The 288,358-nt window shown below is 42.1% G+C and overlaps 3 protein-coding genes, 1 long non-coding RNA gene and 1 pseudogene across 33 annotated transcripts in view; 2 read left to right on the top strand and 3 right to left on the bottom strand.

Annotated features, from left to right (window-relative positions):
- LOC309840766 (small integral membrane protein 14 pseudogene) overlaps positions 1-6,759 on the bottom strand; it is a 433,613-nt pseudogene extending 426,854 nt beyond the window's left edge. The window contains exons 1-2 of one of the 2 annotated variants that reach the window (XR_014316527.1): positions 6,621-6,759; positions 1-520 (exon numbers count right to left, since the gene is read on the bottom strand). The exon at positions 1-520 is cut by the window's left edge and continues 258 nt beyond it. The product of XR_014316527.1 is annotated as a small integral membrane protein 14 pseudogene (transcript). Of the gene's footprint in view, positions 521-6,620 lie in introns of those variants that run through there. The other variant reaches the window with a different exon arrangement.
- A 1,629-nt stretch (positions 6,760-8,388) lies between these two features.
- Positions 8,389-9,711, bottom strand: LOC309841464. The gene is made up of 2 exons (XR_014299145.1): positions 8,547-9,711; positions 8,389-8,419 (listed from the first exon to the last, which is right to left on the bottom strand). It is a non-coding gene; the product is annotated as an uncharacterized lncRNA (long non-coding RNA).
- An 82,749-nt stretch (positions 9,712-92,460) lies between these two features.
- PTH (parathyroid hormone) lies at positions 92,461-95,223 on the top strand (the record flags this gene model as incomplete). The annotated part of the gene is given in 4 exon segments (XM_082684259.1): positions 92,461-92,532; positions 92,534-92,552; positions 94,752-94,842; positions 94,962-95,223. Coding segments are annotated over 4 exon segments (444 nt in total).
- Positions 95,224-113,343: 18,120 nt separating this feature from the next.
- On the top strand, positions 113,344-187,284 carry BTBD10 (BTB domain containing 10). Of its 4 annotated transcripts, XM_082683201.1 has the most exons (9): positions 114,131-114,335; positions 132,452-132,609; positions 166,386-166,582; positions 168,889-169,174; positions 172,323-172,425; positions 174,109-174,229; positions 180,513-180,710; positions 183,229-183,339; positions 186,168-187,284. In XM_082683201.1, the coding sequence occupies exons 2-9, from the start codon at positions 132,509-132,511 to the stop codon at positions 186,476-186,478; spliced, it is 1,428 nt and encodes a 475-aa protein (XP_082539327.1). In that variant the 5' UTR covers positions 114,131-114,335; positions 132,452-132,508; the 3' UTR covers positions 186,479-187,284. The 4 variants fall into 4 exon arrangements, with proteins under 4 accessions (XP_082539328.1, XP_082539325.1, XP_082539327.1 ...); XM_082683202.1 differs by lacking the exon at positions 132,452-132,609 and having other exon boundaries at positions 113,344-114,335; XM_082683199.1 differs by lacking the exons at positions 114,131-114,335; positions 132,452-132,609 and adding an exon at positions 113,548-113,768.
- Positions 187,285-188,009: 725 nt separating this feature from the next.
- BMAL1 (basic helix-loop-helix ARNT like 1) lies at positions 188,010-286,207 on the bottom strand. 25 transcript variants are annotated; one of them, XM_082683146.1, is made up of 21 exons: positions 286,038-286,207; positions 254,677-254,746; positions 221,003-221,131; positions 218,619-218,761; positions 218,172-218,297; positions 217,136-217,288; positions 214,801-214,839; positions 214,463-214,504; positions 212,774-212,931; positions 211,031-211,110; positions 206,623-206,715; positions 205,800-205,917; positions 204,014-204,163; positions 201,408-201,651; positions 200,213-200,319; positions 198,784-198,934; positions 197,845-197,933; positions 196,210-196,318; positions 193,524-193,617; positions 189,409-189,511; positions 188,010-188,679 (listed from the first exon to the last, which is right to left on the bottom strand). In XM_082683146.1, exons 6-21 carry the CDS (start codon positions 217,273-217,275, stop codon positions 188,519-188,521), a joined length of 1,878 nt encoding a protein of 625 aa, XP_082539272.1. In that variant the 5' UTR covers positions 217,276-217,288; positions 218,172-218,297; positions 218,619-218,761; positions 221,003-221,131; positions 254,677-254,746; positions 286,038-286,207; the 3' UTR covers positions 188,010-188,518. The 25 variants fall into 25 exon arrangements, with proteins under 25 accessions (XP_082539272.1, XP_082539288.1, XP_082539281.1 ...); XM_082683162.1 differs by lacking the exon at positions 218,619-218,761 and adding an exon at positions 256,360-256,490 and having other exon boundaries at positions 201,408-201,654; positions 286,038-286,206; XM_082683155.1 differs by having other exon boundaries at positions 201,408-201,654; positions 286,038-286,206.
- Between the last annotated feature and the right edge of the window lie 2,151 nt (positions 286,208-288,358).

Below are 288,358 nucleotides of genomic sequence, written 5' to 3'. Positions count from 1 at the left end.
TCCTCTTAGGTGAGTAGGTCTCCGTAGGAACGAGATCACTGCAATAACCATCCAGGCCATGAAGATCAAGATGATACTGATACCATTATCACCAGAGGGCCCTGGTAATTCCTGAAGACATCCTGTGTCTGTGCAGTAGAACTGGGACTGTCTCAACAGATTGATCAGCCTTCTCACTGCATGTTCATGAGAGGAAACACATTCCCAGGGATCGAATCCACCTTCTGCCATGATTGCCCAGCTTGATTTAACTCGACTGTTTGAAGCCGTCCAGACAACAGACCGGGCAGGGAGGATGGGGGCCGGGAGCAAGGCTTAGAAGAAAGACCGTCTGGCGCTTCCGGCACGCGGCCGCAGTGGCTCCTGGCCGCTGGCTTCCACCCCTCCTGGGTTTTGATTCCACTGACCCGGTCGCTCTAAGCCACGAGACCCGGATCTGCCACTGGCTCCCGCGGACGGAGGTGCAACAGATGCAGCGACTCAAGACCCCAGCGGCCCGCCGGCCAAAATTGCTCAGTCTCTTAAGAAAAAAGGCGGGGCGGGCGGGGGGGGGGGGGGGAGGAGTGTGAAAGACCTCCTAGAACCAATAATGATGCCTATCTTCTAGTCCAACATTTTGAAGATGCTATTTGCAAACCTCGTTAACAAGGTGGGTGTTACTGTCTCCATTTTACAGGTAAGGAAAAGATTAAGGGCAGTGGAGCTGGGAATTCTAACCCAGTGTGTCTAACTCCAAATCATTTGCCCTTCTATGGTGCAGCATTGTTCTTTACAACTTCTTACCCATTCCCTACATGTTTATATCCTATCTGGTCTCCTGAGTCACTTTGCCCATATTCTGTCCTTTCACAAATAGGTAAATTGAGACTAAGAAGTTAAGTGCCTTTCGCAAGACTGTGTAATTATTTAATGACTGTAAAATAGCCATCAAATGCCAACCAAACATTTGCTGAGAGTGATGTACATTGCTTATGGCAGTGCCTTTTCACATGGTAAGCAGTCAACCTTAGCTATTTTTACCATTGTTCATCCATTCATTCCTTTAACAAGTATTTATTAGGCATTTCTTACAAATCAAGCACCTTGGAGTAAAAAAAATAAACAAGATCAGATCCTTTTTGAAGTTCACACTAGCTATCCCATCTGGGAGCCACTAGGTATATGTGGCTATGGAGCATTTCAAATGTGGCCAGTCTGGATTGCAATATGCTGTTAAGATAAGAAAAAATACAAGATTTTGAAGATTTAGTACCAAAAAAATAAGCTAAAACATCTCAATAAATTTTATATCAGTTACATGTTGAAATGAAAGTATCTGGGATATATTGGGTATAATAAAAATACGCAAATTGTCTTCTCTGGTCATTTTTTTTTTTTTCACATTTACGTTTTAAAGATTTTATTCATTTATTTGTCAGAGAGTGTGCACAAGCAGGGGGAGGTAGCAAGGAGCCCAACACAATTCCATCCCAGGACCCTGGGATCATGACCTAAGCCAAAGGCAGACACTTAACCAACTGAGCTGCCCAGGCATCACTATTTTTACACTTTTTAATGTGGCTACTAGAAAAAGTTAAAATTACATGTGGTTTGTGTTAGGTTTTAACTGAACAGCGTTGGTCAAGATGACAAAAAAGATAAACACGATAAAATATAAATGCTATGAGAAGAGTCAACAGAATATTCTATGAGAGCACAGAGGAGCACCTGGCTTAGGGATTCAAAGGCGGCTTTACAGAGGAGGTAACATTTGGCTTGAATTCCAAAGGGTGAGTAAGGATTATTGCCAGATGAGTGTTTTCCAGGAAGAAGATGAGCATGCAGAATGTCGCATAAACAGGTAAGAGTAACCAACAAGTTGAAATATGATAAATAGCTTGACTTTTCTCAAGTGTGGGATTGAGGGTAGGAGTGCTTGATGAGAAGTAGTAGGAGATGCAGTCGGAAGATAGATTAAAGAAAGATTATGAAAAGCCTTGCATGCCATACACTACTGAAATTTCTTAAAAATATTTTACTTATTTGACACACACACAGAATACACAGGCAGGAGGAGTGGCAGGCAGAAGGAAGGTAGAAGCAGGTTTCCTGAAGAGCAGGGAGCCTGATGCAGGGCTTGATCCCAGGACCCTGTTGCCCCCACTATTGAAATTTTTGATGAAGACAACTGATATGATTTTATTTGAGCGTAGAAAGAGAACTCTCATGGCCACATGGAAGTTGCCCCAAAGTAGGAAAAGCACTTGAAATAGGGAACATGGGAAATGAAAAATAGATTTTGGTGGTGATAATCTGAGCAATGGTAGTAGGAATTTCAAGTAGAGCAGGGTCACAAAAGGTGGACAGGGCCATCTCAGAACTGATGAGACCTAATACTCACGTCAGGGAAGCAAAGAAAATAGGGATCATGAGAGGCACCCAGTTGTGTTTGTTCATGGCTATAGAATGGCATTTCCTTCTGCTCATTCAACAAATAATTGAAATGCTACTTATGTGCCAGATAATAGGTAGTAGAGCTTAATGGGTTCCTGGTGACAATGTCTGAACTTTTGTGTGTGTTATGCCCCAATAATGGGTCCGTGATTAAAGGAGCGAGACTGATACAAAGCAAAGGTCAAGCAAAGCTTTATTTCGCCCCAAGCATCAAGAATCTAACCAAACGTTCGGGGCCGCTCCTCTTACAAGAGAGCGACCCCTCTATGTTTCACAGACTAGCTTTTAAGAGCAAAGGCCATGCGGTCAGGCCTGGCCACGCACAGGTGGCCAATGAGATTGTTAATACACACAGGAAACTCCACAGTGATGCTAGGTGACCAATTGAGTTACAATTCACCCTAGTAGACATCTGAACCAGCCTATTACACCTTGATCGGGATTGGCACCAAAAAGGCTCCCAAAGGGCGGGGCCCATACTCCTTGGTTACCAGGGAGACAGTATGCATCCCCCCCCCCCCACCCCACTGATGTCTCCACTTGTCCTGACCTACCTTTGTATCTGGGCTTTGTTACTTGAAGCTGGTTTCCAGGACTTGTCTCCAAGTAAATCCTCTAGGGGAAGGGGAACAAGAACAGTTTCTAAATAGGTCCTTACATTCCCCCCTTTTCTTTGGAGACTAGTCAAATCAAAACTTTTTAGCTAGTTCTATACCCTCCTTTTAAGAGCTGCTTGACTGTTTTAATGACTCCAGTGTGATTTACCCAAAAGCAGTATTTCTGTACTAAGGTTATGCAGAGCCCCCCTCCTCCTTTTATCAGAAACAGTAGGTTAAGCCCCCCTTTCTTATTCATAATTGCTTATACCTCCCGCCTATATCTTAACAACAGGGCCAACAATGAATTTAATGAACTCATTGGTTTTTCTGAGTCTTAGTTTTAGTCCATGATTGGCAGGGTCCATTGGCAGCGGCATCCACCTCTGGGCGGCGTTCTCGTTTGACGTGACCCACATGAATCCAGGTCCTGACGTCATCTACTTTTATTGCCATGGGGGTGTGGTCAGGATGACAGTAAATGGTCCCTTCCAGCGAGGCAAGCCTCCCGCTTGGCAGCAGCGCATCCAAACTAAGTCCCTGGGTTGGTGAGGATGTGGCTCCACCTCCGATTCTGTCCCAGTGTGGGCAGTCCAGATCCCTGTATGGGCTCTTTTGAGACAGAGTGTAATGCCTGCAGTGACTGGAGTATAGACTGAGCAGTCATTTCTGCTATAGCAACCTCTTTCTCTTTTCCCTCTTCCCATTCTAGTTCTTTCCGCATTTACCACCTGACATTGAACACATCTATCAACCATGATCTTGAGCCATATGCCCTAATTTAGAAACCCAGAACTGCTTGCTCATAAGCTCTTTAAACTTGCGTGTCCCCAAATGAGTGCCCTGATGTATTTGGCTTACTAATTTTCTTCTAGTCTTAGTCCCATCTACTTTATAGTCTAATTTAGTCCACTCTACCATAGTGAGTCCTCCCTTAGTCAGTTCATAGAGGTCGCGCCATCTCCACCAACCACGGTATCCACAGACCAATGTCCCAAGAAACTCCCTCATGGAGACCAAAGCCTAAGTAAGTGGTGTGACTCTTACAAAGCTGTGTTTTCATTGCTGACACCCAATACCTTTTACCTGCAGAATCTGTAAGAGAGCTCTCATCCCCTGCAAGCAAGACCCATAGTCCTCAGCAGCTATTTCTACTATTCCCACTAACTCAAGTCAGATTCTTCTTTTCAAATTCCTCAATTTTCTGAAGTTTCTCCCTTATAGCTGGGGCTGACCAACTGGCAAAGGCAAGATCGCCTACACGAATTATCATCCAACTTCTCTGAAGTTTACCTTAAGTTGTCTAGCTTAGGTAAACGGACATTTATTAACAATCTAATCTAGAACTTAACACCCATAAAGCCATGTTATTAAAATATAATTTTTCTCTCTAAAATAACCATTTCCAGAGATAGCCAAATCAGGACTAACTCGTTTGAAAAACAAGTCCAGTTTTAACAAACTTGGCCTAATTGTTTACATAAGCTCAGCAAGAACATTAAGTAATCATATAGATCTTTCAGAATCTGCTTTGCTGGAACTTTTTATGAAGAATCTCTAGGTTGAACTTTTAGTAGCCTCTCCGGGCCAGAAGCCAAGCCACGTACTTGCCATCAGACATGCCTGCAATACCTGTCAACTTGAGCAAACACCTGAGGTACCCAAGGTATCTTGAGGGCCCTGCTCCTACCAGGGAGTGACCTTTACTCACCTGATGAGGCTGCTGGGAACTCTCTAAGGAAGGTATCAGGCCAACAGTTCCAAAGGGCTTTACGGCTCCAGGTTTTACAAAGTTAACCTTAGTTCCTTTAAGCTGGCCATATCTGAGTCTTTTCAAATATGATGTTCCAGTCAAAGCCTTGGTAAAATAACCAGTGTCCAAAGCTGTCCTGGTACTAGAACAGATTCTTACTGAACTTATGCAAATGACTGACTGCCAAGGAGGAACTTATTGAGCCCTTTTGTTTTCAGAGGGTTCAGATAGAGAAAAGTTGAATGCCTTGATTCATTTACAAATGAACACGTTTACATCTCACTGAAGAAAAAGTTTTCCTGGTCTAGAGGAGCAAACATTACAGAACTAGTAAGGTTTCTAAAACATGAAGAGACACAACATTACCATCTTTCAGTTTATCTAGTCCATGTTACTAATTCTGGTTTAGTCTGAATGTAGCCCTTACTTCTGTAAATCTTTAACCCTTTCGGTTCCCAGGATTTTAACATATCAAAGACCTGTGTTTGTCCCGAGAGTCTTCCAGTATGAATTTCCTTTAAGGCGGAACTCTTGGAACTCATCTTACAAGAGAACTAAAACAATTACAAATTAAAAAACTCAGAACAGATATAGTTAAATATCAAGTGATGACCCTTATCAAAACATTAAAATTTTAGGAAATGTATAGAACCTTTAGAATAATTACAGCATTTACCCAAATGCAACCCAAGGTTTATCAATAACTTAGCATATCAAGGAAGCCTTCTGAGCCAAAGAGATCTCATTTACAACTCTGGGCAGGCAAAGGGAAAACCATTTACGTTTCAATTAACCGAAGAAAACTTTGCCTTTTTAAACAGAGAGAAAACCAGCTTTTCTATGCCAGTGTCTTTCCTTTTTTTTTTTTTTTTTTTTTTTTAAGTGTGCATCCTTAAGATAGGAGTTTTCTGGGTTTCCCTTCCATTATGAATGTTGCTGCAGACAAAGGGAGGGGGATTTTTCAGATGCTGTCCTGCTCGCATCCCTCTCGGGAACTTAGGAGCGTCTTAGCTAAGGTCTGTCTGTGGAAACCCCGGACCAGGCTACTCCGTGGAGTAGATGACCGTTATGCCGTATGACGCCCCGCGAGACTCCAGGTGCAGCCCACTCAAACTCCGTAGCCGAAGTGGTGGAGCCACACACATTTACACAGTCAGGCACTCTTTAGATTCAAACAGGTTGGACACCTCCCCCCACCAGGTCTCCCCATCCATTCTGTAGGAATGGATCTAGGTCAAACGGGGGCCCCAGGCCTGTTTTCCTTTCTTACTCAAATAGGTTCAGGCATCTGGTATTTTTCTCTCTTTTTTACCTATTTCCTACTTTTCTACAGAGTTGTTTCCCTTATCAGTCTTAATTACACTTAGCAGAATTTTGTACTCTTAGAAATACCTTAACCTCTACTGAAGATTAAATATAAACCAATTGTTAACTATTACAACAGAATTCTTTAAATGGCAAATTTATCAATTAGTTAAAGAACAAAACATGCTTACCAACAGATTTTCAAAAGCACAAACCTAGTTCCAGCAACCGGCGCTCTAGCATTTTATAACATTTGGTTGAAGTTTCAGGTTAGCAAAGACTTTGAAAGCTACTTTAACAATTACCCATTGAAACTCTGAGACAGACAACCATCAGTTTAGTCATCTTTTTGCTATAAGATTTCAACACAGATTTTAACACAGATTTTTTGACCTTAAGTAAAAACTCTGAAGTTTCACATTTACTACTGTTAACTGAAAAGACATGTTTATCCTAATTAACTCAACAAACTTAACTTAGTTCAAATCCCGATTTACAATTCCACCTGGGCCCACTCCACTTCGATTGTTTACCTGAGACCCGGATGGGAAGATCCGGAGTGGGGGTGTTAGGTACAGGGGCGCTCTTGTTTCCCGACAGTGAAGAACAGAACAAAGTACCACCAGAAGGCAGAGAAAGGGCTCACAGACTAGGGCTTATCAGCTCCGAGAGGAGCACACAAAATGCTTTCCCACCAGCAAGGGGGAGGGGCTAGGCAGTCTCCGTCGGGCCAGAGAGGGCAAGGAATGTCCCTGAAACAAAGTTGTTTCAGCAGCTGCTTGGGAACATTCTTTAAAGTCTCTGTCTCGAGTTAGACTAACCCCAGTTGGCTCCAGTTATAGCCATTTGAAAGTCAGAGTTCCCTTACTCTGTTTGCCCCATTCCTTCTAACACAACAAACAGCACAGCAGACAACAAAAAGACAAGACAAAGAGAACCGCAGGCCCAGCAGATCTTACCCAGAACCTGCCACCGGTGGGGACTTTTTGATCTTCTGGCCGTCCAGGGGACTCGAACCCCCTGGCCAACTACCAGTGGAGGGAAGGGGCATCCCCACATCCTCTCCAGCCCTGGGGAGCATGGCCGCGTCCGGCTTCACCCCGGTGGGCTATACCTGGAGCTCCACCCAGACAGACCAACCGATCTCACAGAGCACCTGGAGGTCGGCGAATCCCACAGAGTAAAATCTGTGAGATCTTACCTTGAGGCTTTTCCCAGAAATTCAGATGCTGGCTCAGTTCTCGTCATTTAATCCCGGACAGAGCCCCCATATGTTATGCCCCAATAATGGGTCCGTGATTAAAGGAGCGAGACTGATACAAAGCGAAGGTCAATCAAAGCTTTATTTCACGCCAAGCATCAAGAATCTAACCGAACCTTCGAAGCCGCACCTCTTACAAGAGAGAGAGGCCCCTGTTTCACAGACTAGCTTTTAAGAGCAAACGCCGTGCGGTCAGGCCTGGCCACGCATAGGTGGCCAATGAGATTATAACATCCACAGGAAACTCCAAGGTGTTGCAGGTGACCAATTGAGTTACAATTCACCATAGTAGACATCTGAACCAGCCTATTACACCTTGATCGGGATTGGCGCCAAAAAGGCTCCCAAAGGGTGGGGCCCATACTCCTTGGTAACTAGGGAGATAGTATGCATCCCCACCCCCCCACTGATTGATGTCTCCCCTTTTCCTGACCCACCTTTGTATCTGGGCTTTGTTACCTGAAGCTGGTTTCCGGGACTTGTCTCTGTAAAGTTTTTTCCGGCGAGATAAACACAACACCAGGCAAAGTGGGTGCAAGGCAAGATTTATTAAAAACGCTCTCCGGCGAAGTTTCAGGGCTCAGGAGAAGGGGAGCCAGGAAAGTTGCGCCGGGAGGAGGTAGGCAACCTCGGGCGAGGTTCCGCCACTTTGGAAAGCAGAGTGGCGGAAGTCGCGCCCAAGGCAGGGAGGAGGGGGCTTTTAAGGGGTTTTGGGGAAAGCTCAGGGGTCTTTTGGCAAGTTTCCCTTATTTGGATATCCCGCCGCTCATCGGGATCCCATTGGTCCACAGGAGCCCGGGAGGGGGTCTCAGATTCCTGCTCGGGCCTTTGTTCTCCTGTCCGAGCTCAGGTCTTGTGGCGGGAACTTTCGCCATCTTTAGTAGCCCTTCCTGCCAGCCCAACATTCCGACCTTTTGCTTAATATAATGTTGTCAGGGGCGTCGACTGGGTTCTGGCTACTTCCTGCTGACAGGGGGCGTCGTCATGGGGGTAGTCGGAAGTGGGCAGGCGAGAGTAGGGCAGGAGGAGGAGTTGATTGACAGATACTCAGGCAAGTTCTTGTAGGCGACCCTGCAAGTACCGGAAAAGACAGGGAGCAACTGAGATTAGGAGGAGGATTATGCATACAGGTCCCGCAAGAGGGAGCAGCCAGGTTACCCAGTTGTAGGGGTCCAGGCCCCAGGAGGATGTGTCTCGCCACTGTGCTTGGATCCGATCCCTGAGTTCTTTGATCCTGGAGGTAACTATATGATTGGTTAACAAAGTAACAACATTCTTCATTTAATAATAGGCAGGTCCCCCCTTTTTCGGCGGTCAGAAGGTCTAAGGCCCGTCGGTTCTGTAGAGCTAAGGCTGCCAGGCTGGTGACTTGTGTCTGTAGGGCTGTGAGGGAGTCAGCAACCCGTTCCGTGTCATCATTCAGGGCTTGGGAGAGTTTGTAAGAAAAAGTCTATGGAGGTTCCTATCCCCGCTGTTCTAGTTGCCACCCCTGTGGCTATTCCTGCCCCTGTTATGAATGGGAGGAAGGCAGCCCTTCCTCCATGGTGTTGGGGAAATAGGATGGACAGCAGCTGGGATTCAGAATAGATGGTGGTAGAAGGAGATAGTAGAATGAATATACAGCCCAGGGAGTCGTTAGTGGTCAGGCAGCGATAGATTCCGTGAGGGCACAAGAGAAATATTCCCGAGGGAGTACAGTACAGTAGGGAGAATTAGTGATATGGCAGCTGCGGTGGTAAGGGAGGACACATTAATAGTATGTATGTTTCCCCCGATGGGGCCCATATGGACCGTATTATTTGTGGCCCTGAAGTTGGGGAGTGGCCAGTCAATATGGAGGGGTATCCCCAGGACGTAGAGTGAGGTAAGGTAGATAGGATAAAAGAGGCGGGGAAATGGCTGGAGGGCTATGATTTCTAAGAAAGGGCCGGCCGTATAGTAATTCAAATGGGCTTAAGCCTGAAGACCCGCTGGGCGTAGCCAGGAGTCTGGTGAGAGCCATAGGCAGAAGTGTAGGCCAGGAAAGACGGGTTTCTAGAGTAGGTTTGGTGAGTTGGGCTTTGAGCAGCCCGTTGGCCTTTTCTACCTTACCGATGACTGTGGGTGGTATGGGATGTGAAGTTTCCAGGTTATGTTGAGGCTCTCAGCTACCTGTTGGGTTACACTGGAGATGAAGGCAGGTCCGTTGTCCGACTGGAGGGTCCAGGGCAATCCCAACCTCGGGATGATGCGCTCGATGAGTATTGTAGCCACTACGTCCGCTGTTTCCCGGGCCATGAGGTATGCTTCGATCCAGCCTGTGAATGTATTTTATGGCGAGGCATGGGAGTGAAGTCCAGTTGTCAATCTTCCCCCGGCTGATGACCTCGGAGTTGTTGGTTAGGCCCTGGTCTGCGGATTCCTCCTTGTGAATTCAAGGCGGAACAGGTTTTGCAAGCCCTGTGGACAACTTCGATTACCTTAGATAAGGAAGGATGATAGAACAATGGTTGAAGAAATTAGTGGAGAGCCTATGGGCCACTATGGAGGGATTGGTGGATGTCAGTAATCAAGGTGTGCACCAGATTGCCTGGCAGGGCAATCCTGTCCTGGATGTAGATCCACCCCTTATCTGGCAAGGGTATAGGCAGTAAAGTTGCAGGGTTTAAGGGGGGGGGGGGTGGGGGGGGAGGTAGAGAGAGAGAGATGCGGGTTCTCTAGGAATAGCAGATGGAATATCTGGAGACGAGGAGTCAGATGGGCCAGGTATCGGTGGCTAAGGAGGTCTGTGAGTTGGCAGGAGAGTAGACCGTGATGGGCTGCCCTAAGGTCATGTTGAGGGCCTTAGAGGGGGGTACTTGATATCCCTTGGCCCCCAGAAAGCTAAGTAGGGTGGAGGTGTCGTCTTGGGAGACCGAGAGGGAGGGGCTACAGAGGAGGAGGTCATCCACATATGTAGTAGAGTACTGGCCTTAAGGACGCACTGCTGTTAAGTCTGTAGGCCTGGCCGACAATGTGAGGGCTGTCCCTGAACCCCTGGGGTAGAACAGTCCAAGTTAATTGTCCAGAAGCATGCCTGTCAGGATCCTCCCAGGTGAAGGCAAAAAGAAAATAGGAATCAAGGTGCAAGGGGACGGTGAAAAAAGCGTCCTTTAGCTCCAGTACAGTAAAGTGAGAGGTGTTTGGGGGAACGCGAGACAGTAGGGTTAGGAACGACTGGGCGGAGGGGGACCACGACCTCGTTGATAAGCCTAAGGTCTTGTACCAGTCGATAAGCCCCTGGGGGCTTGCGTACTGGGAGGATGGGGTGTTACAGGGAGAACTGATGGGGATCAGGAGTCCCTGACGTTAAAGTCGTTCTATGATAGTTTCAGACCCTGGCGGTGGGCTAAGGAAATAGGGAACTGAGCTTGAGGGAAACTTAGAGTTAACCTTAAGCTGTACTTTAACCGGGGTAAGGTGGGAAGCGATGATGGGCTCTGAGATGTCCCACACCTGAGGGTCTACAGTAGGAAGGTCATCTGGAGTGAGGGTCGAGGGAGTGGAGAGGTGTAGGATGAGACGGGTTGAGGTGGATAGAGGGGAGGAAGGGGAGAGGCAGATAGTTGCCCTTAGTTTTCTGGAGAATGTCCCTACCCAGTAGAGGGACCAGGCAGGAAGGAATCATAGGAACGAGTGGGGGAAGGGAAACCCATCCAGGCTACAGGTAAGGGGAAGGGTCACCCTAGGATTGGAGGAGGTCCCATCGATCCCCATAACAGTAATTGGTGAGGTTCAAGTAAGCCCCGAGTAGGAAGGCAGAACAGAGTAGGTAGCCCCTGTGTCCAGCAAAAAAGAGATGGACTTACCCACTACCTGGAGTGTAACCCTGGGCTCGGCCTGGGTGAGAGGGGTGCCTGAGTCTGGGCTTCGTCAGTCGTCCTCCAATCCAAGCAGTTGAAAGGCCAGACTTACTATCTCGGGGGGTCCCCCACATTGAGGCGCCGAAGATACCCCGAGGTTAGGGCAGTCGGATTTCCAGTGGCCCATCAAATGGCATTGAGGGCAAGGCCGAGTTGGCGGCTTTGGATTGGGGCACTGGCGAGCCCAATGTCCCTCGGCCCCACATTTGAAACAGGCCCCCCGGCGGGGTGCAATTGGTTGCCCCTCTCTGCTGGCTCCCGGAGCCGGCCGGCCGCAGGGCTGCTACCAAGGCTTGGGTCTGCAACTGAACCTTTTGCTGGAATATGGCTTGTCGTTTAAGCTCAGCTGCCTCCTCACGGGAATTAAAGACCTTAAATGCCATTTTCACCAAGTCAGAAATGGGGGTCTGAGGGTCCTCCTCAGCCTTCTTTAACTTTCTCTGTATATCCGGTGCCGATTGAGAGATAAAATGAGTAGCCAGTACCGTGGCCCCCGCAGGAGAGGCAGGGTCCAAGCGAGTGTACTGGGTTAAAGGTTAGGTCAACTGGTTAAGAAACATGGTGGGGTTGTCGTAGGGGCCTGGACAATATCCCTAATCTTGTTGTAATTAACGGCCTTATTAGAGGCTGGCCACATGCCTGCTTTGAGACACTGGACCATGCGGTCGCGGCGCCAGTGGCCATCTTGGCCATCCTGATAATCCCAACCTGGTTCTACAGCTGGGACCGCCCGGGCTCCAGCATCAGTGAGCTGGACCTGATCCGCGTGCTCCCGGGCAGCAGCCTGGATGCGTTCCCTCTCCTCTATGGTGAGGGTGGTGGTCTGGACCACATGTAAATCATGCCAGGTGAGGTCATAGGCTTGGGCCAGATATTGGAATTCTTTAATATAGTTATCAGAACTGGCCGAAAAGGAGCCCAAACGTTTCTCAATTTGGGAAAGGTCCTGTAGAGAGAAGGGCGCATGAATTCAAACTTTCTCAACTCCAGCAACCTCCCTTGGGGGGCAGACTAACTCAGCGGGGGGCTTTAGAGCCCTAGTGCGGCTGGAGCCACACAGACACATTCACGCAGTCAGGCACTCTTCAGATTCAAACAGATTGGACACCCTCCCCTTTGGGTATCCCTGGCTAATGGGAGGTGATCAGTCTCCCCTTCCATTCTTTACCAAAGGATCTAGCTCAAACAGTAGCCCTGCAGCTGTTACAACAGAATTCAATTAAACACAAAAGGTGTTTACCAACAGCTTTCAAAAGCGTAAACCTAGTTCTGGCACCATTGCTCAGGTATTTTATCCCATTCTGTTAAAGGTTACCAAAGACTTTGAATGCTACCTTAAGAATGACCCATTAAAACTCCGAGACACACAATTAACCAGCAGTTCTAGTCATCTCTTTGCTAGCAGATTTTAACAAATAACAAGAGCCTATTTGACCTTCAGTAAACTTTGATTGGAGTTTCCCGTTTACTGCGGATACATTTGTCAGGAGTTCGGATAGGAGTGGGGAGGGAGAGGAGGGGTAGACGAGAGCGCTGGTTCAGAAATCCTGAATTTAAGGGACCTTGGGGTGAAGGATCGCGGTAAAGAGGAGGAGGAGGAACCAGAGGCCCTCTTGTTAGTGGGTGGGTGAAGCTCTCCGGGGGTTCAGAGAGAGGAGACGGGGAGGAGAGGTCCGAGTCTTTGGGAGCACTGGGTGGCAGGGTAGGGGTAGGGGAGCGGGCCAAGAGGACCTGAGAGGTGGAGCAGTGAGAGCAGAGGAAGGGGCGAGAGTGCAGAGTCCAGAAAGCTGGACATAAGGGACCTTGGCCCATCTGCCTTGGTGTCTGCCGAGGTTATTTAGGTCCATGAAAGTCTGATAGTTAAACGTGCCTTCCGGAGGCCATTGGGACTGATTGTCTAATAGATATTGTGGCCAAGCGACAGTACAGTAACGTCGTTTTTGCAGGTCCTGGTCCAGTTCCAGGGTTTTAAGATTGGCCAGCAGGCCTAAAACACCCCCGGTATGTTTTAGGGTCGAATTTGGATTGGGAGGTCCCCACGATTCGTTGCCGGGCAACCCGAGGGCTGGAGGAAGGCGTCCCCTCGTCCACCACTGGGTTGTGGAAAAACTGTGTCGACTGCCGTAGAGGTTAGGACGTCTCCCAGCCTCTCGGAGTCACGGAGGTCACCTGGTGACCGGCGGGGTCCACCCTGACGCGGCCACGATTAGGGCAGGGCTTTCCGGAAGGAGGCGGGGAATCGGGGAAACTCACCACAGCTTCTGAAGTGGCGTTCGGAAGGGCAGGTCCGGTTCAGCCAGGGAAAGGAGAGAGCCTCCCCACTGTGTGGGGGCTCAATCTCCTTCCCGGGTGCCGGCACCAAATGTAAAGTTTTTTCCAGCGAGATAAACACAACACCAGGCAAAGTGGGTGCAAGGCAAGATTTATTAAAAACGCTCTCCGGCGAAGTTTCAGGGCTCAGGAGAAGGGGAGCCAGGAAAGTTGCGCCGGGAGGAGGTGGGCACCCTCGGGCGAGGTTCCGCCACTTTGGAAAGCAGAGTGGCGGAAGTCGCGCCCAAGGCAGGGAGGAGGGGGCTTTTAAGGGGTTTTGGGGAAAGCTCAGGGGTCTTTTGGCAAGTTTCCCTTATTTGGATATCCCGCCGCTCATCGGGATCCCATTGGTCCACAGGAGCCCGGGGAGGGGGTCTCAGATTCCTGCTTGGGCCTTTGTTCTCCTGTCCGAGCTCAGGTCTTGTGGCGGGAACTTTCGCCATCTTTAGTAGCCCTTCCTGCCAGCCCAACAGTCTCCAAGTAAATCCCCTGGGGGAAGGGGAGCAGGGACAGTTTCTATATAGGTCCTTACAATGTGATTATGTTTAAAACATTTGCTAGGGATCAGAAAAGAATAACTTACTAAACTCGCATATATGTATTGCCGCACTAATGAATTTTATTTCTCTGGAACTATATCTTATTCTCAGTGACCTTAAAACAGTCAGAAGTCTTATGCTAAAGTGAGAATAAGGGTTTTCTCATCTAGCCAGTTAGAGCAGGAATCTGATCCCTGAAGGGAGAGGCCAGCCCACTGAGTGACAGGTATGAAGTCTGATAATAATAAAGTTTAGGAAAGGATGTGAAGAAACAGGAACTCTTTCATCAGCTGCTCATAAATTAGTACATTGCATTTTGAAAAGCAATTGGCAGTTATAATCAAATTGAAAATATATATTTCATAGAACTCAGCCTTTGGATTTCTGTGTTCCTGCACAGTGCTTTATAAAGCAAAGTTAGAGCACCCTAGGCGAGCTTCTAATTACATGTATTTTTTTAATGTATTTATACAGAAATGAAAAAGAAATTGAGCTTTACTCATTTTGATTTAGTATAAGGATTGAAGCTGGCGCCTTCATTTAGTGTGTATATCAGATGTCATATGTATGCTGACAACTCCCAAATTTAAACATTCAGGCTCATCTTCTCCCCTGAACTTTGTCTACTGAGAGTCTTTGGGTGGAAATATATGATTATATTGAAAGGATGCAAAGAGTATGAATTTTGCAAATAACAAAATTCAAGCCAATATTCTCTCACTACCATGGGCACAGCACGGAAATGAGGACCGAATGGAAAGGGAAAGGAGTTGAGGCCTTGAAACTCTCACTAGGATCAGCTTCCAGAGAAGAGGAGAACAAAGAGAGGTTAACTGCTCATCCACAGTGTAAAGGGAAGGAACTATCCCACTCTCTACCTGATCCTGGGAAAGAATACAAACAGTGAGCCATTTCTAAATCCAGGATCATCTGTAATAATAACACAAAAATTCTGTCAGTCAAAAATTACCATTCCCAGGATGCCTGAGTAGTGCAGTCGATTAAGCACCGACTCTTGGTTTCAGCTCAGGTCGTGATCTTGGAGTTGTGGGGTCAAGTCCTGAGATGGGTTCTCCACTTAGCATGGAGTCTCCTTAAGGCACTCTCTCCCTTTCCTTCTTACTGCCTCGCCCCCACCCTGCACACACTCTCTCTCTCTCAAATTAGTAAAATTTTAGGGACACCTGGGTGGCTTTTTTTTTTTTTTTTTTAAGATTTTACTTATTTTTTTGACAGAGACAAAGTGAGAGAGGGAACACTGGGAGTAGGAGAGGGAGAAGTAGGCTCCCTGCTGAGCAAGGAGCCCAATGGGGGACTCAATCCCAGGCCTCTGGGATCATGACCTGAGAGGAAGGCAGACACTTAAGGACTAAGCCACCCAGGTGCCGCATCTGGGTGGCTTAATCAGTTAAGCATCTGATTCTTGATTTTGTCTCAGTTCATGATTTCAGGGTCATGATCTCAAGGTTGTAAGACAGAGCCTGCCTCAGGCTTGCACTCGGGGCAGAGTCTGCTTGAGATTCTCTTTCCCTCTCCCTCTGCCTTTACACTGATCCCTTACGATTTCTCTCTCTCTCTCAAATAAATAAAATCTTTTGGGGCGCCTGGGTGGCTCAGTGGGTTGGGCCGCTGCCTTCGGCTCAGGTCATGATCCCAGTGTCCTGGGATCGAGTCCCACATCGGGCTCCTTGCTCGGCAGGGAGCCTGCTTCTCCCTCTGCCTCTAGCCTGCCATTCTGTCTGCCTGTGCTTGTGCTCTGTCTCTGTCTCTGTCTCTCTCTAACAAGTAAAATCTTAAAAAAAAAAAAAAAAAAATCTTTTGAAAAAAAGCTACCCTCCCCATTTTTTCTTTAAAGTTAAGTGTATAACAAATACACAGTGAATTTCCATAGACATGTCCAGCTCCCTTCTTACTATGAGAAATGATTAAAACTCTTATTTAGTAATTTTTTAAAAAGATTTGTTTATTTATTTGACAGACAGGGATCACAAGTAGGCAGAGAGGCAGGCAGAGAGGGGGAGAAGCAGGCTCCCCACTGAGCAGAGAGCCCGATGCGGGGCTCCATCCCAGGACCCTGGGATCATGACCTGAGCCAAAGGCAGAGGCTTTAACCCACTGAGCCACCCAGGCGCCCCACTTACTTAGTATTTAGTTACTATTGCTTGTTTTGATCCCGTTCTGATTCCTCTTGTTTTTGCATTTGCTAAAACCTGTGGATTTTCTTTGCAGTGTCTCATGATGTTCTTATTTTATGTCCATCTGCACTTGGGTGTTCTATTGGTACCGTAACAAATAATGACAAACTTAGTGGCATTAATAATAAATAAACACACATTTATTATTTTATAGTTCTGGAGATTAAGTGTAAAGTAGGTGTCACAAGAGCTATGATACTTCTGGAGGCTCTGGGGGAGAATCTATTTCCTTGCCTTTTCTGGTTTTGAGAGGCCACCTGCTTTCATTGGTCCCAGCAAAAAGTTTAGAGGGAAGGGGGAATGTTTAAGAAGAAACATGCATGACTATTTAAAATTCTATGCATATTCAGTACTAAGGAACAATAAAAATGTTCATGATACTTTGCACCTAAAGAAAACTTAGTAAGAGGGATGCCTGGGTGGCTCAGCTGGTTAAGTGTCTACCTTAGGCCCAGGTCACGATCCCAGAGTCCTGGGATCGATCGAGCCCCATGTCAGGCTCCCTACCTGAAGAGCCTGCTTCTCCTTCTCTCTCTGCCTGCTGCTCCCCATGCTTGTGCTCTCTCTCTTTCTCTGTCAAATGAATGAACAAGATCTTTAAAAAGAAAATAAAAGAAGAAAAAAGACAGAAAAGAAAAAATTTAATAAGAAAATTAACTTAATAAAACAAGAGCTTGAACACCAGATAAAATGACAATAGGAGATGGAAAAGGAGATTGCAGAGTTAAGAAAGCAACTCAAGGGCTGAAATAACACCAACTTTCATCTAACAAATTAATATGAAATAGCAAGAAACCAAACAGACACACAGAAATGAGATTTATAACACAAAAGAATGCCTAATTAATCACTACAATGTTAGAGGAAAAGAAAACAAATGTTAAAGCGGTTAGAGCGAGGTTAGTCATTGTATAGGATATTGTCCACCAGAAGACTAATTTATATTCCTAAAACAGTGAGCCTAAAAATGCAGCAGGAAAAAAAAAAAAAAAAGATTTAAAGAAAATGAATCTGCAAATTAAAGGGCCATCTTGTTTTTGAAAAAGTGATATGAGTAATTCACCTGAGATGAAACTTGTCAAATTAAGTTCAATTTCAAGGATTAGAGAATGTTCTTTAGGCCTCCACACAGAAAAAGAAGATCACCTGTAACAGGGTAAAATTGAATTGTGCTCTCATTCCTTCATAGCAATATTCAATGCTAGATGATAGAACCCTATCTAGAAAATTGAAATAAAAAAAAATACTACACAGTAAAGTTGTTTGCATATAAGGAAGCACATTTATATTCTTAAGCATAAAACAACTTAGGAAGCACAGTACCCAGGAATCCTAGGACAAAATGACTTTCAATACAATTCATATATCCATTAAATGTTAGCAAAGGTAACATAAAGAGACTGGAGGTAAACAATGAGTATATTTAAATACAGAATTAAATGGCTGTGATATGTAACATAATCTAAAATGGTGTTCACAAAATATCCTAATGATTATTTCTAGGTGATAGGATTTTATTTTTTTACCTTATTAATGTTGCTTTGTATCTTAAATGCTTTTCAAAGAATGTGCTATATTTTCATTTTAGAAACATGATAATCACTAGTCCAAAATAAATTTGTGATATAGCTTAAGTAAATTATTTCTAAAAAAATTTATGTGTAGGTAAACTTCATCTGGGACTAAACTTGTTGGCTTGATTTTTGTCTTTTAAATATTTATTACTTTATCCATTAGAGTCCATCTTTGTACATATTATCTTATATTATCATCACAGAAAGGTAGAATTATTTAGCACAAAGAAGTCTTTCATTTTCTTGGCCTTCATTGTATCACTAGGGTTTTTCCAAACTCTTTGAAGAAATAGAAGAGGAAGGAACACTTCCCCACTCACTCTATGAGACCAATATTGCTCTAATACCAAAACCAAACACATCACAAGGGGGAAAAATAAAAAAAAGAACAGACTAATAGCCCATGGATATAGTCACAAAAATCCTCAGTAAAATATTAACTACATATTTGTGCATTTGCAAGCAAATCCAGTAGCATATAAAGAGGATTATATACCATGAGCAAGTGGACTTATCTCAAGAATTCAAGGTTGGTTTAACATATAAAAATCCATGTGATATAACACATTAATCAAATAAAGTTAAAGAAGATATGATCATTTCTATATTTCTGATAACACATTCAACAAACTAAGAATAGAAGGAAATTTTCTCAATTCGATAAGACCAAGATTGTACTTAATAGTGAAAGATTTAAAGCTTTCTCCTGAGATTAGGAACAAGACAAAGCTGTTTGCTCTTGCCACTTCTACTCAACATTGTGCTGGAGAGTCTATCTAGTCAGGGCAATTAAGCAAAAAAATAAAAATTAAAAAAGGCATCCAGATTGGAAAGGAAGAAGTAATACTACTTATATTTTCAGGGAACATAATCCTATATATAGAAAATCCTAAGGAATCCATTAAAACTAATAAATGAATTAGTTCACTAAAGTTACATAATATTTGATCAATGCACAAATATCAAATCTACTCTATACATCAGTATAGTCAGAAAATAAAATAAAATTAAGGAAAAATTTGTTTACAATAGCATCAAAAATACTTAGAAATAATTTGTTAATTATTAAATTTTTGAAAGAACCTAGAGAAGACTTGATAAATGCAAAGATGTGTTCACAGATTGGAAAATTTAATATTGTTAAGATTACAATACTCCTCAAATTGATCTACAGATTCAATGCAATCCCTATCAAAATCCCAGCAGCTTTTCTTTTGTAGAACTTGACAACTTAACCTATAATTCGCATGGAATAGCACGTGAATGGCAAGAGACCCAGAACAGCAAAATCAACTTTGAAAAAGGCCAAAGTTGGAGGACAAACACTACAAATCTGGCATAAATGTAGCAATATGTGTTAATGAAATTGAATTGAGAGTCCAAAAGTAAACCATTATATTTAGTCATTTGATTTTTTAAATTTTTATTTATTTTTTTTAATTTAAGTGTTCCAGAATTCACTGTTTATGCACCACACCCAGTGCTCTACACAGTATGTGCCCTCCACCATATCCACCAGGCTCACCCAACCTCCCACACCCCTCCTCTCCAAAACTCTCAGTTAGTTCCTCAGAGTCCACAGTCTTTCATGGTTTTTCTCCTCCTCCAATTTCCCCCAACTCCCTTCTCCTCTCCACCTCCCCATGTCCTCCGTGTTATTTGATTTTTAACAAGGCTACCAAAACAAGGCAATGAAGAAAAAATAATCTTTTTTACAAATGATGCTGGGACAACTAAATATCTTCATGCAAAAGAGTGAATTTTGACCTCCACCTCACACCACATACAAAATTTAATTCAAAATGGATCAAAGACATAAATGTAAAAGCTGAAAATACATAAAGAAGACTTTCAACTGAACAAAAAACAGATAATCCAATTAGATGCAGGCAAATGATTTGAACAGACATTTCTTCTGAGAAGTTACACAAATGGCCAGTAAGCACATGAAAAGAATTTCAACATCATCATCCATTAGGGAAATGCAGCAATGACAATGAGATACCATTTCACACTCACTAGAATGGTTAAAATAAAAATAATGGACAAGTGTTGTTGAGAATATGGAATGGAACCCTCATATTTTGCAGATGGTACAGCCACTCTGGAAAAGACTGTGTCAGGTTCTCAAAATGTTATCCATAGAATTACTGTTTGACCCAGTAATTATATGCCTTAGATACAGAATGGAATTGAAAATATGCTGATGCAAAAATTTGTACATGATTTTTTCTTTCCTTTTCTTTTCTTTTCTTTTCTTTTAGGTAGGTTCCACACCCATCGTGGGGCTTGAACTCACAACCCTGAGATCTAGAGTAGCACATCTACCAGCTGAGCCAGACAGGTGTCCCGGTACATGATTTGTATAGCAGCAATATTCATAAGTCAAAAAGTGGAAACAGTGCAAATATCTATCAATTATGAATGGACAAACTGTGATGTATCCATATGATGATACATTATTTAACCATAAAAAGAAACAGGTAGTGATACCTGTTACAACATGGATGAACCTCAAAAAGATATATACTAAGTGAAAGAAGCCAGGCGCACCATGCCACATATTCTATGGTCCCATTTGTATGAAATGTCTAGAATAAGCAAATTCATAGAGATAGAAAGTTAGATTAGTAAATACCAAGGGTTGAGACCAGGGGATAATGAGAAGTAACTGGTGAAAATATTCTGGAATTATGTAATAGTGATAGTTGCACAAGTTTGTGAATATAAAACAACCACAGAACTATATTCCTTGAAAGGGTGACTTTTTTTTTTTTTAAGATTTTATTTATTTATTTGACACAGAGAGACAGCTAGAGAAGAAACACAAGCAGGGGGAGTGGGAGAGGGAGAAGCAGGCTGTCTGCTGAGCAGGCAGTCTAATGCAGGGCTTGATCCTAGGACCCTGGGATCATGACCTGAACCAAAGGCAGACGAGAAGGCAGATGCTTAACGCCTAAGCCACCCAGGTGCCCCAAAGGGTGACTTTTATGACATGTGAATGTGTATCTCAATTTTAAAAAAGAATAACGGAGTGTGAGGGTGCATGTATTGCCCCTGTTTGGGCTGATCTCTGAGCTGTACCAGGGTAAAGCATTAATTGAGAAAGGAGAAAGCTGTCACATTATGACCCTTTTCCCTGCTGTGTTGGGAAACTGGAGCTGGCGTATGGAATAAAGAATGTGTTGATAGTGATCTGCTGAATGAGGGAGCACCATCCACCCACATTAAGCCTGCATGTACCTCCTGCAAGCATCACAGCTTCTAGTTTGAGAAAGTAAAAACTAGGAAGTTTTCATTGAAGGGGCAGTTTCCGTACACTCTCGTTAACGAGGTCTTAAAATGCATTATTTACAAATCCTGGAAAGAGGAGTGAGTGTGCAGTGAGCTGGAGGAAGAGCAGTCCTCTGGGCCAGGTCATGAAGAATCAGGAGGCAGAGAACAGGATAGCATGCACCTATTCCTCAGTGTGGCTGGGGCAGAGGTCACTAACTTTTCACAACCTGAATTCTAAGTGGTTATTTGATTTGATTTTTTTCCAAGCAGTTCTCTTAAAGAATACCCTGGGAACAACCAAATGGGAATTTATGGTGGGAATCCTAAACTCGGGCCCTTATCTAAATGTTCAGACCCAATGTGAGTAAGGTTATCCTACTCCGGAATGTCTAGGTAACAACTTAGAAAAACAAATCACACCTTCCCAAATGGACAATGCCCCAAGAGAAAGCTGACAGAAATTACCAAAGTGTCTAGCAGAACCAAACATCCCCAGAAGGAAGTTTAGAGTCTTTTGAGAGGTTTTAATATAATTGCTGTAAGAGGCAGACAAGAAACAGAATAGCACCGTCTTCCTCAGCAATAGGTCTGAGCTGTTTTGATTGCAAAGGACTAAAGATCAGTCGAGTAACATTTATGGGATGCCCGAGAGAATGGTATTCACAGGAATAAAGACACGAATCTCAGGCATGTGGGAAGGTCTATGGGAGCTCCTGAAAGGACAAAAGCCATGTTGCTGGGCAGTGGACAATTCTTGTTTTGGTGTCCCAATAGTCATCTTTTCACCTTCTACGTGCCCCAATTTCCTTTTCCCCCAATGGCCTCTTCCATCTAATTTGATAGGACAATTTTGGCTTGTGATATAAACTAGAAGGGTAGAGGGCAGGCCCTTGACCTCAGCAAAGCTAGGGCTTTTCATTTTCTCCTCCACCCTGGAATTTGAATCTCTAGCACAGGGGAAAGCAGACTAAATATCATTGATCAAATTTGACTGGGTATTACACATCCTAACCAGAACTTTCCTGTCACTGAGACACTGTTGTCTCCAAGGCTTCTGAGTTCCCACCTCTTCTCAGGCATGAATCTGCCACCTCCTGTCAATTTGGTGATATCCCTAATGCCTCTTGAATAAATTCCCTTATGCCTAAATTAGAGCCTTTTCTGCAGCTTGCCATAGAAAGATTCACTCATGAATGGCAGAAGCCATGGTAGGGGGGGTTTCTTGGGACTAGGTGCTCATGCACAATCCAAAACAGCTCTAAGATCCTCAGCAGTAGAAATTCAAGAGTTATCTGTACAATGTGACATCACTGACTATGCCATGCATCTATTTCTATCTCTACTACCCATTGACCTCCTCACCCTTTCTCTTTTTTCCAGCTTGTGTTTCCTGGTTACTCAAACTTTCATTGTTCTCTTCAACATACTCATGGCCCCTACTAGGGAAAGAAGATCCTTTCATTCATTCTCTTAGGCTGTTTATCTGGATCTGAGAATTAAACTGACATAAGATAGATTAATAGGAGAAAAGTTAAAAAAAAAAAGTATTTTTACATGCTCTTGGAGCCTTTATAGGAAAACTAAATACCCAAAGAAGCAGTTTAGGACCAAGACCTTATATATTTTTAAAAACAAAAAATAAAAGAATGATAAATTTATGAAGTGACAAGGCAAGGAGAGTTTAAGCTTTTATGAGTGGTAAATTGTGAGGAAGTGACCAGGATATATGAAAGAACTAATAGAAGCTAAAGGTTACTTTAGTGGGCTGGTTTGTACAGATCCATTTTGTCCTTGATCCCTTATCTCTGATGATGATACTCCTCTTCCCAGTAGACTTTCTTTCTTTCTTTCTTTCTTTCTTTCTTTCTTTCTTTCTTTCTTTCTTAAGAAAACAGAGAACAAGAAATCACTAGTAGGCAGAGAGAGAGGGGTAAACAGGCCTCCTGCAGAGCAGGGAGCCCAATGCAGGACTAGATCCCAGGACCCAGAGATCATGACCTGAGCCGAAGGCAGAGGCTTAACCTATCGAGCCACCCAGGTGCCCCTAGAGTACCTTTCTAAAGGGAAATTTCATAATCTGCTTTTGGGTAGGAAGGAGGGAGGTCAGAGAGCCCTTCCTGAATCTGCCTTTTCTCTGGTGCCTTCAGCTCAAAAATAATCAATATGCAAAAGTGACGTATTTGGGATTGTCCTGTTCTGATCCCTTCCCCTCAGAGGTCAGAATTCTGAGCATCTGCTCTCATCTTTAACTTGCTGAATCTTTCCATATTCTGCCACTAAACTCCTGTAACTGTGAATCTCTTTGCCACAGCTTATTACCTAATAGCCCAGAGTGCCACACAGAGCCAAGACAAGGGTGAAGCCAGCAGAGTGCCAAGGACATAAAATTTCAGAAGGTGCTCAACTCTGTGACACCAGCCCTGTGGTACTTGCACAACCCCGAGAGGGAGCACCTCCTGAAAGGTTGCTCCCTGGTCGCCTTGCTTGCTTCACTCTAGTAATGGCTTTGGGCTGCCTTGGCACAGTGTTTAGAAGCTATGCATTGTCCTACCCCGACGTAAGGGCAGTCTAATTCTTGCTCAAGTACCCTTGAATAAATTTCTCCTCCCTAAAGTTTCACTCCTCACATTCCCAAGGCTGGGGGTGGGGGTTGCTTTTGTTTCTTAAAGAGTCCTCATTTTATGCTCCAGAATTTACTTTTTTCCAGGGTGATTGAAGGCAGAAGCACACATTCTCTTCAACCCTCGCCTTTGGCGCTGTCCTCCCCTTACTTAGGCTCTCGCTAGAAGGTTCCTCTGAAAATAATAGGCAGTACATTTTCCAAAATATATACAACTAATTTTTTATAATACTACATATAGTCTTATGACCAAACATTAGAGTTCATCTGGATAATTGTGGTTTGTCTCTAGTTCTAATCTTCTACTTTTAATTACTTGGACAAACTTACATCTATTTCTTCAAATAGTGAATTTTAGGTATAGGCTTTTCTCATTCCAGATGAGGGGAGGAAATGTTTTTAATATTGTTTTCAAGGACAGGGTTCTGCTAAAAAATATATGCCAATTTACTTCTCTAAATAAGACACTCCATTTTTAACTTACATCCTCTATTTTTGAGTATTTTCACTGAATCTCCCAAGGAAAGTTGATATTTGACGTCTGTCCATAAAACTACAAAATTATACAAAAATAATACTTCCCTGGGACGCCTGGGTGGCTCAGTTGGTTGGACGACTGCCTTCGGCTCGGGTCATGATCCCGGAGTCCTGGGATCGAATCCCACATCGGGCTCTCAGCTCCATGGGGAGTCTGCTTCTCCCTCTGACCTTCTCCTCGCTCATGCTCTCTCTCACTGTCTCTCTCTCAAATAAATAAATAAAATCTTTAAAAAAAATAATAATACTTCCCAGCACATCAGAGAGGGTCTGCTTCCAAAAGCAAGCTGTTTTCCCATCCTGGATGGCAGGAAGTACTTGCAATATACTAAATAAAAATTTTCCTACACATATTTTTAAGATTCAGTCTTTAGTCAGCAAATCCTTACTTTAGTCAAGGCAAAGCATTTCACACCATTTCACCACACAGGTCACGGGCCAGACTATGTGTTGGTTGTTTGTCATTTAGGGGTCCAACTGGCTCCAATCAGCGGTGGCCATGGAGTACAGGGGGAAGTGGACACATGATAGGAAACAGGGTTACTCAGTCAGCATGGCCCATGGATGAAGCTCAGATCATGGCAATATTTCAAATACTATTTCTTGTATTCAACCTCACAATTAAGTTTCAACCATGATAAGGAAGCTTGGTGGGGCAGATACAGAGCATGACCATGTTCTAAGAGTTGGGGAAGGACTTCTCCCTACCCCTCCATAAATAGTGGTGCAAGCAGCAGCCAAGTTCCTCTTTGGGGTTTCTACTTCTACAGAGTAGCTAAAGGAAGAGTGAGTGTCCAAAGAGCAGGACAGAGGAGGTGAAAGAAGAAATTCACTGAATAGTGAGAGAGCTGTTGAGATGTTCCCTCATTTGGTGGGAGTGAGGTGACCGATTTGCTAGCGCTAACAATACAACCCTTTCTTTGATTCTTGGAGTTTCCTTTGTGCAGAAGAAGAAGAAAGTGGAACAAATTGCTCTAAGGACACCTGTAGCTTAGAACCACATTCAACAGGACATTATTTTACATTTTATTTCACTTGTTTTGTTTTTAAGTTTGAATAGATAATAATAGACAAGAGCCAGAGGCTGGATTTCACCGTCCTTTCCTTTTGCCTCTATATTCAGGAAGATTTTTTGTGGGAGAGGGGGTTTGGGTTGGTTTTTTTTTTCCACTTTCCTTCCTCTGAAGTAGTGGCTTCCTTATCTGTCTCCTGCTATGCTTTGGGGGGAAATTCCCACTTTTTAAAAAGACCTTTATAAATTTTCCAATTTTACCTTGAGCATGGGGAGGAGGGGGGCTTGTGTCTTATATTGCCACAGATAGTATAAGGCTTTGTGAAGACTGTAGTTTTACAAAATCTGGGGATCACCTCTCCAACTCACTTCACTTCTTTGTCCAGAACTTGGTAAGCCTGACAGGTCTGCTCAAAATGCAAGTTCAGGACCAGATCTCCCAGAAAATCTTATCACGTAGTTTATATTCAACACTTAGATTCCCATGGGAGCATGGAATGAGAAAACCTACCATTTATTGAGTATATACTGTGTTCTAGGCAAGTATATGTAATACTTGTCATTTGATCCACACAACAGCTCATTGTTGTTAAGTGCCATTATTTCTACAGATGAGACAGAATGAAATTCGAGGAAGTTGAGTAGCCTATAGTCTAAGGTCACCTAATGGATAGGAAGCAGAGGTAAAATTCAAATTCTGACTCATTTTGTTCTTTTTTTTTTTTTTTTAATTTTTTTTTATTTGACAGAGAGAAATCACAAGTAGATGGAGAGGCAGGAGGGGGGGGGGAGCAGGCTCCCTGCTGAGCAGAGAGCCCAATGCGGGACTCGATCCCAGGACCCTGAGATCATGACCTGAGCCGAGGGCAGCGGCTTAACCCACTGAGCCACCCAGGCGCCCCTGACCCATTTTGTTCTTAACTGTATTTTTCTTTTGCATCATTTCAGATTATGACTAGATAACAGTTATACATTGCTTAGACAAAAATTTTTTTATCTTTATGCTCATACTCTTTTGTTAAATACTTGAAAAACTCCAGTTTTCTTTGCAATTCTGTCATTTCACAAATATTTGTCTTTCTTTCCTTAAGGAACAACTTTTTCCTGCATGATACCACTATGCCATTTTTTACTTGTTCAGAATTTAGGCGGCAGATTTAACTCAGTGTCTCTGGCACTACCATGCCTTTGGTTAGACATTTCACTACAAAAATTTCTGATTGTCTTCCATTGTAACTCATGTGGTCTCCATTGTTGATCCTTCTTTCTCAGAAGAAGGATTTATTGGTGTCCACGAAGGTTTAATGCCCTCTTTTCTATCTACCTACCCTAGATTTTCTCAGCCAGGCTCATTAGTTTAAATGGCATCTATATGCTAATCACCCCCCAAATTCTTATATCTAGTCCTAACCTCGACCCTACTCACAAGTCAGTAACTTTTTCAACTCCTTCTTTCTAACTCCACTTAGAGAGTATAAAGGTTAATTTCCAATGTCGTCTTCTTCCCTAAGCCTTCTTCTCCTGCAGTTTTTCTTATTTTATTAAATGGAAACTCCAGGGATGCCTGGGTGATGTAGTCAGTTAAGTGACCAACTCTTGATTTTGGCTCAGGTCATAATCTCAGGGTACTGAAATCAAGCCCTACACTGGGCTCTGCACTCAGGCTGAAGTCTTCTTAAGACTCTCTATCTGTCTCTCTGCCCCTCCCACCTCTAAAATAAATAAATAAAATCATTAAAAAATAAAACAAATGGAAATTCCATTCTATCAGTTACTCAGACCAAAATTACTGTATTAGTTCCCTATCGTTGCTTAACAACTTACCACAAACAGTGGCTTTATTAAAGGGGCAACAGGGTGACTCCATCAGTTAAGCATCTGCCTTCAGCTCAGGTCATGATCCCAGGTCATTAATCCCTTATCTGGGATTAAGCCCCAGGTCGGGCTCCCCACTCAGTGGAAAGTCTGCTTCTCCCTCTGCCCCTCACCCTGTTTGTGCTCTCTCTCTTTCTCTCTCTCTCTCAAATAAATAAATAAAATCCTAAAAAAAAAAAAAAAAAAACCACACACAAAAAAACGTAGTGTCTTAAAACAACAATTTATGGGCAATGCTGTCAGGACTCCTCTTACTCCTGAGAGCTTTTTCTGTATACTTGCTTAATAAACTTCTGTCGCTTTACTCACAAAAACAAAAAAACAAAAGCAAAAACAAAAACCAATCATTTATTCTCTTATCATTCTGGAAGTCAAAGAATTCTAAAATTATATTATCAGCAGGCCTGTGTTCTTTGGGAAGGTTTCAGGGAAGAATCCTTGCATTTGTAAGCCTCTAAAAGCTGCGTACATTTCTTGCCTCATGGCCATTTTTTGTAACACACTAACCTCTTGCTTGCATTTCCTATTTCCTCCTACTACTCACTCTAATCTCCTGCCTTCTCCTCACAAGGATCTTGTAATTATATCAGACCCATCCAGATAATACAAGATAATCTCCCCATTTCAAACCTTTAATCACATCTTCCAAGTTCTTTCTGCCATATAAGGTAGCATGAACAAGTTTTGGGGGGGACACTATTCAACTGACTCCAATCTTTTTTTTGTTCACAAAAATTGTGATTTTTCACAAAAAATGTTGATTTTTCACAAAATTTCACAAAAATTGTTGTTCACATTGTTCACAGAAATAAATTTTGATGGGTTACAGACCCATGTGTTAAAAAAAATTATCTTTCAAAAAATAATAGAAAATTTAGGGGAAGATATTTATAACTTTGGAAGTAGAGAGTCTTAAAATGGGTTTTTAAAATCTGAGTGAATCAGTAAAATAGAAAATTATGGAGATCCAAAGTTCTGTCCCTCCACAAAAGCAGTAAGTAAATTAGTAAAAATTATCAATACCAACTTTATCAGAACACCCAAAACTAATTAAAATTTTATACCAACCACGCAAAAGCTTAATCAGGAAAAAACCAAAAAATTTAAAAATAGCCAAATCTTAGTAAGTTTTGTGGCATTTTAACTTATTTGCTTCCTATCCTCCATCCCCTACTACCTGGTTTAGCAGTACCCTGTGAGACAACAGCTTCTAGTCTACGTATAGGTTTCTAGTACAAGAGGGAGCAGAAGAAATTTTATTCTCAAAGAATTGTGTAGGGGTGCTTGGGTGGCTCAGCTGGTTAAGCGACTGCTTTCAGCTCAGGTCATGATACCAGGATCCTGGAATCAAGTCCCACATTGGGCTCCCTGCTCAGCAGAGGGCCTGCTTTTCCCTCTCTCTCTCTGCCTGCTGCTCTGCCTAGTTGTGCTCTCTATCTCTCTGTCCAATAAATAAATAAAATCTTAAAAAAAAGAATTGTGGTGGTTTAGTTGACTTGTCTAATGGTTCCCTGAAAGACCAGACCAAAGGCCTTGCCTTTATTTCACCTTAAATCTCTCCTAAGTCTGAAGCTACTACTTGGGAGTGGGGAAGGGGAGCAAGGAGGAGTGTTTATTAAACGTATTGAAAGGCAAATGAATCAGCTACTGATGCCTGGGGTAAAAGATAACAGTTAGGGGAAGCAATAGAAAAATGAAAAGCGGGCGCCTGGGTGCCTCGGTGGGTTGGGCCGCTGCCTTCGGCTCAGGTCATGATCTCAGGGTCCTGGGATTGAGTCCCGCATCAGGCTCTCTGCTCGGCAGGGAGCCTGCTTCCTTCTCTCTCTCTCTCTGCCTGCCTCTCCATCTACTTGTGATTTCTCTCTGTCAAATGAATAAATAAAATCTTTAAAAAAAAAAAATGAAAAGCTTAGCAGGAAAAGGATGAGAAACGAGTTGCTTTGGAGAATAAAGCCTTTGGAAAGCTTCCACATATTCCTGAGTCTCTTGAAGACTGGATACATGTTTAGGACTAGTGTATGCTCAGCAAAGACCTGAAAAGACCCTGAACTGTCACCTCTAGTGGGCCTTCAGGTTCTGCTCAAGCAGGGAAGAAGACTAAGGCAAAGTTGTTCAACACTCAGTGTTTTTCAACACCTAAGTGTTGAAGGTGTGCCCAACATGCATGCAGAGCCCCTTGGAAAATTGGAAGATTTTCCGTTATCATTGCTTTGGGCATTTAAAGAAAGCTCTGTCAAATCATTAGCTGACCACTAAACTAATGGAAAAGAGACTTCAGTGGCCCTAAGCTATAGCAACAACAACAAAAGTTTACAATATTAGTTGAGAAAACTCAATAAACAAACAACAACTACAACAAATCCTGGGGAGGGAAGAATATAATTTCTGGAGTTGCTGCCTTGTGATGTTCAAATGTTCTTTGTACATAGAAATAAAGGAAACCAAGAGAATGAAGTTTCTTCAAAGAGAGAGTATCAATGAAGAGACACAAAGTGGGAAAAGAAACTAAATAGTCTACATTTGAAAAATGCAATAACTGAAATTAAGAATATATACTTAAGAGGTTCAACAGTGTATTTAAGCAGCCTGAAGAAAGAAACTGTGAATTTGAAGATAGATGATTTGAGATTACCTACTCTGAGGATCATGAAGAAAGTGAGAATAAAGAAAAATAAGGAGACTCAAAGAATTGTGAGTGTACCAACACACACCTAATAGGAATCTTAGAAAAAGAAAAGAGAAAGAATGTTTGGAAAAATAATAGCTATACCTCCCATATTTGATATAAGATGTAAGTCTTCATATCCCAGAAACTCAATTAACTTCAAGTAGGATAAAATTAAAAAGATACACATCAGACATTATAATCAAATTGTAAAAAATAAAAGACAAAGGGAATCCTGAAAACAGCAAGAGAAGTGATGTCCTGAACAAGTAAACGTCAGTAAAATTAATTGTTGATTGCTTATCAGAAACTATAGAAATCAGAAGGTTTAGGACAACACATTAAAAATGTTAAAAGAAAAAAACCTGGCAACCAAGAATTCTGTATCTGGCAAAATAATCCTTCATAAATGAAGGAGAGATGTTTACTGGTAGTATTATTCACAATAGCCAAGATGGGGAAGTAACCTAAATATCTATTAACAGATGAATGGATAAAATAAATTTATAATGTAGCTACAATAGAATATTATTCAGTCTTAAAAAAGAAGGCAGGGGTACCTGGGCGGCTCAGTGGGTTAAAGCCTCTGCATTCAGCTCTGGTTGTAATCCTGGGGTCCTTGGATGGAGCACCACATCGGGCTCTCTGCTCAGCAGGGCGTCTGCTTCCTCCTCCCTCTCTGCCTGCCTTTCTGCCTACTTGTGATCTCTGTCAAATAAATAAATAAATCAATAAAGTCAGTCTTAAATTAAAAAAAGATAATTTTTTTTTAAAGATAATTCTGTTATACACAACATAGATGAACCTTGAAAACATTATGCTAAGTACAATAAGCCAATCACAGAAAGACAAATACTGCCTGATTCCACTTATACAAGATATCTAATCAAATTCATAGAAACAAAGTAGAGTAGTGGTTGCCAGGGACCTAGGGGAGCAGAACATGGGGAGTTGGTGTTCAATGAGTTTAGAGTTTTAGTCATGCAAGATGAAAGAGTTCTAGAGAGCTGTTGTGCAACAATGTGCATATACTTAAAAAATACTATAATGTACAATTGAATGTTAAGATGGTAAATTTATTTTATGTGGGGTTTTTTAACTTTCTTTTTGAAGATTTTATACATTTATTTGAGAGAGAAACATACGCACACACAGAGCTAGTGAAACAGAGCATGAGTGGGGAGGAGAAAAAGAAGCAGGCTCCCCGCTGAGCAGGGAGCCTGATGCATAGTTTAATCCCGGGACCCTGGGATCATGACCTGAGCCTAAGGCAGATGCCCAATGAACTGAGCCATCCAGGTGCCCTATTATGTGTTTTTTTTTAACAACCAAAACCAAAAACAACTCCCTCCAAAAAGAGAAATATAGACTTTACCACATAAAAACTGAAAGATTGTTCCAAGTAGACCTATCCCCACAAAAAATGCTAAAAGGAGTCCTTCAGGCTGAAATAAAAGGACATTAGACAGTACCTCAAACACATACAAAGAAATCAAGAACACTGGTAAGGGTAACTACACAAATAAATATAAAAGGCCTTCCTAATGTATTTTTATTTTTTTAAAAAAGATTTTTATTTATTGGGTCACTTGGGTGGCTCAGTGGGTTAAGCCTCTGCCTTCGACTCAGGTCATGATCTCAGGGTCCTGGGATGGAGCCCCGCATCAGGCTCTCTACTCAGCAGGGAGCCTGCTTCCTCCCCTCTCTGCCTGTGTCTCTGTCTACTTGTGATTGCTGTCTGTCAAATAAATAAATAATATCTTTAAAAAAAAGATTTTTATTTATTTGTCAGATAGAGCGCGCATGCACAAGCAGGGGAGAGGCAGACAGATGGAGAGGTAGGCTCCCTACTGATAAAGGAGTCCAATATGGGACTCAGTTCCAGGACCCTGAGCCAAAGGCAACTGCTTAACCAACTGAGCCACCCAGGTGTCCCATCCTAATGTATTTTTATTGTAACTTCCCTTTTTTAGTCTATTTGATTTAAAAGGCAACTACATAAAACATTAATTATAAATCCATGTTAATGGGCACAAATGTTTAAAATGTAATTTGAGATAATAACAGGGATAGGAGCTATATAAGAAAAAGTTTTCACATACTATTGAAGCTAGACTGGTATTATCTGAACAATTTTGTCATAAATTAATATGTTAATTATAATCTCCAGGGCAATCACTAAGAAAAAAACTTAAAAATAGTCAAAGAATTGAGAAAGGAAAAAATGGTATCCTAGTAAATATCAGTATAACACAAGAGAAAACAGCAATGGAGTAACTGAAGAACAAAAAAGACATAAAACATATAGATAATAACAAATCACAAAAGTAAATCCTTCTCTATCAGTTACTGTATTAAATATAAATGGATTAAACTCACATTTAAGGCAGAGATTACAGAATGGATAACTTAATCTAAACATGATAATTGTCTTTCTCTGATTGACTTACTTTCCTTAGCATAATACCCTCTCTAGTTCCATCCATGTCATTGGAAATGTCAAGATTTAATTTTTTTATGGCTGTGTAATACTCTGTTGTATATATATATACCACATCTTCTTTATCTATTCATCTGTTGATGGACATCTAGGCTCTTCCCATAGTTTGGCTATTGTGGACTTTGCCACTATAAATATTAGGGTGCAGGTGCTCCTTCAGATCACTACATTGGTTATCTTTGGGGTAAATACCCAGTAGCGCAATTGATGGGTCATAGGGTAGCTCTATTTTCAATGTTTTGAGGAACCTCCATACTGTTTTCCAGAGTGGCTGCACCAGCTTGCATTCCCACCAACACTGCAGGAGGGCTCCCCTTTCTCTGCATCCACACCAACATCTGTCATTTCCTGATTTGTTAATTTCTGACTGGTGTGAACTGGTATCTCATTGTGGTTTTGATTTATATTTCCATGATGCCAAGTTTTCATGGCTCTGTTGGCCATTTGAATGTCTTCTTTGCCAAAATGTCTGTTCCTGTCTTCTGCCCATTTCTTGACTGGATTATTTGTTCTTTGGGTGTGGAGTCTGATAAGTTCTTTATAGATTTTAGATACTAGCCCTTTATCTGATATGTCATTTGCTGATACTTTCTCCCATTCTGTCGGTTGTCTTTTGATTTTGTTGACTGTTTCCTTTGCTATGCAAAAGGTTTTAATCTTGATGAAGTCTCAATACTCCATTTTTGTCTTTGGATATGTATCTAGCAAGAAAGAGCTGTGGCCAGGATCAAAGAGGTTGCTGCCTGTGTTCTCCTCTAGGATTTTGATTAGATTCCTGTCTCACATTGAGGTCTTTCATCCATTTTGAGTCTGTTTTTGTGTATGGTGTAAGGAAATGGTCCAGTTTTATTCTTCTGCATGTGGCTGTCCAATTGTTTTATGTTGTTTTGTTTTTCCATTGGACATTCTTTCCTGCTTTGTTGAATATTAGTTGACTATAGAGTTGAGGGTCCATTTCTGGGTTCTCTATTCTGTTCCATTGATCTTTGTGTCTGTTTCTGTGCCAGTACTATACTATCTTGATGACAATAGCTTTATGATAGAGCTTGAAGGAGACTCACTTTAGCTCCAATCACAAATAGATTGAGAATGAAAGAATGGAAAAAGGTATTTCAACAGTCAAAAAAGAACAAACGGTAACCAAAAGAGAACTGGCACGGCTATTCTATTTTTTAAAAAGATTTTATTTACTTATTTATTTGGCAGATAGACACAGTTAGAGAGGGAACACAATCAGAGTGGGAGAGAGAGAAGCAGGCTTCCCACAGAGCAGGGAGCACAATGTGGGGCTTGATCCCAGGACCCTGGGATCATGACCTGAGCCAAAAGCAGATCTTAATGACTGTGACACGTAGGTGCCCCTGGAATGGCTATTCTAATATCAGATAAAATAGGCTTTAAGACAAAAGTTGTCACATGAAACAGACATCACATGGTGAGAAAATTAATTTATCAGGAAGATACAACACTTACAAACTTATATGCAAATAACAGAGCCTTAAAACATATGAAGCAAAAACAGAATTGAAGGGAGAAATAGTTAAACAAAACGTGTAGAACAACCCGAGAAAAGATAAACAAGAAATATAAGACTTGAATAAACTATAAAATAGCTAGACCAGTCAGACATATATAGAATGCTTCAGCCAACAATGGCAGAAAGCAGATTTCATTCTTTCTTTTTAATTTAAATTTCAGTCAGTTGGGATACATTAGTGGCTCAGTTGGTTAAACTTCTGCCTTTGGCTCAGGTCATGATCCCAGGGTCCTGGAATCAAGGCTACTTTGGGATCCCTGCTCAGCAGAGAGCCTTCTTCTCCCTCTGTCTCTTCTTGCTGCTCCCCTAGCTTGTGTGCTCTCTCTTTCTCAAAAAATAAATAAAATCGTAAAAAATAAATTCCAGTCAGTTAACATGCAATGTAATATTATTTTCAAATATACAATATAATCAATTCTACACTTAAACTCCCAGAGATCCTCACAAGTGAATTCCTTAATCCCCAACCCCACCCCCACCCACCTCCCCTCTGATAACGATCAGTTTAGAACACACATTATTTTCAAGTGCCTATGGAACATTCTTTAGTGTGGAACACATGTTAGACCACTGAACAAAACTTGATATAGTTAAAAGTATTGAAATCATACAAACTATCTTCTCTGACAACAACGGAGTGGAATCAGAAGTCAGTAAAAGAGAAAATCTGGGAAATTCACAAACATGTGGAAATTAAACAGCACACTTTTAAATAACCAATAGGTCAAAGAAGAAATCACAAGGGAAATTAGAGAGTACTTTGAGATGATTTAAAACAAAAACACAACATGCCAAAACTTATGAAACAAAACCATGCTCCAAGGGGAACTTATAGATGTAAATATTCACATTAAAAAAGAGAAGATCTTAAATCAACAGCCCAACATGCTGCATTAAGGAACCAGGAAAAAAAAAATAGTAAACCAAACCTAAAGCAACTAGAAGGAAGGAGACAATAATGATTAGAGGAGAGATAAACAAAATAGAAAATACAAAAAAATAGATCAATAACACCAAAAGCTCATCCTTTGAGAAGATCAAGAAAAAAAAAAAATTGTTTTTTTTTTTGAGAGATTGAAGGGGTGGGAAGCAGGCTCCCTGCTGAGCAGAGAGCCCGATGTGGGGGTTGATCCCAGGAACCTGAGATCAAGACCTGAGCTGAAGGCAGAGGCTTTAACCCACTGAGCCACCCAGGCGCCTGAAGATCAAGAAAATTTATGGTTAGAATGACTAAGCAAAAAAGAGAAAAGACTCAAACTAATAAAATCAGTATGAAAATGGGGACATTACTTTCAATCTTACATAAATAAAAAGGCTTATGACAGAATATTATGAATTGTATGCCAATAAATTGGATAACGTAGATGAAATGGACAAATTTCTAGAAATAAACTAATAAAATTAACTAAAATATAAATAGATAAATTGACTAGATCCATAGCAAGGAAAGAAATTGAATCAGTTATCTGAAAACTTCCAACAAAGAAAAGTCCAGAACCAGATGGTTTCACCACTGAATTTTATCAAATATTTAAAGAATATTTAAGACCAAACCTTCTCAAATTCTCTCCCAAAAATGGAAGAGAAGATAAAACTTTTATCTTCTGGTATTACCTTGATACCAAAGTCAGGGGAAAAAATCACAATAAAAGAAAAATACAGACCAATGTCTCTTATGAAAATAATGTAAAATTTCTCAACAAAATACTAGCAAACCGAATCCAGTAACACATCAAAGGGATTACACACCATAACTACTTGGGATTTATTTCAGCAATGTAAGAGCGGTTCAAAATATGAAAATCAGTCAGTGTAATGCAGCATATGAGAATGAAAGGGAGAAAAATTATGATAATCTCAATAGATGCAGGAAAAGCATTTGGCAAACTCTAAAACAATTTAATTTAAAAACAAACATTAAAGAAAAAAAAAAAAGGAAACACTCTACAAACCAGTAACAGAAGGAAACTTCCTCAACCTGATAAAGGGATCTATGAAAAAAAATAATAAATCACAGCTAGTATTATACTTAAAAGTTTTTCTATTATAATTAGGACAAGACATGGATATCTGCTTTCACCATTTCTATTCAACATTGTATAAGACATTCTAGGCAGGGCAATTAGGCAAGAAAAAAAAATTTATCCAAATTGTAAAGGAAGAAGTAAAGCTATTTTGATTCACAGATGACATTTTATGTACAGAAAACACTAAAGAATCTATTAAAACTATTAAGGCTGATAAAATGATTTCAGCAGAGTTGTAGGACACAAGATCACACAGAAAAATCAGTTGTATTCCTAATACTCTAGCAATGAACAATCTGAAAATGAAATTAAGAAAACAATTCTAGGGCGCCTGGGTGGCTTAGTGGGTTAAGCCGCTGCCCTCAGCTCAGGTCATGATCTCAAGGTCCTGGAATCGAGTCCTGCATCGGGCTCTCTGCTCAGCAGGGAGCCTGCTTCCTCCTCTCTCTCGCTGCCTGCCTCTCTGCCTAATTGTGATCTCTGTCAAATAAATAAATAAAATCTTAAAAAAAAACCAATTCTAATATTAAAAATAAAATACTTAAGAATAAATTTAACCCAGAAAATGCAAGACTCATACACTATAAAACACTACTGAAAGAAATAAAAGAAAAATGGAATAAATTGAAAGTGTTATGTGTTCATGGATTGTAAGACTTAATATTAAGATGGCGATATTCCCCAGCTTTACAGACTCATTGTCATCCTTACCAAATTTTCCATTGTCTGCTTTGCAGAAATGGGCAAGCTGGTTCTAAAATTCATATGGACTAGCAAGAGACACAGAAGAACCACCACAATCTTACAAAAGAACAAAGTTGGAGGATTTATAATTCTTAACTTCAGAACTTATTACAAAGCCACAGTAATCAGAATAATGTGAAATTATAAGAGTACAAACATATAAATAAATGGAATAGAATTGAGGTTCCAGAATGAAGCCCTCACATTCATGGTCAATTGATGATTAACAAGAGTGCCAAAACCATTCAATAGGCCAAGAACAGTCTTTTCAACAAATAGTGCTAGGACAACTGGTTATCTGTTTGCAAAAGAATGAAGTTGGGGAGCATCTGGGTGGCTCACTTGCTTAAGCGTTTGTCTTCAGCTCAGGTCATGATCCCAGGGTCCTGGGATCAAGCCCCACATTGGACTCCCTGCTCAGTGGGGAGCCTGCTTCTCCCTCTCTCTCCACTGCTCCCCATGTTTATGCTCTATCAAATAAATAGGGGCACCTGGGTGGCTCAGTGGGTTAAAGCCTCTTTCTTTGGCTCATGTCATGATCTCAGGGTCCTGGAATGAGCCCCCGCATTGGGCTCTGCTCCACATGGAGCCTGCTTCCCCCTCCCTGTCTACATGTGTTCTCTGTCTCTCAAATAAATTGAATCTTTAAAATAAATAGATAAATAAGATATTTTTAAAAATGAACTTGGACCCTTATCTCACATCATACTTTAAAAAAAAAATAAATCAATATCCAAATAGAAGAGCTAAAGACAAACTATTAGAGAAAAACACAAAGGCAAATTCCATTTCTTGGATTTGGCAATAGATTTTTAGACACATCAAACCACAAGCAAAAACTATGTTAGAAATAAAAAAGAAAATAAATGTTAGACTTCATTAAAATAAAGGACACTATCAAGAAATCAAGAATGTTAAAAGACCACCCACAAAATGGGAGGAAATATTTACATCTGATAAGGATCTAGTTCCATAATAAAAACAAAAACAATCCTCTTACAACAAAAGAAAAGCACCCTAATTTAACAAAAGATATTCCTCCAAGGAAGATATACAAATGACTAATAAGCATATGAAAAGATATTCAACATTAATCATTAAGGAAATGCGATTCAGAACCACAATGAGGGACCACTTCACATCCACTAGGGTGGGTATAATTTAAAAATAGGAAAAGAACAAATGTTGACAAGGGCATGGAACAATTCAAATGCTCATAAATTGCTGGTGGGAATGTAAAATGTTACAGCTATTTTGGAAAACAGTTTAGCCATTCCTTGAAATACTAAAGATAGACTTAGCATAAGACTCAGCTACTTCCAGTATATACACAAGAGAATTGAAAATAGTTGATAAGGCAAAAACTTAAACAGGTATGTGCATAGTGGAATTATTCAGAAGAGCCAAAAAATGAAATAAACTCAAAATGACCATGACTTATGGATGAAAAAATAAAATGTGATACATTCATATAATGAAATTATATGATTTGAATTGTTTGGCAAGAAAAAGAAATTTAGTACTGACATATTATGACAACACAGATGACCCATGAAAACATCATACTAAATGAGAAACTAAATACAAAAGACCACATACTACACAATTCCATTTGTATAAAATGTTCAGCACAGGCATGTTCATAGAGATGTAAAGCTGTTTAGTGCTTACCAGGGGCTTGGTGAGGGAGGGTGTGTGTGGCATGAATCCCTAATGGGTACTGGGTTTTAGAATTAGAGAGTGGTGATGATTGCACCACACTGTGAGTGTACTAAAATAACTGAATTGCATACTTTAAAAGTTAAAATGGTGACTTTTCTGTTAATGTGTTTCACCTCAATTTAAAAAAATCAAAAGTTATAAATTGGCTTCATGAACACACAAAACTTATTTTCACCAAAAATAACATTAATGGTGAGAAAAAGACCACCTCTATAGAAAAAGCATAAATGATATAAACAGACAGCTCACACAAGATAGAAAATCAGCAGATGCTTGGGTGGCTCAGTGGGTTAAGCCACTGCCTTTGGCTTGGGTCATGATCCCGAAGTCCTGATGATGAAGTTTTAGAACCTAGGTGAGGTTCGGTGGGCTGAGGTCCGGAGCCGACGACCAAGAAAGAATTTCTTGAGACATCTTTGTTGCAAAATGGTAGTTTATTAAAGCATAGGAACAGGACCCGTGGGTAGAAAGAGGGACTGCCCGGGTTGTGAGAGATGGCAGGTTATATACTTTGCTGTTGGAAGGTGAGGGGAAGGGAGGTTTCAACGGAGCTTTCATATGCTAAAGAGGGCCTGCTAGGTGCCGGGGATACCTCGGACCTTGAGGCTAGATCAATGTTGTCTTTTGGCCATTAACATCAAGATAGTTGGGAGATTCTTGGTGGGATGTCACAATCCTGCTATCAAGCGTCTTTGTTAGTGAGATTTAGGTTCAGAAGAGATTTAACTATATTTACATTTCCTTCTACCTCAGCCTCCTTCAGTTTTGTTTATGGAGGGGAGGGTGACATTAGGGTTTGAGGAACTGAGTTATTTGCCTCTGGAAATTGTGCTATTGATAAGGTAAATTCTTTGTTTGTAGATCTCTAGGACTTTTGTAAACCGAGGGAGACGCCTGTCTCGTAGGATTGTGATCTCTGCAAGTTAACTATTTGCTTCTAGCTTATGAGAGTCAGGGGTGCCTGAGGAATGTCACACACATTACTGAGGGGAGAGGGTGGAGAGGGTGTGCAAGGTGCCAGCTTTTGCTTTGTCTTCTGCCAGCCTCCTGTTCCCTCATCACTGGGATTGAGTCCCATTTGCGGCTTCCCCTGCTGTGTAGGGAGCCTGCTTCTCCCTCTCCCTCTGCCTCTCTCCCTTCTTGTGCTCTCTGTTTCTCTGTTAAATAAATAAAATCTTAAAAAAAAAATAATAACAGCTATAAAGATATGTGAAGACACTGGACCTCACTTGAAAACACCCCCCCCCCCGAATGCTAATTATAACAATGAGCTAGCTTTTTTACTTAATGGATTTGCAAAATTAGAAGAGTTTGAAAATACCCAGGGTGGCTAAGAGTTGGAAAAAGAGATCATCTCATGCAAGGCTAAGAGTAGTTTAAATTGCAATTGTTTTGGAAGGCAATTTGGCAACAAAGTATTACAATTTTAAAACATACCCACTCTGTGACTCAGCAATTCTACTTCTGCATATTTACCCTAAAGAAATAATCAGTAGAGGTGTACAAGGAAGCAAGGGTATTTGTTGCAGCATTGTTTCTAAGTGCAAAAATAAGAAGCCAGTGGGTGTGGAGAAATAAAAACTTTGGCAAGACAAAAACAAAAGTGCTGTCAGTGGTTACCTACAGTGGAAGGAGATAGATCTAGATTGTTGAAAGCAGTAAAAAAAAAAAAAAAAAAAAAGGATTTTAACCTTTTCTAAAATATTTTTCCATGCAGGGATGATATTAATAATAAAACAAGAAAGGGGTGCCTGGGTGGCTTAGTTGGTTAAGTGCCTGTCTTTGGCTCAGAGCATGGTCCCTGTAAGGACCTATTTTATATTTTTATTTTAGTCAAAGGTTTCCATTGAGGTTAAACAATAACTTTGTTGTTTAACCCTTAAACTGTCCCTGCTCCCCGACCCGGGCATACTGACTTAAAACAAGTCCTGGAAACCAGCCTCAGGTAACAAAGCTCAAACACAAGGGTGGGTCAGGCCAGGTGGAGACTTCAGGTCAATAGGGAGCGAATACTGTCTCCTAGCTACCAAGGTGATGGGCTAGTTTCCATGGCTACTGTGGGGTGAATTGTAATTAAATTAGCGACCTGTGTGTGGCCAGGCCCAACCACGTGGCCTTTGCTCTATAAAAGTTAGTCTGGAAAGCAGGGAGGGGTCGCCCTCTGTAAGAGGTGCGGCCCTGGCCGGCCAGTTTGATTCTTGATGCTTGGCGCGAAATAAAGCTTTGCTTGACCTTCTCTTTGTATCAGTCTCGCTCCTTTGAGCTCATCAATGTGACTTGGTTGAAAGAAAGCTTTGATTTTTATCCTTGTCTTCCCTGGTTAGGGGAGACTATAAGAGGGCAAGGAAAACCTTCGGACTAACTTCTCACTTTACTCTGCCAAAATGAAAGTCAGGCGAATTTTAGGTATTTTTTAAATGACTTGAATCAATTATTTAGACATATAAAGAAAAGATTTTTCAAACATCTAAAACCTGAGACTTCATCAGTAAGGAACCGTATCTCCAACTCATCTCTCAAGAAACACTTGAAGTGGGTCATCAAGATCTCTTGATAAGAGTGACATGGACACTGAAAAAGGCCTATTGTTCCTCCATGTATTTATTCTGTGCAACTGACTGTTGGAGGGGAGAAAAAGACAAATGGAAAAGCAAAAAATGGCAGAAAAAAAGGAGGGGAAGATATTCTAGAACACTGATTGTGGCAGAAGGTAAAGATTCTGAACTGGAAACAATAACCTTGGCTAATTGAGACCTCACCCACTATCTAGTGTGACCGCAGACATCTGTAAAATGAGAGTAAGAATACCTACCTGCTTACCTCACTGGGTTGCTGAGGCATTGTAAAAGGAGATGTACTAACAAGGTAAAAAGAGTTCAAAAGACTCAATAATGTAAAATCCTTAGGGAATGAAGAGCTGCCAAAAGACTTGGGACAAAAAACAGATCCAAGAGACAAAGAGTATGGATTGTCATTTTTGTAGCATCTGAGTTTTATACAATTTTGACTAGTTTTTTTTCTTCTATTCACCCCAAGTCAACCACCTAGCGGTTGCTTTTCAGGCCTCAGATGAGTCTGTGCCTCATTCTTTTTTTTTTTTTTTTCACATTAAAAAAAAATCACTTATTTGACAGAGAGATCACAAGTAGGCAGAGAGACAAGCAGAGAGAGAGGAGGAAGCAAGATCCCTGCTGAGCAGAGAGCCCGATGAGAGCCCGATGTGGGGCTCGATCTCAGGACCCTGAGATCATGACCTGAGCTGAAGGCAGTGGCTTAACCCACTGAGCCACCCAGGCACCCCAAGTCTGTTCCTCATTCTGATAACTAATTTAAGGCAGGTTGTCAAACAAGAAAGGCAGCCCTTGCAGGAGGACTACAGTGATAAAGAGAATGCCAGGGATTTCTATCTTGAGTAGGTGGAACACCCTGACTTCCTCAGGCAACATAATGCTGACAAGAGCCTGCCTGGGTTGGTGTCCCAGCTCTGCCATTTACTTGCAGAATTTTAAGCAAGTCTTAAGCAAGTTACTTACCCTGATGTTCTCCTTGTTAGGATGAGGATAATAGTAGTATATACATTATAGAAGATATAGAGCCTTATGAAGGATTAAATAAAATTGCCTAGGGTGCCTGGGTGGCTCAGTGGGTTGAGCCGCTGCTTCAGCTCAGGTCATGATCTCAGGGTCCTGGGATCGAGTCCCGCATCAGGCTCTCTGCTCAGCAGGGAGCCTGCTTCCTCCTCTCTCTTTGCCTGCCTCTCTGCCTACTTGTGATCTCTCTCTGTCAAATAAATAAATAAAATCTTAAAAAAAAAAAAAAAGATTGCCTATACAAAATACTTAGAATGGCTTCTGTTTCAGTTATACACATGGGATTTTAAGTTATGGAGATGACTAAGTAAAAACATGGGAAGGCTAATGCCATCGAAATGTTTTTATTACTTATGTATTCCCCAGATGTGAAAATATAACAAATCCTACAGTCTATGCCATACCCCACAAGTTTTCAACAATTCATAGAGCTACCTGGAGAAACATGGAGAAAGCAGTGAGAGGGAAGCCTGGCCCAGAGTCTTTATTATTCTCCATGAGAAAGGCAAAGGCAGGACAAGGGAAACTGCTTAGGACTGGTTGGTGTGAATAATTTGGTAGGCTCTGAGCTATAGGGGTGGCCGCTTGTTGTGTGGTACCTGGCCCTGGGTGAAGAATATTGAATTGATGTGGGGGAGTTAGATAACTAGGAAGTGACTGGGATATAAACTTGGGATTTGTTGGTTTGTATATGAAAAGCATGTTTTCAGGCAAGTTGCTTTTTTTTTAATTTAATTTTTTATTGAAGAATCCATTGATATACAATATTGTATTAGTTTCAGGTTACAACATAATTGATATTTTTTAAATTTATTTTTATTTATTTTTTATTTATTTTCAGGATAACAGTATTCATTATTTTTGCACCACACACAGTGCTCCATGCAGTCTGTGCCCTCTATAACACCCACCACCTGGTACCCTGACCTCCCACCCCCCACCCCTTCAAAACCCTCAGATTGTTTTTCAGAGTCCATTGTCTCTCATGATTCACCTCCCTTCCAATTTCCCCCAACTTCCTTCTCCTCTCTAACTCCCCATGTCCTCCATGCTATTTGTTATGCTCCAAAAATAAGTGAAACCATATGATAATTGACTGAAACATAGTTGATATTTATATATATTGTGAAATATATACATAGATTTGGTATTTGTATAATTTACAAAATGGCCACCACAATAAGTAGTCCCCATCTGTCACCATAAAAGCTGCTATGATATTATTGACTACATTCCATATGTTGTATATTGTGTCTTGTGTCTTATTTATTTTATAACTGGAAGATTGTACTTCCTAATCCCCTTCACCTATTTTGACCATCCTCCTACCCTTTGCCCCTCCAGCAATCATCGATCTGTTCTCTATTTGAGTCTGTTTCTGTTTTGGTTTTTTGTTCACTTGTTTTGTTTTTTAGATTCCAAATATAATTGAAGTCATATAGTATTTGTTTTACCTCTGGGAATTAGCTAGCCCTGGGAGGGGCAGTCTCTCCTCAGCCAGCTAATCCCCACAACATGTCAAAACATCATAAAAAGGGCACCTGGGTGCTCAGTAAGTTAAGCCTCTGCCTTCGGCTCGGGTAGGATCTCAGGGTCCTGGGATCGAGCCCCACATCGGGCTCTCTGCTCAGCGGGGAGCCTGCTTCCTCCTCTCTCTCTCTCTGCCTGCCTCTCCACCTACTTGTGATCTCTGTCTGTCAAATAAATAAATAAAATCTTAAAAAAAAACCATAAAATATTAAAAATATGATTAATACACTAGCCCATGGAAAGTGTTATATAAATGTTAGTGACTCTTCAGCAAGAGACACTCAGCTTTGTTGGAAATCAAAGACAAGGAAGAGTTCAGATAAGGCTCATTGTGAAGGTTTGATTTGATTTGATTCTACAGGTAACAGAGAAGTTCAGGAAGCTTAGAAAAACTTTTGCCCAGAATTTTTCTGTTGATTTGTGTTTCCCCTGGTTCTGGAAAGCTCTATTTCAATTCCAGTTCCTGATACTATTCTGTTCACTTCGTGAACAATGTCTTGAGTTAAGGATTATACCTCTCATCTTTTGGTTTTTATGGAAACTGACTTAAATATGTTCTTAATCACATTCTTGGTTTAACCAAGGTACTAAAGCTTTTCAGACATAAATCAGCAACCTTTAAGTGAGATAATACTAAGCTAGTACTACCAACCCAGAGTAGTCAAATAAATAAAAGTATAGAGGTGGGTGTGAGCAAAATATGTTAGTAGCATAGAGTGTCAAGGAGACATTGTAGGGAGTTACAGCAATACAATCTTGAGATTATGGTTATATCAGTCCTTCCTGATACCATCTGAAAATGGCCCTCCTTCCTGATCAATGGCTCATTTTATCTGGCCCAGGCCTCAAGGCATAACTTGCTTTCTATGTTGGTACAGGCCTTACAGATCAAAGCTCTCATCTATTGCTCTTGACCTCATGAAGGAGAAGTTTCATAAATAATTGAACAAGTGGCAGAAGGAAGTGGCATGGAGATGAACCAAGTGGTTTGAGAATTCTTTAAAAAAATACCTGCGATTGCACTACTGGGTATTTATCTCAAAGATACTGATGTCGTGAAAAGAAGGGCCATTTGTACCCCAGTGTTCATGGCAGCAAAGGCCACAGTCACCAAACTATGGAAAGAACCAAGATGCTCTTCAATGGACAAATGGATAAAGAAGATATGGTCCATATATACAATGGAGTATTACGCCTCCATCAGAAAGGGTGAATACCCAACTTTTATATCGACATGGACAGGACTGGAAGAGAGTATGCTGAGTGAAATAAGTCAGGCATAGAGAGTCAATTATCAGATGGTTTCACTTACTTGTGGAGCATAAGGAATAACACAGAGGACATTGGGAGGTGGAGAAGAGAAGTGAGTTGGGGTAAATTGGAGGGGAGACAAACCATGAGAGACTGTGGACTCTGAGAAACAAACTGAGGGTTTTGGAGGGGACAGGGGTGGGGGTTGAGTGAGTCTGGTGGTGGGTATTATGGAGGTCACATATTGTATGGAGCACTGGGTGTGGTGCATAAACAATTTTTGCGTGGAGCACTAGGTTTGGTGCATAAACAATGCTAGAACACTGAATATAAATAAAATAAAATGAAATGGAAAAAAAAATACCTGTGGGAATTTTTGGCAACTGATAAGATGTAGGGAATGAAGGGCAGGGAACTGATTTTGAGAAACTGTTGTTACCACTAAGAAATGAAGTTGAAAGGAAGTTGATTTGGAAAATAAAATGAGTCCATATCCAGAATTACAATATTTGAAATGATGTGATACCTAATTAGATGTGCCCCACAGGTAAGAGGAAGCATAAGCCTAGATGAGAAGATTATCAGGATAGAAATGTTTATAAAACTAGCAAGCAAGGACTAGGTTAGCTGAGAGCATGTTCATTGGGTGTGGTGGGAAGACAGGAGAGAATACTGGAGAAGAAAAAAACCCAGATATTCAGACATGGGAGATCCAGAGTTCACAGAACAAAGTTCATGAGGCAGAGAGCAGGCAACTATGTCTGAGGTTACCTGAGAGGAAAATTGATCATTGAATGTGGCAACACAGCAGTCCTTGGCAGGAACAGTATGAGTGGTGAGGTAAGGAAGCCACATTTCAACAATTGAACACTCTGTCTAGGAGGGATTAAGGTGACTGGTATAGGTCACTGAAGATGTTTCACAAGAAAGAGATGGGCTAAACCCACAGATATTACTCAGATCTGAAGAAGTTTCACAAGGAAGAGATGGTCTGGACCCACAGATATTATTCAGTATAGTATTTTTCCTTTGAAGTGTTAGATATGATTTGAAGTAATTCATAGATAATCTCTTTTGGGAAAGAAAGTCTGTCATCTGTGAGTTCTTTAATTGAACTTCAAGATTGATGTCAAGGGAGTTGAGAAATATAGTGAAGTTATTTTAGAGAATATTTTTATTGAACAATCTTACTCAAAACTCTGTGTTTAAGCAAAAAACAAAAAGGAGGAATCTGTCTGCCATGTTGCTAGCATTTATTGGGTACAATGAAAATGATAAAAGGAGGGATGCCTGGGTGGCTCAGTTGGTTAAGCTGCTGCCTTCAGCTAGGGTTGTGATCCCAGGGTCCTGGGATTGAGTCCTGAGTCAGGCTCCTTGCTCAACGGGGAGCCTGCTTCTCTCTCTTCCTCTGCCTGCTTATGTGTGCTCTCTCTCTCTGACAAAATAAATAAATAAAATCTTAAAAAAGAAAAATGATAAAAAGAAACTCATGTTGTGTTACTCTTGTATGTATATTATTATGCTTCATGGGGATAATATAAAAAATATAAATCTATATAAAAAATAATAAGCTTTCACAAAGTTAGAAAGTTCTGCTATGATTTTCAGCTACCACCCTTTCAATGGCAACTTCATGGAATTTTATTGAGCAAATGAATGGTAATAATATGTGATAATTCTCAATATGCATGTTGGGATGTTGTGTTATGAACATTGTGAGGTATATTACAAGTAATCTGCTGTTAAGAAAAGTTAAAGGGCAGAGATGGTTAAGGTAAAACTACAGATTTATCACGGGAACACACCTCATTAGATGGTCCTCTTAATAGACCACTGGGATGTTGATGAACTTTTTCACAGTGAGCTTCATGGGCATCACTTTAAAAAAAAAAAAAAGATTTTATTTTTAAGTAATCTCTACACCCAATGTGGGGTTCAAGCTCACCACCCTAAGATCATGACCTGAGCCAAAATCAAGAGTCAGACGCTTAACCGACTGAACCACACCCCAGCACTCCAGGAAGATCTTTTCTATTTTCTTGACTTCATCCTGCTGAATTGTTTCATGGCTCTCTATTAATGTGGCCATAATGAACTATTTTATGTTTTTTATTTCATAAATTTCATGTTCTTTGTCAAAAAAGAGAAAATTATAGATGAGAATATGCAAATACCTTTAACAGTTCCTTAGAGTTAACTACTATGGATTATATATGCTATCTAAAGTTTTCTGCATAAAGACACAGACATTTCTGTTGGGTGGGGAGAAAGTGGGCTCAAAGGACATGTACTATTTGTGACTTGCTATCCTGAACAACTGGCTAAAACAAATAAACAAATAAACAAAATGGCTTTCTGTGGCTACAGCAAAGACTCCACAGCTATTGGAAATATATCAGAGACCCACCTACACTGGGTTCTTCAAAAGACCCCAAAGAATTGGATGGGTTTTGGAAGTTTGTCAGGTCAGTTCTGAGACTAAAATAGGAGAAAGAGAAAAATCTCTCTCTTTTACCACACTCCCCCTCACCTCCAAGATTTTAAGAGCTGTGGCATAAAATTAAGCTCAGAACACAACTCTAGGGCACCTGGGTGGCTCAGTTGGTTAAGCGTCTGTCTTTGGCTCAGGTCATGATCCCAGGGTCTTAAGATCAAGCCCGACATTGCACTGGGCTCTCTGCTCAGCAGAGAGTCTGCTTCTCCCTCTGCCTCTCCCCTGCTTGTACTCTTTCTCTTTCACTCTCTCTCTCTCTAAAATAAATAAGTAATTGTAAGAAAGAAAAAAAAAAAAAAGGACACAACTCTAGAATGGCCATGCCTCCCTCAGAGTCCCAAACCCAAGGTTAAGAAAATGACAGAGCACAGAGGAGCCATCAGAAAGACCAATTCTACTCTTTGGTTCACCTATAAAATTCTTCCTATCTTATTGAACAATAGCTTCCTTTAGCCTATTTTGTTTTTGGTGAACTAAACAGTGTGATTCCAATTTAATTCTTCTTTGCACAGTCCAGGATTGACGTATTTGGGATTTTCTTTGAGGTATAATGGGAGAGCTCCAGGATAGCAGTGTAGGGAAACCATATCATGTTTAAAGATTCCCCAGGCTGGCTCTGGATATATTTCCACAGCAAGTAGTATAGTACAGTAATTAAGGGCATGGTCTCTCTGGTCAAGACTGGTCAAGCCATTCTGGCTCTGTTGTTTACTAATTGTGTGACACAACCAGGACAAGTTACTTATCCTCCCTGTACCTGTTTTGTCATTTGAAAAATAACAATGAAATCAAAGAGGGAGACAAACCATAAGAGTCAGACTCTTCACTATAGGAAACAAACTGAGGGTTGCTGGAGGGGAGGTGGGTGGGGGTGGGGTAACTGGGTGATGGACATTAAGGAGGCACATGATGTAATGAGAACCAAGTGTTATATGCAACTAATAAATCACTAAACTCTCCCTCTGAACTAATAACACACTATATGTTAATTAATTGAATTTAAATTTTTTACAAAGAAAAACTACAGTGATTATGTCTATACTGCCCAAAGCATTCTACACATGTAATGTAATCCCAGCATTACATTTGGTATGGAACAACAAAATTTGTATGGAACCACAAAAGACCCCAAATAATCAAAGCAATCTTGAAAAAAGATAAGCAATGCTGGACGCATCACAATTCCAGACTTCAAGTTATATTACAAAGCTCTAGTCATCAAGACAGAATGGTACTGGCACAAAACCAGACACATAGATCAATAGAACAGAATAGAAAACCCAGGAATGAACTCACAACTATATGGTCAACTAACCTTCAACAAAGCAGGATAGAACATCCAATGGAAAAAAAGACAGTCTCTTCAACAAATAGTGTTGGAAAAACTGGACAGCAACATGCAAAGAAGGAAACTGGACTACTTTTTTACACCTACATAAAAATAAATTCAAAATGGATGAAAGACCTAATGTGAGACAGGAAACCATTAAAGTCCTAGAGGAACTGAGTACAGGCAGTGATTTCTCTGATGTCAGCTATATCAACACTCTTCTGGATATGTTTCCCGAGGCAAGGGAAGCAAAAGCAAAAAAAAAAAACCAAACTATTGGGACTTCATGAAAATAAAAAGCTTCTGCAAAGCGAAGGAAACAATCAGCAAAACTGAAAGGCAGACTACGGAATGAGAGAAGATAATTGCAAATGACATGTCCGATAAAGGGCTAATATCCAAAAGATATAAAGAACTTACACAACTCAACACCCTAAAACAAATAATTCAATTAAAAAATGAGCAGAAGGGGTGTCTGGGTGGCTCAGCGGGTTAAGCCGCTGCCTTCGGCTCAGGTCATGAACTCGGAGTCCTGGGATCGAGCCCCTCGGGCTCTCTGCTCAGCAGGGAGCCTGCTTCCTCCTCTCTCTGCCTGCCTCTCTGCCTGCTTGTGATCTCTCTCAATAAATCTCTCTCAAATAAATAAATAAAATCTTTAAAAAAAAATGAGCAGAAGACATGAATAAACATTTTTCCAAAGAAGACATACAAATGGCCAATAGACACATAAAAAGGTGCTCAACATCACACATCACCAGGGAAATACAAATGAAAACTACAATGAGGTGTCACCTCACACCTGTCACAATGACTAAAATTAACAATGGGAACAGTAGGTGTTGGAAAGAATGTGGGGGAAAGGGGAACCCTCTAACACTGTTGGCAGGAATGCAAACTGGTGCAGCCACTCTGGAAACCAGTATGAAGTTTCCTAAAAAAATTAAAGATAGAACTACCCAGGGGCACCTAGGCAGCTCAGTCATTAAGCATCTGCTCTCAGCTCAGGTCATGATCCCAGGGTCCTGGGATTGAGCTCTGCACTGGGCTCCCTGCTCGGTGGGAAGCCTGCTTTTCCCTCTCCTACTCACCCTGCTTGTGTTCCCCTCTCCCACTGTGTCTCTTTCTGTCAAATAAATAAAATATTTTAAAAAAAAAAAAAAAGGTAGAACTACCCTATTCAGCAATTGCACTACTGGGCATTTACCCTCAAAATACAAAAATATTAATCAGAAGGGATACCTGTACCCCTGTGTTTATGGAGGCATTACTTACAGTTGCCAAATTATGGAAACAGTCCAGTGTCCATTGGCTGATGAATGGGTAGAGAAGATGTGGTGAGTAAATATGTACATATTTATAATATATTTATCTATAATTAATTATAATTATGATATTTATTATGTATTTAAAATATTATATATTTACAATGAAATATTACATTACAATGGACTATTAGATTACAATGGAATATTACACAGCCATTAAAAGTATGGAATCTTGCCATCTAGAACAGCACAAATGGAGTGAGTATTATGTTAAGCAAAATCAGAGAAAAACAAATGCCATATGATTTCACTCATATGTGCTATTTAAGAAACAAAACAAACAAGCATGGGAGGAAAATATATAATGAGAGACAAAACAAGAAACAGACTCTTAACTATAGAGAACAAGCTGATGGTCATCAGAGGGGAGGCGGGTTGGGGGATGGGTTAAATAGATGATGGGGATTAAGGAGTTGCTTGCTGTGATGAGCACTGGTTGTTATAAGGAAGTACTGAATCACTAAATTCTATACCTGAAACTAATTTTATATTGTATGTTAACAACTGGAATTTAAATTGTTGGGGTCGATTCCACATTAAAACATGTTAACCCCCTAGGGCCTGCCTGGGCCTACTTAGCCATAGTGACTCCATGTTGCCTAGGTAGACATTTTGTTGTTTAATAAATGCCTCAACAGTTATTGATATCAGTTCCAGGTAACTGTTACTAAAACACACACCTAAAACAAGGCCATTTTGTTTATATTGGTTCCAGGTAACTATTACTAAAACACATACCTAAAACAAGGCCATTTTGTTGTTTAAAAAATGCCTCAACAGTTACTAGTATTGGTTCCAGGTAACCATTACTAAAACACACAGGTAGGAGACATCCAATCAGCCAAAGCCACATATGCAGATGTCTGCGATTGTGCCCTATAAAAACCAGCCTGTAAGACCAAGGGGTGTCGCTGTCTTCGGAGGCGGCCCTGGCCAGTCAGTCTGACTTCTAATGCTTGGCATGGATTAAAGCTTTACATAACTTTTACATTTGTCTCAGCCTCGTTTCCCTGGCCAGTCAGTCTAACTTCTAATGCTTGGCATAGAATAAGGCTTTGCATAAGTTTGTCTCAGTCTCGTTCCTTTGATAATGGACCCAACAAAATTAAAACTTTTAAAAAAAGAAATAGTGAGGGATTCCAAAAAAACAAATAGCTAGTGGTTACATATAGAGGACAAGTTAGGGGATATGGATTATAAAGAAGTAGATGGGCATATGTGAAATTAAGATTTCTCAATATATAATTTTTTAAAAACCTTCAAACCAAGTGAATGTAGCACTTATTCAAAAATAACCCCTGGGTGGCTCAGTGGTTAAGCCTCTGCCTTTGGCTCAGGTCATGATCTCAGGGTCTTGGGATCGAGCCCCACATCGGGCTCTCTGCTCAAAAGGGAGCCTGCTTCCTGCTCTCTCTCTCTCTCTCTGCCTGCCTCTCTGCCTACTTGTGATCTCTGTCTAATAAATAAATAAATAAATCTTAAAAAAAAATAACCAAATTGAATTTTTAAACATTTTGCCATCTGCTCCAGGTAGCTGCTCCCAGAGATAACTAGTTCTCTTTTCTCTTTTCTCTCCTCATTCAAAAATGCCTGGAGTTGTTTCACTGCTGTTTTTATTCCCTTAACCTCTCACTCATCAATCTGGTGTGTGCCTCCATTGTGCAAACAAATTGTTCTTACCTATTGTCTCCAGTGACCCCCATATTGCTAAACTGATAAACAGTGTTCAGTCTTTCTCTTACAAAACCTCCTGGCAACATTTGATAAATGACCTCCCTTCGTACACATCCTCTTCCCTTTATTTTAATGTCTCCATGCAACCCTAGTTTCCTCCTATCCCTCTGGATGCCCTTCTCTTTCTTTTCCCCCCTCCTTCCCCTTCTTTTTCCTCCTTTACCTGGACATTAAATATTAGATTTCCTCAACACTCTCTTTTAAACCTTTTCCCCATCCCTAAGGGACTTCTTTCAGAACTATAGACTCGTTGATTATTGTGACATCCATATCCATATTTCCAAATGCTATCTGGAGCATTCTGTTCCTGGCAGCTCCCTCTGGCCAAGGGCAATGTCTAGAGGCAGAGTCACTTGTTGATCTGGCACCTGTTGATCGAAACTTCTGGCAGCTGTGGAAGGGAAGTCTGGAGAGAGCATCACAGTATCCACTGAGGATACATGTGTCATGAATATTTTCTCCTAATACATGATATGCCTATTCATTTTCTTTTCACTATCTTAAGGAATGGCTAGTTTAACTTTTTACGAATTATAATTAACTTCTTTTCTTTTATGTTAAATTCTTTTTTTTTTTATAAAGTTTTTTAAGTTTTTCATTATGGTAAAAAACACGTAACATAAAATTTACCATCTTAGCCATTTTAAAGTATACAGTTCAGTAATGCTAAGTGATTCACATTGTTATGAAACAGATCTCCAGAACTTTTTCATCTTGTAAATATAAAGCCCTGTATCCATTAAACAGTAACCCCCAATCCTACTCCCCAGCCCCTGGCAACCTCTATTCTACTTTCTATCTCTGCGTTCTTGACTACTCTGTATACCTCATAAAAGTGAAATCATACAATATTTTCCTTTTGATGACTGGCTTATCTCATTTAATATAATGTTCTCAAGGTTCATCCATGTTCTAGCATGTGACAGAATTTCTTTCCTTTTTAAGACTGAATAATCTTCCATTGTACGTATATACCACACTTTGCTTATCCATTCATCCATCAGTGGACATTTGAATTGCTTCCACCTCTTTTCTATTATCAATATTGCTTCTATGAACATGAATATGCAACTATCTCTTTGAAACCCTGCTTCCAATTTTTATGGATATTTACCCAGAGGTGGGATTGCTGGATCATATGGTAGTTTTTAAATTTTTTTGAGTAACCTCCATATTGTTTTCCATAATGCTTGAACTATTTTTACAATCTCACTGTGTGTATGGCTCAGATTTCTTCATATCCTCTCCAAGTCTGGCTATTTTCTGTTTTTTGTTTGTTTTTGTTTGTTTGTTTGTTTTTCGTAGCAGCCATCCTAGCAGGTATGAGGTTATTTAGTGCTTTTTGTGTCTTCTTTAAGAAATATTTACCGATCAAGGTTACAAATATGTTTCCACACTTAAGATCCTGGCTCTTAGGTGCCTGGGTGGCTCAGTGGGTTAAGCTGCTGCCTTTGGCTCGGGTCATGATCTCAGGGTCCTGGGATCGAGTCCCGCATCGGTCTCTCTGCTCAGCAGGCAGCCTGCTTCCTCCTCTCTCTCTCTGCCTGCCTCTCTGCCTACTTGTGATCTCTCTCTGTCAAATAAATAAATAAAATCTTAAAAAAAAAAAAGATTTTGGCTCTTACATTTACGTGTATGATACATCTCAAATTAGCATAAGGTATGGGTTAAGGTTCATTTTTTTTCAAGTGGATATCCAGTTATTCTGACACTATTTGTTGAAAGAAACTTTCCAGTCTACATGAAATTTTCTTAGCACCTTGGCAAGTTTCTTTTGGCATTGGGTTTTAAGAAGCATCCCAACTTCAGGCATGTCAGGCTGTGAAGAAGCAAGTATATCTTAGAACTGAGAAAATAGGAGCCTTTTTTGGATTCCTGCAGCCCCTCGCACAGTGTATGTAGGTCACCACAGTGAGTGGCGCTGGAGCTTTGGACTCAGACAAATCTGGATTCAGACCCAAGTCTGCATGGCCTTGAATAATTTACCTAACCTCTTTTGCCTGTGTTTTCGTTCACACACAGTGAAGATCCATCTTCTCTACTGTCTTGTGCTGAGAAATTAAATGATGCAAAATGCCTGGTGTTGCTCTTTGCTAAGTATTCTTTTCCCCTCATATTTTCGTTCTTCCAGTAAATATTTGTCATCTTCATTGAACTCGGTGGTTTGGAGTTTGAAGGAAATTTCTGTCTAAATTCCTTTGTAGTTTTTCAAAAAGACTTGGAAATTGATTTCCAGTCTCCTCACCTTTAACAAGGTATGCCACCTAGTATTAATCTTACTTTTCTCTAATTCTCCTTTTGCAAATTCTTCAGAGAGTGGTTTGGATGTAATTATATGGAAATTTCATCATATTAAGGAGAAATTTAGTAATGATATTATGTGAGCATCAGAAGTCAGGAATCCTTCCGTTTCAGCTAGATGAAAGCAGAACTTCTTAACTCGAAGAGGCACACAACCAACCTGAGGATCTTGTTATACTCCAGGTTCTGATTCAGGAGGTCTGAAGTGGAGTCTCATATCCCACATTTCTAGCAGGCTCCAAGGAGATGCCAAAGCTTCTGGTGGAAGAGCCACTTTTCACTAGGTAGGGGCTGGAGGCTTCTGTTCTCTAGGGGGAAAAAAATGAAACCCTGAAGTACATGAATAAATAATGTTTCCCTTGGCTGAGTGTCCTTTGGTGCAGAGAGAGAGGGAACTGTTCGTTGAATTTTTACCATACACTTGCAAGCATTTGTGTAACGTGAAACATATGTAGACTGAGCACAAATATTTTCTGTTTTAGGCACTCTGGATGTAAAAGAAGACAATGTGAAACAGCCAGTGCTCATGACAACACTAATGAATTGTTGAGCACTACACCAAAAACTAATGATGTGCTATATCTTGGCTAATTGAACTAAGTAACTAACTAAATAACTAAATAAAATCAGACAATGTAGTTTCACACCCCAGCTTCCCCTACTTACAATCCATTGTGACCTTTCACAAGTTGCTAAACCTCTCCCAAGCCTCTTATAGGCTGACTCTCAACTGCATGTCAAGTTCAGTATATTTTGCATGTATAAGAAGACTCTTGATGCTAAGTAAACTGAGATTAAAGACATATGAACAGGGCGCCTGGGTGGCTCAGTGGGTTAAGCCGCTGCCTTCGGCTCAGGTCATGATCTCAGAGTCCTGGGATCGAGTCCCGCATCGGGCTCTCTGCTCAGCGGAGAGCCTGCTTCCCTCTCTCTCTCTGCCTGCCTCTCCATCTACTTGTGATTTCTCTCTGTCAAATAAATAAATAAAAAATCTTTAAAAAAAAAAAAAAAAAAAAAGACATATGAACAAATTATACCAAAGTAACTGAAAACCATATACAATATTATATATGTCAATGGGCTAAAGTCTTAAAATAGATCACTTCCTTTCAATGTCAAAACAATTGGGGCCTTAGAGAAGTTAAACAGTTTACCCAAAGATCAGTTATCAGGCAGCTGTTACTTGAACCAAGATGGTCTAGTTTCTCCTCCCTCTTTCCTAATCATTATACTACACTGCCCGATAGCTCTGTGGAGCTGTCTGAGATTTACTCAGTTTCAAGGTCATCAGTCCAGATTATGCGGGGTTAAATTCCTGAGAGACTATGAAATAGAGTCCAAGCTACCTAAATAGCTCAGTGTGAGGTCAGATTATGAGCAAGGCAAGGAAGTACTATCCGAACCCAGCAATAATATCTTAATGTCCATAGGCATGACAAATCCACTTCAAGATACAGGCATATAAGGATTATTTTAGATGAAGAAATTGAGGCTCAGAGAGGGTAAGTGATTTATCCCCATGAAGGATTCATAGCATTTTTGGCTATAAGGAAAAGGATGCTTCACTCATATGATTTCAAACAACAAGGAAATATATTACCCCATTCATTAAATGTAGAGGTAGGGTAGACTTTAGGGTCAACATGTCAGCATGGGTGTGGGGGCAGGGAGAGGTTGACGAGGAGAACAAAGGCAAGAGAAATGTAGCTTAAATTAAACCTCCTTACAACTTGCAGTGCACTGATAAATAAATACCTGGGACAGGCACAACATGACATTCTTCAAGGAACTCCTGGCTGTGGTAATGTTGATGATTTATTAGAGACTAAAAGCAACTTTTGGACAATAACCAGATCGCCAACATCCTGAAACCTCACTTTCAACAGCGAAAAATTCCTTCGAAACTTAAATTCTCTTCTATCCCCCTTCTCTCCACAAACGTAGAAGTATATCATCAGTCACTTCTCACAATCACAAGGGCAGCTCTCTGTTTGCCCACAGGTCCTGTCCCCATGCTATAATAACAACACCTTTTTGCACTGAAAACATCTCAACAATTCTTTCTTGTCCATTCGCTATTGGACCCAACAAATCACATCATTTGGCGCCAGTTTGGGGCTCAAGTCTTCTCATCTGGACAAACTTGGTGAATACCTCCTCTTCTCTCTCCCCACTCTCACATCAGGAGTATGGTCTTATTAGAACACTTTGATGTTTACTGCTCAGGCTGTAATCCTCTAGTCTGTAGTTACTCTAGGGAGGAAAAAGCCTGCCTTTTGACTGGAAGCTAGCGCCCTAAACAAAATGGTTTTGTCCTCTTTTTATTCCTATTCTTATATAAATTCTTTTGGGGCATGAGACAGACACCTGTCACTAGGGTGGCTGCCAATCTTAAGACTTCCATGTGAGGTTTCCTCCTCATTGGTCTAATGTGATCCTCTTCATATCTCTGGTCTAGCCACTTCTGGCTCTGAGACATCCACCCAGAGACAGCCCAAAACAGTACCTGATTGAATTAAAACCTAAGCCTATCTCCCCAGTTTCCTAGCGAAGTCAGCTGTAAGGACTGTCGGTGTAAGGGGTTGGATTGTTGCTTAGATAATGGTATATTTCTATCTCTATTGTTTTCTGTCAGTGTCTCCTACTAACTACTTAAATTACAAAATTGGGTAATTTCCCCCTTATAATACTATTTTTAGTGCTTTTCATGGATTAAAAAGAGTGGGTTCTTCATGGCATGTCACAGCACAGTATTTTAGTCCATTCCACAGCACCCTTTTGTAGCCTAGGATATAAGGTGGAAGGGGGGCAGATCCTGGCATCCCTCCTACAAGGTGAGGTGTTGTTCCTAGTGACTCCTTAGAGGGATGCCTCCGGGCACTTTGACAAGAAACCCTGACATATCCTGCATGGGGTGCCACCTGGAGTTAGGGGAGATTTTTTGCTAATGGACCTTCTCTACTTTTCTAAGAAAATGGAATCTTATTCTTCAGTCCCTAAGGATTCTTCCTTGGGATGCCTTTTAACCCACTGGAATCAATTTTGAAAATTTAAGAAAGACTAAACTGATCTTCTGTAACATTGCATGGCCTCAGGATTCCTCAGGAGATAAGGGAAAATGGTGCATAAATGGGACATTAAACTTCAGTAGGATCTATCAGTTAGATCTCTCCTGCAGATAAAGGGGGGTCAAATGGATTGAGGTGCCCTATGCCCAGGCCTTTATGTCCCTAAATCAAGCCCCCAACCTAAGGCTTTTTTTTTTTTTTAAGATTTTATTTATTTATTTGAGAGAGAGAGACAGATAGAGCACAAGCAGAGGGAGCTGCAGGCAGAGGGAGAAACGGGCTCCCCACAGAGCAAGGAGCCTGATGCAGAACTTGATCCTAGGGCCCTAGCATCATGACCTGAGCCAAAGACAGACACTTAACTGACTGAGCCAAGGCATCCCCCAACCTAAGGTTTCTTGCAGAATTTATCTAACCACCAACCAAGTTAGTAAACCCCCTCTGGACATATTGGGTGATGATTGTTTAAATAGACCCATTCCTGTTAATAAATCTGGGCTACTAGAGGAATCACAAGCCAATCTAAACAAAGAGGATATTGGCTCTGTTACTAACCCTCCTCCTCATAAACCTCAAACCCACTTTGCTCCCAGCCCACCTGGACATACTAGGAGAGAGCTCCCTATCTTCCAGGAGTCCCATTTAAATCTGGATTCCATCCTTTTAGGGAGGTTGCTAATGGAGAAATGGGCACAGTTAAAGTCCATTAGCAGACTCAGATAAAGCAAAAATTAGAGTGATATTCCAAAAACCCTTCTCAATTTATTGTTTGATTTGACTGGTAAGATATATAAATCACATTATTTCATTGTTGTTCCCCTGAGGAAAAGGGGCTCAAGAATTTGCTGACGAACTAGCAGCCAGAAATAGAGATTGTTATCCGACGGGGGAAACTGCTGTTCCCAATATTGAACCCTTCTGGAATTACCAAGAAGATAGAGAGGGAAGGGAAAGAAGAGAACATATGAGCACTTGTTTAATAGAAGAAATGAAAAAAGGATTCTCTAAACCTGTAAACTTTAATAAAATTCAGGAAGTTACTCAAGGAGCTGACTGGAATCCAGCTCTATTTCAGGGTTGTTTGATAGAAGACATCCATAAATACATAAATCTGGACCCAATTTCACCCAAGGGAACAGCTATACTACACATGCATTTTCATTATTATTATTATTATTATTATTAACATAAAATGTATTATTTCTTTCAGGGGTACAGGTCTATGATTCATAAATCTTACACAGCACCCAGCACTCACCACAACACATACCCTCCCCAGTGTCCATCACCAGCCACTCCATCAAGCCCTTTCCCTCACCTCCTCTCCAGCCAAACCTCATTTTGTTTCCTGAGATTAAGAGTCTCTTTGGTTTGTCTCCCTCTCTGGTTTTTTTTTTTTTTTTTTCTTCAAAGATTTTATTTATTTATTTGTCAGAGAGAGAGCGAGCGAGAGCTAGCATAGGCAGACAGAGTGGAAGGCAGAGTCAGAGGGAGAAGCAGGCTCCCTGCGGAGCAAGGAGCCCGATGTGGGACTCGATCCCAGGACGCTGGGATCATGACCTGAGCCGAAGGCAGCTGCTTAACCAACTGAGCCACCCAGGCGTCCCATCCCTCTCTGGTTTTGTCTTGTTTCATTTTTTCCTCTTTTTTACCCCTATGATCCTCTACCTTGTTTCTTAAATCCTGCATATCAGTGAGATTATATGATAATTGCCTTTCTCTGATTGACTCATTTTGCTTAGCATAATACTCTCTAGTTCCATCCACATCATTGCAAATGGTAAAAATTCATTTTTAATGACTGTATAATATTCCTTTACATATGTGTGTGTGTGTGTGTGTGTGTGTGTGTGTGTGTGTGTACTTATCTTCTTTATCTTCTTTATCCATTCATTTGTTGATGGACATCTGGGCTCTCTCCATAGTTTGGCTATTGTGGACTCTGCCACTATAAATATTAGGGTGCAGGTGCCCCTTCAGATCACCACATTGGTATCTTTGGGGCAAATACCCCAACGTGCAATTGCTGGGTCATAGGGTAGCTGTATTTTCAACTTTTTGAGGAATCTCCATACTGTTTTCCAGAGTCGCTGCACCAGCTTGGATTCCCAACACTGTGGGAGGGTTCCCCTTTCTCTGCATCCTCACCAACATCTGTCATTTCCTGACTTGTTAATTTTAGTCATTCTGACTGGTGTGAAGTGGTATTTCATTGGGGTTTTGATTTATATTTCCCTGATGCCAAGTTTTTGTGGGTCTGTTGACCATTTGAATGTCTTCTTTGCCAAAATGTCTGTTCCTGTCTTCTGCCCATTTCTTGATTGGATTATTTGTTCTTTGGGTGTTGAGTTTGATAAGTTCTTTATAGGTTTTAGATACTAGCCCTTTATCTGATATGTTGTTTGCTGATACTTTCTCCCATTCTGTCGGTTGTCTTTTGATTTTGTTGACTGTTTTCTTTGCTATGCAAAAGGTTTTTATCTTGATGAAGTCTCAGTAGTCCATTTTTATCTTTGGAGATGTATCTAGCAAGAAGTTTCTGTGGCCAAGATCAAAGAGGTTGCTGCCTGTGTTCTTCTCTAGGATTTTGATGGATTCCTGTCTCACATTGAGGTCTTTCATCCATTTTGAGTCTGTTTTTGTGTATGGTGTAAGGAAATGGTCCAGTTTTATTCTTCTGCATATGGCTGTCCAATTTTCCCAGCACCATTTGCTGAAGAGACTACCTCTTTTCAACTGGCTATTCTTCCTGTTTTGTCAAAGATTAGTTGACCATAACATTGAGGATTGATTTCTGAGTTCCTTTCCTGTTCCACTGATCTATGTTTCTGTTTTTGTGCCAGTATCATACCGTTTTGATAACGACAGCTTTGTAATAGAGCTTGAAGGACAGAACTGTGATGACACCAGCTTTGGTTTTCTTTTTCAACATTCCTTTGGCTGCTCAGGGTCTTTTCTGGTTTCATAAAAATTTTAGGATTATTTGTTCCAGTTCTGTGAAAAAAAGTTGGTGTTATTTTGATAAGGATTGCATTGAATGTGTAGATTGCTCTAGAGGGCATAGACTTTTTAACAATATTTGTTCTTCCAACCCTGGAGCATGGAATATTTTTCCATTTCTTTGTGTCTTCCTCAATTTCTTTCATGAGTGTTCTATACTTTCCTGAGTACAGATTCTTTGGCTCTTTGGTTAGGTTTATTCCTAGGTATTTTATGGTTTTGGGTGCAATTGTAAATGGGATCGACTCTTTAATTTCTCTTTCTTCTGTCTTGTTGTTAATGTATAGAAATGTAACTGATTTCTGTGCATTGATTTTATATCCTGCCACTTTACTGAATTCCTATATGAGTTCTAGCACTTTTGGAGTGGAGTCTTTGGGTTTTCCACATAAACTATTATATCATCTGCAAAGAGTGAGAGTTTGACTTCTTCTTTATTTATTCAGATGGCTTTTATTTCTTTTTGTTGTCTGATTGCTGAGGCTAGGACTTCTAGCACTGTGTTGAATAGCAGTGGTGATAGTGTATGGTCCTGCCGTGTTCATGACCTTAGGGGAAAAACTTTCAGTTTCTCCCCATTGAGAATGATATTTGTTGTGGGTTTTTCATAGATGGCTCTTATGATATTCTTCCAGAGAAAAATAGATGAATGAGAGAACAAAATGTTAAAAGGGTAACAATGAGGGGCGCCTGGGTGGCTCAGTGGGTTAAGCCTCTGCCTTCGACTCAGGTCATGATCTCAGGGTCCTGGGATCGAGCCCCACATCAGGCTCTCTGCTCAGCAGGGAGCCTGCTTCCTCCTCTCTCTCTCTGCCTGCTTCTCTGCCTACTTGTGATCTCTGTCAAATAAATAAATAAAATCTTTAAAAAAAAAAAGGGTAACAATGACCCCAGAAAAATATACACTAACCAAATTAGAAGAGACCTGAAACTGGGAGAAGAAAGGGGAAAAAAAAATCTATATCTATATAGATATAGATATAGATATTATCTCTATATATTTTTTCTATTTTTATTCTATTTTTATCTATATAGATATAGATATATTTTTCCCTATATATATATTTTCCCAATATATATATTTTCCCTCTATAGTATATATATATTTTATATATATAGATATATTTTTTCCCTATATATATATTTTTTCCCATATATATATATGTATACATACATATATATATGAATGATTAGCCTGATTAATAGAATACAGCCACACACTTGATTTTGGGTGTATTTGGGTCTGTTAGAAGTAACTGCCTCCCAAAATTTTAAAAAAAGAAAAACTTATATGTATACAAAAAATAAGGTTAAATACAATGAAGGGATAGATTATGACTATAAAAATGAAAATTAAAAAAAGATTTTTAAAAAGGTATTGGGATAAAATAGTTAAGATAGGTTAAAATAAGAAAGAGGAAAATTAGAAATAAAAAGAAAAATAGGAAAAGAAAAAAACAACAAAAATTTAAAAATTTAACTTGGAAGTACTAAAGAAGCATGGGGGGAAAAATCCGTGAATTTGCTGTGCTGTATTCCCATAGCTCTGAAGTTTTACAGTTCTCATTAATTGGTGAACTTGGTCTTGGCTGGGTGTTCTTTCTGATCTTCTTGGGGAGGGGCCTGTTGCCATGATTCTCAAATGTCTTTGCCTGAGGCAGAATTGCTCCACCCTTGCCAGGGGCCAGGCTAAGTAATCTGCTCGGGTTTGCTCTCTGTAGTTTTTGTTCCCTGAACGCTTTCTGTACAGCTCTGGGTGACGGGAATGAAGATGGCGGCCTCCCCCTTTCTGAGCCGGAGGAGCCAAGAGCTCAGACCCCACTCCTCAGTGCATCCTCAGAGAAAAGCAGTCAATCCTCGCATCTTGCTGGTCTCTGGCTGCTCTCTGGGCTCACTCGGCCTGTGACTGAGCATTTCTATTTCTGGCACATGGTCCTGTTTGGAGTTTCCAAACCCAGCAGATTGCTGGTGTGGGCTCCCATGCCACTCCTCCCAGAGGAGGAGAGGGGGGTCCTCCTTGGATCTGCTACTTGTGGGGTCCCTGCTGGAAAAGCAGTGGCCCGACTGTGCCTCAGATCGTGATTTAAGGTAACCCTGAGCTGAGAGCCCCCTCCTTGGCTCTGTCTCTGCAGTTGGTTTTCCTGCTCTGATACCTGGGAGCTATGCTGCATTCAGACACCCCCAGTCTTTCTGTGACCACTGAAAAGATGGAGGCAGAGAGAGATCAAGTAACTTTCTTGAGTCACACAGCTAGAAGTCACTGAGTCAGGACACAAACCTAGGCAGTCAGTTTTTACCTTCTATGTATACTGTATAAAATTTTTTTTATTGGGGTGGGAGGAATAAACTAGTAAAAACCCAAGAGGAAAGTAAATTATGTGTTCAATGAGTTAATTGTTAAATTGCAAGTTACTAACAGATAAATACTCTGGTCGGGCCAAAAGGTATATTTCAGGATCTTGCCACATTTTCATCACTGATAAAAATCTATGAAAATTCAGTTGCTACAGCAGAATAATCTCATGTAGGATCAAATTGTCTTTGCTTTTCAAATCTGTTGGTTTGCTTAGCAATACTTATTATTTCCAGAAATGATGTTCTTATATTATTGTGAATCTAGTAATTCACAATATATTACTACAGACCAAAGCTAAAAAATGAGTATTATAATCAGACACTGCTAAATGATAGATCTCCAGATCCTCTCCTGTAACTTTAAGCAAGTAGCAGTTCTATCGAGATGCACCTGTCAGACAGGCAGTTTTTAAAAATTTTATTTAGAGTTAAAATAACATATATGAGTGCATAATCAATCATCTTTTAAAACCAAATGTATAGGAGCAGGAAGGTGAAGTAAAAAAAAGTTAGGTCATGGTGGAAGGAACAAGTGTGGAGACAAAGATAACTTGTAGGTTCTTGACTAGAACAATCAGGCATATACCAATGCCATGAGCCAGGATGGAAAACAGAGGAGTGGCAGGCTGTGGGGAGAAGAATGATCTTGATTTTAGGCACTGAGCTCTGAGGCATGGGAGGGATGTCTAGGTGGGGCTTGTTGGCTGAGTGTTGGAGATACAGGTCTGGGACTTGCCATGTTTCGTCTGGAGGTGCAGGTGTGTGGAAGTGATTGGCATATATACTTCAAATTGTGGGACTCTGGACCAGTTACTCAGCCTCTCTGGGACTTAGAGTCCTCTTGGGTAAAGTAAGGGTGATAATGGTTCCCTCGCAAAGAAAGGAGGAAGATCGAAGCATATAGAGTGCCTGGTCTAGGGGCCTTGCACGGCACATGGAGTGAATGACATTGAAAGGCTCACTGCTGACAGAGAGTGACAAGTCTAGTGGCCAGGGGACTTCAGTATCATCAGTCAGAGTGAGCACCTCTAAACCAGAGAAGAGACTTCCATGCCATTACGCTTATATTACTATAACCTTGAATAGATTGTATAGATACAAGCTTTCTCTCTAAATTGCTCCTCTGCAAGTAGACAGAAACCTAGCAGAGAATTAGTGACAGAGAGGAAATAACAAATATTTTAGGGCTTTAAAGGGATATATATTTTTGAGAGGTTATTACATAACAGAAGAGGCTATAATAATAATTTGGCTATATTGTAGAATTTGTTTTTGTAAGAATTTTAAATTACTCTCATCCATATTTTTCAGCTATAATTGGCATCACTCACCTATTAGACACCATGTGGTAGATTACAGAAGGCTTGGGGCAGAAGGCCTGGGATTGAATTCTGGACCCATCATTTACTGGTCCCAAGTTCTGTGGTTCTGTCTGTAGACAACAGCAGCATTACACCCACTCAGTACTTCAAACTTGGAGTCAATTTACACTTCTCCTTTTCCTTTAACCCCCGTGTCCAACTGATCACCCAGTTCTGACAAGTGGGACGTCTGGTATCTCTTCATTCTGCCTGTTTGTCTGCATTGTCGTTGGGTCAGTCTTGTTTGACAGCATCATGATCTCACGTCTGACTCCTCGCACAGCCCCCAACTCGCCCCCCTCCACCACTCTAGCTTCCACCTTGGCTCTGGAATTATCTTCTTTTTTTTTTAATTGTTATTTTTAATAAACATATAATATATTTTATTATATATTATATATTATTTATATTTTAATATTTTATTATTTATTTAATAAATAAATTTATTATTAAGTAAATTTATTTATTATTTATATTATTTATATTTATTATATATTATTTATTTAACCCCCAGGGTACAGGTATGTGAATCACCAGGTTTACACACTTCATAGCACTCACCGTAGTACATACCCTCCCCAGTGCCCATAACCACAGCCCCCTTCTCCCAACCCCCCTCTCCCTCCAGCAACCCTCAGTTTGTTTTGTGAGATTAAGAGTCACTTATGGTTTGTCTCCCTCCCGGTCCCATCTTGTTTCATTTTGGAATTATCTTCTTAAAACATGGGTGATTCTGGAAGCAGTGGAAGTGCACAAAGACTTTAGAAATCCGTATTCTTTGGTGCCTGGGTGGCTCGCTCAGTTGGTTAAACGGCTGCCTGCGGCTCAGGTCATGATCCCAGGGTCCTAGGATCGAGCCCCACATGAGGCTCCTTGCTCAGCGGGGAATCTGCTTCTCCCTCTCCCTTTGCTTGCTGCTTCACCTGCTCATGCTTTCTTTCTCTCTCTGTGTCAAATAAATAAATAAAACCTTGGAAAAAATCCAAACTCTGTAGAATGGCATAGAGACCCTGTACAATGTGGTGGCAACTTTGTTTCCCAGGTTCAGCCCCGTGACTTCACCTGCTGCTCTCTCAAGTCAGTGGAATTTCCACCATTCTCTCCCTGCCTGGGTCCTCTCTACTCCTGTAGCTTCGCATAAACTGAATTTTCCTTCCTGCAACCTTGTCTCCCTGTACATAGCAAATCAATATACACACTTTTTGAGATTCAACTCATTGCTCTTAAGAAATATTTCCCAATGCTTTCTATCATGTCCTCCTCTGGACTATAATTATTTTACATATTTATAGTGAACATGGAGGTTCTTAGACTTATGTCCCCTTATATTCCTGGAACCCAGCCAAGGGTGTGTGGTACATAACAAAAGATTTTCAACTTTAAAGTCCTTTCTAAAAAGTCACTGTGGGCAAATCTCTGTTTTTCTGAACCTCAGGTTCCTCACCTGTAAAGTTAGATAAAAATACCCACCACATAGTGCTCTTGGTAAATGAAACCCAATAATTTGCATACAAGCATTTTGTAAGCCGTACATTAGTGTAACACTTAATTTTTGATTCTAAAGTGATCTGTTTCTGGGGCACCTGGGTGGCTCAGTTTGTTAAGTATCTGACTTTGGGTCTCAGCTCAGGTCTTGATCTGAAGGTCACGTGTTCAAGTCCTGCCTTGGGCTCCATGTGGGGCATGGAGCCTATTCTTAAAAACAAGTGATCTGTCTCCAAGTGTCATTCTTTTTGGATCAGTCTAACACCTGGAAAATTATAGACTCTTAATGCTCATTGATTTACAACTAATTTGAACACATTCTTCCTGAGCCAGGCTGCTCACTGTGTATCACTGATCACAAAGGATGAGGAGCATCTGAATGAACAAGATGTCAACCTACTCCTATTTAATTAATTAATTATTTTATTTTATTCTAAGTCCAGTAGAGTTAAGATGCAGCGTTATGTTAGTTTCAGGTGTACAGTATAGTGATTCAGCACTTCCATACATCACCCAGTGTTCAACACAAGTGCCTTCTTTAGTCACCCGTTACCCACCACGTCTCAGGTTTCACCCAGTCCTGTTATTTGTTACCTCCACTAGGCAGTTCTCTCTCCACTTTATGGCGGTATCACTCAAGTGCAGTAACAAGAAACTACACCAGGGGGCTCCCCTGCATTTTCCAAATGAAGTCTGCAAAACACCTCCATCAGTACTTCTGAGTTGTCAACAAAGTATTTGCTTTCGTTTGAAACAAAGCAATAGAGACATACAAAACAAATTACAAACCTGGATATAATACTTTTATTTCTATCGAATTGCCGTCTGAGACATTCTTAATTTTCCTTAGTCTGTTAAAAAGCTGAAGGGGAATTATTAGTCCCTTTTTACTGATGGGATTTAGAAACTGTGAGACAACCTGTCTTTCAATTGAGGACTCCAACATTATTTGTTATCAAAAGGTTTGATCCCAGGTTGAGCTAAATAGAAGACAAACCTGACAATACAAACATTTAATTACTGCATTCCCAAGAAGATCCAGCAAATAGTAGAGGGGGGAAACCCAAATAAGTGAAAGTATGCGTGACACTTCTCTTTCTAAAAATAAGCTACAAATTATAATGCATATGGCCCTACATAAGGAATCAATGACTCTTTCTAATGCTGGATGGATTTCTAACTTCCCCTACCTTCCTCATCACTTACCTTTAGAGCTCATCTTTTTCATCTTTAGATGAAGTTTTGGGGTGATGGTCTTTTTAAAAATCAGCTTTAATGAGACATTATTTGCATATACAATTCCCCATTTTTTTTTAAAGATTTTATTTATTTATCAGAGAGAGAGAGAGAGCGAGCACAGGCAGACAGAATGGCAGCAGAGGCAGAGACAATTCCCCATTTTTAAGTGAAATTTGATAAATTATGGAAAAGGTATGCTATTCGGTGACCACATCATCATGATATAGAACACTTCGTTTCCATCACCACAAGAATTCCCTCCTGCCCCTTTGTAGGCAATCTCCTTCCCTTTCCTGGCCCTTGGAAAGCACAGATCTGATCTTTATCACTACAGTTTTGTCTTTTCAAAGGTTTTATGTCTGGCTTCTTTCATTTAGCATAATGTTTTTGAGCTACATCAACATGTGTGTATTGGTAATTTGTTTACTTATTGCTAAATAGCATGCCATTGCATGAATATATGACAAATTTTTTTCCTGCTAGTTGAACATTTGGGTTGTTCCCAGGTATATTTTTAAAATTTTTATTAATAGTCTACTATTGTCAGCGAGCCGTCTTGCCCAGCCATAGGCCCCAACAGTTAAAACCAGAAATAGACAAGACAACTTAACACATGCTCTAACTAAAACCTCTTGTGCTTATTTCTTATTGCAATTTTTTGAGGCATTGATGAAGATGTTTCTAAATGACCAGAACATTCCAATCACTAGACCAGAAAAGCCCTGATAGCAATGCAATGCTACCACATCCCACATGTCGCCTTCCCTGCCCATGATCATGGACTGAACACCTCTTGACCTTCACCCATAATCATGTGCTTTCTGCCTGCTGTCTTGCACACCCCATCCCCACCTCACCTTATAAAACTCTAGATGTCCATCTTGCCCAACAGAGAAGCTGGTTGTTAAGGCTTGAACGCCCCATCTCTTCCCTCCAACTGCTGGCACATGAAATAAATGTCTTTTTTTTCTTTTCCAAACCCTCCTTCCTTGAATTATTGGCTTCTCTTGTAATGACTTGATCTGATTTTGCTTGGCAACAGTGTTGGCAAACCCACCCAGAAGCTATGCTTTCAGTTTGTTCTGCTCCCTTGGGATTTCCTGGGATGGAGTATTTGGCCATGGCAGTGCCAGGACTTGCTTACCTATTATTTCCTGAGTTAGTGTTTGTGATAGATGAATCAGTGACACTGATTCAGCATACTCACCTACAAGCCTTTGAGTGAACATAGGTTTTCATTTCTCTTGGGTAAATACTTATAAGTGGATTGTTGGGTTAGATACAAGTAAGTACATGTTTAATTCTGTAAGGTACTGTAAAGTTCTCTAAAGTAGCTCTCTCATTTCTCACTCCAACTGGTAGAGTCCCAATTGTTTCACTTACTTTGCAACACTTAGTATTGTCAGTCTTTCATTTTAGCCATTCTAGTGGATATGTAGAAGTACCCTTTAATTTGCGTTTCCCTAATCAAAATGCTGTTGAGCATCTTTTCTTCTAATTTTTTGCACTCCATACATCTTGTTCGGTCAAAGAAAGTATCTTTATATCTTTCATCCATTTTAAAAATTGAACTGTTGCGGGAGCGCGAGGGACGCCACGAATTCCGTTTGGAGGCATCTTTGAGCTTGCCGAGTAGACACCATGAGCAAAGCTCACCCTCCCGAGCTGAAAAAGTAATACGAGGAAATAGTATCATCATGTTAGAAGCCTTAGAACGGGGCGCCTGGGTGGCTCAGTGGGTTAAGCCGCTGCCTTCGGCTCAGGTCATGATCTCAGGGTCCTGGGATCGAGTCCCACATCGGGCTCTCTGCTCAGCAGGGGGCCTGCTTCCCTTCCTCTCTCTCTGTGATCTCTTCCCTTCTTCTCTCCTACTGTGATCTCTCTCTGTCAAATAAATAAATAAAATCTTTAAAAAAAAAAAAAAAAAAAAAAAAAAAGAAGCCTTAGAACGAGTATAAACAATGGATGTGTTTGTTCATCAGAAGAATCAACTGCTTCCACATGTCCCCTCTCCATAGTACCTGTTTTACTATAATATAAAAATCAGATCGTGTGCATTTTCATATTGAGCTTTTTTGTTAAATAAACTTTTATAATGGAAAAAAAATTGAACTGTTTTTCATCTTGTTACTGAGTATTTTGTATATTCTAGAGAAATGTTCCTATCAAATACATTTTTTCAAATATTTTCTCCAGGCCTGTGGCTTGCCTTTGTAATTTCCTAATAGTGTCAATTGAAGGGAAAACCACTGATACATATGTAAACACTCAAATTCTTCAGATCTCAGTTTCTTCACATTTAAAATGAGATCTTTAGGTAACTATTCTTTTCTTCTTAAAATGGCTTGATTGAGATCTATTAAATATAACACAAAATTCACTCTTATTTTAAAGTATATACAGTGACTTTTAGTATATTCAGAGTTGTGCAACTATCACCACTGTGTAATATTTTCATCACCCCAAAAAGAAACCTTAGGTCCCCTGGCAGTCATTCCCCCCTTTCCCAGCACCTGGGAACCACTAATCTTAATGTTCTGTCTCAATGGATTTACCTCTTCTGGATGTTGCACATAAAAGGAATCATACAATATTTTGTATTTTATGTCTAGCTTCTTTCACTGAGCATAATATTTTCAGGGGTCATCCTGTTATAGTAGTTATAGTATCTGTACTTTGCTCCTTTTTTATTACCGAGTAACATTCTCTTGTATGAATATACCACATATTCTTTATCCATTCATCATTTGATGAATATGCAGGTCATTTCCAGTTTTTACTTTTTATGAATAACACTGCTATGAACATTTGTGTACAAGGTTTTGTATGGACATAGTTTCAGTTCTCATAGGTACATACCTAGAAGTGGAATTGCTGGGTCACATGGTAACTCTATATTTAAAAATGGAGGAAATATAAAATTGTTTTCCAAAGCAGGTGCTTCCCTTTTATCACCAACAAGGTATGAGAGTTCAGTTTCTCCACATCCTTGCTAACCTTTATTTTTTCATTTTTGCATATTAAAAAATAACTTTTTATACAATTTTTTTCAGTCTCCCCCCCCCACTAACCTTTATTAGAGTCTGTATTTTTAAAACAGTCATCAGAATGAGTATTAAGTGGTATCTAATTGTGGTTTTGATTTGCATTTCCCTGATGACTAATGATGTTGAGCATATTTTCATGTGCTTATGAGCCATTCATATATCTCCTTGGAGAAATGACTAATAGAATACTTTGCCCATTTTAAAATTGGGTTGTTTGAGTTTATTGTTGTTGAGGTTTATTTAAGACTTCTTTAAATATTCTGGCCAGAGCCCCCTTATCAAATATATAATTTGTAAATATTTCTTCCATTCTTTAAGTTTTCTTTTTACTTTCTTGACAGTGTCATTTGGCACAAAGGTTTTAGTTTTGGTGAAGCCCAATTTATCTTTTTTCTTTTGGTTGCTTGTACTTTTGGTGTCATATTTAAGAAACCATTGCCTAGGGGCGCCTGGGTGGCTCAGTGGGTTAAGCCGCTGCCTTCGGCTCAGGTCATGATCTCAGGGTCCTGGGATCGAGTCCCGCATCAGGCTCTCTGCTCAGCAGGAGCCTGCTTCCTCCTCTCTCTCTGCCTACCTCTCTGCCTACTCGTGATCTCTCTCTGTCAAATAAATAAATAAAATCTTTAAAAAAAAAAAAAAAAGAAACCATTGCCTAATACAAGGTCACAAAGATTTACACCTGTATTGTTTTCTAAGAACCTTGTGGTTTTAGTTGTTACATTTAGGTCTTTGATCCATTTTGAGTTAAATTTTATATGTGGTGTGGGTAGCAATCCAATGGCATTCTTTTGTATCTGGATATCTAATTGTCCCAACATCATTTGTCAAAAACACCACTCTTTAAAAAAAAAAAAATCACTCTTTCTCCATTGGATTGTCTTGGTACCCTGGTCAAAAATCAATTGACCATTAACAGTGTGGTACTGGCATAAAGACAGGCATACAGACCAATGGAATAAAAGAGAGAGCCCAGAAATAAACTCTTGCTTGTATGGTGAATGATTTTTATAAGGGTACCAACACAATTCAGTAGGGGAAAGGACAGTCTTTTCAACAAATGGTGCTGGATAAATACATGCAAAGAAACGAATGGCTATTTAACTAACATCATATACAAAAATTAACTCAAAATAGAAGACTGAAATGTGAGATCAGAAAATATAAAACCCTTAGAGGAAAATATACAACAAAGACTGCACAGTGTTGGAGTTGGCAGTGATTTCCTGGTTATGACACCAGAGGCACAGGTAGCAACATAAAAAATAGATGAAGTAGACCTCATGAAAAATTTTTAATTTTGTGAATCAAAGGACATTGTCAACAGGGTGAAAAGGCAACCCACTGAATGGAAGAAAAAATGTGCAAGTTATATGTATGAAAAGGGGTTAATATCCATGGTATATAGAGAGCTCCTGAAACTCAACAATGACAACAGACAAACAACCTGATTAAAAATCAGACAAGGTTTAGACATTTCTCAAAGAAGATGTACACATGATCAATAAACACATGAAAAGATGCACCATATAATTAATCATTAAGGAAATGCAAATCAAGACTACAAGGAGATACCACCTCATGTCTATTAGGATGGCTACGATCTCAAAAAAACCACAAAAGAGTAGTGTCAGTGTCAGGATGTAGAGAAATTGAAAACCTCACACAATGTTATTGGGAATTTTGTAAAATGGTACAGCTCCTATGGAAAAGAGATGGCAGTTCCTCAAAAAATTGAAAAATGCAATTACCAGTGATCCAGCATTCCACTTCTGCATATATACCCCAAAAGAATTAAAAGCAGGAACTTAAACATATTTTTACACCCATGTTCATAGCACTGTTATTCATAATAATTAAAACATGGAAGCAATCCAACTGTCCATCAGTGAATGAATGGAAAAACAAAATGTGGTATAAACCTACAACGGAATATATTATTCAGCCTTAAAATGAAAGGAGATGCTGACATATTCTACAATACGGATAATCCTTGAGGACATTGTGCTAAGTGATATGAGTCAGTCACAAAAAGGCAAATACTGTATGCTTTTACTTATATGAGACAGGTATTGAGAGTAGCCAAAATTATAGAGACAGGAAGTAGAATTGTGTTTGCCATGGGCTGAGGAGGGGGAGTGGGGAGTTATTGTTTAATGAGTATAGGGTTTCACTGCTAGAAGATTAAAAGTTATGAAAGTGAATGGTGGGGATCATTATACTACATTATGAATGCATATAGCATCACTGAATGCATGCTTAAAGGTGATTCAGATGATAAATTTTATACTTTGTCTCAATATCTCAATTAAAAAAAGATCAACTGACTGAATAGGTAATGGTTTATTTCTGCACTCTCAATCCAATTCCATTTATCTTCTATCTAGTCTTACACCAGCATGGCAGTGCCTTGATTACTATAGCTTTTCAGCAAATTTAAAAGTCATTTAAAAATCATGACTATTAGACTATTCATGTAATTAACAAAATAATTACAGCAAGTAACTGCAGATTGCTGCAAAGAAAAGGAAAATGTGCCATAATTGAGACTATCAGAGACCACTACTGTTGACAGGGTTTTTATGGAAAACCTCCTTGAAGAGTTAAAGTGTGTCAAGTCATGAAGAATAGGGAGAACTAGCCTCATCAAGAGCATTCCAAGCAGGAAAAGTTTAACAGCAAAGTCTCTGGGGCAGGAAAGAGGTAGGTGTAGCCTAGAACTGACAGAAAGCCAGCATGACCAGCATGTACTGAGCTAAGAGGACAGTGGTACTGGAGAGGTCAGCAGGTAATACGAGCAGGGAGTTGTAGGTTACCTGAGAACTGATTTATCCAAAGGGCAGTTGGAAGCCATTAAAAATTTGTATTTATATTTAATTTATAGATCTTATTTACTTATTTGACAGAGAGAGACAAGGAACCCAAGCAGGGGGAGTGGTAGAGGGAGAAGTAGGCTTCCTGCTGAGCAGGGGGCCTGAGGGGGGGTTTTAATCCCAAGACCCTGGGATCATGACCTGAGCCAAAGGCAGATGCTTAATGACTGAGCCAACCAGACATCCCTCCATTAAACAATTTTAAACCAAAGACTGTTGTGACCCGATTTACATTTTTAAAAGCTCATTCCTGCTGACGTGTGCAGAATGGATTGAGCATATAGATTAGAATCAGGAAGTCTAGTGAGGGGGCTATTGCAACCATCAAGATGAAAGGAGCCTGCCTTAGGATAGGACGGTGCTTGTGGAGATAAATGGTACTAGTGACGACACTAGTGGATGCCTTAGATGAGGACCATACTAGTGGAGATAAACAGACAAAGTAAAGAGATTTTATTTTTTTTTTTATTTTTATTTTTTTTAGATTTTATTTATTTATTTGACAGACAGAGATCACAAGTAGGCAGAGAGACAGACAGAGAGAGAGAGGAGGAAGCAGGGTCCCTGCTGAGCAGAGAGCCGGATGCGGGACTCGATCCCAGGACCCTGAGATCATGACCTGAGCCGAAGGCAGTGGCTTAACCCACTGAGCCACTCAGGCGCCCCAGTAAAGAGATTTTAGATGTAATATGGAAGTGAAAGGAACAGGTTGACTCAAATATCACTGGATGGTGGCATGGGGAGGAGGAGGATGCTGACATGGGGAAGAGTAGGAGCCAACTAGAGTATATATGTTTCCAAAAAATCATCAAGAGTTCAATTTTTCAAAAATTTTGAGTTTTTAAATGTTAATGCCAGTATCATTAACATCCGGGGTTCTCTTAGTTTCAGGTGTCCAAGAAATTCAGTTTTAGACATGTTAAGTTGGAAATGCCTAGGAGATGTTCAAAAGCCATGCAGGATGAGATCAGGCTCTTCCAGCAACAAAATCTGCTGAGGAAGAGGCTTACTCCCAAAGGAAGTCTGACTCCCTGGGTGCCGGGGAAGTGTCAGACAAAGGAGGCTATTATTCTGAAAAGAAGAGAGAAATAAAACCCAAGAACTAACTGTGCTATTTCAACTCATCTTAGCCAATATTTACTGAATATCCGTAGAATCACCATGAAGCTACCCAGAGGTGTCAGAAAGAGCTGTGAACTTGAAGAGAGAAGGCATGGTTTCAAGTCTGGTGACTGGCAAAATTTGAAACTTTGATATTTATTGGATGGTTGTGCAGATGACATGGAATAATTCATGTTAAAGCATCAGGGTATATAAATGGAAGTTCATATTAGACATGGGGAGAGCAGGCATTATTATGAGCAATCAATAGGAAATACTGCATCCCTTTACTGTTTATTGCTTTCTGGAAAAAAAAAAACCCAAAACTTTAATGATCAAAATAAATGTACTTATTTTGCTGTAGAGGCCAGTTTTCGCATTCCCAGGTGAAATAAATCAGGACAAAATAACACCGAGGAGACCGGCGTGTGTGTACTGAGCTCTCCTGTGGGTGAACAACACACCTCAGAAACAATGGGTCTCAGCAGATTTTTACCCTGATTGCATGTGGCCATGACTGACAGCCACAGCTTGATTACATTTGCTGCAATCCCTTTGCTGTTACATCCCAAACATATCTGAGTGTTGTTTGTACATCTTGTACATTCTTTTAGAGCCCACCTGTCAGCCTCAGCCCATAAGCTTGGTAATACACACGAGTGATGATCTGCCTTTCCTCTGTACAATTTCAAAGACTTGCTGCTTCAACAAAATAAGCATTTTTTTTTTCATTCCTTTGCTCTATCCATATAGGACAAATCTTTCCCCAAACACCCTTTCCTTCCACGTTACCAAATCTTTGTTCTTACAGAGGTTCCCTAGGCCTAGACTGTCTCCCCTACTCACCTTCCTGCTGCTTTACTATGTATCTTTGTAGGCTCAGATAAACGCAAATTACCATTTCTCAAAAAACTCAGTGCACTTCATTGCATCTTCATCTCTATTTCCATTTCATGCTATTTATAACTCAATATACTTATTCAACAGACATTTATAGAATGTTTGCTTAATGTCAGGACTCTTTAAAATGTGAATGGCAGAAATCTAATCCAAGTAGCTTAAACAAACTAGCAGAGACTGTTTTCATCCTCACCTATACTTTCCACTTTACTCTATTTATAATTCGATATACTTAGTCAACAAACATTTATAGAATGCTGCTAAATGTCAGGACTCTTTTAGATGCAATTGACAGAAAGTCACATCCAAACTGCTTAAACACATCAGTTCACCTAACTAAAAATTACAAGGAAAACCACAGTAAGACCCAGGCATTCAAACGCCGTTATTAGCCTTCATCTTTTACACAGGCTGATTAGGTTGGGTTGCCTAGAAATAGAGTCTGAGATGGGATTCTTGTGAAAGGGAAAGCTTTCAGGAAAAGGTACGTGAGGGAAGCAGGGGAAGAAAGTGAAGCAAGACCTGCAGTCTCAGCTGGAGACTAGCTCAGCTTTTTCCCCTGGGGAGATCCGAAGCTTATATCACACCAGAGTCTGTACCCCATCTTGAGGCTAGGGGGTCTGATGTGGCACCCCCTTTTCAGTCAGTCAAGGGTTGTGGGATAAGGATGGATTGTATGAGCCTCCCTGGTGGAGGGGATCTGGGTGAAGCTCCAACATCATCCTTGGGGCAGGCATGGTGGCTGCCAAAGTTCATTGGGAGTTTGGCTGACCCCAGAGGAGTCTTCCCCTTAAATCTCATACTGAAAAGCTTCAGGGAGAACTCTGATGCAATACATATGGGGTCAGAGTCAAGTAAACCATTTGGAATGGAAGCTTCACAGGAAAGAGGGTTTCTTTATTAAAGACAAGGGAAGACGGTGGGTAGGCAAACACAGGCATCCACATGCTTGATCTCTCTCTTTCTCTCTCAAATGAATAATAATAATAAAAAATCCTTAAAAGAAAAAGACTGACATAAATTAACACAGCTTTGTCTTTCTCTTCCCCATCATTAAACTGCACCATCTTTGCCTGTCTTCAGTTCTGCAGACACTGGAGGTGGAGAGCCTTCACATACATGGCTCCCCCTGCTTAGCACATCTGACTCCATCTCAATTTTCAATCCACGCTGAAATGACTCAGCCTGAAGGAGGCCCTCTCTGATAACTTAATTAAAGAAGAGCTCCCTGGGGAACCTGGGTGGCACACTTAGCTAAGCATCTGACTCTTGATTTTAGCTCATGGGTGGTGAGATTTTGTCGGCTATGCACTCAGCTTGAGATTCTCTCCCTCCAGTCCTTCTTCCCTCCCCACTCCCATTCTCTCTTCTCAAAATAAATAAATACATTTAAAAAAATAAAATTAAAAAATAAAGAGGCTATCCGTGGGGCACCTGGCTGGCTCTGTCAGTAGAGCACGAGACTGTCAAGCAGGGTTGTGAGGTCAAGCCCCACACTGGGTGTGGAGACTACATTAAAAAAAAAGGGTATCCACCCTTGCATCCCATGGATAAATCCCACCTGGTCATGGTGGATAATCTTTTTAATGTACAGTTGGATCCTATTAGCTAGAATCTTGTTGAGAATCTTGGCATCCATATTCCTCAGGGATATTGGTCTGAAATTCTCCTTTTTGGTGCAAATCAATCAATGTGATAGAACAAATCAATAAGAGAAGAGAGAAGAACGACAAGGTCCTCTCAACTGTTACAGAAAAAGCAACTGTTCCTGATTAAAACGCTTCAAAGTATAGGGATAGAGGGAACATTCCTCAATTTCATAAAATCTATCTATGAAAAACCCACAGTGAATATCATTCTCAATGGAGAAAAGCTGACAGCCTTCCCTTTGAGATCAGAAACATGACAAAGATGTCCACTCTCACCACTGTTGTTCAACATAGTACTAGAAGTCCTAGCAACAGCAATCAGACAACAAAAAGAAATAAAAGGTATTCAAATTGGCAAAGAAGTCAAACTCTCTTCACAGGTGACTTGATACTTTATATGGAAAACCCAAAAGACTCCACCCTCAAACTACTAGAACTCATACAGCAATTCAGTAATGTGGCAGGATACAAAATTAATATACAGAAATCAGTTGCTTTCTTATACACTAACAGTGAAAATATAGAAAGGGATTTTAGAGAATTAATTCCATTTACTATAGCACCAAGAACCATAAGATACCTGGGAATAAACCTAACTAAAGAGGTAAAGGATGTGTACTCAAGGAACTACAGAACAGTCATGAAAGAATTGAAGAAGACACAAAAAGATGGAAGAGCATTCTATGCTCATGGATCGGAAGAATAAACACTGTTAAAATGTCTATACTGCCCAGAGCAATCTATACTTTCAATGTCATCCCAATTAAAATGCCACTGACATTTTTCAAAGAGCTGGAACAAATAATCTAATGTTTGTATGGGACCAGAAGATATCCCAAATTACTAAGGAAATGTTTGAAAAAGAAAAAACTGGAGGCATCACATTGCCTGACTTCAAGCTTTACTACAAAGCTGTGATCACCAAGACAGCATGGTACTGGCACAAAAACAGACACATAAACCAGTGGAACAGAGTGGAAAGTCCAGATGTGGACCCTCAACTCTATGGTCAAATAATCTTCAACAAACAGGGAAAAAAATATACAGTGGAAAAAAATCTCTTCAATAAACAGTGCTGGGAAAACTGGACAGCTATGCATAGAAGAATGAAACTCAACCATTCTCTTACACCAGACACGAAGATAAACTTGATATGGATAAAAGATCTCAATGAGAGGCAGGAATCTAGAGGAGAACATAGGCAGTAACCTCTTCGACATTGACCACAGCAACTTCTTTCAGGATATGTCTCCAAAGGCAAAGGAAACAAAAGTGAAAATGAACTTTTGGGACTTCAACAAGATCAAAAGCTTCTGCACAACCAAGGAAACAGTCAACAAAACAAAGAGGCAACCCACGGAATGGGAGAAGATATTCGCAAATGACACTACAGAGAAAGGGCTGATATCCAATATCTATAAAGAACTCCTCACACTCAACACACACAGAACAGAAAATCATGTCAAAAAATGGGCAGAAGACATGAACAGACACTTCTCCAAAGAAGACATACAAATGGCTAACAGACACATGAAAAAATGTTCATCAACACTAGCCATCAGGAAGACTCAAATCAAAACCACATTGAGATACCACCTGACACCAGTTAGAATGGCCAATATCAACAGGACAGTAAACAACAAGTGTTGGAGAGGATGTGGAGAAAGAGGAACCCTCTAACACTGTTGGTGGGAATGCACGTTGGTGCAACCATTTTGGAAAACAGTGTGGAGATTCCTTAAGAAATTAAAAATAGAACTTCCCTGTGACCTTGCAATTGCACTACTGGGTATTTACCCCAAAGATACTGATGTAGTGAAAAGAAGGGCCATCTGTATCCCAATGTTTATAGCCGCAATGGCCACGGTCGCCAAACTGTAGAAGGAACCCATTCAACGGACAAATGAGTAAAGAAGATATGGTCCATATACACTACGGAGTATTATACCTCCATCAGAAAGGATGAATATCCAACTTTTGTATCAACATAGACGGGACTGGAAGAGATTATGCTGATTGAAATAAGTCAAGCAGAGAGAATCAATTACCATATGGTTTCACTTACTTGTGGAACATAAGGAATAACACAGAGGACATTGGGAGATGGAGAGAAGAAGTGAGTTGGGGTAAATCGGAGGGGAGACAACCATGAGAGACTGTGGACTCTGAGAAACAAACTGAGGGTTTTGAAGGGGAGGGTGTGAGGGGCTGGGTGAGTCCAGAGGTGGGTATTAAGGAGGGCATGTATTGCATGGAGCACTGGGTGTGGTGCATATACAATGAATTATGGATCACTGAAAAAATATTAAATTAAATTAAATGTTTTAAAAAGGGTATCTGCTCACTATACACCTTTATTCTCTATTAAGAGAGAACCAAGTCCAGGTTATTCTTCGTGCTTATCCTAATTTGTATTTAAGTCTTCAATTATTTACTTATTTATAAAGATTTTATTGTTTTATTTAACAGACAGAGAGAAGAGAGCACAAGCAGGGAGAGCAGGAGAGGGAGAAGCAGCCAGGGAGCCTGACACAGGGCTCCATTCCAGGACCCTGGGATCATGACCTGAACCAAAGGCAGATGCTTAATCAACTGAACCACCCTGGCAAATCCCAACCCCACTGAATAAGGAACCCCATGTGGGGCTCAATCCCAGGACCCTGGGATCATGACCTGAGCCAAAGGCAAAGGCTTTAACCCACTGAGCCACTCAGGTGCCCTCGAGCTCAGTTTTCTTTTTGATTACATAGCTTTGATGTGTGGCAGTGCTGCTCTGCAGAATTTGTACTTATTTGGGGAAAATTATTCTTTTCTTTGAGTGAATTAAAACAGCTTTATTGGGGCGCCTGGGTGGCTCAGTGTGTTAAAGCCTCTGCCTTCGGCTCAGGTCATGATCTCAGGATCCTGGGATGGAGCCCCGAGTTGGGTTTTCTGCTCAGCAGGGAGCCTGTTTCCCGCTCTCTCTCTGCCTGCCTCTCTGCCTACTTGTGATCTCTCTCTCTGTCAAATAAATGAATAAAAATCTTAAAAAAAAAAAAAAAGGAACAGCTTTATTGTTTTCATCGTGGAAATAAAAGGTTTTCTTTTAAGAGCTCTGGAAATCTGGAAAAAAAAAAAAAAGTACGAAAATGTGAGGTCCCAAACATTATCTGGAGCTGGAGAAAAGAATAGGAAGGAAGGAAGGAGACTGTGCCTGATTGGACTGTGAGTGTCTACAGATAATTTGAAGACATAACCCAACTGTGCTGATATTGACATATTTTGATCTAATGAGACTGGATTTTTGTGGGCCTTCTGCACGGCAACCTCCTTGTGTATAGTAGAAGGGGTTTCTTCTGAATTAGGTAGTGACCTAATTCTGGTTAATTGACCTATTGACCGAACTGACAAGAAGGTGCTGGACGAGTAGCTAGGCATGTGACATCCCTCTAAGACTCAGACCAGATGGGTCTAGAGCTAGGTCTGAAGACTCTGAGCGGCCACATTTTCAGCAATGGGTGTACATTGTTTCCTCTGTTCTGCTTGCTGTCCATGATCAATGAAAGGAAGGGTTTGTTTCTTCTCTTACTGTCCATGCCAGAAGAGTGAGGGCGGCATGTGTTCAAGAACGGATGATAATCCCCACACTGCAGCACGTGATGGGCAAGAAATGAATGGCCATGCTTGTGGACAGAAAAGCGACATTCTGAGACCATTAATTTAACTAGGTAGCATACTCCATTGGGTTGGATTTGTAGAACACCTAGGCTTCTCTGATGTTAAAACTATTGAAGGAAGAGAGTGTTATTAAATGAGAGCACTTTCTTCAGTCAAGTGGGGGGGGCAGCACAAAGTCTTCATCATTTCCATATTAAAGAAATCATTTCATATGCCCAATCTGGGGAGATATAGACCTGTTAAGTCTGTGACAGCTACCGAGAAGAAGATGAAAAAAAGAACGTGGAGTAAGCTATTTCCCCTCTCAGAGTTTCAGTTTCTTTGTTAGCATGCTAGTCTGTTTGGGCCTGCAAAAACAAACTATCTTAGACTGAATTGCGTATAAACAACAGAAGTTTATTTCTGAACTGGATTCCTCAAGCTCATAGATGGCTGTCTTCTCTCTATGTCCCCACATGTCAGAAAGGGGTAAGGGATAGCTCTGGAGCCTCTTCTAGACTAATCTAATTCATGAGAGCTCCACCATCAAGACTTAATTACCTCCCAAAGGCCCACCTCCAAATACACCACACTGGGGATTAGGTTTCCAGCATATGAATTTGGAAGGGATGCAGACATTCAGTCTACAGTAGTACCACGAAGACATTTGTTTAAATAATCTCTAACAATCCTAACAGAACGTGATTCTTTCAGGCAATCTCCCATGAATTGCTTTTGATCTAGTTGTGGTCACAAAATATGTGTGTAAAACAGTTAAGCAGTAATATAATTCCTTTGGGTGTTGTAGTCAAGAAATTATCGCCAAATCCAATGTCATGAAGATTTTCCTTATGTTTTCTTCTAAGAATTCTAGAAGTTTTAGCTTGTATGTTTAGATATTTGAGTAAGGTAAGGATCTAGCATTCAGTTTTTTGCATGTGGATGTCCAGTTCTCCCAACGCCATTTGTTGAAAAGATTGTCCTTTCCCCCTTTGAATTGTCTTGGCATCCTTGTCAAAAGTCATTTGCCCATGTATTCAAGGATTTATTTCTGTGTTCTCTATGCAATTCTATTGATCTTCATTTCTGTCATTAAAACCAGTACCATATAGTGTTGATTGCCATACTTCTGTAGTAAGTTCTGAAATCAGAAGGTGTTGTTTTCCAACTGTGTTCTTCTTTTTCAAAATTATTTTGGCTATCCAAGATCCCTCGAGATTCCATATGAATTTTAAAAAGATTTAAAAAAAATTTTTTAAAGATTTTATTTATTTATTTGACAGACAGAGATCACAAGTAGGCAGAGAGGCAGGCAGAGGGAGAGGAAGGGAAGCAGGCGCCCCACTGAGTAGAGAGCCTGATGTGGGGCTCGATCCCAGGACCCTGGGATCATGACCTGAGCCAAAGGCAAAGGCTTTAACCCACTGAGCCACCCAGCTGCCCCTAAAAAAGTATTTTTATTTATTTATTTGACAGAGAAAGACCCAGTAAGAGATACAAGCAAGGGGAATGGGAGCAAGAAAAACAGGCTTCCTGCGGAACAGGGAAGAAACCCGATTCAGGGCTCAATCCCAAGACCCTGGGATCATGACCTGAGCCAAAGATAGCCGCCTAACGACTGAGTCACCCATGTGCCCCTAGAAGGATTTTTCTATTTCTGCAAAAATGTCACTGAACTTCTGGTAGGGATTGCATTGAGTCTGGAGATTGCTTTGGGTTGTATTGACATCATAACAATATTAAGTTTCCAATCCATTACCATGGGATGTCTTGCTATTTATTGGTGTCTTTACTTTCAGCATTGTTTTGTAACTATCACTATGCAAGTTTTTCACCTTCATGGTTAAGTTTATTCTTATGTATTTTATTCTTTTAATGTTATCGTAAATGAAATTGGATTTTTTGGATTGTTACTGTGAGTGTAAATAAGTGCGACTGGTTTTTGTGTGTTAATTGTGTATCCTGCAATGTTGATGAATTTATTAGTTCTAACTGTGTTTGTATGTTTGTGTGCATATGCGTGTAATCTTCTGGATTTTCTACAGACATGATTATGTTGTCTATCTGATTATGTAATCTTTATTATCTTATTATGGTTAAGCTGCTTTTAATTTTTTGTCTTGCTTAATAGCTCTAAGACTTCCAGTACTATGTTGAATAGAAATGATGAAAGTCAACATCCTTATCTTGTTTCTGATCTTAGAGGAAAAGCTTTCATCATTGAGTATGATGTCAGCTCTGTGTTTTTCATATATGGCTTTTATTATGTTTCTTTCTTTCGAAAGATTTTTATTTATTTATTTTAGAGAGAGTGAGCATGAGTCAGAGGGGCAGAGGGTGAGGGAGAGAGAATCCCAAGCAGACTCCACACCCAGTGTGGAGCTGGATGCAGGGCTTGATCCCACAACACCAGGACCACCACCTGAGCTGAAACCAAGAGTTGGATGCCCAATGGGCTCTGCCAACCACTGTCCTGAGGTGGTTTCCTTTCAATCCTAGTTTGTTGAGTGTTTTTTTTTTTTTAAAGATTTTATTTATTTGACAGAAAGAGATCACAAGTAGGCAGAGAGGCAGAGAGAGAGAGAGGAGGAAGCAGGCTCACTGCTGAGCAGAGAGCCCGATGTGGGACTCGATCCCAGGACCCTGAGATCATGACCTGAGCCGAAGGCAGCGGCTTAACCCACTGAGCCACCCAGGCGCCCTGTTGAGTGTTTTTTTAAATCATGAAAAGTTATTGGATTTTATTACATGCTTTTTCTGCATCACTTGAGATCATTATGTGTTTTTTTTTCTTTTAATTCTGTAAATATGGTGGAGTACATTGATTTTTGTATGTTGAACCAACTATGCATTCTGGAAATAAATCCTGCTTGCTGATGGTGCATAACTGAACTCATTTTTAAACTAAATGAAATTCAGAATTTTTATGCTCTTGCTAATTAGCTCTTAGGGAGCTTGAGAAGACCAAAACAATTTTAGAAATTAGAGAAACTAAATTTCCTCACATATAAATTATAGTATAGTGAACACACTTTTTTTTATACTGTTTCAGTGTGTGTGTCTGTGTGTGTGTTTGGGGGTGCGTAGGTGGGCAATATACCATAATTATTATAAGATGGATTATGGGGTCATATTCTTTTGTTCAAATTGTATCCCTGTCACTATACTTGAGTAACCCTGGACAAGTTTTAAACTTATTTATGTTTAAAATTTCTGAGTTCCAAAATACAGGTTAAAGTAGTCCCACTTCAGGATTGTTGTAAAGATTAAAGAGATAATGTGTATATAGCATTTAGAACACTCCCTGCCATCTAGTAGGTGGTCTTTTGCTGAACCCAAGCTTAAAATCAGAATGTCAGCTAAACTATGTAGTGGCGAGGAAAGCATTCACAGCTGAAAAACTATAGACAGAGACCTTTATGCCAGATAAAAGATCGACCTCTTTATCATTTCTGTGTGTCATCTTATTTACAACCAGAAAGAAACCAAGATGCCTATCCTTAAATGCTCCCTCAGGCAAAAAGAAATTATCTTCTAATCTGCAGTGATTGCATAGAAGTGTAGAAGTCTGACCTTGAAATTTCTTAGCACCTGCAGGAATAAGGTTGGGTACATGTTAACAGCCACATCTGCTTCTCCTCTCCACTTCAGTGGACCAAGTATTATCGCAAATCATATTTTTCTGTCTCCCCAACTAGAGCATATATTCCTCAAGGTCAGGGTCTCTGACTGTCCTTCTCTATAATCTCATACCTTCCAACACAGGACCTCAACCTTAACAGATATGTTTTGGGTTGAATTTCCTGCTTTCATTCTTTTTTTTTTTTAAAGTTTTTATTTAAATTCCAATTAGCACACAGTATAATACTAATTTCAGGTGTACAATTTGGTGAGTCAACATTTCCATACACTACTCAGTGCTCATTGCGACAAATGCCTTCTTGTTCCCTGTCACCTATTTCACCCATTCACCTACCCCACTTTCACTCTTTGGACCTTTATTCTCTACAGTTTGACATTGAGGAAAAAGCCATGGATCTAAGAGACACAGATGTAAACTCTCGCTATGTCCCCTCACTAGTTGAGTAAACTTGAACCAGTAATTTCATAATTCTAAGCTTCACTTTAAGACCAGAACAATATTTACTTCTAAGATACTGTGAGAACCAAATAAGACAATGTGTAGTCTAAAGTGCTGTGAAAAGTGACAGTCGATAAAAAAACAAAAGAAAACAAAAAAAACTTTCCCTCTGAATTTTGCTGTATTAAGTCACCTCTCTAATTCTCAATTCATGAGCTTTTTTTTTTTCTGACAGTTACATTCATTTATTTATCTTGCCTGCTATATCTCCTTGAATTTTTTTTTAAATTGATGGACTTGATTTTTTAGAAGAGTTTTAGATTTACAGAGAATTTAAGCAGTTAGCACAGAGTTCCACTATACCATGCCCCCCGACACACACATGGTTTCCCCTGCTATTAACATGTTATATTAGTATGGTAATTTGTCATAATTAAAAAGCCAACATTAATACATTTCAATTAACTAAAGACCATAGTCCATTATTTCCTTAGTTTTTACCTAACGTCTTTTTTTCTTTTTTCTTTTTTTAATTTAATTTCTTTTCAGTGTAACAGAATTCATTGTTTATGCTTTTTTTCTGATCCAGGATCCCACCCAGGACATACCAGCTCATATTACATTTAGTCATCATGTCTCCTTAGACTCCTCTTGGCTGTGACAGTTTCTCAGACTTTCTTTGTTTCGATGACTTGACTGTTTTGAGGAGTACTGGTCAGGTATATTGTAGGATACCCCTCAATTAGAATTTGCCTCATGTTTCCTCATGATTAGACTGGGGATATGGGTTTTGGGGAACAAAATTACAGAGGTAAATGCCATTTTCATCACATAATATCAAGGGTATATTCTATCAACATGACTTACACTGTTGATGTTGACTTTGATCACAGGTAATGTTCTTCAGGTTTCTTCTAAAAGCTACTCTTTCTCCCCCTTTCTATACTGTATTCCTTGGAAGGAGTCACTCCACACTTAAGTAGTGGGGAGTTCTGTTTCCCCTCCCAAATATTTTTTAAAGCAAATACTTTGATGCATGGGTTGATTCTATAAGGTAGAGATTTATGTTACTGACTGCCTTGCCCAGAGCCCCTTTTAAGGACACTTGATCTTAGCCAAAAGGCTGAGAAGCGATAGAGCCCCTTTTAAGGAAAGTTGCCTCTATCCACAGTCCTTGCTAAATGGACAGCCAGCCCCAGGACCATGATTAGGATAGACATGGCCACCTAACCTCCAGTACTTATTCTGTTCAAACTAAATGATTAAATTATTTTTTGATTCTGTTGGCATTTGGTATTATTTAATTCTCTTACATTTAAAAACCCATTGACTCTGTTTAACAAAAAGAATCCTCAGTTTATTTGATGCATTGAAATTATACTTTCTGAAGAAAAGTTTCCCCCAATTCTTGACTTTTTAAGTACTCATTGAGTGAAGCCTACTTATTTCTTTTTCATGGTTGTCAATATTTCTTTAACAGAAAGTTTAAGCAAATTAAAAAAAAAGAAAGAGCAAACAGTGTTATTAAAGTTCTCCATTGCTAAAAAGGGCTTATTGAATATATTAAAGAGTTGATGAGAATTAGACCCCTTTAAGTACCTGTTCTTTTTTTTTTTTAAGATTTTATTTATTTGTCAGAGAGAGAGCGCGAGCGAAAGTGAGCATAGGCAGACAGAGTGGCAGGCAGAGTCAGAGGGAGAAGCAGGCTCCCTGCGGAGCAAGGAGCCCTATGTGGGACTCGATCCCAGGACTCTGGGATCATGACCTGAGCCGAAGGCAGCTGCTTAACCAACTGAGCCACCCAGGCGTCCCTAAGTACCTGTTCTTAAAAGGAACAACATTGTTTATGAGCGGGAAAAGAAATTCCCACTCAAAGTGGACAAGTGGACAATGATTATGGCACTTGTCAGAGCTATTTTTCAAATGGATTACTCCCTTGAAGATTTTGATTGCTTTACGTGGATATTCCCAAATACCCATCCAGAGTGGGGACAAGGTAATCAGTATGTGTAGTGATGAGGAAGGGAATCACGATTGATGACATTGTGTTATGTTTTGTTTTGTTTTGTTTTCGTCAGTGGTCAACAGGTTTAAAGTCACTGATAATCCTGAAGAGTGGAAAAGCAGTTCCTGCCAGGACAGATGGATGGCGTTGTAGGTATGGTATGTTTCAACAAATCAAATTGAAGAGGAGTTCTCAGAATTGTTGAGTTTATTTCAGTAGATATTCAGGATACCAGCTCATATGATAATATTGAGCATGTTTTCTCATTACTGTGTTCAGGGCAGAAAAGAACAAAATAATTTGGATATAGAAGCTGTGTTGCAATGTAATTGGAGCATAAACTGTAAGAAACTTCATATAAGAATTCTGCAAAACAGGAAACAGTGAGAGCAAGTCAATATTCAGGGAAATATGATTAAAGAGGTATGTACTTATAATGTACTTATAATTTATAATTATATATAAATTATATATATTATATGTTATATATATAATATATAATTTGTAATTAAATACTTATAATTTATCTTGGATAAACAAAAATAATTTTTAGCATTAGTATGTCCCATACACTATTTGCTTTTATCTCAGTGTACATATGCACAGGTAATTAGAAATAATTCATATATAACTGGGTGTCCTGTGGTATTTTTCAAATTCTTTTTTTTAAATTGTGCAGACAACATTTGAGAAGAGATCTATCCTCTTAATAAAACTTTTTATGTATACAATATGTTATTATTGACTGGTGTCTTGTGTTTCTATTTGCTGAATCCGGTGACCCTAGTAATGTCAGGATCTGAACTCAGGTCTTATGAGTCGACATCTACTGTTCTTTCCCCTGTGATCTTCCCTCTAGGTGATTTCACAAACTAACCAACCACATGAGTACATTTGGAATTAAGTTTCATAGTGAATTTTTAAATACTTTATTCATGCCCTAGACATCTGGAGAATTTCTCTGCAGGGAAAATACAGAATCTCATTTTCTTGCCTCTCTTTGCACTCATTAGAGCATTCTTCTGGACAGTTGTTGAGTTAAGCAATACTGAAGATTCTCTTCATTGTTGAAAGATGAAGTCAACAGCATTCTAGGTGTAGCCTTTAGAGCAGCTCTGTGGTGTTTGAAATGCCCTGTATTTGGCTTAGAAAGGACACAGAAATCTCCAAATTGGAAATACATCACTTTAGCAGGATTCACCAAAACAATGTTATTATTGTTAATTATGGTTTTAGTCAAGACGATGTATGCAATTGACAAAGTGCACAGATATACATCATTCTATTTGATCCTCACAATAACTCTATGGGGATAATTTTTATTTATTTTTGTGTGGAAATTAAAGTTGTACTATAAAATAAAACTTATCCTGGATTGTGCAACTAGTGAGGGCCAGAGCTTTAATAGTTGTCTTCATCTTTCATATTCAAGTCCTGAGCATTGCTACTGCATGGTGCTGCTCGTTGTATGTGAGAAGAACGTACCTTCTGAGGCCATCTGTCAGTTTGTTAACTTGCGTAGGAGTCCACTCTCCAATCACATTCAGCACATTTTATGACCAGTAATGCAAATATATGATTAGTTTTAAATGAATCTTAAACCAAAATGATTAGTTTAAATTTTACAATTCCTTGTGAAATTAGCAAATTCAGAGTGGATTTTATGAACAACCTTGCTACTGAGGCCTACTGCCTCAGAATTCTTTGCACTTTCAGGGGCTGGCAGATCTTAGAGGCAGAGAGCAGATTGGGCCCAGGTGCTCAATATTCTCCACGTTTATTACAGGGACTCCTGGAGTGAGATAGACCCTCAGGGCAGGGAACACTTTCCCTTCAGTCTTAGTTTCAACATGCATTTTTTGGAATGCCAGTTCTGTGCAAAGCCCTTTCACAGATGATAGCTCATAGCTGAAAGCTCATAACTCAAAGGAGGGAAGGCAATATTCTACTCTGAGATCTGGAAATGGGATCTGAAAAGTTAAGATACTGTAACCTAAGGGGGAAAAACAAGAACAAGAACAACAACAACAAAAACAAAAAACGGGCCTAAATGTGAGACCTGAAACCATAGAACTAAAAGAAAACATAGGCAGTGTCTTAGCAACGTATTTCTGGATAGGCCACCTCGGGCAAGGCAAACAAAAGTAGCAATAAACTTTTGGAACTATATGAAAATAAAAAAAGTTTTGCATAGTGAAGGAAACCGTCAACAAAACAAAAAGGCAACCTACTGAATGGGAGAAAATATTTGTGAATGATATATCTGATAAGGATTAAATATTCAAAATTTCTAATGAACTTATACAGCTGAAACCCCAAACACCCCAAATAATCCAATTAAAAATGGGCAGAGGACCTGAATAGACATTTTTCCAAAGAAGACATTCAGGTGGCCAAGAGACACATCAAAAGATGCTCAATATCACTCGACATTATGCAAATCAAAACGGCAATGAGATATCACCTCCCACCAGTCAGAATGGCTAAAATAAAACACAAAATAATACAAGTGTTGGTGAAGGTGTGGCGAAAAGGGAACCCTCTTACACTATTGGTGGGAAGGTAAATCGGTGCAACCATTGTGGAAAACAGTACAGAAGTTCCTAAAAAAATTAAAAATAGAATTACCATACGATCCAGTAATTCTGCTGCTGGGTTTTTAAAGAAATGAAAACACTAATTCAAAAAGATACCTGCACCTCTATGTGTACTGCAGCATTATTTACAATAGCCATGATATGGAAGCAACTGAATTGTCCATTGATAGATGAATGGAAAAAGAAGATGTGGTACACACACACACACACACACACACACGCATATACACAATGGAATACTACTCGGCCAGAAAAGAGAATGATAACCTGCTATTTAGGACAGAATGCACCTAGAGGATATTATATACAAGTGAAATAACTCAGAGAAAGACAAATACCATATGATTTCAATTATGAATGTAATCTAATAAACAGGACAAATGAATAAACAAACAGAAATCGACTCATAAATACAGAGAACGAACTGGTAGTTGTTGGGGGGGAATGGGTAAAATAGGTGAAATTGGATTAAGTAATACAAACTTCTGGGGTGCCTGAGTGGAGCAGTCAGTCAGTTGAGCATCCCGCTCTCGGTTTCCGCTCAAGTCACCGTCTCAGGGTCGTGAGATGGAGCCCTTGTCGGACTCAGTGCTCAGTGTGGAGTCAACTCCCTCTGCCTCTCCCACCTGCACTTGGACTCTCTTTCTCTCAATAAATATTTTTAAAAAATAGGAACTTCCAATTCTAAAATAAATAGGTCATGGAGATGAAAAGTAAAGCATAGAGAATATACTCAGTAATATTCTAATAATTGTGTATGGTGACAGATAGTGACTAACTATACTTATCATGGTTAACATTGCAAAATGAATAGAACTGTCAAATCACTGTGTTGGGCACCTGAAACTAATATAACACTGTATGTCCACTTCAATACTAAAACAATTTTAAAAAGAACTCAGTAGTTCAACATCCCTGCAGGAATTTAAGGCAAAAGGATGGTATAGACACCATCGATGGACACCTAGGATCAGGAGAACTATAGATGGATTTCCTGGCCTTGGAAATTTCTTCTTGGTGCCGAGTCCCCAAAGCCATACTAATTCCTATTGCACAAACAGAAGTAAAAAGTATCACTCTAAAATTAAACCTCCCGGGGCACCTGGGTGGCTGAGTGGGTTAAGCCTCTCTGCCTTCACTCAGGTCATGATCTGAGGGTCCTGGGATCAAGCCCTGGATCCGGTTCTCTGCTCAGTAGGGAGTCTGCTTCCCCCGTCCCCCACTTGCCTCTCTGCCTACTTGTGATCTCTCTCACTCTCTGTCAAATAAATAAAAATAAAATCAAAATAATAAAATTAAATTAAACTTCCCGTAATGTAAGAGGAAACACATGGTCCTTTTATCTTTCCCAAATGTGAAGAATTCAGTAGGTGGTCTGATTCTGGTTTCAGAGAACTGGAGAGCACTAAGAAAGGGCTGAGCTTTTCAAAGCAAAGAGCTGTGCTCAGCTTTTCTGTCAATGTGACATCAGCCTCCAGGGCCCACATAGCCCCTAGCCCTCTTATTTCTTAAATAATGTCCTTCTATCTAATGACTGCAGTCCCAGACTCTGATGGTTCAGATAAACAATGTGTCAAGTCTTGGCAGCGGTATCTCTTCTTGGTAGGAAGGTCAGAAAGTCCTTTAAAAAATCTGAGAGACACAAAAATATTAACAGGCATGAATTTAGTAAGGACTACTAGATAAAACTTGTCATCACAAACACAAATGCCATCCGCAGCTTGTACCTAAGGACCTTCTATAGGGTGTTCCCTCAAACCCCCTCTTCTTCTACTAGCACATATTCAGTCTTTGTTGTCTCCATGCCTCTGGGCATGCTGTTCCCTCTGTTTTTTTTCACCTCTGGTGGGAAACTCAGTCATCCTGGGGAACATTTCAGCTTCTGTAAAATAGCTTCCAACAACTCTGGAAATTTAGTCACTTCTTCATCTGTGCTTGTATAAGCCCTTATTCATGCCTCTATTATAAACCTATCACATCATATTGTAATTATGTGTTAAACTTGAGAGCAGAGATCATGTCTCAATCATCTAGTGCTTAACATAGCTTTTAGCTGATAGTAGATACGCAATGCATTTTTTCATGAAGTGAACACTGTTTAAATTATTTCCTTCATTTGTCTGAAAAACGAGTTTAATACTGTGGATGTCTTTAATAGAAAAATTTATTCTTATTTACTTGCAGTAGGAGGAACACAGTAAAAGTACTAATTGCATTACTTCTGGAAGGCTGTGTATTATGTCAAACTTACCCAAAGAAGTGGGAAAATTTTTACAAATTAAAATATTAAACATGGCGTTCTAATAACAAAATGTGGTTATAAAATCATTTGCATTTTCAAATCTCCCTCCTCTCAACAGTACATAACCAAAAAGTGGTACATAAACATCACATGTAGACTTGGCATCAGAAGAGATCTTCAAAAAGACCAAAATCATGGATTTCTTACAGTCAAAAGGGATCTCTTGGTTGCCTATTCAACCCTCTGCTATGTATGAATCTCTATACTGACAAATGCTCATGTAGCTTTTACTTGAACACTTGAGGTGTGGGGGAACTCACTACTTAAGAAGGTATTTGGTTCCCTCTTTTATTTTTTTTCAAGTAGGCTGCATACCCAGCGTGGAGTTCAACGCGGGGCATGAAGTCATGACCCTGAGATCAAGACCTGAGCTGAGATCAGGGGTTAAGATGCTTAACCTACTGAGCCACCTAGGTGCCCCTTGATTCCTTATTTTAAAATTAAAATGTCCAAGTTCACCTCAAATCTGCCTTCTTGTAATCTTTAACCATTGAATTCAGTTCTTCCTTCCTTAAATAACAGTGAATATTCCTTCCTTGTGATCGCGCCATCAAAAATTAAAAGCAGCTATCTATGGTCACCCCAAGTCTTTTCCAGACTTTTCCAGTTTCATTCACTGCTTCTCATATGTCAGGTCTTCTGACTTTTCAGCAACCTGGTTCATATCCTCTAGTCACGTTGCAGTTTGTCTGTAGCACTTCTAAACTGGAGTCTGGGCATAACGTTCCAGGTGAGGTTTGTCCAGCAAAGAGGATTAATATATATTGCTCATTCTAGACTCCGTACAGTTACTGTCCCAACTTGGACAGGCTTGTGCCTGATGTAGAGTCAAACTTTGGCAGTGGTTAACAGGAAAGGGGATAACCTGCAGCCTGGATAGGACCAGAGCTAAGAAAACATATCTAATGCTGGGACATTAGTCGGAAAGCAAGTCGCCTAAGTGAACCCTGGATACACCCAGGGCATTCAAGGGGTTTTGAACTAATAGTTGGGGACTCGGCTCTAGCAATATTTGAAGTCAGACAGGTTGCATTACTATGCCTTCGTTAGATTTTGGGGCAGGTCTATAATCAACAACAGGGAAACCTGAGAGTTTGGACCCAAACCGTGGGCAAAGAGGCTGAAAAAGGCTAGGCTAATTAAAGACTAGAATGCAAAGAAGAGCTACATTTCTAGGGGGAAACTGAGATAGCAAGAATCAGAATGAAGTCAAAAAGACCTTTGTTGAATTCCATCTTCTCCACTTTCCAATCCTTAGTTTCCTCATGTGAATGTTGGGTTAATAACAGTATTTACTTTAAAGGATGGCTGTGAAGACTTCATGGGATGATATATATGAAGTCTGGCAGATAGTGCTTAGCAAGTGTTTTCCTTGCAAATTAAAATGCATAAGTGAAATTTAAGTTAAATGAATTTTAAAGTAATTTCATGTTTAAAGCCTTAAAATTAATTACATACCAAGCATTTTCTAAAAATTTTTTTAACACTTCCTTTAAGAAAATCACGATGTCTATTTTTATTTTGAAAGATGACCAGGAATAATGTGGATTGATTGAAAATGGCTTATAAACTAAGAATAACATAATGTGATTCTTTATAATCCTCACAATAATTATAACAATAGTGTGGTTATAACCAATACACTTACTTCCAGATTTTACTTTCAAACAATAACTTTACTATAAATCTTTGAAATCAGTCTTTCTTAGAATGCAAATTCATTAATCCAATCAGAATTATAATTCAATATTTGTTAGAAATCTTTGCATAAAACCTTTTCCCAGGCCCACGTTGTTTTCCTTGTAATATCCAATTATTTAATATTTAAGAGGAATGAGCACCGCCCAATGGGGGTGTGTGTGTGTGACTTTGAACCTATAGTTACAATCCAGAGAATTGGCCATGACTTCATCTGTGACAAGAAAAAAAGCTGCTCTTGGTGAGTGGAAGACCTATATATAAAAGTCACACCTGAGGGTCTATAAGCTGTTCACAAGCTGATTCAACTTCAAGAAAGCATCAGCTGCCAATACACCTGAAAGATCTTGTCACAAGACATAGTGTGGTGAGTAATCTTCAGTTTCTCTTTTCAATTTCATTTGAGAATTTTTTGGAGATTTTTTTTCATAATTGAGCACTTATATAATATGTACTATTTTCCAAAAAAATGCTCTTTGTTCAAGGGAAATTACTAAGGAACAGTTTGAATTCTTTTAACATATAATGCCACATTACAAAATAAATGTATGCTGCTAAAATGCTCTTAAGTCTTTCAAGTCTTTCAAGATGCCTTGCTTTTTCTAAATTCATCTGAAATTACACAAAAAATAATTAAAATTTGGCAGGATATGCTCTAATGATATCTTACTGAAATTTTGAAATAAAACAGTCTAGTGAGGAATGAGTAATTCTGATTTAAATAACCAGTATAAATGTATTAAGTTGTGTTAAAATTCATTTTTCCTGCAGAATATCCTTATCTAGACTGTTTTATGACTCATAGAAATCTCAAATCTGTGCATTGTAGTTGGAGAAATTCAGTTTTGCTGGTAGATAATGTCTTTACATAAAATCTTTCCAAATTTGCTATTCTGAAAGACTATACATGAATTTTAAGGGTGTTTTATAACTGTTCCTTTGCTTTTTCATGGCATTCTTATATGAAGCTCTTCCCTTTGTTAAGAACAAGGAAGCCAAGGAGAGATGTCTTCAAGTCACTAGGTGAATGTGACAAAGTAGGGCTAGATACAAATGCTCCTATCCTCTGGCTACAGTGCCTCTTCCTAGCATAAGCCACTGAAGAGTCTTCATTTGTTGCTCCATCAGGAGCTTTATATTGCAGAATGAAAATAAATGCAGTAGATTATAATGTTTCTTATGTGACTTCCCTTTAAAATACAAGTACACAGCCATCCTGTGTATGTTAACATGGAGAACATTTTCTTAACAAGCGTTAAGAAAAAGCACTTCTGTAATAATAGGCTTTGCAATTACTGAAATGCAGCTTAAGGTAAGACTATTCTATTTAGAGATAAAAAGCTTTATGAGCAAAAGAGGAAAGTGCCAACAATTAAACTCTAACAAATTACTAATAAAATGAGCTGAAAAAGAGGGATGCTAGAGTGTCTCAGTTGGTTAAGCAGCTGCCTTCAGCTCAGGTCATGATCCCAGGGTCCTGGAATTGAGTCCTGCATCGGGCTTCCTGCTCTGTGGGGAGCCTGCTTCTTCCTCTCCCTCTGCCACTCCTTTGCTTGTGCTCTCTCTCTCTCTCTGATAAATAAACAAATAAAATCTTTTTTTAAAAAGCTGAAAAAATAGACAGCATTTTATATGGAGCCAAGGTTCTAAATCCATAAACAAGTAATTAATTAGATGATTTTAAAATACATGCACACCTTCTTTTTAATGACAGAAGTGTACATGAATTCATTAAAAATCTCAAAATCAGAGCCTATTAAGTTGGTATTTATGGTTATTATTGCAGTGCCTGAAATAAAGTTGACTTATGAAAAAAGAAATTTGCTAAGTAAATAAACAATGTTAGCAATGTATCTGGTCAAGAGAATTAGCTATTTTTTGGGGTGCCTGGTTGGCTCAGTTGGTTAAGCACCTGCCTTTAGCTTCCAAGGTTCTGGGACAAAGCCCTGGTCGGGTTCCCTGCCCGGGGGGAGTTTGCTTCTTGCTCTCCCTCTGCCCCTGCCCCCACTTGTACTCTCTATTAAATTAATAAATAAAATCTTTAAAAAGAGAGAGAGAAAGAGCATTTTCAAGTAAATTATAAGCACTTAATCATAACCAACATAAAATGTGGGAGGAAATTCTAAAAAGGAAGACTTCATTCCTCATGTGGCTTAAAACTCATATATTAAAACTTGCACAAAACTCTCAAAAAGATACTTAAGAAAGTAAAACTCATCTAATTTCTAAGTCAAATTATGTGAGTATATAATATATACTAATACATCTGTAAAATAAAAGAGGCCAATTCTAAAAAGTCTTTCGTGAAAACCAATTCAATTAGTTGTTGTAACACTCTGCACAGTTGTATGGTTGTAAGGATAACTAACTATAAATTTAATTGTACAGTTTGGCATGTTAAAAATATTTTTAAATACTTCCATTTCCCTTTTCCTTTTAGTGAAGATGATGTCTACAAAAGACATGGTTAAAGTAATGATTGTCATGTTTGCCATTTGTTTTCTTGCAAAATCGGATGGGAAACCTGTTAAGTAAGTATTGTAATCTCTTCTGCATGGTGAGGGCATGGGAATTGGATTTCTGAGGTTGGCTTTATGATCAGGAAGGGGAGAGCTAATGGAGTGGTCCTTTCTGTTTCTGTTCCCTCCAGGAAGAGATCTGTGAGTGAGATACAGTTCATGCATAATCTGGGCAAACACCTGAGCTCCATGGAGAGGGTGGAATGGCTGCGGAAGAAGCTGCAGGATGTGCACAACTTTGTTGCCCTTGGAGCTCCAATAGTGCACAGAGATGCTGGGTCCCAGAGACCCCGGAAAAAGGAAGACAACGTCCTGGTTGAGAACCATCAAAAAAGTCTTGGAGAAGCAGACAAAGCTGATGTGGATGTATTAACTAAAGCTAAATCCCAGTGACTATGGATATACCAGAGCACTGTTGTAAACAGCATAGGGCAACAATATTACATGCTGCTAACATTTTCAAGCTCTTAAGCTTAATAAACATCAAAATTTACATCTAATTCATTGCTAGCCATGATGGCTGAAATTTAATTGATTATTTTGATTCTACTTTAATTCATTTAAAAGTTCTTTTAATTATTCTATTTCTATTGTTTATTCTTTTTAAAGTATGTTTTTGCATAATTTATAAAAGAATAAAATTGCACTTTTTAACTTCTCTCCCATCTTATGATGCAAAATAAAAATTTAATGATCATAATTTTAAATAAATGAAGCTGAGTATTTTTCTCTCTCTCTGGTGTTATGAGTAATACCAAAATGTTTAAATTGAGGGGCGCCTGGGTGGCTCAGTGGGTTAAGCCGCTGCCTTCGGCTCGGGTCATGGTCCCCGGGTCCTGGGATCGAGTCCCGCATCGGGCTCTCTGCTCAGCAGGGAGCCTGCTTCCTCCTCTCTCTCTGCCTGCCTCTCTGCCTGCTTGTGATCTCTCTCTGTCAAATAAATAAAATAAAATCTTAAAAAAAAATGTTTAAATTGATCTTGGGTAGGAAGAATAATGCAAGATGTTTTTTCAATCATATGTCTCACTCCCATATTTGAACATCATCCTTTTAATATTACCAAAGTACTAGGTCCCCAGATCCCCACTATCTGGATACTATTGTCTCTTCATTTCAGGAGAAGAAATGCTCAGCAAGGAAAGGCAGAAAGTCGTCTGAAACTTGAAAAAGCATTTGTCTATACACTAGTCTAGATCCCAAATTGCAAAGAATAGAATTTTTGCGTTTATTAGAATATAATTTCATTCACTTGTTATTTGACAAATGTCAATTTAGTGTCCATTATTTGTCATTTACTGAATTAGACACTGGACATACACTGGTAAGCATAATGGACACAATTCCTATCATAATGGGGCCTACAATTTAGTAGGAAAGACAGACACTAATTCATTATTAGCTTTGATAAGCACTATGAAAGAAAAGTATAAGATACTCCAGAAGTGTATAACACAGAACGCTGCTCTATTTCGATCAATGCTGTCCAACAGAATTTTCTGTGATGATGGGAATGTTCTATATGCTGTGCTGTCCAATTCAACGTCTCCATGTGCAATGAAAATGTGCCTTGTGTGGGCCCCTGGCTGTCTCAGTCAGTAGACCACATGACTCTTGATCTCGGGGTTATGAGTTTGAGCACTACATTGTGTATACAGATTACTAATAAAAATAAATAAATATACTTAAAAAGGTGTTCAAAAAAATAAAGTATGCCTTGTGTCACTGAGGACTAAGGTCCCATCCTGGCCTCAAAGAATTCATGTTTGAATGAGGAAGGCAGAGATCTAAGCAAGTACTTACAATATTACTTGTGGAATGCAAAACAATGATAGAGAAGGGAACAGATCTTACTGATGTAGGGAATAATTGAGATGTGACTGAAATGGTAAGCAAATTTTGCAAAATGTAGAAGAGTATTAACAAATGCTGGGCATCCTGGTGGAATCAACAAGGCTTTGGTTTAAAAGCAGAGAACAAAATCTACGGTTTAAATCGGAAGGGATTTGGGGGCGCCTGGGTGGCTCAGTGTGTTAAGCCTCTGCCTTCGGCTCAGGTCATGATCTCACGGTCCTGAGATCGAGCCCCACATTGGGCTCTCTGCTCAGCAGGGAGCCTGCTTCCCCTTCTCTCTGCCTACTGGTGATCTCTGTCTGCCAAATAAATAAATAAAATCTTAAAAAAAAATAAATAGAAAGGGATTCGTAACAAAATCATTGAGAAGGCTGATGAAAATAGACTCTTCATTAAACTTGGAGGAAAAACTCACAAAGTTATCAAGAGAGTTGTTCTATTCTAATGTCAGTAGTTGAATGATACTATCCTGAGACTGCCCTGATCAGGAGGCAGATGCTTCTACTGCTATTCCAGAAACAAGCTGTACCTGCTATGACCAACCCCAGGAAAAACAATGTCAAGCACTTCATTTCTTGATCTCTAGTGTGTCTTGCTGCTGGGATCTGCTAGCACTAGCACAACAAAATCTAATCCCTCCACAACAGTGCTTGCCAGCAGAAAGGGAGAAGTAACAGAATCACTTTACTTAAGCCTGCCCAATCTCACAGGAGTGCATACAATCTGCTGAACCTAAACCTCTTCCAGAACCTCAGCTGCAGAGGGGTCGGGGTAATGTAGTTTTAGTTTTCCAGCCTACTAATACAAAAACAAGCACTAAGAGGTGGTGTGGACAGTGCCTCCAGCCCCTTGGTAGTGTCAAGCCTCAATGAATATTCCTTTTTTTTGGTTTGTTTTTTTAAAGTAGGGTCCATGCCCAGCATGGAGCCCAAGGTAGGGCTTGAAATCACAACCCTGTGTTCAAGACCTGAGCTGAGATCAAGAGTCAGTTGCTTTACCAACTGAGGTATCCAGGCACCCCCTCAATGACTCTTCTTGATTTTTGTCCCCTGATGGAACTTTGTGAGATTTCCTGTGGGATATTTATGCAGCGGTGGAATCCTGATACACAAACAAGCTTTTCAAGACTGCTTGTGAATCACATGTGCAGTTTCTATTTCCACTAGAAGAACAAGGCATTTCTGCCTATTTCCACCTGCAATTGGAAGTACATACATTTATAAAAAGGTTTGTCATATTGATGGTAAATGATAACTTACTGTTTTAATTTGCCTACCTCTGATTAGTACTGAGATTGAACTTTGCTCTGTATTTTGGCCACTTGGGCCTCCCTGTCTGTGAACTTTTATTTTTAATATTTTTGCCAATATTTAATTTGTTTTCTGGCCCTAAAATGTTGAGTTCTTTTCAGATTCTAATACAAATTCCTTGTTGCTTTTCAATGTCACAGATATTTTCTCCCAGTGTATCATATATTTACTAACTCTATGCTTAATTTTGATGAACACAAATACATCAATTTTTCACTTAGTGTTTGTGTTTTGGGGTGTTACTGAAGAAGTCTTTCCCCAATCCTAGGTCACAAAGCTATCTCTTATATCTGCTTTAGAGTTTTACCTTTCACTTTTAAGTATTTATTGTTCTGGGGTCTAATTTTTTGTATGACAAAATGTTATGTTGGAACTTTATTATTTTTAAATATGGACAGTGCTCCAAATACCATCTTTAAACAATTTTTTAAATGATTTTATTTTATTTGAGAGAGAGAGCACAAGCAGGTGGAGTGGCAGAGGGAGAAGGAGAAGTAGGCTCCCCACTGAGTAGGGAGCCTGGTGCCAGGCTTGATGCCAGGACCCTGGGACCAGGACCTGAGCTGAAGGCAGATGCTTAACTGACTGAGCCACCCTGGCATCCCTATCAAATGATTTTTTTATTTCCCCATTGCTTTATAGATAATTTTAAAGATAATATCTTAAGTTCCCATGGAAATACAGGTTCGTTTATCATTTTTAGGGAGTGAAAAATTGCTTTACTCTGCTCTTTGAATCAATTTTTAGTCCCTGAAAGGTCAGTATCAGATGGGGGCACACAAGTGACTCTTCCATGACTTTCTACCATTGATTAATTTAATCCTTGGATAATGTGTCCCTTTGAATGTCTCCAGCACTGTCATTCTCCTCCCCTCATGGTCTAGACACAGGAAAACTTTCTTCCCAAGCCTTCAGGGATTGGACCTGTGAGTATCCAACACAGACTACACAGAACTTGACAGAAACAAGACCTTGGTTCCATTTTGAAGCAGCCATTCATGGAGGTGGCCCCTCCAAGGACATGCTGAAGGAAGAAAAAACCTGCCCTTAAACTGGGCCTGTGGGGTCTAGTTCAACTTCATCCCAAGCAGAGCCCAGTAATTAGAATAGTCAGGTTCTAAAATCAATGATTAATTTTGTAATTCTTATCCTAAAGTTTCCTTTTTGGTAAAACCAATTGGATAGTTTCCTCAACTATGTAAACTCCTGGTACTATTAGAGGAGTTCAAGAATGTATGATTTATCAGTTTCATTCTATATGCTCTTCTTTTTGGACAAAGATCACATCTCCTTGAGAGGACTATGGCCAGATTGCAACATCTGCAGCTTCCATGGCACAGATCTTCATGGGCTGTACATTCTCACAGTCTTTTAGGATCCCAGGATAGAAAAGTAGATGAAGAGGTTCTGGGCAAGATATATTTATGAAGGTGTGTACCTGAAAACCACAAGTGCAACTGAAAAATGAAATGTCTTTCAGGTTGCAGTCCAGGAAAATCCCCACCTCTTTAAGTTTGGGTTCATGTGGAGAATGTTCTCAGTGTCTGTGTCGACAGTGACTTCATGTCCCTGCTTGAGGCTCACAACCCAGAACCACAGCAAACATCCATAGCTCATTCCAGTGTTTCTCCAAATTCTACGCCCTATAGTGGCAGCCAGAGCTGAAGCAGGAGGACCCCAGGACACAAAAAATAGAAATGAATGTTTTGGCACTCTCTGGTGGTCTCATCTGGATCTACCCATCTCCCGTGCTCTGCATGTCATTATGAGAAAATGAGCAAGTCATTGGTTGTGGGTAGATCCAGAATCATACTCACAGAGAATCTCACATCCAGCACTACCTGCTTATCAAAGACATCATCCCTTTGATTTCAGCCACCCATTTCCTCAGGACCATGTTAGTCTGGATTCTCTGGATCTAAGAGATATCAAGACACTGGGGACAAGTGGAAAGGTTGTCCTGATCCTCCTTCTCCAAATGCTTGAAGCAGGTGAAGTAGAAGTGCTGTTTGCAGAATCTCAAACAGGCATCTTGGAACATGGAGCATGATGATGGAACATGTTAATTCTTTTCTGAGTTTTTCATGGCTCCCATTTCAATGTGGCTGTTCTCAGTTTTGTGCTTCTCTGAGGTACTGCAACTTCTTAATTGGATTTTAGACTTCTCATAAAAATATTTTGCTCTGCCTGTCAGATTCCTCATATCAGAGAGATCAAATGATAATTCTCTTTCTCTGACTTGCTTCGCTTAGCCTAATACCCTTTAATTCCATCCACATCATTGCAAATGGCAAGATTTCTTTTTTGATGGCTATGTAATATTTCATTGTATATATACAATGGATGTGTGTGTGTGTGTGTGTGTGTGTGTACATATATACCACATCTTCTTTATCCATTCACATTTTGATGGACATCTGGGCTCTTTCCATAGTTTGGCTATTGTGGACATTGCTCCTATGAACATTGGGGTACAGGTGCCCCTTCGGATCACTACATTTGTGTCTTTGGGGTAAATACCCAGTAGTGTAATTGCTGGGTTGTAGGGTAGCTCTATTTTAAACTTTTTGAGGAATCTCCATGGTATTTTCCAGAGTGGCTGCACCAAATTTCCTACCAACAGTGTGGGAGGTTTCCCCTTTCTCTGCATCCTTGCCAACATCTGTTGTTTCCTGAGTAGTTAATTTTAGCCATTCTGACTAGCATGAGGGGGTATCTCGTTGTGGTTTTGATTTATATTTCCCTGATGCCAAGTGATGTTGAGCATTTGTTCATGTGTCTGTTGGCCATTTGGGTGTCTTCCTTGCAGCAATTCTGTACACGTTTCTGCCTATTTCTTGATTGGATTATTTGTTCTTTGGGTGTTGAGTTTGATAAGTTCTTTATAGATTTTGGATATCATCCCTTCATCTGATAAAACATTTGCAAATATTTTTTCCCATTCTGTCAGTTGTCTTTTGGTTTTGTCAACTGTTTCCTTTACTGTGCAAAAGCTTTTTATCTTGATGATGTCCCAATAGTTCACTTTTGCTTTTGTTTCCCTTGTCTTTGAAGATGTGTCCAGCAAGAAGTTGCTGTGGCCAAGGTCAAAGAAGTTGCTTTCTGTGTTCTCCTCAAGGATTTTGATGGGTTTCCTGTCTCACATTGAAGTCCTTCATCCATTTGAGTCTATTTTTGTGTGTGGTATAAGGAAATGGTCCGGTTTCATTCTTCTGTATGTGGCTGACTAATTTTCCCAACACCATTTGTTGAAGAGACTGTCTTTTTTCCATTGAATGTTCTTTCCTGCTTTGTTGAAGATTAGTTGACCATGGAGTTGAGTATTCATTTCTGGGTTCTCTATTCTGGTGCATTGATCTATGTGTCTGGTTTTGTGCCAGTGCCATACTGCCTTGATGATTACAGCTTTGTAAAAGAGCTCGAAGTCTGGAATTGTAATGTCACCAGTTTTGGTCTTATTTTTCAACATTCCTTTGGCTTTTGGGTCTTTTCTGGTTTCAGGGTTTTTTTAGGATTATTTTAGGATTTTAGGATTATTTTAGGATTATTTGCTCCAGCTCTGTGAAGTAAGTTGATGGTATTTTGACAGAGATTGAAATGAATGTGTAGATTGCTCTAGGTAGCATAGACATTTAAATAATATTTATTCTTTCAATCCATGAGCATGGAACATTTTTCCTTTTCTTTGTATCTTCCTCAATTTCTTTCATAAGCATTCTATAGTTTTCTTAGTACAGATCCTTTGCCTCTTTGGTTAGGTTTGTTCCTAGATATCTTGTAGTTTTTGGTGAAATTGTAAATTGAATCAGCTCCTTAATTTCTCTTTCTTCTGTCTCATTGTTGGTTTATAGAAATACAACTGATTTCTGTGCACTGATTTTATATCCTGCCACTCATTTCTTGTATGAGTTCTGGCAATTTTGGGGTGCAGTCTTTTGGGTTTTCCACATAGAGTATCATGTCATCTGCAAAGAGTGAACATTTGACTTCTTCTTTGCTGATTTGGATGCCTTTTATTTCTTTTTGTCTGATTGCTAAGGCTAGGACTTCTAGAACTATGTTGAACAACAGTGGTGAGTGGACATCCTTGCCATGTTCCTTACCTTAGGGGAAAAAGTCTCCATCTTTCCCCATTGAGAATGGGGAAAATATACTTTCTTTAATTTATGTAGTGTATCACATTGATTGATTTGTGAATGTTGAACCACCCTTGCAGCCCAGGAATAAATCCCACTTGGTTGTGGTGAGTAATCCTTTTAATGTATTGTTGGATCCTGTTGGCTAGTATTTTGGTGAGAATTTTTGCATCCATGTTCATTAAGGATAGTGGTCTGCAATTCTCCTTTTTTGGTGTCTTTGTCTTGTTTTGGGATCAAGGTAATGCTGACCTTATATAAAGAGTTTGGAAGTTTTCTTTTCATTTCAATTTTTTGAAACAGCTTCAGAAGAATAGGTATTAATTATTCTTTAAATGTTTGGTAGAATTCCCCTGGGAAGCCACTGGCCTGGGGCTCTTGTTTGTTGGGAGAGTTTTGATTACTGCTTCAATTTATTTACTGGTTATGAGTCTGCTCAGGTTTTATATTTCTTCCTGGTTCAGCTTTGGTGTTTATACATCTTTAGGAATGCATCCATTTCTTCCAGATTGTCTAATTTATTGGCATACGGTTGCTCATAATATGTTCCTATAATTGTTTATATTTCTTCAGTATTGGTTGTGATCTCTCCTCTTTCATTCGTGATTTTCTTTATTTGGGTACTTTCTCTTTTCTTTTTGATAAGTTGGGCCAGGGGCTTATCAATCTTATTAATTCTTTCAAAGAATTCGTTGATCTGTTCTATTGTTCTTTTGGTTTCTGTTTCATGAATTTCTGCTCTGATCTTTTTTTTTTTTTTTTAAGATTTTATTTATTTATTTGACAGAGAGAGAGAGAGATCACAAGTAGGCAGAGAGGCAGGCAAAGAGAGAGAGAGGAGGAAGCAGGCTCCCCGCCAAGCAGAAAGCCTGATGTGGGGCTCGATCCCAGAACCCTGAGATCATGACCGGAGCTGAAGGCAGAGGCTTAAGCCACTGAGCCACCCAGGCGTCCCTCTGCTCTGATCTTTATTATTTCTCTGCTCCTGCTGGGTTTAGGTTTTATTTGCTGTTCTTTCTCCAATTTCTTTAGGTGTAAGTTTAGGTTGTGTATTTGAGAACTTTCTTGTTTCTTGAGAAAGGCTTGTATTGCTATAAACTTCCCTCCTAGGATCACCTTTGCTGCATCCCAGAGATTTTGAACGGTTGTGTTTTCATTTTCATTTGTTTCCAAAAATTTTTAAAATTCTTCTTTAAATTCCTGGTTGACCCATTCATTCTTTAGTAGAATGCTTTTTAGCCTACATGTATTTGAGTTCTTTCCAAATTTCCTCCTGCAATTGAGTTTCAGTTTCAAAGCATTGTGATCGGAAAATATGCAGGGAATTATCTCAATCTTTTAGTACCAGTTGAGACCTGATATGTGACCCAGTATGTGATCTAGTCTGGAGAATGTTGCATGTGCACTTGAGAAGAATATGCATTCTGTTGCTTTAGGATGATGTTCTGAGTATATTTGTGAATTCTATCTGGTCTAGTGTGGCATTCAAAGCCTTTATATCCTTGTTGATCTTCTGCTTAGATGATCTGTACATTCCAATGAAGGGAGTGCTAAAGTCCTCTACTATTATTGTATTATTATCCATGTGTTTCTTTGATTTTGTTATTAATTGGCTTATATAATTGGCTGCTCATAAGTTAGGGACATATATATTTATAATTGTTAGATCTTGTTGGACAGACCCTTTATGATATAGTGTCCTTCCTTATCTATTATTACAGTCTTTGGTTTAAAATTTAATTTGTCGGGGCACCTGGGTGACTCAGTGGCTTAAAGCCTCTGCCTTTGGCTCAGGTCATGATCCCAGGGTCCTGGGATCGAGCCCTGCATTGGGCTCTCTGCTCAGCAGGGAGCCTGCTTCCTCCTCTCTCTGTCTGCCTCTCTGCCTACTTGTAATCTCTGTCTGTCAAATAAATAAATAAAATCTTTAAAAAATAAAATTTATCTGGGGCACCTGGGTGGCTCAGTGGGTTAAGCCTCTGCCTTCTGCTCAGGTCATGATCTCAGGTCCTGGGATTGAGCCCCGCATCGGGCTTTCTGCTCGGCTGGGGGCCTGCTTCCCCCTCTCTCTCTTTGCCTGCTGCTCTGACTACTTGTGATCTCTCGCTCTCTCTGTGTCAAATAAATAAAATCTTTCAAAAAAATAAAAATAAAATCTAATTTGTCTGGTATAAGGTTTTCCACCCAGCTTTCTTTTGATGTCCATTAGCATGATAAATAATTTTCTACCCCCTTACTTTAAATCTGTCTTTGGGTCTAAAAAGAGTCTTTGGGTCTAAAAGGAGTCTCTTGCAGACAGCATATCAATGGGTCTTGTTTTTTTTTTATCCAATCTAATATCCTGTGTCTTTTGATCGGGGCATTTAGCTCATTTACATTCAGAGTAACTATCAAAAGATAGGAATTTGGTACCATTGCAATACCTGTAAAGTGATTGTTACTGTATATTGTCGCTGTTCCTTTCTGGTCTATGTTACTTTTTGGACTCTCTCTTTGCTTATGGGTTCCTTTTAATATTTCTTGTTGGGCCGGCTTGGTTTTCACTAATTCTTTCAGTTTCTGCTTGTTCTGGAAGCTTTTTATCATTCCTTCTGTTTTGAATGACGTTCTACCTGGATAAAGTATTCTTGGTTGCATACTTTTTTCATTTAACACCCTTAATATATTATGGAAGTCCTTTCTGGCCTGCCAGGTCTCTGTGGATAGGTCTGCTGCCAATCTACTGTTTCTACCCTTATAGTTTACAGACCTCTTGTTTCAAGCTGCTTTCAGGATTTTCTTTTTGTCTCTGAGGTTTGTAAATTTTACTATTAGATGCCAGGATGTTGACCTATTTTTATTGATTTTGTGGGGGGTTCTCTATGGCTCCTGGATTTTGATGCCTCTTTCCTTCCCTGGATTAGGGAAATTCTCCACTATAATTTGCTCCAATATACCTTCTGCCCCCCTCTATTTCCTCTGCATCTGGGATCCCAATTATTCTACTATTGTTTCAATTTAGGGTATCACTTATCTCTTGAATTCTCCCCTTGTGATCCAGTAGTTGTTTATTTCTCTTTTTCTCAGCTTCTTTTTTGTCCACCATTTGGTGTTCTATATCACTCTCTCTTCTATCTCCTTTATTCTAGCAGTTAGAGCCTCCATTTTTAATTGCATCTCATTAATAGCCTTTTTTATTTTAACTTGGTTAGATTTTAGTTTTTTTGTTTGTTCAGAAAGGAATTCTCTTGTGTCTTCTATGCTATTTCAAGCCCAGCTAGTCTATTTATAATCATTATTCTGAACTCTGGTTCTGACATCTTATTTATGTCCCTACTGATTAGGTCCCTGGCAGTTAGTACTGCCTTTTGTTCTTTTGTTTTTTTTTGTTTTTTTTTTTTTTGAGGTGAGATTTTTTTTTTTTTGTCTTGTCATTATGTCCAGAGAAAAATAGATGAACAAGAGAACAAATGGCATAATGACCCCAGAGAAATATACACTATACAAATTTGAAGAGATGTAAAACTGGGAGAAAAAAAAGAGAGAGAGAATATAATCAGACAGGAGAGCAGAGTAGAGCAATACACTGGATTTCGTGTGTATTTTGGTCTTTTAGAAAACTAGATCCTAAAATTGTAAAGAAAGAAAAACTTACACGTGTACAAAAATAAAATTACATACAATGAAAGGATAGAATGTAACTATAAAAATGGAAATTAAAAGATGAGAGAACAAAAGGAAGGGATATAAACAGTCAGGTGAACAGAACAGAGCAATATATTGTCTCCTGAGTGTACTTTGGTAGGTTCATTAGAAGAAATTACATCTCAAAATTGTAAAGAAAGAAAATCTTATATATGTACAAAAATATGATTAAGTACAATGAAAGAATAGAATATAACTGTAAAAATGAAAATTAAAAAAGATTTTAAAACGGAGTTGATAAAAGAAGAAATTGGTTGGAAAAGGAAAGAAAAAAATTAAAACAAAAATTAAAGTTGAAAGACTAAAGAATCACAGGTGAAAAAGCAAGAATTCTATGTGCTGTATTTAAAAAAAACAAGAATTCTATGTGCTGTATTCCCCTAGCACTGGAGTTTTGCAGTACTCATTGATCCGTAAATGTGGTCTTCGCTGGATGTTCTTGCTGATCTTCTGGGAGAGGGGCCTTTTGCATTGATTAAGTATCTTTGCCTGAGGTAGAATTGTACCACCCTTGCCAAGGTCCAGGCTAAGTCATCTGTTCAGGTTTGCTCTGTGTGCCCTTTGTTCCCTGAAGGCTTTCTATACCGATTAGAAGATGAGAATGAAAATGGCAGCTTCCCAATCTCTGGCCCCAGAATGGAAAGCTTGGCATCCCACTCTTCACTGTACCTGCAGAGAAAAATAGTCAATCCCTCCCGTCTCCCTGGCCTCTACCTGCACTCTGTGCACACCTGGCTATGACAGACCATTTCTATCTCTGGCACATAGCCCTGTTTGGAGTCTCCAAACCCAGCAGTCTCCTGTGGTGTGATCCTACGCTGTTCCTCCTGGGGAGGGAAATGGAGTCTCCCTGAATCTGCTTGTTGGGCCCCTGCTCTTTGAGGGGATCATGGTTTATGGCAACCACGAGCTCAAAGCCCATACTCATTCTTTGTGGTTGACTCTCCTCTCTCATACCTGGGAGCTCTGCTGCACTCAGGCAACCTCAGTCTTCATGTGACCCTGAGGGTCCCGAAACCACATTGCCCCCGCTGGGGTTCCATCCCTGCTTAGCAGCCTGAGCAACGTCCCTCACTATGCAGACTTCTAAAGGTTCTAATTTTGTGCTCCATTGTCCTATCACATGCCATAAGTTGGCTGATGGAAGCTCCCTCCTTACGCCATCTATCTTCCCAACTATCAGCTCGATTTACTTCTCTGTACATCCTACCTTCCAGAAAGTGGTCACTTTTCTATTTGTAGAGTTACAGCTATTCTTTTCTTTGATCTCCAGTTGAGTATGCAGGTGTTCAGAATGATTTGATAGCTATCTAGCTGAATTCCTGGGACCAGATGAAATTAAGGTCTCCCTCCTATTGCTTAACCATCTTGGACTTCTATTTCTTATTCATGTAACATCACTGGAATGTTATATTACTAGGCAGGTTAATAGGTCAACAGAGTGCCTAGGGCCTCTATTTCTACCATGGTTATAGTGGGATTGTCTCTAGTTAGCTAGAAGTGAAAAAGGTAGGAATGTCATGTGGGAAGTTTTTACCAGCCAGGATTGGAAAGGTGACATCTCTTCACATCCCATTGACTATAACATTGTCATATAACTATTCTTAATATTGTAAAGTGGGATGGAACAGGGCAGTTGGAAAATGTAGTTTCTGGCTAGGTAGATCCTTTTCAGTGATAACTCTTTACTAGGAAATCATTGGTTTTTGGTGACAAGCTAGAAATCTCTGCCACAATCCCATATATATGGAATTCCTTATATAGATATTTCTGTCTACGTATCTATATCTATAAACATGTAGATATATATAACATCATATAGATATAATAGACATACAGATATGTCCATATTTTATAATGGTAGGCCTTCTTTTTAAAAACTGTATACTATTCCATTGTGTGTCTATGTATATGTAATATACAACATTTTCTTAATCTATTGCCTGTTGATAGATATTTAGGTTGTTTCCCTATCTTGGCTATTTTGAAAATGCTGCACATAACATGTGAGTGCAGATATCTCTTCAAGATCCTGTCTTCATTTGTTTTGAATATATACCTAGCAGCGGGGGTTGCTTGATCATATGGTAGTTCTATTTTTTATTTTTTGAGATACCTTCATACTGTCTTTCACAGTAGCTGTACCAATTTACATTCCCACCAACAATGTACAAGTGTTCCCCTTTCTCCACATCCTCACCAACCCTTGTTACCTCTTGCCTTTTTGATAACAGCCATTCTAACAGGTGTGAGGTGACACATCTCATTGTGGTTTGGATTTTCATTCACTCCCCTGATTATTAATGATGAGCACCTTTTCATATACCTGTGAGCTGTACATACTAAGGTACGTCTCCTTTTTTTTTTTTTTTTAAAGATTTATTTAGTTATTAGAGAGAAAGAGAGAGTACAAGCAGGGAGAGGGGCAAAAGGAGAGGAAGAGAGAGTCTTAAGCTCCAATTATACAATATGGAGCCTAACACACACAGGGCTCAATGTCACTACCCTGAGATCACAACCTCAGCCAAAACCAAGAGTTATATGCTTAACTGACTGTGCCACCCAGCTGCCCCAAGTAGGTTTCCTTTTGTAAAATGTCTGTTCAAGTCCTTTGCCCATTTTTAAATTGGGTTATATATTTTTTGCCATTAAATTATATGAGTTTCAGAAGTCTTTTTTAAAGCAAACTAAAACAGGGTGATTAAAAAAAAAGGAGGGGCACCTGGGTGGCTCAGTTGGTTAAGCCACTGCTTTCTGCTCTGGTCATGATCCCAGGGTCCTGGGATCTAGACCCACACTGGGCTCTCTGGGCTCTCTGCTCAGCTGGGAGCCTGTTTTTCCCTCTCTCTCTGCCTGCCTCTCTGCCTAATTGTGATCTCTGTCAAATAAACAAATAAATAAAATCTTTTTAAAAATTAAAAAATAAAAAAAAATACGGAATCCAAAGAATTAACTGAGGTATCCAACCCAATAGCATTAAAGTCTTTTTTTCTTTTTACAGCTTTATTGAAATATAAACTACATAAAATTCACCTGTTGTGGGTGCCTGGGTGGCTCAGTGGGTTAAGCCGCAGCCTTCGGCTCAGGTCATGATCTCAGGGTCCTGGGATCGAGGCCCGCATCGGGCTCTCTGCTCAGCAGGGAGCCTGCTTCCCTCTCTCTCTCTCTCTCTGCCTGCCTCTCCGTCTACTTTTGATTTCTGTCTGTCAAATAAATAAATAAAATCTTAAAAAAAATTCACCTGTTGTATGCTGTAATATTTAGAAATATTAATAATATTGTGCAACTATTGCACATTCCATTTTAGAAGATTACCTTTAGTAAGTTTCCTTGAGCCCATTTGCAGTCAATCCTTGCTCCCACTCCTAGCCTCCACAATCATAGATCAGCTTAGTGTCTTTTAGAAATTTGCTTTTTAGCAATTTTTTAAGGAAATTTTGCTTTTTAGCAATTTCTTTTAGAAATTTGCTTTTTAGCAATTTTTTTTAGAAATTTTGCTTTTTCTAGACATTTCATCTAACATTTCATTCATTTCATTCATTCATTCATTTCTTCTAGACATTTCATGAAATTATACAATATGGAGTCTTTGGCATCTGACTGTCACTGTTGTTGGTTTTTTTTTTAAGATTTTATTTATTTATTTGACAGGCAGAGATCACAAATGGGCAGAGAAACAGGCAGAGAGAGGAGGAAGCAGGCCCCCTGCTGAGCAGAGTGCCTGCGCAAAGCTTGATCCCAGGACCCCGGGATCATGACACGAGCCAAAAGCAGAGGCTTTAACCCACTGAGCCACACAGGTGCCCCTGACTTTCACTGTTTTTGAGATTTATCTGTGTTGTAGTACGTATCAGTATGTTATTCCTTTTTATTGCCAAAGGGTACTCCATTGTATAAATATACTGCATTTATCTATTCACCAATTGATTATTTTTAGTTTTTGGCTATTATGGATAATGCTGCTATGAACACCACACATAAGTTTTTGTGTAGACAGACTTTCTCATTTCTCTTGGGTAGATTCCTAAGAATGAAGTTGCTGGATTGTATGGTTAAGTTTATATTTAACTTTAGAAAACTACTATTTCCCAAAATGGTTGTAATATTTTATGTTCACATTGGCAAAGTCTGAAGCTTCAAGTTTATCCCTATCTTTGTCCACATTTGTCATTGTCTGATTTTTTATTATAGCCATTCTAGTGGGTTTGTGGTGTATCTTAAATCACTCTGGTTTTAACTTACATTTACTTATTGTCTAATGACACAGAGCACCCTTTCCTGTGTGTGTTAGCCATCTGTGTATCTTCATAGAAATGTCTGTGCAAGTCTTTTGCTGTTTTTTAGTTGGATTCTTATTGAGTTGTAAGAATTCTTTATATACTGTGGATATAAGTCCTTTCTATGATTTCAAACATTACCTTTCAATCTGTGGTTTGTCTTTTCATTCTTTTAAAGCTATATTTTGAAGCTCAAGAAATTTTACTGATTATATTTATGAATCGAAATTTCATAATTTGTGAATTTTTAAAATTTATTTATTTATTTAAAATCTTTTTTTAAAAGATTTTATTTATTTGTCATAGAGAGAGAAGCGAGAGCAAGCACAGGCAGACAGAGTGGCAGACAGAGGCAGAGGGAGAAGCAGGCTCCCTGCCAAGCAAGGAGCCCGATGTGGGACTTGATCCCAGGACGCTGGGATCATGACCTGAGCCGAAGGCAGCCGCTTAACCAACTGAGCCACCCAGGCGTCCCAAATTTGTCAATTTTTTTTAATGACTGTCTTTTGGTATCATGTCTAGGATTTTTTTAAAAGTATTTATGTATTTATTTAGAGAGCAAATGAAAACACTCGTATTCACATTCTAAGACTTTTGCATTTCTATGTAAATGTTTGGATCACCATGTCTGTCTCTACAAAAAAAAAAAATAACAGTATTTGTCAAAAGTTGTGAAAATTCTGAGGTTTTACCCTATTGCAAACTAACAAGTTACAGAAAGTTTGCAGACTCCTATTTTAACCTAATATCCAGGCTCTTATGTCACAATTCCTTTTTACTTTTCTTACATTACTTCCTACAATGGCACTTCCAGTCACCTGGCCTTGCATATAAATAATGGAGCATACAGTGAATACATCTAGCTGGTACTAAATACACTTTTTTCCTCCCCTCTTCCTAAAATTGTAAATCTGATTATCTTCATATATGAACTTAAAATATGGAAAATGTAAAGGGAGTAAGTGGTTTGTAATATTGTAAGTACTTATAATACAGTATATCTTTTTGCTCGTGAATATTATGTACTATAACTATTGTTTCTGTAGTCTAATTAAAACATTTTCTTGGTGTTAAAAAACAAACAAACAAAAACCAAAAAACAAACTTCCTATTCATTCTCTTGCTTAGCCATTTATATGCCTTTGTTGGTCTCTTCATAAGAATGTCTTTTCTTGGGGCACCTGGCTGGCTCAGTTGGTAGAGTCTGGGACTCCATCTTTGGATTATGAATTTGAGCCCTGCGTTAGGCAATGAATTTACTTAAAAAAAAAAAATGTCCTTTCCTACTATTTCTTCATGCATGGATCCTATCTGTTCTTCAAGGCTCCAGATCAAACACCCATCCTCCCCCTTTCCTGCACCCTCTTCATCTCTTCAGTTAAAAGTAATCTTTCCTATCTCTGACTTCCCACAGCATTATCATCTCTATTTCCTTATGACCTGTTTTGCTTTCCCTTTGTTACTACGCATCTCATTAAAGTCAGTAGAATCTGCATATTAATAATGCCTGTGCCTAGGGATAGCGTTCTATTGGTGTTAATGTGATTTTTCTGTTCCTGCCATTAGGTGACAGTGGTCAAACCTTAGAGTAAAAAGAAATCCCAGGCTTTAAAGTTAAATAGGATTTTGGGTCTGTGGCTTATCATTAGTTGAACAAGTATTCAACGAGAAGTCCATTTTCTTCTCTGCTGTGAAACAATCTTGTCTTAGCATGCTACGTGGTGCAATAATACAACCAAAGGAATTTATTTGTTCATTGCTTCTGTATAAAACTTCTCGTAAAGGGTACCTGGGTGGTTCAGTCAGTTAAGCGGCTGCCTTTGGCTCAGGTCATGATCTCAGGATCCTGGGATCAAGCCTTGCATCCCGCACCCAGCTCCACAAGGAGTCGGCTTCTCCTTCTCCCTTTGCCACACCTCCCCCAATCCCCCACCCCTGATCAGGCTCCCTCTCTCTCTCCTTTCAAATAAATAAAATCTTTTAAAAAATTCTCTTTATTTGTAATCTTTCTGGTGTGTATTGTGATTGATATTGTAGAAGATTTTCATTAGGGGTATGAACCTTGCCTCATTCAGTCAGCTAACACAAATGATTGTGCAGTTTGTGATGATCTTAATTAATGGCATTACCTATTAGACATATAGATGTTACCAATGCTCCCCAAAGTAATATTTTGATAGGTTAACTTTTTTTTAAGCAAATGATAGTGATAGCTTCCTTAGATTTTTATACTTCCTTGCTTCTTCCCTCCTTCCCTCCATTCCTTCAGTCCTTCCTTCCTTCCTTCGAATAACAGAATGAAATAGCTATAGGCCTCTCAAAGCAAGGTAAATGTTTGGATTCCAGTATGGAGCAAAGTTTCCATATTCATCTAAAATACTTGCTGACATGATTCTTCCAATGTTTCCTGGAGATTTTCTGGAACTTGGACTAGAACTTGTGAATTATGCTAAGCAGAACACCTGATTGGTCCACAGCAAGGTTACAGCTACTTTTTGTTTTCCTAATTACTTGTGGGGAGGATAGAGTGAGTCAAATTAAACTACTGTATATATAAATATATATAATAAATATGAAAATAACGTGTCTAAAGGGAGATTGGCGGGAGCTCTATAGAATACCAGTCTTTCTGTAGGAAATTATAGCTTCTATTTTAATATAGGGAAAGGATTCCTGTTTGACAGACCTCTCTAAACCTAACTTGGACTATCGAATCACTTCCTTTGATTTTCAGCTTACAGAAGAAAATTTTGACAATAAATCAAGACTGGTGAAGCTTTTGTTTTGTTGCCCGAGGACTTTTCTAACCTTTCTCCCTGGGAGTCATTGTATAACAAAAATTCTGTTAGATCCCTCTTCTTAGAAATCCTCAGATTATTGGGAATTTCCGAGGTAGCAGGATGTTGGCAATAGTAGTTTGGCATACTGTAATAATAACCTGTTTCCCTCGCGTCTCTGATACGTGACTGTACTTGGACGAGGATAGTCACTATCCTGTATCGTGCAGCAAAACTCATCTCCTTAGCATAAACCTGGGTTTGGAAAAACACTTCACAGGGTGGGAGACTGAGAACTTTTTCTCTTCCGAAATAAACAACGACTACAAGCTCTTCGACCCAGTGCTTTCCGCAAGATCTGTTTTCATACCAAATTACTCAAACCCATCCTCTTCCTCTTTTGCGTCCTCTGCTGGCAACGCCCCTCCTACTCTTCTCAAAACTGGGCAACTCTTACTCATCCTTCTGCCCGGTGGAGTCTTTCCTCCACACGGCAGGCAGAGCTCGCTCTCAGCTCCCGCAGCTCACGGCGAGCGACCCGGTTTTTATCCCCGCAGAGTGGGTTCGCACCTTCCGGCTCCTCTCGCCCACGCGGTGTGACCTCGGGGAGCGCAGACCGCCTCTCCTACTCCCCGCCTCTCCCCCCCGCCCCGCCCCAAGCCCTACGGACCGTCCGGCGTTTGACACACCGTAGGCTCAGTGAAGTTGTTGGGACTGAAACTCCGTGAACCGGCGACCCTCTGCCCCCAGAGGCAAAATGTGCGACCCGCGTCCCTCTCGACGTGGGCTGGGCGGTCCAGCTGCTGGAGTTTCAGCCGGCAGCCCGGTTCCCGCCAAGCCAGCTTTTAAAAACAAACAGCCGCGGACACCGGGCGTGCGCACGACCGCCTTTCCCGGACCCAGGTGGCGGTGTCGGAGTTTGCTCAATCGAGGGAAACGATTTCCCTGGGCACACCGGGTCCCAGAGCTTTTTCTCTAGAACTCTGGGTTGGAAACGCTGTCCGTTTTTTTCTAACGGTGACAGGAAGTCGAAGGAAAAACGTGGGACTCAAAGGTTTGGGGGTAACTCTGGTCGCAGCCACTCAGATTTGAGGATCTCCTTCCAACCCCAGACTAACGTCCGTGAGGATAGGCGCCCAGCACTCAGCGACCCCAGCCCCCAGGCACAAAGCCCAACCCAAACTGCTGCTCCCTCAACTGCCTACACCCTCGGCGCCCCGCCCACCCCCGGGCGTTGAGCTGCTATTCTCGCGAGAACACGACTAGCCTCGCCTCCTCAGACTCAGGGCTCTCGCGAGAAGAGGCTTAAGAGCCGGCCTGTAACCTGCCCGGGCGGCTCTGTTAGCCGCAGCCGCCTGAGTGGCCGCCGCCACAGACACCTCGGGAGGGATCCAGTTGAGGAGGAAGCGGGGGTGTCCCTAACCCCCGCCTTTGCCTGGGCCCTCCGTGGACACACAAGAGGGACTGCAGGTTCGAGGGTGACTGGGCTCAGCTGGGGAACTCGGTGGGGGCGGCGCCGGAGGCTGGGCTTGGCTGGGCAAAGGAGGAAGGGGGCGGAGGGCGAATCTGGGCTTGAGCGCCCGGCTGCTGTGGCGGTGGTCTGGGCGTCCTAGACCCTGCTAGGAGACTGGGGTGGGGGGCGAGGGGGTTCTGGGCTCCGGCAGCTGGTAACCGGTTCGGAGTGGCAAGGATGGGACTTGGGTTTTCGGGGTGCTGTTTTTGGGTTGGGAGTCCCGAGGCCTTTCTCCGGGGATGAAGGCGATACCCTCCTCATCCCTCCTTCCCAGGGCTGAGCTGCCCCGTGCCCCGCCCCTTTTCCTGTCACCGCTGGGCTAACGTAGCGACAGCCTCAGGAGGGCGCATCACAATAGGGGATAGAGTAGCAGGTATTCTCCCCTTTGGGTGAAGAGGAGTGAGACTCCTGTAAGGTGCTGCGTGGTTTTATGCTTTAACAGTATCGCGTATGGTAAAGCTTTGTTTTCCCAAACACTGCACAGAAAAGCTGCCCATTTTTTTCTTCTTCAGAGGCAAGTCCCCTAACACGCTTTTTTAGGGTGGTGCAGGAAGAGGACGGGGTGCAGGGAGAGGAGACATCATTTGGTAATTTGCTCGTGTGGGGTTAAGGAGACCATCCCTGTGTCTCCTAGGTCTCGTACAGTAGTTGTCAGTATTATAGAGTCCGTGATGAAAAGTTCACACTTGCCAAAGCTAGAGCCTCACTTGTCTCTTTAGGCACTTAGTATATAAAAATCATTTTTAAAATTTCTTAATCTTCAAGCGTTTTCATGCTTTTTATTTAAATCCCAGTGAAGCAGCCCAGTGTATTTATTTTGGGGGGCAATTAGGCATCCCCCTTCTCCCCCCGCACAAATATGATCAAGAATTTTTAGAGAGGGGGTTAAGGGTAAATTTTGAATGAAATAGACTGTAGAGATTGGAATAAGAGGTCTAATGAGTAATGCAACCTTAAGGGCCAAAAAAAGTTTCTGTGCTGGAGAAACCGTCCAGGACTGAAGTCCAAGCCTTGAAAATGAGGACTGTAGTTGTCACGAATGTAAAGTGGAAAGCCGTAGAAAATACTTGGGAAAGAATTTGATGTTGATGAAGACTTCAAAAGTGCATGAGAATTATTTCCAAAGGTGTAAATGTGTTTTATAAATATCCCAAAATTTCTCAGATTTTATGACCTATCTGCTATTGTTATGTATAAAGAGAAAGTTAAGGGGAGGATCTGAAGCATGGAGCTCCATGGTAAGGAATCATGGAGTTAGTTAACAAAGTGCTCCATCAGGAAGGTTTTTATTGTCTCTGTGTTTTTGAGTTCTTTCACCTTTTTTTTTTCCCCTCCCAGAAAAGCTTTCAGATGGGTTTTTTACCTTTATGTCACCCGTTACCCATCTGAATTTTTATCTTATCTTTCTTCTAAGCCTTGTGAAAAATTTTTATTAACTATTAAGTTGCAAACCGGCAAGATCTGCTTTGTGGTTTTTTATGTTTAGGTGACTTGGTGAAATGTGAGAGTGAGCTGGGAAATGTGCACCTTCCATAGGAGTATGTTAAGAATAGCAAACTCACATGCCTGCAGGTACTAGACAGATGAGAATGAGTGAACTGAAAGTAGGGAGCTTATGCCTCATCTTAGAGGGACATTCAGTTAAGAGGTCCACCTGATTAGTGCCATACGTGAATGTGGGCCCAATTTTCAGCCTTTTTAATAGAACACAGGAAATCTAGATTTTTACATGCAGTCTCTTGATTGTTAAAAATATTGACAACTGCTTAAAACAATTAAAAATAACCTAATGTGGCCTAACCAAACCCAAGCTTGTCAGTAGTTGTATCCTGCTTTCCAGTTTTGGACCTCTGTTTTAGGTCAGAATGAATAAATTTTACAACTGGGAGAAAAAAGAAGATTTAAAACAAATATATCAGTTTGGAATTTCCGACGTAGGAGGATTTGAGGAAAAATGTCAAATTCAAAACAGAAATCGGAGGAGGAGACAAACCATGAGAGACTGTGGACTCCAAGAAACAGAGGGTTTTGGTGGGGAGGAGAGTAGGGTATTGCAAGCCTGGGTGGGTATTATGGGTTGCACGTATTGCATGGAGCACTGGGGTGTGGTGCATAAACAATGAATTTTGAAACACTGAAAAAAAATAAAACACAAAATCAAAAAAAAATTTAATAGCCGAATTTAATAACCTTGAAGTCAGTATAGCAAATGGGATTGGTACTTTTTTGTTTTAACCATGGAAACAACCAAAGAAATTTCTCAGTATTTATGGCTTAATAACTAAAGGTTCTGAACAAAGCTAATTTACAGGTATCTTGTAAGGAAATTGATTCAGTGAGAGGCCTCTTACTGTACTTGTAATTAACACATGAAATTAAATTCAGGAGACCCTCTATAACTGATCTGTAGTTTTGAATGTTTATTGGTTGCTCTGCCATGGCACATTGTCTTCCTGGTCATTGACTCTTACTGGAAGCAATATTAATTTCTTGGGTTCTGTTCCTGGCAGATGGGGTGAGGGGAGGATGTATAGGGATAGAAAGAAATGGGTTGGGGGAGTATAATGTGAAGCAGGCACTCATGATCCTCCTCTTTACGTTGTACGTTAAAAACTTGATATAACTAGTTGTGCATTACACATAGTAGTTTAGTGATATTTGTAAAATTGAACCCAGTGGTTAGTTTTTCTTTTAAGAATAGTTACTTTGACTAAACACAGTGCATTACACATAGTAGAGCTTAGTGATAATTTGTAGAGTTGAACCCCGTGGATTAAGGCACATTTACCCATTAGTGGGAAATACTTTAATCACATAATCTGATTCATATTTAGTTGGACTGAGGGGAATGGAAGTTTAGAGGTCAGACCCAGAAAGAAGTGGACCTTAGGCATATTGAAGGCAAGGTGGGGAGTCTTTGGAGGGGACGAGGGTGAGAGGAGTCTAGGTGAGGGAGAGAGTTTTGAAAAGGAAGATAAAATGGTGAAGTACCCTTTCATCTACTGTGCAGTTTTACAAAGCTCTGCCTTTTGCAGCTAAATTTACTGTAACTCATACAAGGACTACAGAGAATATTGGTTTTTCATGAGGACCTCTTCGGTAGTTTGCAAACTTGGTTTTCTTCCTTTTAACCTGGTCTTCTCAGGTTCAGCTAGTCTATTAATCTCTTCATCCAGTCTCTCCACCTCTCTAGAATAAGAAGTGAAACAGGAGATATGTATTATGTTTGTGAGGTGTTGCTTTTTGAAAGTTTTAAAAACATTTTTGAAGAATCTGTTGTGTACTTGTGGTGATTGTTTGTTGAAGGGGGCAACATTCTCCCCTACCACCCCGCTTCTACCATGACTTGTAAGTAACTCTTTGAAGTAGCTCCCCCCGCCCTGCCTTTTTTTTTTTTTTTTTTTAACCCCCTGAAATGCCTTCCCAAGAAAGCATTAGGTGAAACGAGGAGAAGGGATTCAGTGTTTTTGCTCAGTGCCTTCTGGTTCTGTTTTTGGAACTCCCAGTTCTTAGGATATACATTCTCTTTATATCTGTATGGTAGACTTACCTGAGCAGGCTGGGCCCTATTAGGAAAAAGGAAATGGTATATCTACAGATCTAAGTAAGTTTAATTTACTTTTGAAATAATAGGAAGCTTCCTTGGCCACTGGTTTTAGCTGTATTTTTATCTTTATCTGTCTGACTCCTCAATTTTGTTTCTTTGTTGGTTATGAACCCACAGTGAGGGAGGAAGAGGTAGTTTATAGGTGTTCACTAATGGAGGAAGAACTATTTAAGAATTTTTTTTTCTCCTTTTGGATAGAATGTTTGTTAGGGTTCAAGCTAATGTTGCATTTTTCCCATGGCTTTCTCTGGTTTACTTTGACATACTTGAAACATTTCCTTGCTAAGCAGGTAGTAGTCTAGAGCACAGAGATAGAAGGCAATCAGAATTCCGAGAACCTGGGAGAGAATTAGAGGTTAGTAAATGTCAAATAGGTGATGGCAATACAGTGAGCTGAGTACTTGAAACAGTATGAACTTGATCATAGAAGAAGAAAGATTTTATGTGAAATACATGACCTTATGTCACAGTAGAGTGCTAAAAATCACTAAGATGCTGAAAGATATCTTTGCTAATGAAAGCATCTTTCTTTGCCCTTAATTCCTAGTTTATATTTTTCTGTTTGAAAATGTAAAAATGTCTGGCACTTGGTACTTATTTTTGTCTTTATAATTGAAATGAATTATCTATTAATATTTTTGGTTGCAAATTGAGATTAACATTTAGTATTTGGCTCGGAATGAGAGTCTCATAGTGAATCACTGAAGTACTTGATTAGAAAGTATGAATAATACTTTTCTGAGGTCATTTTAAATTGTAAACACACTTATCAGCTTGTAATACTTTATTTGGGATCATTTAGATCTGGATTTAAAGCCAAATGTTAGTAAGCTCTATGAGGTTACTTCACCTCTATGAGCCTTTGTTTCCTTACATAAAAAATGGAGAGAGAATGAAAAATGAATTTGAGAATAAAATAAAATAAAACATGTAAAAATGCTATGTAAATAGTAAAGTGAGTATCACTTCTTAGCACTTTGTTCTGTGTTTATGCTCAGAAAATAGCCTATGATCTTGAAACACATCCATCAGGTAAATTTATATCCAGCTATCTCTTTTGCAGGGAAACAAGTTCAAATGGTTATTTACAGCCTTGCCATATGACTTCCACTAGGAATTAAAATGTTTTTTTCTTTATTCTCGTCAACATTGAACAATAGAAAGCTCTTTTTCGTGCTTTTCATGTTGGCATCCATTGACTGATAGCTGGTATTCTATGTAATTTGAATGCTAGGTAGAATAGCAGCAAAAAGGGAAAGAGAATACATTGGAGAGATGGTTTTCCATTTAAAAAATCATCTATTGGGATGCTGTTATTTGCTTCTAAATATAAAACTCTTTTTATTAATTTGGATTGTCTCCCTTTTATTTCTTTGACTGGTATTGCTATAGCAGGTGAGAAAATTATCCTATGTTTAGTGTTTATAGACTATGTTAAATATCTCCTTACAAGTAAGCTTTAAAGTTCAGATACCTTCAGAATATGAATCTGAGATCTCAGGTGCAAAATTGTGCAACAAAGTATTTTTATAATTTTCTTGAATGGTCTTGCATATAAATGCTGTGTTATTTCAAAGGTAATTATTTCATTCAGGACAGTGTGCTTTATGCGATGCAAGATTAAATTTGATTTTTCTCACATCTAGAGAGCAAACAATACAATCTGCTCTGTCCTTTTGGTTCCTCATTTGTTAGAGTTTTCTTAAAGAAGTTCTGTAAAGATGGTAGCTATGGGGCACTATTGTTTTCTTCTTACTGAGTATTCCACAATGCCTGAGTTTCTCTTTTGAGAAAGAATGTTGAGTTATTAGAAAGTAGTGGAATTATAAAACCATAATACTGAAAGTACTTTAAATCATTAATACTCTAATTTTTGGAAGGGCAGATTAAACCCTCTTACCTGATTTTTATAGAAGTTACTAGCTGGTAGTGGGGAAGCTGAGACTAGTATTCAGACCTGCAAGTCTCCTGATTCTGGGTGGTTTATTTCAGTTATGTACTTCTGGGAATGTATGGAGAACTTATTTTTTCTGAAGGACCAAGTAGAACTTTCATTTATATATATTATAATTTATATATATTTAGAATAATCCCTTTTTCGTTTCCATTTTTTGTCTGTTTACATAGTGTATATCTAATACTGGTATGACAGTATATATACATTATATATATATATATATATATATATATATATATATACAGCTGTTAAGTTAGTTGAACTCAAAACATTAAGGGAGAAAGTGTCATATTTTAGAAGAAAAGTGGTGTGACATCTTTCATCATTACTTTCATTTATCATTCATCAGTGAGTGATACTGTTTGACAGCAGTCTTAAACACTTGTTGGTTTTGAAATTGTAAGAGTATTTTGAAAATTATTTCTAAAAGTATATTTTTGGACTAATTTCTTTTTTACTATTAAAGTATAATACATTGCATGCAATTTGGGACATTTAGCAAAGAGCAAGGAAGAAAATGGCACTATAATCCCATGGCACAGTGATAATTGCTTCAACCCCCTCCCTCCCTTGCCCCTGCAGTTGGGATCATTCCGTATGTAGTGACTTCAAATTTTTCTTTTGAGAAATTAAAATAAAATTTGAATGATATAACAGATACATAGACTTAAAAACTAACATTTCTTTCCTCCTCTTTCCTCTCCCCTTCTATCATCATAAATGCTTTGATGAATGTATTTGTTAGGATAAAGTTAAAAGTAGGGATTCTTGTGCCAAAGTGCATAATAGCCTGAAAGTTTTATAATATATGTTCCCACAAACTTGAATAGTCATTTTATCTGTACTTCAGCTATCACTGCTTGTTATTAAAACCAACCAACACATCTTTGACCATTTGATAGGTTAAACATCTCAGATTTAACTTGGGTTTCTTGTATTACTACCGAGGTTGACTATTTCTGCTGTTCCCCATTTTTGACTCACTATTTTGTTTTTGTAAATTGCTAGTTTATGAACTTTGCCCATAGTGTTGTGGCATTTTAATATGGATATATAAATATCCTTATGTATTTAAGATTTTAATTCTTTGTTTTGTATTATGAAACTTTTTATGATTTTTTGGGTATATTTGTTTGGTATAATAAAATACGGTATATTTTATTTGAATTTTTATGTAGTCTAACTTAATGTTTCTTGAAACCTGTGTATAGTCCTAATTCTGATCTCTAATGAAGTTTTCACCAGTCTTTGCTGAGAATGTTAGCATAAGTTGGCTGGCAGCACATTCCTGTTTGTCAGACTAGCAGTCTTTATCTTGATAGTGTTTTTCTTTGATTTGAGGCTTAGAAATTCCTTCCTTATTCTGAGAGTCAGATAATCATTCACTTATTTTCTCCTTGTTGTTGTTGTTGTTGTTGTTGTTGTTTTTTAATGATTTTATGTTGTACGGTGAAATTTTTAGAATTTGGGTGAGACTCATGAAGAAGGAAAGGATCTTATCAAATAGTTTTAAGCAGTTTTTTTTTTTAGAATCTATCTATCTAACCTTGAATCTGTCTGTATATCTATCTTTCTTGTAGGGATTTGAAGTGCTACCACTAACACACTTATTTTCTGGGTATAGCATTTTGATGGGTTGCATATTAAATTTGAGAGACTGTATAGTATGGTGGAAAAAACACTGATTTTGACTACAGAGATGTGTATCTGTGTCTTGATTTATTTATTTGCTGTGACATTAGGCAAATAACATAATCCCTTTAAGCCTAAACCCATTTCTCAATTTTTTATAAAAGACACCTCTGTGTCTTATAGGATTGATATGTGGATTAGCATATATCAGTCATAATATATATGAAATATATATGAAAATCCAACTTATTATCCAAGGTTCCCTGAATTAGGTGCATTTAGAACACCCTGTGCCTTAGTCCTACTTGAAAAATCTCATTACATATTTGGCTGGAGTTTTCTTAATGCTGAAACATATTTAATCTACCATTGGTCTGCTAAACTTCCCCAGGAGGATGGCTTCATTTTTTTCTTTCAAGATTCTATTTTAATATGTCTTGGTCATTACTATTCTAGGTGGAGGTAGTTAATAAGAGGTGAATGAATTTGAGTGACATGGCAATCCTTTTTATTGCTACTAAATCTGCAATTATATTTATAAGGACATCTACTGTTTATTTAAAAAAAAACAAACATTAAATGGTACACTTTAGGACATGGTAGTAGTAGACTTTTTAGTTATTTATTTAGAATATATAAATATATGGTTTAAATATCAAAACTATATAAAAAGAATACCCAGAAGTCTTGCTTATATTTGTATTCCTTTCACCCCATTCCCATTCTGCCCCTGTAGGTAACCATTTCTATTAGAGTCTTGGTTATTCTTCTAATTCTTATTGCAAAAATAAATATATGTATATTTGTATTTATGTGTGTGTGTGTATTTATATTTAATTTATTCACAAAAGTTAACAAACCATGTACTACTTGTTTTTCACTCGTTTTTCCCCCCACCTAACATATCTTGTATATTAATCCACAATTGTACTTGAGGATCTCCTTTAATTAATTAATTAATTAATTAAAGAGATAGCATGCACCAGTGAGGTGGGAGAATCTTAGATGGACTCCATGCCCAGCTTGGAGCCTGAGATGGAGCTTGCTTTCATGACTCTGAGACCATGACCTGACCTGAAATGAAGAGCCAGTTGTTTAATGGACTGAGAGCCACCTAGGCACCCCTCCCTTAATTTTTATATATGCATAGTATTTCATTGTGTAGATTTACCACATTTTATTTGTTTAGTCTTTGCTGATGTACATTCAGATGTTTTGAGTCTTTTGCCATTAGAAATAAGGCCACAGTGAATATATTTTGAATATTTGATTAGTATTTGTAGAGTTATATCTTCAGGAGATTCTTAGAAGTGGGGCTGGTAAACATTTGTATAATTTAGAGATCGCATAATTACTCTCCATGGGGAATTGTTTTTCATTAGCAGTTATGAGAATGCAGAGAATATCCATCTCTTCAGTCTGACCAACAGAATATATGGTCAAAATTTGAAGTGTTATCTTGCATTTCTCTTATGAGTTGAGTTGAACATACTTTTATAGGTTTAAGGCTGCTTATTTGCCTTTATTTTTTTGAGAATTTCCCATGTCTACTGTGCATCCTTCTCTATTTTGGAGAGGGGAGTTATCTGTTTTTTTTTTTCCCCCCTCTCTTTTTAAAGAGTTCTTTATATAGTAAAAAGTCTTTAAGTTGTGTTTATTATTCCTGCTGTTTTTTGCAATATTGTATGTTTCAATTTTTACATTTAGATAGCTGATTTTTTTGGAGTGTATCCAAGTATTTGTGAGGTATGGATTGAGTTTTATGTTTTCACAGATGTTTATTTATCCATTTGTCCCAATACCACTTATTAGTGTCTGTCCTTTCCTCAGATGATTCGAGAAGCTACTTCTTTATCGTATATCAAATTTTCTTATGTTTTAGGGATCTATTTCTAGACCTTCTCTTCTCTTCTTTTGGTTTGTTTGTCTATTCATATACCAGTACAACCGACTTTTAGTTTTTGAAATAAGCCTTTATGATCTTTGAATATAAGAAAATAAAATTTATTTTAATAAAGTTGAACACTACCTATAATATTAGACACAAAGATAACTAGTTTATGTATATGTATGTGCAAGTATTTTGTCTCAAGGCAAGTTTTAGAGTCCTTAAAATGAAACATTTAGAGGAAAATAACTTTTTTGAGGGGGATGGTGGTGCCAGGCACTGATATTCTGCCTCTAACTTGCTGGCATATATGGTAGTTAACTAGCCACATACTGCTCTTTAAATTTAGATTAATTAAAATGGAAAATTAAAAATTTCCTCAGTTGTAGTACGTCCTAAGTGCTTAGTAGCCACATATGGCTAATGGTTACTTTTTTTTTTTTTTTTAAAGATTTTATTTATTTATTTGACAGATCACAAGTAGGCAGAGAGGCAGGCAGAGAGAGAGAAGGAAGCAGGCTCCCTGCTGAGCAGAGAGCCCAATGCGGGGCTTGATCCCAGGATCCAGAGATCATGACCTGAGCTGAAGGCAGGGGCTCCAACCCACTGAGCCACCCAGGTGCCCCTAATGGTTACTTTTTGGACAGGGCAAAAATAAAACATTTTCATTATAACACAAAGTTCTGTGGATAGCAGTGTAGTCTAGAACTTGAATCATATTTACGGCCTTTTCTAGCCCATTGAATTGATGGCAGAGAAGCAAAAAATCTCAAAGGACTAGAGGGTTCTGGAAATAACAGGGCAAAATGTAAAGTTATATGAAGAAGATACGTAACTTATTTTAAAAGACTCCTAGAGTGGGGAAAAATATTGTTTAAAATTCTGTTTAAGGGGTCATGGAGGAAAAATGAAAACATTTAAGAGTCTTTGTTTAAAGGATGCTGGTTCTTAGGAGTTGAATGTAATCTCCTTTGATTTAGACACTTCATCAGCTTATTGGAGATTTGTCTATATTAAATTTTATGTCAAGGTGATTTATTTCAGTTTAAGATGCTTCTAGTTTTGAAGGCAAAATTTGGTCATAGAAAAAAAGGAAAAGGGGGCGTATGTACAGGAAACAAAACTTAAGATGTTTTTGGAATATAAAAAAACCATGTCTTTTAAATTCTTATTTAATTAGAAAATGGGTAAGATATGGAAAGATTATCAATATTTATTCATCTGTTTAAGGTGGGATGAAACAAACAAACGAAACATTTCTTGAAGTATTAATGCCTTCAAGAAGTCAGCAAAATTTAAATAGCAATTGCATAAGGTTAGTTACCTCAGAGATTTTGTCTCTGGGTCACCTCTGGGAGATGAAGGGCTGAATGTGAATTGACTTTGGAAGTCTTAGATTTTGGTGGGATTAGATAAGGAAGCCCTGTAGATAGACAACGTTCCCTACTTTTAAGGGGAATTTCATGCAGTTTTATTAAATCTGTGAGTATCTTCAGCAGGTGCTAAGTATTTAATGAATAGATTTTGAATGAAAACATAAATCATTTAAATTTGATATCATGGAACTAGTTACACAAAATTTAGTCAGATATAGCACATACTGTTTGCATAATGATCATATGGGGGGATCTATAATAATAATAATTTTTTTTTTTAAGATTTCTTTTAAAATTTACATCCAGTAAAATTCTCTGGTGTATAGGTCTTAGGATTTTTTTTTTTTTTTTTTTAAACTCACAGCCTTGAGATCAAGACCTGAGTTGGTATCAAGAGTCAGATGATTAACTGACTAAGGCAGGGGCCCCCAGGTCTTACAAATTTTGACAAAGGCATACAGTGGCTTAACCACCACCACCACCACCGTAATCCAGATACAGAACAGTACCATCAAACTGCCCTCCTCCCCCATCTCCAAATTAAACTGTGCTCTCCTTGACTGTGTTCTGTTTTATATTCCTTTCTTTCTGAAAATGTTATAGAAATGGAATCATCTGTATGCAAACTTTGAGTCTGGCTTCTTTAACTTACCATAACACTTTTGAAATTACACTTTGTTGAGTGTATCAGTAGTAAGTCCAGTTACTTAAATGTTGTATTATTACGTGTGTACAGATACATTCATTTTTTTCCCCGTCTTTCTCTGTATTCTATGGATTGGATAATTCCTACTCATCTATTTTCAAGCCCCCCCTCCCTTTTTTTTCTCACCTTGTCTGCTATTGTGCCCATCTAATTGAAATTTTCATTTTAGTTATTGCTCTTTTCAGCTGGAACTGAATTTTTCATTTTTTGATAGTTTTCACTTGTCTATTGAGATTCCCTGTCTGCAACTCGTTAAAACCACCTTCTTATTTTAGTTCTTTGAATATATTCCCTTAATTGTTTCCATATAAGGTTTGGAGTCATCATTTGCTAAATTCTAAGTCTGGACCTACTTGGAGTCACTTTCTATTGATTGCCTTTTTACTTCATTATTTCTTTGCATCTCATAATTTTTGGCTAAAATCAGAGCATTGTAATGTTGTCATGAGCATTATTTTTTTTATGTTCTAGTGTTACATTAACTTGCCTGGATTCAATCTGCAAACATTCTTTCCCAAGTAGTATATTCTAACAAATACCTGTGCTTGGTTCTTCTTCCAGCTACTTGTTTTTCAGTTTGGTCTCTTGTGGAGTGAGTGGAGGAAAGTTCTTTCCCACCTGTGTGATTTGGTGGTTAGCCAAAAATTTGGGCTGAGATTATATTCAGATTTTGGAGCTCACCCTTAATTTCTAGCTCCTCTGCCTGCCCCCGACACCCTAAGCCAGTAAGGGCTTCAGCTTTCTGCAGCTTGGGCTGTGTCTGGTTGGGGCATGCACTCAGTTTAAAAAGCATCCAACTCCTAGATCTTATGCCCTGCAGTTTTCAAGGGTAAATTCCTCTATAGTCTACTGCAGAGGCTACTTGGGCTCTCCCTTTGGTACATGATTAATTTAGCTAAGCACACCTTATGCTCAGATTTTTGGGTCAGTACCTTTGTGGTTCTTTCATTCCCAATAAGTCTGACTTGAATTTCCAGCTGCACTTCCAGCTTTGGTGTTTTCTCTACTACTTTGAGCTGTATGGCTGTCTGGTTTCCTTCACCATATTTATAGGGGTTGGGAAGGGCACTCAGCATAAAAACTTCCCTTTGAACTTACAGTTCTGTTCCCTTTCAGGATACGCTTTTTTCCCCCACTACTTTGTGCTTTGGGACATTTGCCAATGCTTTTAAACTCCAGTTTTAAAAATATTTTATCCAGATAATAAATCATTGTTGTCTACAAGGGGCTCACGTGATCACTTCACTTGACTGCCTTTGTGGGAAGTTTCTTTTCACCCCTCTGGTTTACTTTTCTTTTCTTTTTTTTTTTAATTTTTTTTTTAATGATTTTATTTATTTATTTGAGAGAGAGAGAGAGCATGAGAGGAGAGAGATCGGAGGGAGAAGCAGACTCCCTGCTGGGAATCTGATGTGGGACTCGATCCCAGGACTCCAGGATCATGACCTGAGCCGAAGGCAGTCGCTTAACCAACTGAGCCACCCAGGCGCCCTACTTTTCTTTTAAAAGTTATTTCTCCCTCTTCTATTTCTTTCACAATTATATGTAGCAGTATTCACTCTCTCCAGCCTCTCCACTTCTTGATGTAGATGAAATATCTTCTGTATATTTGCCTTTTTGTGCAGCTGAAGGCAGTCCTAGGCTCATAGCCCTGGCATCACTATGTGATTTTGTTCTTTTCATTGTTTTCCCTTTTACCTGTCAGGTCTTTCTCTCCAGTAACCACCATACTTGAATTACTTTGTTTGCAAAGTTTGAGAGTGAAAAACAATTTTATGTTAATAAGGAAGTTTTTATATAATAACACTATTTAGAGTGAGATCTCAACAGGATGGACAAAGCCAAATTTGGCTGAAGTTTAAGAAAAAACAAAATCTGCGGGCGATAGGAGCAAATATGTGAATTTCTGTGTACCTAGCTTGGTACATTGGAAAGAACATGAGCTTTTTGTTAGACTGGGATTCTAATCTTAGCTCAAAAATCTCCTCATCTGTGAAACAGGATTATAATATTAGGTTGCTGCAAGCTTTAAATAGGAGAAAATTAAACTTCTTAGCTCATTGATACATAGTAAAGACAATAAATAGTTTCTATATACTATCTTTTAAAAAAATCCTTCTGTGGTTCATTGCCATTAATTAATACTACCTGGAAATAATATCCCAAAGGCCACTTATTTATTTATTGTAGTCCTGAAGATTCTATTCCTCCATCCACCCTTTTTTAGATGGCAATATCCAAGAGAAGAAGAGTAATCAATTGCCTTTTTCCTAGCTGATTTTTGGCAGTCTCCTGAGTGCATGTCCCTAGCCAGTACACCCAGTTGTTTCAGCCTCTGTACAGATTATTTCTAAATTATTTAGAATTGTGATTATTTCTGTCATGCCTAAAAATAGCAATGAACTGTGACATGTTTTCTAAGAACTTTGTTTCCAGTGGTCCAGTAATTATTTTTTTGATTACAAGATCAATACAATAGTAAACTTTAGTTTGCCTTATATGAAGTAGACATTGGGGAGGCAAGAGTCCTATTTTATCTTATTTTTTTAAAAGATAGATTCATTTATTTATTTATTAGAGAGAGAGCGCAAGCGCGCGCGTGTGCGGGTACACACACAAGTGGGGTAAGGGGCAGAGGAAGGAGAAGCAGACTTCCCACTGAGCAGGGAGCCTGACACGGGACTTGAACCCAGGACCCCGGGATCGTGACCTGAGCCCCAAGGTAGATGCCTAACCAGTTGAGCCACCCAGGCACCCTAAGAGTCATATTTTAAAGGAACTTTTTATAATAAGGAACTTATTTATAAAGGAACTTTTTATAATAAGGAGTTTAGGTCAGGAAACAGAAGGATTAAATGTTTTTAGAATGAGGCCAACCGGGAGCCTAATTGATAGATGTTAAGGTTTTAATGAAGTCAGCAGCCTTAGAATGAAAAAGGAGAGGGGTGCCTGGGTGGCTCAGTCAGTAAAGTGTCTGTGGGATCCTGGGATCGAGCCCCACATCCCGCTCCCTGTTGGGCTGGGAGCCTGCTTCTCCGGCTCCCCCTGCTTGTGCTCTCTGTCAAATGGGTAAATAATATCTTAAAAGAAAAAAAAAGGGGGGAGAGAAGGACCCAAAAGAATGTTTTGAAGTAGACTTGATGTTGGGAAATAAGAAGTCAAGAATGACTTTAGGGTTCTTGACTTAGTGAATAGAGATGACACTAGCTGATGTGGGAGGCCAAGAAAGATCCTGGTGTTGTTGAATTTGGGGTGCTTATTGAAGAATTCAGGTAGCAATAATGAAGACAGAGTGTAGGTAGTATATAAAACAGTTGATGTTGTCAAGGGTTTGGTCTCATGGTTTTGTCTGGTGTCTCCCTGGGCCCAGCAAATGATGATGGAATCCTAAAGAACACCCAAACTTTAATGGACATGAAGAATTGGGGTAAGAGTGTAGCAACTATGCAGGTAGGAGAGAGACACGGAGTAAGTGGTATATGGAATCTTTAGCTGAGGCTTTTTTGGCTTGCTAGGGTGAGTTTTGGAGCACAGGAACAACGTACAACTTGCTCTAGCATCTTTTTTTTTTTTTTTTAAGATTTTATTCATTTATTTGACAGACAGAATTCACAAGTAGGCAGAGAGGCAAGCGGGGTTGGGGTGAGATGCAGGCTCCCTGCTGAGCAGAGAACCTGATGTGGGGCTCAATCCCAGCACCCTGGGATCATGACCTGAGCCAAAGGCAGAGGCTTTAACCCACTGAGCCACCCAGGCGCCCCTACTTTAGCATCTTAAAATAATTTGTATTGTATTCAGTGTTCCATAAGTTCTTGAATGAATGAAATAAAATATGTCACCAGGTGCCTGGGTGGCTTAATTGGCTAAGCATCTCTCTTCAGCTCAGGTCATGATCCCAGAGTCCTGGAATTGAGTCCTGCGTCCAGCTTCCTGGTTAGCAGAGAATCTGCTTTTCCCTCTCCCTCTATGCCTCCCCTGCTTGTGCTCTCTCTCTCTCTCAAATAAATAAAATATTAAAAAAAAAAATATGTCACCAACTGTGATGCAGAGATTGGTTAAGATAGATTATTAGACATTTCAGTAGCAGCTCTTTCTGTCCACAGGTCCTGTCCCTGTGCTTTAGTAAAACCACCAAAAAAAAAAGGTACTAGACAATTCAAAATAGTATATAATGTGTGTCATTTGCCTTTTATCTATTTGTAATTTTATCTGTAGCTTATCGATAAAATTTGAAAACACAGGAGCACATCTAGGCAAACAGGCATATTTTTTCCAGGTATCTCAACTTGAATTTCACTTGTTTTTAGCATGTTTGTAGCCATGACTGTTGGGAGTAAGGATTGGGGAGAAATCTTTCACATGGTGATACCCAAGTTTTAATGACAAATGAAATGTAATTATGATTTTCCAGTGGACCTTTTTGGTAGTTTTCATCAGAAATTCTTCACTTTTTTGTGTCTAGCTGTAAAATACATGCTTATTAATAGGATTGATTAGTAACATATTGTTATTTCCTTTCTGCTAGTTACATGCTACCCTCTGGAAAATGTGGATCTTAATTTACCTTATGCGTTCTTTGTGGTTGTATATTTTAGTCACTTCCTCTTATGGTTTAGGGTCATTCTTCTCTCAGTGGACATCTTTGGGTGTCCATAGGGGGTATGTCTTATAGTTAAGGGTTAGGAGGAGATAAAATGCTCTTGTAAAGAAATGTTAATTCCTGAAATAGCTTACTGGAAGACCTCTATAAATAAGGCAAAAAATGTTCTAAATCTCATTCTACACCTAAGCTAAGCCTTTCTACATTTTTCTTTTTCCTTTTTATCAATTTTTCTTAATTTTTTTTTAACCTTTTGTGTCCCACTTGCTCTGTGACTACTTTTTTCTGATTTTTTTTCCTTGTCTCTGATTTGTTCATTCTCACCCTTCTCTTCTGCTTCATCTCTTCAGTATGCATAACTAGATATAATCTCAAATTGAAGTTTTAAGGAGTTTTTATATTTAATTTTATTTATGAAAGAGAGAACACAAGGTGGGGAAGGGCAGAGGGAGAGGAAAAAGCAGACTAGCCACTAAGCAGGGAGCTTGATGTGAGACTCCATCTCAGAACTGAAATTAAGACCTGAGCCAAAGGCAGATGCTTAACCAACTGAGCCACCCAGGTGCCCCCACTTGGATGTCTAAAGAGTTTCTTTTTTAGTAAAAACATTTTAATTTTTATAATTAAAAACTGAAGAGAGATTGAGGCTTTTTGTTTTCAAAATAATTTTATAGTTTTTATGTTCATCTGCTATCTGATTTTTTAATCACAGTGATCCTTAAAGAAACATGTTTCCTTTTCCAGGAGCATACAGCAAATAAACTGTGTGGGGTTTGCTGAGCAATTTGAATTAGTCATTGTACAATTCTTCCCCTTCTCCTTTTCTGTTATTTTTTAAAAAAGTTTATTTAAGTAATCTCTACACCCACTGTGGGGCTTGAACTCCTGGCCCCAAGATCAAGAGTCTCATGCTCTTCCAATTGAGCCAGCCAGGCACTCCCTTTTCTATTATTTTTGATAGATCACTGATTTACTTAAATATTTACATGTTTATTATATTAAAGTGTTCACTTATTATAAGATTTTCAATTGCTTTTGGAAAGAAATTACTAACTAGCTATGAAGAAAAAAATTATAAAATAGCAAAAGTTTCTATAAAGTGGAAATATTTCTTTTTTTATTTTTTATGGAAATACTTCTTTTTTTCTGAGCTCTGAGATGTACTCACAATTTTAGTAAGTTTACCTTTGGCATTTTTTGTGAGATTGTATGGGAATTTTTTTATGAAACTCAGTTCTGGATTCCTTTTTACTTTTATGCATAATTCCTCCTCCCTTCCCTCTGTCAAATCCATCTTGGAGAAGTGTATAGAAAGCATACAGGAGTGGGTGTCAGGAAACCTGGGCTCTAGTCCAAATTATAGAACTTTGTTCTAATTGTTTGACCTCATTTGGTTTTTCTTTTGGTGTTTCCGGTCTCTAAACGTCAAATTTGATCTACTGTTTACAAACAAAATATTCCAGCCTGAGAATATTTCAAGATCAAGACATCATTCTATATTCTAAATTTTCATTGTTCTTTATCATCCTGCCATTTACCAACATTGTGACCTTTGGCGAAGTTACTACATGACTGAGACTGTTTTTTGTTTGTGGGCATGATAAAGTGGTTGTGAAGATTAAATTGGATAGTGAAATATACTTCAAAATACTTAGTTCAGGTATTCTGTAAAGCTGTTAACTTTCTTATTATTTTATGACTATAATAGAACTGTCGCAAGTCTCACATATGAAAGGCATGAAGTATATGAATCATCAATACCATATTTTTGTGGTAATTACATGTAAAGAAACATGTAAGGATGTAAAGAAACATGATGTTAAATTCTTTTTGAGTTTCTATTCAGGGTCTTTTAACTTGATTAAAGAAATCAATTTGTTATTTGGTTTTACTAGATGTTTTGTTAAGCATCTTAAAAGTTTTAGTAATTAAATGTATTCTAGGTGAAATTTTGTCTGAAAGAATCATTCTGTGGAATTGTTTTGCCTTTTTTGGTTCGATATTAATGTTTGGAACCATGAGATACACAGATGGCAGTTAGGGATATTTACTAAATATAAATAGCACTCTATTAAACTGTTGGGGGTAGGGGGTAGTGGATTCAATAGAGGAATCAAATGAAAAATACCTAAAAAGCCTTCTGATGTTGATTTTAATCTCATTGGTGGCATTTTGTATGTCTAGTATTTTATAATCCTGCTCATCACTTTAAAAATATGTCACAGTAATATCAGAAAGTATGTACAATTATTGACTTTTTATTCTGCGTGGAATAGATTTAAAGGTCAACACTACTCTTTTATGTAGGTTATGGGTGCTACATATGTGCTTTCAGAGCAGTAGTGTGAGGAAGCTTGAAGTGGGATGGCAGGACGGCCTCATCCTTATGACAGTAACTCCAGTGATCCAGAGAATTGGGATCGGAAATTGCATAGTAGACCTCGTAAACTTTATAAACATTCAAGGTAGGTAGAAAATATGCATTTCACATATCAAAGCTCTGATAAAATCGACTTCTATAAAGAATCAAACTGCATTTGGTTGTGGCAAGTCCTGTCAGAGGATGGGGGCTGGTTTACAGAAAATAATGTTTGCATTTCTCCTTAAAAAACTTTCACAGAAACATTTCTTTTTAATTTTCTTATATTTGTATTTATTTGAATTTTTGTTTCTCTTTCTAAATAATGTTATAATCTCCTTAGTCGACCCCATGAATAAATGCTGTAATTAATTTGACTATGAGCTCTGGCAAGACAGGTTATTTCTTTGTATTTAAAACTCTCTAATCGGAATTTATTTTGTGTTATAAATACACTGTGTATAGAGTATACATAATAATTTATAGGCTGTGTCATATTATGTTGTCATCCCGATTCTAATGGGAAAATCAGTCTTTCTGCAATGACTCTTCTGGTTCATTTGAAGTTTGATGCATTAAATGAAATTCATCTCAAAAATTTCTGCCCATTTGTATATTATATGTAAAGCTTTCGTTTTGTACTGTGTGACTCTAATGAGGAATACCTCATTTAGAATACTTTATGATTTGCTATTTTAAGGTATTAATTGGCAGCTCATAAGCCTCACACATTACAGGTATGTAAGCATGTTTTCATAGAGTTTTGTGCTTTGTAAATATTTACTTACAGAATAATATTAAACATTCGACTTTCTTGAATGTAAAATTATCATAATCACTGATAACTGTTACCAGTTTTCTTAAAAAAATTAAAAACATTCTGTGATACTGAAATCCTTCTTGTAAGTTTGAAGAAGTAACTCAGGTACTCTTTGACTATATACTGTAACTAGAAGGTATGAGTAACTAGTACTCTTTAAGTCTCCTGACAAGATGTCTATCTTTATTGTAGACTTTTAATGTGGAGAGGTCTAGAGTGGAAAAGTTAAGTTGACTCACTAATTTATAAGTGCACACCAGTGATAATGAGTGTTTTTTGGTTTATTTGTTCATTTTTGGGGGCATGGGTATATATGTGTGTGTGCTTCAACTGGTGCTCTTGTACTTCTTCTCTATCCTGCTTATTATATGGATAATTATTTTGTCTCTGAGATTAAAGAGATACTCGTTTTTTCTCATTAAGTGTGGGATATTTTTATCTGCTATGTTGTATACATTTTTCCAGGTGAATTCTGTTATCCTTCCTAGTTCTTAATATTTTTCTGCTAATGTATAGTACTGCATTATATTTGAAGAGAAGAAAGGTGAAAATAAGCTGTTGTTTGCTTTATAAAAGGTAAATGCACAGTGAGGAAAACTACTAGTACTTTTTCATTCCTGTTGTTTCATTTCAAAAACAGCAAACATCATAGCTTTTCTTGATACCTATAACATCAGTAACTTTTTGGTGCTCTTCTCAGGTAGAATGCAGCAATATTGGTTATTTAAATGAAAAATATTAAAGAGAAATAGAAAATAAATACCAATACATTATTTGTTTTTAATGGAAAGATGGAAAGACCATGAAATCTTTTGAACTGATTATTCTTTTAAGATTTTATTTATTTGGGACGCCTGGGTGGCTCAGTTGGTTAAGCAGCTGCCTTCGGCTCAGGTCATGATCCCAGTATCCTGGGATCGAGTCCCACGTCGGGCTCCTTGCTTGGCGGGGAACCTGTTTCTTCCTCTGCCTCTGCTGCCACTCTGCCTGCATGTGCTCACACCCTCTCTCTCTATCTCTCTCTCTGGCAAATAAATAAATAAAATCTTAAAAAAAAAGATTTTATTTATTTGACACAGAGAGAGAAAGAGAGAGAGAGAGAGCGCACTCAAATGAGGAGTGGGAGGAGGAGGGAGAGGGAGAAGCAGGCTCCATGCTGAGCAGAGACCTACTCCCACACCCCCCTCACTCCCATGGGTATGGATCCCAGAATCCTGGGATCATGACCTGAGCTGAAAGCAGACGTTCAACTGAGCCACCCAGTGCTCCCTTTGAGCTTATTTTAACCTCATTCATGGAAATTCTGCCCAAGGGAAAACAGCTTATTTTTAGAGACCTCTAGTTCATAAGAATACTTTTGAGGATACTTTAAAAATATAAGCAATTTGACTTTTTAAAAATGGCATTCTTTGAGTTGATACTAAAATAATTGGGAAGTTTTAAAAACTAACAACCAGCAAGTATGGTTGAGATACTGCACTCAGTTCAGTAGAGATTCAGAAGTTTGTCAGGGTTACATCATGGAATGCTTAAAATCCATATATGGAACAATTAGAGGACAATAGAGCACCAAACTGTGTTAGTGAGTTGTAGTAATATTAGAAGGAAGTTCAAAGAAGCAGTCAGTATCAACTGAGTGATAATGAGACTTGAAATAATCCTTGAATGATTAAGTAGATTGATGGACATTCCTACCAGGGACTTTCTGGAGATAACCTTGATTAGATTTGAATGTGGAACTCTATGAATAGTATTAGTTTCCCCAGTTGACAAATGGGAAACAAACAAACAAATAAAACGAGGTTAATAAACTTGCCCCAAACCATCCAGTTTCTCAATTGCAAACCTAAAATTTATATAATCTCTTTTTCAAAAATTTTATTTATTTATTTGAGAGAGAGTGAGTGAGAGCATGAGAGGGGAGAAGGTAAGAGGGAGAAGCAGACTCCCCATGGAGCTGGGAGCCCAGTGTGGGACTTGATCCCAGGTCTCCAGGATCATGACTTGAGCTGAAGGCAGTCGTTTAACCAACTGAGCCACCAGGCACCCTGGCAAACCTAAAATTTATAAACAAGTTTCTCATTCTTTTTATTTTTAACATTTTCAGTAACTTATTATGGTACATTTTAAATACATATAGAGAAAACAGGTATAATAAACCCCTCTGTACTCCTATCTTAGCTTTAAGTTGTTTTCAACTCATGGCTAGTTGTGTTTCATCTGGGCTTCTATGCACTCATCCTTTTTTGTTTGTTTGTTTGTTTGTTTGTTTTAATCTTGTATATTTTTAGGGATATTTGAGCAAAAGAAAGCTAGACAAAACACTGGCTTAAGTTAGAGATTTATTTTTCTTGTATGTAGACAGGCAGATAGGCAATGCCTGATGTGGATTTGTATGCAGATAGGCAATGCCTGATGTGGATTTAGTGGCTTAAGTTTGTTGGGATCAAAAATTCCTGATTTTCTTCTTTTTTCATGGTCACAAGATAGTTTACTGTAGCTTCAGACATCATGTCTACCTTCCAGATGAGAATGAGGTAGAAGGGAGAAGGGGACAGTGGGAAAGGGGTTTCATTTTTAGTAGGGAATTAAATTTCTCAGAAATTTCCAGCAGGCATCTGCTTATAAATCATTGGCTAGAATTATGTCATATGGTCCTCTTTGGGTCTTAGAAGCTAAGAAATGTAGATGGACACATTGCCACCTCAAGCAGTGTTGGGGACTTAAATTTATAAAAATCAAATGTCTCAGTCTGTTTAGGCTTCTATAACAGAGTACCATAGATTGAGTGGTTTATAAACAAATTTATTTCTCATGGTTCTGGAGGCTCGAGAGTCCAAGCTCAAGATGCTGGCATATTTCATACCTGGTAAGGGCTTGCTGTGTCTTTACATGGTAAAAGGGGCTATGAATCTCTCTGGGGTCTTTTTTATCAAGTACTAATCCAGTTTATTGAGGGCTTTGCCCTCAAGACCTAATTACCTCCTCACTGCTAAATACCATCACATTGGGGGAATACATTCCAGTCTATGAATTTTGGAAGGACACAGACAGTCTTCAGCAGTAAAGAAATAAGCGTATTGGTTCAATTTTTGTGCATAATTTTAAAAAGTCTTGTATAAATTTATATTTTCTATTCACATTTTGGAATTGCCTGCATTTTCAGATTTTTAAAATTTTTTTTCCTCTACTTTTCCTTACTAGCAATGATAAAAATAAATTTCTTGAATTCTATAAATGATAAGACTTACTATATATGTGTGCTTACCATTGAGGATTTGCCTTATGGTTTCATTTCAATCTAATAAACTTCAAGGTACTTTTTTGAATTTTATTTTAAATGTAGATTTGCTTTGTATAGCACTGTGATATAAAAGACAAGGAAGTTAATCTCAACATGGATGGACTTCAGGATGCTTATGTTTCCTATGGCTTAAATGAGTGCATACAAATAAATTAGTTAAAAAATTACTGAACTTTGTTTCTTTCTAAGTAGTTGTATGGTTAATACTTGTATAGAGGAGTGGAGTGTGTAGCTTGCTGAGAGGTTAAATATCATTTCAGTTGAAGTGTGTTTGGCTTGAATTGCAACAACTTTGAATTACAAATTATAAGTTTTTTGCTACTTAAAAAGGGAAAAAGAAAGCACCTTTTCTGTACAACTAACATTAAAATGGCTAAGTTGACAGTATGCTTAAAAGCTCCTGAATGTTTGAATTGGGTTGAATATAACTAAAACTCAGATCTGCAGTCTGCTCAGGTTACTAAAGATAAACGCATCATACATTCAATATCAGACTTTGCCGCAAGGTTTCATTCCCACATACAAGTACGCATGCTCCTTTCTTCTGAGACTGCGTGAAGGTTGAGCTTTACAGTTTCCTTTTTAAGTCACTTCGTAGTCCCAGCAGTAGTTTAGAGATAGAAAAGTTTGGTTGCTTTAACGAATAGTTCTTGAGTGGATTCATAAAGTACAATATTTTTTTCTTTGGTTTTAAAGAGAAGCTTTACTTCCCAGAATGGGTACACAGTAAAATATCAAAAGGAAAAAAGAAAGTTAGCTGCATCTTAGTTTTCTAAAACCTGGCAAGCTGGCACAGCTAGAATTAGCATTACAGATGGCATTTGGCAACATAGCTACATATCACCAAGCCCTCATCTCCTGAGTTTTCTTCAGCCTGTCTATCAATTACAATATCCAATCACTGCACAGAGATGGAGAAATGGGATGATCACAGCTCACACGATGCTGTTTGGTTAGAAACGTCAGTGCTGCACAACCCACGGCTGAGTCAGTGTCTGTGAGAAAATGAACTGAATTAATAGATAGAGGGGGTTGTATCTCTGAACATTTGCAGCCTAAATAACCGCAATAGCATTATTCCACAGTAGAGGGAGGAAAGCTAGAGAAGTCTATGGACAGGGGATGCAGGGGGGAGACTGGGAAATTTTCTGATTGTTCAGAGGAATCTTGAAGATGATGGAAATATCAGATGTGCTAAAGTTTCCTAGTAATGCCCAAGGATGCTGACCTGGCTTTCAGTGCTGCATTGTTTGAAAAAGCAGAGTCCCTTTATACTCTGATTTCAGAATTTTTTTCTTGTTTTTGTGTGTCTACCTTGGCATATACTAAAGTAAGGTGTGTATTCATTTATTACATGATATCACTGGGTTATAATTCTATACATCTTTGAATATGAGAGAGATTGAGAAAGATGTTTGGCCTTTGTTTCATTATGATCATTTACTTTTCTGGATGAAAAAGATCATATGTCTTGATTGTCGGCTTACTGGCCAGTTATTTAAAATAAATGGAGTGTGTTTTTATTGTTTTCATGGGTTTGATGCTTTGTTTCTTATTTCATTTTAAGTCTTAGATTCTTCATGTAACTTGGGAGAATGCATTATGTTTGGTATTGTTTTTTGTGAATATTATAAACAGTTCAAGGAAAGACTAATATAAAATATTTTTAATATATTTGAAAATTAAATTCAAGATAGACAAATGGAATAGTTGAAATAATTTTCTAAAGAAAGGGATAAATGTATTTTTATTTTTGGATGAATTCATGGTTAGCTGGACCACTTATATACAGTAGTATTTTACAAAAAATTTAATATATTTGAATGATAAATTTTAACTGGTTAACATGACTTTTTTTCTAGTCTCTTGAAACATAGTAGACTCTGAATAGATGATCTAGATGTTGCCCTTGAACTAGAGAGTAAATTAGATAAGTTTCTGGGTTATTGCAAAATGATTTGCAACCAGAGAGAATTTCTAAATAAATATAATTGTTCTTGCTATGAGATTTTAAATCTTAACAGGTGACATTGCTTACTTTATTTAGAAATTTTAGCTCAGTATTAAACACTTAAGAATAATTTTTTCTTTTGTCTTCATTATTCCTGTCCTACTGATGCTTCATTTTATAGGGATTGGGGGGGATATATATTTTAAAATTATTTTTAATGTTTTTAAATAGTTAATAAGAGCCTTTCCTTGAAATGACAGGAACTTTTTGTGATTGCCCCCATTTAATTTCTAGGAGTTCAAATGGTCATCTTGATGGTTGTCACAACTTATTTATATGTTTAGGCTAGCTAGTGATATCTTGTATTTTGGCTTTTTTTTTTGTGGTTTGGTATCCAGAAATGTTTTCCTAAGCTTCTTTTAGTAATAGAGTTATAAAAGCAGAAATCTCAAGCTTAACCTTTTTGTTTTATTCTTGATATTTTTCTCTGGTTTTGCTGGTTCTTTAAAATAATAATGCCTGTGTTATTTTAAAAGTGATACATACTCATTATATGAATTTGATAAATACAGAAAGCACATAGAAAAATATAAAAATATGTTAAAACATTTTTCTTTTGATCATAGCTTAAATATTTTTTGATATAACCTATTTTTGTGTATGTATAAAAATATAAAATCACATGTATATTTAAAGGTGGTTTTGAATATTACCACTGTATGTACTGTTATATAACCCATTTTTTTTACACTTAATTATGAACATCCTCTATGTCATGAAATAGTCTTATATAGCATAATTCTTAAGAACTGTGTAGTGTTTTATGTATATTTATTTTATAATTTGTCAGTTTGAGTTTTCCTAATTTTTGATTAGAGAAAAGATCAGCATGATTCCACAGGATAAATTTTTCTTAAAAAAGGAAGAATGTTTTAGGGAGTTAAGTAAAAATGTGATTTTGATATTTTTCTGACAGAGAAAGATCCTTAGTGTGACAACACAGTAAACTTCTGAAAGATATGCGCTACTTTTAAAACAAAGCAAATAGCTAGGATTGCCATAATAATAAAGTATAGAAAAGAAATCTTTACAACAATTAGGAAAACAATGAGCTGAGACTTTGAAAATATGCTGAGACCAACCAAAAGTGTATCTTATATTACATTTAAAAAGGTAATCAAGGAGAGTGTAATAATAATGCCTGACAACGTAGGAAGAAAAAAAAAATCCCTGAGCTCTTATTTAGAAGCTTCTTTGTTAAAGAGGAAGAGCCAACCACCACCACCACCAATAATAACAAAGCAAACATTGCTACGAAGGACATAAAAATCAACAGGGGTATAGTGATGAAGAATGTATCTAGTTAAATGAGTTATCCTCTGGGTTAGTTGAAATATCTTAAATTTATAAAAGGAACTGCCTATAAAATTTTAAGTTATTGGTATTATTTGTAATTTCTAAAGATTTTTGGGAGAATACTAGAAGTCTAAAAGATGGAGAATTCTAGGTCTGATTTTGAGAAAAGTAGATTTTAGAACAAAAAATGAAAAGGGTAGTTTATGACTAACTTGAAGAAAAATAGGTTAAAAATGATCCAGAATGGGTTTGCTAAAAATAGATTGAGAGCAATTTTTGATGCAGTTGGTAGACTAGTAGCAATATAATGTATTTGGACTTAAGCTTAGTTTTTGGTAAAGTCTATTTTTATATGCTGGGGTGTATAGTGAAGGGAAAAATGAGTTAACTGTAAGTCATTTGTGTTAATCAACACAATTTTGATTTTGAATGACCCTACCCAAGATTATCGATCTTGGAAGGTGACTTTGTTCTTTGCTTTGTCTCATTGTATATCTGAAGAAGGCAAATTATCAAATTTATAGGGGACAATGAAGAAAGAAGGATTGGAAATGATAAATCAAATGATCCAAAATGACGTGAGTTTGTATTGTTAGACCAAATTTAAATGAATTTTTTGGGGGGGTATGCATAAGGCCTGAAAAACACTAATGTGCTTAAGTTAGCATGGCTTTATAATTTCACACATGGAAGAGATCTGGGCATGTTTTTGGCAGTAAATTTGATACAAAACAAAAGTATAATATGGCTGCCATCATTCCATTTTCTCACCCACCCTCCCTGCTTAAAAAAAAAAATCACAGGTAATGGAAAAGAAGGCTAGAGCCACCCTACTGTACACCAGAGTATTATTGTCTTTAGTTCTGTGTATATTCAAAGGAAGAATATGAAGAAGTTGGAAGCCTTAAGGAACTAATGAGAGGTCTTGGGGGCAGCTCTGATTGATACTAAGGAATCTCATAAGACGCATCTTCAAATATGTGAAGAGTCACCCTTTTGGAAATGACACTATATTTGGTTTGAGTCAGACTTGTTTGAGGTTGAAAGCATGAGCTCTGAAATTGAACTGCTTAGTTCACATCTCAAACCTGCCATTTAATTTGTTACCTGATTTTAGGAGAGTTCCTTAGGCTCTAAGCTTCCATTTTTCTCAAATGGGGCCAGTTTTGAGGATTAAATGAAAATGTATGTAAAGTTCTCAGAGCTGTACCTGGCACGTATTAAATGCTCAGATCTTAGTGTTGTTTTTATTATTGTCATTTGGCCCTAGCAGGTAGAACTAGGGCAGCAGTTCTCAACTAGGAGTGTGATTTTTGCCCCTCAATGGGCTTTGGCAATGTCTGAGGACATTTTTGGTAATGACTGGGAGGAAGGAGTACTACTAGTATCTAGTAGTGCTGCTGGAGTAAGGAGTACTACTAGTATCTAGTAGTGTTGTGGGAAGCTGGAGGTGCTTCCCTCCACAAAACTTAGATTTTGTGTTTGTATAGTATTTCTTGGGATACTTAGGTATATTGAATGATCAGTAAAGGGCTTCTGATACTAATTTTGTCAATCTAGTTTAGCAGAGTAGTTTAGATTTTTTGTTTCATTGCTTAAAATTTTAGTATGAGGATGGAGGAGGGAATTTAATGAAGTAAGTCAGTTTGTGTTTTCAAAAGGCCATTTGGAAATACAAGTGACTGTCGGATTGTAATTTCTCTGGAAACATGTTTTGTGAAACCAATTCATTAAAATATTGACAATTTGATATAAACATTTCTAAAACTAAATCTTGTATTTGTACCTCATATTTTTTCCCCCACTGGTTTATTTTCCCCCATTAGTAATGAGTAGGATAGACGCTCCAAAAGGTTTTTAAAAGTAATTACAATTTTTTTTTTAAGATTTTATTTATTTCTTTGGCAGAGACAGATCACAAGTAGGCAGAGAGGCAGGCAGAGAGAGAGGAGGAAGTAGGCTCCCTGCCAAGCAGAGATCCCGATTTGGGGCTCAATCCCAGGACCCTGGGATCATGACTTGAGCCGGAGGCAGAGGCTTTAACCCATTGATCCTCCCAGGCACCCCAGTAATTACAATTTTTTGAAGCATCTTTAAATGTACATGATTATGTATGCATTGTAATATTATTCTCAATCATGAACAATAACTTGCACAAAGTACTCGATAAATATTTATTGAATAAATGACTAATCAGTAGATACAAAATACATCTGACCATTAATTTAGATCTGTGCAGTTAATATAATATTATACATATATATAATAGTTAATATAATGTTTATATATACATCTTATATGTATATATATATATTTTTAAGATTTGTTCATTATTTTAGAGAGAGCATGTGTTGGGGCTAGAGGGTGAGGGAGAGAGAGAATCACAAGCAGACTCTGTGCTGAGTGCAGAGCCTGACATGGGGCTTGATCCCACAACCAGGAGATCGTGACCTGAGCCTAAATCAGGAGTCCTGACGCTCAACCAACTGAGCTACTCACGCACCCCTGGTGGTTAGCTATATTTTAAAACTACCTTATAATTGTCTATGGTAGGGAATTGCTTAAGATTGTTAAGTGTATACTGATTTCCAGTTCCCAAATTTTTACCTCTAACCTGGACCTTTCCCCTGAACGTTAGATTTATGTGTCTGACTCCTTATTTGATATCTGCATTTGGATGTTGAATAAACCTCTTACTCTTTACAATGTCTAAGATACATCTACACTTTCCAAACTTAATCTTCCCACTCTCATTCTCATGTAGTAAATGGAACTTCAATTCTTTTAGTTGCTCAGACCAAAATAATAGAGTCATCCTTGTCACTGCTCTCTCACCTCCTACATTAATCTATGAAATTTCGAAAAGTCTTATTCTTCAAAAGGTATAGTCCCATCCACTCTTTGCCATGTGCACTGCTACAGCTCTGGGCCAAGTCACTTTTAGCTCTCACCTGAAATATTTGCAGTAGCCTTTGAATTGGTCATTTTATTCTACATTTGTATCCTTATCTTCCACTTGATCTAATAAAGTTAGATTATGTAACTTACACTTCACTGGTACTCATATCACTCAGATCAAAAGCAAAAACGCATTATCTATCTATCTATCTATCTAGTCTTTTTTTTGTATTTCATCTTTTAAAAAAGATTTTATTTATTTATTTGAGAGAACATGAGTGCACACGAGTGAGGGAGAGGGTAAAAGGGAGAGAGAATAGCAGACTCCCCACTGAGCAGGAAGCCCAATGTCAGTATCCATCTGGGGACCCCAAGATCATGACGTGAGCTGAAGGCAAATGCTTAACTGACAGCCAGCCAGGAGCCCTGCAAAAACCCTTAAACATTCCTTTTTTTTTTTTTCCAGAGATTTTATTTATTTATTTGACAGAGAGAGAGATCACAAGTAGGCAGAGAGGCAGGCAGAGACAGAGGGGGAAGAAGGCTCCCTGCTGAGCAGAGGGCCCGATACGGGGCTCGATCCCAGGACACTGAGATCATGACCTGAGCCGAAGGCAGCGGCTTAATCCGCTGAGCCACCCAGGCGCCCCCCCTTAAACATTCTTTTAAGGCCCTTCAAAATCTGGTCCTAGTCTTGTTTCTCTGAGCTCATCTTTTTTTTTTTTTTTTAAGATTTGTTTGTTTATTTTATTTTATTTTAAGATTTTATTTATTTATTTGACAGACAGATCACAAGTAGGCAGAGAGGCAGGCAGAGAGAGAGGAGGAAGCAGGCTCCCCACTGAGCAGAGAGCCCGATGCGGGGCTTGATCCCAGGACCCTGAGATCATGACCTGAGCCGAAGGCAGAGGCTTTAACCCACTGAGCCACCCAGGCGCCCCTGTTTATTTTAGAGAGAGAGAGTGTGTGAGCAGGGGCCAGGGGGCAAAGGGAGAGGAGTAAGTACACTCCACACTGAGCACAGAGCCTGATGGCTCTATCCCACAAACTGAGATCACAACCTGAGCCTAAACTAAGGTGGATGCTTAAACTGATTGCACCACCTAGGCGTCCCTGAGCTCATCTTTTTTTTTTTTTTTTTTAAAGATTTTATTTATTTATTTGACAGAGAGAGAGATCACAAGTAGGCAGAGAGGCAGGCAGAGAGAGAGGAAGGGAAGCAGGCTCCCTGCTGAGCAGAGAGCCCGATGGGGGACTCGATCCCAGGACCCTGAGATCTTGACCTGAGCCGAAGGCAGCGGCTTAATCCACTGAGCCACCCAGGCGCCCCCTGAGCTCATCTTTTAACATTGTCTTGCTTTCTGTGCTTCAGGAATCCTGGCCTTCTTGAATGCCATGAAAAAGCCAAAGATTACTCTTGCCACAGGGTCTTTGCACCCTCATATATTCTCATATTTCTGTTTTTGTTTTCCTTAGATCTTTGGTCAGATACTTCTCAGATAGTCCCACTTTGACCACTCTGACAGATTGAAACGTGTACCCTCAAATGAGTCTATGTCCTTTTTACCCTGCTTCATTTTTCCTCATAGAACTTATCACCATATAATATTTAATGTATTTATTTGTATTTATTCTGTGATTTTCTTCCCTAGATTGTATTAATTTTGAGGGCACAGCAGGACTAGAATAGTAAATAGCCTATGATTTGTGTTCAGTGAATATTTGGTAGACTGAATGCATGTTAATATATGTGCTGCCGAAGCGAGCACTGAATGCGTGTTAAAACAAATTTTTAGGATAATGGATAGTAGGGTAAGAGTACTTTTAGTTATTATAGGGCTTAATTGTCATTGTCTGTTTGTTGTAAGCACCTGATACCTGTTGATGAATTATAACTAGCTATTTTTTGTCATTTGTCTGTTTGTTGTAAGCACCTGATACCTGTTGATGAATTATAACTAGCTATTTTTTAGAACTGAAAAAATTAGCAGTGTAACATTTAGGTATTCTAACGTCAATTCAGAGACCCCTCAGTTTGGAGAGGTCCTTGCCTAGCAACATTTTCATTTTGTTAAAAAAGTCCAAAAGCTAGAAGCAAAGTAATAGACATTTGAAGGTTAAAGAAACCTTCAGCTCCTTTACTGTTTGCATGAAATTAGCTTTTATCATTTGGGAAAACTTTACCCTGGTAGTAATACATTAAATATTTGCCCTTAAGCGGTACTTTTCTCTTGGAATTTTTAGTATCTCAGTTTTCATTTGACTTCATAGAAAAGATGCTCTTAGAGTGGTCATTGCAACATTATATGAAACTTAAAAAAAAAAAATTATTTATTTATTTATTTTTAAAAAATTTTTTTAAAAAAGATTTTATTTATTTATTTGAGAGAGAGACAGTGAGAGAGAACATGAGTGAGGAGAAGGTCAGAGAGAGAAGCAGACTCCCCGTGGAGCTGGGAGCCCCATGCGGGACTCGGATCTCGGAATTCCGGGATCATGACCTGAGCCGAAGGCAGTCGTCCAACCAACTGAGCCACCCAGGCGTCGCAAAACTTGTAAAAAAAATTTAAGTATAATTGGGGCACCTGTGTGGCTCAGTGGCTTAAAGCCTCTGCTCAGGTCATGGTCCCAGGGTCCTGGGATCGAGCCCCACATCGGGCTTTCTGCTCAGCAGGAAGCCTGCCTCCTCCTCTCCCTCTCTGCCTGCCTCTCTGCCTACTTGTGATCTCTGTCAAATAAATAAATAAAATCTTAAAAAAAAATTTAAGTATAATTAACATATAGTGTTATATTAGTTTCAGATTTATGAGCTAATGATTGAACAATTCTATATATAAATCATTGCTCATCGACATACTCTACTTTATCTATTTCTCCTATTCCCCCTACCCATCTCCCCTTTGGCAACCACCAGTTTGTTTTCTGTATTTAAGAGTGGGAATTTTTTTTGTCTCTTTTTAATTTTTGTTTGTTTTATTTCTTAAATTCTGCATGAGTGAAATCATATGGTATTTGTTTTTCTCTGAATAACTTATTTCACTTAGCATTATACCCTCTAGGTCCATCCATGTTGTTGCAAATAGCAAGATTTCATTCTTTTTTATGGCAGAGTAATATTCCATTGTATGTATGTATGTACCTATGTGTACACCATATATATGTGTACACCATATACACACACACCACATCTTTATCCATTCACCTATCAGTGGACACTTGTGTTGCTTTCTTATCATGGCTATTGTAAATAATACTGCAATAAACATAGTGGTGCATATATCTTTTCGAATTGTTGTTTTCATTTTCTTTGGGTAAATACCCAGTAGTGGAATTACTGGATCATAGGGTAATTCTATTTTAATTTTTTGAGGAACCTCACTGTGTTTTCCACAGTGGCTGCACCAATTTACATTCCTACCAACAGTGTACAAGGGTTCTTTTTTCTATTGAACTTTCTTGCTGCTGCTACTGCCTCTACCTTACTCCAGTTGCTGACATCTGACAATGGATTTTTGAGGAGAAGAAAAAGATAATAGGGTTTAGGACTAGTATTAAGACTATATTTCTTGCTGCAGTTGTCTTTAGTGGGGGAAATCTGGGATTTAAGTATCATTTAAAATATTTCTAAAGAAAAAAAGGATCAAATCACATACTTTTGAGAGCATAGTTCAGTCCTCAGTTGAGAACTGCCCTTTTAAGTAATTAGCCCTTGTTCCTTGGGGGAACCGATCATGTATTAAGCAGAACAAAAAGCTTATGGAAAGGTTGGTTGACAAAAAGATGAAATTTGTATTGTATCTTTTGAAAATAGATTCAGAATTTGATAATATTTCTTATATCATGAGAGTTATTTACACTTAACATAGGAATGGGAAACATTTTCTGTACAGGGTTGAATAGTAAATACTTTTGGCTCTGTGGACTATACAGTCTCTGTTCCAACAACTCATTATAGTTTTGCCATTGTAGAGTGAAAACAGCCATAAACAATGTATAAGCGAATGGGCATAGTTGTGTTTTAACAAAGCTTTATTTAAAAAATCAAGTAATGTGTTACATTTGGTCCATGAGCCATGGTTTTGCATCTCTTAACACCTTAAATATGCTTATAAAAACATATGCAAATTAAATGCTTAACAATATATTAATATGAAATCATTTATAAGTCTTAAAAAAACTAAAACATAAGATATACTTGTTATACTAATAAAAATGGCTTAATTTTCCGTAAAATAAAAATAGGAATTTAAAATATTGCCTTTTTAAGGACAGACTAATGGATAGGAACATCTAATGCAAAATTTACAAGGATGCTCACCTCATTTTTAAGAAAATGTAGGTCTTGGGGCGCCTGGGTGGCTCAGTTGGTTAAGCTTCTGCCTTAAGCTCAGGTCATTATCCCAGGGTCCTGGGATCAAGCCCCACATTGGCCTCCCTGCTCAGTGCGTCTGCTTCTCCCTCTCCCCTGTGATCTCTTTTGCTTTTGTTCTCTCTCAAATAAAAAATAAAACCTTAAAAAAAAAAAAAGAAAAAGAAAAAGTAGGTCTTAAAACCTCAATTAAATGTTTAAAACAACTTATAAATTTGTAAAGCTCCATATCTCTCTGTACACACACACACACACACACACACACACACACAGTAGTGTTTGACGAGGAATATATAACCGATGAAGGGGAAAACGCTTAGATACTAAATATACCCTGAAACTCAGCTAAATTCAACAAATATTAATAAGATTTGCCAGGTTATGATGTCAGTTGCTACAAGTGTTTAAAGATAAGTAGTATAATTCCTCAAACTAGGAAAGTGCTACCACATAAGATTGTACCAGGTATATTCTACGTAAGGTTACTGCATATAAGTGAATACTATTCATTTTGTAGATATTTTACTTTTGTGTTTTTGTTACAACTAGTGTCTGATTGCAGCAGTGCTTAGTAATATCAGTTATTTCTGGAAATTTTTTGTGTATAATTTCTCTATTTTCTCTGTTCTCTATGAACATACATTATTTGAATGTTGACCTTGTTCATTATTTTTCTAATTTTCTCATTCTTTCTCTCTCATTTTCTATTCTTTGTCTTTTATTCCCAATTTTATCCCATCCCTTCAGTAACCTTTAAAAGCTTCTGAGATTCTGTTTTGAATTTCTAAGAACTCTCATTCTTTTTATTTTTAAAAAGATTTTATTTATTTATTTGACAGAGATAACAAGTAAGCAGAAAGGCAGGCAGAGAGAGAAGGGGAAGTAGGCTCCCTGCTCATGTGGGGCTCGATCTCAGGACCCTGAGACCATGACTCAAGCCTAAGTCAGAGGCTTAAACCACTGAGCCACCCAGGCGCCCCTCATTCTCTTTTTTAAAACAATATCCCTCTTCTAGTGTTATGGAATTAATCTTTTCAGATCACTGAGTTTATTAATTATAGTTTTGCTTTTTTTGGTCTAACTGCCTATTGCTATTTTTATGTTTATTAAACTTCTTATTGTGAAATAGTTTTAGATTTATAAGAAATTGTGAAAATTGTGCAGTGAGCTCCTGGGTACTCTTCATCCAGCTTCCCTCAGTAATAACATCTCACATAAGTGCAGTACATTAGCAAACAAGGAGTTTGACATTGGTACAATAAAAAATACTGTAACTAACCTATAAACATCAGTTTTTATATGAACTTTTTTTTCTGGGATATATTCTGTGATATTTTATCAAATATGTAGATTTGTATAACTACCTCCACTGTCAGGATACAGAACAGCTGCCATCACCACAGACAGATGCCCTCATGCTGTCTCTTTAGAATCACACCCTTTTCCCCCACTTTTAACCTCTGGCAACTCCTGATTTGTTCTTCATCACTATAATTTTGTCGTTTTGAGAATATTATATAAATGTAGTCAGTAGTATGTAAACTTTTGGGTTTGGGTTTTTCATTTCCTTTAATGCCCTTGTATCCGTTCACATTGTTGTACATATCAGTAGTTCTTATTTCTGAGTATTACTCCATTTTGTGGAGGTACCACAGTTTATTTATCCTTTCAGAGAATAGCATGGTTTTTGTACATATTTTGCAATACTGTTGGACTTATTGCTTTACTATTTTTTCCCCTTGTCGGAGTTTTTTAGTTTCACAAAACAAAATGAAGTAGACCCTTAACTTTCTCTTCAGTCCTTAGGAACCTCCCTACCATTGGAATCTGTTGCCGTAATTGGAAATTGGAAAAAAATTTGGTGGCAAGTTCATAAGTGAAAATTCATACAAAATGAATATTCTGAAGTTTGATGTAAACAGATACTTGCTTCTGAGAGTGAACATTTTAGTAAGATTTAAGTATTTTTGGTCAGTCAACTGTCTGTAGATTGCCCTCATGCTTTAAAGCATGATTTTGAAATTAAATGAAAAGTTGGTGTAGGATAAATCAGAGGCATTAACTTATTAAGTTCCAATATTTAAAAATGGAAATGTTTTCTTTTGGCAGGATTTGTGTTTAAGGTTGGTTTATTTACATAACTAGAGGTGCTATGAGTGATATTTCTTAATGATGAAAATTGTGATTTTAGAGGAGTCATGGTTAAGGATTCTGATTTGGGGGCGCCTGGGTGGCTCAGTTGGTTGGGCAGCTGCCTTCAGCTCAGGTCATGGTCCCAGAACCCTGGGGTCGAGTCCCACATCGGGCTCCCAGCTCCATGGGGAGTCTGCTTCTCCCTCTGACCTCCTCTCTCATGCTCTCTCTTACTTACTCTCAAAATAAACATATAAAAAATAATTTAAAAAAAAAGGATTCTGATTTGGGTTTCTGTAGTAACTATTAGGTAATATTATCTGTGAGGTTTTCAAGTGGTGATCAGTTGGAAATGGTAGTAGTTTCTAATCTTATTGTAGAAAGTCTTTGGCTTCATGAGAACATAAACCATGTTATAAGAGGGAATGCAAAAATCTATGTTAGTGAAAGAGAATTTAGGATTTATTAGGAGAAGAAAGGCATGGCTTTTATTAAGTGTAATTAAAATGATTGACTAGAAACTTCCTGGAAGGATATCCTTAAGTAGGCCATGTTCTAGTCAAGAGGCCAGTTCTGGTGTAGAGTGAGGTAAGTTTTGATAAAGGTATGCACTCATGAAACTTCACTGCAGTCAGGAGATGAACATACCCATCACACCTAAAGGTTTCCTTGAAGTGCTTTTTAAAAAAATTTTTTTTGAAGTATAATTAACATATAATGTTATATTAATTTCAGGTGTAAACATTGATTCAACAATTCTATACTCAGTCCTCACCAGGAAAGTGTAGTCACCAAACATTATTACTACAATATTATTGACTATATTCCTTATGATGTATTTTCCATCTCTGTGACTTATTTTATAATTGGAAGTTTGTACCTCTTAATCCCCATTATCTATTTCACTCAACCCTCTACCCACATCCCCTCTGGCAACCACCAGTTCTTCTCTATTTCAGAATGTATTTTGCTTTTTTTCCTGGTTCATTTTTGTTTTTTAGATTCTGCATATAAGTGGAATCATATGATATTTGTCTTTTTCTTTCTGACTTATTTCACTAGCATTATACTGCCTAGGTTCATTCATGCTGTTGCAGATGGCAAAATCTCATTCTTTTCTGTAGCTATATTCTATTTTAGTATGTATAGTACATTTTCTTTATCCAGTCATCTATCAGTGGATACTTGGAGCACTTCCATATCTTGGCTATTGTAAATAATGCTGCAATAAACATAGGCGTGATTCTTTTTGAATTAGTGTTTTTGTTTTTGTTGGGTTAATATGAGTAGTGAGATTACTGGTATTTGTATTTTTAATTTTTTGAGGAACTTCCATCACTGTGGTTGCACCAATTTACATTCCCATCAGCTGTGCAGGAGGGTTCCTTTTCCTCCGCATTTTCACCAACGCTTGTTATTTCTTTTTGATTTTAGCCATTCTCACTGGTGTAAGGTAATATCTCATCATGATTTCAATTTGCATTTCCCTGATGATTAGTGATTTGAGCATCTTTTCATGTGTCTGTTGACCATCTGTAGTTTCCTCTGGAAAAATGTCTGTTCAGGTCCTCTGCCTAATTTTTAAAAAAATATTTTATTTATTTGATGGAGATCACAAGTAGGCAGAGAGGCAGGCAGGTGGGGGGGAAGCTGGCTCCCTGCTGAGCAGAGATTCCGATGTGGGACTCGATCCCAGGACCCTGAGATCGTGACCTGAGCCGAAGGCAGAAGCTTAACCCACTGAGCCACCCAGGCTCCCTCTCTGCCTATTTTTTAATCAGATTATTTGGGGCTTTTTGGTATTGAATTGTCTTCATATATTTTCCATTTTAACACCTTATCAGATACATCATTTGCAAATATCTTCTCCCATTCAGTAGATTGCCTGTTGTTTTATTGATGGTTTCCTTTAATGTACTAAAGCTTTTTATTTTGGTGTAGTTTTAATAGTTCTGCTATTTAATTTAATTTAATTCTGCTTTTGTTTCCCTTTGCCTGAGGACACATATCCATAAATCTGTTGCTAAGATCAATGTCCAAGAGATTATGGCCTACGCTTTCTTTTAGGAGTTCTAATCCATCTCACATTTAGGTCTATTTTGAGTTTATTTTTGTATATGCTGTAAGAAGATGGTTCAGTTTTATTCTCCTGCATGTAGGTGTCCAGTTTTCCCAGCACCATTTGTTGAAGAGACTGTCTTTGCCCCATTGTATATTCTTTGTTGCAGATTAATTGACCACAGAAGCATGAATTTATTTCTGGACTCTCAGTTCTGTTCCTTTGGTCTGTGTGTCTGTCTTTGAGTCAGTAACATACGGTTTTGATTACTATAGCTTTGTAGTATATCTTGAAATCTGGGATTGTGATACCTCTAGCTTTGTTACTCTTTTTCCAGATTACTTGCTATTCAGGGTCTTTTATGGTTCCATACAAACTTTAGTATTATTTGTTCCAGTTCTGTGAAAAAGGGTGTTGTTATTTTGATACGAATTACATTGAATTCGTAGATTGTTTTTGGTAGTATGGACATTTTAATGATACTGATTCTTCCAATCCATGAAGATAGAATATCTTTCTATTTGTTTGTGTTGCTTTAAATTTCTCTCATCAGTGTTTTGTAGTTCTCAGAGTACGAATTTTTCACCTCCCTGGTTAAGTTTATTCCTAGGCATTTTATTCTTTTTGGTGCAGTTGTAAATGGGATTGTTTTCTTAAATTCTCTTTTTGCTACTTTTTTGTTAGTGTATAGAAATGGAACAGATTTCTGTATATTGATTTTGTATCCTGCGACTTTACTGAATTCATTTATCAGTTCTAATAGTTTTTTTGGTGGAATTTTTAGGGTTTTCCATATATAGTATCATATCATCTACAAATAATGAGTTCTACTTCTTTACCAATTTGGATGCCTTTTGTATGTTTTTCTTGTCTGACTCTTGCAGCTAGGTTTTCCCAGTGCTATGTTGAATAAAAGTGGTGAGAATGGATATCCTTGTTCCTGATTTTAGAGGACAGGCTCTCAGTTTTTAAATCACTGTGTTTTTCATGTATGGTTTTTATTATGTTAAAGTTCTCTCTAAACCTGGTTTGTTGAGACTTTGTATCCTGAATGGATGTTATATTTTGTCAAAATTTTTTTTTTGAGATGATCATATGATTTTTATCCTTTTTTTAAAAAAAATGTATCACATTGATTGATTTGCAAATATTAAACCACCCTTCCATCCTTGGAATAAACTTTACTTGATTGTGGAGAATTACTTTTTTAATGTTTTGTTGAATTCAGTTTGTTAATATGTTGAAGATTTTTGCATCTGTGTTTGTCAGAGATCTTGGCCTGTAGTTTTCTTTTTCTGGAGTGTTTTTTCCTGGTTTGGGTATCAGGGTAATAATGCTGGTCTTGTAGAATGAATGTGGCAGTTTTTGTCTTCTACTTTCTCTTGTACTTCTAACACAGAAGAATATATGTTAGCTCTTTGTGTTCGGTAGAATTCACCATCTGGTCTTGGATTGTTGTTTATTGGAGGTTTTTTGATTACTGATTCAGTTTCATTACTAGTAATTGATCTGCTTAAGTTTTCTGTTTTATCCTGGTCTTGGAAGATAGTATGTTTCTAGGAATTTATCCATTTCTCTCAGGTTGTCCAATTTGTTGGCATATAGTTTTTCATAATATTCTTATATATTCTTCATATTTCTGTGGTGTTGGTTGTATTTTTCCTTCATTTCTGATTTTATTTCAGTTTTTCTCTTTTTTCTTGATGAGTCTGTCTGAGGACTTATCAATGTTTATCATCTTTTCAAGGAATCAGCTCCTGATTTCATCGATCTTTCCTTTTGTTTTTTAATCCTCCATTTTATTTCTGTTCTAATCTTTATCATTTCCTTCCTCTGCTAGCTTGGGGCTTTGGTTGTTTTTTTCTAGCACTTTTAGATGTAAGCTTGAGTTGTTTATTTGAGAGTATTCTTGTTTCTTGAAGTAGGCCTTTGTTAGTATAAAGTTCTCCCTCAGTTTGGGGGCCATTGTGTTTTCATTTCCGTTTGTCTTCATGTATTTTTTTAATTTCTTCTTTGTTTTGGTTGACCCATTCATTGTTTAGTAGCATGTTGTTTATCCTCCATGTATTTGTGTTCTTTCCAGATTATTATTATAGATTTCTAGTTTCATACCATTGTGGTCAGAAAAGATGCTTGGTATGATTTCAGTCTTCTTAAATTTATTGTGACTTGTTTTGTGGACCAACATGATCTGTCTTACAGAATGTTCCATGTGTACTTGAAAAGAATGTGTATGTTGCTGTTTTTGGATGGACTGTTCTGTATAGATCTTATGTCCATCCGGTCTAATTATGTCATTAAGTCAGTGTTTCTTTGTTGATTTTCTGTCTGATCTATTATTGATGAAAGTGCAGTGTTAAAGTCCCCTACTATTATTGTGTTACTTTCAGTTTCTCCCTTTATATCTGTTAATAATTGCTTTATGCATTTAGGTGGTCCTTTGTTAGGTGTATAGGTATTTACAATTGTTATACCCTCCTATTGTATTGATCTCTTTATTATTTTGTAGTGCCCTTCTTTTTCTGTTGCTACAGCCTGTTTATTTTTTATTTTATTTTATTATTTTTTTGCTACAGTCTGTTTTAAAGTCTCTTTTGTTTGGTGTAAGTATTTCCACCCTGGCTTTTTTTTTTTTTCCTACTTCCATTTGCATGGTATATGTTTTTCAGCCCTTCACTTTTAATCTGTACATGTATTTAGTTTTGAAGTGAGTCTCTTGTAGGGAGCATATAATGGGTCTTGTTTTTTTTTAATCGTTTCACTCATTGGATTGGAATGGTTAGTCCATTTATAGTCAAAGTAATTACTGATAGGTGTGTACTTACTGCCATTTCGTTCATTGTTTTCTGGTTGTTTTTGTAGTTTCTCTCTGTTCCTTTCTTTTGTTCTCTTCCTTCATAATTTGATTGTTTTCTTTAGTGTTATGGTTAGATTCCTTTCTCTTTATTTTTTGTGCATCTATTAGAGTTTTTTGGTTTGTTACCATTAGGTTTATAATATCTTATGTGTATAGCAGTTTATATTAGGTTGATGGTCACTTTAAGTTCGAACACATTCTAAAAGCACTAAACTTTTACTCCTCCCTCCACATTTTAGGTATTTGATGACATATTTACATCTTTTTCTGTATTCCTTGATGGTATTTGTGGATATAACTGATTTTACTACTTTTGTGTTTTTACCTCCATACTGACTTTATAAGTGATTAGTCTACTACCTTTTTATATGTTTGTTTTTACCTATGAAATTTTTTCTTCTCATAATTTTCTTCTAGTTCTCACCTTTTCAAAGAATTCTGCTTGGGGTCCTTTGTAACTTTTTCCTTCTACCTCTTTCAGCCCCCATATTCCATGCCCATATAAGCACCAGTATATTTTTTGACACTGTACATTAGTTTGTGTTTCCCAGAACTTGATATTACTGTGTCCTTTTTTGGGTGCTATAGGGATCTAGCTTCTTTCACTCAGTATAATTTTGAACTTGATCCATGTTGTAATTTGTATTAATAGTTTGTTTCTCTTTTTTTGAGTAGTATTCCATTGTATGTACACATCACAAATTGTTTATCCAGTTACCTGTTCACAGACATTTAGGCTGTCTTTAGTTTGGAACTGTTACAAATGAAGCAACTAACAATGTTTGTATCTTTTTACAGACATATGCTTTATTTCTTTTGGGTGAATAGGTAGAATGCCTGGGTCATATGCATAGTAAATATGTAAATTTCTAAGAAACTTTCAAACTGTTTTTAAATACAGTTTTTAAAGTGGTTGGACCATTTTACATTACCATCAGGAGTATGTTGACAGTTCATTTCATACACATATTCATCAACCCTTGATATGGCCATTGTTTTTATTTAGCCATTCATATAGATGTGAAATGGTGTTACATTGTGGTTTTGATTTGCAGTCCTTCATGAGTGATGATGTTCAGCAGCTTTTCATGTATTTATTTTTTTAATCCTTATATCTCAAATTTTTTTGTGCTTTGAGAGTTCTTTATAGCCTAGATACACATTCTTTTTTTTTTTTTTTTTTTTTTTTTTTATTTATTAACTTGACAGAGAGAAATCACAAGTAGACGGAGAGGCAGGCAGAGAGAGAGAGAGGGAAGCAGGCTCTCTGCCGAGCAGAGAGCCCGATGCGGGACTCGATCCCAGGACTCTGAGATCATGACCTGAGCCGAAGGCAGCGGCCCAACCCACTGAGCCACCCAGGCGCCCCTAGATACACATTCTTTTTCAGATACGTGATTTCATTCTCCTACCAGTATCTTTTGAAGAGCAAAAGTTTTAAATTTTTTAAAAGATTTTTAAAAAATAATTTATTTGACAGAGAGAGCGTGCATGTGCAAACACAAGCAGGGAGAGCAGCAGGCAGAGGGAGAGGGAGAAGCACACACCCTGCTGAGTAGGGAGCCCTATGTGGGACTTGATCCCAGGACCCTGGGATCATGACCTGAGCTGAAGGCAGGTGCTGGACCAACTGAGCCACCCAGGCACCCTGAAGAATTTTTAATTTTTTTTTTAAAGATTTTATTTATTTGACAGAGATCACAAGTAGATGGAGGGGCAGGCAGAGAGACAGAGAGAGATAGAGGGAAGCAGGCTCCCTGCTGAGCAGAGGGACTTATGCAGGACTCGATCCCAGGACGCTGAGATCATGACCTGAGCTGAAGGCAGCATCCTAACCCACTGAGCCACCCAGGCGCCCAAGAATTTTTAATTTTGATGTATCCCAGTTCATCATTTTATTGATTTACTTATTTACTTAGCTTTAGAGAGAAGAAGGGTGGGTGAGAATGAGAGAGAGAGAGTATCTTAAGCAGGCTCCACACCTGGCATGGAGCCCAATGTGGGGCTCAGTCTCACAACCCTGAGATCATGACCTGAGACAAAATCAAGTTGGATGCTTAACCGACTGAGCCACCCAGGTACCCCATGTTAATATATTTTTTAATGAATTCTGCTTTTTTTCTCTTTAAACGTTTATAATTTTAAGTTTTAGATTTAGGGTTGTGATTCATTTTGACTTCACTTTTGTATATGACACAAACTCTCCTTCCGTCACCTGCAACTCTTCCCTCCCCAAGGTGCTGGAGGCAGATTATACATTCTAATATTCATTTGTTTCAGCACTATTTGATGAAAAGACTCTTGAATTGACTTTGAATCCTTGTTGAAAATGAGTTGTCTGTATACGTGTGTGTGGGCCCTTTTCTGATTCATTAATCTATTTGTCATTATACCAGTAACACACTGTGTTCATTCCTATATCTTTATAATAAGCTTTGAAATTAGATTAGTGTTCCATATCTGTTCTTTTTAAGAAGTTATTTAGGCTCTTCTAGATCCTTTGCACTTCTGTATGAATTTTGGAATCAATTTGTTACTTTTGACCAAGAAACCTGTTAAAAATTTTGGAATTACATTGTGTATTTTTTAAGATTTTATTTGTTTATGAGAGCCAGAGCACAAACACAGGCAGGAGGAGGGAAAGAAGGACAAGCAGACTCAGTACTGAACATGGAACCCCAGGCAGGGTGACCCCAGAACCCTGAGATCATGACCTGAGTTGAAATCAGACATTTAACTGAGCAACCCAAACACCCCTGGAGTTACATTGTATCTATAGATCAACTTGGGGAGAGTTGCTTTTTTAATAATATTGAATCATTTGACTTGTGTGAACTTGGTGAATTTTTCCATTTATTTAGGTCTTTTTAAGTTACTCTCAGCAGTGTTTTATACTTTTAGCATATAGATCTCCATCTTTGGCAGATTTATCCTTACATATTTCAGTTTTTTGATGCTACTGTAAATGGTGTAGTTTTAAAATTTTAATTTCTGATTTGTTGTTATTGTTGTTGCTAGTATAGTTGACCCTTAAACAACATGGATCTGAACTGCACAGACTACTTACATGCAGATTTTTTTTCCAATAAATATGCATGTAGTACTGTAAATGTATTTTCTGTTCTTTATGATTTTCTTAACATTTTCTTTTCTCTAGCTTACTTTATTGTCAGTGTATAGTATAATACATATAATATACAAAATATGTATTAACTGTTTATAGGTAAGGTTTCTGGTGAACAGGAGGCTGTTAATAGTTAAGTTTTGGGGGAGTCAAAAGTTATGTGCAGGTTTTAAACTGGAGGGGTTGGTTTCCCAACACTTGCATTGTTCCAAGGATCAAGTGTATATGGAAATACAGCTGACTTTGAATATTGATCTTGCATCCCGTTACCTTGTTAAACATTAGTTCTAGTGACTTTGTACTAGAGTCTACAATTGATGATTGCATTATCTGCAGATAAGGATGGTTTTACTTCTTTTCCAATCTGAATGCCTTCTAGACCTTTTTCTTGACATACTGTTCTGGGTACACTCTTTAGTACATTGATGAATAAAAGTGGTGAGAGTAGATATTCTTGTATTGTTCTTGATCTTAGGTGGAGAGTGTTTGGTCTTTAACCACGAAGTCTGACGCTGGCTGTAGGTTTTTCTGTAGATATCTTTTATCCAGTTGGTGATATTCTATTGTATTCCTGCTTTGTTTTTTAAATCAGGAATGGATTTCCTTTTTGCCAAAATGTATACTGAGATAGAGCTTTTTTCATTGGTTTGTTAATATGGTGAATTATATTAAGACATTTTTATTGAAGTATAATTGACATATAATAATTGATTTTTGAGTATTCAACCAATCTTGCATTTTTAGGATAAATCTCATTAGAACATAATGGATTGACATTTTTATCTGCTGCTCTGTTTGATTAAATTTTTGTTTAAATATGCATATTCTGAGGCATGTCTGTAGTAATTTTATAAAGTCTTTGGTTTTGGTACTTGAGTAATGCTGGCCTCATATAATGAGTTAGGAAGTATGTTGTCTTCAATTTTCTGAAGGAGTTTATGTAGAATTGATATTATATCCCTCTTAAGTGCTTGGTAGAGTTCATCAGTGAAGCCATCTGGGCCTGGAGTTTTCTTAGAGGAGAATTTCTGAACTGCAAATTCAATTCTTTAATAGAAATAGAGCTATTCAGGGGCATCCGGGTAGCTCAGTCAGTTAAGCATCTGATTTCAGGGACGCCTGGGTGGCTCAGTTGGTTAAGCAGCTGCCTTTGGCTCAGGTCATGATCCCAGCATCCTGGGATCGAGTCCCGCATCGGGCTCCTTGCTCGGCAGGGAGCCTGCTTCTCCCTCTGCCTCTGCCTGCCATTCTGTCTGCCTATGCTTGCTCTCTCGCCCTCTCTCTCTGATAAATAAATTAAAAAAAAAAAAAAAGCATCTGATTTCAGCTCAGGTCATGATCTCAGGGTCCTGAGATGGAGCCTCAAGTCAGACTCCGATCTCAGCAAGGAGTCTGCTTGTCCCTTTCCCTCTCCCTCTGCTCCTCCCCAAGCATGTGTTCTATTTCTCTCTCTCTCTCAAATAAATAAAATCTTTTTAAAAAATGGAGCTGTTCACCTTATCTGTTTCTTACTGAGTAAGATTTGGTACCTTAGAATTTGTCCAGTTTTTCTAAGTTGATGAACTTATTTGTGTAAAGTTGTTTATAGTACTCTTCTATTACTCTTTTAATATGGGTGACCTTTGTAGTGATGTCAGCTTTCTCATTTCTAATATTGGGATTTGTATCTTCTCAATTTTTTATCTCCAGTCTGGCTAGAGGTTTATAAATTTGTTTTTTTGTTTTTTTTTTTAAGATTCTATTTATTTATTTGACAGGTAGAGATCACAAGTAGGCAGAGAGGCAGACAGAGAGAGAGGAGGAAGCAGGCTCCCTACCAAGCAGAGAGCCCGATTTGGGGCTCATGACCCACTGAGCCACCCAGGTGCCCCTTAATTGGGTTTTTTTTTTTTTTTTTAAAGATTTATTTATTTATTTATTTGACAGAGAGAGAGATCACAAGTAGGCAGAGAGGCAGGCAGAGAGAGAGAGGAGGAAGCAGGCTCCCTGCTGAGCAGAGAGCCCGATGGGGGACTCGATCCCAGGACTCTGAGATCATGACCTGAGCCGAAGGCAGCGACTTAACCCACCTAGCCACCCAGGCGCCCTTAATTGGGTTTTTCAAAGGAACTAGGTTTTGTTTCATTGATATTTTTTCCCCTATTTTTTTTCTGTTTTCTATTATTTTGATTTCCACTCTGATCTTTCTTACTACTTTTTCTACTTTTTAAAAAAATCTACATGGCAGACAAGCATTTAATTATTTTAATATATAGAAAACATCCAAACTAATAAACAAAATGCCACAAACCCGACATAAAACAATAGGTAAGAATAACTATAAATGGCTTATAAACCTACAAGATGAGTCCAACCCTCATAATTACATAATTATGACTTTTAAAATATTTAACTTAACAACTAACAAGTATAAAAATATTTCAGCATAAATAGTTCTGAATGGGAGGAAAGAAGATGCACACCCTGTGTGCTGCTTATAGAAGTGTTAATTAGTGTACGCTTACTTTTTCCACTTTGGGTTTAATTTAGTCTTTGCTTAGTTTTTTTTTAAGGTGGAAACAAGTTATTTATTTTTTAGAACTTTCTTTTTTTCTTTTTTTTTTTTTTAAGATTTTATTTATTTATTTGACAGAGAGAGATCACAAGTAGGCAGAGAGGCAGGCAGAGAGAGAGAGAGAGGAGGAAGCAGGCTCCTCGCCGAGCAGAGAGCCCGATGCGGGACTCGATCCCAGGACCCTGAGATCATGACCTGAGCCGAAGGCAGCGGCTTAACCCACTGAGCCACCCAGGCGCCCCTAGAACTTTCTTTTTTCTAATATAGGTATCTAATGCTATAATTTGCTCCCTAACTGCTGCTATAATGTCATGCCATTCTATACATTTTGATTACATTTGTTTTTTTTTTTTAACTTGAAAATTTTGCATTCTCCCTTTTGCTTTCTTCTTTGCTCCATAAATTATTTAAAAGGTGTTATTCAATTTCCAAATATTTGGGAAATTTACATATATGTTTCTGTTACTGAATCTTAATCTAATTCTGTTGTAATTAGAGGACAAATTTTATATGTTTGAATTCTTTTCAATTTATGGAGACTTGTTTTGTTGCTAAGAATATCATCTGTCTTGGTAAATGTTTTGTGGGCATATGAAACAAATGAGTTGTTTGCTCCTACTGGCTTCAGTGTTCTATAAATGTCAGTTAGGTCATTGATAGTGTTCAAATTTTATTCATCTTTGCTGATTTTTTGTTTGCTCTATTAAGTATTACAAGGGAGTATTGAAATCTCTTAATATAAGTATGGAGTTCTTACAGTTTTATCAGATTTTGCTTCATGTATCTTGAAGCTGTATTATGAAGCAGAAGAACTTTTGGGACATGGTTTTAATGAATATATCCCGCTTTTATTTTTGATATGCCTTGGTAATATTCTTTGCTCTATAGTCTACTTTGATATTAATATTGTTACTTTTGCTTTCTCTTGACTAGTGTCAGCATAGTTGATTTTTCATTATCCTTTTATAGTGAATCTCTTTGTACTTTTATATTTGAAGTGTGTTTCAGGTAGGCAACATATGTAATTGGGTCTGACTTTTATATCTAGTCTGATAATCTCTACCTTTTATGGGTTAGGCCACTTACATTTAATGTGATTATAGATATGATTAAGTCTATCATCTTGCTTTTTATTTTCTTTTTGTCCCATTTGTTCTTGTTTCCCCATCCTCTCCCTTTTTCCTTTGCCCTCTTGGATTAATTGCATCTTTTTTTTTTTTTTTTAATGATTTCATTTTCTCTTCTGTGTTGGCTCATTACCTGTAATTCTTCGTTTCCTTACTTTAGTGGTTGTTTGAGGGCTTGTAATACAAATCTTTAATTTATCAGTCTACCTTATCAGTACCTTCAAGCAGTACTACTTGACACAAGAAATGGTTTAAGAGCCACAATAGTGTACTTTTATGTCTCTCATCCCAAACTTGCTATTATAGTTATGTGTATATGTTATAAGCCCCATACTGTATTGTTATAATTATTATTTAAATCTTTTAAAGAGATTTGTTTGAATCTTTTAAAAAGATTTAAACAATATAAAAAAGATCTTCCCATGTAGTTACTATTTCCAGTGTTCTTCAACCCCTTTGTGTAGATTCATATTTTCTTCTGGCATTACTTTTTCTTCTGACTAAAGGGCTTCCTTTAACTCTTCCTATAATGCCAGTCTGCTCATGGTTAATTAATTAATTCATCTTTTTGTGTGTCTGAAAATGCATTTCCCTCTTTATTTTTGAAGATGTTTCAGCTAGATAAAGCAAACATAGGTTCACAGGTTTTTTTTTTTTTCTTAAAATATGGGATTTGTTGTGTGTAATACATGTAGTATTTATTACATTTCAAGACATTCAAATATTTTTTCTTTTCTTTACCTTTCTTCCTTTATGGACTCCATTATACTTATATTAGGGCATTTGAAATTGACCTGCCGCTCACTTTTACTCCATTTATTTTTTTTTATAATGAATACTATATTTATTTTTGGTATTTCCTCTTGCTGTGTCTTCAAATTCACAAATCTTTTCTTCTATAATGTGTAATTTTCTTTAATTCCATCCAGTCTATTTTTCATCTAAGATATCATTTTTTATATCTCTGGAAGTTTGATCTGCATCTTTTTCTTCCTTCTGTATTTCTACATAACCTTTTGGAGCAATATGATTATAATGACTTCTAATGTCATTGTTTCTAATTCTGAGACATGTCAGTTCCAAGCTGATTTTGATTGAGTTTTTAAAATCTCTTACAGGTTATGTTTTCCTACTTACTTGCACGCCTGGTAATTTTTTATTGAATGCCATACATTGTGAATTTTACCTTGTTTGGATGCTGGGTATTATTTTTTCTATAAATATTCTTGAGCTTTGTTTTACAGTTGAGTTCCTTGGAAACAGTTTGATTCTTTTCAGGTCTTCCTGTTAAGATTTGTTAGATGTGACTAGCACGGTGACCAGTCTAGGTCTGATTCCCATTTCAGAGTCAAGACCAATGAAACCACACTCATTAAAATGTAAATCTTCTTGATTCAATTTTAAATCCCATAGTGCTTTTTTAAAATTTTAAAACTAGTCAAGATTCTTTCTTCAGTGCCCTATGAATTACGAGGTTTTCCAGCCTGCCTGGGGGAAGTAGGTCCTATATGAGTCCTGGTCACTGTGTCTTCTTATCCTTTGAGTTGGTTCTTTCCCGAGCCTTATGTCGTTTCCTCAGATGTATTCGCTGGTTGGTACTCAGCTCAATATTTCAAGAAGACTGCAGATCTCTGAAGTTTTCTCTGTGCTGCTTGCTCCCCCCCTCTAGTACTCTTTGCTGAGAACTCTTGGCACCTACTATTCCCAAGCTCTCCAGCTCCTTACCTGAGTCTACCAGGTTCCAACTGGGTTTCACTTCCCTATTTACTCTGGAAAATCTCTTAAGATAGTAATTTGGAAAGAGACTCATAATCTCACAAAATAAACTGAGGGTTGCTGTGGGGAGGAGGAGCATGCAGAGGGTGGTTGGGTTATGGACATTGGGGAGGGTTTATGATATGGTGAGTACTGTGAAGTGTGTAAGCCTGACGATTCACAGACCTATACTCCTGGGGCAAATAACATATTATATGTTTATAAAAATAATTAATAAAAAATAGTAATGTGGAAAAAATAATTTAGAGCAGTTGTTGGGCTTATCTCATTTGTTTTTCATCTTTCAGGGATCACTGTCGTTGCTGATGAACTGTGTCTTACAAACCATTGTTTTATATATTTTGTCTACTTTTTTCCCCCAGATAGGAAAACAAATTCAATCCTTGTTATTCTGTCTTGACTAAAAGTAGATGTTGGAGCTGATGTAATCTTCAACTCCTTACCTGTCCTGAGTTCACAGATCTCTGACTTTTAAATGCAACATGAAGCAGACTTATCTCCTCTGAACTTGCTTGTCCTCATTTTCTTTTACACGTACTAATTATTTTTGTCCTTAGAGTGCCTTTCTGATCTAAAATTATTTAATTAAATCAAGTAGGACATAATTAGTCTTCCATGACATCTGATTTTGAAGGTTTGGTGCAGAGTACATTCCATTTGGGAATGAAAATAAAGAATGGAAGTATGATCCTTTTGCATTTCTTTAAAATCTAAACATTTTAGAGGTAAAGCCAATATTTTAGCAGAATAAATGCTTAGTAGCAGTTAATGTTTCAGTTATAAAAGTGTCTGATAGAAACACTTTTTCTTTTTTTTTTTTTTTAAAGATTTTATTTATTTATTTGACAGAGAGAGATCACAAGTAGGCAGAGAAGCAGGCAGAGAGAGAGAGGAGGAAGCAGGCTCCCTGCTGAGCAGAGAGCCCGATGCGGGACTCGATCCCAGGACCCTGAGATCATGACCTGAGCCAAAGGCAGCGGCCCAACCCACTGAGCCACCCAGGCGCCCTAGAAACACTTTTTCAATTAATCAGTCTCCTTGGCCTCACCCAAACTGAACATTTGTCCTGCATTTGTCCTTAGTTGTAGTTGGGTTTATACCTTGTCCATTAGATTAACAATTAGATTCATATTTAAGCACATTTAAAACTTAACAGCTAAGATAATTTGAGGAGGTTTTTATTTCAATATATAATCCTTTTTCTATTTGTGTAGATTGCTTTCTTTTTCCTACTTTATTTTTTTTTTTAAGATTTTATTTATTTATTTGACAGACGGAGACCACAAGTGGGCAGAGAGGCAGGCAGAGGGAGGAGGAAGCAGGCTCCCTGCTGAGCAGAGAGCCCAATATGGGGTTCTATCCCAGGACCCAGAGTTGAAGGCAGAGGCTTTAACCCACTGAGCCACCCAGGGCGCCCCCTCTTTTTCCTACTTTAAGACAAACCAGAAATTCCATTGTTTCTACTCTGAAGTTTTTGACATAAATGCAGTAGGATCTTTTCTATAAGAAGAAAACTATTATGTTCCAAGGATGCGTCCTGTTTTGATCTTTTTCACTAGAAAGAATTTTTTTGCTCTGTGGTTTTATGAAAGACAAATAACTGATAAAGGTTGCCTTTATTTCCCTAGAAGTAACTCTTAGGATAAATACAAAGTTAGCCTTATCTTTTATCTTTGTAGTCTGTTATAATGAGGTGATGACTGAGTATCTTAATAAAAGAAAATACTAAAATAACAAAAGAATTGTAGATAATAAGCCAACAGAGGAGATGTTCCGGAAGCACTATGGGATTTAAAATTGAATCAAGAAGATTTAAATTTTAATGAGTGTGATTTCAGTGATGGAGTGCTGGGTTAATAATATGGAGGGGACACTGGAATGAATTAAAAGGCTTAGGGTAGGGGCACCCGGGCGGCTCAGTGGGTTAAAGCCTCTGCCTTTGGCTCAGGTCATGATCCCAGGGTTCTGGGATCAAGCCCCGCATTGGGCTCTCTGCTCAGCAGGGAGCCTGCTTCCTCCTCTCTCTCTGCCTGCCTTTCTGCCTACTTGTGATCTCTGTCTGTCAAATAAATAAATAAAATCTTAAAAAAAAAAATTAAAAAAAAAAAAGGCCTAGGGTATAGTATTATTAGCATATTTACTAAATACTGTGTGACTCCGAGCAGTCTTATAATTGAACTTTAATATCTCCATCTGTCATAACTAAATAAACTAGTATTTAATTGGGGGATTCTATTGTGCTAGGTACATTGTTGGTTAGTGTACTTCCATTTCTTCATTTAATCCTCATATTAACCTTAGTAAAGTAAATAGAACCTGTATTTTAAAGATGAGGAAATGTTCCATAATGTTAAGTAATACTCAACATGTTGAGCAACTAAGTATTAGAGTACAATTTGTGTTATATTTCTGTATTTCTCTAAAACTGTGAAGTTTCTTCTGTTTCTATTTATAAAAAACACTAAATTTTTAAACCATGCATCATGGTATAATGATGAGATGGTAAATTTCCAGATGTATTAGGTTTGGCTCTCTCTTTGTTCTTGTCAATTTTCTTACCTGCAATGTACTTTATGAAAATCTTACTTAGTTGCCAGCACCTGATTCACCAGTGATTAACTCAAGTCTGTAGTGAAGTTTTCTTCCTCTGAGATATTAAAGCATTTAGTATCTATTTCTCACTTATTAGTTACATATTTGAGATGTACTTACCAGCTTTATATTTGAAATTTGGGATTACTATTGAATTGTTTAAATTTCTGTGTGCTCATGTATTACTGATACACATCTATTACTGAGACGGGTACACGCAAGTCCCTTGAGGGAACTTCTCTATAGCATTGTACATGTGGTACATATATCTTCATAAATAATTGTGACTTAATTCTGCCAATTAGACTAGTTAATCATCATTCTCAGGTATTCACTTCTTACAAGCAAATTTACCTAAGATATTTTAAAATTTTAAATTCTGTAGCTTTACAGAGCTCAGTTAATTAAGCTTTTTAGAGAAATGCTTTTCAAAGAAACTTTTTTTTGCCAAAAATTTTGAAAGGAGTTCAATCAAAATCAAGATGAGTTGATATTAAAGTAAGCATGTAGGCTTATTGTATTTGGCAAGGAGACCAGTTACTTTGCCCCATAGCTGATTTTTTTGGAGTTCTGAAAGCTGGTGTTCTCTCTGCCTGTGCCTCGCCACCCCCTGCCCCCATCAAAGAGAGAAAAATGTTTGAGCAATATTTAGAAGATCTGGGTGGTCTCTAGTACTACTACTATTACTACTACTACTTACTCAAAAGTTAATTAACATTTCTGGGCTTTCGTTTTTCTCATTCTTAAAAAAAAAAAAAAACTGAGTTGGATTATTTGATCTTTAAATATACTCTTCCAGCATTTATAAAACCTACACGTTTAAGATAATTGTTTCAGAATTGTAGCATTTGATTCTTAAACTTCAAAATAGTAGTAGTTTAATGTTAATTGCTTTTTTCTTTAAAAGCATTTGTGATCTCCTGTTCCACTTTTATGGTTAATTTTCTTTTTTGACTTACCAGTACTCCCTCACGTGTTGCTAAAGGAGTTGTTGACCACACCAAAATGAGTCTACATGGTGCTAGCGGGGGACATGAACGATCAAGAGATAGACGAAGATCAAGTGACAGATCACGAGATTCATCTCATGAAAGAACAGAATCTCAACTCACTCCTTGTATTAGAAATGTTACTTCTCCAACACGACAACACCATGTTGGTACGTAAAATTAACTCATCTTCCTGACAGTTTTTAAAAGCATGCAGTTACCTTTTTAAAACAGTAATGACTGTGAATTCTGCCTAGTACTTGAGAGTAAAATTAACTTCTTAGTTCTATTCAGTTGCTATTTTAGCTTAGCTTCATTCTTGCTATAAGAAATCAGCTTATTAAATGAAACTTAAAAGTGATTTTTTTTAGTCTGGGACAGTTTCATAAGAAATTTGAAAAGCCTTTAAAACTGTGATATGAGATAATTTGTTTAATTTTTAAAAATATTTGAGGGAGAGAGAGAGAGCGTGAGTCCATGCAGGAGTATGGGGAGGAAGGGAGTGGCAGGAGAGGGAGAAGCAGGCTCCCCACTGAGCAGATGCCCTGGGGCTAGATCCCAGGAGCCAGGGATCCTGACCTGAGCCTAAGGCAGACATTTAACGGACTGAGCCACCCAGGTGCCCCTAAGTCTCAAATTGATTTTTATCTTATGTGGTACATACAAAGTGGTTTATTTTTAAAAATTTGTAGTAAACTATTGATAGGAATTCTTGGTTAATCATGCTAGAAAAGGAAGTGAAAGCTAGAATAACCATGTAGTAATTTATTTTAAGTTTTGACAGTATTTTAAATTTAACTTAAAAAATAGATGGTGAAAAGGAAGGTGTGAAGTGTTTTGTTTTTTTTGTTTTTTTTTCTTGGCAAGTAGCTCATGTCTTTTTTTTCGTTCCTACTCATTACTGTAAATGAACATTATTATATTTCAGGTAAATAAATTGTGTGACTGAGGAGAAGTACATTAGCAATGTGAACTTGTTGATTTTCATTTTCCCTTGGAGAAGGGGCAAATTTAATACCTTCACATTGTTTTCCGATTGTTTCAAATCAAAATCATTTATCTTAGGGCTTAATTATACAGAGAGATTGTCAGTATCTAAGTAGGTCCTCAAAGTCAAACTAGTACTGATATGCCAAAAATCCATGCAAGTATAAATAGGAGTTGACAGTTCATTAATATGCTAAATTCAATCCCTGGGAAGAGAATAGGAAGATATAATAAATGATTTTTATTAATTCAGCAAATTTTGGTTTTGGGATGCTACCAGCATTCTGGAAACAGGCAATAAAATGGAGGTGTCAGAATATCTCTGGAGATAAAGCAAACCTAATTATATCATCAGTAAAGCTGTACAGAATGTTCTGAGTAGCCTGAGTCATGGAGGAATTTGGCAGAAGCTGATGAATCTGATGAGATGGAGGTACATTTTTAGGTCACCTTTAAAGTGTAGTTCTATCCTCTAGAGGGAACTTATCACAGAATCTTAGTTTTAATTTTCCCTTTATAGAATATTAGAACAGCTGAAGAAAATCTTCTGAATTTTAACAGTATTTCCTACTTAATTAAAATTATGGATAGTAATTATATGATCCTCTAGAATTTGTGGCAGTGCTTTTATTCCAACAAAAAGTGAGACTGAAAAAAAAGCAATGTATCATAAGCTATTGAAGCCATTTTATTTGGTTGGTAGACATTAAAAGTCATTTGAAAGAATAAATACTTTTGTGTCCTTAGTGACCATTTTTCTTCCTTTGGGGCCTTGCTTTTGTGAGATAAATTACTAGTTTGAGTATGGCCTAATTAATATAGTGAGAGTCCAAAGTTTGTACTTAGTGTTCTCAGAGTAGTACTAATACTTTTAGTATTTAGGACAGTTAAAGTTGGTATTTTCATTAATCTTTTATTTCCTGTCAGTGCTTATTTGACTTGTAAACTTGTAAGACTATTCTATTCCTTGGGTTTCATGTATTTTTAAATAGCATACTAGCATGAAATTTACCTTAATTTTGATCTTAGTCTGAGTGAGCATTAGTCAGCTATACATCTTTTTAAAAATCTACAAAAATTAATTTAGAAAACATTTTGATATTTTAGGTTTTATTCCTGGGAAGTAATATTTATGGTGCTCTGTGAAAATGTTAATTGAAATAAAAAAGCAGAAATGCTTTGTTTGATTGATTTTACTTTATTTTTTGAGAGAGAGAGTGTGAGAGAGTGCATGCATGCACAAGTGGCGGTGGGGGCTGGGGGGCAGAGGGAGAGGGAGAAGCAGACTCTCTGCTGAGCAGAGAGTTCAATGTGGCAGGACCCTGAGATCATGACCTGAGCCAAGGTAGACCCTTAACCAACTGAGCTGCCCAGGCCCCCAGAAATGTGATTTAAAACAACTTTTCTACATCAGAATTTTTAAAAGATAAATGTGGATCTTGAATTTTTTTAAAGGAAAATTTGCATAACTTTAACATCTTTATTTCAGAACGAGAAAAAGATCATAGTTCTTCTCGTCCAAGTAGTCCTCGTCCTCAAAAAGCATCTCCAAATGGTTCCAGTAGCAGTGCTGGGAATAGCAGCAGAAACAGTAGTCAGTCAAGTTCGGATGGTAGCTGTAAGACATCTGGGGAGATGGTGTTTGTATATGAAAATGCAAAAGAAGGAGCTCGGAATGTGAGAACATCGGAACGAGTAACACTAATAGTGGATAACACTAGATTTGTTGTAGACCCATCCATTTTTACTGCACAGCCAAATACAATGTTGGGCAGGTTTGTATTATTGCAGTTCTTTGTATTATTATAAAGCACTTTCACATTATTTTACTTTTTTTTTTTTTTTAAGATTTATTTACTTGACAGAGAGAAATCACAAGTAGACAGAGAGGCAGCCAGAGAGAGAGAGAGAGAGAGAGAGGGAAGCAGGCTCCCTGCTGAGCAGAGAGCCCGATGCGGGACTCGATCCCAGGACCCTGAGATCATGACCCTAGCCGAAGGCAGCGGCTCAATCCACTGAGCCACCCAGGCGCCCCTCACATTATTTTACTTAAGTTTTACAGTAATTCCCTGTTGGAATGTAGTATTCCTGTTCTATAGATGAACTGAGCTTTGAAAGTTAAATATAACTTGCTCAAGTTAGTATAGCCAGGAAATGGTAGAGCCAGATCTTGAACTTGGTTTTATTTCTAACAATTTTTGTTATATCAACAAGAAAAAAAAACTATTTAATGAAGATAGGGTCCTAAACAATCTCCACAGGTTAAAACCTTAAATTGTATCTAACAAGGTGAGTATAACAGTAATATATGCTTTTTTCACTTGGGGAAATCCTAAATTCAACCACCAAATATAGCAGGTATTAGCATTTTGTTTAAAGAGGAAAAAAACCAGTTTGGTTAGCTGAAAAGTCAGCATGAATTGCCAGATAAATTAAAAAAAAAAAAAAAGGAAGGTATTAACAAGTAGTTAGAATGAAGGAAAGAGACTTGTAGTCATATTCTAATCTGTGTGGGTCTAGAGTAAAGGTGAATGTGAAGTTTGTAGTTGTGGGAACTGTGGTCTTAAAAGAATGATATAGACAATATAGACTTGATTTTTCATTGTGTCCAAAATGAGGAGCGAATACCTTTTCTTTATTTTTTTTTCCATTTTTTTCAAGTTACCTTTTCATTGTAAAATTAGTATCTTTTCCTGTTCTAATATAAAGTGGAGGAGCATAGAAATGAAACAGAAATTTATATGGTGTTAAAAACTTGGTTTTTTTCCCCTAGGTTGTATATGAGTAACTATTTAGGATGCCTTTGTGTGTGTACATGTGATTTCTCCTCTGAATACAGAATAAAAGCTCACATGACATTGCACATTTTGAATAGCCGAATATTCTTTTTAACATTGGCAGTTAGACTTTACATATCTGAGGCAAAGAAAACAAGTACAGCTTTTATATATTTTTAGGAGCACAAAGGAAGATTATTGAGGGAAGGTGTCAGGAGGATGACTCGACACTATTAATACTTTTTTTTTTGTGAAGATTTTATTTGAGAGAAAGAATGAGAGAGAGAGAGAGTATGAGAGGGGAGAGAGTCAGAGGGAGAAGCAGACTACCCACGGAGCAGGGAGCCTGATGCAGGACTCGATCCTGGGACTCCAGGATCATGACCTGAGCTGAAGGCAGTTGCTTAACCAACTGAGCCACCCAGGCACCTGGCACTACTAATACTTTAAATTTTTACCCCAATTTTAAAGAAACACTCTTAAAAAGTAGATATTTGAAATCCTTTGTTAGGCTACCTTTTCTTTAAAAGCAAAACAAAACAAAGTCCAAAATATTTCTGTGTGTGTATCCATATTGAACTGAGAAGCATAACATTCTCCTTTTGTTAAAAAAAAAATTCAAGTATTTGAGAAAATTGTATGACATTTGATTCCTGAAAGACTGTCCTTGCCTTTTTTTTTTTTTTTTTTTTTTTTAAAAACAGTGAAGTTTATCCCAGTTCTGGGATACAGCGAAGTCTTTTTCATGCCAGTTGAGTAAAGCATATCTTTGGGGATGAAAATTAATATTCATGGGTACTGTAAAAAGCAGTTGGCATTCTTTTGGAAACTTCGAAATAAAAAAGCTTTGTTCTTTATAGATTTCTGTGTTATAACAAAAGAAGAAACCATTTAAATTGGGAAATTGTTGAGTACAATACTTAAGAATGATGGAATCATTTAATTTGGAGGTCCAACTTCCTTAACCACAGTTTTAAAATTTTCTTGAGAGTAATGCATTAAACTTTTGATTTTGAAGAACATACTCTGCACATTTGCTCTTTTCTTTTGCTTTTATTTATTTATTTATTTATTTATTTGACAGACAGAGATCACAAGTAGGCAGAAGGGCAGGCAGAGAGAGAGGGGGAAGCATATGGGGCTCCATCCCAGGACCCTCGGATCATGACCTGAGCCGAAAGCAGAGGCTTTAACCCACTGAGCCACCCAGGCGCCCCTCTTTTCAAAAAACATTTCATAGTTACTATGAAAGTGCCAAGAACATTACTTGAAAAAATAGAAATCTGTATTTTCTTTTTTTTTTTAAGATATTATTTATTTATTTGACAGAGATCACAAGTTGGCAGAGAGGTAGGCAGAGAGAGAGAAAGGGAAGCAGGCTCCCTGCTGAGCAGAGAGCCAGATGTGGGGCCCAATCCCAGGACCCTGAGATCATGACCTGAGCCGAAAGCAGAGGCTTAACCCACTGAGCCACCCAGGCACCCCAGAAATCTGTATTTTCTTATGTAAAAATTAGTATTGAGAGCTTTTTACTCATTTGTTTAAACTTTTGATTCACTGCTTAGCTTCCTCATTCCTCTTTACCTGAGCATTTATTGCTAATTTTTCAGTTCTGGGATACAAGTGTAAGAATTTTGAGTGATGTTTCTTATATTTATGTTAGAGTTGTAAAAAGTGAAACAACCTAACCTGCCTGTTCTACTTTACTGTATGTGCTGCATTATAGCATTAACTTTGCAGTGAGGGCAGCAGTTTTAAGGAAGAGGTACAGATAACATGGTTTCCCTTTTCCATTTTTTTCCCCCCTTTCTGGTAAGTTTAGTATAAAAATCACCTTTTCCCCTAGATTGATTGATTTTTTTTTCTCTCTCCCTGAGAAGAAGGGGTGAAAAGTTCTTTAGCTTCTGAGTTTTGTCAGCTGATTTTGTTTGCTTATAGGGAATCTATATTACTATTCCCTCCCGTCAGAAAGGTAGTATTTTTAATAATCCTTCATTTATTACTTTTGTCAGAATCAATTGCTAAAAATTTTTTAACTAATTTATGAATAAATTGTAATTCCTTTTTACTTTTGTACGTGAAATAAATTTTCCCTTTGAAGGCAGTATCCTATTGTTATATCTCTCATTATTTACTAATATCATAGGATGTTTGGATCTGGCAGAGAACATAACTTTACACGTCCTAATGAGAAGGGAGAGTATGAAGTGGCAGAGGGAATTGGCTCCACAGTGTTTCGAGCTATTCTGGTGAGTGCTTATTTCTTGTGTCTTGACTTAATCATAGAACTCCCTTTTGGTAGGTATTTGTATTAGAAGCAGAGTTCTATTTGGATATCTCTATGCAGAATATTGTTTTTTATTTTATTTATTTATTTATTAAGATTTTATTTATTTATTGGACAGACAGAGATCACAAGTAGGCAGAGAGGCAGGCAGAGAGAGAGGTGGAGGCAGGCTCCTCGCCGAGCAGAGAGCCTGATGCGGGGCTCGATCCCAGGACCCTGGGATCATGACCTGAGCTGAAGGCAGAGACTTAACCCACTGAGCCACCCAGGTGCCCCGGGAATATTGTTTTTTTAAAAAATACCATTTTATTCATTTTTATTTTAGTACATAAAGATAATATGATACAAATACAGGTCGGAGGATGTGACATCTTTTAAGTATAAACAGGTGGTTCTTTCAAAGGGTTTAGTGGTAATCCATCTGGAGTCATGTTATTACTCCCTCTCTAATTCTCTTAAATACAATAAGTTCATCATTTTTGCTATCTTAGATAAATGTGATTACTTGAATTCTAATATTTTATTGCCTATAACTGGCAATGTGGACAGTTAACATATAAAAGTCACCTAAAATGTAATAGTGTTTTTGTTTTAAACCTTTTTTTTTTTTTTGAGGTTTTAACCTTTTATTTTGAGGAATATTTGAATTAGTATTACAGAATTCCTACTTGTAATTTCAAATCATTGATAAAGCTTTGATTTATAGTCTGTTGACTAAGCCACAGTCTGAACATACGGTTTCCTCAAATTTGGAGAAAATGGGCAGGGAGGATCATGGGGTAAAAGACAGGAATGGAAGTTGATCTTGATTAGGTTGTTGTTAATACTTGGGCAAGTACCAAAAGACATCTTGCTTGTACTAGTATAGCAACTTTATTGTGTTATAGTGGCACTGAACCTCAAGAAGCTTAAGGCAGATCTTAATTTGGGGGGAGGGGAGGTGCTTTAGCTAGCCCTACTTCATTTAACTCCCGATGGAGTTGCTGAGTAAAAAAAAAATACTTATGACTCAGCTGTAATTTGGGGGCTAGCCCTTAACAATTTTTAAAGCAGATCTTGGAAATAAGTACTATTTATTGTTCATAATTTGGGACACACCATAAAATAGTATTTGGAAGAAGAATATGTAATTGTGCATTCTGTTTATATATATTAATACCTGGAATATGACTCTGAAGTTCTTTACTAAGAACCACAAATTTTGCTCAGTTCTGTAAGTAATATTTAAGATACCTTAAAATACATCATTTAACTTTATTATTTTTTTAAAAAGTTTTAAAATTTGATGGTAGTTATATAGAAAAATAACTTGTAGAGTGGAAAATACATATGAATTGGCATGCTACGATAGAGAGAAGCAGCATATCAGTATCAGGAGACCTGGCTTTCCTGTGCTAATAAATAATTATTTGACTAGGTGAGTCAGCGAACCCATTTGGGCCAACGTTTTCTTATTGGTAAAATGAAAAAGTGGTTAGGTGAACAGAGGTCCCATCTAACTTTAAAATTCCACAGTTCAGAAATCTCAGAGCTCCACTGTTTTTGAAAATGCTAGCAGCTTCACCTTAATAGTAAGGTTTTGGCCACCTTATGCTGTAGATGTTTTATGCATTCTTTACATTTTTTTTCTTTTCTTTTTTTTTAGGATTACTACAAAACAGGAATAATTCGTTGTCCTGATGGCATATCTATTCCTGAACTGAGAGAAGCATGCGACTACCTTTGTATTTCTTTTGAATATAGTACTATTAAATGTAGAGATCTCAGTAAGTATGATGTTTTGTGTGTGAGTGGTTTGTAGAGTTACAATATATTGGAATGAAAACCCTGAAAGAGTGCTGTTCATATGGACATCAGATATTTGTTTAATTGGATTATAAAGCACTGTGATACTATAAGGATGCTTTATGGAAGTCTACAGAGATTTTTATAACCAATTGTGCAATTTTCCAAAACTTCAAAAAAAATTTTTATATATGTATGTTTGTATGTATATATGTATATTTATTTTTGATAGACTCTTCTAGATTTCCTCCTTGACCCCATCTCTGTCATTTGTTGCCAGTATTTATCTCCCAGCTTGGGAGCCCTGGCTTTGGTCAAGTATGGTATTTGGCTTCACTCCTGAGATCACATCAACCAAAAATTTATAATTTTTTGTACCTTCCAAGTAAGATAATATTCTAAGCCACTGTGGAAGATAACTCTCAAAGAGAATATTTGTCATTAAAGACCATAGATTAAATACCTAACCCTCATTTATCTAAAGGGTTGAGTGACTTTGTCTTAAGAACATCAACAGCCTCAGAGCTTCAGAATCTAGAACTTTGGAAATCCCAAGTTTTTGATCAGTGTTTTCCCTTTACCACCACCCCATACTCCTCCCTCTACCATTTGCCATACCTCCTGAAGGGAAGAAGAAAGGTGATTATACACAGAAAAGTCAGAATAAGAGAATTTTCAGATGTTAACTTAGATGCTGAGTGGTTGGAGAAGTTCAGAAGGAGAGGTCATTGTGTGCTAGACGGATTGGGAATGAGTTCAGAGGAGGCAGGTAGTAAAGAATAAATTGGAATGATTAGAAAGAATAGTGTAAGGAAGTAGTTTAACCGCTGAGATTTTTGGACTAAAGATGCAAATAACATATTTTGGAAAGAACCTAGTTGGGACAGAGACTTTATATCAGGACCAATAGGAGATGAGAATAAATAGATGGGCCACATTGTAGAAGGTCTTTGATCCAAACTCATGTTTTTAAAACTCATGTTTTATCCTATGTATGGTGGGAAGTCATTTCAAAAGCTTCCTATATGTGGTTATAGCCTTATATGGACTTAGGTTATCTTTACTTCATGAACCTAAACTCACCGGTAGCTTGCCATACCTTCTCAAAGATTGGTGTGTTAGAAACTGTGAATGTGAAATGTTAAATAATTTTTTAGAAGATTTTATTTATTTGAGAGAGAGAGCACAAGCAGGAGGAGCGGCAAAGGGAGAGGGAGAAGCAGGCTTCCTGCTGAGCAGGGAGCCTGATGTAGGGCTCTATCCCAGGACTCTGGGATCATGACCCAAGTTGAAGCAGTCACTTAACCGCTGAGCCACCCAGGTGCCCTGTGAATGGGAAATTTCATTTCATATTTTAAGGCACCTAGTGTATACTTAAAGATAGGTGTTTTCTTCATGCTTATTTAAGAGCTATCTCATTGAAATTGTGTGGTCTTACTAAGTCCTCCCCTAAGATACCACTTTATTATTGCCAAACATTCTTTTTTTTTTTTTTTTTTTTAAAGATTTTATTTATTTATTTGACAGAGAGAGAGATCACAAATAGACAGAGAGACAGACAGAGAGAGATGAGGAGAAGCAGGCTCCCTGCTGAGCAGAGAGCCGTATGCGGGACTCGATCCCAGGCCCCTGGGATCATGACCTGAGCCAAAGGTAGAGGTTTAACCCACTGAGCCACCCAGGCGCCCCAACATTCTTTAAAGTCTTCATAAAAATATCAGTAGGTAGGATAAAGTGGCTGGTCCACCTCTGAGTCCATTTCTCTATAAATGATATTTAAAAGTTTAAAGTCAAATAGGTAGAGCATACATAAGTAAATTCGAACAAAATTTGTTTTTTCACATCTTAAAAAATGTTTTTACTAAACCATGAGCATTAATTATTCTAATTTAGATCCTTGAGATCGAGTTTTGTGTTCTTTTTTAATTCATAGAGCCATTTTAATTTCAATTCTTAAAATTAGATATTAAATTTGGGGGACTATCAGATAAAAAATATGATGTGGATTTGGTTTTATAATCCTTTGGACATAGACTCTGTTAAAGGTAAAAGTCTTTATTTAAAATACATATAATAATGTTTTTTCTAGACTTTGGCTTTTAAATAATTATAACTATTTCCATAATACTTGTAATACATATTTTTAAAAATAGAATTCTCATAGACTTTATTAAAATAAAACTATGTAGAATTTGAAGAGATAAAAATGTCCTTGTAAAAATATAATAGGATACTGTAGGTGTAGACTTGAGTCCAAAACTGAATTGTTTCCTGTTCATATGTGCCTTTACTGAATACTAGAATGGCACATTACACTAAGATGTCTGTTTGTGTCTTAAAATTATACAAAGGACTATCTATACCTTTTCAACTTTGTGTCCATAGTGCTTGCCCACCACATAGTAAGGACTCAATAAACATTTGCTGAATAAATAAATTATTTTATCCCCCATGCATTTTTTTAGGATCCCATTCTAATTGTTGTCATCTTCTCTGTATCATTAGTCTTTTCCTCTGTATAGAGTAATCCTTAGCCTCAGACTCAAATCTAACTTATGTCTATTGTAGATATTAAAGAAAATTATTTAAAATATTTTAAGGTTTTCTTTGGAATTCTTTGAAGTTAGTTTTAGAAAAATTAACATTTTTATTGTCTCCTCCAACTGCTGTCTTTCCGTTCACTAAGTTTTCTTTTATGTCTTTAATTTCTTCTGATCTTGTTTATTTTTTGATATTTTGTATTTTTTTGTTGTATGTAGAGTATATTTAAATTTTCTAACTGCTAACATAAGAAAATTATTGAATTTTATATATTTGTATGAGCTACCTAACAGAACTCTATTTCTAATTGTTTTTCAGTTGGTTCTCACATATGCTTGGTGGATAATTGGCTCTGTTGTAACTAATACTTTATATATATATATATTTTGTGTCTTAATGCATTGGCTAGAATATTTTGAACAGTGTTTAAAAATTTAGTGGTAATGCTCATATCCCTGTCTTTGAAGGCATTTTCTTTAGATGTCACTGTTAAGTCACTCCTTTCTTCTTGACTCTTTCTTACTTTAGCTCCTTGACATCCTTCTTTTAGGCCTTCTATCTTTCTCTCACTTGCTCCCTGATCCTTGATCTCTTGAATGAACTCATTCCCGAGTGTTCTGTGTTAAGCTCCCTTCTCTCTCACAGAACCTATACACTTATTCTAAGTGATGCCATTCATCGTTATGGCTTCAAACACTCCATACACTGTGGATTTCCAATACTTTATTTCTAATACTTTTTTTTTTTAAGATTTTTAAATTTATTTGACAGAGACACAGTGAGAGAGGGAACACAAGCAGGGGAAGTGGGAGAGGGAGAAGCAGGCTTCCTGCTGAGCAGGGAGCCCCGATGTGGGGCTCAATCCCAAGACTTTGGGATTATGACCCAAGCCAAAGGCAGTCGCTTAACGGCTGAGCCACTCAGGTGCCCCACTTTATCTCTAATTCTTAAGTATCACTATGTGTTTCTAGTTTACCATTTAACTTATAATCCTTCCGCCTCTTACTCAGGCTTTTTGTGAGTTCCATGAATATAGTAAATATAATGATGAACAAGACAGACCTTGTCCCTGCCTTTATGGAGTTTACAGTCTAGTGGGGAAATAATGAACAGTAATGAAAAGTAATGACAAGCTGTGAACAATAGCTTGACAGGTAATGAAAAGCTGTGAAAAATGTGGTGAAGAAATGAGATGCTATGAGAAGTATATGGTAAAGGGGCTGTGGAAAGTCATTATCTAAGTGACATTAAAGCTGAGGCCTAAAGGAATGGCAAGTGGATAAGATGCTGACTGTACCAGGCAGCAGAAAAGGTATTTGCAGAGGTTGTCAGGTTGGGAGGAATATGACATGCTTAAGGAACTGAAAGAAGATGGAAGTATGGCTAGAGTGGAGGGATGGAGTGTGAGTTGTAAGAAGTAAGTCCAGAGAAGTAGGGAGAAAACAAAATTTATTAACTGAATAAATATCTGATGACTGTTAATTCTCTACCAGTCTGTTCTAAGTTTTGGGGATGCAGCATGAACAAACTAGGCAAAGCTTCCTGTTCTAATGGCACTTATTATACTCTTTGGGGGAAGACAGACAAACCAGGTGAACAAGTAACATATAGTATGTTAGTGATCACTGCTGTGGAGCGGGGGAAAGTAAGGAAGGGACATAGAGCAGCCAGAGAAGCCTTAACTGGAGAGGAAAGCTTAATTTCAAGCAGAAAGTAACAATGAATGCAAGGGTTGAGGCAGCTTGCCTGGCATGTTTGAGATCAGCAAAGAGAGTGAAGTAAGTTAGAGTGTCCAAAGTAGGAGATACGGTTAGGAGGGGGCCTAGGTCATGGAGGACCTTTACCTTTTGGCTTTTACTCTGAGTGATGTGGGAAGCCATTGCACCGTTTTGAACAGAGTAGTAATATAATCTTCGAGGTTGTACCATTTCATGGGAGCAGAATTCAGTATAGATTTGTACAGTGCTATGGTCCTGATATGACTGGTTTAAAAAAATTACTCTCGACTATTGTGTTGGAAATGGATTGCAAGGGGGAATTAAGGTAAAAGTAAGTGGATATTTAGGAAGCTGTTGCCATAATTCAAGTAGAAGATAGTGATGGGTTAAATCAGGGTGGGAGCAGTATGAGTTGTTAAATTCTGGACATACTGGATAGCAGAGTTGTAAGGATTAGCTTGTTGATTGAGTTATGAGATGGGGAAGAGAGAAGAAGACTTTAATTTACTGGAAATGTGGAGTTGCCATGAAGTGAGATGTAGGAAACTTCATGGGGAGTGAAAATTTAGAAGCTTGATTTGGGACATGTTAAATTTGAAATACTCACTAGACGTCCAAGTGGAAATGGTTAGGGGGGCATTGGGTATATATGTTTAAAGTTCAGGAGAGAAATATGGGCCAGACTAAATTTATGTGCAGGATATACTCACACCCTCCTCCTCCTCACTGGATTTACATACAATATATATCTATATGTAGTGTTTAAAGAAAATATTTTTTAAAGGACTCTACACACTGGTCTGTAATCTCCTTTTCATGTAACAGGTCTTTATGGACCAAGTTAAGGATTTAGGACTTTTGTTTTTGGTTAGTTTTGGCCATGAAAGACTTAAACTAGAGGAGATGCATAATTTGGCTGCTGGAGGGAGGATGAATTACACAGGAGCAAAAGTAAATGTTGGGGGAATATAATTAGGTTTTATAGTAGTTGGGGTAAGAGTTAAGGATGACTTGGACTTGGTGGGGGCATTGGGGATAGAGTGTATTCTGGTGAAGTATTGCTATGTAACCATTCCAAACTTAGCATAAAGTATAATTTTTATTCTGTGGGTCAAGAACTCAGACAGGGTACAGCAGAGGTGGTTTGTGTCTGCTTCACAATATGTGAGGTCTCATCTCATGAATAATTGAAGGGCTGAGGTGACGCAGAAGGCTACAGGCTTCTTCACTCACAAGTCTGATGCTTGCAGTGAAAAGACTCAAATGCTGGGTTCAGCGAGGACTGTCAGAGAACCTGCATGTGACCTCTTCATGCATTTTGGGCTTCTCCAAGTCTGGGTTCAGCAGGGAAGTACTTGGAGTGTGAGCATTACGAGGACCAAAACAAAACTGCAAATCATGCACCATCACCTCTGCCATGCTCCCTTGGTTACAGGCAAGTCAGTGTGACCAGCCTAGGTTAAAGGGGAGGAGAATTAGATTCCACCTCCAGGGAGATGTCAAGGTTCCATTGCAGAAAAGTATGTGGAATAAGAGATTCTGTAGTTATCTTTGGTTAGCATCTTCCAGAAAAGGAAATGACACAGTTCAGGATGCATTTAAGAGGTAGACTTGATAGGGCTTGAGGAATGGTTGAATTAAGAGATGCAAGCGGAATCAATGATTCATTTATTTATTCTACAAGTATTTAAGTTCCTGCTATATGCCTGGCACTCTTCTGAGATGAATCTGAGAAATGAATGGATGGCAGGGGCGATTACGGATTTGGAAAACACTGCAGGGAGAAGCAGATAGGATTGAATTGACTTTTAAATATATTAAGGTTGAGGTGCCTGGGAAGTAGCATCTCAATGGAGATTTCCAGAAGGTAGTTGAATATAATACATCTAGAATATAGAAGACAAGAATTGGTGGAATGTTTTTTGTGTGTTTTTTTGCTTCTGCTCTTTTACTCATCAGTCATCAACAAAATAAAACCAAGATATTTTTGTGGGTTTCATTTCAGGTGCCCTAATGCATGAGTTATCAAATGATGGTGCTCGTAGACAGTTTGAATTTTATCTGGAAGAAATGATCCTGCCTCTCATGGTAGCTAGTGCCCAGAGTGGGGAAAGAGAATGCCACATAGTAGTCCTTACAGACGATGATGTGGTTGATTGGGATGAAGAGTATCCACCACAGATGGGAGAAGAGTATTCACAAAGTAAGTACTGTGGCATGTTTTCTCTCTCTTGAATCATCACAGATTCTGTCTTTATCTTTTAGAATACTGATCAAAGGACAGTTTTTGTAAAGAAAGTACTTTGAACTCTTACCTACACCAGGAGTCAGCAAACTATGACCTGTGGGTCAAAATCCAGCCTATTGCCTGTTTTTAGAGATAAACTTTTATGTATTGTCTGTGGCTGCTTTTGCGCTACAATGGCAGAGTTGAGTAGTTGCAAGAGACCGCATGGCTCGCAAACTCCACAAAGTATTTACTCTCTGGCCCCTTACAGAAAAAGTATCCCCACCCCTGTCATGCACAGAAATGGTTTGCTCTTTGTTGAGTATCTGAATCTTGATGGATTTTTTTTTCTTTGCATTTGAAAAGCCTTTTAGGGAAGTAGATCCTGCAGTAAATAGATTATAAAAGATCAGCTGGGGTTTTAGATGAATTGTTATTTGTATATACAATGAGAAGCTTCAGTGCATTAATTTCTAGGGTGACTTTAGTTCTAAGATGATCCCTTTTTAGTATCCTACCTGTTCCTGCAGGATATAGTGACCCTTCAGAAAGCTTTGTGGAACTATAGTTAGGTATTTCTGACCAAAATATCTTCTCTTGAGCAACAGTGACTTTTTCCTTACTACACTTTCACACCTTTCCTGATTAGAGCCTTTTGATTTTTTGGTTGTCAGAAAATTTATATTATTTTTCTTGATGAACCCAGTGTAGTATTTTTGAGCTGTTTTATAGATTTGAGAAGACACAGTTAAAAGAATGATTTGAGGAACTAGGTAAAATAGCCCAGCATCTTGTTCTATACTCCAGTCTGTGTTGACTTGGTAAAGATCAGGGTTTCAATAAAAAATACAGAAATACAGCAAGTTCACAGAATGCTTTAATTTCTCACTTTTTCATTTTACTTATCCTTGTCTAAAATCAAAACAAAGCAGATGCTGAGGGGTTTTCTTTTTGAGTTCTAAAGATTTCAGAAGATTATTTTAACATAAGTTACGGTAGCACTTTTCAGAATTTACATCAAGATGTTTACTTTGCACAATATACTTAATGAGTGTTGTGATTCTTCTCTGGACAGTTGTCGTAACAGACATTTTTGTTGTATTTCTTCATTCCTAGCTTCTTTGCTGACAGTAGTTTTCTGTAATAATATGTGGAATAAAAAGTTGAACAAAACACAGGAAAAATGGAAGGCTAACAAAATGTAAAAGAAATATTCTACATTACTTTCCACTAAAAAAGAGGAATGAACAAACCAAAATAAATTGTAGTTTTCAAAAAGTTTGCCTCCAGGAGAGTAGAGCCAGCTATGGAACACAGAAATAACATTATAGTGACAGAGGAATTATGGTAGAACTGGCTTTTCCTTTTCAATTGTTGTACTTTCCATGCCTGTTGTGTTCTTTGGTTTGTTTTCTTGTTTTTCATCTTAAGCTTTGAAGCTTAAAAAGGACTGAAAATATTTTTACTTCATTTGTCTAAATATATTTCATTTCATGCCAAGATGTTTCAAACTAAAGAAGATTCATTTGAGGAGACACAGCCTCTTCAGCCTGATTTTCCTACCTGTGACATTGACACCATCCATTCCAAGATGTCAGCAAAACTTTATCTTAAAATACCAGTAATCTTAAGGCTGTAAATCACAAATTTACCCCATGAGTAGCATCTGTATACGTATTTTCCTTTTATTGGCTCTTAAACCAGCATGTTTGGTTTGTGAGTGTGTTTTTCTTTTTTTGAAAAAACCTTTGCAGTTCACCTTTTAAGGGAGATAACTCCACCTGAAAGAGAGAAGGCGAGGAAGGTCCATCAGTCTAACTCCCTGAAGTTCCCAGCACATTTGGAAGACTCAACATGTTGTCAGTGGAATGTCCTTTGCAAAGCCAGTTTGCTCTAAACAGACTAACCGAGGCAGAACATGCTCGAATCTGCCATTTTTAACATCAGTATTAAATGGGGGCTGTTCGCCTGAATTGAAAACAGTTTGTGGGGAGGGTCTTTGCCTTTTGGGGGAATTATTAATAGTTGCTCAATCCATGAAATATAAGATGTATCCATTTTGTCCTCTCTGACAAGGCAGTTTTTTCCCTTCCAGACGAGGCCTTGTAGGCATCACAGCAAAGTCCTCTATTTTGCCTGCTTGATAATGATGTGATATTGCCATCTTCTTTTGGTTCTCTTATTTGAAGAAAGTGGGGCAGAGCCTATTGCAATAAGTTTGTATATGATATATCTTCCAGAAGGAGATTTGTCTTCCTATGGATTGGGTTACCTGATTATTAAAGCTTTTTTTCGTTTCAACTTAAGTAGACATTTGCTTATACATTAACTGTACTGAATTATCCTGTCATGTTGGCTAGTCATCCTTTCGCATCACTGCATCCATTATTTGGGCTTTTAGGGTTGTCAGGCCCCTTTGGTGATCATGATGATTTTAAGTTCTTCTCCAAGTACTTTGATTTTAATAAAATATTTTTGTCTTTTTTGTTTCCAGTTATTTATAGCACAAAATTATATAGATTTTTCAAGTACATTGAAAACAGAGATGTGGCCAAATCAGTTTTGAAGGAGAGGGGTCTTAAGAAGATTAGATTGGGAATAGAAGGTAAGACATTTCCATTATCTTTCTATTAATTTTTTAAAAAAGGTTAAAAATCAAATCGCATTTAGAATATAGTTTGAGAAGTACATACTTCATGAAAACTCAGATGACTGAATGAATGCTCACTCACGCAGTAGTCCTGTACATAACAAAAATTAACTTCCTTTATCTGAAAAGATAGAAAGCCAATAGAAATTATTATTTATTCCATAAGATTCCCTAACAATAGGGAGAAGTGAGTTTGTCTTTTCTGCTATAAGTCATCACCTGATGCCTTTTCTGCCTAAACCCACGTAGTGTGTTTGGGTACACGTGTATACATAAGATTGGCAGGGATCTTTGCCCATTAGTGATCATTGGTGTTCCTCAAAGCCCAACAGAACTAAAAACTACTCTCTGAAAATGCATGTAAAAGCACATTAGTAGTTTACAGGTTCTTAAGGTAGAATAAACTTACTTTCAAAATAAATACAGATTTCAAACAATTTCGTCTTGTTAAATGCATTAATTTTTAGATTGCTTTTACTTTGTGATTTACATGGATTTTTCCAGATGCTGTGTCAGATACTTCTTTTATTTTAAAGTGCCCTTACTAAGAACAAAGTATCCCCCTTGGCATAACGTGGCATAGTGTAAAGACAAAAGGTTCTGGAACCACATTACCTGCATTCATATCCTATGACTGAGTAACTCTATGAACTTCACCAGGGCACGTAACTTCTCTGTGCTTCCCTTTCCTCATCTAAAATGGGAGCATTAGTAAGTACTTTATAGGGTTATGATGATGACAGATTGAATACATGAAAAACACTTAAAACAGGGGCGCCTGAGTGGCTCAGTGGGTTAAGCCTGTCTTTGGCTCAGGTCATGATCCCAGGTCTTGGAATGGAGCCCTGCATTGGGCTCCCCTGCTCAGCGGGGAGCCTGCTTCTCCCTCTCCCACTCCCCCTGCTTGTCTCTCTCTCTACAAAATAAATCAATAAAGTCTTCAAAAAAAATTTTTAAAAACCCACTTAAAACAGGGCCTGGCACATAGAGATTTATCAGTATATGTTTGTGATGCTGCTGGAGATCTTAGTAATGGGCTGATGAGACACAGGAGAAAGAATGACCAGAAATAGGATCTTGGCAGGAAGGGGAGAAGACTTTAGGTTTAAAAACATAGTTTGTTTTTTTTTTTAAATGTCGGAGCATTGTTGACACATTGCTTCACTAGTGTGTGTTGTCTTCTGTTGTTTTGTAAATAGTGGGATTTAGCTGTTTGATTTCAGAGCTTGAGAGAAGGCGCCTGGAGTCTACTGCAAATTAGGAGAATGAGAAAGGCCTCTCTCAGGTTGAGATATTTGAGCTGAAGCTTGATGACAAGTAGGTTGGAACCAGGTTGTAAAAAAGCCTTACGGATTATGCTAAGGACTTTGGACTTGCCCTCAAAGCATGAGGAAACCATTGGTAGTTTTTAAGGGAGGATGTAATATGATTGATTACATTTGTATGGGAGTAGTGATTCTGTGTGGAGGGCAAACTGGATTATGATGAGGTGGGAATTTTATAAACTAATAGCCTAAGAGGAATCAAGGACAAGGTAATAGAACCTGAGACCTTTCTGAACTCCAGTGCTGTCCTTCAGATGGTAATTGACTGGAATTGTGAGACAAAGACATTCTACAGAGGGTCTTTAAAACGTTTTTTAGTCCTGCTTGCCCCTGAGCTCCCTTACCTGAGCCACGTATATACAGGTCTTTCTAGTTTTTTGATTCTAAGGCAGGCTGTAGCCCATGAGCCAAATCTAACCCATTGCCTGATTTCCTCCCCTGCCCGTTGCCTGTTTTTTTGTAAATAAACTTTTACTGGAACTAGACATGCTCACTCATTTACATATTTCTGTGGCTGATTTCACTTTACAATGGCATAGTTGAGTAGTTGCAAGAGAAGCTGAAAATGACCCTGAAATATTTATTATCTGGTCCTTTACAGAAAATGTTTGCCAATCCCTGGCCTAAATTAGCAATTCTTGCTAGTAGGAGGGAGGAAAGGGACTTAACAATATTTTCTAAGGAGTATGTGTTTTTGGAAAAATTGCCGTACTGGTAACTGACTGAAACTTTTCCCAAACTAGAATTGTCTTCAGTAATTGTCAGTTTTCAGTAATTATCCAAGAGGAGGAAGGTATAATTAACCAGGGGAAGCACCTTTGGATGAGCTGGATGCCAAGCTGGATGAACTGCTTGGTTTTTGGGGAGTAGTGTTAAAATAATGGGTTTGCTGACCTAGGTGCAGAAGTATACCTAGAACCAGTGAAGATGAAGAACTATACATCGCTTGCTATCTTCTTAAAGGGAAAAAAAAAAAAAAGAAAACAAAAAAGAAAAAACCCATGGCAATACAAAGATGAGATTTAGGCTTAAGGAAATTAGAAGGCTAATGTGGCAATAAATTGCAGGCCTTGAGGCCAGATAATCCTGTGAAAGGAAGGGCTCAGTGATATTAAGGATATACAGAGAGAGCCCAAGATGCACAGATACCATTGTCTTCGGGACCTATCCCCTCCATGTTTTTACTTCAAAAATCTTTTTCTGGTGGTTGATGTATTGAGTGGCTGAGAGGATGATGGAAGCTTGTGTGAATTGCAGCAGTAGGATTTCTGTGTTTGGCTGTTGAACTGATGACTGAGGAGATGGAATATTGGTTTCCTTTCTTTGTTTTAATTTGTTTGTTTGGGAACTACAGCCAAAAAGCCCTCTTCAGGCTAACTTGGGTGAGAAGTGTGTGGGACTGTGTGTACATGCTTGGGTATGTATGTATCCTCAGGTTTCAAAACTTCTCTCCTCCAGGTTATCCTACCTACAAAGAAAAAGTAAAGAAAAGGCCTGGGGGCCGCCCAGAAGTGATTTACAACTATGTCCAAAGACCCTTTATTCGAATGTCTTGGGAGAAGGAAGAAGGAAAGAGTCGGCATGTAGACTTTCAGTGCGTAAAGAGTAAATCGATCACCAATCTCGCAGCCGCTGCCGCAGACATTCCGCAGGACCAGCTAGTAGTCATGCACCCGACTCCGCAAGTGGATGAGCTGGATATTCTCCCTATTCATCCCCCTTCTGGCAACAATGACCTCGATCCTGATGCGCAGAATCCAATGCTGTGAGGCTGATGTTTCTTGAAACCATAGCATGCTACTCTTCACGGTGACGCTGCACTCTCCACATTCTGCACTGCAGGGCCGCTCTCTTCATCGTGAGATGCACATGACAGTGTTTAGGATATTGCAGTGTAGGCTTTTTTAAAGACCAAAGGTAGCTGAATGGTTTTTTAAATGAGTACAACTCTAGCATCCTGAGGTTCCAGTTATATAAATGTATTTGTTTACCAGTAGGTTTGTGAAATTGGTTCTTTGTATGGGGGACAGTCCTTTTTCACACATCTAGATATTTTCAGAAGTGGTGAAAATTGGCAGCTGGGGTATTTTCAGTTTAGATTGATATTCATCACACCCCAGATAAAATGTAGAATATTCTATAGTTGCACTTTATAAATGGTGGTTAAATGGAACTGTTCAAGCCATTTTTATAGTTGTGATGCACAATATAACTGAAATAAGTGCTTCTATCAAAGTATTCCTTCAGTAAAATGTGTATAGTTGCTGCCCATGATGGGCGAAAAAGGAGTATTTATCATTGGGCTTATCTGAATGATTTGGAGGTGATCCAATGCCCATTATCTTATTTCTCGCCAGTGCCGTTTTTGCCCTTTTAGAGTGAGTCACATGCAGGAAGTGTGAACGTCAGAGATGGTTTATTATCCAGTCTGCCTTACCCTTAATCTGTTCAGATATTTATTTACTAATTTTTTTTTCTTAAGAGTTATGGGATAGGAAAATGAAGTGTTTGCTCTTCATTTACTAAATGATTGTAAACTCGAGTTTTTCATCAAAATAAAATTCCATTGTTTTAATGTTTCTGATCAACTTCATACCCACCTTGACCAGATTCTTAGTCTCATAATTAGCAGATTTCCTGTCTTTTTGGTATTAATATAACTAGAAACCACCTAGTAGCTCCTGGAACTCCCACTTTGGTTTGTGTCTGATGAAGCACTTAGATTCCCCCCCCCCCCGCCCCGCCCCCGCAATCCACAGTAATGTTTGACTGAAAAAAGAAAGGGTGAAACAACTTTACTAGGTTACAGGATAACCTTAAGTTTCAGAACCAATTTCTGACACTGGTTCAGTGTTTTGTCCATTATACTGTACTGTTCTTCTTGGCAAACTATTTGTGCAAATGCTTTTTTAAAAAAATATTCTGTAGCCCAACTCAAGAAGAAAGTGGTAGTACTTAGGTGCTTTGGGTCACACACTTAATGTGTGAACCACACTACTGGGAGCGGAGAGGAGCTGTAGGAAATAAGTCCATATGTTACACCTAATCTTGAATTTGTAATTTCATAGAATTTGAAATATGTGTTTAAGCAGTAACATCACTATGTTCACGTAAAGTTGCAATAATTTGGAGATTAACGATTTTTAACAGCGCAGCTAGCTACTAACAGGGAAATTATGTAAGTCCTGGAACGGTTATCGAAGGCCAGAAAGGCACTGTAAATGTTATTGGCATGGATTGTCCTGAAACAGCATGGTAGAAAACGGATCCAGCCCTGCAGCACATAGGATTTTAACAGTATTTATAGAACAAGGGAAACATTTATTAAAAATATTTAACTGTCTAATACATTATACTTTAACCCATATTTATAGGAAAGGATTCTTACAAGGAAGAATAAACGGCTTTATGATACAATTAGTATAAGAAATATCCACATGGGGGACTTCTTTGTAGTGTAAAAACACCATACATCTGAAATGACCATTTGCATATAAAAGCTACCAATGATGCTTCTGTGCACGATGATTAAAAAAGTCAACACAAACAGAATCCAAAATATACAATTAATGCAAGCTATCCACAGCTAGCCCAATAATCAATGATGAGGAAACACTGGAGCAGGCTTAGTTCCACTTTGTCTGAAGTTACACTAGTAAGATTGACTTGTATCAATGGCTCTGAGATGGCTTTTATGAGGACAGTACATAAAAGCTGTTCTCTTTTTATCCAGTAAGCTTCACAGACTGTAAAACTCCACCAGTAATGCACTTTGATACTGTAGCTGTTGCCAAAGCAACATGTAGTGTTTACAGTGGCCACGGCAAGTCACTAAAGTCAACAGGACCACCCAGCCCAGCATCTGCTTCCAAGAGACTCATTATGACAGCCATTGCTGCTTCATCATTACTGGGACTACTTGAGCCTTGGTCGTTTTCTATCATGTCTATGCCTATGTGAGGGTTCTCACCTGGAGGAGGAGATAAAGACCGGTCAGTCGTAATACCAAAGCATGTTTAACTTTAGTAAGCAGTTCCTAAGCACACTTTTAATGAGAACGTTGTACTTAATAGGAAGGTGGGAATGGCGATAGAGACTGCTTTTGAGGCTGCATTGCCAATAATATATTTTCTTAACTTTAGTGTGATTCAGAGAGAAGAACCAACTTTCTACAAAGAACTTAAAATGCAATAAAGATTAAAAGCATTTGAGTTGACCTCATTTTAATATTCTGACATAATCAGTTACAAAGAGGAAGATAGAAAAGGAAAGAAACAGGAAGGTAGGGATGGGCGGGGGGGGGGGAATCCAGAAAGACAAATAGAGAAAAAGATGGGTGAGAAGGGTGAAGCAAACTCTTTACCACTTTTAATACCCACTGAAATACTTCTTGAGCATCCTTCCAGACTTTATTTCTGAACTGTCATCAGACTCTCAGTGAAGAGCTGATGGGCCACATGCGGGAAAAGCTGTATGGATCTAGGCCGCGGGAGTCTCCTTTTGAGTTCCAGGGATAAACCTGGAGCCTCCCCTCCCCCAGAACTCAACCATTAAACTCAACTTTGAAGTAAAGATTTAAACTGATTTTAAACCTTTAAACTTAGTTTTTATCAAATTTATCTAGAACTAGTTTATTCTAAAACTGACTTTATGCCAGATGTGCAAATTCATTGTACTGGAAAAGAGTAATACTACTTACCAAGAATAGAGGAACTATCAGAATATGGATAGCCCGGGTTTTCCTGACCCTGCCCTGGTAGTAGGCCACTGGAAGGAATGTCTGGGGTCCCTCCATTTAAAATCTACAAGCAAAAGTGAAGTTTTCGTATCAGCAACAGTTTCAATCAGTACTGTACTCAACATCATCAAGAAAATGAAGCATGTTGAAAAGAGAAGGGCAGGGGAAGTGTTCAGTTTCCTATTGGATGATTTCAAACAAGAAACTGTTTGGAATGGTCACGGTAAGAAAAATCTCTTCCCAAGGTATTTTCGCTGTATAATTCAGCCCACACAGGCAATTTATATTTTTTAGAGATTTTATTTATTTGAAAGAGAAAGAGAGACAGAACATGAGAGGGGGAAGGGCAGAGGGAGGAGACTCCCTGCTGAGCAGAGAAGCCCCATGCCTGGACTCCAGAATTATGACCTGCGTAGTTGCTAAACCAACTGAGCCTCCCAACAAACAGGTACTTTAAAAGGCTGAATGAAATCCCTAGAGCAGTCCATCACCTTGATCACCTTATTCATATGATTAAGGTCAAGGATGACCTTGGTGAGCGGATTTGAGTTCAGAAGAGGTCGTGATTTCAGGTCTTGCCAGTAGGTGGCAGTACAAATTTATTTCCACAGTCTAGCTTTTTGGTAGAGAAACCCTTAAGAATTGAGAATTCCAAAGAAGCTTTCCTTATATATATCAATATTTACTATAGTTGAAGTTAAAACTAATTTTTAAAATCTAGTAGATCTATTCAATGTTAACATGAATAGCATTTTAATGAAACATACTTCTCTAAAACAGCAAAAAAACCTTTTTTTTTTAAAACAAATGTCTGCCTTAGTAGGATTTAACAGAATTCTCATTTTCTTCAGTACGTTTAGATGTTTGTTGAAGTATAGGAAGGAAGGAAGTATAGAAAGAAAGGTATGTAGCTGGGAAAGGGAGGTCTTTTTTCTTAAGACTTTATTTATTTATTTGACAGAGTTTACAAGTAGGCAGAAGGGCAGGCAGAGAGAGAGGAAGGGAAGCAGATTCGCTGCCGAGCAGACAGCCTAATGCGGGGCCCGATCCCAGGACCCGGGGACCATGACCTGAGCCGAAGGCAGAGGCTTTAACCCACTGAGGCACCCAGGCGCCCGGGAGGTCCTTTTTAATAGCCTTTTCAAACAACTTTGGTATTCTTTGATATTACATCAAAAGTCAACAAGTGAAAGTTTCTTAAAGATTAGGTGCAATGTGGAATCTGAAACCGTATTAATGAAATTCTTGTACTCTATTATATACAAATCCATTGGTATACCTTTGTATGATTTTGAAGTCTTTTTTGTATTGGTCATTTGGAAAACATTTGCTAAGTTAGGCAAAACTAAATGTTGACACATTTCATTATACCTCAAAACATCTCCATTGTTAAAAGGTTTTCCTGATTATGAGGTAATAAGTTCTGGGAAGCTGCTGAGTTCAAAGCAGCAGATACAAGTTTTCCAAAAATTCTCATTTTTGCTTGAAAGCTAAACTTTTCTCTCGGGCAGCAAATACTGTCAGTTGTCTTCCTTAAACTCACCAGTTCATTCATTTTCAAGAAAATGTATGCTAAATACCCAATCTGAACAACCACAGCCTGCAATAGTAAAAATGATGTCCTTTGACAAAAGCAGTTCATTTAGCTCCTAACTTAGCCACGCAAGTGCTTTTCCTTGAGATGACCGTTGTACTCCAGGAAGCAGCACAAGTGCTCTAACAAATACTTCCCATTTTGTAGCAGCGTTAAAAGATTTATGCAAGGATTTTATAAACCATTTCTACTGCTTATTAAGGATACCCTTAAATGAAACTGGCTCGAAATTTTTTTCTTATTGTGAGTATATGGTGGTGAAGAATACGCTGACTCCTAGCACAGGTTCGTGCCACTGCCATGATCTTTGGAAAAGCACCACCGGTTTTATCCAGCGCTGCTTTCTGCACTATCAGTTCATGAATCAACACAGTGAGGAAAAAAAAGTTTTAGATTATCTAAGTAATTTTGACCTTGCAGATCCCTGGAAGGATCTTGCCTCCCTCAATACCAGGGAACTGCTGCTTTAACTGAACTTGCCGTAGTGCCCCCGGATGTCCAGACTCCTGGAACCTAGGTGGTTCATCTAGAGCCTCACTTTTTTGCTTGACCCTGAATGAAATAATAGGCAAGCTAAATGGCTCATTTTGGGGCCTGCCCCATTTAAAAGTGATTGGAAAGGGCTAGAAGCATGGGGCCAACTTTACTCTCATGGCATTGGTACAATGCTGCTGTCATTTCTCACTCCCATCTTGTTTAGGCTGCTCTTATAAGTCCTGTTGCTGAGGTCAGAATGTATTTCTTTTCTCAGACCCATTTTTATAAGCCCAAAGAAAAAAATTTTCCCATAAGTGCCTCAAAAATACTTGGGGCTTTGTGATGTAGAGTATAGTATTAGATCTCTAAAGTTGTTGGTGTAGAAAGAATCAAAAGTCAAGACATCTGACTAAGTTTGGGGCTACACTTGTTAAATGATTAGCCCAGCATTTAATATTTGGGAGCTTATATTTTCTCACCTATGAAGTTGTGAGGCTAAGATGAGAAAATGTACACAGAAGTTCCCTCAGTAATATTTAAGCACTATACTGGAGTGATAAGCTTTCAAAACAGTAGTGGGATTCTTGGTAATACCAGGAAGTCAAGTGCCTAAAAGTTGAACTGAGAGGCAGAGAAAGGGAGACCACCCCAAGGAGATAGTGGATCCAATATGGAGGAAGGACCTAGGGATGTAACAGGAGAACAAGCCCAAGAGAAAAACCTGTGAACAGGGATTGGGGATATACCAAACCTAGGCTTTATCTGTTGGTGCGATCTTTTGAGTCCTTACTGAAAGCCAAGCACTTTCTCATATATTGCCTCATACCAGGACTTAATATTCAAAGACGCTGAGCATCCTAACCTACAGGGGCCCTGTTATAAAACAAAACTAGGGCTAAATAATTATACAGGGTCACCCAGCTAGCACATGGGAAGGCCAGGCTTCAAGCCCAGGTCTATCTTGCACTGATCAATCTTACCCATTAATTTATTGACCTTGAAACTTTGGTGGGGGCTGGAATCAAAGCTTATTCTCAAATATAAATTTTTACAGAAGATTCATATATAAAATAGAGCCACCTTGGTAGAAGCAAGAGTCCTGACCCTACCCACTCTACTCACCAACCACCCTTGCCCCATCCTACCTGCAGCACCACAGCTCCTGGTAACCTAAGCCTCACAGGAATGCAGTTCTGAAAAGCCATAGCCTGCTTTTGATATAATTTGTGTTCTAGGAGTCCTATGTACATTACAAGATTCTTTCTCTCTGTATGTTTTGGGAGGCAGGGGAAGGAAGACTATGTCCAAAGATTCTGGATCATCCTAACCTGTATTAACATCAGGCACTGCAGATTGATGATTTATAATTAACATGGCCCTACACTTATAAATTCTCTGGCAAATGCAGAAACAGATGAGTGGTTTCTAAGCTTATTGATGGTATAACCTTCTAGTCAACTCTTCATGAGAGCTGGTAACTGATACATTACTTGTACCCAGTGCTGTCCTATCACAGGGAACCCAGCCAGCAGACCCCCCATGTATTCTGCAGCTGCGAAGGCGTGGCTTGCCTTCCAAAGCACCGTAAGTGCTCCTGCTAGTATTTCTGGTTCTCGTGCCTGCCCTAGAGATTAATGATGTTTTCTCCCTTGAAAATTCCTGGCGGAGAACTACATAGTTTTTTCTGTGAGTTACTCACTAATCCTTCCTTCATGGGAGCTCTTCAATTGTTCCCTCAATGCAATGGTCTCCCCATTCCTTAGAACATTCTTTCTGCCTTCCCCTATTCACATGGAATAAGTCCACTAAGGATATCAGCAAGCTTCTCTAGCTCCACCTGCATGCTTTATACCCAAACTCACACAGATGCATTGCCTAAAAGAGGATCCAGCTTGTTTCAGCAACCACAATGGTAATGACGTACTCCCACTACCAGCATCTCAGAAATTGGACAAGAGGCTCTCCAGGTTAAGAAGGACCTTAGTCTAAGAGTCATCAACCTTACCTTCTTGCCTCCTGGAGAAGAGGCATCAGGGGGAGGTGTACTTGTGATATTTAATGGGCTGGAGCCACAACTGGAAGGTGATGACCCTCTTATTCTGTCAGAGAAGAGAAGAATTAGTTATATTGTCTTTCCTTTTCTTCTGTAGGGTGTGAGGGGTAGGGGCTAAGAAGAAGAATGAGCAACTAGAATAGAGATTGGCAAACTTTTGCTGTAAAGAGCCAAATAGTAACGACCTAGGCTCTGTAGGACACATGATCTTGATCCGAACTACTCAACTCTGCCACTGTAGCTTGAAAGCAGCCACAGACAATATGGAAATGAATGGGTGTAACTGTGTTCCAATAAAATCATGTTTACAATAACAGGTGAGAAGCCCTATTTATCCCACAGGCACCTGATCTAGAATGCAATCCCTGGAGTCCAGCATCTCACTGACAAAGTCCTTGGTTTAGGCTTTGGATTTCAGGTTGCTGAGTTTCAACTAAGTGGTCAGTTTCATTTCTCATAGATTACAGATCTCACAGTCAGAGGGGACTTTAGAAGTTCAACCTCTATCTTTGATACCATGAACTAGAAACCACAGCAAGCGATTTATCCTCTTCCCTACAGACACTTTCTAGCTAGTGAATACTCTTAGGAAATGGAAGGTGCTAGGGTGGCTCAGCTACACCTAGAAAGTAGCCCTGCTTTCTAGTAGTAGTAGCAGTAGTAGTAATAGGGCAGCTGTCTCAACCACCTTCAAAAGCAACAGGTGATTAAAAAAAGATGGGTCCAGACCCTCTCAGCTGTAGGTTTCTCAGTATAGGAGATTAACAGAGACAAAATCTTAGAACTGTACACCCACACACATGCTCATCAGGCTGAAGGAACTGAGGGAAGGAAGGCACGGCCTGGTGGTGAAGTTGGAGTATGGTGGCAGCTGTGTGACCACCAGGCCCTTAGCTTCTACAGGGATGAATGCCGCTTCTGGGTCCCAGGCATCCTGCTCTCAACTGTTCAGCAGTCCTCTGGCTGTTGGCCTGTGCTGCCTGGTTCTGTAGACTGGGGAATGAATAAGCTTTCTCTCTCCTGGATCATAAGCTCTTCAAAGGCAGAATACAACTAGAAGCCATGCACACACAGCACACACAAATGGGTACTAATCGCTTACTCAACAATTGCTGAATCTCTCCCATCTTCTTTACTTAGGTCTTTGAAACCACTATTTTCCTGGGTTCCCCATCTTGGGATTGCCTTTTCATTGTTACTTCATCTTCTAGTCCTTAAATTATGGATTTTTCTTTGGGACAGTATCATCACTGAGGGATGGGCCCTTCTTCCTGGGTTATTAAGCATGTTCCCCTTCATTTGCTATTCCAATCCAACTTCCATAATACTTATTAGCACATTTTGGACAGCTGCTCAGCATCCTGCAATGAATGGGGTCTTAAAATTTTTTTTCCTATCTAAGCCTCTTATAATTTCTTTTCCCCTATCTAAACTCCACAGTATTATTTATGAGGATTCTTAGCAATCTCCCCTCCTTGCTTCAGCTCACGCACTCTCCCTTTTTTCTATTATCATAAAGAAAATAGATTTCTCAAAGACCTAAGACCCTTGAGGTCAAGGACTGTTTTACACTGTTCTTGGATGGTTTCAAGCAAGGCAGAGTATGTATATAGTGGCCAGTAAGAATCTGATTATCACTGCACAGTGCCCTGACATCTTCCTGAAGATGGGGTCACATCCACCATTCCCACAGGGTTGGAACCGAACTGTCCGGCCCACTGGGATAAGAACACCTCTGGCCAACTAGAAAACAAGACCAGCTTTCAGTTCTCCTGGAGAATCAATCCAGTGGCGGCAGGGAATAATTTTTCCCTTTTCTTATTTTGTTCCATTAAGTGTGCATTCCTAAGGACCTGGTTACTACCCTCTCCATTCTCCAAATTCAGATGAATGTATTTAACTGCTTCCCTCTTAATCGCCACTTTTAAGGACTCAGATTTAATTAAAAATTTTTGAGCACTCACCATATGTCAGTTTCTGTTCTAGCAATGTTCCTGAGACCTCTCAAACTCCTAAAGCAATCCTTGGGAGATAGTTATTACCTGCCTTTTGTGGCTTGGCTTTACAGAGACCAGGAAGTTAAGTGAATCTCCAGCACAGCCAAGTAGAGGCCCAGAGCTCAAACCCAAGTAAACAACTTTCCCTCTTTTTCATATGGAAAAGCAGCCCTCCATCTCTACTGTTAAAGCTAGGCAGATTTTGACTAGAAGGAGCTAATGTTTTGTTAAGGCCCAGATCTCTGATCGTCGCTACTCCGGTAGTCCTGTGTCGCTAGTGTCCAACCATCCTCGTTAATCCCTTGAGTCAATACAAAGTCATTAGAAAACTGAGCCTCCCAAAGATTTTTCCCTTTGACTCTGGCCTGTTTGGGTTTCATGCTTTCTTTAAGGCAAGATTTCTCAACCTCCACACGACTGACATTTTGGACTAGAAAGTTCTTTGTTGGGGGCCAGAGAGATGGGAAGGAGGCTGCCCTCTGTACTACATGATGTTTAGCAAGCGGCATCCCTGGTCTCTATCCAGTGGATGACCTAACAACCAAAAATGTCTCCAGATATTACAAAACATCCTTTGGGGGGTAAAATGCCCTGGGTTGAGAACCATTGGTTTACGAGAGCAACCAGAAGGTGTTACTTGCCTGTGGATCTCCATGATTTCTTCAGCAATCATTCGACCTATTTTGCCTGCCCCAGCTCTGGTTCCCCCTGGAATCCCTGGAACAGTGGGGTGGGTCCTCTTTGGGCCACCTACAACAAAGGAATCTGAGAGTGGGAAAGGGGAACCGAGGAAGAAATACTAGTAGGAGTTAAAACCTGCTCATCTTGTGATCTACCTGAAGTTCAACCTCAGGCTTCTTGCCCTAGGTGATAAGAGAGCCACAGCTTGTCAGGAAAAGGCATTCCAGCAGAGGGCTCAAGTCTGTATCCAGGATCAGAGGCCAGAGCAAAGCATCTAATCCCCCCTCCCACACTCAACATCTGTGGACTGATCAGCACTGTATGCAAGCCAGGGTCGCAGAGATAAGCCAGCAGCTCTGCCCTCAAAGAGCTCAGTCTAGCAGGAAGACCAAGAAGATGAACAATGGCTGGAACGAGCATGGTAAGTTGGGACAGGTAAGCCCAAGGCACCCAGCTCCTCCAGGGCCAGGTGCTGCTTCCTGGGAAAGTTTAACTCTGAGCTGAGTCCTGAGAGAGGAGAAATTAGCTTGGCAGAGAGGTGAGGAGGGGAAGGCATTCTATCCACAGCCACCAATATATGCAAGAGCCCGGAGCGAGGACGAAACCTGGGACACTACTCCAAGAAATTCCTCATGAATGATGGTGGTGACAGATGAAGCAGGAGGAGCTACCAATCTGATCACGAAAGGTCTTGGATGCCACACTAATGGGTTTGGACGGGATCCTGAGCATAAGAGGTGCCAAAGCACTTCCCACAGAAAAGGCACTTAGACTGGCTTACTGGGAAGTCCACTGCATGGAGAATGAACGATACTGGAGGAAGGGGATTCGGTGGGGGAGTGAGACTAGGATTAGAAAATTCTCTGCAATGATCTAGGCGACAAGTGGGAGGGAGACAAAGAAGTCTACGAGGTAGAAGGGGCAGGATTTTGTGTTCAGATAGAAGGAGCGAGGAGGAGGAGTCAAAGTTTCTGGCTTAAGCAACCACAGGACGGAGTGCAGACAACTGGTTTGGAGATGCTGAATTTCAGGTGCTTTTGAGACTCCAGGAGCTCTGTCTAGGAGGCAGTTGGAGAAACAGACCTAGAACTCTGGAGACAGAGAGCCCAGATATAGGAGAGTCACTGGTGGAGACGTGGGGACTGAAGGAAGCCATGCGAGCAGAGGTGGTCCCATCGAAGGATGAGTCAAGTGCAGAGAGCAGGGCCTGGGGCCAAGCCTGGGAGGGAGCCCCACTCGGAATGGCACAAACCCCGGTGCTGAGAGACCCCCTCCTCCCACCACAGGAGCCAGTGACAGTCACCAAAAGGCAGCACACTGCAGTCACTGGGCAATAGGGAGGAGAGCCCGAGGGGAGCAGGGAGTCTGCGGTTCCAAGGGCTTCCAGGGTCCAGGCAGCCTTGGAAAAGCAAAAATGAGCTCTCTGTATTCCAGGCCCAGTAAAGAATGTGAGAGGACAACATCCTTAGTGCTCATCCCCGGAGGTCTCCTTTCTTGTATGGGGGCTGGGGACACCAACTACTTGGGGAGAGGGGACACTGGCCACAAGAAGCAGCTCACGGGTAAGCCCCGATGCTGCTGAGGTCCATAGTTACCTTCTCCAGAGGGCAGCATGCTGTCCATGCTGTGGGGGGACGCTGTGAGCTGCGGGAAGGTTGGGTCCCCGCCTTCCAGGACGTTGGCTCTGTGAACATCCCAGCAATAAGGAAACATGAGTCAGGCCTGCTCAGAACCATGCACCTTTCACCTTGGCCGAGGTGTCCGGTGTCCACTCTGGACGTGGACAGGCCAGAAAATGAAGTGTCTGTCTGCGTGGCTCAGCAGGTCTCCTCGCTGTTTGAGAACATGACGGACAGCATCCCGGCCTTTGGCCTCACTGCCTGCCTGGGCCTTCCTGGTCTCCATGGGGCACAGCCCAGCAGTGAAGGTGACTGCGGCTGCCCACGGCCATTGCTACAAGGCCTCCTCTCCCTCCAGCCAGCAGGGGCACCTTGCCTGGGCCCCTCACACACTCAGCTCTAGCCCCAGGCAGGGGTCTGGCCACTGTGGGGGAGGTGACGTGATGTGGAATAGTTCTTGCCAAAGAGCAGGTCCTTCCTTTCTCACCTTGCAGGTAGTAGCCTCTGAGGCAGGCCTGGCGGGCACGCATACCCAGCCACCCTCAGCCAGGGCTAGTCTGAATGGGCACCTGTGTGAGCCTTCCACGACCGTCAACCCTTCCCTCCACGGCGGTACCCAGGTGCCCAGGGTGCAGGGTCTCTGGGATTCAAAAGCTAGGTGCTGCACTGGGAAGGAGACAGTACGATCTCCTGGAGTAATTCCATAAGCCAGGGGCCTGCACCATATACGTTTTGAAGCGTGTTCTTTGTTAATAACCCTGTTGGCCTCTACCAATCTTGAGGCTTCCCAGGATATCAGCGAGGTGGCATTCAAGGTGTGATCCTAGGGGTTGTCTGTACCCGCCTTCCCAGGTAAAGAGCCCAGGCATTTATCTTTGAAGCAAGGGAGCTTCTGATATGGGGGAAAACACTTACAAAACAACAGTGTTGGTTGAGACAATGTATTCTACTTCCTTGGTCCAAGGGTTCATGAAACTGAACCATCGACTCCGCAGTGTGATGAAAGAACCATCTTTGATTTTAAACTTATAGCAATTCGTCGTAATCTTTTCTCTCGTCTGTAAAACTGAAAATGCAAAGAAGCCATGAACATGGTTCCCTCAGGCTGACATATGAAGTTAACCAAACCCAGGTGTGCCCAGGCTTCAATGCCATGGCCAGAGTAAGCCGGGGGAGCGGGCACTCGGACAAGCGGCTGTTTCTGAGGGTTGGACTCAGAGCCTTTCGATTCATTCGTGAATCGCTTGCGATTGCTCAGTGTAGCAAGTGAAGGCTCCGGGGAGTCAAGGACGTCGTGATTGCCATCTGACTGGGACCAGCTCTGAAACGCACAACAAATGTCCCAAGGGCCTGTGTTCCTTCCCCGTTACAAAGCCTGACAGCGGAACAGCATTTTTAGGACATCTGAATCCAGGAAGGTGACTCACTTACTCAAATTTTATTCTTTTGGGTCACAAACATGTCACAAGGACCTTTCATGGGCCAGGCACTGGAGACAGAGGGGAGACAGCATGCGGCCCCTGCCCAGGCAGGAGGGAAGATCCCAGAACGGCCCAGCGAGTGGAAGAGGGTGGTGAAGGCAGGAAGTGAGGAGAGAGCTCTGATGCCTCTGTGGGCAGGGATGGGTCAGGGGTGAAGCTGGGAAGGTGGGTCTGTGTCAGGAGGTAGAAGGTCTTGAATGCTGGTCACAGATATTTGGCCTCGAGTCTCAAGGCAGGAGGTTTAAGCAAGGATGGGACATTATCAAGCTTTCTCTGTTGGGGCATAGACAGGACAACTGTGGAATGTAGAAGGTGAGGCAGAAGGGATCAGGGATACGGTCGGGAGTCTTTCACAACTACTGGCTGGCCACAAGGGCCTGAACCAGGCTTGGGGCAGCAGACGTGCACAAAGGGGCGTCTATGAAACACACGTCTGAGGTGAATGAGCAGGACCGTGAGGGAAAGGGTCAGTACTGGTTCCTCTCTCGGGAGGCCAGTATGTGCCAGGGCTGGAAGTCAAGAGGAAAATACAGGAAGCACAGCAGGATTTCATGGAAAAGAAATCTGTTTGAGCCGTACTTAATCTTTACAAGGTCTGTAAAACAAGAATAAGAGAAGCTTTCCAGAAACTGCACTGTCCTATGTAAAGGAAACTGCTAGGCAGTCCGAGGTGGGTTCACTGGAAGGGGATAAACAGGGCCCGGAATATCAGTCTCTTCTCCATAGACATGTTTTGGCCTGAGGACTCCTGGGCTAACTGCCTCCCACATTAGTGGGGGCTGATTTCTCTGGAAAGTTTATGTGGCCTAGTTTCAAAGCATGGGGACTCCTTAAATTAAGACCTTTTGTACAGCCCGGCTTACCTTGCCTATGACATTCTGCGAGGTGTCCTATGTCATCTTGGTGGAAATATTCGTAACATGATGTGCCTAGAAGTTCTTGTGGTAAATATGCCAAAATAGCTGTTGCCCTAGAATTTTTTTTTAAAAAAGAAACAGTAATTCAGACAATTAACAGCATCTCTGCAGTGGATGAACCCCGCTGTGCTGAGGAGAATGAGGTCCGAGCTGGATGGATGTAACTGAGCTTAACCAACACTATAAAAACAGGGAAGAGAAAGAAAAGAAGCCTTTCAAAGGGGCCGTCGTCCCAAGAAAGGAGACTTAAAAATGGTAACCATGTTAGTCAGATAAAAATGTGACAGAAACCCAACCCCAGTACAAACCTTCTCCATTTTACTACCTGCCCCCCCCCCCAATTTTTTTTCTTTTAATCAGATGACCAAACATTAAAAGCTCCAGCAGCGGGGGTCATAAGGGCCTTGCAAAGTGGGGGCATCCTTTTCCTGCACGTAGTGACTTGTTTCTAATAGCCAGAAAACTTATCAGTCTGTGAATATTCTCCAGGAGGCCGTAGAGAGCCGTGGAAAACTGGGCACATCTGTGACCTCAGCGCAGGTCCACCACCCCTCCGCTGGGAATGGGAGGTGGCCAGTCCTCAGGTGGGCCCCAGGTCCCCATCCAGAAAAATGAGTGGGTCAGTGTTGCCACTGACCTTTCTGCAATGGTGATGTTCTCGATCTGGGCCATTGGCCTCAAAGAGCTACGGAGTACCTGCAACACGGCTTAGCGAGCCTGAGAACTGTGAACTTCGTTTTAATTAAAACCCGAGAAGCTGTTTGAGATCATCATGGCCAACGGCCACCGCATCAGACAGCTGAGGGCTAGATCCTCTTTTCCAAGTCCTACATTCCGGAATTCCAATCACAGCCATGGTTGTTCAGGTAGCATCGAATGTCCACCACTTCCCTCCTGGCCATGGATATCGAACCACGATGTTGTCTACTTAATGGTCACTATGTGCCAAAGAGCGTTACAGAGAAAACTCTCTGTGCTTATGATATTCCAAAGGGTCTCATTTTTTTTTTTTTTTTTTTTTTTTTTAGCAGAGATCCCCATTGTGTCCCTCTTTTTACCCTGATGGCCCAGCCCTCTCTGCTCTACCCAGAGATGAAAATCCTGTACCATTAATGCTCATGGGGGCCACACAGACGCTTACCTCTGGTCTACAAAAACAAACTTCCCGTCTATGGCATGCCGGGACACGTACTCCATGGACTTCACTCTGATCTCCCCGTTCGCTGGCTGCGGGACCACGTGCGAGTGCAGGCGTCCGATGGCGACCAGGCAGCTGAGGTTACAGCCCTCGTTGTCCGGCTCGCCGTCCTCGTCCAGCCCCATCTTTGTGGGCGGCCAGCTCTTCAGGTACCCTGTGCTGTGGATGGTGCAGAAGCTCTTTCGATCTGCTAGAAAGCAAAGTCCATGGTCAAAGTCAGGACAGCTGTGGGCAAGCACGCACGGCAGCCTGCGGCAGGCTGGGGTCTGGGAGGGGGGAGGCAAACAACACACACAGCTTTGCCCTCCAGAAGGGAGAATCTGGGGACAGAGGAAGACACAGGCGTGGACAGCCGTCCTCCAGCGTCCTCCAGCGTCCTCCATGCGGAGCAGGGCTGCTGATGCCGAGGAAGGAGTATCTGCATCTACCGGGGGGGAGGATGGCTGCCCGGGAAAACCAGGGAGCAGGTGGCTCAAGAAGGATGAGCACTGACTAAGGGACCCAGAGGCATGGAGGTCGAGGAGGTCCAACGTGTCGAAGCGCATCCTGTACGAGCAACAACAGAGGGCTCCGGCGGGGCTGGGAAGGCAGGATGGGGCAGATGACTAGGGTCTTAGACTATTTGCTAACAAATGCGTGTGTGTCAGGGAATGGAGAGCTTCTAAAGGTATTTAAGTGGGGACACAGCAAAGGACTGGCTACTCCGGAGGACAGCAGTAGGGAACTGGAAGAGTAAGCCATCAGGTGAAGACAGACATACAGCAGGAGACGAGGGCTGTGCTCCGGGACCACAGGGAAGACAAGGAGGCGGGGAAGCACACGGGAGACGTTTCTGAGAACTCTTGAGATGTGGTATGAGTATCAGAACATTTGGTACAAAGGAGAGAGTGGAGGGGACTCCAGCATTTCTGGATTGAATGTTTGCTGCTGCTCACAGACTCCAGGAAGAGAGAACAGAAATACACTGTAGAGATGAGGGAGAAGGACTGCACTTTGGGACACACTCAGTCTAGAATGCCTGGGGATTTTAACAATAAACAGATCCTCATAGAGGTCTATGCCGGTCTATGCCGCTTACTGGGAGCAGGTCTATGCCGCTTCCTGGGAGACGGGGAAACCCCTCGGACGCGCCAGCATGGAGTTTCCAGTCCGCGGTGGAGACAGATGTCAAACAACCGGGGGAGTGCACAGGGCAGTTCCAGGAACTGGGGTGCCGCCAGTGGGCCGGAGGGAGCAAGCGGCAGCCACAGATGCCCAGCTCTAAAGGACCAGTGCTGCGAGCCAGCTGAAGGGAGTCGGGGGTAGGGAGACAGGGGCCAGCACCCACGGAGACCTGGGGTGAAAGGCGGGGAGAGGTATCGACAGGAAGTCGGTACAGCTGAGCATGTGGAGTGGTGGTGGTGGGGTGGATGGTGCGAGGTCATGGACTCTCCACTTCTCCCCAACAGCAGTGGGGATGCTGCAGGCTTTTAAATAGGGAGCCGGGAGAAAGCTGTGCCAGTGAGGGGACTTCTGCAAGAGGTCGTCGCGGGGGCAGCGCTGGGTCACGGACCGCATTGGGAGAGCGAGGGCTTGGGGCTGGGGTGCTTCCCCGGCTTCCAGCACATGCAGAGGACAGAGGTGCCGTTTACGGCAGGGAGAAGCTCGGGGCAAGGGCGGGTCACTCTTGCAGATCATGTGTGAGATGCCCTTGAGAAGATTTCAGAGGTAAGTAGATTTCAGAGGACGCGGATTTATGGATCCAGAGCTCAAAAGAAAAGTCTGGGCTAGAAAGACAAACTTGGACGTTATTGGCGCCTACAGCAAGCTAAGGGAGAAGAGGACATGACCTATGGTTCAAGTGTAGACAGAAAGGTGGCTCAGGACAGATGAGGAGAGAGCCAAAGGAAGTCAGAAGAGGGCCCCGTGCAGCAGAAGATGGGGGAGATGAGAAGAATGAAGTTCAGTGGAATCTTAGGGAAAGAATACTTTCAGATGGAAGAAAAATGAAGTGTCCCTTATGTCTAGCAATGTGAGTGTCCTTGATGAATGGAGCAAGAGTCATTTTGGTGGACTGGCGGGAGGCTCGGGGAGTGGCTGGCATTGTGGCTGAGAGCAGTCTTTCTTAACCACATTACGACAAACGGAATTTGCACGAAGGAAGCCTTCCCAGGAGTCACTGTTACTGTGACGACCATCAGGGCTTTCTAATCTCTCCTGCTCCCCAAAGGCCCTACCCATAGGGGGAGAATGGCACTGACTGCAGTCCTGGGATTGGCAGGGGACCGCCGAACCAACACCCTCCGGAACACCTCAGGGGACAAAGCCAGTCTCCCCTGTATTCGGATTTTACTATTACTATTTTTAGAGATTTTACTTATTTGAGAGAGAGCGCAGAAGAGGGAGAGGGACGGAGATTCTTGGCAGACTCCACACTGAGCGCAGAGCCCGACGCAGGGCTCGATCCCAGGACCGGGAGACCATGACCTGAGCCGAAACCAACAGACACCTTGCCGACGGAGCCACCCCGGCACCCCTGTACTAAGATTTTCAAGAAGTGAAATGGTTACCTTTCTTCTTTGAGCAGGTTGAGGGGAAATCCTTGTCTTCCACCTTTACTGAAGGCCTGTTACACTTCATCCTACAGAAGAAAGAACGTCGTGCTCCAGAACATAATCGAGATGGCCCAGGGGTTATATCTGTTTTAACTGGAAGTCCAGCTGCAAATCAACACACAAAATGTGATAAACTGAGAGTAGTATTGTCTGTCAGGAGGGGGAGTGTGACCTTGAAGAAAGCCTCTTCTTTCCTGCCTCACTGTTTCATAATGACCACACCACTCTTCCCCAGTTCAGGCCATAAAAGATGCAACGTGGGGAAGTGGGTTGTCCATCTGGAGATGTTTCCAGACCACCTAGAATGCAGCTACTGGTGGGAGAGGCAGGACCAGGATCCTGCTGTGAACACTGGCTATGGGTCTACAGCCTGTGTCTGGGAATAATGCGCGCCCACCACAGGAGTGACTATCAGAGAAGGGGCCGCTGCCCGGGCTCCTGCTGGCTGTCACCCCTCCAGCCTACCTGCCTTACAGGCACCCCAGGTGATCTTCTCTGGAACGCACACGGGCCTGCCCTCCCTGCCCTGCTTGGTTTGCTCCAGCCACACGGCGGGCACTACACCTGTGTATCCTTCCAGAAATCATTTTCCCAGCTCTGCTCATCTCTTCATCAACTGGCACACAGTAATCCATCCTTTCAAACCCACTTCAGCTGTCACCGACTCAGTGATGCCTGTCCTCACGCCCACATGAGGATGAATCCTCTGTTCTTTACGCCTGGTACTATTTCTGTGGCGGTACCCAGTACGCAGGGTGTTGTCTGTCTCCTGGTATCCCTGTGACGTGAGAGCCTTAAAGGCAAGGACCAAACATCGCCTTATTTTCTCCTCACGTCTCTACCAAAAATGCCAGGGCCAGACTATAAAAGGCAACAGGTTCCAGGGACTGTGCTGAACTTTTAGGAAGAGGATATTTAATGAAAAGATCATGACACTGACATTGTGCCTACTGTGCACCAGGGACTGCCCTACAGGCTTTATGTGTGTTACTATATTTAATCCCCACAACAACCCAATGAAACGGGCACTATTTTGCAGATAAGGAAACGGAGGCACAGAGAGGTTAAGTAACTTGTTCAAGGTCACACAGCTGGAAAATGGTGGAACTGGGAAGTGTGCCTAGCAATCTGACTCCAGACTCCACATTAACTGCTGGAGTCCACAGGCTCCCATGGGACTGATGGGAGGAGAGCTACAGGGCCTCATGCAGGAGGCACAGGAGGGGACACGGGAGGAGGAAGCAGGGGAAGAATGTGGAAGGTGGTTTCCACTGCTAAAGAAGGAAGCCAGGAGATGGATCTGACCAACGAGCAACCACTTTCATATTTCATGTTTTCTTACTCTTATCTTGTGTGGCAGCATATGTGTAACACAGGTAAATCAAGGGGATATTTTGGGAGGGAACAAATCAAACTGGTGTGAGACCTTGAAACTCAGAAGCATAGAACTGGGAATTTCTAGATTCTGGGGGCAGGAGGTGGAGACTAAAATCCAGAAAGAATCAAGGTAGCTGTTTTTCCTCTGTGGATTTAGACATTGAGTGGTTGCTTCTTTATGGGAAACAAAACAAATACAAAGAAAGGTAGATGATCGCCTTGAGCCAAAGAGAGCACCTGTGACCCAGATAAAGGGCAGAGAGGAGGGAGGCCTGAGGCCGGGTGTGGGGCCACAAGCAGCTGTCTTCACTCAGCGGTCTGGGTGGGCCCCGAGGAAGCAGCCGCAGCCTTCTTCTGGACTCACTTTTTGCATCTATGAGCCGCTCCCGGGGTGCCGTGTCTGAGGATGAGAGCTGCTCCTTCACTTTGGCGATATCTTTAGGGTGCAGGTAGTCAAACAAACTCTGACCGATCAGATCATTCTGCAGGGATGGAGCACGGAGACAAGGAGTCAACGGCGCATGGAACAGAATGTACCCAGTGGGTGCTTTGCCTCTGTCTTTCTAAGCAAGAGAATGTCAAGGTGTCCAATGTGAACACGTACACCTGTCCAGTCACTCTGGCTAGATACAGACACAGGGAACGAGGCATCATGAGTTTGGTTTGGGAACACAGGGGAAAGGGCTCAATTATACGGATATTTCTATAAATATAGTTCGTGTCCTGGAAGCAGGAATCTTTTAGCTGTACACGTTCCCTTTGACTGATTTCTGATGCCCACAAATGCCCTTCTGGGGACACGGGGTGTGGGCGTGGACTCTAACCCAAGTTTCCGTGCTCTTCAGCCACAATGGCCTTCATAACCTTGCTCAAAGACCAAGAAAAGCAAGACAGTCCGGATACATTCAAGCTACATTCCTTCGAATGTATACACATGCCACCCCCACTCCTGCCGCTCTCTCTAAAAAATAAATACTCAAACAAAGAAAAGTGTTTTTTTTTCTAGGTTTAAATTCATTTCTCTGTTAAGAAATGACGAATTTTCTGGAAGAAGCACTGGGTGTGTGTGTGGGAGTATGATACAAGCATTTCACAGGGGACGTGTATATTAGAATTATTCTAACACGTGGGGTGACCTTGCTGGCTGCTGGAGGGCTGCCCGCCAGTGACAGAAACAGGAGCCATACCTGGCTGTAGTTGAGGATCTTGAAGACAGACTCGGAGACGAAGAGGATCTTCCCTCGGTCACATCCTACGACAAACAAAAATCCATCTGCTGCCTAATCAGGAGAAATGGATAGTCAATTTATCACACTTCCGGAAACACGATTTGTACTCACTCTGACAGCAAATAAGGACTTGTTTGCTAAGTATCCAAAGCACAGAAATGTCCTCATTGACAGCCACATGACTCTCTCAACTAATGCCTCAGGAGAGGGGGAGATGGTCTCCAAGGTAGGTCCTGACACATGGATCATTGCAGGACTACAGGGGACGGTCCAATTGAAGAATTTCTGTTACAACACTCAAGTCACTCTAAGACATTTCCATTGAGTGTATCGAGGTCTGGAGAAGTCCTAGTTTTTAATTATAACTATGTTTGAATCCCAGAATCTAAGATTGAAAGGAACCTTCAAGATCAAAACCCCCTTTCCTGGATCCTGACCACCACCTGTCTTCAACCTGAACACTTCCATTTACAGAGCCCACTCGCTTTCCAAAGGTGCTTCTCAACATGGGGAGTGGGGTGTTGTTTGTTTTTATGCTGATGGTCTGGGGCAGGGCCAGCTCACGAGTCTTTTCTCACCCCTACCCCAAAGGATTCTCAGGTACAAGGACTGAGAACTACTGTTGCTGCGCATCATTTCTTGATCCAGGGCTGGGCTGCTTATATCCTAAGTGAGACAAGAAAAGCAAAGCAAAAATCTCCCCTACACACTTCCTCCTTCTTCGCCTTAGGTACAGGTAAAAACCTAATCTATGTGCTTGTCTTGGGACTTATATCCCAAGATCTCAAGACAGGAGGCTCTTTGGTAGGCCGAAGCGGATAAAATACCAAAGCGTCCGAGAGCTCAGGCTGTGTGTGACTCCTCCGCACCGCTCTGTACACAGACAGCCACTCGGCTGCTGCTGGGGCCTCCCAGGGACCGAGAGGGGACTGAGAGTGTCTCTGCTCAGCTCCCACAGTTCTAATCCAACACCCTGCCTATTCACAAGTCCTTGGTCTGTTCTTGGGAAAAAAAATCTAGAAAAACTCATTCCCCTTCCCACAAAAGGGCCTTGGGGGATGTAGTTTAATTCAAGGAACTAGGAAATGAATTCACATGCCTGAGGAAAAGAATGGCACGCGCACCGGTGCGGCCATGAAGGCAGCTGGAGGGGACCGAACCAGCACTGTCTCCCAGCGCTAGACCTCTCAGCCGGAAGGGAGCGGGGCCTGAGCTCTTCCTAAGCCGGCACAGGGGCAGGGGAGGACAGTGGAGAGGAAGAGACTTCCCAAGCACCATCTGCTGGAAGCCTCGTTCAGTCAAAAACTAGGGTATTAATAACTTGCGTGCTGCCTTGCAGACAATCTCACATCTCACAGAAGTGTTTCGAGGCTTCTCACGGATGACGTGAAGTGGCACAGAAGGTGCCTCATAAGATGGTTCCCGCGACTTCCGGGCGGGAATGTGGGCAGAGTCAGGCCTGAACCCGGGACGTCATGAACAAAGGTGGTCTCAACACGTCTGGGAACGGCAAGAGGGCTCCAAAGGCCAGTGAGCCATCAGTGAGGAGAGGCTCAACACTTCTGACTCTGCTTCCCTCAGGCAGATAAATGCCACCAAGTGAAGGAGCTGGGGCCCAGGGGGGCAGTGGAGGAGCTAAGACTAGGAGAATGCCACTAGCACCAGGTGGCCACAGGGAGGGCTCCCTCTTGGGAGTGGGGGGGTGGGGGGAGTGGGGCAGACTTAGTAAGGGACACAGAAGCCCTGGTGGGGTCTGCCTAGTTTTCAGAAGATGGGGAGGTGGAGTATCCAGACATCACGCACTGGTCAAGTTGATGGCTCCCTGACACACCATTCATGGAAGCCATTTTGAAAGCTCTCAGTAGAGAGAGCAGTCAGTCAGATGTGCACTGGGAAGGAAAAGCAGAAGTCCAGTTCCCACGGCCAAAACATTCAAACACCATCTTAGTGGACCCTGCCTTCTGTTGAAGCAAATTCCTGAGAACTGGGAACCTGGAAGTGGCAAAGGACTGGACCGTGCTTTGTTGCCACAGGCACGCCCCAGGGAGGGCAGAAGAGCTTCCTCAGGGGAGACACATCACCGCTGTGTGCTACAGATGCTGGGGGACACGGAAGCACAGGAAAGGCGAGCCCAATGAAATATTTAGCTTAAATGGCATGAAAATCCTTGTTCCACACCCTGATAAGTGTGGGGGGTTGGACAGGAAATTTACAAGAGGAGAAAGTTATTAAGCATTTGCCATTACAAAAGAAGTTTATATACATGTAAATACCTATAAACCTATGTTATATATAATGGGAACTTCATATGCCTTCTGTGTTAAAAATAAAACACATTTGTAATCACATACATATATATTTTTTCCTTAAAAACATCCAATTAGCCATATGGCAATCAAGGCCAGTCCTACGATGTATGTGTGAATAGAAACACAGAGACCCTGTTCCAAACTTTATGCCCTTCCAGGTGGCAAGAGCAGAGCGTTAAACCAAGCTCTGGGCCCTGTGAGGCTGCAGAGCCTGCTGCCCATGAAGCCAGCTCTGGTGGTTCCTCCAGAGACCAGCAGTCCCAGTTTGCATCCTACTTTCAGCAAGGCCTCCCTGGGAGCAGGGACAGCTTTAGGAAGAAGGATGGAGAGAGGAGTGCAGAGCTGTGCCCTGAGAGAGGTAGCCCAAGGACCACCACAAACTTGCTGAGAGGCCTGGGACCCCCACAACATGTTTACTGTTGACCTGGATGTACCTAGAACAGTGCCATGCACACAGAACTAAGTCTCAGATTGCCTGTGGTATAAGTGAGTGAAAGACACAGAAGAAAAGACACAAGAAGCTTCGGAGGAGCCACTGATGACCAACTGGAAAGAGGATCATTCAATAAATAGATTTTGACAAAAACAGAAGCTCAAAAAAATGAACACCTATACAGGATGGAAAAAACTTCACCTCACAATAACCCCTGTCCAAGAGAGTGTGAGGGGCGGGATTACAGAGTGCCAACACCTGGCACGAAGGTGATGGCTTCTATGGCAAGGAGAGCACCAGGCCAACCCCAGGCCAACCAGACCACAGCTGAAGTTTCCACAGTGGGTCGTGAGAACCACTCCCAGAGGAAAATCTAGCAAATGGACTTGGCTTTGGAAAGTGTGTGTGGCCAGTGGTGATGTGGGACTCTTGCCTGTCTCCTCTGTGGAGGCTGGAAAAACCTAAATCCTTGCCGCAAAGCCGGAGTCATTAAGTCACACCTTCTGGAGAAGCGGATGTCTACTACCGGGCTTTAAGGAAGGCCTTTCTTGAGAAAAGGGACACCTGGCCTGGACACTCCCCTGCCCCTTGTGTCTGGCTGGTGTGGTTACACTGAGGAAGCAGACTGCAGACAAGCCTGATGTGACTGCTGGCGAAGGCAAACAGAGCCTGGTTCTGGCCGCCCTCACTGAGCCACAGCACCAGCCCCTCCTGGTCTACCGCAGGACCAGCTGTATTTGGGACACAAAACCCTCTCTGTTCACCAGGTCATCTGTTCCTTGCAGCTGAAAGCTTTCCAATTGCAAGAACACGTGAAGAGGGAATGAATTTCAGAGGCCAGACTTACAAAGGACCAGAAGCCAGGCAGAGCGGAAAGTCAGGATGACAACAGAGTGGCCCAGAGCCGGAGGCCTGGCAAATGTCTCTCAAAAACATGTGCCCAGATGCCATGGGGGTTTAGCAAGCGAGGTCCATCCTGGCCGCGGGAGGATAGGGGCGGGTTACATTTTTCTGTTCACAGTTTGCAAGAGGACAGGCTTCTGAATCCCAGTTCTTTCCCTTTAATTTCCAAGTTGATCTCACTCTATCCAGAGGCAGACCAGACTCCACACAGAAGACATGTTCGCGTGGTGTCATGTCCACTGCCTCTCTGCAGGGACGAGCAAGACCAGTGAGTGTGATGGGTGAGAGGGGAGAGCTTCACCTCCCCCATTTCTTTTCCTCCTTAGGCAGAGGAGTCTTTGGAAGCTTTCTTGCTTTGATGGGATTTTGGTGTCAAGATGTACACGGATGTTTTTGTCCCAGCAGTCAGGGGACGAGAAGACAAATCCTTAGTTACCTATATCTGTCCCTTTCTAAAACCTTCATGCCAGAATGGGGTTCTTGACGACCTATGAGTAACAAAATCCTGCCTCCTTCCACTGAAAAATCACAGTAGCCTGGGCCTTCAATTTTTGTCTAAAAAAGGGTGGAAGGACTGTGGAGACAGTCTAGACAGATGTGGAGACCCGAAAAGACAAAGTGGGCCTCAAAATGTCCAATGTATAGACATCAAATTCCCACCCTCTGCTACCTCACTCAAAATTCTAAGGATGTGTAAAACAAGCTCATTATTGTGACATACCCTGAGAATGAGGTGTTTCAATTCATCATCTGACAGAAAAGTTGGTTTGTAGTTTGCTTCTGTATATGGGTTGGTGGCACCTTAGGGAGGAAAAAAAAAAAAAAGTTTGTACACTTTCTACTCCGGGAATGGCTCCTTCCACTAAGCCTCTGACCTTCCAGATGTGGCCTAGTCCCTACCACCCGGGACTTCGATGTTCTCTTCTTTTTCCTTAACGGACACAGCATTAGGTCAGGCTTTGGAAAGAACCCGCTGAAAAGACAAAACTGTTGCCCACAGGGGACCTAACAGGCTTGTTCTGGTCACCACAGGGGAGCCAAGAGGTAATAGACAGAAGTAAAAATCTGCTTCAAAGAGAGAAGGCAGCTTTGGAAGCCAAGCAACTGCAGCTCCTGGGAAGATTCCCTCCTCCCAGGATTGACGTTAAATGCATTGTCTAGAGGTCCCTCAGATGACCACACTGAGCCTTCCTGGGAACGTCCAGTCAGCCAGGCCCTGAGTAAATAAATATACTGTAGAAGGCATTTAGCGGGAGAGCTGCCTCATCGCGGGGCGGTAAACGAGCTTGGCAACCCAGAGAAATGCATTGCTTCAGTGAATTCAACTCTGGCTCCTCAGGCTGAAAGGGGACGAGATGCTTAAAAGGCCATCCATCTGGCATCGTAGAGGGAACTCGAACAGGCATCGTATAGTAACAGAGAAAAATGCCCGCAGCAAATGACCTGGAATCTGCAAAAATGGTTAGAACAGTCAGGAAATAAAATGGAAAAGATCAGTTACAATTCCCAGTACCACGGTGAAGGAGGTGGACAGAATGTGTCTGTGACTTTCATATCAACAAACGAGGCACACACTGCGCCCCACCCCTGCTTCTGACAGAACTCTAGATTTGTCCTTCGTTTCCTTCCAATTTAATGAAAATTAGCTTACACTAACTTAACCTCTAGAACTTTCCCTAATAGGAATGTTTAGATGACATGCTCACAGCATAGGACACGATGCTGCCATGTTCATAAAAACGCAATTCTTTTGCCACGCAGGTCAGAGGTCTGACTGAGCGCCCACTTTCCAATTTCCTCCAAGGGTCCAAGATGGGCCACAGAACCTGCCAGGCCCAGCGCTCATGAAGGGCCTGCGACACTACAGATTTCTCCAGCGGTTTGGATAAGTCCTTTCCACATTGCTCTGCTTCTGTGTTCTCACCCACCCCATGTTCAGAGAAGAAGGAAAATACTGCCTCCCTCAAAGAGTCTATCTGGTTCGGGAAAATTCCAGGAACATGAAAATCTCATCAGTGTTCATCCCTGACAGTAAAATGAAGCAAAAGCCATCACCCAGTGAGTCACTCTTGAAAGGAGCCAGGGTGAATCTTCCTCCTACAAAGAGCAGGGGACTTCTCAGGGTCTCCAAGGGCACCTGCATTTCTGATGGGGATCACCGGGTGAGTGGGGCCCAGGCGCACACACGCATGGAAGGTGTGGGTCCTCTGACACGCACGGAGCCTGCTTCTCACATACACGTGTACCCCCCGGAGAGGACCGACTGCACAATCCCCCTGGACACCTACGTAAACTCAATGATCACTCCATTTAGCATCAGGTCTACAGTGGAGAAGAAGAGGCCTGTTGCTGAAGGCTCCACACTGGCAAATAATGACCATGGTCCTGGGGCCTCAGGCACACCCTAGGCCAGGAACAGAACACTGGTAGGGAGCATCAGGGACAATAAAGCCCACCGTCTTACCTCGTAATGTTTTCATGTGCTGAACGGCCATCCTCAGCACAGTAAGTTTATCTAATTTCCTGGACATGGCATTGCATGTGGGCACCAAAGAAGCCAGTTCATCAATGAAACTGTTCATTTTATCCCGACGCCGCTTTTCGATCTGACTGTGGGCTTCCCTGCACAACAACAGGAAAAAGGATTTCTAGAAAATGACGCCGAGCCTCAAGGAGACAATGACAAAAGTCAGTTCCCATGGTTTCTGACATTCCCCCGACAGGGCACATTTAGAATCTGCACAAGGCTTTGAGCTCGACTAAAGGTACCAAAGAAGTGGCCTCACTGCCCCCTACCCCGGGGTCAGTATTAGTTGGCTGTATGCTTTCCACATACTCAGAATTAAGAAGAAACAACAAAAATGGTCTTCTCAGAGTAAACTGGATAGGGAATTTCTCATTACTTTTTTTTTTTTTTTTTTTTAAGATTTTCTTTATTTGTCAGAGAGAGAGAGAGAAAGAAAGAGCAACGGGCAGAGGGAGAAGCAGACTCCTGCTGAGCAGGGAGTCTGATGTGGGACTCCATCCCAGGACTCAGGGTCATGACCTGAGCTGAAAGCAGACACTTAACCGGTTGAGCCACCTAGGCACCCGTTCTCATTTCTTTTCCTCTCAGCATCTGTCAGGTTGGATTTTAAGATGGGCATGAGGGAAACAGAAGGGACATGGAGCCTGACAAGAGCAAAGCACTTAGGACAGCCACTGGGGGGCGGGGGGGGGGTGGTGATCCTGGAGTAACAGAGAGGTCTTGGAGGTTTGTGAGGAACCCACTGTGTGGCCTGTCAGAGCCTCACTGACTGAGTCACTAGGTAACTAGCGCCGCCATCATTGGGTCAACCATGACTCCACCAAGACACAGCAGATGCTACATCTGTCCCCAAGGGCTTCCTCTGAAGAATGTCACACTCGTCCCTCCCAGGAGTGGCTGCCCGTCAAGGCAAGGGATGTTTCCCCAGGCACACACGCTCTTCCTGACTTGTTTTCAGCTGCCATTTGTGACTGTCCCCTATGGAGGTGTATCACCAGTGGAAATGTCATTTGCTGCCATAGCAACAGAGCCACCAAGAGGGACCTCCCACCAAGGCTAGGCCGTGTAGGGAAAGCTACAAATCTCAGGCCAGTCGAATTCTGCAGCCCTGGATCTGTGTCAGGACAGCCTCAGAGGGCCCTAGAGCCACTGGGAGGAGAGCAGACCCATGTGGATGGGGTCAGCAAGTGTGGCTGGAGGCAGGAGGGACCAAGTTCGAGAATCTACTCAAGGGCGAAGGCAGCCCCATGTCTGGCCTTGCAATGCAACACGGGCTGCTCTGAGAGGCAAGGCCCAGCCCAAGAATGGGGTCACTGAGCCAGGTCTCCTCTGGAGGCCCTCGAATCAGGAAGGAGCGAGGAACCTGCTGGAGACCGCTGGGGAAGAGCTTCAGCCTGGAAAGGTTTCCTGTTACTTCTGAAGTCCCCTTTAGGTTAAATGTGATCCGACAGCCAAGAGTGAAGGCCAACTCGATGTGGAGAGGACAAGTGGCAGGCAGCCCACATCAACCCCCACCCTGAGCCCTGAAAGGATGCTTAGACCGACAGGGACCAGACACACAGAGCTGCCTCAGCTGCACTCTGGGCAGCCAGAATCAGGATGCTGTATAGACAGGTCTATGCTTACCTTGCATTTTTGATCCTTCCTTGGTGCTCTGTGTATTCTAACCTGGAAGGGAAGGCAGGGGGGAATAAAAAAAGCAAGATCAGACACAATCCCTGGGAGACTGATGGCCAATTTACACCTCGCTCTCTTCTTCTCAGCTTCATTCATTTCCCTGCTTAATCCCTGTCATCTGTCTCCAACACAAGGGCTCTTGTTAGCCACCCTGGGGGGCTGGGGGTGAGTATCTTGAGCCTATCCCCAATCAAGGACACAGGTGGGACCTGTACCAAGTAACAGAACATGTAATTATGCAAGGAAAATAGCTAACAGGATGAAGGTCATGACTAGGTTCATGGTACCTTCCGTGAGGGTCATCTTTGTCTGTGTCCATGCTCTCTCTGAAAAAACAAGAGAGAACGTGAGTATTTGTTAAGAAAGACATACAAAGCTGCTTCTTACAACATGGAAGGATTGCATTTATCCAGAAACCAAATAATAAGAAAGTTCAGATTTCTGTAGTATTGATTATCGACGCAGACTAGTCAAACACACACAGCTTCTAGGACTAGTTTCCCTGATGATCAAACAAAAGTTATCAACAGAGCTTGCTGTTAACATACTTTAGGCCCTATTTTAGAAACCGGGAATACAGAGCATTTATGGAAATTCTTAATAACTATATCCAAATAACTATAATATCTTATTCCCCTCATCATTCTGGATAAATGGAGTTTATTCATTTGCAAAACATACCAAGCCTCAAATATACGTGTGCATACATATATATTTGGTGGTGGGGGAAGGTGAAGTGAGGAGGGGAGACCAGAGAACCCACAAAGAAGCATTGAGCAGAGCCCTGAGGCAGCTTTTCAAAGACACAGATACACAGTGTTCTGGTTCTCAGCCAGGTGGGAACCCCCGAGGCCCAAGGACCAGGGAGAGAGGGCACAAGTAGGGCTGAGGGCCGTGGAGCCCTGTTTGGCCACTGGGGGTCCTCGGGTCACAGCAGGGATCTATCTCCCTTTTATAATCTCCAATGATCCAGGTTTCAGGGCACCTCACGGTTTAGTGGAAAACAGATTAAAATCCTCCAAGGAAGGAGTTCCAAATCACCCTGGGGTCACCTCACACCCTTCTCCAGTGCTTAAGCTTATACCAGGAGCGAACTGCCTGGCACCTGGGCCTCTCTCTTTCATCCTGTAAGAACAGAGGGATCTGGCCCTTCAAACAATGTAGTCTCAACAGCAAAAACAACTCTTCTCAGGAGCACCAAATCGCAGCGTGGGCATTCTAGAACAGGGATTCCCACCCAGGAGCCCTTGATTGCCTCACTGGCACAGAGTTTCTCTAGCTAGTCCTAGAGTGCGGCAGACGGGATTCAGGCCACAGGGGAAAACCGAAACTCTCCCTCCCCTTTTGTCTTAGCTTGTAGCTAATCCCTGAGGCCAGGATGATCAACTTAGGTGAAGAGAGCTCCGCCTGACCCACTGGACACAATTAGCGCATTGAAAAGTCAGGGAAAGGGATGAGGGGTGCTTAATTATAGCGCCTCCATGAGTCACAGAAGATGTGTAAATGGGGTTTCCCTCCAGGGGGAAACCTGGAGGTCTTGGGTGGGGACAAGGTCGGAAACCACAGGTTTAGATAGCAGAGGACTTAGAAGACACCAGTGACTCCAACCACCCAAGGCAAGTGGTCTGTGGAAACCACCTCCTGGCCTCCCTGCTGGGGAGGGACTGCTCCAGAAGAACCCTCTCGGGCCTCACACCCACTCTCCATCCCCTGGGCGTTGGCTTGCTCAATCATCTGGGGTCACTTACATATTAATCATAGCATCTCCTAGTGGGCATCTGACCTTCAGCCACTGTGCTCCCCAAATTCGACCTGTGAACTTCAGCAGAAAGGACATCTGCTGTGGGGGAGATACCTCCTTGGAGATGTTTCCCTCATTAAACAAAAGAAAAGCTCTTAAGTGGACAAGGGGATAAGAACCCAAGCAGTTGCCTCAACAAAACAAAACGTGCCTTTGAATGTTCTATGCAGCTGTTTATTCCCTAAGTGTTTGTATAGTAAAGGGTTGGCTACATATATGCAAATTTACTTACTCAAAAGAAAAGTCATCATGTCTAAAAAGAAACAAAAATATTATTTAATAAAACAGGTACACACTAATTTGAGTAAGGTTTCAGGGCCATACCAATGTTCCTACGGTACTTTCAGAGGGGGCCTGCACTCACTCACTCCCTCCACGAACATAATTAAGCAACTGGGGACTTCCTCAGAGAGAGCCTCCGGCAAAGTCCTCTTTGAAACCACGGAGAGTACCTCCAAACGCTTAACCATCTTGCTCAAAGGAGCCAAGGAGGTTGGAGGAAAAAGGTGAAAGGCAGCGCTTGGCTTTAAGCCTCTTCCTTTTCCCTTGATGTGGCCCAGTTTGGGGAGAGAAAGGGGGATGGGGTGCCTCAGCAGGGCTGGAGGCTCCCTCCTGCTTGCGATCCAGGGAGGAAGATAAAAGCAAAAACGAAACAAAACAAAAACAAAACCCCACTGTGGGGCCACCTAAACTTGGATCTTTCATTTCCATCCCTTTCCACAAAGAGGACCCCTTCTTCCAGGAGAACAGCAGTTGGCCCCTCGATGTGCCGGGAACGGACACCAAGTCAGCCAGAGGAAGAGGAGCCCAGGAGGCCTTACTGGTAGTCGGTAGAGCTGCCTTTCCGTTTGCGGTTACAATCCATGCCACTGGAGCCGAGGGGGCTGGAGAGTAGGTCGGTAGGGCCCGGGGACATGAAGTCACTGATTGTCGAAGAAATGTCCATTCTCTGGTCAGCCATCGGAGGTCTGGAACTGGTACAAGGAGGCACAAAGGTGATTTCTACATGCTCCCCTACCACGGCGGAGGGCCAGGGTGGGCCTGTGGAGGGTCGGGCTACTGGTCTACCACACTAATCCATCTCCCCTGCGCCAGCTGGAATAGGGACACGGCAGGATGGAGAGAGCAGCTGACATGCTTTAGGAGTTAACATAGATAATGTAGGTTAACCTGTTCATATTGCCCGTTGGTTTGTTTAAGATTTTATTTATTTATTTGAGAGAGAGTGTGCACACACAGTGGGGAGTGGGGGGAGCAGCAGAGGGAGAGGGAGAAGCAGGTTCCCATGGGGCTCAATCCCAGGACCCTGGGATCAAGACCTGAGCTGAAGGCAGATGCTTCACTGACTGAGCCACCCAGGCATCCCCCTGCTCATATTTCTGATGAAGCCAAAGTTCAGAGCAACTGGGTAGCTTCTCCTGGGTCCCTATCCCAGGGCACGCAAGAATAATTCCAGAACCCAAGGCTCGAGGACTTAGAGCCCAGTGGTCCTCCCATGGAGAAGACCAGATATTCTCTGACAGTTGTAATTTTATTTTCTTCCAGTCCATAAAATAAATAGGATTTACTGGTTATCTTTGTGTTTTTGTTACTTCTGTAAAAGTCCCAGAAAAGCAGAAAATATCCTTTCTCAGACCATGAGTCCCTCAGGAGTCAGGAAAATATGGTCCCGGTCTAGCATGGGGCCATGCAAAGTCTGTCTTGTCTTCCCTGACTAGCCTTTGTGCCCAGCATCCCCTGCCAGGAAAACCTGCATAAAGGACATAAGGACATTGTAGACCAACTGGCAAAACATTTCAAGAATTCACATTTTATAAGCATGGAGTCAGGTGGCCCCAAAAAGAGACTGCCAAGTACCTTGCAAGGGACTTCGACTCCAAACCAAGTGGAAGAGGGCCGCGCTCTGCCCACGGACGGGGGTCCCAGGTCCACACCACGTGACCGGGGCTGTCACTCCCTCTCTCTGGGCTCAAGTTCCTTCATCTGCAAAGCAAGAAGGGGACTGTGATCTCCGCTCCCTCATTACAGTTCCGCCCACAGACGAGTGCACTAGGGTCAGGTGTGGGCCAAGTTTTCCCTTTCACAGCCACTGCTGGAGGGATCATCTCAGTGCTCTAACTCCAGGCACTAGAGCTATTATCGCTCAGTCTAAATGTCTAAAAGCAGGACAAAAGGGAACACACGTGGTAGGTCTTGGTACATTCTGGAACACCGTGCTGCCAAAGAGCTCCGATAATTTATATTCCCAACAAGAGCTCCTATCAATCTGAAGGAAAGGACAAAACCCCATTGGTTTTTACTTGCATTTTTAAATGATTACGGATGCTGTCCCTATGTTTATAGGCATTGCTCTGGTTTCCTTTGTGCCCACTCATGTCCTGTTTTTCTACCACATTTTCTTCAGTATGGATGGGCCTCCTAACTCATGTTCACCTGCGCACCTGAACCTGGGGGGAGAAAAGCACACAGTGAACTCACTGCTCTCACTTGCCATCCACGACCTCGCACACCTCCAACGCCAGCGCGGCCCGGTGATCCTCGACCCCCTGCTCGCTTTATTCCCCTCTCCATGACCAAGAACACCACACCCTCTTTCTTCTCCTCAAGCCCCCAACAGCTCTCCATCCCAACTCTCCGCAGACACTTGGCTTTCTACTCCACTGAGAAAAGGGAGCACATCCACCAGCCCGCCTAGCTGCTGCTGGTAGGAATGTTGCTCCTCCAACAGGTGGGGACGCCATTGTCTCATTCCTGAAGACCATTACGCCGGAATTCTGTCCCTGCCACTCATCCAGCACCATCCACTCTCCCCACCCTGCTGGATCACCCTCGTTTGAATACAAACACTCATTTGTGGGGGAAAAATCACATGTATTTTTGAACTCCATTCCCTTGTGGTCAGTACCCCCATTTCTCTGTTTCCAATTCTTTTCCTCTTACTCAGGATAAGCCAACTCAAATCAGGCTTTTGTCCTCATCATTCCAACAGAACAGCTCCCGTTATGCTCCCTAGGGAGCTCCTCAGTGCTAAATCCAGTGGCGGATTCTCCATTCCCTCCCTACTTGTCCCATCCGGACACCTGGTAGAGCTGATCTGTCCCTCTTGTCTCTTGGCTTTGGAGAGGCTACCCTCTCATTGACCCCTTCTATCTCGGTGGCCACCCTTTCCACACCAGCCTCTTTTGCAGGCTCGTTCCCCTCCCTCACCTCTACATCAGAGTCCTGAAGGTGTTCTCAGACCTTCTCTATCTACAGCCACTCCCTAAGAGATTGGTCTAGCTTCACTGTCCCCAGTAGGATCAAGGCTCGGAAAACTCCCCTACTTTTACCTCCAGCCTGGACCACTCCTGAATGCCAAACCTAGAGGACCTCTTCCCTGAGGTCTCCCTTTGAGTATACAACAAAGACCTCCAACTAAATCAATCCAAACCCCTGGTTGTCTCCAAGCCAAGCCCCTTAGTGATGCTCACGTCGATGAGTGGAACTTCTGAATGCTCAGGCCCCAATACTAGAAGTCATCCCGACTCCTTGCTTCCTTTTACAACCTGCAGCCAATCCGTCAGAAGATCCCACCAGCTCAACATTTACAAAGACATCCAAGTTTAACCACTGCTCTCCTTTCTCCTTCCGATTTCTTCTCCAACGTTGCTTCCGCAGTGAAGTGATATTCTCTGAATATCGTATGCTGCAACCCCCCATCCCTGCTTCACTTTTTCCCATGGCCCCTGATCCATAATTGACTTATTTACTAGCCTTCTGTCCATTAGACTATGAGCATCAGAAGAGCAGGGACTGAGTTTAGTTCACTGCACCGTAGTAGCTGAGAATGCTTTCTAGCATATGGTAAGTACTCAATAGGTGTTGAATGAGTAAGTTTGTACATTAGGAATAGTCATTCCTTGTTTGTCACAGATGTCATCAATAACCACCCCCCTTTTGCCTTTTAACTTGGCTTACAGTATTTATATGTGATGCTAAAAGTGACAGGTTTTTTTTTAAAAAAAAGCCTCTTTTTCACCCCAAAATAGAAATATCCTAATATTTTTATAATTTTATTTATATAGCTCTTAATCCATTTGGAAATTACTTTTGGTATACTACCTAAGGTTGGAGACTTCTTTCCCTCCAGTGGATAGATAACCATGCCAACACCATTCACTAGACCAGACATTCTGTTACGTCAGTTGAAATGCCACCTTTATTGATTGTTATCTATTTTTGGACTTCCTATTCTGTTCCTTTGATCTAGTTACTTCCAATCCAGCACCACACTATCTGTCATTGTGGCCTCATAATACATTCTACTATTAGGTAGAACAACCCTTGTCCTCTTAGGACTTTTCACTTTCAGGAATCTCCTGGTTATTCCAATTTATCCTTTGAGAAGCATTTAATCACATCAAAGGCACAGATGGGTGGCTGTTAGAAGTTATAGTGACAGACATGAAGAGAAGCAGATGAGGGAGGAGCACAGAGCCCTCCCCTCGGGGTCTTGGTGAGCCTCTGGGCCACCTGACAGACATGGGGAGCCACCTCTGGCCCCTACTCCCTCTTTTTGACCAGCTAGACTGTTGCATGAGGTGGACTGTTCCAACTTTTGGACTATGGGGAGAAACCACACTTCCTGAAAGAAGTACTATGGGGGCTGCCAGTGATAGCAGGTGGGGCTGGGGGTGTGATTTTATTACCTGAAGTTAGAGTTCTTGAAGCTCAGATCCACCTTGGGAGGAGCAAGGGATCACTGGACTGATGGGTCACCTCAAAGTGATTTTCATGGTTTGTCGTTTCCTTTCAGGCACTCAACATCTTCTAGAAACCTATAGTGGGGCCCACAAGAAAAGAAAACCCACACAGGTCACTTGGGGGGAGGCACACAGCACAATCTCCTGTTAGCTAAGGGAGAGTCTCAGTGGGGAGAGGCTTGCCAGCCCAGCTCGTTTAGGACAAACAAGTCTTTTGAAATGATTAAACATGGATTCCTGGATGTGGTCTTAAGAGAAACAAGATAATTGGACTTTTCATTTCTCCTACCGGGCCAGGCAATAAAATTATAGTGAGCACTTACTGAGTGTGCCTCGTGTCGGGCTCCATTCTGACTGTGTTATGGAGATTCACTTACTGAGGCCCGAAAATAATTCTGAGGTAGATACTCTGTTTTTTTTCCACTGGATGAGAAGACAAAGATGAGAGAAACTCAAAGATGACACTCGCCAAGGTCACATGGTGAGAGGACACAGGGGCTCCAGCAGCCACATCAAGGTCAAGCAGAGCCATAGGCTCTCCCACGTGAGCCGCTGCCCAAAGGCGGACAAGCAGCCCCGGAAAACAGGTCTCCGGGAAGCGTTAAGCCAGAACACACGTGTGCAGGGCCCGTCTCTAAGACTGCTGGAGGCACAGTAAGACGCTTGGAGATGGTGTCCGGGGCACTCAAGCACAGGGCCGGGCACCCAGAGTGAAGGGGAGTCCGTGGTGAGAAGGCGCTTGAGTTAAAATGGCCTGTGGCCCTGCCTTCTCCTGCTGGCAGCACAGGGCTCTCTGCCTGGCTCCAGGCTTCACGGGAGGCTGCGTCCACCACCCTTCTACTCTCTCCTGGCTCTGCCTTGAGAGGGCGAGACTCGGGCTGTGAAAGGGCCTTTCCTGACCTTCCTGATACAAAGCAAAACTAGTGGGGTTGCCCCTTCTGCTGGCTCCTTGCGGCCCTTGGACTACCTGGGGCTTGATCATTACAGAGGTCTTCGAATCCGTGTCCAGGACCACGGCTGCTCTCGTCCTCCCAGCTTACTCCTCTGTGCAGTCCGATGCACACACCCTCGCTGTCTGACTCTGGGAGCCAGTCTGGACACGTGCAAAATCATGACGGGATCTGGGACTTCCAGTCCCCAAGCCCACACCCCACACAGACACCAAGTCCCCAGGGCAGTGCTGCCCGAGCGCTTACCATATGTCCTTCCACCATGGTCTGCCTCCCCACACCGATACCAAGCTCTTCTCCAGCCCCCAGACCAGCTATCCAGAACCCACGTGGGAACCCTCTCCTTCCCTCACCCCACCACCCCTCTAACAGAGGGATCTAGCCACCCCCCTCTGTCCCCTGGCCACTGCCTTCATCCAGGCTGCTCTCTCCCAAGACTCGTCCCTCCACACTCCAGTCACAGACAGGACACCCCTTTGTTTAAAACACTTCCGTGGCTTTACTGCTCTGCCCCGAGCCTTCCAGCAGCGCCCTGCCAGGCAACATCAAACCTCCACAGTGCGCCTGCTCGCCTTGCGTCCTGTCCCGTCTTGCCCTGCTCTGCACATCCTGTGCCGAAAGCGCTAGGCCACCGGAGTACTTAAGTTCTCTAGAGCACGTGGCCTCAACTGTGCCCACGGTGCTTTGCAGGTGTGGCTCCCTTGACCCACCGGTCACCTGGTGAACTCTTGCTTTCCTTTCAAGTGCTTTCAGGTGGCATCTCCTCAGAGAAGCCTTCTGAGCCTTCTCCTCACACCTGTGGCCCTTCCACCTTCTGCCCCATGATCTCACTATTAGGGGGCTCCCCGGATCACACCTCACTCACTGTCCCCCCAGCTTCTCTGAAACTTGGACAAAGCTTCTCGGTACCAAACTCCATATGAAATTTCTTATTTGAACCAATTGTTCCAATACTCAAATTTACTTTATAGAAATAATGAATGCTAGCATAAACTTCGGCACTATATCTTGCAAAATAAAAATCCGAAGGCCTTGCCTGGCTTCAAGCTCCCTGCTCATGGGGAGTCTGCTCTCCCTCCTCCCCCACTCTCCCTCTCGCTCTCTCTCAAATAAATAAGTAAAATCTTAAAAAAAAAAAAAAAATTCAGAAGTCCTTTCTTATATGCTTGGACCAAGTAAGGAAGCTGAATCAGCTGTGACATAAGTATTCCTGGAAATCTCTTTTCTCTCCAAAAAGGTGTTCTTCAATGTAAGACAATGAATGAAACAGGTGGGGAAAAAACCCACCTCTGTGCTATTTCCACAAGAGAACTGAGCCCAGGAAGGGGGCTCTAAGAGACCACACGTAACTGGGAGAGGGGTCCTTGCCAGGGGGAGCTTAGGGCCAGCCCTGGTGCTGCCATCCAGGTGACACACAGTGAAGACACTCGTGGGAGAGCCTGGCCTGTGGTCTTGGAATTGGGGGCCACAAGTGTACCCACTTCTGAACTAGAGGCTCCCTGGATGGCAGAGGAAGCAAGGCATGAAGGGACTTGTGCAGTGTGCTTGGGGAGAGCTTGGTGGCCCCCTTGGTTCCCCCTCAGTCCCCTCATTCTCCTTGGAGCTCAAGAAGAAGAGTCTCCGGGGCTTCACACGGAGGAGCACGGGGGCTAGAAGAGAAGTCCCAGCCCCGCTGCCCCTGCAGACACACCTTGGCAGCTGAGGAGGGTGAGGGTGTCACCCTCACCGGCGTTGTACGGCACCCAAAACAGACACAGCTGCCCCTCTGAGCAGAGCGGGGTGAGGCTGAGCAGCCCTTGAGAAACCCCCACGTGTCCTCTACAGGACTATGACCACCTTGAAGCCCACTGATTGCAGACCGGTGTCTCTCTGTGCTGTCCCTCCTCCCTGACCCGACACCCCAAAATGCTACAGGAAGCAGAGGGAGCATGTAGACTGCATTACGGTTCACATGGTTAGCTGCCCCTTCCCACAAGGACAGTCTGCAGGACAACGCCCCCAGTCAGGCTATGAGACTAGCTTAGATTGACAAATATGAGCGGAAGGGACAGCCTCGACTTCTGAAAAGAACTTTTCCCCCGAGGTCCTTGGTGCCAAGACTGGCAACTTCTGGATAGAGACTCCTCCATTGGACGAGGTCCCGGATGGAGAGAGCAGCACGAGGAAGAAAGAAACCTTTGCTCCTATCGCCCACTGAGATGGTGATGCTGTGTGTTCTAGGGTGACCGACTCTTCTGTCTGCCTCAGACCTTCCCACTTGGGCACTGGAAGTCCTGCCTCCCAGAAAACCCCTTTGTCCCTGACAAACCAGGACAGTCGGTCACCTAGGTCCTCCAGTCGTATCTATCCTTCATCCTAAGCTGACCGACATGGGGAGGAGGGAGGAAGGAGAGCAGAGCCCCTGATCTGGGAGGAGGGAAAGGGGACAGACGTGTTCACGCTGGACTCATTTTAGCTTCACGATAACCTATCCCTTGATGGTGGTCTTCACCCCAGCTTTCCAGGTAAGGGCCAAGGAGGCAAAGCTATCTTGCTCCAGATGACCCAGCTAGCCGGTGGGGACTGCAACCCAAGTGCGTCTGGCCCTGGGCGGGATCTTCTGATTACCGCACCACTGCCAGTCCTGCCCCCAAGACCACCGCACACAGTAAAATATAACAACCCCGAAATGAGCCTACCCGGGGCATGCGGGGAAAGAAAAAAATAATCCTAGTTCAGGAAAGCCACAGAACCTGAACCAACATGTTGTCCCTGGGCTTCCTGGCAGGTGGGGCGGAGAAGGAAATGTACAGCCCTCACACTCGCTGGCAAGCATATCTGATCAGTTCGCGGGGACAGACTGAGCAGGCAGGGCAGTCGGAATGGGAGGCTCTCTTAACGGGACCTGAGGAAACCAGCCCTACAAAAGAACAGAGCACTTCCCCTTTTAAAATGGGACCTCGGGCGCCTGGGTGGCTCAATGGGTTAAAATGGGACCTCAGTGAAAGGCTGTCCCCCTCTTTCCCCTACCTTCAGGTGTGACAGCTTGTGAAGCCCCGGGATGTCACGGGGGCAGTGGCTTTTGATGTTGTGGCTCCATAAAGGGGCGTGGCTGGGAAAGTATGGAGGCTCGAGTGGGCACCCTGATGACCCTGTCTCCTAGCTGTCTGCTTACTGATCTGCTTCCCCCCAATAAGGGGCTCCTGTGTGGACATTGCTGCATCCCACGACCTTCACGGGCTGGCCCTGGGCACAGATGTGTTCAGGAAGTACTTTCTCTCCCTGGCCTTGAGAGCCACGGCAGGTGGCCCTTGGCCCCCTCCTCCACATTCTCTGCTTTGTGCTGCTGGTGCCCAGCTCCAGGTTTACTGAGGGAATGGGTGAGGAGACGCTCTGGTCTGTTCAGGCAGTGGTGGTCTCTGAGCAGAGCCAAGAGGCTAGAGGGGTCTCCGTATCCTCTGCAAGACCACCTTTGCCCTCCACGGTCACACTGACAGCCTGTGGGGGGTTCGGCTGCCTTGCTTAGCAGCAGATGCACCTAGTGAATGTTCTCCCAGAGAGACCAGGTGCCCCACACCTAAGGTAACTAACTAGTGTTTGCGTTGGGATCACTGAACAAGCGTTTCTCTAGCCCCCAGGGCACTGGGGACAGAGGAAGGAATCCATAGTCCTAATGTTCAAGATTCCCTCAACCTAGTTGGACAGACAGGGTCTAGATCAAGGTGTGACAGCATGCTCACTGCACTAGGAAGGGCCATGCTTACGGTGGCTCTGAGCAGCACGCTGCCCAAGTCCAGGATGCGCCCCTGCTCTCCCGAAGTGGACGAGATTTGTGGCGCCATTCTGACAAATTACCAGCAGGTGGCAGTCAAGTGTCTCGAGGAAGGAGGGCCCTTCTTGGCGGTGAAGCATAGGTAAGGTACAGGAGCAGAGTGAAGGAGAAAATACTCAGCTTATTGATTAGCAGGTGTGTGCGTGGTGAGGATAAGGGGAGGAGAAAGAATGAGGGAGGCGGAGAGGCTTGAATCAGGTGCTGCAGATGTCTCCCTGGCAGACTGGGTGGTGGGATGTCCGTTCTGAGCCAGGGAGAGAAGCGTTGGGAGTGGCTGGCAGGGGCCCGGGTAGCCGTATTTGTGGTCCTTGTGTCCCCGGTCCTCCCGGCAGCTGGAGACTGCATTTGGAAGCACACGGGTTGGAGGGCCAGCTCAGAGGGTCTCACAGGGGCAGGATTTGTAAATCCTGCAGTATTTCATGAATGAAAACAAGGTTCTTGCAGAAAAGATCTCCAATAGCATTGATGGAGGAGAATCTACAGAATTCCAGTCTCCAGGGGCTCCTGAGGGCTGTTAGAGGGATTCAGGGATGTCACTAAGAGTCACAGCACGGAGCATGCACCTAGTCCAGCACAGTGCTTAGTAAATGTTTGTTGAATGAATGTAAACGAGACACTATCTTGGACCTTTGCCACGTCTATCACTGAAGTACAGGAAGGAGAACCTTTCTTCTTCTATTTTTAATATACAGAATAAGAGAGCCTGGCCCTAAAGACGGGGGAGGAACACTGTCCACCAAAAACCTTATTGCTTGAAGTTGAAGAAAGTTCTGGAAAACATCTGCATCTTGTTCTAAAGGAAGCAAAAGGATGTGCTGCTGTTATTTCATAGTCACCCGCAAGATTCTAGTGTGAGGGAGAGCAGAGTCAAGATGGGGAGGCTTCGACAGTGCTCTGAGTCTCAGGTAAGGGCTGCAGATGGAGGCAGGCTGGGACAGGCGGCAGGGCTAGACCCAAGGAAGGCTGAGACTCAGAAGAAAAGGGATACATGCCTTCTCTGGGAATGGGGCAAGGCTGAAAGACAGCCTTGCCTGGGAAGAAGATGGAGCGGGTGTTTATCCCGAGCCGGTGGACCCGGCCTATGAGGCCCACAGTGCCACTTCAAGCAGGAGTTGGGGAAGGGCTGCAGTTCTCCCCCTGGAAAGGGGCAGGCAGGGTGTGGATAAAAGGGCAAGATGATGCGCACATGAAAAGGGAGGACAGGGCAGTGGTCACGGCAGGGCCTCTGGAACCACACACCCCAGGTTCAAATCCCAGTTCTGCCACCAGGAGGTATGTGTCCTGGGCCAGTTCCCTGTCCACTGGGAGCTGCAATTTCTCACCTGTAAGAGGAGGAGGAGGCCTCCTCACAGGCTGAATGAGCTCCATCTCTGAAAAACACTAAGAATGCTCGTCACGTTCACTGTGCTTATTGAGATGGATGACCTCACGCTGGTGTGAAAAAGAAGGGTAGAAGGCCGTGGAGAGGTAGGCTTTGATGTCAAAGAAAGCAAACTCAGAAGAGAGATTTTGAAATAAAGGAGCTCAGACACGCTAACAGCAGACAGAGGATGTGGCTTGGCGGCAGAGTGCTGGCTGTGGACATAAAGGAACTTAACATTGAGGCGATCCAGGACAGTGGGCTGTGGGGACCATGAGGGAGCCCACAGAGAGGGGCTGGGGAAAGGCCGGAGAGAGGGATCTGGGAGTGGAGTGGGGAGGGAGGCTGGAGAACAGCCCAGAGACCAGCATTTTGCAGCAGGAAGCACTGAGGACTCATAACAGTTGGAAAGCTGAGCGGTATTTCAGGAGTCCAACCCTTTCGTTTTACTTGAATGAAACCAAAATACAGAGAAATAGCTCCTCCTACAGAAAGCTGGGAATAGGATCATGAGAAACTGAAGTCAGTGGGTGATAAGAACAGAATTTTGAAGCTGCCCAGGAAGGTGAGATGAGAAAGCACAGGACAGCGATTTCCCTACAGAGATGGGCACCACAGCTGACAGCTGCTGCCCAGGGCGGGGCTGCCTTGGGGGCTCTGGGGTGAAACAGTGACATCCCAGAGGTGTTGGGGGACAGGGAGGTCGATGTCCCCCTTATGGCCCTCCTACCACAGATTGCGCTGACAGGAATGGAGGCCTTTGATGGCTACCACGGGCCCAAGGTTCTAAAGCAATCCATGCAAGGCAATTTCCTGAGTGCCCATATATGCCAAGTCGGTACAGGGAAAGAGCTGAGAATCTGGGCAAACTGCATGCGGCAGTCAAATTTCCATCAGAGACAGTGTTGTAAGAATGAAGACACTGTTAGTGTGTGGGTCCACAATCATTCATTAGTCTTTCAACAAATATTTGCTGAGAGCATCCAAGTGCCAGGCACCGTTCTCTGCAAGAGGACTGCGGGTGAAGACACAGAGATCCTTGTCCTCATCCGGTATACATTCTGGTGAGGAAGGCGAGCAAAAGAAGTGAATAAGTAAATGACGCTGGGAGGTGGTGAGCACTGGGGAGAGAGGTCCAAGTCGGGGCAAGAGGAGCTCTGGAGATGGAGGTGGTCAGGATCTGAGGAGGTGCGGAGCGGAGGGAGGAGCACTCCAGCCCAGGAAGAGCCGGCACAAAGGCAGAGAGGGAGCTTAGGGGCATCAGGGGACCAGCCCTGGACCAGGGCGGGCACAGACCCCAGGGTGCCTGGGAATCCCTGAAGAGGGCCTTGGCTTTGACTCTCAGTGGAATGAGGGGTGGTGGTAGGCTCCCACCTGGGGTTAAGCCTGGCTGCAGGGCTGAGAAGAGATCGTGCCGAGGGGGACCTGTATGTGCAGGCCCCACGTGTGTGCAAATGCACATGTGGAGTGTGCACACCTGCCTGGTGTGAGCTTGGACACGCATGCTTGAGAGCATGCATGTCAGTGCGTGTGACTTGCTGTCAATTCCTGGTGTATTCTGGAGGAACAGCTAACCGAACTTCCGGATTTTTTCTGGCATGAGGGGCAACAGCCAGTCCATGAATGGCACAAAGGCCCCCGAACTATGGGGGCCACTGGGTGTGGAGGTCCAACCTGAGCTCCACTTGCCAGGCCATATGCCCTGTGTGATAGCTAGAGGGAGAGGGGCCTCCTGCTGACCACCTAGTGGCCAGGAGCTGTTGGTCAGGGGTCTGCTAAGTGAGAGGCACCCGAAATGTCTTGGTCACAGCACAGACTACACAGCTGAGCGCTGTGCTCACACTGCCCGCCTATCTGGAGTGGAGACTACTTCTGTGACTGTCAGTCATGCTGAAGATGGTGCCAGCCTGCTAGGGGCTGATGTGGTCTTCAACTACGACCTTTCAGGAAAGCCATTATTATCATATTATCAACATTGAGAATAAGATGGCACTGAGGCTCAGAAAGGCACATCCACTTGTCTGAGATCACACAGACAGGAGGGGGAACAGGGACCCAACCCCAATGTGCCCAGCTCTAGCTACACATGCTTTGTGTCTTTAGGGACTCTGCAGAGAAAAGCAAAAGGTCTGTCCCAAGAGGGAGATGTAGGGAGGGGCTAGCGTGGTACACTCCCACCTCCCTCCTACAACGGCAGGATGTCAAAACACAGAGCCAGGACGGGAATTGACCGCAGTGCCGGGGAATGGCTGGTATGTTGAATAGATGGTCCTTTCCATTTTGACTCTCAACAACTGGAAACCTTTCTCAAATGTACTTGCCATCTTGGCGGGCACAGTTTGAGGAAGACAATTTCATCTTGTGATGAAGCTCAAGGCCTTCCTCCCCGTCCCCAGAGCTCAGATGTTGTTCTGAGCATGTCCTGACCCCAGGAATGACCCTGCAAGTTCCTCTTTTAGCTCAAACGGAATCAACTTGTTTTCCTTCATTCCAACGTGAGGAATAAAACAATTATTTCAGTGATTTCAGTTTCATTTTTCTGAGCTTTGGTTACAGCAAGGGAGTGGTACATGTCCAAGGATCTGAAAAAGCAGGAGTTCTGGAGGTACTGTTTTTGAGAAAATATTCAGTGCAAAAGCTGAAGCCACACATTGGGCTTGGATTTTGTGCCAGTCAGTGCTGTTTCATGTAGTTTTCAAAGAAGTAACAATTCTCAGAGACTTAATTAAGTAAATTGCCTGAATTTCTTAGGTCATGAGTGAGAAAGCCAGGATTCCAACAGATTCAAACCCTGGTCAGTGACAGGGGAAGGACAGTTATCTTTTCTTAACTGAACAAAACAAGACAAAACCTCTTATGAATCACTAAAAACAAACACTTCAGTGGAAAAATGAAAGTATAGGAAAAGGTAATTCACTAAATTCGCACAATTAATTCATGCAGGCAGAGGCCACAAAACAACATGGCAAAGGGCAAGGAGGCCGGCTGGTTCTCCTTTCTCTAAAAATCTACACACAGATGTTTAAAAAAAAAAAAATGTATGTTCAGGTGGGTGTGGTAAAACAAAACAAAACAAAAACCCAGAAACAGCAAAGACAAAGAAAGATGATGAAAACCATGTTTCCAACTCTTTAAAAAGAGTACATATTTTCCAGAAGGGTCAGAGCAAATATCAAAACACCTTATTTCTCTGACAAAGGATGCTATTACAAATTCTGACTTCCATTACATATTCTTTCATAGAAGAACATTTTAAGAGAAATGAAACCATATTTTTACTTTAATTTTTATTTTTTATTAAAACTCCCCCCTCCCCCAGGGCCTAGTTTAAAGACTCATAAAGTTCTACAAGGCTATTGGAAAAATATCTGTCCCCAGGTTCTCCTCTCTGTTCCCCCGCCCATTTCCAGAGGCAACCAATTACGGAAAGTACATCCACAGTTCTGAACAGCAGCTCATGGCACCACGCAAGGACACTGCAGTCTCAACCAGGATCTATTCACGTCTCACCATGGAAGAGGAAAAGGCCCCTCTCTTCCATTTTATCTGTCACTATAGGCACAAAGAGGAACCTACTCTCCCATTCAGCCAACAAAGTTACATAATTATTTGGGGTAGATGAATATTCGGCTTTTGTATTTACTACGATCACGCAAGTCCTAGGCTCAGTGGAGGCATGTAGGATATTCCGACCCCCTTCCTTTGTTGCATACGTCCCTGGTTCTCTTTGGTGTTAGTCCTTTCTAAAATTAAAATATATATATATATATTTTAACCAATTTTCCTACATTTGTCTAAGTCTCCCTTCAGCTTGTTCAAAGAACCTATTTCTTCTCATTTCAGGTCATTCTAAGGTTTCTCCAGATAATTTATAAGCTTATACACACACAGGCCTGGGTACATACATACTTCCTCTCTCATACTTTCAAAGATTCAATACAAATATTTTTAACATTTTTTTCACCCTCTTGAAATTTGTAAATAATATAACCTACCAGCACTTATAATTTCAAAAACAATCAACACAATCAACACAGTACCCTATGTTGGGTATAGCTACCTTAGAAGACATGATGAAAGATGTAATGAGGTGCTTGGGCCTATTTATAAGAACAGGTAAACCCCAGATGCTTGGTAGTTTTGTTCCTAGAAAATTCAGTGTATATTAAAAACATGCAAAAATTACGTATGTTTATGTTTAAAGTGGAGTCATATTCCAGGCTCAGGTACTTGTAAACATGAATGTCAATGAACTTTAGGAGGTTGTGTCGCAAGTTGGACAATCCTTTGTTCTCCATCGGTTACCCCTGGCAAATCTGCTTCTCCTGGGGTACCCCTGTCCTGCATTCCCTTGACAGCCAAATCGCCCTCTACATTCCCAAGATGTCCTATAGGGGGCGCTACGTACCCATTCTGAACTAGCTGAACTATTCTGGTTCAGCTACTCTCTTTTCTAACAAAGAGAAGGGGCAAAGAGAGGTAAAGATATTTACCCAGAGCCATATAGGAAACTAGCAGTAGTCAGGACTAGATAAGGAGAAGGGGCAGACAAGGGAGGAAAAAGGAAATTATTCTAATATTCCTATTTATGAATTGCTGAACATCATGCCAGATGCCTTTTGTTAGGCTCCCATGGTATCTCACCATATCCTCTAACCTCAGGGATTAGTTCTATTACCATCCCTAATTTTCAGATACAGACACCACATTTCAGGGAGGTTAGGTCCTTGCTCAGGGCCCCATTTTTGGTAACAATGGAATTCGATTTTCTCTAGTCCTTTTTCTATTGCTTTAAGCTGCTTTCCCTCCAGGTCTCTGGGCCCCCACCTTGGGGACCAGGTCCCTTTGCTACTTCCATCTTTAGGAACTAGTAACTGGGCTGCAGGCTGTCGGAGAAGCAAAGAACAAAAAGAAAGATGGTTCAATCCCAGCTTCTCAGCCCTTCAGTTTCAGCCAGTGTGTGGCCTGGGCCCAGGGGTTCCTGAGCACAGGAAGCAGACTCTTGATGAGGTCGTAGATGCCTGCAGGAGCCCAGCCTGACCTGCCAGAGGTCAGGCCAGGACAACCGTGACTGCAGGAACTTTTCCTGCCCCAGAAGGCCTCAGCTCCACAGGCGGTTCCACACTCCACAAGGTGGCAGGCAGCCAAGGAGCTGGAGCTCACGCCACAAATACAGGAAAGGCCAGACAGTGAGCGAGGGCTTGGTCACCAAACCTCGCAGTGTCAGGTATGGGGAGCACTCCAGAACAGTAACTACAGCTTCATGGTATGTCTGCCTCCTTTTAATTAGCCTCTGAGAAGACAGTGTTATTCCCACCATCCAGAAGAGGAAACCAAGACCACAAGTGACTGGCAGCTCATTACACAGCTGACCAGGGGCAAGGCCATCCCTCCACTGCAGGCCAGACCAGCCCAGACGCCCTCCCTCTCCTGTACCTTTAAAAACCCTTCCTGATTGAAGCGTTTCAGAAAAATGTGTCTTTGGCACTTACTATCCAGCTTTGATGGGCAGGTTCCTCGGCCCCATAACTGCTGGAATCGTCCTCTGACTGAACAGTGGATCAGGTACCTGAAGAGGGGCCTGTCTGATGGTCCTTAGGCACCTTTCTCCCTCCACTTTTTGGCCACAAAACCATGACTAAGCACTTTCAACAAGGAACCCACTGCTTCAGACTTCACGTTCAGGAAAAGAAAATATACACAGCCCCTATTTGTCACCCTGATCTCAATGTACCCCACATGGGGCCTAGCAGAGCTCGGATGGACCCATTTGCTGATGACCGCGCACGGGCCTCTACCCCACTGTCTGTTGTGTGCAAACAATCTCTGAGCACGTTTCACAGAAAAGGGTTCAACTTGGGCTCTGGTCAAATGATTTCCTGCAAAATAAGTCCAAGTAGGGCCAGCCCCAGGCTCGTGCACCGCCAGCTTACTGTGAGCCCTCAGGGTGTGGAACAGAACAGCCCACTGGGGCCAGACCGCCCGGGTCCCCATCTCTGCCCTGCTGCTTACTGGTATAGCTCTGGGCAAGAGCTGACCTCTGTTCCTCAGTTTCCCCGTGAGTGAAATGAGGATATTGGCAGTACCCAGCTCCCAGAGTGGTTGTGGGTGGTAATAGTGACATTCGTGAGAGATGAGAACGGAGCCTGACACAAGGTGAGGCTCAGGCGGCCTATTCCCGAAATGAACGTTGACTGTCCTGTCACGGAAAGAATGGCTGAGGGCCTGGAGAACAGGCACCCTGCGAGGGAGACAAAGGGGGCCGGGAAGAGGGTCCATGAGCACTACTTCCACCTTCGAAAGTGGAACCATGCCACGCCCGCAGACCTTTGTTCTGGATTGCTGCAAAGGGCTGACCTAGGTCAACGAGGAAACAGAGCCAAAGGCAGATTTGGATTAGAATAAAGAAGGATTTTCCCACAGGCAGACCTGTCCACGAAGAGGGAGAAGGATGCCTGGTTCTGTGGGCTCCTGAGGGCGCTAGGGGCCTGGCTGCCTGTCATGAAGCCTGCACATGGGGTTTTCCTGCACAGCAGAGTGGCCAGGGACAGTGACCCCGGATGCCCCTTTGTACCGGACCATTCTATCACTCTGATAAGAAGTAAGTAAGTGGTGATAGCCAGGGAGTGGCCCATCAGCCCCGAAGGAAGGAGGAGGGACTTCGGACTGTCTTAACGTACACAACCTTCAGGACTTTCACTTCTTGTCTCAGAACCCATTGGGCAGGGAGGCTGGCCTGGGTGTCCTTGGTGTCTGGTGTCTGGGGCTGAGCCAAACACAGGAGGAGATGCCGGGACACAGGGAGATGGCCAAGAGCAGGGAACAAGAAAGGAAGGGGCCCATCTGCTATCCTCCATCATGAAATATTATCAACTTTATAAACTACAAAAACAGAAAATATTTTAAAAAGTAGACAACATTTCGTCAATGAAAAATTATCAGACTGTATACAAACTATGACAAGAAAAACAATATAAGATTCTGAGACTAAAGCTCATCAGCTATTCCCCAGGTATCTCCTGTACAAGTGTTACCGCTAATTCCTAGGTTCCCAGCTCCGAGGCCTGAAAAGCAGATCAGCAGCAGAAGGTATGAAAAGATTAAGGAGAAACAATTTGTGGAGATGACACCGGAGACATTCTATGTACTGACTTCCAATTCTTTGTGCCTCCTGTAAACGCCTGCAAATATTTTTGGGAGAAGCACTGTCTGGAGCGGTGAGAAACTTCCTGGGCAGGAAGACAGAGAACATATCCTTTCAGAGAGAAGGGACTCACTACTCTACAGGCTCCAGCCTGAGTAACTCAGGCCCCCACGCCACTGGGTCTGCAGGGATTGGCCCTCATTCCTCTCTCCCCACCCCCAATCTCCTCTGCTTAGTGGCTTCCTGTCCCAGCTCCTCACTGTCCTTCACTCTCTGGTCCGCTGGCTGCCTGCGGCTAACCCCCACTGCAGCTTCCTCCCTGTAAGCTCTCCTCCCTGCTTTCCCCTCACCTTGCTGACTGCTACAGCCTTAACTTGGGCCCTGGGCACCCCACTCCTCCTGGCCTACTCACATCCTCTAAAACCACTGACCTCCAGCACTGCCAAGAGGTGACTTTTCCAGAAGCTTCCACTGTCCAGCCTTCCTCCTAAAGGTTTCTGTCCCTCCCTCTGCCTCCTCCCAGCTGTAAACACAGAACTGACCCGCAGAGCGCACTCTGGCCAGGCACCATGCGGGCCCATTAGCCCAGGGCAAGACAGAGGCAGGGTGCAGCTCCCGGGCCAGCTCTACCCCATGGATACCGGCTTCCTGGAACGCTGCAAAAGGAGGATTCTGAGGGTCTGAAGGAAGCCACTGTGAGCAGCAGGTGGGAGCCCGAGGACTGGGAATGGCCACGCCCGTGTCACCTGCATGCCCTCCCAGTGCGGGCCAGAGCACTCTGTGGCCCCTGGCCCATCTGTCCCCAGCCCGTGCTCCAGCCTGGCCCTCCCTTTGGTATTCCCATGAGATCTCTTCCATGATCTGCTTTCACACGTCCTCCCAAACCGCCATATTCACCTTCCAGCACCGCCACGCTGCCATACTCTATCTCCCCCAACAGTCAGCAAACGCGCTGCACCTTCTTTCTTTAGAAACTTTATGGCCTCCATAAAGCTTTTCCAAGTGGGTCAGAGAGCCCCTGATTCTATCTCTGCCTTAGTGTCCGAAGACACAGATTCCCAAGTCCCCTTCTCACCATCTCCCCCACTCATCTAGCCGACTGTTAGACTCACACAGCCCTGTCTACTCAAGTAGATGGTGACTACTGGATGGTCTTGACGTCTGTCAGAGACGGTGAACCCTGCAGGACAGAACTCAGATCTGTTTAGCTCACTGGCTCTGAGCCTGGCACAGGGGGGCTCTGTTAGGGAAGAGCACGGAGACCAGAGCCCCAGCCCCACTCTGCCCTCACTTGCTGTGTGTCAATGGGAAAGCCGCCCTCCTCTCTGGGCCTCAGCTTCGCCACCTAGACTAAGATGTACTTGAGCTAGGGGCCTCTGAAGTCTCATCGGGCTCTCAGGCACAAGGAGAACGCAGGCCACAAGGCTCTGGATTCATGTCTTCTATGATTGTGTGGGTAATAATCACTTAGCGGGAAATCACAGGACAGCAGTGCGGATCCACCATTGCAAGGCGTGAACTCGTTCATGCGGGTACTGAGCGCTATGGGATGTGCGCTTGCATAGCTAAGTATAATGGACAATGAGGAGTGATTTTCTCTCCCTTTGAGAACATAAGTACACTCTTCTATATTTATACATTCCATCTCCTAATTTAGACAGTGTAGAACTTTTTCTGATCAGCGCTCACTTGCCAATAATTTCGCTCTACATCTAAATGAAGAATAGGAGTCATATAAGTTCACAGATTGAATGGATGGCTGATTTACAAAGCCCTCAAAATGTGGCTACAGGCCGATGCTGGCAACCCCATAATTAGATATGGCATGCTCTGCGATGATGTATTTTTTACTGTTTTTTAATAACTCAGTTCTCCTTCTGGGATGAGGGGAAAAATGGAATTTGTTAAAAATAAATCGAGATTTAGTGGCTTTTCAGCCTTCTGCTGCTTGTTGCTCACAATATTCTATAAATAAAAGAAGCCCTGCCCTATAGTGCACTGTAAACACCCACAGACGCTCAGAGCCAAATTCTTCCAATTATGACCCTGTGCCAGTTGCCAAGCTACTGCGAGGACCCACTTGAAAGGCGGCCATCTAGGCCATCTCCTGATTAAGCCGCCCGGCAGCAAGGAGGAAGGCCTGCTGCTTTGGCACCATATCTAGTCTGAAATAATTGTTCCATTTTCTTGAAATTAAGCCCTTCCCTTGTGATCGAATTACAATTCAGAGGTAAATGAAAAACTAACCACCTGTCCATCCGTCCATCTGCCTGGGTCACGGGTGCGTAGGAGAGCCTGGGCTGTCACATGCTGGGCTGAAATCAGGCGGCACGAGTGCATTCACGACAGTGTCTCTAACAGCACTGAGCAAATCAAGGTCAAATAAAAGTAGGTCAGCTGGGAACATGACAGGTGAGTCACAGGCAGCCTGCCCTTCTGCTCAGCACCTCTCCTCACTCATCAGTGTGGGTCCCTCTGGTTCAATGCAGCAGACTGAGCCAGTCATTTAAAAAATCCGTATTCGACCCCGGGAGGGACGATATCAAGTGTCAGGCCGACAGCTTTGTGGTTCCAGTGCCAATGGGCGAGCTGGGACGGCCCCTGCTGCCCGGCGTCTGTGGCCCCGACCAGCCCTTAAAACACGCAGGCTGAGGAGGAGGAGACGGCAGTGTGTCACAGTCTTTCCGAGAGAGAAATTACTTGCAGTTCCTTAGAAACCAGAACGCTCAAAGCAGCGCTGGAGCAAAACGGGCTCTGGCTAGAAACTCATCCCTCCCTCCTCCCTTCGGTGACAGCTCCACCGGGTGAGCAAAGGCCCTGAGCCACAGTTCCAGCCCCAGAAGCTCTCACTAGGAACGCAGGGCTCACGGGTGAACAAAGTCCACCACAAAGAGAACGGATATGTGGTCAGAGTTTCCAAACTCAAAACTGGGATCTATACTTTAAGGGGTAGGGCTGTTCAAAGCTGGAAAGCCTGGGACCTAGGGGTCAGAAAGCATGGAGCCTTGTCTGAGAGGTCTCCTCTGGCTGTCCAGGCTAAAGTGGCCCCTCCTGGGATGCCTGGGTGGCTTAGTTGATTAAGCATCTGACCTGATTTCAGCTCAGGTCATGATCTCAGGGTTGTGAGATCGAACCCCCATGGCCCGGGGGGGGGGGGGCAAGGGTCTGAGCTCAGCAGGGAGTCTGCTGAAGATTCTCTCTCTCCCTCTGCCTTTCCAGCCCCACTCTAAAATAAATAAATAAATATTTTAAAAATAAAAATAAATTGGCCCTTCTTGTGAATCACCCACCACCTATGGGTTCTCATTTCATTTCTGAAATGGTCTCATTTCTTTGCCTCTCCTCGGATGAGAATGTGAGCATCATGAAAGCATAGACCACTCCCCCCGCCCCCCACCCCGTCTTGTTCTCGAGTATTTCCAGAGCAGCCAGAAGGGTGACTAGCTCATAGGTGCTCAACAAACATTCACTGAGGAAATGGAAAGAATTCATCCCAAACTTCTGTGAGCGCATTCTGTGGACCCATCTCCCTCAGTGCTCACAGCAGTGCAAGAGGTGAAATCTTTCCCTCTTCTGTAGCAATAAGAAAATCGAGGCTCAGAGAGGGTGCGTGTTTTTCCCAGGGCTGCACGTCTAATGAGTTCATGGAGCTGGAATTCCAAGCCAGGCGTGAAAAGTTCTAATCCTGGCTTCGAAGTGAGCATCTGTTGCTTTTATAATTTAGAAAAAGCAAGAGGGAAAAACTTTAGAGGAAAAACTACGTATCAGAAAGAGCTTCACATCAAAGGACCCTATGTAGGACAGATCTGGTTCCTGTGTCATCAAACCTCAGCCCCACCTCTGTCTGCCGGGGGCATCGGCACCACAGCCCCTCCGCCAGAGTGGAGGAAGGATTCTTTACAGAAGGCTCATCCCTGCCTTTCTGTGTGGCACTCTGAAGGCCAGGCAGGGAGGGGAAAAGCCACTGGCCATGACACCCAGGACTCCTGCTGCTGTTAGGAACAGCAGGCTTATTCCATAATTTGCTGGAAAGTTTCTAAGAAGAGACCTATGATCAAGTTAGAACACTATAAAGTACTTGGCCTGTGCCTTTCCCCATATCCATACCTTGGAAACTGGAATTTAAAAAATAAAAAGAAAGGAAGCACACCTTTTAAGACTCAAATTTCAAAAATACTGAAATTGACAAGTAGAGATTTACATTTACCTGAATTTAGAATACCGACCCTGCTGAAGCTAAGCATTTGCATGTTTATAAGCTGTATATATACAGTATAATTCAGACTAATAAGTCTGATATTTGGGGCCCAAACCCCTCCCCGGGCTGTCTGCTAGATGCAGGCTGTGGCTTGAATTGAGGTACAAGTCAGCAGGTCAGTCTCATCAAAACGGCCAGCCAATTCCAGTGTGCAGAACTAGAATATTTCCCAAATATGGAAATTAAATGAAAATGGCAAATAGTATTAATAAAACAGGTTTTTCCAAACGCTACCGGGATGGCCCAACAACCTGTAAAAGTGAAAGTCTTAGGCAACTCGAACTTGGGAGCAACCACGTGGGACAGAAGATGGAACAAGGGCTTGGCAGCCAGGCAGGGCTACGTCAATCCTGACCCCACCCACGTACTGGTCACACAGCCTTGAGACTTGAGCCTTGAGGGACGATGACATGACGAGGATGATGACAACAAGGACAGCGGTGATGACGACAACGACCATGACAATGAGACAATAATATCTACGGTGATCTGTTCCTTACTGACCGCACAAAGTCTAGCATACAGCAGATGAATGCGTCTATGCTTATGAAATAACATATGTCGCTCACTTTTCATAGTGACACATGACCCCCTTCTCTAGACTCTCTCTGTCTTCTAGATGCAGAAAAAGAAGGTTAGAAAGATTCAGTAGCATGCCCAAGGTCCACAGTTATCGGGATTCAAAACTGGGTCTGTTGGACTCTAAGCCCCTGCTCTTAACTACTAAGCTCCACTGCACTGCTAAGTCTCAGTTTCCTCATCTGTAAAGAGATTAATAATACCCAGGCAGGGCGGGAAGCGTGAGACAGAATGCATGTGAAGTGCTTAACACGGAACCCGGCACCCAGGAGCTCCAAGACGTTACTATTAACGTCACGTAATATCACATAATGTAATGTCACGCCATGGCACGGCATGGCGTCTGGACCTCTGGAAGAGAGGAGGAGGGAGGGAGGTGGGCATCTGGAAGTACAGATGATCCAGCATTTCCCTTCACGGGGCCTGAAAAACAGGATTAGGAACTTCGGACCGAGGCTTCAGAGCCTGGGCTGGCATATTCTCAGTGAGGGACAGAGAGGGGGACACCTCAGCAAGATGGGCAGGAATGTATCTACTGAGAGACGAAAGGCTTTTCATTGCAGGTCGGAGAGGATCGGGGACTTCCGGAAGAAGGAATAATCCAAGCTCCGAAAGAAAGCTTTCAAGAGGCAGTACCAAACAGCATGGCTCCTCCTGGGCTACGGATATATGCCCACCGGCAGCCTGACTCTCTGCACCTGAGGGAGAAGAGTCCCCATGAGTGTTTGTGGTAAGGGAGATGCCGAGTCCCCAAGTTACTGGTAAACCCTGTGTGGAACAGGGGTGGAGCAGAGGCATTCTAAGAAAGAAGAGATTTTGTTAGAGCCAGTCTCCTTGGAAGTTAAATATGAGGAAAAGGAACCAAAGACTTAGCGTGGCTTGTAGTATGTAAGAACAAAGGGCCCGTCTGCAGGAAGAAGGCTCGGTTCACTGATACCGCCATCTTGACTACAGCCTGACTGAACGTCTGAACGGGGGAATCTGTAGAGCAGCAGAGTCGCTCCTCCGAGAGCCAACAGCACCACAGAGAACGTGCCTTCTAGAGCTGACATTTGCTTGGGGAGAAAAAACATCATAGAAGATTGCCACCCTCTCCCCAGACCAGCTTATCCCCCGTATTTCTGACAGAGGAGTTGCTATACCAAGTTATCCCAGCAGGAACCAAAGATCCTCAAAGGCCTTCACACCCTGTCATCGGTCCCCTCTCCTCCATGCCCACAGCCCTCCACAGGACTCAGCATCAATTTCCTGGACCATTTTAACTGCCTCTAACTAGTTCTGCTGCCTCCTCCTCCAGTCCAGCCCCCACATTGCCACCAGCTGGCTTTCTAAAATAAAAGTGCTGACCACGTCACTCACCTCCTGAAAGATGTCTACTAGATTTGCACTGCCTACAGAATAAACGCCGGAGTCCTAACTTGGATTAATTCATTCATTTTTTTCCTCACCAATCTAATGTGTGACGATCACCTCCTGGGTGCCAGGCTGTTTTATGTCCTGGGGGTGGAGTAGTGAATGAAACAGGTAAGACAAGCACCCAGCCTCATGGATTAACATTCTAGTAGGGTAAGACAAGCAGTAAAGAAGACAAATAAATCTATCATATAAAGGCAGGTAGTGGTGAGTGCTAATGAAGAGAAATAAAGCAAGGTAAGAGGGCAGAGTGATGGGGCCAGGCGTGGAGTAGGACAGTGCATTGTTATGCCTTGAACACAGGGACTATAAGTCTATTCCTCTCTGCCCTGAACCTCCTTTGAACAGAGAGCAGAATGGAATGAGGGTCAGCCAGGCAGGGATGTTGGGGAAGACTGATTCAGGTGCAGAATAGTAAGTGCAAAGGCCCTGAGGCAAGAAAGAGGAACCGCAAGAAAGCCACAGTGGCTGGGATGGAGTGAGCAGAGCGAAGAGTGCTGAGATGATACAGGGAAGCAGGAGGGGCTGGCAGGCCATGGCAAGGAGTGTGGAGTCTACTCCGAGGATGCTGGGAAGCCATCAGAGATTTAGGAAGGGAAATGACACAATCCAATTTACTTTAGACTGGCTGCGAGATGTGTGACATCTGGGTGACAGTAGGGAGATGTGGTGGCTTTCAGTGCTCTGATGGAACAGCTGTCAACAACTGCAAGTATTGAGGATCCAGGGAAGGAGCAGGATCCCAAACGATGCCTGCATGTTAGGCCTGTGTAACCAGTGCAATGGCCCTGACATGGAAGGCGGGGAAGACAGGGGAGGAGTTAGATCTTTCCCTTTTTTTTTTCTTTTTAAGATAAAAATATCAAGACTTGTATTTAGTTATGTTGGATCTGGGATGCCCATTAAACATCAAAGTGTGGATGCCAAGCGGGCAGCAGGTATGTGGGTTGGGGCTTGGGAGAAAGGTCTGAGGTCATCACTGTCCGGATGACCACAGGTCCTCCAGGTCTTGGTTCCAGCTGGAGACCCACGCCCCTCCAGGCATCTCCTCCTCCAGCGTCTGGTCTCTGCTCTGTCACTCCTCTGGCCTGCAATGCTCTGTCTGAACTTTTGGAGGGGAGACTCTTTCTTGTCCCTTAAGACTTGCTCAAAAGTCACCTCTTTTCTAAAGCCTCCCTGCTCTGACTGCCAGGAGAGAGCCCCTTGGCCCTCCCTTCTCCTACGGTGCCCTGGAGTGTGCCCCGACAACCTTGGGTCACCCCACTTTGCACCTTTCCTCCGTGTGAGCTCCTTGAGGGCAGTGACTGTGAGACTGTTCCTCTCTGCAGCCCCCGCCCAGCATAAGGCTGGGCATGGTCTGCTAAATGAATTGTTCTCTCTGTAACGAGGTGCACAGGAAACTACAGGTATGCGCAGTGACGCACACTGCGGCCGCCATCTGCGAGGGGAAAAGGGCAGAAATCTGGAGCTGCCCTGCAGCACCAGCACAGCTCAATGGGGTAGAATGGTGCCTACCTCACAGGAGCTTCTTAACGATACAAAGGAGTTTCAGGCGATCTAAGAGCTGAGTATCTCAGGGTGTTGCAAGGTGCCCTGAACATTGCCACCCCTGAGAAACGTGTCTCAGGTCTCACAGCAGAAGCCTCAGCAAGTCCAAACTTGAAGCACTCAGGAGTCAGACACAGAGGGAAGGAACGTGCCCTCGTTTACAAGGCCTCCCGGACTCGGGAGAGAGAGCCCAGAAGCAGGGCCTACTTGTGCTCTTTTGCAGACATAAACCACCAGTATCAGAGAGGTTAGGTGACTTGCCCAAGGTCACACAGGGCTGGGATGTACCAGAGCCAGGATTTGCAGTCAGGTCTTCCTGAAACCACTGCCTGCATTTGTTCCTTCTGGCACACTCCACAGCCTCCCCATATCACACTAGCTCACAGAGCAGCCAGGAAACTTAGGGACCCACGAAGCCCCCGAGCGGGCGGAAGAAATGGAACTCTGGAGAGAGGCCATGATGCACCAGCTGTTACTGGGGAGTCATCAGTGGGACGGAAGCTGGAATCCAAGTCCCCGACTCCCACACCAGGCCTTGGGAGTACTCCACCTGCACTCTGTCAAATACCGTAAGGCAGAGACAGAGCCAAACACAAACCTTTAATAGTACACCTAGCTGCTCACAAGTGCCCCAGAAATAAGAGCAAAGGGAATGGGAAATTGTCTTTTGTGTCAATGACAACCACTGCGTGATCCTGGACCCTACTAGCCGGTGGGACACTAAGTGAGGAGCGCTGTCACTGCCCCAGGAGGGTTACGAGACCAGCTGCATGGGGAGCTGCCCTCTCATTCCTTTGGGCAAGTGTTGGCTACCCCCCTACTGTGTGCCAGATGCTGAACAAAACAGCAGAGGCCAGCGGAAAGAAGCCCGGTGTAGAACCGTGGCTCCCTGACTTGTGTAGTAATCAGCATATTATCCTCTCGAAGCCTCTGTTTCTTCATCTGTGAAGAAGAGTCCCTGTTTCACAAAGTTGTTCTGGCCACTGAACGGGATGTCACATGCCCCTGGTAGAGGGGAGTGACGCAGCGAGCATCAAATGCCTGATGGCTGGTTCACTGCTGAGAAAGAAGAAGAGCTTACTCATACTGTAGGGGAAAAGGGGGATGGGAAGAAGGTAGCTACACCAGCGCTCTTGTAAAAATTTAGTAGAGTAAAGGAGCATCAATCCTCTGAGGATTTACCAAAGCATTAAGAAATTCTTTGGGAAATTTGGAGTAGCTGAATATCTTAAGGCAGCATGGGGAAAAGGTGAGGCAGAATGAGAGGAAAAAGGAAAAGAGAGAGGATGAATTTGAATATATCAGTGTATTGGTAAGAGTCAACGAAATTAACATACATACATACAAAATAATGTCTCTTGGCAGCTAATAAATGGAGTTGGCTGTTCATTTTCTATAGCCTTATCTTCTCCGTCAAGCTCCTATTCAATCTTCAATACCTTACTTGCTTAATGACTTCTTCCACCTCACCCCAGGTTAATTAATCTCTGCTCTATTAATTGATTCTTACCAATGTACACATCATATTGTGTCTGTGTATTGGGTTCCCCCTACCAATAGCGAGTTCCTGAGAGTAAATATTGTGTATGAATCATCTTGGTGGCCCTCCTCTGGCTACCAGGATCCCCAGCCTGCAGCTTGGAACATCCCCAGAGGACAACCTTCTCTCTACAGCAGGAAGATGAGCCAGGACTCACATTTATAAGGATCCGTTCTGTGTTGAACATTTGAGAGGCACCATTTAAATCTTAATTCATGTATTCCTCAAAATGCCCCATAAGAGAATTATTATCCCTATTTTGAAGAAGGGGACACTGAAGCTCAGGGAGGTGAAGTCAACAGCCAAAGTTTCATACTGTTAGTAAAAGTGATGAGACCAGGATTTGATTCTGGGTCTATCAGACTCCAGATCCCTGTTTTCCCTAGACCAGGACCCCCACCCCCCGCATGGGTTTAATGAAGCTGAGGGCATCCTGGAAGGAGGAATGGTCTGGATGTCAACTCTCCCTGCGAGTTCATCAGTGAGGTACCAAGCTAAGGAGCTCTGACCAACACACGGTCATCTGTTAGCGAAAGCCAGAAACCAGGTGAGAGAGGCAGAGAGGATGCCTCTGGAGAAGACAGAATTCAAAATTTCACATGCAGTTAGCACCTGGTAAGTTGACTAACTCCCCAGACCCATCCTGTCTAAGGAGAAGGAGATACATTCTGGGTCAGCGGTTCTCAGCCACGTGTGATCAAGTACGTCAACTGGTAGAGAATTCCCAGATCTTTCCTAATTGCTGGGGAAACTCAAGAACATGACCATGAGTGTTAGCACTGCTAGGAGAAAGCTGTGGACCTAAGTGACCACAGGAAGTCTGGGACAGTCCCTTCCTTCTCCTTTCTCCACCTCCAGCTCAGTAAAGGAAACTTCCACAATGTGCCATAGGCAAGTTACATCTCAGCCTTGCAGGGGCCTGACTCTGCCACATTTGGAGTCAGAAGATCTGTGTCCAAGGTACTGTTACTTGGCACAATCAACACAGATCTTCTTTGGGCCTGAGTGTCTCCAGATATAAAGAGGGGGAAGAGGGGAATGCCTGCTTCACAGAGAGGTCGTAGGGAGGGAACTATGAGATAACCCCCATGGGAAGACTCTGTCCATGTAGAAGGGTGTTCAGATGTAAAGACGGGGTGCTGGGAACCTCAGGTACCTCACTGCCTCCCCCTCTTCAAGTAAATGTCAACCCAGCCTCTGTACTGACTAAGGGCTCTAGGGAAAACCCAAGCAGCGTTGGGAGAGCCCTGGACAAGGAAGCCGTGATTTGGCTGTTACTCTTCCAAAGACTATCTGGCACAACTCTAATCCTTAAATATGTATTTATTACTTTTAAAAGGTTATTTATTTATTTGAGAGAGAGAGAAAGAGAGCAAGCGCACAAGCAAGACGGAGGGGCACAAGGAAAGGGGGAAGCAGGCTCCCCATTGAGCAGGGAGCCCAATGCAGGGCTTGATCCCAGGACCCTGAGATCATGACCTGAGCTTCGGCTCAGGCTTACCCCACTGAGCCTTCCAGGCCCTTTCTTTAAATAAGTATATAATAATTAAATCGGCTACAATGGTTGAGGAACTTTTTTGTCATCATATAGGATGATAACCATAGACTAAGACAAATGTGTTATTCTGATGGCATAAGTGTGACTTTTTAAAGTGTATATGTGCTCAAGCAAAAAAAGCTAGATTATTAAAGTCATAACTAGATACTCTTAGGTGGGCCATGAACTAATACAACCTTTTAGAAGGGTAATTAGGCTGCATCGATTCAAATTTTAAATGCGAACTATTTCAGCCAGAGGTCCCACTTCTTGGTATCTATACCACAGAAAATCTCACGTAAAAGTTCCCAAGTGGGCCCAGCCCCGGCTGGAGCAGCAGTCAGGGCAACGGCCGGAGATCGGAACCTGGGTGTCGGCCAGTTCGGAATGTGAAATAAACTGGAAATGTAGCCATACCATGGGGTACAGCTGTCAAAAATAACATGGTACATTTCCCTGTACATACAGACTTGAAAAGATGACCATAATAATTGGCGGTTGGCTGTTGAAAGTCACAGAACAGTACAAATAGAGAAACTCCATTTTTATAAAACAGGGAATTTTGTTTTTATAAAACCAAAGTAAACACGCATATACTGGGGATAAGGGCAAAGGAGAGAGGGGGAACACCAAGCAAATAAAAAAACCTCCAGGACTATACCCAACAAAGTCTCAGAGGTACCTATTTTTGGAGAAGGTTGGGGATGAGGAACTTGTGAAGAGTTTCTTCCTTCATGGGAATGCACTTCAGTGTGATCTGAATTTGTTACAAGTGTATACTCCTTCCTGATGACAGAATCAAAAACTAGATCTAAAAGGTCAGTGTTTAAAATTTCAGTGTTTGTAAGGAGTCCCCCAAAATAACCACCACAGAATGTAGACCCCCTCTCCCATCTTTACATGTGGCCCCCAGTCCTGTGTGCACCCCTGGGCTTGCCCAAGAAAAGCCCATGGGCGGGGATGGCCTGCAGGACCGAGAATCTCCAAGCCCTCCCCTATTTCAATAAGAATTCTGCCAAATTACAACTGTTTCAACAAGACGGCTAATAAAAAGGATTAAATGTCTTGTTCAAATTTACAACATCGTAAATTATAGAATTAAAGCTCACTTGTTTTCAACCTCTCTTAAATAGGGGCAATCAAAATTTATATCCTGCATTATCCAATATTTCATGTTGACTTATGAAGTCTTGCTGGAGAGTTCTTAAAAACTGCTAATGAGGAAATCCCACAGGGAGGAGAGAAGGTGACTCTCCTAAATCCGAAAGGGCCTCAGTGAAACCTGGGTTCTCATAAAGATGTCAGCTTATGGGGTAATATAACCTTCCTATCTGCGGACAAAGTTGCTCATGAAAATAATTCTAAACCAATGCAGTGTCTAAGAGGTGTTGCTCCGGTTCCGGAGAATGCCAGCTCCGAGATTTGCAGGGCGGGGCCGCCTGGAGAATGAGGTCCTTGGAAGAGGGACCACCACCCCTGAGCACTGCCCTGAAGGCAGATGGACCCCATGCAGGTTTTCATCCAAATTTCTAGACAGCACCTACCCAGTTTCAAGGGCTAGCCGCTAATTGTAAAGTTTTAAAACAGTGTAAGCATGGAACAAAATACACCTGCAGGCCAGCTGTGGCCTGTGAGTCAGGTTTCCAACCTCTGCCCAAAGTATTGACATTTTTTTAAAATGGGTAATTTTCGTTCAATTTTATTTTCAGAAGGATAGGAAAAGGCAGGGAAATAATACGGAATGAGAGTCAAGCACTTGGTACCAGGAATATATTTCTAACATGCTTGAGAAAACAAGGGTAGTTGTCCATACCAAAGTGTGAAGAAATTGTTTAAATTTACTTGGCTATCCTAGGCTAAAACGCTTGAGAGTGAGAATTTCCCAGGTCCAGAGCAAATATCCACGACTTGCTGTCAAAAGATCTACAAGAACTTACTCTGCTACGATGCATTCACTGTTGATCCTAAGACATTTCAAATACCAGCAGTGAGCACAGAAAGGCTCCTGGTGCCAGGGGCTACTCAGGCGTTTGGCACCGGGGAACACTGGTGTGGGTCACACTGGGCAAGATTCCAGGACAGGCCTAACAAATCGCCCTCCAAAACGAAAACCCAAAACAACCAAGACTTTAGACTTCATATCATCAAATTGTGCTCAGTCATTTTTTTCCAAAGCCCAGACAGTAAGATAATGTTTGTGCTAATAACAGTATCTGCACGTAATTTGCAATTCACAAAGTGCCTTTCCTATCCCCTATCTCACTCCTCAGAGCCTTTAACTGCATTTTAGGCTTTGTATTTTGTCTAAAGTTGTCTTACACCTGTTTTTAACTTTTAAAGAACAAGAATAAATCCTTGGCATATTTGACACCCCAGGGCTGAGCACATTTTCATTTCACTCTCACAAGGACCTCATTGAGATGGTTACTCTTACCGCCATCCCATTTTCCAGGTGAGGAAACTCAGGCCTGCAGAACTTGGGTGGGTTGTCTGAGTCATGTCACTAGCAGGGACAGGGCTGATATTCCAAGGCCAGGGCCTGAGACCAGCATGCAAGTCCCCTTTAAAGGTACTGTCTGTGCTTTAAGCCAATCTTGAGGCACGGCCAACGTCCTCCAGCTGCCCCTCCCCCACGCCCACTTTCCCCATTGGGTCAGAAACTATTTTTTTAATTTTTATTTTCCCCCCCGCTCAAAACCAGGGTGAGTCACTTGGAGCTCAGCCAGCCTGGCCCCAGAGGGCCCTGGAGGCCCAGTGAGGTGCACCCCCACCCTGGCCCCAGCAGGACTGGCTTCCCTGCCTCCAGCCTAAGCAGGGTAGCCCAGCCCGCTGGGGTCTAGATGGGGCCTTTGCAGCACTGCTGTCTGCAAAGGGGTCTGGAAAGCGGGTGCTGACAGTCACAACAACCGAGTGAAATGGTCACTGAGGTAGCAAGGGGCGGGGTAGGGGGACAGGGAGGCGCCTGCAGCTTGGCAGAAGAGAAAATATTTATTTAGCCCCTGGCTATGAAATATCTTATTCAAGGCTCCACATCAGACCCGTGGGAGAGGGAGATACAGTCTCTAATGTGCACCAGGATAACTTATGCAAATAAAAACAGGGAGCAAGAGGCACACATGTCCCTTCACCCACAAACACTCACCAACACAGGCACATGCACACACAATCAGCAGCTGCTCTTAAGGTACTGACTTCAATCCTCCCTGAATTGCTTCTGCAGACCTCTCAGCCCTGATTCTACAGGGTGCTGCCCCACTCCAGACACCACCCCTTGGCTGCTCCCACCCCCCCACCCCCTCCCCCCCTACCCCCCCACCCACAGGGCTCCGGAAGGCCGGGGAGGGCAGGCACACAGGTCATGATGGCCTCAGCGTTCAGAGCCATCCCCAGAATGTGTGCAGGGCCAGAGGAGCAGAGGAAGGTACTGGCTCCATCCCTGGTGGGAGAACGGGGTCCACTTCTTTAGGAAGATGAGGGGCCCGCAAGTTGGAGAAAAGGGCAAAGGTAGTGGGCCTAAGGTCTGAGAGGAAGGGACCTGAGACACAAACACTTCCTCAGCACAGAGGCTCTGACACGGAAACAGGTGAGGGTACAGGCTAGCATGTGCGGGAGCCCCTCTTCAGTTCCAGACCCAGACTGCCCGTGGTGCAGGGCGCACAGAGGAAGAGTGGCCGGTCAGGGGCAGGCCCCCGGAGTCCTGGGCTCACCTTGCTGCCTGGGCCGGGTGGGGAAGGGAATTGCAAATGTTCACTTATCTACAACCACCCAAATAAAGAGACCCGCCCCTGCGGCAAACACTGTGAATGAGCAGGAGGGCGGGCTGCGCACGCACGTGGCAGAAGGAGGGTGGCAAGGAAGAACGGGTCAGAGCACAGCCCAGTCAGGCAGGCAGGCAACCGCGGCAAACCTGTGCTCACCTGTCCTGCCTTATCTGGGCCTCAGGCCCCTAAAGGGGGGTCTGTGGGATAATAACTATGACACTTATCGCAGCCAACACCTGCCAAGGCTCTGGTACCAAGTGCTTGCCCACCAAGCACTCTGCCAGCATTTGCCTCATGGCTAGCAATCAATAGGCAGAATGGTTAACAGGGACCATAGGACCCAGGTCTCTTATCAGGGAGATCGGGGGAGGCTCCCTAGGGGGAGGCAAATCAGGGAGAATGGACGCAGATGAGGCAAACCAGAAAGAAAATGCATCCACTGTGGCAGGAACAGCTGCTAGAAAGTCCCTGAAAGGGAAAGCAGCATCCTAAGTCTTTCCCAGCAAGGACAGCAGCTCCAAGTGCCTGCTGGAGCACCTTGGTCAAGCAGGACACCTCTGTGGTAAGAATGGCTCCTTCTTCTAGGAAGCCCTCCCGGATAACTGCGAGCCCCCACGCAAAAAGCTGCATTCTCAGTGCAATTTCCCTGTTCTGCAGCGGAACTGGGAAACAGAGAAGGTGCAATAGTATTGAGCTGATGGCCTCACGGGGAAGCAGGAGCACATATGCTGGCGATGGGCCAGGTGCATAGCACCAGCTCCCATGGGGGTACAGACACTGCCATGGTATCTCAGGTCAGAGCCCCTTCCTGTTTGCCACTCCTTGGTGTTCACCCAGGACTTGACACGATCCCAGATGCTGATGAAGAAGCCCAGGGACATACCCACAAAGGACCACTAGCTGTCCTAGCCAGAAAAGCACTCTCAGCTAGACGACGGGGGAGGGAAGCTGTCAGTGGTGAGCCAGAATCATTATTTTGGCTAATTTAGGAAGTGTGGGACTCACCCAGCCAGGATGAAGCTGGGTAGACCTCATTCCTGAGCGTTCCTTGGTGGATTATTTTTCATTTTGAATTACTATTACTATTCCATCAACAACAGGAGTTTTTTTAAAAAGTCCAGAGCAAAGAATATAGGGAAGGGACATTCCTCAGGCCTCAATATGCTGGGAGACACAACAGACACCCGGAACCCCAATCCACAGCAACACAGCCTGCGCTCAGAGCCGAGGGGAGGGGCGGGCCTGCCGAATGCAATGGCCAATGAGCCTCCAGTTCCAAATACATCTGATTGCATCATCAATCTGTTGTTTGGCTGCACAGACTTGGCTATCCCTACTCCTTCAACAAACACTTCCTGAGCCAGGTGCACTGTGCTGGCACCAAGAACCCAGAGATAGTGTGTATGCACACGCTCGTGTGTGTGCACGCACACTGGCATGCACGCGCATGTGTCGTCCCCAGCCTTAAGGATGGCAGTTTCCTGAGCATGACGACAGTTAGGCTGACAAGTGCTTTGCGAGAGAGAAAGGCAGAGTGTTCTGGGAGCTGGGAGGAAGGTCATGTCCAGGTCACAGAGAGGAACAGGGTGGGAGGGAAGGTGTCCGGAAGAGTGGAAACCTGTCCTGAGCTGCTGAAACGGGGAGCGGCGCGGGTCATCCCCGGGAGGCCCAGCAGGGATGGCTGGCGGGAGGCTGAGCTGAGTTAGAAATCCAGGGTAGGGGATGAGTGAAATGAGCAATGTGGCCAAAGGCCAGATCATGAAAGACCCGCAGGCCTGCCGAAGGGGCTTCAGTCACCCCACAAGCAATGAGAAGCCCTCGGAGGGTTTGCAAGAGGAGAAAACCATGATCAGATGAGTGAGCTATAAACATCATGCTGATAAGGAGTGTGGGGGCGGAAGGAGGGAGGACAAAAATGGACACAGGAAGACCAATTAGGAGGCTGTTGAAAGAAATCCAAATGATGAGTCCTAAGTAAAAGAGCAGGGAAGGAGGAAAAGGGAGTGGACAAGTAAGAGGGTGTCCTCTTCAGCAGGACGTGGTAACCCACAGGACATGACAGCTGAGGAAAGGGACAGAGTTCGGGATGGTCGTGCAGGAGGCACAGCTTGGGGCTGCGGTGGCAGGCCAGGCAGGCAGCACGGGGAGACAGACGCATGCGCAGCAAGCACAGGGGTGAGCTCCAGGTGCCTGGGGGCAGTGGCCAGCCATGCGGCCTTGGGAGGAGGTCAGGGGTGGGCCCTGAAATCTGGGGGACTGTAAGGTGGAGGTGAGCCATGCAAGGGCTCAGCTGGGGAAGATCCTTGAAGTGATGAGAAAGGACCAAGTAAAGCCTTATTAGGGACAAGGACCAAGGAAAGACAAGTGGTAAAGCAGGCTGTGGAGAGGAGGTGTGTGAGGCTGGAGGAGAACCAAGAGAAGCTGGCCAGGCGAGGAGGCTGCTCCTACCAGGGAGGGGGAGAGGGGTGCTCAGTGGGCCACAGACACGGGGCCCGAACAGGGGGTCCACTGGGAGCAGTTAGTTAGCTGTTAGCCACTGGGGTCCAGAAAAAGAATTAAGAAGTGTTGACAGTTCAGCTGAAGTCTGTAGAACCTTCAAAGATAATTATTATGACTTTGCCCCCCAAAGCCACTCTGTCTCGCTTCATTTTTTGGTGGTGCCTTCCCGAGGACCCTAACTGAACTACTGGCCCCATCACCCTCCACCCCCTTCTCTCACTTTATTTTACTTCAGGGCATTATCATGTCATTATACATCTCACACATTTATTCTGTCTCCCCTCCTAGAAACATTCTCATGAGTAGCCTCATGAGGACAGAGAACTGGTCCTTTGTCACCTCCAGAACCACAGTGTCAAGAGCAGAGGTTAAGCACCTTGTCCCACACCTCCCAGCTCTTTAGAAACAACAAATATTTCCTGAGCACATCCCACATGGCCAAACCATGCTAGATGCTGGGGGAATGTGGTCATGACAACACAGGACCATGCTCTCAGAGCTGGAAGCTGGAGGTGAGCAGAGAGAAACACCACACATTTAAACAAAAAGCAGATGACAACTGCCATGGAGTGAAGCCTGGGATCTGACTGTCCTGCCTCCCAGTACTATTTCCCTTCCAAACCCAAGACTGTTGCCTTCTCCTACGAAAGGCAAATTTTACCAAAGGAAACAGTTCAAGTATCTGGGGCTTGGTCTTGATTTCTTCCAGAGATCCTGCGCTTCCTGCACCCTTTCAACAGGCTCCTAAGAGGTGGAAACACCCACTATAGGCTCTGAATGTTTAACCTAAACAACTCTATGTGTCTCTCGTCCTTCTACGTAAGTAGGAAGAGAAATTCCAGACTCAGGAGAGAGGAAACGGGGAGCAGCGTAAACCAGGGGTCAGACCTGGGTTCAAATCACTTGTGACCTTGGGTAAGTTACTTTGCCTCTTCATGGTTTGATTTCCTCACTGCTGAACTGGCAGTACTAATTCCCCTCTGCAGTTGCAGAGACGACATAAAATGACATCTACCAAGCTCCCAGCACTGAGCCTGGTACATAGAGTTCGAGATGTGGTGGCTCTAAACCAGTTACACCTGTTGCTTTTATGACCAGATGGCAAACTTCTAGATGCACACAAACCAAGCCAAAAACAACTGTAGAATTCAGACCAAAGAACGGACACTCGAAATACTCAGAGCTCAGGCTGACATCTGGCTGGATGACTTGAGGAATGATCTCCAAGTCCCCTCTGTGGGCAGACTCGGCAGTAAGAAGTCTCCTTTCAGTTCCTTGGTCTCCCTACTTTTCTCCCTCAATATAGGCAAATGCAGCTGTCTCCCCAACAGATCACATCTCATCTTATGGCAAGAGCCCAGACATGGGCTGGATTCTGTGGTGCAAGTTGTGGCAGAGCTCTGAGCACCACACCTCAAAGGGAGCAGAAGAACACAATCACAAGCCCAATGTACACACAAACCCCCACACTAATCTTGGCTCCAGAGAAGGAAACAGGAACTGGTCATGGCAGGCTGTGCCTGCCTCAAAGCTAAAGAAAAGGTAACTGACATGCAAATGTCCAAAGTGTGCATGTACCTCCCTCCTTCTACCAGACTCTCTGAGTGGTCTCTTTCACTAATGTCTCTGGTTCTGTCCTTCACCTAGGTGCAAGCCCGCGCAGCCTAGGGCCCTCAGCCCCCATTCTCCTCAGTGGCATCACGTTCCTCAAGGCCATTTGTAGCCAACTGGTCACCAGTTCAGCAGCCTTCCTTCAAGTCCTTCTCCAGAGTCCCTGTTGCGCCCTCCTCTTCCCTTTGTGGGACTCTCTCCTCCTTGGCCTCTGGCTCTCTTCCCCCACCATCCAGAGTTACGCACACTCCGCAAAGCTCGGTTCTCTGCTCATCATGGGGAGGACTCATTTAATCCTGTGGTTTCCCTTCTATGTCTCCGGACCAAACCTCTGTCCAGGCTTCAACCCTGCCTCTCCAATTGTCTACGGGACATTTCCTGTGGCTGAACCACTGTCATCCCAGATTCAGTGTATCTAAAACCAGAGCATCAGGCACCCCTCTCCATCTCCAGTCTCTACATTTGTCAATAGTACTACTGTGAACTACCAAATTTTCATTTTCTTTGGCTCCCATCTTTAAAGTCCAAGAGGACTATAAATCCTATGGTTCTCCCATTGCAATCTCTCTTCTACTAGTCCTTCTCTCCCACCTGAACCACTGTTAACCACATGATGTCACGCATGGACTGCTGCTGCTCCTTTCAACAGGGCCCATACCACTTGTCTAGCTATTAGATGAAAGGACTTAGCATGTCACTGCTTCCATCTCGCTTCTTTGTCCCCAAGTAACCTCAATGGCTTCTCATTGCCTCTAGAACCAAGTTCAAGTATCTCAGCCTGACATTCAAGATCTAGAGAAGGACTCTGCAACCTGGAGCCCATAGGCCAAATCCTACTGACCACCTATTCCTGCCAGGAATGGTTTCCTGGGACCCAGCCACACCCATTCACTCACAGATGAGCTGTGGCTGCTTCCATTCTCCGACAGCAGGGCTGAGTCTCTGTGACAGAGACCACATGGCCTGTGAAGCCAAAAATATTTACCGTCTGATCTTTGCAGAAAATGTTTGCTGACTTTGGCCTAGAGTAATCCTATCCCACTGAAGGTCTTGTCCATGACTCCTCTGGATGAAGCTCTTGCCCCTGGGAGGCTGCTGCTGTGAGTCCACTTTCTTTATCACTTATACCCAACTTCTCAAACCCAAAAAGCTTATTGCACTCCTTTCTGGATTTTTTTTTTTTTCCCCCCAAAACACAGCCAAAGTCCCACCCCTCCATGAGGTGAAATGTGCCCAACCCCGGTACCCCTGGACAACTCTTCTCTGGCCCCTCTCTCCACATCTATCGCAGAAACAGTGAAATGTCGCTTCTCCTTTTCTGGCCGTACTGCAGGCTTCTCGAAGCCGTGTCAATGATAACTTCCTTGCTCTTTTTTCCAAATATCAATTCTCAATAGCATCATTCGGTAAGAAGGCATCGAGCAGGGGGGAGGGGGTTTGGGAGAAGGTGGGTGGGATTATGGACATTGGGGAGGGTATGTGCTTTGGTGAGTGCTGTGAAGTGTGTAAACCTGGTGATTCACAGACCTGTACCCCTGGGGATAAAAATATATGTTTATAAAAAATAAAAAATTAGAAAAAAAAAAAAGGCGGCATCGAGCAGACTTACCAGTGAAAATCTAGGAGTCCACATTTGAAAACTTAAGTTTGGGTCCAGTGTGCACTCCAGCCAGCACCACCTAAAAGCCAAAGAGATAAGAGTTTAGCCTTAAGAGAGAATATTTATACATTGCCTTTGCATGTATAACCCCCAATAGGTTTTGATTCACCATCCTTTCAGAAAGCCCATTTCTGTTACTTGGCCTAGAAAATTGTGCTCCTCTTCCCAATCCACTGGACAATGTTTTCCCCCAGCAGGCCAGGCACCTCCCACTCTCAGTTCCCATGGAACTCAGGTGAGACATTCATGGTAACACATGATATATGGAAGCATGATTTCTTATTTAGGAATGGGGGTCTCTAGAGTATAGGCTTTTCAAGAGAAGGGACCTATTACATTTATTCCTTCTCTTACACCACCACCTAGTACACCGTGGGCATGTAGGTCGTCCTCAAGAAGTATTTGTAAAATGAGTGAAAAAATAACTTGTTCAACACATTAACATAGACCTGGGTGTTGAAAATCTGCTAGGTCACAATTTTCCCTAGAGAAATGCATGCCTTAATCCCATTGGTTTCAATAATGGTTTAACAGGAAGGATTAGTGACATTAATCTTCTAAATGCACACCTTTGGAATGGCACTCCCCTGGGCAGAGAGCCTTCTGAGGCTCCCAGAGTCTAAGAAAGCAAGCTCGACTCCACAAGCAGCCTGTCAGGCCTGTACCAACGGGCCCAGCCTGAGTCCACAGCTTCGGCTCGCATGGCCTCCACTACTGACCCAACAATCCAGACAAACACAGCTGATAGCAGATCTCTTCCCTTTCTGCCTTCCCTCCAGCTGGATGTGTTTCTTCCCTTCTGTCTGTATTATCTCCTATTGAAATGCCATCCATTTCCAACATTATATCCCAGACCAAGTTCATGATGGGGCCACTAGGTTTTTTCCTCCCAATTGTGTGTGTGTTGGGGGCGGGAGGGTAAAATACACATGACATAAACTTGATAACAGTAACCACTTTCAGGTGTACAGCTCAGTGATTAAGTACATTCATGTTGGGTAACCGTCATCACTGTCCATCTCCAGAACTCTTTCCCACAAAACTGAAACATTATACCCATTAAACAATTAACTCCGCTTTCTCCCTTCCCTGCCACAAGTCTCTGAAACCCAGTAAGCTTTCGTGGAATGACTAAATGATGAATGAAGACATAAATGAATCTGACCTCAACTCTCTCCACAAGAGTTGGAAGTACCATCCCTTTCTACTAGACAGCCCTGTCTTCCTCTTTCTTGGATTTATTTTAATCAGTCTTAAATGATCTGTTTTGCACAACTGTATTCTTCTTCAGTGGGGAAACTGTGACTTATTTGAAAGGTTAAGCTGGGGTCCAAATGCAGGCATCTGGCCTGTCCTCTGTGTTGCTGGAGCCAATGAGCAAGTCTTAGACCTTGTCTTATGACTTCGGATACCAGTAAACCATTTCTTCTGGTTTGATAACCCTTTTCACTTGGCTTCCAGGATAGCACTCTTGGTTTTCCACCCACCTCACTAGCTACTCTTTTCCTTTGCTGGTTCTTCCTTATCTCCCCACCTCTTAATGTCAGAGTGCCCAGGGCTCAAGCCTTGTTCTCATCTCTTCTCTGTAAATCTTCAGTCACCCCAACCCACCCCCGCCCCCAGTGGTCTCACCTAGTGTCTGGGATTCAGGTATCATTTGTATGCTGAGGATGATGCCCAGATTTCTTTCCAAGCCCGGACCTCTCCTCTCAACTCCTGGCTAGTAGGATATATCCAACTGCCTGATTCCAGAAAGATGTCACCTAGACAGGAGCTCTGTGTAAGTCATATTCAGTGTGTCAAACTTAACATGTCCAATGCAGAACCCTGGCCTTCCCCCAGGTCTGCTCCTCCAAGGCCTCCCCATCTCAGTTTAAGACAACATTATTCCAGTTGCCCAGGCCAAAATGCTTAGAGCCATTTTCATCTCCTTTCACTTATGCCATAGTCCAGTCCTCACCAACACGGGTTTGTATTTCAAAATATATCCAGAATATAACTATTTCTCGCTCCTCCCAGCATTACCAATACAGATGATTGCAGGAGCCTCTCAACGGGTGTACCTGTCTCCCCGCTTTGGCTCTTGGTGTCACTCCTCCCTCCATCCACAGTCAATTCCCAGTTGAGAAGGGAAATGGTCATAACATCAGTCAGACTGGGTCATAACTTTGCTCAAAATCCTGAAAGGCCTTCCTAGCAAGGACAGTGGCAAAGGAATGAATGTTTCTAACATAGACCTGCAGGCCCAGGAGCGGGCTTGTGGGGAGGAAGGGTCTTCAGGCCAGGGTCTTCCTGCCACCCATCGCTCAACTGGCAGTCACAGCTGCAGCTCCTGTCATCTGAGTTCATAAAGAAGGGCAACTTTTTAAAGGGAGAAAAATACAATCAATCAGCTTTCTTTCCCAGTTAAGGCACCACAAAAAGTCAACAACACTCACATTTCTCAAGAAGCGAATAAGGTATGTCAACTCTGCCAGCACTTAATAACTAGTTTCCAGAGATAAAGCTAGCTTTCTGGAGAACAGTTATTAACCCCTTGGTGGCAGTGTTGGGGGGTGGGTGATCCTCCTCAATCCCCTCTTCTTCCTTCGTCCTCCAGTTGGTCACCAAGCCCTACAGCCTGATCATCTCTAGACTTGCTCCCAGTCCTCCTCTTTACCGATGCTGTGGCTGGAGGTGAAGTCCAAATGAAACCAACTAAGGACTTTAATTAGCTCAGGTCTCATCAGCTCTCCTTGAAGCCCCAGTGACAACCTCCTAACCTCTCTCCTCCCCTCTAGTCACTTATTTATTTCCAACTGCAACCTCAGACACAGTGTCTGAAATGATTTTAATAAAACCTAAATTTGATCCAGTCGCCTGTTTACAATTCTCTGAAGAGTTCCTACACTGATGTACTATAAATTCTTCAAAACATATTTACAGTAAGCCATGGTAAATATTCTTTTTTTTAATCTTCCATAGACAGTTTTCTTCCACCTTCTTAAAAAGACCACAAATGCCCCACTAAGGGCAGGCCAGTGACGCAGCCCATAGAGTCCTCCATGCCCTGGCAAGAGTGATAGGATAAGCACACCCCGAACCTAAGCCCATCTGAGACTTTGTCCAGACCTGACATACAGAGGCAGCCACTTTACCGCAGTTGTTGAACTGGGGCTGTCGGGAGAGGAGGGCGGTCTGTCTGCGGGGGGAAGGACTGATGACAAACATACAAAGAACAGAAGACAGCAGCCAGATGGACCCCCAGTGGCACCAACTCCCTTCCTAGAACTTCCTTTTGTGAACTCCTACAGCATCCCGCCCAGTTATGGAGCCGAGAATGACCCACTTTCGTGTCAGCCAGCGGGGGTCCCAGCAGGTCCACCATGCCATTACCCGTACCTGTGTCCTTTCCCCACATTGTTTCCTCTGCCCGGAGCACAGGCCCCGTGCTTGGATCTTTACATAGCAGCCAGACTTGTAGCTCTAGGGAGCCCTCCCTGAAGGGTAGCGTCCTTAGTCTCATTTCCCAGCTGTGCTCTAAGATGCCTGGAATATGCCCACTCTGCTGCAGTCAGATGCCTCATGGCCTTCCCAGTCTTAGCTGGTTGCCCAAGCTAGAAACCGCATCCTCAACCTAGTCTCCTTGCACTTCCTGTTCCCATGTGGACTTTCCTCTCCTTCCTTTCTGTCCCATGTCTGTTGTCACAACATGAGACCCCATTATCTACTACTTGGACCCAGGGGACAGCCTCTCGGTCTCTCTGCCACTCCCCTACCCACCCATGGCTCTACAGCCCTCCAACCACCTACAGAATCCAACCTCTGGGATCGTAAGGCCCCCCACAAACTGGCCCCAACCTATACTCTCTAGCTGCTCCCAACCACCGGTGCTTCCAGGAAGATGGAGTGCACTGGAAACTCCTGGACAGTGTATTTAATGCGACCGTAAGCAATGTCGGAAAGGCAGAGTGAAGAAGGCAGACCCGTCAGTGATCTCAGGACCTCAGGAATGAATGACACCATAGTGAGGTCCCTGCATTCTCTTTCTTTTTACTGGTGTGTGTGTGTGTGTGTGTGTGTGCCTCAGACATCCCAGACTTGGAACTGAAAAAGTCAGCAATCTAGAAACGCAGAATGCACGCATGCGCTCTAACACACACACAAAGTGTGTGCCCTCTAGCAAGACAGAAAACTTTTAGATAGTAGCTACTCTGTTGCAAGCCAGCACCACAGAAAGCCCCACTTCACCCCCACTCATACCAGCAAAATGCAAAGACATCTGCCAAAATCCCTACAGTTAAGTCTCCTTGATGGTGGAAGACGGCCTTTCCCCCGAGACTAGGAACAGACAATGATGTCTACTCCTACCAGTCTTTTTTTTTTTTTTAAAGATTTTACTTATTTATTTGACAGAGAGAGAGATCACAAGCAGGCAGAGAGGCAGGCAGAGAGAGAGAGAGAGAGAGAGAGAGGGAAGCAGGCTCCCTGCCGAGCAGAGAGCCTGATGCGGGACTCGATCCCAGGACCCTGAGATCATGACCTGAGCCGAAGGCAGCGGCTTAACCCACTGAGCCACCCAGGCGCCCCTACTCCTACCAGTCTTATTCAGGATGGTCTAGAGGTCCTAGTCAGCACAAAGGACAACAAAGAGAAATAAAAAGCACACAGATGGGCAAAGAAGAAATAAACAATTCCTCCATTTGCAGACGATATGACTGCCTATGTAGAAAATCCTGAGGAATACACAAAAGACATTCCTAGAACTAATTAGTGAGTTTAGCAAGGATGCAGAAACAAGATAAGAAAATTTTTAAAAATCAGTTTTATTTCTATATACTAGCAATGAACACATGGACACCAAAATTAAAAATACGATGCCATTCACAATTGCTAAAAAGAAATACTTAGGCGTAAATATACTGTCTTCCAACGAATCATTCTACAGTCTATCCACATGGGTCTACCTCTGCCACAAGGGCAGGAACAGTATTGTTTTGCTCTCTGGTGAAAACCAAAGACCTAGCCAGCACCTAGAAGGCATACAACATTTGTTGCCATGACTCACACTCTACTCTGTTTAAGACAGACTTTTCTCCCCTTTATGCTCCCACTGAGATCACTGACTATTAATAAGTTCCACCTCTGGCTTCTGCCTCAGCTGGTCATCATGGCCCAGGAAGTCCCGAGAAGCTGTTTCCATTCCCACTCCCAAACACACACGAGCTCTAACATTACAGACAGCAGGGATTGGAAGTCATTTCTACAGGCATCTCTCAGCCACCCAGAGAGAACATCAGGCCCTTCCACATCAGTCCAAAGGGGTTCCCAAGGTTTGGCCAGAAGACTCCAGATGGCGACGCGTGACCACTGCTCGCGTAGTCTCATCCATGCTCTGTGCTGGGAGGAGTCATGGGTGCTGTTCCACTGTCTGAAAACTCACTTAGAACGTGAATTGAGGTGCCTGGGCGGCTCAGTCAGTTAAGCAGCCAACTCTTGGTTTTGGCTTAGGTCATGCCCTCAGGGTGGTGGGACTGAGCCCCACCTTGGGCTCCGTGCCCAGCGAGGAGTCTGCTGGAGACTCTCTCCCCCTATCTCCTTCTGTCCCTCCCCGGTGTTTGTGTGCACTCTCTCTCTAAAATAAACAAATCTTAAACAACAACAAAAAGACTATGAATTGCCCAGCTGTGCTAAAGAAAGTACTCTGCAGAAGGAAAGCCAGCTGTGAGATAGGTCAGGGCCCAGAGGGCATTCCGATTTCTTCTCGCCCCAGAATTTCCCCTCTTATTTCAATGGGGAGAAATGAGACTAACAATCATTAGGCAAAAGCCAAAACCTCAGAACAAGACAGACTCTTCTCTCTGTGTCACCCACACCCGCAAACCACCAAGCCCACAGCAAGCCCTCATGGACAGATCTCAAATCCTGACCCCACCACCACCCCTCGAGAGCTGGTTACACTCGTCACTGACGAGGGCAACTCCAACAGACTCTACCTTCTCTTCCCTCACTCAATTTTCAACACATCAGCCAGAGGGATCTTTTTAAAATGTAAATCAAACCATGTCAGCCCTCTCTCCAAAACCCTGCCACATTCCCAGCCCGCCTGGTCATTCCCAGTTGAACCAAGTCTTGACGATGACTCCAGTGGTTCAACCTTCATGACATCCCTGCCCCCACTTTCTGCCACTCTCCTTCCCATACTCCAGCCACGCTGGCCACCTTGACCCTGCAGTTCCCACTCCCTGATGCCCTTTCCCCAGTGACACACACGACTCACTTCTTCACTTTGTTCACTATGACATACGCTCTGCTACAAGTTCACGAAAACCCATTTCCTCTCTCTTGGGGGCACATGGCTAGACCCTAGTTCTTAACAGCCTTCCCTGCAGGTAGAAGCAAACACGTGACTGAGTTCTGACTAATGGATGAGAGAGACACAGACTTCTTCCAGATGGACCCATAAAAACTTCCTGACAAGACCCTCTCTCTTCTTACTCATCCTCCAGCTGAATGGGAAGCAATCTAAGGGCCTCAAAGAAGGCAGAGACATAAGATACAAGGGGTGGAGAATGTCTCTCAATAATCACAAGGAAGGAGCAGCCACACCAGACTCTTTCTGTACGAGGTAAATAAAGTTTTACCAGAAACGAAGAAATAAAGTCTTCTTGAGTTGATACTCTGGGATTTGGGGCTGTTTGCTACGTCACCTAATAGTTTGGTCTTCTCCTCAATGAGACTTTCTTTAACTACTCTAAAATTCTCCCAACGCATCTTAGACAACCAACCTCTTCACTTATCTCTCACCATAGTCTTTATCATCATACTGGGTAATGTACATTTTATTTATTTATTTTTTTCTCCATCTCCCAATTTTGAATGTGAGCCAAAGGCAGGAAATTTTTGTGCTTTTTTTCCACCCTTTGCTGTATCCCCTGGGTCTACAACAGTGCTTTGCCATGTTGTAGACAATCGCTTGATGTTGAATGAACAAATACACGAATGTATGAATGAGGTACCTGGGCTCCAAGCTCAGAAAGGCCTCAGGTGAGGCCCAGCTCTGCCACTGATTAGCTGTGTGTCCCAGGACAAGCTGTTCTACCTCGTTAATATGCATTTTTTCATCTGTAAAGTGGGGCAAGTAATATTACTTTCTTTATAGAGACTGGGAATAATTGAGATCATGAACATACATCCCTTAGCACAGGGCTGGGTAACAGCTCAGTCTCCGTAAATGCTGATTGCTACCCTTATCAGCTCCAGAGGACAGGACTGGGTGTCAGGCCCTAGCAAGGTCACTGGCAGGAGTTGAATGGATATATACATGCACAAACTCTTCTGGGAGAAATCATGACAAACACTGAGGCAGTGAGATTTAAGAGTTGCCTAAAAGTTCCCAGTAAATTGCCAACGACCAGAAAAACATGACAACTGGTGTCAGGGGTGATGAAAAGTGTGTGCAGAATCTGCAGAGAAGTGCGACTATGGAAAGAACACCACCCAAATGATGAGAGATCGCTTTGTGCCTTTTAAGAAACAATTTTCACAGCAAACCTCAGAGAAAAGAGAGGCCTCTTGCATCATGGGGACAAGGTAATAAGGTTATAAAAATGGAACTCAAATAAACCACACACAGGGCCCACATGGGCCCAATTTTCCAGAAAAAAAAAACAGCGATTGCTACAGCATTCAGATAAGGGAGTCACACTTGGGCCTCCGCATTGCCAAGAGCTTTCGAATACCATTAGGCTGCAGAAAAGCTACTGGGTCTGCCAGATTAGCAGAGCCAGCTCTCACCTGCCCCTCTCTGTCATGCACACCTCTTTCTACTGACATGAGGACACAGACAACGATACCCAATGCCTGCGCCCACTTCCCCACCTTCAACACACAGAACCATCCAGAATGGACAGCACATCGCTGTCTGCAGCCGGATGCCCTCTCCAAAGGCCCACCCGGCTCTCTCCTTGCCTCAGACTTGCTCTTAAATCTCACCTCCTGGAGCGCTGCTGGCCTTTGTGCTGGGCCCTGTTGACAAACCCCCTCCTTGAAGCTCTTTTCTTCCTGTGGCTCCTCTCGCTCTCAGCAAACTCCCCCACTCCCACCCCTGAACTCCCTCTAATCTCCTCCCTGAGCAATCTTCCACCTGTGTACCCCTGATCACTGGCACTCCAAACCTCTGGTTCTAGTGTCTGCTCTCCCCCTCTGTCAGAGGCAGGCCAGCTTCGGGGTTAGAAGCAGAGATTCTGGAGCCAAATCAACTGGGTCTGATCTTCGCTCTACGGCAGCATGGTCTTGGGCAGCTAAAGAATTCCTTTATGTCTATTTCTTCATCTGTGAAATGGAGGCAATGATAGTACCTGCCTTGGGTCACTGTAGAGATTAGATGTGTTAATAGATAGGAAGAGCTTAGAACCATGCCTGGCATCTGATACAGACCCGAAAACAACAGTTTCCGCCAAACCCTAGACAGATCTCCATGTCCTTCCACTTCCATCCCCTTTATCCACTTTTTAGCTTTGCTGGCAACGTCCAGTCCCCATGTCAGCCAGTCCTTTAAGGTGCCGACAAAAGCATCTCCTCCACACCCCTTCCCTGACCCTCTGTCTATCACCCTCCCTCCCCCTTCCCACACTAGCCTCCAGAGGAGGTGGAACTCCGCCCCTTCCCTAGCAGGGTGAGGCTGACTGCCCTGGACCCTCTCCTTAGCTGCCGGTGAAGGATCCTCAGTTTCGACTTCTTTTATCCTTCCCACTCCCAGTTCATGAGCTCCTCAGAAATAAGGGTTTCTTCCTCCCCAATTTTTATTCCCCGCAACCTTGTGTGCTGGGAAGACTCAGCTGACATCTGCTGGATTAGGTTGAAACGGTCTACGTACTCATGAACCAGACACTGAAATGGCAACAACAGATCATCAGGGCCCAGGAAGCCTTCCCCGCCACCCCAAAGCCACACGGATTCCAGGCTAAAAAGAGCACTGGGAACCACGTTAGTGACGCTCATTTGTCGGTTTCATTCTGGTTGTTTCCTTATGACCAACAGAAAGCCAAACCCTCCTGGCAAGCTTGCACCTGCTTCCACTGCTGAGAGCACTTCCTGACAGGCTCACTCTGGCTTAAGGAGACGTGTTTATTAGTTTGTTTGTGAAAAATCCCATTTACTTTTTCTTGTTTTAGGGCATTTCTCAAAAACATCATTAGGAAGGGATCACTGTTTATTTTATTCTACTGTTTTAATCACAGCATCAAAGCCATAGAGATACAGAATTCCTCAATTTGAGCTGACAAATTACTCCTTAAGACAATGTACTGGCTCACCTCCACACTTAGGGACAAACAGGTCAGGTATTAATTGTAAATATGTAGCCTTTCTCTTGTCTCATCGCACGTTGCTGTTGCCCTGCTTCTTTGTTCATGGAAAACACAACAGAAACATTCCTAGCATTGAAAGTAAAATTCAAATATATCTTCACAACATTTTTCTTGAAAAAGGGAATTCCGATTCTCTATCTGATCTTGGGCCGTTGCCACTAGGCTAGATAAATGCCAACCTAATAAAATGATTCTGGAATACACAAAGACAGCTAATGCAGCATTAGCCGAAAGAAAAAAAATTAAAAGCAACCTAAACGCCCTATAATAAACTCACGGCTTATTAAAAGCATTCCCTTGATAAAATATTACACAGCCATCTTAAATGAGCGTGATAAAAAACAAGGGAGCCACATGGAGCAGGCTGAGGATACAATCTTGAGAGTAAAGGGAGTGCAAACATGCAGGCATATATACTGATCCCCCAGGGGGCACATCAGGCTCAGACTTTGAAGTCAGATGCAAAGGAAGATAGGAGAGAGGTGAGAGGAAATCTCACACAACAAGGCCAAAGAGAAAGGTCGCAGCCAGACAAATGAGGCCCCTGGGTATAGGGCAGGGACCATGGTTAGGAGAGCAGAACAGGAAATGGGAAAGGCTCCACAAAGCCAAGGTCATTTCAGGAATTACATCCCAAAGCAGGCGCAGGGGATGGGCAAAGAGCCCTCCCTAGGTCTGCGGAAGGAATCAGTCCCTGGATTAGAGAACTATGTTCAAACCCCTAAGACAAAGTCAAGACTAGTCCTCTCCACCCTGCCGCACCAGGACTCAGCCCCACCCAGGCCTCCAGGGCTAATCCTGACCCCAGGCAGGAGGGATTTAAGAGCCTCTAGCTTACCACCCAGGAACTTGACGTGGTGCTAAACTGGCAGATAAAGAAAGCAAACCCCCAAGAGAATGGGTATCTTGACCACGCCCCGCAGAGAGTTAGGGGCTGTGCTCACACTTGAACCTGAGTTTGCCAGTCTCTCGGTTTAAGGTCTGCTGAAGAGCACGCTGGTACAAAACTGACGATGAGTCGGGCTGGTTGGCCCAGCACAACGTGTAGGCACCTGGCTGATTCCAGAGAAACAGTGGCTTATGAATTGGTGAGACCACCCAGAGCAGGGCAGAAAAATCCCAGTGACCCGGGGACACCAACAGTTCCCCTCGAGGAGATAAAGCTCGCTCCTGCACCCAGTCCATGCTGAAGCCCCACTTCTAACTCCTCAGTCTCAGCACTTTGTTGTCTCAGCTAAAGCTCTGCTGTCCTGTGGGTACCAATGCTTGTCCCTAATGGCATGGCCTCTGGCACTGGTATGCCACCTGTGGCTCTCACAAGACAACTCCCTCCTGACAGGAGACAACGACTCCAAAGCTCTTCCCCACTTCCTCTGACCCCCTTGATTCTTAGACCTAGTCCATCAGAATCCCTAATCTGGACTCTTCCTGCCAAGTACAAGAGGTCAAACTCATTGCCCCAGCATTTAAGGTCCTCCCTCACAAGGCCCAAATCGCCTACCAGCTCACACCTCCCAAGGCACCCACTATTGTCCCTGGATTGGCCAGGGCTACACTCCAAAAGCCGTACTCTCCCAACCCCAGGCTCCCTTGGAGCCAGTGCAAGCTCTCTCTGCTTCTTCCCTGCCTCCTCCAAACTCACCAGTGCTGCTCACATGGTCCCCAGGGAACGAGTATAAATTAAATCACACTGTCTCCTTGGGGCCCGAACAGCCAAAGGGCCAGACTCTCATGTGTGGAACTAGCAAGTCACCCAGCCACCATCATTCAAAGGACTAGGCACAGGAGGCCTTCTGCTCCCCCTGATTTGTTCTAAAGATATTATTAGAGATTTCATCACTTAAGTGGTTGTCAAACTCTTGATGCCCCTTGGGAGGGGAAGCACATATGAGGCAGCGATGCTGGAGCCACGACCACCCGTAAGGGCTTGCTGAGACCCTTGCGCCTGTCATGGCTGCCAGCAGCAGACACTTCCTGAGCACCTACTCCACGCCGCCCCACAGGTGTGGGGTCCTTAGCACACAAATCCCAACAAGCCCGCCTTCACCCCACAGGACTCTGGGCTCATACAGGGAGAAGAGTGAGACAAGTCCCACTAATGCCACAGAGGGAAGGGCAGTGAAGAGCGGAGGAGGCCATGATGCAATCTGGCCTGAGGACGGTGGTCTCATCCCCTAAGGATGGTCAACACCAACCATGAAAACAACTGCAGAGGGGACTCACTCGGTGTTTCCTACGTGCTAAGCCAATATGCCAGACCCTTCACTTGCTTTAGTGCAAATTTAGTCACACATTCATTAGGCAGCCCCTGCTCGCTGCCAGGCACTGTCTGAGGCTCTGGGGAGACAGCAGCGAGTGAACTAAAGGCTAGTCTCTTCTCTCGCAGCTTGCAGCTTACCTTCTGTTGAGCAAAGAGACAAGAAACCAAATAAGTAAGTAAAATGTAGACTATGTTAGATGATGGTAAGAGCCGAGGGGGAAAATAAATCAAAGGGGAAACGGGAAAGGCAGTGGGCTGAATCGTACAACATTAAACAGGGTGACATTTGAGAAAAGAACTGAAGGAAGTGAGTGATCACGCCACACCAATCATCTGGAGGAAGAGCATTCAGGGTGGAGGGAGCCATCAGAGGAAAGGGCCTGAGCCCGAAACAGGCCTGGCAGGTTTGCAGAACAGCAAGGTCTCCAATGTGGCCAGAGTGGAACAAGAGAGGGGCAGCCAAGATCGTGCTTCCGGCCACATGAGTTGTGCACTGCGTAACTTGGGGGCAGGGGTGGCCACCCACATGCTCCACAGTGAGCTCGGCACGACTCAGCTTGCTTGGTTACATACCAGGCCCTGGGGTGGGAGATGAGGTCAGAGGGGCACTGGGCAGCCTTGTGGGCCACGTGGAGGATTTAGTTTTTTCTTTGAGTGAGACAGGAAGCTACTGTCAAGAGGGTTCTGAGTCAGGGTATGACTCAAATGGACCCCTCCTCACTGGGTCGCTGGGCAGAGAGCACACAGAGCAGGGCAAGGTTGGAAGCAGGAGACCAAGGCAGAGGCCTGCAATGATCATAGTCTAGTGCATCTTGTGTTTCCTTCCCAGTCCCATGAGGCAGTTCTATGATCACTCTTTTATAGAGGAAGAAATGGAGGCTCGAGAGAGATCTGGTAACTTACCCAAGGTTACTGGGTGAGGCAGTGGCAGAACCACCAGGATTGGGAAGCAGGGGAAGAGAACATTCCAGGTGCAGTGAGCATCACCAGCCATGAAGTAGGAGCTCGGCAGGGCCTGGCACACTTAGGGCAGGCTCGTGGTGCAGGGAATCTAGAGCCCCAGGGCAAAGGGCAAGGGCAGCCAGTGAAGGCCTGTCCGTGCCCTGTCTGCCCACACAGAGGCCTCCCCGCAGTGTCCAAGTCAGCCTGGCTGCCTGGCCCAGAACCCCCAGCTCCTAACCCATCCCTCTGCTCCACGCTTATCCTTCCCATGTTGGCCCACAGGCAGCCAGGAGAACCTTTTAAACACAGAAATCATGTGTTAATTTTTTGCTTTCAATGCTCCAGTGGCTTCCCATCATACCAGACACACAGGAGACCCTCAATGAACAGTGAACGAAGAGATGGGTCCCTCATTCCCACCGACTCGCGCAGGCTGATCCTGCTTCAGACCAAGGGAAAGCACGCCTTCTCTGTGCCCTCCTTAGCAGAGGGAGGCAAAGCCATGTCCAGGGGTCGGGGGGCCTGCCAGCCAGGCTGCTGTGCTAACCAGATGAAACATAGGAGCAGAGGGGATAGCCATTCAGACCGCCTCAGAGGCAACTCTGGGATTAAACTTGTTTTAAATAAAACTGCTTATTTCAAAGCAACCTGGATTCATTCCACCATGCTAGGGCCAAGTGAAGGAGGTCTGCAGATGGCCTGGGCCATCATGACTGTAACAGGTGCACTCCAGACAGGAGCCTTGGCCCTGAGGCCTCAAAGCTCCAGTCCTCAGTGAGGACACTGTAAAAGAACCCGGGGGCCTCAGAGCCACAGGCACTAGGCAGGCAATGGAAGGCCCTCCTCACTGAGTCTGTGTCTTTAAGGGGTGGATCCAATGACTGCCTCCTTCTCCGAATGCCACAAACCCCGAACCTCAAAGCTCTCCCAGAAACCAGGGAGACTATGAAATGAAGGCTGAAACAAAACTTTACAAAGTCAGCCAGTCGATAAAGGGACAAAAGGATATATGGCCCCAAAGATCACAACCACTCCCGGGGTTTAAATCCAAGTCCTGTGAGGGCTGCCCTCATGCCGAAGACCTTTGCTATCTGTAGAACTATAGAAACATGCAGACACACACATGCATTTATGCAGATATATTTTTAAAGGAATGGTAACACCACGAAAAGGATGAGAATAGTAACAAGCTTCCCCACTCCCCAAGAAAATTGATTTAGTAACAAAGAACCTTCCTGTCGGCCCTGGTAGGAGTATTAGATAATCACAGCATGAATGACTTCTTCTCTGGTTCAGCATCACAGCTCATGGGTAGGAGAGCAGTTGAGGGGAGCTCTGGAAGCCAAAGTGGGTCCCAGACCCCTCTGGGAGGCAGGGAACTAGAAGCTTCCCATACTGCATCAAACCAGTGTGAGGAAAGCTTCAAAGGCTTTGTTCTTTGAAGGGGAAGATGGGAGGAGAAGGGTCAGCAAACACAGTCACTAAGGTCCGCAGGAGGAAGGGTGTCGAGTTTCCATAGGAGTGAGGGTCGTGTTTGTCCTGGTTTTTCAGAAAGCCAGGGCACAAAGAGCAGGACAAATGGCCCATCTGACAGAGAAGCATAATAGAAAAGAAGATTCAATAAGGAAGCTCAGGAAAATCACTCACAACTACCCAACTTCTAGCTTTTCTGGGCAGTTGAAAGGCAAGCAGAGAGTGATGGCCAAAGGCCCTGTAAGCGTGGGTGATTGAGAGCTGCGGGAAGGGCCATGTCACCCAACATGGCCTAAATCCGCACAAGGCCAGACTCTGAGCCCCCAGGAAAGGACCAGGAGTGGGTACAGGATGGGGTGGCAGGGAGGAGCTCATTAAAACAACAACAACAACAGAAAATCCTGGCCCTTAAAGGAACAGTAGTCCAGCATCCGACTGGAGGGACACAGCGAGGCTGGTCCTCACCAGAATTTGCAAGTAAGGGCGAAAACACAACGCTTGGCCTAGGACAGATGGGGGCTGCTTTGTGCGGCTCATCGCTCTGTGGGAAAGGAGGATGTGTGCCTGCAGCCCAGAGATGGGCAAGTGGAATGACCCAGAGGGTCAGCCCCGGGCTTGGGGGTCGTTTGCTCTCCCTGTGGGTCTGTAGGCCCACACCTGGCCCCAGGCAGACTCAGCTTCCCTGAGACACCTCCCCAATCTCTTCCCTCCTCCCCATATCCTCTCCTCTCATGAAGCACCAGGGACAGAGAAGGTGCCAGGCCTTGGAATCATCCCAACCCCAGCCCGCCTGCTCCACTACAAAAGAGCACAGGTAACCATCTCTGATGCCATTCTTACAATCCATAATGAGCTTCATTTATTTCCCTGCAAATGATTTCTCTCACCCACAGGAATGAAAGCTCCATGACGGCAGAGGGCAGGTCTGCCTTGCTCATCACTGTGCCCCCTGACAGCATCTAGAATGGTGATAGCCACATCACAGGACAGCAACAGATCAATGCAGGGCTTCCGACACCAAGCTGTTGTCTGCGGGAGCTGTGCCAGAGCGGGCCTTGCCACGGTCGGGCCAAGTGCTCGCTGGATGGCCCAGTGGCTTCTCCAAGGTTCTGCAGCCAGCTCAATATCCCACCCTTCCCCTACAGTCCTCAGCCCTCCTCTTCATTCTGTCCTAGGAGCACAGCTCAGGCCACTCCCCTGGGCAATGACAAGGGCAAGGGACACCTGTGATGGGGAAGAGAAAAACTGCTTCTCTTCAGTCTGCAAACGTGGTGGTGGGAAGAAACCACGACCAAATCTATAATCACAAACAGATGGCGGGGAACAGGCACGGAGGACATAGGAAGTGCAGGGCCTAAGAGAACAAAGGACAGGGTCCCCCAGTCCCAGGTAGATGGAGTTGGGGGTCCCTGAAGAGCACAGGGGTATAAGAGAAAGGAAAACAGTCCCATGGCGGGTGGGAAAGCTGCAAAGTTCATTTCCATAATACAGGCTGGTCAAATTCCAGGAGCGGAGTTCCTTAGGACCTCTTTCCTGACATATTACAAAACAACTGCTTTCTGTGTTGTTTTCCACGGGGAAAACATCCTTCTAACAAATCCATTAACTTGCAGAAAATCACCTGGCTAGGTCTAAGTTAACATGAGAGCTTATAGCCCAGGCCAGGTTGCCAAGAATAAAAATTCTTGATTTGGCTGGAGAGTATTAATTTACGAGACTCATTTTTAACTAGCCATTTATGATTATAAGAGTAACACAAGCTCAATATTGAAAAATAGAAAACCACAGAGAAGGAGATGAGAATAAAAATCACCTTGAATTTACGAGATGAGAGCCACTGTTAACATTTTGGTGCTTTTCCCTCCTTCTATGCATGAAGCCTTTAACAGAGGCAAGAGCATACTGTGAATGTAAGCTCAAGTCCCGCTTTTTCCCAGTAAAGTCCATTTAAAAATACTCCACTGCATTCCAAGAAAGAAGGTCACTCTTAGTGAATAAACAAATTAAATAACAAAATGAATCAAAGTTAAAAAAATTTTTTGATTATCCACTGAGCCCCCATTTCTCCAGCAAGAGAAAAACAAAAATCATTCTGGCCAGGATAGAAACACCCATAGGATGGAAACCATAAGCTCATCTTTGTAATTGCTTACCTCTATCATATTTTCAGTAAACATTTATTGTTTTCAGCAAGCCACATTTTTTTTTTTTTTTCAAATTTACAGGGGAGGGGCGCCTGGGTGGCTCAGTGGGTCAAAGCCTCTGCCTGCAGCTCAGGTCATGATCCCAGGGTCCTGGGATCGAGCCCTGCATCGGGCTCTCTGCTCAGCGGGGAGCCTGCTTCCTCCTCTCTCCCTGCCTGCCTCTCTGCCTACTTGTGATCTCTGTCTATCAAATAAATAAATAAAATCTTAAAAAAAATACCTTTTTAAAAAAAATTAACAGGGGAATTTTACAACCCCATCTTATTACTTTGAAGTAAGAGGTTAAGTTCTGACAGCCTTGGAAGGCTTCGTTTTCCAATCTGCAGGCAGGCCAGACTATTTAAAAATGATCAGTTCTCAGTCATGGACCATGACATCCAACTGGAAGTCCTAACTCCTGTTTTGTTGGATTCAGTCACTTCCTCAGTGGAATAAGCAAATGGCCTCACCATAGATGTATTATATGTCCTGCACTACCAGGTTGGGAGCTGCCCTGAAGGCTGCCCACGTCCCGGTAGGGCACCTGGTTGTACACGGAGGTCCAGACTGCAGCCAGTAGAGAGCAGAAGAACTGCTCTGCCCAGCAGAGAAGACCACCCAGGATCAAGATCTCTGCACAATGCACTTTCTTTCCCACCTCTCACATATCACACATTCATTCACATTTCACACCAGTATGTCCATGCCAGCCCGTAAACAGCAGGTGCTGGGGACACAGGTGAGTAACAATGACGCAAGGCCAGTTTCCACGGAGCTGCAGTTTGCAGAGCCCATCCCCCTTCCATTACTCTCACCCCAAGCCTGGAAGACAGGAAAGGCCATCACCGTTATTCCCATATTGTAGATGACAAAGCAAACGGTTTTCAAAGTATTCTGCCCCATGTTATGAAGCAGAAGAGGTTGGACTCAAACCTAGGTCTTCTGGCTCCTAGCTCAGTTCCCTGTCTACTATACCACTTAAACTGATGAATCTTCCTCTAACAGACAACGGGAGTCTTTCAGACTATTCGTATTCCTTCTGGCACCTTGGCTTTACCTGGCTGCCTAGTTTCTGAGCCATGAGTCGCCCTGAGTTCCAGATGGTCACACATGTCCTGATTTCTCTGTGCCTGCCTAGGTTCTGACCCTGGGCTCAGGCATCTCCCCAGCTCTCAGGAGAGCTTCCAAACTCTACTGAATCCTTCCCATGGGTACTGCAAGGCAGTACATCGCAAGCTTCTCCTAATGTTCAATCTCCTCTCCACTATTAAAAATAGATTTTGCTGGACTCATGACCTCCCACTTAAAGATATTTCTCAGCCTCCTTTTGTAGTTAATGAAGCCATTTAACTAAGTTCTGGCCCCTAGGATAAAAGAATGTGCTACCGCCAGGTCTTGACCTTATAATGATACTCCCCCTTCCCCCAGGAGATGTTCAAATTAGAAGCTTCCCCCTTCAACCACCAAGTGGAAACCACATAATGAAGATGGAAGGCCCAAACCACTACCTACTATGGACTAGTTTCAGCCATTGTGACTGTGGATCTCTTTAATACAGGAACTTACTTGGTATCCCAACCAAAAAGGCTTGAGTACAACAACACTTGCTTTCTATGTACACTTGCTTTCAGTACAACAGGCCTGTTGTACTGTTGAGTACAACAGTTGTACATTCTCCAAGTAAAGCCCCTTGCCACTAATTAAAACTTCAAAGAGGAGGTTCAAAACTACATAAGGAAGTGTTCCATTCAGGTTTATTTAAGGGAAAAATTCTAAAAAATACAAATACCAGGACCTCAAAGATGATTTATGTTCAGATCCCAGGAAAAATTGAAAGAGCGCACAGAAGCAAATCAGCCCCCTTTAATAACAGGAGGGGAGAGCACTGTAAGTGATAAGCACGACCAGTCCTCTCTCCTACAGCGGCTAACTCCATTCCTGGAAAAGGCACCAACAGCCGAAATGATGTGAGCCAAGGCTAATTTCTCCATGGAAACAATGTGATAACAGGAGCTTGTGTTCCTAACCGAGAACTTGATGGTCAACTTTTAAAAGACATTACATAAATTCCATGTTTGATCATCTATTAAAGCCTTTGGACTTCCTTTTTTTTTAAGAATATATTTTATGAGAGAGAGATAGCATGTGGGCAAGGGATAGTGGGCAGGGGAGAGAGAGAAGCAGACTCTCCACTGAGCAGGGGGCCTGATGTGGGGCTTGATTCCAGGGCCCTGAGGTCATGACCTGGGCCGAAGGCAGATGCTTAACTGACTGACTCAGCCTGGCTCACCGAAGCCTTTGGGCTTTTAAAGCTAGAAGGGCTTTTGGTGTAACAGTCTGCCACAAAAGATATCGGTGTATTCTATGCCATAGAAAGCAACTGCAAATCAACTAACCCAACACAACCACCAATTACATGACCTTTTATTTATTCTGATTCGCTAACAGCGTATAGCACAAAACACTTCACTTTAGTAATTACTGCGGACTTCTGAATACAGTAAGTCAGATCAATTAACATCTTTCACAGAGAAAGCAAAGAGAAACTTCGGAAAAGAGTAAAAGTTAAAGTCAGTAAAGCAATGTGTTAAGTCCTGGCTGCCACCGACTAGCTTTGGGACCCGGGGCAGTAGTTTAAACTCTCCAGATACTTCATAGCCTGCAAAATGAGTCTTTATAACACCTCTCCTCATGGGGCCATAGTGAAGACTAAACAAGACAATGCATGGAAAAGCTACTTCATAAATCACACACAGAGGTAAATGGTACTATCAGAATCATGACATTTGCAAAGACTTTGATGGGAAGATTTTGACAAGCAACATAATGAATGCTGAGTGGTCTACAAGCTACCTGGCCACTTTCTGAAAAACTGACCCAGAGCAATCCTTTTCCCTGCCTTTTGCTGCACTTTAAATTCCCACATGCATGAGAGGGCAAGAGTTAGTCAATCTGCTACATTCAGGGCTGGCATCCATTTGTTCATGGGCTGTAAGCAGCCAGCGAGAGCTGCTCAATGTCAGCCATGGGCTACAAAAAAGACAGAGCCACAGTGAGCTGAGGCCACTGTATAATGTGTCATTTATTGACCAAAAATGCTTTCTGTGCTGTCAGAAACCTCAAAACCAGGGGCAGGAAGCATGTGGAGTACCAAGGAAAAAGGAGAAAGAAGATGATAGTGGTTGAGAGTGTAGGCTCCAGAGACTGTCCTGGGTTTGAATCACAGCTTTCCCACCCACTGTATGTTATCTGAAGCATCTCTGGGTCTCAGTCTCCCTAATTAGAAAATGAGACTGACAGTGTCCACCCCACAGAGTTACTTATTAAATGGGAAAAGGCATATAAGCACTTTGCACAGTTCTTGGCAGATGGCAAATGCTGAAATGTTAAGTAATAATAATGATGATGATGATGATACCATGCGAAACTAACAAAAATTAAGATCTGGCCCATCTCCAATCAAGACTTTTCTACAGGCTTTAGAATCAGGTATTACCTGGACAGTGTGCTGGCTCACCCATTAGTCCCTAGGCTAATCAAGGTTCTTCTGGATTTCTGCCTCATGCCCCAGGATAGGTGAAACATCTAAGCATACCCAACTGGCTGTCTAGATCCTGACACTTGTTTTCTGGCTCACAGCTGCCCATCGCTATCCTGAGAGGTATGTGCAGAGAACAGATTAACGTGAGTATCTGTGCCTAACATTTCCAGCCATGCCCAGGCTGTGGCTCCGCATCTCTTTAAGGGTGAAATATATCTCCACCTTCAAAATACCGCCCTACCCAGCAAAGTGAGGCCCGTCAGCACCCATCTGGTGGACAGCGCCGCATCCCTAAACAGGCCCTGGAGGCGGGAGAACTCCCTTCATTGCCCTCCAGGCTATCTCTGCAAGGCCAGTACTTCTTCATGGTGAACACTACAGCTGCGGCTCCCTTGGCTCCCTTGAGCCCTGGAGCAACTTTACAGCTTTCAAAACCTTTATTCTTTCCTTATCTCATTCCAGCATCAGAACAACACTGTAAGGGGCTGGGCAGGAATTGTTACACCTGTTCCACAGATAAGGAATCAGCCCATTTGAGACATTCAAGTAATTTGGCTCAGGCTCTCTGTTGCTTGAGTAGCAGAAGCAGCCCAGAATGCAAGTTATCTGGTTCCTCATCTGGTTCTCTTTCCAGAAAACATGGGTATTTGTTTTTAAATATTCAACTTTCATAATGGTGCTTTGCTTCTGGAGAATTCATTAACCAAGGCAGCTCGGTCACAGTACAGTGAAGATTCACATACTTGAAAGACACTCACACAGGCAGATGTTCCCTGCACTCTAGAAATCTAAAGGGTGACGGAAAACAGCCATGCCAATTAACATAATTGACAATTCCCAGCTCTGGCTCCCTCTAACTGTCTGGATTCAGCTAGCAGCCTCCTATCAGGTCCCTGTTGTGGCTAGTCCCTCTCCGCCCTGATCCAACTGAAACACTGACACTGGATTGATGCTTCAGGATAATTATTTCACATAACTGAAATAGTAATCAGAACCACAGTAAAAACTAACTCTAGTGGTTCTCCCTCCACTGTTGACCAGTCTCTACCTCACCAGGTAAACTTTGACTTGCCACTTAACTTCAGAGTTTCCTAATCTACAAAATGAAGGAGTGGGCTAAATAGAGCCTTGTCTATTTCCAACTCATGACTCCAACACCCCAACCAAGTCCAAATCCTGCATGTGGAGGACACTGGGAGACAGCAGCGTCCAATGGTCAAGAGCTTCCATGGCCTAGTTTTAAAGCTTTGATCCTCTGCTTTTTAGCTATGCTCACCTTAGGGAGGTCACTGGATCACTCTATGCTTCAAAATCCTCATCTCTAAAATGATGCTAATAATCATAATACCCTTTCATGGGGTTTTAAAACACATTAAATCAGATCACGCATGTGAAATGCTAAGGACATCATAAGACAAGATGTGCTTCGTGTTTAGGCATTGACTGATCTTCCAAACTTAAATTTCCACCACTTTTTGAGAACCCTCCATTCTACGCAAGTCTCTGTTCCTGTATACAGGTTGGTCATTCCTACTTCTATGCTTTTAATTGCGCTATGTTCCCACCCATCTACCCCCTGGAAATACCTGTGCTACCCCTTGTCTGTGACTCTAAATCCTACCCATCCTTAAAGATCTGGACTAAACCTGATCATTTCCATGAGGCCTCCTTCTTCCCATGACAGCTCACAAAGAGCTCTCTGGTCTCTGAATTCTTGCGGTACTTACAAATAGTCTAGACTACTTCACTGCATTATACATGGCCTTGGATTATCTTCCATCAACAGATGAAACTGCAGGCTCCTTGGCTATAACAACTCATTCTTCTTTAAAAATTTTCAAGATTTTGGGTGCCTGGGTGGCTCAGTGGGTTAAGCCGCTGCCTTCGGCTCAGGTCATGGTCTCAGGGTCCTGGGATCGAGTCCCACATCGGGCTCTCTGCTCAGCAGGGAGCCTGCTTCCTCCTCTCTCTCTGCCTGCCTCTCTGCCTACTTGTGATCTCTCTCTGTCAAATAAATAAATAAAATCTTTTTTAAAAAATTTCAAGATTTTATTTTTTAAGTAATCTCTACACCCAACATGGGGCTCGAAACTGTAACCCCGAGATCAAGAGTCACATGCTCTTGACTGAGTCACCCAGGAGCCCCTACAACTCTTTCTGCTTTCTGCCCTCTGGGTTTAGCCTGAGTGCCTGGCATTTGGCCCCTCAGATACATGTTGACTGAATAAATAAATGTGTAGTACTTATGCCCAAAGAAATACACAGTAAGTTTTCTTTCCATCAATGTGGCTCAGCTATTGATTTGCTGTACTTTGAGGCCAATTAAAGATAACATAAAGATGAACATCAGCCAGGCAAGGACAACCATGGCCAGTTAAGTCCTGATCATCAATCAAAGATACTAGTATCTGACCAGGCCGAAGAACAAGAAAAACACAGATGTCCAAGGAAGTGGTCACCTAAACTCCGAAGTTCACTGTGAGACCAAGCTCACGAGGGCTAGACAGGGAAGGAAAGTTGAGGTTTTCCCAGGCTGAACTCATTCATTTGGTAAGTACTTAAGTAACTACTCTGTGCAGACGCTGTCGTAGTTGTGAGGATACAGCCAAGAACAAAAGAGACATAATTCTGTTCGGAGTCTAGCATCTACAGAGGAAGGCTAGGTATCATACCACCTTCCAGCTGCAAAGTGAAACCCAGCAGAAACTTCTTGCCCCAACTCCTTGCTATGCTTTCATGTAAGGAAAAAAGAAAAAGACAAAAAACAACATCTCATTCACAACTGACCATACAGAGGCCATGCTGAAAGTGCTGTTTCAATCCCAAGAAGGCTTCCCTTCTCGAATCTGGTGGGGAAGTCTGCAGCAAAGTGCCCATGCCCTGGGCCATGTGAGCTCTAACGCCCTGTGTCCCAGAGTCCTTTAAAAGGCAAACCTGTCAAATAGCAAATGTGGTTCATGACACCAAAGGGAAACAGAAAGGGGCAAGGAGGAAGGGAGGGACGGTCGTTAGCTCGCTTTCACCACCGCAAAACCTGAGGCTCTTTTCTCCTTTGGAGCAGAAACCGCTTCTATCATCGAAAGCCTTAAAAAAAAAATTTTTTTTTTCCTCCAGCAGGATACTGAAAATAGCTTTGCATTTAACATTTAAAATTGTTTTTGATCCCACACTCTTTCAGCTCTGCTCTCTCCTGCAAATTCATTCCATTCCCTAAGGGCACTTATAACTATAATTCATAAGTAACAAACCATAGTCACCATTTTTATCCCTAAGAGTTAAAAAGAAAAACCAGTTTACATAATTATATGGAAGATAAGTTGGCCAAGAACACAGGAATCTTATCTGGACCGAAAGTTCTAGGACGAGATTTCTTTCCACTCATTAAGAAAGATAGCAGATCAGCATGAGGGTGCAGACGGAGTGGGCTTTCTAACTGCGGAGCACCATACCCGGAACTTCTGGAGCTCCTCATTATTTGAGTACATCTACTTCTTCAAGAAGAAACTGGAGGCAGCCATTTGAGGGTAGGTTGGAGCAATGAAATATGTGTTTTCCCACGGTGGTGAGAAAACAGGCTTTTATATTCAAGAAGGACCAGAGAAGTCAAAGCTTAGGGAGGGCAGCTTCCTCCAAGTTATTCAGCAAGTCAGGGGTGGGGCCGAGACTGGGCCCCAGGTGCTCCCAGCTCCCAGGGCAGGGCTCTCCCCACACTCTGCATGCCACCGGCTCATTTATAACATGGGGAGCTAAATCTTGAAGGCACCATGGGAAGAATTCCTTTCATAAAACTTTTTTTGGCAGACTGGAAAAACAGGAAGAGATGGTCCCATTGATGCTAACAGTAAATGACCTAGAATGCCACATCTAGATGAGGGGGTCCAGCTGCAGAAGGCGTAATTAATGCTGTGAATACTTCAGCGCTAAACAGCATGGCTTCAACCACAGTCAGCGTGAAATGGTGTTTTGTGGGCTTGCCTGGAAATTAAGCCATGAGTCGGTTCATCTTTTTCTATAGAAAAATTCATCCCAGGTTTCAAGTGCCTTACAAATGAACTTTTGGAGCAGACCTGCTTAGAAGATGGCTGCACATGTGAAACAGATTTCTGAGGGCTGAAGCCCTGCACCAAACACAATGAAAACAGCAATCGCTGATGAAACGTGCTAGGGGGACATTTATGAGAAAACCCTTTGAACCGTTAATTTATGTGCAATATAAAGTTTTATTAAAAGCCTTCTGTGCAAAGTCTAGTTAACTGCTCTTTATACAAGATATAATTAAGGCCCAATGCTCCCATTCTGTATGTGAGTATTTACAGAGATTTTCTGGCACTGGGCTCAGGTTACAGGGAGGATAAAATATCTGCATACAAGGAACATATAAACTGGTTACCAGTCCTTTGCCTTCCTCAGAAACAAGCTCCTTCCAAACTCAGGGCCTTTGCACTTGTTGTTCCCACTTTTGGGGACACTGTCCCCTGATCTTCCTGCAGTTGAGCTTCAATGTCACCTCTTCAGAAAGGCCTCCCCAAGGGACCCAGCTAAAGCAACCTCCCTCTCACCATTCATTGTCACTGCTGTTTTACTCTATGCAATTGCCTTCCTCGCATCGACACTATCAGAAAAGAATGTCTTCAACTGTTCATGATCTGTCTCTGGCTGGGACTCTGTTTTCTCTGGTATCTCCTGTTAACAGTGTTGTGTACACAGTAAGCATCCAATCCACTACACTGAAGGGCTAAATGAGTACAGTTGGAGAATGGGAAGTGAGAACAAGATACTTACTTGGGAAACGATTGAAAAATGAGAGAGCTGGCCATCCCGATTAGCTACAATGTGATAATTTGCTAATTATGAAGCACACTGCTTCTGAGCAAATGGCTGGCAATCGAAAGTGACAAAGAGAGACAGAGTGCATAAGTGAAGGGGCAAATGTCACCAGAGGAGGCTTCATCAAGCAAAAAGTGCAATTTGAGGCAGGCTAGGACAAAGGCGACAGGCCCCTTGGGTCAAGGGGGAGAGGCCAGCAAGACAGACAGCAGGGAGGTGTAAGGCCTGCGGGCGGCTGAGGCAGGGGAGGGCAGAGCTAAGCAGCACAGAACCTCCCACCTCCGGCTCAGTCTGGCAATGGGGTTGGGGTGGAGAAGCAGGGCCACTGAGGGGGAATAGGGTCCGACTCTGGAGAGCCTGGAGCACTGAACATGGGGGCGTCAACCACAGGCCACTGGCAACAGGGCTGTTTCTGGAAGGCAAAGTTGGCCCCATTGTATGGAAAGAACTGAAGGAGGCAGAGAACAGAAAACAGAAGATACCCTCACTGGTCTAAGTATAAGGGGCAAAAAGAGCTTCTTCTCTCTGCTTGGATATGAGAATAACATAAGTAAGCAAGATGTCAAGGAACTCCCTCCACCCCTCCCTTGAAAAAGACAATTTCCAGAATCTTTCACAATAGCATTCCATGGCAGATTCAGGTCAACTTCCCATACATCCTACACTTGGATCACTCAAGGAGGATAACAGAGGTTCCAAACAATAGCTCTGAGGGCACAGCATGTCTTTCCAGGCCTTCCAAATCCAAGGTTAATTACATTCAGTATAGCCTGTGTTTATTATCTTTCTATTCTTTGGGGGGAAAAAAAAGAGTGGTATCTAATTCCACTGTGCAGTATATATTTGAACATTATATAACACATTTTTATGTAACAGGTTCTTGACACAAGACAATGTTTCTCTTACTATCTAAATGTATTCAGAAAACAACTGGTATTAAAAAATATATATATACACCAAGGCTGTTGATGCCTGCTTCGGGTTAAAAAGCTGGGGAGAAGAAGAAGAAGGTGGTGAGAGACATTGAAAAGGTCTCCTCCCCAGTGAGGAGCCCTGCAGATGGCTAGAGGGAGGCAAGGGGTACCAAGCTCCGTTGGAAGATTCATCCAATGCTCGGAGCTGCCCAGGGAGGGGCTGGCTGAGCCTGGCAAGGCCCATGTCAGAGCAATGCCGCAGTAGGGCATGAGGAAGCAAGAGAGACAGACATGCGCAACACGATGTGAGAAGAATGCTCGTGAACTCTTGGAACTGCTCCTCGGGTGAGATCGGTACGGGCATCGTGTCCTGCTGCAGAGGACTTCAGTCGTGATGAAGAGGAGGTGTGTGACCACATGCGTCAACAGTAAGATGGGTTAGCAACCCCCGCGGGCCTGCTTGCCTTCCAGCACAGTGCTGGGCACCGCACACACAGCACTTCCAGTAGTGGCTCCTCCCTGGCCCCCGTCCCTACCAGCAGACCCAGGCAACAGAGCTTAGAGAACAGACTCTGGAGTCCTCGGGCATAGATCCTGCCCACCCCACACCAGCTGAGTGACCTTGGGCAGTCTCCAAAACCACATCACTTGTGGGGGAAAAAAAAAAGAAGATAATTACGGTACCTACCTCATGGGGTTGTGATGAAGATTAAACGGGTTAATAAACATAAGGTGCCTAACATCTTTGCGGGCACACAGACAGTGTTCAATAAACGTTAGCCACTAATGCCACCAGTACTATTATTTCTGTTTTGCAAATGAGGTTAAGTGAGACTCAAGCTAACTAAGTGGCCCAGATCACACATTTCAAACAGCAGTTGAAGGCACAAATATACGCAAACGTTTTTCTCAGTATACGTACAACATCCAACGGGTAGAATATTAATCAGAATAGGAAATCAGGCAGACCTCCATCCCCTTCTTTAACCTGGCTTGATGAACATGAGTTTATACTATTTCAAAGTACAGCATGTACGAACGTAAAAATCATTTCTCATCGTATGCCAGCACTCAACATTCCCCTAAAGCAAAGATGACTAAAGCTTATCCAATCTCACCACCCCCCCCCAACCACTTTAAGTCCCAAACTCAAACCTCTCTTCCCTGTAGACCTAACTGTTCGTGGTCATGTCCAACGTGTGTCTGTGATGCAACCCATTCCAACTCCTCCTCCTCAAAGATCACTGATTAGATTGGAAAAGCACATCCTGAAGGCTCCCTGTGCCTGTGATTAGGGGAAAGCAAGATGAACTCCCCGCAAAGTTGTCCCAAGCAAGCAGGGGAGACAGTCCCAGAGACAGCCCAGCCCAATACCGATGCAGCAGTACTATGAATTCAAGCTAAACCAAGGGCCAGGGGGCAATGCTGCCAGGTGTTGTGGAGGGGGAAGAAAAACACAATGAAGAAATCGTTCCTGGAGGACCACGCACCTGAGCTGGGTCTTACAGAAGAGTAAGATTTTGACATGAGAAAGCTGGAAGATGGAATGGGACAAGGGCTGGTCCAGCCAACAGACAGCCTTTCAGTTTGACTAAAGAGTCCCTTGCACGCGGACAGGCAGGCTGGGTACGGAGAGGTGAGAAGGAGCAGAAGTACCAAGAGCTAACATTCACTGAATGCTCAATATGTGCCATGAAGGGCTTCATGTATTTTTTTAATAGTTTTAACTCATTTAATCTACACCACAGAGATCCCAGTCTTATAACTGAGGTTACCAAGACACAGCGAGCAAAGCAACTTGACTACATGTCATAAAGCTGGTAAGGAACAGTTAGGATGTGCGATCTGCTCCAAAGTCTGCACTTTTCACCGCTCCAACAAACTGGCTCTCAGGACAGCTTGGTGCTGAGGGGGCACAGGCACCGGTGTGTTATGAGGATGAAATGAGACAGTGCTTGCAAGCAGTTTGCAACCCAGAACTCCAAAGTCACGAATGCCGGCTCTCAGCTGTCGTTAACATCTACAATGAACCTGCTGGCAGCCGAAGCAGGAGAGACAGATTAGGACTGAAAATGGGCCAGGATAAAAACCTACCTTTATGCTATGTAGGAAGGGAACCAAGAAAGCATCATGACCCAAAGGCTGAAGAAGGGAATTTCAAGAAGAATGGAAAGAAAAGTAGGGGAACAGCTGCACAGGGGCCAGGAATGACCATTCTGGACTAAGGACAGGCCCCTGGAATTCAAGACGGAAAGTTGGCGGAGATGTTTGAGAACAATGGAGAAGGTGGTAGACGAGAGCAGGCAGAGGGTGGGAGCTAGGGACAGAGCAGACGAGAAAGTGGAAGAGGTGAACGTACGCAGCCCTGTGAGAGGCCTCTGGGCAGGGAGGAGAGAGGTATACAGATTCAGGAGTACCACATACAGACAAGTCAAAGCTGCCTGCTGCATCACGGGCCCGCAGAAGGGCTATGTCCTCCCCCCTTCCATCCTTCCTCTACTAAATTGAGATGAAGGTTTCTCTGGGTTTGTGAGGAGCCTGAGGACAAACAGCCTGGAGGATTTTCAGGGGGGCAGGACCATAGCAGTGCTGGGAGGGAGTGGCAGCAGGCCCAAAGGGAGGGCTTCCTGTATGCCAGGCATTTGCCATGCACCATCTCCCTTGACCCCGACACAGACTCTGTGAGGCAGGCACTGTCACTGCACCGCAGAGGAGGAGCCTGCGGTGAGAAGCATCAAGCAATTGTCTAATCAGAACCCAAGTCCCAGATCTTGCCACTGAAGTCCAGGCTACTGCCCAAAGGGAAAGTCCAAGGAAAAGAAACAGACGCAAGATCCAGTTGCTTTTTCTGAACTGGAAAGAGAGGAGGAGACTTGGGGTGGGGGGGGGGGGTAGAGAAGACAGGACCTTCTGAGCAGGAAGGAAGAGATGCTGAGGGGGCTGAGCAGGTCTTGTTCTGAGAGAGGAAGAGGAGAAAAGCCAGGGTGGCTGTTTGGGGTAAATCTGGGGGTCGTGACAAAGTGGCAATGAGGTGAGAAAAGACTGCAGAAGGGTGCCTGTGTTCCTGGGCGACTCACTAAACCTCAAGGTCTAGAGATGAGTTTTACTTCCCTGCAAGTATCAACCATGATGCTAACTAAAATTCCTCCGTAACTGTAACATGGTAAGGGGCAGAAATTGCTTCTTTTGAGACTCTCTCTTACCACCCTCAGAGCTCATGTTGCAATCACAAACAGAAGACAGCTCACAGAAGGAAAGCAACTCTTACAACAAAAAGAGATAAGAAATATTTAGTTTCTATAGATTTTCATGCAGTTGTGCTAACAAGGCCAAGTCTTTCCACCGGGCTTGTTCACTGCTTAGTATATAAATTGCACAAAGATGGTTGGCATGGAAGGAAAAAATCTGAAAACACGGCCACTTCCCTTTCTTCCGTGTGGTAGGCAAACCTCTTCTGCAGAAGGCAAACTCCTGAGTCGTCATCATTTTCTAAATCATTCGAAATGGAGTCTTTAAAACCCCATCTGTTGTTCTGTTTAAGTTTCCTATGAAAATAGGACTTCAGCTCAGATGTTCTGGAGGGAAATTAACAACCTGAACTCAAATGTATTAAATATTTAAAGATGCAGAGAACTCTAGAGCAGAAGGAACCTTTGAAATCACCTAGTTCAACTGCCTTACTTTCCACCTGGGGCATACAGAACCCAGAGAGGCTCAGTGACTCACTCCTGGTGGCACAGCCATGAACACCCAAGTCTGGCCCAGAACCAGAAGGTTCTAACTCTCAGGCTAATGCTCTTCCACCACCTGTTCCTTTCTCTCTCCCTCTTTTTAAACTTTAGGAGTTGGAATAAGGCACAGATTTAACCGTAGTTTAAATTATTATTATTATTCACTGGCTACCATCAAAACCAAAATATCTCCACAGATCCCGATTCAGATGATATAGGCAATTTTGAAGCCTTCTAAATAGGTTCAACAAGCTGTTTTAAAGGCTTATCAGTAATGCGAACTCAGTAACAGATCATGGACCAAAAGATTCAATTTTGTGTTTTTAAAAAATATTTTGGAGTTTCATTGATATGGAAATTTAATTTAACAGCAGTGACTCCTCCCCACCCCACCTTGCAAGCACAAAGAGCATGAGATTATTCAAAACTGCTCAGGAGCAGCAATGATTATTTTAAGCTCATGATTCAACCAGTACATTAATTAAAAACGCCACCAACCCAAATTGACAGATCCTGATATCAATGGGACCAGAAGAATTAAAATAATAGTTGTCATATAAAAATAGATTAAAACGGGGAACAGCACAGATGTCAGAAGGACAAGCCTGCGTTGTGGGAAATGAGATGCAGCTAAGGGGCAGCTTTTGTGGATTTCTTAAAGAACGAAGACCCTGGAAATACAGGTACACTCAAGAAATGCTTCCTCACAAATACTGAATCTTATTTCTGGAAGCTGGGTGAGAAAACTTCGCTAATAATTACATGCCGAGGAACAGCTCTGTAAGCAGGGAGAAGAGACTGGCAAGCGCCAAAGTGCCCAGACAAGGCTACTGGACCGGGAAGGGGCCAAGGGGCTGAAGCGGAGGAGGGAAAGGAGGATAGGGAATGTGGGGCGAGGGGGGCTAGCCTGGTCCCTCATCGGCCAGCACCTACAGTGACATCCGACGCCAATGTCCAGTGCAATCCTTTCTTCTCCTGCACCTACCCTCCGACACCTGCCTGCGCTCCGCAGCCGGCTCTCAAGACCCCTCTGTCGTTGAGAGGGGGTCGTTAACTCAAGCCCCACAAGGTCGGCATTAATTTTTGCTCTTCCACTTCTATCTCCGAGCAAACGAGAGCACTCCTGGCTGTCAACGCCCGGCAGCCGAGAGCGGGAACCTTTCTTTTCTGACATCTGTCAAACCCGGCGCTAGAGCCAGCCTCGCTGCGCCCTCCGCGGGGCTCCAGGGCTTCTAGGGCTGGCGGTGGGCGCACACCGGGACGCCGGGCGACACCCCCGTGCCGTCGGGCACCTGCTCGAAGACCCAGGGAGGTTGCTCCGGGGCCGCCGAGGACCCAGACGGCGGAGGCCGGACGAAAGTTCGAGTCCTGCGGTCTACCCCATTACCGGCCCCGGATTCTCGGGTGCAGCGCGAAGGCCCGCAACAGGGCCGAAGGGGCGAGCAGACTCGCACTCCCCAAGCCCGACGGAGACGCCCTCCCGCCCCCTCCCAGCCCCACAGGCTCCCGAAAGGGAAGGGGAGGAGATGGGGAGGAAGGGCAGAAGAGGCATTGCTTGCCCAACGCCCTTGGGGTGCAGCCGTCAAGAATAGTCCTCTCGAGGGTCCCCCCAGCTCCCAGGGATACATCCTAGGACTCGCCCTGAGCCTGATCATCGCTCCCAAAGGGCGGAGCTGGCCCTTTAAGAGGCAGCTGGCTCCTTCCTCCCCCCCCCCCCCGCCCCCCGTCCCCCGTCAGGTAGCGATGCCCGCGGAGGGGAGGTGGGTACTCCCGCGGACACTTTCCCGGTCCCTTTAAGGGCGCCTGCGGCACCTCTGCCCGCCCTATCCTGCACCGCCAGCCCCCGCGAGAGAAGATGGGGGCGGCCGGGCGCGGCGCCTTTAAGGGGCGCAGCCTCCCCGCGGCTCGGGTGGGGGCAGGGAGCGGGCACGGGCCCTTTAAGGCCGGCAGCGGGCACGTCGGGCAGGGTTCCCCGGCGGCCGGGCTGCGCCCCGGGCGGCGGCGGGGGCGCGGCGCCTGCCAGGGTGCTAACGGCCCCCGACGGGGTGCCCGGGGCCGCGCCGCTGGCTGCGGCCAGCCCGACACTCACCGTGGCTCGCGGGAGCGCCCGCGTCCGCGCCCCCACTCGGATCCCGCGGCGGCGGCGGCGGTGAGTCCGGCGCGGGTAAACAGGCACCTCCGTCCCTGACCTACTTTCTGCCTTCCCTAAATGTCGCACCACTAACCTACTTTCCGACCAATCCGCTCCCCGCCGGCCCAGGCCCGGCCCCCCGCCCACCAATCGCTGTGCCCAACCCCCCCTTCCCCGCCCACCAATGGAGGAGCCCCAGAGCCCGGATACCTGCCTCTTTCCACCAGCCAATCCGAGTGCTCGAAGGGAGCCGGTCTCGGCGGTCGCCTCCAGCCAATCCGTGCGCCGCTTGGCGGCCCGCTGCCCAGTGGTGTAGCAGCTAGAGAGGCCTCTGACCAATGGCGGTGCGGCGGGGGCCGGTTTACCTGCTCCTTTCCCGCCACCAATCGCTGGGCGCAGAGAAGCGCACGCCCCGACGAGAGGACCAATCGGCGCGCGTTCCCTGGATTTCCTCGCCCCTGCCCTCTCCCTTCCCCTTAGGTCTCCCGCTCGCGGTGGCCACTGCGGGTGCAGACGCCGCACTCCTGGCGGCCGGCTGGGCTGCCCCTCTTCTCCGGGTCCCCGGCTTGCTCCGGCTCACCGGTCTCACCCCTCCTCCTCCCCTTCCTCCCTCGGGCACCCTGACAAAAAGCAGCGTTTCCTCCCTCGTCTCCCTCCAACTCCATCTAGGAAAGCAATTTAGGAACGCCGAGTGCCAGACCCTTCCTGAAACAGCCGGGCTTGCCAAAGTCCAAACGGGAGAACGCGCGCTTCGTGTTTCTAGAAGGCTTCCCCATCCAGGCTTCTTACGTTCCTGTCGTCGGTCTTGACCTCCAGGCGTCCCGCTGCAGCTGTCATTCTCGCGGCTGAAAAGACAGAACGGGAGCCCGCGGCGACTCCACTGCACTTCCTTCCCGCCGCGGGGGTTTGACCGCCTACTGTGCGGCCGACTCCGACTCGGCCGCGGAGAGCTGTGCAGGGAGTGAGACGGCGGGAAACAAATCGTTACCAAAAAATAAGTATTTCATAACAGAACACATCTTGGGTGCTGAGAAGACAGCGAACCCGTCTTGTTTTTGTGTCTCAGGCACTTCGCAGAGGGCCTTTAGCACAAAGATCTCTTAACCTTCTAGATGTGAACCTCCCTGAACAGGAGGGCGAGGGCGGTGTCTTCTTTTTGCTCGTTCTCACCCGGCTCCCCTGGATGGCCTGATGGGAGTGAGATGGAGGGGTGGGGGCAGGTGTCTGACCCCAGCAAGTGCTTGGGATGTGTTTGTTGAGCGGATAGGGCAACACATGGAATGAAATCTCTTCACTCAATTCTGTGATCCAGACTAGCCCCTAAGATTTTAGAATTCTAGCCTCTTTCCTTGAACACACACAGACACTGCGTTTTAATTCTGGTAAAACCCTTCCTGTCCCCAGCTCACTTCGAGGCACAGAGTTGGTGACTCAATGCGCATGTGTGGCCTGAATGTTCACTGTTCTCGAGCTCGGCCAACATCTGGGCAGCTTACTACTTTCCCTAAATTGATATGCCAGTCTACTTTGTCTCTGCCCTGATTTCATAAGGAAACCACTCTATATAAGTGGCCCTTTAGCAATGCATTTCACCAGATATTGTGGACAAGATAAAGAAATCTAGGCCTGGGTTCTAGTATAATTAATGGGACCAATCACTGCTTAAGTAATCCTAGCCAATAGATGCCTAGTTAATGAATCTATGTTGACCTGAAGGAAGGGTGGGGGGGATCAATATTTGTGCTTCCTCAAATATGCTAAATGCTTTCTCACATCTTCTCTCTTAATCCTCACAACCCCATGTTACAGATGAGGAAACCCAAACTCAAAACTTCAACCAGCTAGTCCAATCGCACACAGTAGGTAGCAGAGCCATAATTCAAACTAGGTTTATTTGACTCAAAACCTTCATTCCATAGCACTTACCAACAGAATGATAGAAGGCTCTCTCTGGGGTTTAGACTTGGGACTTTTATCAGTGTTCTGGATGAAAACCCAGAGGATTTGCATCACATTTCTAGATGACACAAAACCCGGAGGGGAAGAAATGCCATTACATAGCATAAGCCAAATGCCATTTGGGAGCAGTGGGCTAGCTCTTCCAGGGATTTTAAATGTGGGGGTACCACCCTGGGAAACTAAGTGCTGAAATGCAAGGAATCTTAACAGATGCATATAAGAGCAAACCTAAAGGGTCTCGGGTGACAGACAATTCGATCTGAGTCCTCAGTATAGCTGTCTAAATAAATGAATGCTGTCTTAGGCTACATCGATAGAAG

This window comes from Mustela nivalis (assembly GCF_964662115.1).
Source record: "Mustela nivalis genome assembly, chromosome: 9".
Taxonomy (NCBI): Eukaryota; Metazoa; Chordata; class Mammalia; order Carnivora; family Mustelidae; genus Mustela; species Mustela nivalis.
Note: the sequence above shows the minus strand (reverse complement) of the source record. Positions and strands in the feature narration are given on the sequence as shown.

Bases quoted from the DNA above. Each gene is read 5' to 3' on its own strand.
- BTBD10 (XM_082683199.1), top strand. From the start codon at position 113,623: ATGTGCGACCCGCGTCCCTCTCGACGTGGGCTGGGCGGTCCAGCTGCT. The intron at 113,769-166,385 runs GTGGCGGTGTCG...TTGACTTACCAG, and splicing joins ACCGCCTTTCCCGGACCCAG to TACTCCCTCACGTGTTGCTA. The intron at 183,340-186,167 runs GTAAGACATTTC...TCTCTCCTCCAG, and splicing joins GATTAGATTGGGAATAGAAG to GTTATCCTACCTACAAAGAA.
- BMAL1 (XM_082683162.1), bottom strand. From the start codon at position 217,275: ATGGCTGACCAGAGAATGGACATTTCTTCGACAATCAGTGACTTCATG. The intron at 211,111-212,773 runs GTAAGACGGTGG...TTCCTCCCTAAG, and splicing joins GCACATGAAAACATTACGAG to GTGCCACCAACCCATATACA. The intron at 205,918-206,622 runs GTATGGCTCCTG...CCATCCCTGCAG, and splicing joins AGATCCTCAACTACAGCCAG to AATGATCTGATCGGTCAGAG.